The sequence below is a fragment of the Schistocerca cancellata genome, chromosome 1, assembly GCF_023864275.1.
Source record: "Schistocerca cancellata isolate TAMUIC-IGC-003103 chromosome 1, iqSchCanc2.1, whole genome shotgun sequence".
Lineage (NCBI taxonomy): Eukaryota > Metazoa > Arthropoda > Insecta > Orthoptera > Acrididae > Schistocerca > Schistocerca cancellata.
In genome coordinates, this window is record NC_064626.1 from 1275547279 (window position 1) to 1275835636 (window position 288358).

Sequence of the window (288358 nt, forward strand, 5' to 3'; positions counted from 1 at the left end):
TCAAGACATCACCAACAATGCCTGCCCAAACGTTCACAGAAAATCTGTGTTGATGACGTGATTGCACAATTGCGTGCGGATTGTCGTCAGCGCACAAAAAAATGGCTCTGAGCACTATGGGGCTCAACTGCTGAGGTCATTAGTCCCCTGGAACTTAGAACTAGTTAAACCTAACTAACCTAAGGACATCACAAACATCCATGACCGAGGCAGGATTCGAACCTGCGACCGTAGCGGTCTTGCGGTTCCAGACTGCAGCGCCTTTAACCGCACGGCCACTTCGGCCGGCGTCAGCGCACACATGTTGATTGTGAAACTTTACAGTTTGATCACGTTGGAATGAAGCCTCATCCGTAAAGAGAACATTTGCACTGAAATGAGGATTGACACATTGTTCGATGAACCATTCGCAGAAGTGTACCCCTGGAGGCCAATCAGCTGCTGATAGTGCCTGCACACGCTGTACATGGTACGGAAACAACTGGTCCTCCCGTAGCACTCTCCATAGAGTGACGTGGTCAACGTTACCTTGTACAGCAGCAACTTCTCTGACGCTGACATTAGGGTTATCGTCAACTGCACGAAGAATTGCCTCGTCCATTGCAGGTGTCCTCGTCCTTCTAGGTCTTCCCCAGTCGCGAGTCATAGGCTGGAATGTTCCGTGCTCCCTAAGACGCCGATCAATTGCTTCGAACGTCTTCCTGTCGGGACACCTTCGTTCTGGAAATCTGTCTCGGTACAAACGTACCGCGCCACGGCTATTGCCCCGTGCTAATGCATACATCAAATGGGCATCTGCCAACTCCGCATTTGTAAACATTGCACTGACTGCAAAACCACGTTCGTGATGAACACTAACCTGTTGATGCTACGTACTGATGTGCTTGATGCTAGTACTGTAGAGCAATGAGTCGCCTGTCAACACAAGCACCGAAGTCAACATTATCTTCCTTCAGTTGGGCCAACTGGCGGTGAATCGAGGAAGTACAGTACATCCTGACGAAACTAAAACGAGCTCTAACATGGAAATTAAGCGATCCCGGACACATGTCCACATAAAATCTTTTCTTTATTTGTGTGTGAGGAATGTTTCCTGAAAGTTTGGCTATACCTTTTTGCAACACCCTATATAAATGATCAGTTTGTAAGACTTACGTAATTTATCAATTATGTAATAACTGCAACGATTAACCTAATGGACCTAAAGATAAATACGGAAATTCTCAATTACGAGGTGCATTCAAGTTCTAAGGCCTCCGAGTTTTTTTCTCCGGACTGGAAAGAGATAGAAACATGCGCATTGTTTTAAAATCAGGCCGCTTTCATTGTCAATACGTCCCAGAGATGGCAGCACCGTACGGTGGATGGAATTTTAACGCCAGCGGCGAGAATGAGAACTGTTTTAAATACTTAAAATGGCGGCGTTTTCCTTACTTGAACAGCGTGCAGTCATTCGTTTTCTGAATTTGCGTGGTGTGAAACCAATTGAAATTCATCGACAGTTGAAGGAGACATGTGGTGATGGAGTTATGGATGTGTCGAAAGCGCGTTCATGGGTGCGACAGTTTAATGAAGGCAGAACATCGTGTGACAACCAACCGAAACAACCTCGGGCTCGCACAAGCCGGTCTGACGACATGATCGAGAAAGTGGAGAGAATTGTTTTTTTTGGGGGGATCGCCGAATGACTGTTGAACAGATCGCCTCCACAGTTGGCATTTCTGTGGGTTCTGTGCACACAATCCTGCATGACGATCCGAAAATGCGAAAAGTGTCATCCAGGTGGGTGCCACGAATGCTGACGGACGACAACAGGGCTGCCCGTGTGGCATGTTGCCAAGCAATGTTGACGCGCAACGACAGCAGGAATGGGACTTTCTTTTCGTCGGTTGTGACAATGGATGAGACGTGGATGCCATTTTTCAGTCCAGAAACAAAGCGCCAGTCAGCTGAATGGAAGCACACAGATTCACCGCCACCAAAAAAATTTCGGGTAACCGCCAGTGCTGAAAAAATAATAGTGTCCATGTTCTGCGAAAGCGAGGGCGTAATCCTTACTCATTGCGTTCCACAGGGCACTACGGTAACAGGTGCATCCTACGAAAATGTTTCGAAGAACAGATTCCTTACTGAACTGCAACAAAAACGTCCGGGAAGGGCTGCGCGTGTGCTGTTTGACCAAGACAACGCACCCGCACATCGAGCTAACGTTACGCAACAGTTTCTTCGTGATAACGACTTTGAAGTGATTCCTCATGCTCCCCACTCACCTGACCTGGCTCCTAGTGACTTTTGGCTTTTTCCAACAATGAAAGACACTCTCCGTGGCCGCACATTCACCAGCCGTGCTGCTATTGCCTCAGCGATTTTCCAGTGGTCAAAACAGACTCCTAAAGAAGTCTTCGCCGCTGCCATGGAATCATGGCGTCAGCCTTGTGAAAAATGTGTACGTCTGCAGGGCGATTACGTCGAGAAGTAACGCCAGTTTCATGGATTTCGGGTGAGAAGTTAATTAGAAAAAAAATCGGAGGCCTTAGAACTTGAATGCACCTCGTATGTAAATTTCTATATTTTCTTTTTTTTTTTCTTTTTTTTTTTTTGTAAATGCCATTTTAAAACCAATGTCTTCCTGTATATAATGAGGTGACAAAAGTCATAGGATACTTCCTAATAATGTGTCGGGCTTCCATTTTCCCTCGATAGTCCAGCAAGTGGTCGTGACGTGGACTCAACAAGTCGTTGGAAATCCCTTGCAGAAATATTGAGCCACGCCGCCTCTATAGCCGTCCACAATTGCTAAAGTGTTGCCCATGCACACGATTATGTTCCATGAATGTTCGACGGGATTCATGGCGGGCGATCTGTGTGGGCAAATCATTCACTCGAATCGCCCAAGATGTTCTTCAAGCCAGTCGCGAACAATTGTTGCCCGGGGACATGGTGAATTGTCATCCATACAAATTCGATCGTTGTTTAGAAGCAAAGTCTATGAATGGCTATATGGCTTCGTGGGGTCCCCACCACACTTCAACCATACCATCAGATATTAGAAACTGAAATCGCAACTCATCTGAGCAGGCCACGTTCTGCAGCCGTCCAGGGTCCAACCGCTACGGTCACTAGTCCAGGAGAGATGTCGTGCTGTCAGCAAAGGCGCTCTTGCCTGTTGTCTGCAGCCCACTAACGCCAAATTTCGCCTCACCGTCCTAACGGAAGCCTTCGTCGTTGACTGCTGCGGTTACTTCACGCGGTGTTACTTATCTGTTAGCACCGGCAACAGTACGCAAACGCTGATGCTCCCAGTCGTTAAGTGAAGACCTTCGACCATTGTGCTGTTGGCGGTGAGAGGTAATGCCTGAAATTTGTTATTGTTGGCACGCTTTTAACATGGTGAATATCGGAATACTGAAATCCCTAGCGATTTCCGAAATGGGATGCCTTATGCGTCCAGCTCCAATTACCATTGCGTGTTCAAAGTCTGCCCAGTAAAGATGGGAAAATGATAAGGGAGGAAGAACAGATAGTGGGAAGATGGGCAGAATATTTCAAAGATGCACTAAGCACCAGCCTAGAAGATGAAGAGACAGCTGCACAGGAGGGAAGAGTGGAGCTGGAAGTAGACAATGAAACCAATGAGGCAAGAAAGCCAACACTACAAGAGGTCTCCCAGGCTGCGCACAAGTCAATAAACAATCGAGCCCCTGGGGAAGACAGCATAATTGCTGAATTAATAAAAACTGGTGGTGAGGCTGTAATAAAGGAACTGCACACATTAATATCAGATACATGGGAAACAGAAACTATGCCAGATAATTGGAAAATTGGAATAATAGTCCCCATTTATAAGAAAGGGGACGGAACAGCATGTGAAAACTATAGAGGTGTCACACTCCTAAGTACAGCTTATAAGATCTTCACAAGTATATTAAACGAAAGGATACGGAAGTGTGCAGAAGGCATACTAGGGGAATATCAGTGTGGCTTTCGACTGGGCAGAGGAACAACTGATCAAATATTTGTGATAAGGCAAATGATGGAAAAGTTCTATGAATATGATATAGATCTGCATTTCTTATTCATCGATTTCAAACAAGCCTTTGACAGCATAAATCGGCAAGAACTATACAGAGTACTGAAAGAAGTTGGTATATGTGCTAAATTAATAAGACTAATCAGAATGACAATGACAGAGACAAGAGCAAAAGTAAAGGTCCTTAACAGAACAAGTGAAAGCTTTGACTTTAATAAAGGTGTGAAGCAAGGGGATAGTCTCTCCACTGTCCTATTCAACATTGCCCTGCATAGTGCAGTAAATAAAATCAACAAAAGAGGCACCATATTTATGAAAACTAGCCAGATATGTGCATACGCTGATAACATTGCTATAGTAGGAAGAAATACCAATACACTCCTAGAAACATACCGGGCAATGGAAACAGAAGCCGTAAAAATTGGCCTCATAGTAAATGTAAACAAAACAAAATATATGGTAATGTCACAATCTGAGGCCAGAAGAATCCCTAAAAACCTAAACATCAATGGGAAATGCTTCAATGGAGTGTCCTCTTTTAACTACTTGGGAGCCCTAATAACAAATGATAACAGTATTGGAAAGGCTATAAGGGAAAGAATACAAGCAGGAAACAGAGCTTACTTTACAAATATGCAGCTTTTCAAAAGTAGCCTTGTTACAAGAAAAACTAAATTGCTAATATATAATTCTCTAGTCCGCCCAGTTATCACATACGGCTCAGAGGTATGGACGATGACAGAACACGATAAAAATGCTCTAAGAAACATTGAGCGGAAAATACTACGCAAAATCTATGGGCCAATAAGGGAGGAAGAAGGCTGGAGAATACGCTACAATGCTGAATTACAAGAGTTAATACAAGGCAGGGACACAGTAAAATTTGTTAAATCACAGCGAATACGATAGCTAGGACATTTGGAGCGAATGGCAGAGAATAGAATTCCAAAGAAAATGATGAAAGGTATGATCCATTCAGTTAGGCGAAAAGGGAGACCTAGAAGAAGACGGATCGATGAGGTAATAATGGATATCAGCAATATGGGAGTCCGGGGGTGGAAAAGAGCAGCAAATAACCGAGAAGTGTGGAGGAAGATTGTTGAAGAAGCCAAGGCTCACCAAGGGCTGTAGAGCTACTGAAGAAGAAGAAGATATCGGTATACTGAAATCCCTAACGATTTCCGAAATGGAATGCCTTATGCGTCCAGCTCCAATTACCATTCCGCGTTCAAAGTCTGCTAATTCCCGTCATTCGGCCATAATCACGCCGGAAAGCTTTTCACATGTATCACTAGAGTACAAATGAGAGCTTCTCCAGTACACTGCCCTTTTATGCCTCGTGAATTCGATACTACCGCCGTCTCTATATGTGCATATCCCTGTCCCACAACTTTAGCCACCTCAGAGATCGTACTGTAACGTTACGGGTATTTAGCAGAGCTAATCGACCGCCCAGTATTGGTAAGAGATAAATTCGTTGTGCTGATGAGCACCAGCGGGCCCAAGTCTCACGGAGCGCCGCGGCAGTTCCAGATTCCAGCTGGGTGACAGGTACGAGTGAGTCTAGGTGCAAAGACTAACAGCGGCACCGCACGTGGGTTATTACCAGTACGGTAACCTTGGGCGACGTGTCGATCGCTTAAGATGGCCGACTATGCTGTCAGCAATGGCGGGCATTAAGACGAACTGAAAAATGTCTTCTTATAGCTCTTTGAGAGTCTACAATAATTTATAATCAGTTATTAATGCAAATCTGAATACATCGGCGATCCCTGTAAAATGAGGCGCATCCAGTCATACGACAATAATTTAAATACCTTTAGAACTACAGAAATTAATTTTCACAGTGGATAAACATTTTCACAATGTGCCTCTGAATTAACAATTTTTCATTGCGTCATGCCATTTCAACAAACGATACTTCAGATAATAGCATTACCATCATCTCTGAAAGCTATGTATCTGTATCTATTTCATTTCTGATTAATTACGTCATTTACACTTTTTTATTATGCAAATGTTTGTCGTAACATCGTATCTGCCACAATTACACAGCAAACGAATGCAACATGAATACCTCATACATCGTCAAACTAGTGTTTTCTTTTAGTGAACAGTTTACTATTTTGCCAGTAACTGTATTTAAATGTTAATGCAAATGCCACTAACAACTGTGCTAATTTAAAAGTGGTCAGTCGCATGTGTTAGCAGACACCACAATTGAAAAGAGAACCATATGACGCTTCTGTCAGGAAGACATAAACGACAGGAAGACATAAACGACTGTTTAAAGCCGGCCGTTGTGGCCGAGCGGTTCTAGGAGCTTCAATCCGGAACCGCGCTGCTGTTACGGTCGCAGGTTCGAATTCTGCCTCGGGCATGGATGTGTGTGTGATGTCCTTAGGTTAGTTAGGTTTAAGTAGTTCTAAGTCTAGGGGACTGATGACCTCAGATGTTTAAGTCCCACAGTGCTTAGAGCCATTTTTTTTGGCTGTTTAAACAATACTTAAGGACAATCTGTTGTCATATATCGCGAACACACTTGCGCTACAATGCTGGCTTATTTATTTGTGAAGAAACTACCACAATATATTGTCAAATGGCTCTGAGCACTATGGGACTCAACATCTTAGGTCATAAGTCCCCTAGAACTTAGAACTACTTAAACCTAACTAACCTAAGGACATCACACACATCCATGCCCGAGGCAGGATTCGAACCTGCGACCGTAGCAGCAGCGCGGCTCCGGACTGAAGTGCCTAGAACCGCTCGGCCACAGAGGCCGGCTATATATTGTCAACCTCTGAATATGACCCAATGCTTAAGACATTTCTTTACTTAAATATTGTTGTAATGTATTAGTTTAGTACGGGAAGTGGTTAACTGGAATGAAATGATGTCTGTAGAGCTTAAGGACGATGTAATTTTGATGGGGATGGGCTTAGCAATGGAAATGTAGATAGTAGTGGGAGTGAGCTGGAGACTGGGACTTCGAGTGAAGAGCTGAAGGGAGCGATTCTGGACACATGGAGGCACGTTCTTGAAGGAGGCAGACCTGCCTGCAGTAACGTGCGTGATTCGGTCATATGACTGATTATGGGCAGCGGAAGGCCGCTAGCATACTTTAATTTGTCTAGGGACGTTATATTTCGAGAGATATGAATGTACTCTAGAGTAGGACTATAACGAATTCCGCTTGTATTACGGAACTGAGAACAGACGGAGTATGAGTTGTTATTCCTTGCATCGCGCGTGTTAGTGAATCATCATGTTGAACTCTGAACTGTTTTCAGCTGGTGAATACCTCGTGCATTATGATCACTAAATGGACTTAGTTTTGATCACTATTTAGTTTGAAGATTTTGCTACCATTCTCGTAACGCTCTCAGCGTAACTTAACTGCCTTTGATAAGGGTACTTCATGTCTGTATTTTAACTGAATGTCCCAGAACCACTTGCTTATTTGATAAGTCGTGTCTTGAACAAAACATTATTCAGCATAATTCTCTGTCGTCTACATCAATTACAGACTTGAGAACAGAACCATTTTTATTTAAGTATTCTTTTATCTTTCATTTTATATTTATGTGTATGTTATTAAACCGCAATTCTAACCAGTGCATAGACTATTTCACTGCCGGATCACAGCTACATATTATTATTTGAAGCGAATTAGCTGTGGGGCAAGAAAGCAGACGTGTGCAGCTCGAGCCTATGACTACATTGAGCTATTCTTTTTAAACAGAGCCGTGCATAGCCCAGGTACCGGTATCTAAAGTACGAGTAACCACAGGTAAAGAAGCAACTGGTTTGCTCGTATAGACTGCTATTTAGAAGAGCAACTACACCAACACCCTAACTGTTATGTACGTCGCAAATCCAATTGTTGATTTATGTAGGTGGTTCATGCATAGAGACTATAGTTCTATCAGTGGTAGGGAAAGAAAGCGGTTAGTCTTTCCATGTGTTAAACGTTAACGTGCGAAAGTAAAATGTGCAGAAATTTGAAGTTAGCGCGCAAAGTGATTTTCTTGGCACCAGACTGTGTTCAGCCTTTACAGCGTGAATATCAAGTTTTCATTGAGGCTAAAGTTATTGTAAAAGTCGATTAAAATGCCCGGGATGGAAATAGCTATTAGCAGCAGCAGTTAGGCATTTATTGGTGTGCTCTAAATTTATAATCACGCCGCCAATAAGAAAAGTATGGGTCCCGTTACATGAAGAGCGATGACTGCGCCATGCTGCGTTACACTGTCGAGAAAAAAATCATCTCCACGTACACCTTCATGCGAAGTAACAATTTAGTTCTTTTCTTTCACGCATTAACCATTGTTTGCTGAGATTTCTGCACTGTAAATGTTAAATTCTATAAGGATAGAAGCTGAAGTAATGAATTAAAACTTGTGCCAAGATTGGGACTCGAAGGTGTTGATTGGAAAGAAAGTTACCACGTACAACGTTTTAAGGCTCCCTACATATGCTATAATCATTGTATCAGTAAATTATCTGTGGAAGTTTATTGGAAATTTATGTATTTATTCTTAAGGTTTATTTGTACTGGATGAAAAGGTTAGTGTCCGTTCGTTTGACGCAGTTTGTTACATTAATATTAACAGATACTAAGTGGAATTAAGACCGTGTCTATTGAAACAGTCTGTTAGTACGTTCATATGTGATTACAAGAATTTTCCTATTGAAGTGTGGTAGAATTTAGCAGCTACACAGAATACAGTTGATATAAATATTGTCGATATTACTTTCGTCCATACTGGGCTGGTGACTATATTTACTTTTCACAGCGACATATTTATACTTTTCGCTACAGATTGTTCGACCGATTCCAGCTCTAATTACTCTTCATTCTTTCAATATTCAGATTACACAGTGTACGTAAAGAAGTCCGATAAACTTCCCGTTAGTCACACGAACAGGATCATCCAAAATCCTCTCGAAGGGGTAGTATCTTAGGGTGGATTTGCTAAAATTGAAACACTAGTATTCTCCCTATCGTATTACACACTGAAGAGCCGACGAAACTGGTATACCTGCTTAATGTCGTGTAGGGCACCGCGAGCACGCAGAACAGCCGCAACACGACGTGGCATGGACTCGACTAATGTCTGAAGCAGTGCTGGAGGGAACTGACACCAGGAGTTCTGCAGGGCTGTCCACAAATCCGTAAGAGTACGAAGGGGATCTCTTCTGAACAGCACGTTGCAAGGCATCCCAGATAAGCTCAATAATGTTCATATCTGGGGCGTTTGGTGGGCAGCGGAAGTGTATAAACTCAGAAAATTATCCCTGGAGCCACTCTGTGGCAACTTTGGTTCTGCAGGGGGGTCGCATTGTCCTGCTGCAATTGCCCAAGGCGTCGAAATGCACAATGGACATGAATGGATGCAGGTGATCAGACAGACTGCTTACGTACGTGTCACCTGTCACAGTCGTATCTAGACGTGTCAGGGGTCCCATATCACTCCAACTGCTCACGCCCCACACCATTATAGTGCCTCCACCAGCTTAAACTGTCCCCTGCTAGCATGCAGAGTCCATGGATTCATGAGGCTATCTCCACACTTGTACACGTCCATGCACTCGATACAATCTGAAATCAGACTCGTCCGATCAGACAACATGTTTCCAGTCATCAGCAGCCCAATGTCGGTGTTGACGGTCCAAGGCAAGGCGTAAAGCTTTGTGTCGTGCGGTCATAAAGGGCACACGAGTGGGCCTTCGGCTCCGAAAGACCATCTCGATGATGTATCGTTGAATGCTTCGCACGCTGACACTTTTTGATTGCCCAGCATTGTTGAAATGGCTCTGAGCACTACGGGACTTAACATCTATGGTCATCAGTCCCCTAGAACTTAGAACTACTTAAACCTAACTAACCTAAGGACATCACACAACACCCAGTCATCACGAGGCAGAGAAGATCCGTGACTCCGCCGGGAATCGAACCCGGGAACCCGGGCGTGGGAAGGGAGAACGCTACCGCACGGCCACGAGCTGCGGACCCCAGCATTGTAATCTGCGACAATGTGGGAAGGTCTGCACTTATGTCACATTGAACTATTATCTTCAGTCGCCTTTGGCCCCGTTCTTGCAGGATCTTTTTCCGGTCACAGCAATACCAGCTATGTAAATAAATAATTCTCCACCTGAAGATGATAGTGTGAACCATCGGATCGCATACTGGCAAACAAGTGAAAGACGCAGAAGCAGCTTTACTTGTATTTCTCAACAGTCGCAGTCATCACAATGCCGTTCCTAGTCGACGAAATATTCATACGTAGATAAAATGAACAGCAGATAAAGTAGCAAGCAAGGAAATAAGAATCCATCTTGACTCGAACTAAAATGTAGACAACGTCGTGTGTTGTAGCGTGTGGAACTGCTGCCTGCGTGGGTAGGTAGTATGCCTGATTTTGCAGCTAATGACGAACATCAGTTACAGACGGCACAATATTAAATTTTCAAGAGCCGTTTATCGCGCTCTGAAAACACGATGCAACATACGCACATTACACGTAAATGAAACAAATTGAAAGTTATGGATCGTCGATATAGCATGGACTTTTCATGTACCTCGAAAACATATTTAAGTAGCAATTTCGAATAAATGAACTCACAGGCGAATGAAAAATATTGTTGAAAACAATTTTTCTGTCCATTTTTACTGAGCGTTTTATTTATTTATTTATTTTTTCATTGAAACACAACTGTATTGTGTACTTCCTCATACCGTAGTAAGTATGCCTAGGACAAGTTCTAAGCTCTTAGTCACCAAGGGAGTGCCTCACAGTGGTCTTCGACCACATATATAGCCAGTTTGACGTATGGAAGACTTTTCAGCACTCTATGACTCGTACCATGCTTCGGTATTAACTCGGCTGCATGGGATAATCTCTTTGCTTGTGTAGCTAAGCAGTTCGTCAGGAGCTGTCATAAATTTCAGAACATAGTCATTCATAAATTTTGCCTAGAGTAACACATAGAATATGTGCAACAGAAGTAGAATTTCATAAAAAATTCTTTATTATATTAAGGCTACATCAAGCACTTGCAGGTAACTTTAATCTGTTCATAAACCACCTTGAAGCTGTACTGGCCCATTTAACAACCAAAAACAAAGAAATAGTGGTTGCTGGTGACTTCAGTGTAGATTTGCTTTAAGTCTCTCGCAATAAGAACTTATCTGAGTTAGTAACACTATCATTCAATTCAATTCCCAGTGTAAAGTTCCCAACTAGGAGAGCCAATTGCTCACAAGCAGCCATTGATAATATCTTCATAGAAAAGTCCAATGAACAAAATTATATTACAAAACCAATAGTCAATGGCCTCTCAGAACATGCCATGCAGTTCCTTCCATTAAATATTAATATTGAACAGGATATAAAATCTGTTAAATCTGAAGTCAAGAGGATAATCAATAAGCAAAAAATTGATTATTTTAGGAGACTGGTCAGAGAAATTCACTGTAGTGATGTTTATAGTGCTCATGGCAGGAATGAAAACTATAACACTTTTGCGAATAAACTGCTTACCTTATTTGAACACTGTTTTCCCCCAAAACTAATCAAGGTTAGAGCAAAGTCTGCAAAGAAGGCATGGATTATTCAAGGAATAGGGATATCTTGTAAAACAAAAAGAAATCTGTATCTGTCAATCCGAAACAGTTCTGATGTTGATGCTATAGTACATTACAAGAAATACTGCAAAATATTAAAGACTGTAATACGAACATCAAAGCAAATATAATACAAGGAAAACATAGTTATATCAAATAACGAAATAAAGGTAATATGAGATACAGTGAAGGAGGAAACCGGTAGAACCAGACATGAAGAGGGACAGATAGAGTTAAGAGTAAATGATACATTGGTGACAGATGTGTATAGTGTTGCAGAACTTTGTAGCAAATATTTTGTAACTGGTACTGAAAGGATGGGGTTGTCAGGTTCTGTAGAGGCTGCCATGGGACACCTCAGACCAGACATTCCAAGTGACTTCCATAATATGAATATGACCCTCACTATCCCAGCAGAAGTAATGTCTATCATAAAATATTTAAAATCAAAAACATCTAATGGGTATGATGAAATATCAACAAAGTTAATTAAAGAATCTGATTCTGAGTTAAGTAGCATATAAAGCTATCTGTGTAACCAGCCGTTTATCAGTGGAATATTTCCTGAATGGTTGAAATATGCTGAAGTTAAGCCACTGTTTAAGAAGGGAGATAAAGAAATAACATCGAATTTCCTTCCACTTTCACTTTTTCCAGTATTCTCAAAAAGTTTAGAAAAGGCAATGTACAGTCTGCTTTATAACCATCTTATCAGAAAAAAAAAACGCACTGTCGAAGTCACACTTCGGATTTCTAAACGGCTCTGGTATTGAGATGGCTATATTCAGTTACAGTGAAAATGTACTTAATCCATTAGACAAAAAGTTGCAGGCAACTGGTATATTTTGAAAGGCATTTGACTGTGTAAATCACAATATTCTTTTAAGTAAATTAGAATATTATGGTGTAACAGGAAATGCTGCAAAATGGTTCAAATCTTATATCTCTGGCAGGAACCAAAAGGTGTTATTAGGAAAGAGATATGTTTTAAGCTATCAGGCCTCATCCAACTGGCAACTAATTACATATGGGGTCCCACAAGTCTCCATCTTAGGGCCCTTACTTTTCTTGTGTATATCAATGACCTTTCAACAGTAACATTACCAGATGTCAGGATCGTTTTGGTTGCCGATGTTACAAACATTGCAATAAATAGCAAATCAAGTGTAGTCTTAGAAACATCGGTTAGTAAAATATTTGTGAACGGTATTCACTGGCTCCCAGCCAATTCTTTGTCACTAAACTTTGAAAAACCCACTACATGCAGTTAAGAACTACTTGTGAGGGGTGTCCCACGAGTATATGCCTAACATATGATGACAAGCAGATAGAAGAAATGGACAACGTTAAATTTTTGGGATTACAGCTTGATAATAAATTTAATTGGGAGGAGCACACCACAGAACTGCTGAAGTGTCTAAACAATTCTCTATTTGCAATGCGAATTCTGTCAGACATAAGGGATATAAAAATGAAAAAGCTGGCATACTATGCTTACTTTCACTCCATAATGTCATACAGGATTATTTGTTGGGGTAATTCATCACGTCAAGCTAAAGTTTTCTGAGCACAAAACCGTGCAATAAGAGTTATACGTGGTGTGAACTCAAGAACATCCTGCAGAGGCCTGTTTAGGGAACTAGGGATACTGACTACTACTTCCCAACACATTATTCCTTAATGAAATTTGTCATTAAAAATATATCAATTTTTCAAAACGACAGCTCAGTTCATGGAATCAATATTGGAAATAAGAATAATCTTCACAGGTATTTAAAGTCACTTACTCTTGTACAAAAAGGTGTGCATTATTCAGGAACACACATTTTCAATAACTTGCCAGCAGCCATAAAAAGCTTAACAACCAATGAAATTCAGTTTAAGAGAAGGCTAAAGTATTTATTGGTGATCAACTCCTATTCCATTGATGTGTTTCTTAGTAGAACAAATTGATTTTCTGTATAAAGTAAAATATAACTGCTTTACCATTTCAATGCAGTAATGTGTTCCTTGTAAATAAGTATTGTAGTAGCTCTATTATATGTTTATTACCTTATAAATAAAAAAAAACATTTTTTTAATTTTAAATTCAGTGCACTAATGCGCCCTTAGTAAATGAGTGTTGTAAAATGACCCTTTCATATAGCGCTCATTTAAAAAAAGCTTATTTGTTTTATTTGTTAATATTTATCATGTATTATTGTTTTTCTGACTTGTTCCACATCCTGGAGGACCTCCTCACTACAGATCAACTGGAATGAATCTAAATCTAACCTCTAATCTAATCTAACGACCTCCTTTGTATTCTACTTGCGGTCATGTACCCTCTCCACTGAGGCCGACTTAATTCTGTTGCGCATGGACCCGCCCTCGTTTACTACTGACAGCTGCAGGATGGCCATCAAAGGACAAGTGCTGTCAGTCATGTGGGACGTGTATGCTGCGAACATTTGTCGAAGTTGAATATGATTGTGGGACTGGTGTTATTTTAGTTTAAATCATGTGGGTGTAATTTAGATTTTATTCATAAATTCATTTATAGAACTTAAAACCCAGTTACGTGCATTGGTACATTATCTCTTGGCTGAGATTTGCTGTCTGACTAATTTCATGTTTGTGTATTTGTTCCTAATCTCGGGATCTTTAAAGAGACAACCTATAAGTATTTAAGAGAATTCAAATAATCTTGCTCTGATTTACGTAAAGGTTGTATTTCACATTCTTTCTATTGCTCATCGTTGCCTGTTGCGACTTTGTATGTTTACAGGTGTTAAACGACGTGTTAACCAAATGTTTATTCATGCTTAATGTATTATTTTTTTAATTGAAATTGTATTCTGTTTGTTCTAGTAGTACCTAAATTCACACTGTGCATTTATTTTAAGACAGAACCATTTGAGGGGGGCGAACCTTTAGGCAAGGCCACGATTCGAAATCTCACATTAATATTCATCAAAATTGAAATACTAAAAGTTTATTTCAGATTTTTTTGAACTGATATAAAAATTCACATTCATAAGAGATAAATTTCACATGTTAAAAAATCGTAGTAAAAGTTTGTAAAACTTCTGAAATGAAATTGTCTTTTGTCGGAATTGTGTTACATTTGTGGTGACCTGGCACATTAACACCTCCAGCTCCCCGCTTGCTACCGTTTCCTCTATAAAGATTATGTTATGTCTCGAAAATTAATTTTTATTTTCGCTACATTCAGTGTCGAAGAATGGCGCAGTCGTAAAAGTCCTCAGTTGAGTGATGCTGTGTCGGCTTCCTTGCCCCCGTATAAGATCATGTTTCAGAGCACCTGATGATTGGTGGAGACAGTGCGGAAGCGTTTTTAAATTTTGAAATAATGTTAAATGTTTTGAAATATAAAAGGAAGGAATAAGTGAAGAAACCAGTGTCAAAGAGATAATTATTATTAGTAACTAAGTGTATTACTGATCACTAGGAATCTTCAAAATAATACTACTTGAATTGAATCCATGAGAGCCAGCAAGGGATGAAAATGGCGCTGCTAGCGGCGTACCTGATTCTTGGGGAAGAGCCCCTCGTTCTTGAGGAGGGGACAACGCAGTTAGCAGAGGTCGGTGGTGTGCGGCAGACAAATCAGACACATCGCGTACAGGTTGCGGGCGCAATGGAGCGTGTGACAGCGCAGATTCTCAAGTGCCAAAATCTTAGTCACAGTTTGACAAAATGGTAAATTTAGTTCTGTGCTTGTTACATTGGCCAGAGTCGTCTCACAGCAGAAAGTCAGATAAAACAGCGTCGATGACGACAACGATGCGTGTACGTAGCCTGTGGACACGGTAACGAGGTCTTGTTACGCAAATCCATATCACGGGGACTGCTTAACGTGATAATAACTCGGCGGAGGTTGAAAGCGCCTTCTGTATCCAAAAACTCGATCGGACAACAACAATGACTACAATGACATGTTCATCATTGAAGTGGTAGAATAACAGTCGATGACAGAAGAGGCGCAGGTGATGAAGGGGAAGACAAAATGGTGTTCACCTAAAGAGCGCGACAATGCAAGCATGGCAGACTCGGAAAAAAGTTGAGACACATTTGATAACAATGAACAACCAAATACAATAGAGAACATGTAGGAAATGTATCTCAGAGAACAGGCTGTAAATATACACTCCTGGAAATTGAAATAAGAACACCGTGAATTCATTGTCCCAGGAAGGGGAAACTTTATTGACACATTCCTGGGGTCAGATACATCACATGATCACACTGACAGAACCACAGGCACATAGACACAGGCAACAGAGCATGTACAATGTCGGCACTAGTACAGTGTATCTCCACCTTTCGCAGCAATGCAGGCTGCTATTCTCCCATGGAGACGATCGTAGAGATGCTGGATGTAGTCCTGTGGAACGGCTTGCCATGCCATTTCCACCTGGCGCCTCAGTTGGACCAGCGTTCGTGCTGGACGTGCAGACCGCGTGAGACGACGCTTCATCCAGTCCCAAACATGCTCAATGGGGGACAGATCCGGAGATCTTGCTGGCCAGGGTAGTTGACTTACACCTTCTAGAGCACGTTGGGTGGCACGGGATACATGCGGACGTGCATTGTCCTGTTGGAACAGCAAGTTCCCTTGCCGGTCTAGGAATGGTAGAACGATGGGTTCGATGACGGTTTGGATGTACCGTGCACTATTCAGTGTCCCCTCGACGATCACCAGTGGTGTACGGCCAGTGTAGGAGATCGCTCCCCACACCATGATGCCGGGTGTTGGCCCTGTGTGCCTCGGTCGTATGCAGTCCTGATTGTGGCGCTCACGTGCACGGCGCCAAACACGCATACGACCATCATTGGCACCAAGGCAGAAGCGACTCTCATCGCTGAAGACGACACGTCTCCATTCGTCCCTCCATTCACGCCTGTCACGACACCACTGGAGGCGGGCTGCACGATGTTGGGGCGTGAGCGGAAGACGGTCTGACGGTGTGCGGGACCGTAACCCAGCTTCATGGAGACGGTTGCGAATGGTCCTCGCCGATACCCCAGGAGGAACAGTGTCCCTAATTTGCTGGGAAGTGGCGGTGCGGTCCCCTACGGCACTGCGTAGGATCCTACGGTCTTGGCGTGCATCCGTGCGTCGCTGCGGTCCGGTCCCAGGTCGACGGGCACGTGCACCTTCCGCCGACCACTGGCGACAACATCGATGTACTGTGGAGACCCCACGCCCCACGTGTTGAGCAATTCGGCGGTACGTCCACCCGGCCTCCCGCATGCCCACTATACGCCCTCGCTCAAAGTCCGTCAACTGCACATACGGTTCACGTCCACGCTGTCGCGGCATGCTACCAGTGTTAAAGACTGCGATGGAGCTCCGTATGCCACGGCAAACTGGCTGCCACTGACGGCGGCGGTGCACAAATGCTGCGCAGCTAGCGCCATTCGACGGCCAACACCGCGGTTCCTGGTGTGTCCGCTGTGCCGTGCGTGTGATCATTGCTTGTACAGCCCTCTCGCAGTGTCCGGAGCAAGTATGGTGGGTCTGACACACCGGTGTCAATGTGTTCTTTTTTCCATTCCCAGGAGTGTATCTGTACGTCCACATACATACTACGCAAGGTGGGTACCTTGTCCCACTACTAGCCATTCCTATACCTCTCGCATATGGAGAGAGGGAAAAAAGGACTGTCTATATGCTCACATACAAGCACTAATTTATGTAATCTTCAAAGTCCTTACGAGAAATGTACGTGGCCAACGGTTCTGCAGCCAGCAGAAAATGCCGGGTCCCCAAACTTCTCAAAAGTGTTTCGGGATAGAATGTCGTCTTCCCACCAGGGATTCTCATTTGCGTTCAAAGACTATCTTCGTGATACTCACGTGCTGATCGAAGGTAGTAGCACTCCTCTGAAATGTTTCGATGTCATCCTTTACTGTGACACAAACACTCGATTAATACTCAAGAACGGGTCGCACTAGAGTTGTACACACGGTCTCCTAAGTAGAAGAACCACATTTCGTGGAATTCTCCCAACAAACCAAATTGGATTGTTTTTCTTACTCGTCTGCATTAACTTACGTTTTGTACATTTAGGGCAAGTTGCCGTTCATCAAATGAAACAGAAATTCTGCCTGGGTTAGCAATTATCGTCCTACAGCAACACTTCCCTGTAGAGTACAGCGTCATCAGCAAAACAGTCGCAGATTGCTGTTCACCCGATCCGTCAGGTTGTTCATGCGTGTAGAGAGCAAAGGCGGTCTCCCACACTTCCCTGGGGAACTCCTGACGATACTTTTGTCTCTGAAGAACATTCGCCGTGCAGTACAGTTGTACTGAGTTCTACTTAAGAAGTCTTCTAGCCACTCACATGTCTGGGAACTTATCCCGTATGCTTGGACCTTAGTTAACAGGCTGCAGTGAGGCAAGGTGTCAAATGGTTTCCCGAAATCTAGAGATATTGAATCTGTCTGTTGGCCTTCTTCTATGGTTCATAGGATACAGTGCGAGGAACGAGCAAGCTGAGATCCGCATGAGCGATGCTTTCGAAATCCGTACTGGTTTGTGGACGGAAGCTTTTCTGTCTCAAGGGAATTTATTATGTTCGAACTAAGAATATGTTCAAGAGTTCTACAGCAAACCAAATCGATATGATATTGATATGTAATATTTCTTGTCCATTCTCTTGTCCTTCTTGTACGGGGTGTTCAAAAAATCTCTCGGCAGTGCCGTATGATTGTTAGCCGCCCGTGCCGTATGCCATAGTGAATATACCGAAATGAAACTCAGTGAAATACAACTTGTTAATTTATTGAATATTCATTTTTAGTTAAAAAATTTCACATTGAATGTGGGAAGTGTCTCACTGTTGTTGAATACACATTTCAATTCGTCTAATCATGTTTCCAAACACGAGCTGTAACATTTCTTCTGTAACAGAAGCAGTAAAGTGGATATTGCAGTTTTCAATTCATCGATGGATTCTGGATGGCTTTTATAGACAATTGCTTTCGCCGCACCCCAGAAGAAAAAGTCAGATGGTGTTAGGATAGACGATCTTGGAGGCCAAAGTCCCTGTGAAATTATGCGATCACAAAAGCATCAGCAAGCAGTGACATTGAAACGCGAGCTGTATGCGCGGTTGCACCATCTTGTTGAAAATAACTGAAAAATGGTTCAAATGGTTTTGAGCACTATGGGACTTAACATCTGAGGTCATCAGTCCCCTAGAACTTAGAACTACTTAAACCTAACTAACCTAAGGACATCACACACATCCATGCCCGAAGCAGGATTCGAACCTGCGACCGTAGGCGTCGCGAGGTTCCAGACTGAAGCGCCTAAAACCGCTCGGGCACTACGGCCGGCGAAAATAACCGTTCAGCATTTCACTTAGAAGTTATCCTATGAATCGGTACAGAATATCACTGCAGTATCGTTGTGAGTTTATTGTTTCGTTGAAAAATATGGGACCCACAATCCGACGTCTAGAAATTGCAATAAAAACTCCTATTTTCACAGAATGAAGTGGTTCCTCATGAATACACAATGGATTTGCACTACTGCACATACGAGAATTTTGCGAGTTCATGTATTCGGGTAAATGAAACCACGCCTCATCAATGAAAAACGTTTCATTAAGAATATCCCTTCCATTTTGTTGAACGACATTTTTGAACCATTGAGAATAATGCAGTCTCTTGCCGTGACCAGTATTTTCCAGTTCTTGCACGACTGTCACTTTTTACTTGCAGCTGTTTGGGCCGTTCAGACACTAACATCGATTTCCTGGGCGACTTTTCTTACTGACTTGTTAGGACTCATGGACATTTTATCGGAAATATCGAGTAGTTTATCCTCAGACAAAACGCTAGGACGACCACTTCTCTGTGCATCTGTCACTGAACCCGTACTTCGAAATTTGTTAATCAAATCTCGCACAGTATCGTGATGTGGGATTGTTGTCTCCGGCGAAACTGAATTGAATGTTTGACGAACTGAAACTGTGTATTTACCGCCAGCTTTGAACACTTGTTCGAATAAAAACACAGGTTCTTCAATGGTTAGCATTTTAACAGTGACAAAAACGAAACGAACGAACAAAGGAACTAAACTTAAACGTTCACGTCAACACGTAACGTCACACACCAACGATACTACTGACGCTGGCTGAGATAAACGAAACAGTGGGAAGTTGGGAGAGTCCACTTCAAGGGAAGTAACCCAGGCAGGCGAACAATCATACGGCACTGCGGAGAGATTTTTTGAACACCCCGTACAAAATAGCCACCTTGAGATTTTGCGTTGTGCAAGAGACTCGTTATAAAAGCAAACTAAGCAGGGGACCAATGTCGAAGAGAACTCTCTGTAAAACCGAACAGGGATTCCACCTGGACCTGGTGACTTATCTCTTTTCAACTCTTCTCAGTTGCTTCTCAACGCCATGGGTGCCTGTTTAGATGTCCGCGATACGAGATTCTGTGCGACGGTCGAACAGTGGTATGTTTGTGCTATCCTCCTGCGTGAATTACATGTTAAACGCAACATTTAAAGCTTCACCTTTTCTCTGCTGTCTTCTACTGCGACATCCGAGTGATTAAATAGAAGCTTTCGTCGAGCTTAGTGATTATACATAAGACCAGAATTTAGCGGGTTCTCGCAAGATACTTCGCTAACGCGTCACGGTGAAATTTTGTGTACGCTCTCCACTGAGCTTTTTATAAATGCACTAATTTTTACAAACTTTTGATTGTCGAATTTTCTGTGTTATCTTTTGAGCCGAGAGGGAAACATTGTTTCCTTAGCATTATGGTCATCAATCCACTTACTTCACTAGACGATGGAGAAACGAAAATAGACGAAGATAATGTCAGTTTACAGTCAGAATATGGGGTGGGGAAGGATGTCAAGTAAACACAGAAAAAAACTTATGGGTGTAATGGTCAAGATGACAAGTTGAGTAAATTAATGAAAATGATGACAAACATGAAGGAGATGAGGCTAATGAACAAGAACACGCTTTCAGAAGTTTTCCGGGGAATTTCCTTTGCAAAGGGGGGAAATGCCGACAGTAAGAAAAAGATTGTAGTGTAGAGAACTATCGCTTAAAGACCTGAAGAGCGTTTGGACAAAATAGAGACTGAATATGAACATAAAAGGGAAAACAATGTTAGGTCGAGAACGTGCATAACATAAGCAAAAACAGAGGACAAGAAATGTTAGCCATGTGGGAAAGCTTACTAAGAATTATAGAAAGAGGAATGGAAAGTATCTAAGAATAGATGCGAGGGAAAGAGAGAGACGTTAACAAACTTAGAAAAATCCCAAGAAGATAGTAAAGACGATAGTGCATGGGATAGTGAAGAGGAATCAGATGCTTTGTCAGAAGACGATTCAGAGGAGCAGGATTACTGGAACGTAATGTGAGTGTTATGCAGTATAAAACTACACAATCCACGAGAAAACCGATTTGGTTGAAGATATTAATAAGAAATAGTTTGATCGGAAGAATTTTTTTCAATTTTAGGCGTGTGGTAAAAGGGTAGCATTATACTCGTAAGTGATGAGCAGCGGAAACCAGTATGGAATGGTAACAGGAAAGGGAAGGACCAAACGGCGAGTGGAAATAGTAAAAAGAAGGAAAAGAAAGACCAACTTGAAAAGAAGCAAAGTGACGCCAGAAAGGGAAAGACCAGCATGTGAGGTGCTGAGCGGAGATCTGAAACAAGAAGAAATTAAGTAAGATGAAGGTGCAGGACAGCAAGAGCTAGTAAAATGTTTGAATGCTGGCCAACCTACACAGACACACCGAAAAAAACCTATAGACGACGAAACAGAAGAGATTTCGCCATCAAAAAGTCTCTCCCGGATTTTAAACGGTAATTTGGGAACCATGACGAAGAAGTATTAGGATGAAAAGAAGACAAAAGGAGAATTATATGATGATAACAAAGATTTGAAATCTAAAGTGTCTGCCAATAAATAGGAATGAGAAGCTGGTGAAATCGTAGTACAAGGTCTGGAAAAGAAAAAGGTGAGAAACGGATTAGGCAGAAAAAAGAGAATGAAAGAAGAAAATTACTTACAAATGGGTTAGGAGAGAAGGGTTTCGTGAAATAACAAGAACATTTTGAAAGATCGAGGTTGAAATCCTGAAAATTGTTGTGACTTACAGAGCGCCAGTTGACTGTGGAAGAAGGGAAGGAGAAAAATAAGGGTCAGGGAATTCACAACACGTGTGTCATTTATACAGCTTCTCACGCTGTTTGCAGTTTTTCATTTTCCTTTTTCGAACTGCAATATGTTTACTATACAATTGTTCTGTAAATTTGTTAGTAGTATTTTACAGTAGGGTTTATACCAAGAATTTAAAAAAAATAAAGCATGAGATGAATACCAGTAATAAAGGAAATAGATTGGAACTTCAAAGAAGAAAATTACAAAGGAGATTAGGGAAGAAGAGAGTAAGTTGACAAGATTTGGCTTAGTGAGATAAGGTGTGGAAGCATGGGTAAGGAAAACAGGCTTACATGATGGCTATCTGGTTTTGGTAAGATAAAATGAAGTTAGCCAACGATAAGAAAAGAAAATGGCATTGCAGTTTATTGTGAAAGGATAAACGGGGAACCTTATTAATGACAGATATTAAATGATGATAAATACAAAAATTGCAGATTAATATCAATATGAAGATGGAAAGAAGTATGCTATGGGAAAAATCAGAGGAACTTAAGTAATAAATACGCAGGGTTTAAATTGAGATAATAAGGCAGAAAATCGGAGGAAAACGAGGATTAGAGGAGGAATGAAAAATACAGTAAGATATAAGAATTACGAAGGATAAAGGGGACTAAAGCATAAAACAGTAATTCTGAATTGTGAGGTACGATTTTAGAATTAATGAGCGTATCGGAATATAATCAAGAGAGGAAACTCATCTGCTGAGATGAAATAAAGGCCTAACGGAGGTCCCACAAGGGAAAATGTACGTAATAATGAAAGTGCAAAATTTTATTAGAGTGTATAGTGTGGTGGCTTGTAGCCATTTGACTTACATGGGTGGTAATCGTAACTAAATTAAACATATTAATTTTATGTGTCTAAACTGAAGTGTTTAAAACATTGTAAGGAATAAAATGAAATGAAAAAAAAAGATGGTAGCAGCAAGTATCGATTACTTTTGAGTACATCGCGGGAGCAGACAGTGGTCAATGTTGTTAGTAATAGTTACTATTAAAGTCAGTCTTGATCACAAATTTATTTATTCTGGTAACCGGTTTCGACCACACCTGTGGTCATCTTCAGACCAAAATGCTATATGAGCAGGAGCCTCTCTCTGGTGGTACAGCACTGCTCATACAGCATTTTGGTCTGAAGATGACCACAGGTGTGGTCGAAACGGGTTACCAGATTAAATAAATTTGTGATCAAGACTGATTTTAATAGTAACTATTAGCAAGAATCGAACTTAAGCTGACAAATTGGCAGTCAGTGCACTAGACCTCTTTTTTCACCTTATGCACGTAAATGCCTGCAAGGTAGCAGGAATGAAACGTTCATCAAAAAAGGGATTCTACACATCGTCCAATTCCTTGATGGTTAAATATAAAATTCAGCATGTTCGCGAAAAGGTCATGGTAGTGTGGCATCCTTTGCCATGCCATGTCCAATGGGCTGTAACCATATACTGGCAAAATGCACAAGGGTCCAGGTCATACCTACAGCCCACCAAGTAATGAACGTAATGCCGAAAAAGGGAAATAACTACGTTGAGCTTCGTTCTAGGGAAGGAGGCTGAATCGGGACGCAAGAGAATCTCACGAGCGATTGCCGCTTCCGTCATGCTGAAAAAAAAAAAAAAGCCAATTGTCAGCGGAATCAACTCCAGTGTGTGCGGCCACAGAAGACCAACCAGTGATATAATGTAGCCGTTTCATAGCAACGACTGCATAGGTCCGTCTCACTACGGCCAATGCGAATAAGTGGAACGTTAGTGGGGACGAGGTTATGAAGGACTTCGTGCCATGAGGGTACCACTTCCATCGGATATATTAATAGGCTGACATTGGATCAAACCATCTTCCGATCTGTCTCTGGCGACAGGGACTCCACAGAGGAAACGTGATTTGGAAACGTCCAGCTACATAACAGCACTTTTACAGAGATGTGCGACTGGGTAAGAGTATCAACCCCAAATAACTGACAGTAAAATTCCCAAATATGCCTTAATTTATTGTTTATCTGAGCAATGTCTTCTGGAGGGGTTAAGCGCGCTGGTCGGATACAGGTGAAAAGGCGACCTGTAAGTGACTGCCGGCTTGTGTGGCCGAGCGGTTCTAGGCGCTACAGTCTGGAACCGCGCGACTACTACTGTCGCAGGTTCGAATCCTGCCTCGGGCATGGATGTGTGTGATGTTCTTAGGTTAGTTAGGTTTAAGTACTTCTAAGTTCTAGGGGACTGATGACCACAGCAGTTAAGTTCCAAAGTGCTCAGAGCCATTTGAACCATTTGTAAGTGACTGGGGAAGGGGAAGATACTTAAAATAGTGCGCCGAAGAAATAAAGAAGAAACCTTGGCCCGAACATCAGGGAGGCCTAAACCTTCCATCAGCTGTGGTCTTGCAAAAAGCTCTTAGTGCACCCGAACATTAGATTTTCTCCACATAAACTTGGCCGATAATCGTTTAAACTTTTTGGACGTAATCACATAATCACAGGAAGAGGGAAAGTTTGTGCAACAAAATAGGCTTTACTCAACACACGTTTGCAAGGTCCGAACCTTATGAACTAGCGAGAGGATCGCTCCTTAAATTCTATTCGTGACGGACTTCCAATTTAACCCAGCCATCTTCATCGGACAATGATCAATGATGACATCCAACGAACGTCAGTGGGCGATCTCTACAGTCCATGGATCCTCAACCGCTTCAAATCCTCGCAATCTGGGTAGCCCAACAGAGATGCTATGGACCGCAGTAAAGGTTCGGCAAATAGCACGAACAGCAAATAAGTAGGGGACTCCCTTGTAGGACACCTCAACAAACTGCTACGGGGGACTAAGACGACCATTCACGTCAACAGACGCCTGAGTACGAGAGTACGAACCGTGAGACAACTTTGATAACGTGCAGCGATGTCAGCAAGCAAAACCGGCAAACCGCTATTTATCGCCCGCTCTATAGTTCCATAATGAAAACTACTCGTAGCTTAGGGCCCGATGTTTCGCTCACGTGGACTATATGGCCTGCAAAGATTTCGTTTTTTGTTTTTTTGTTTCTTTTTTTAATCTAATTTTTATGTTCAAATTGCATCTAAGCTTGTGAAGCTAATTAAGCATGGTGTTTTCCGAATGTATTTGTATTTCTGACCAAAAAGCGATTATGGTAGCTGCAGTGCAAAGTTTTTGTTAATCACAGCTTTTGTTTTCTTGTGGAGTTATTACCATAGTAACTTTCATTCACTAGCAAATATTTCTTTGTATCCAATGGAGAAGTGAAAGACCAGTTATCATTAATTTAGCTATAAAATCTTTTTAATGTAACAAAATATTTTCTTAAAAATTTTCATCCCCTATTGCACTCCCTTGGGGTTGGATTTCCAGAAACATTGAAGAACGTATTTTTTTTATTTCTAATCGAGAAGTCAAATACCAATTGCCATTGATGTAGCCTTAAAAATCATTTAGTAATTCTTCAGTAATTATTTTCAAAAAACTTTCATCCACTATTTTACCCCCTTAGTGGTTGAATTTCAAAAAATACTGAAACACGTGTTTCTTTATTTCTGATCGAAAAAGCAAAAACCAATTTTCGTAGGTCTAGTTTCAAAGTTGCCTTAATAGCAACGTTTTTCAGAAAATCTTTCATCCCCTATTTCATGCCTTATAGTTGGAATTTCGAAAAATGCCTAAAATATAAGACCCACATCTTCTCCTAACTTCAAGTTTCTATCCTTAGTGGTTTGGGCTGGGCGGTGGTGAGTCGGTTGGTCAGCACATTGCCTTTTACACATAGAGATTCAGTAGCTTGTCGGTCGGACCTGATCCACGGACAGACGTCCATTCTTTTTGGGAATTAAAACAATTTTTTCGACCTTAATGGAGCGCGAGATGTATCCTAAAAAAAAAAGGTTCAAATGGCTCTGAGCACTATGGGACTTAACAGCTATAGTCATCAGTCCCCTAGAACTTATAACTACTTAAACCTAACTAACCTAAGGACATCACACAACACCCAGTCATCACGAGGCAGAGAAAATCCCTGACCCCGCCGGGAATCGAACCAGGGAACCCGGGCGTGGGAAGCGAGAACGCGGATGTGTCCTCTTTGCGTCATATTTTTCATCATAGAAGTTCTCGTATCTCCTATCAGAGACCAAAGCTGAACATAAAATTCTGCCGGCCGCTGTGGACGAGCGGTTCTAGGCGCTTCAGTCCGGAACCACGCAGCTGCTACGGTCGCAGGTTCAAATCCTGTCTCGGGCATGGATGTGCGTGATGTCCTTAGGTTAGTTAGGCTTAAGTAGCTCTAAGTCTAGGGGACTGATAACCTCAGATGTTAAGTCCCATAGTGTTTAGAGCCATTTGAACCATGAAATTGTTTGTGAAGACCATGCAAACCCGGCGATTTGCGAGAAAGAGAGCGAATTGCAATTCCAGAATGTCAGATACTTCATCAAGGTGCAGAGCTGCCAAACACTTCTCATGGACAGCTGGCATAACAACAGCATCAAGGAGGGAATTAAAATCAGCAGTCGGTACACCCTCTGATTCCACTCCAGGGTAAACATTGAAAAAATACCGGGGAAATTCACCCATTATGTCAGGTTGAGATGACCGCTCACTTCCATCTGTAGAACGAATTGTAGTGGGACAAGTCCTTTCCTTTGAGATTGCATTCGATGCCGAATTAGATCATGCAGGGATGCCAACTCATCCTGGAGAACCGAACGCAAACGAAGACCATCCAATTGCAGACTTCTGAGTTGCATGAATTTCAGTTTCACGCGATGAACATCCATAACTCTCAAATGGATGTCTCGAGCACTGTCATAAAGATCGCTAGCGCTAGAAGCATGAATGCAGTGCGAAGACGAGATCTGGCCATGGGAACCCACCACTCCATAAGTGACGGGTAACACACTTGGGAACGGCATGCCAGAGAGGGGTCTGACAAATTTTTAGCTTTTAAATAGGGCGAGAATGATGTACCCGCTGCGGGACGCGATTAAGGTCACTGCAACAATACAGTGGTCAGCGAGGCTGGCTGGAATAACATCAATTGACAAAAGCTGGCTATATGGGGAAAAATACGTAAAAACGGCCCAGTCGACTACTAGAAGTAAAATACGTAAACAGTACTACTGTGGGATGTCTGCAGATCCGAACATCCTTTACACTCAACGACTTCACCGTATCATCAAATTCTCGACAATAGCTATAACTGCGAGTCTGATCCGCAGGACATAAGACGCAGTTGAAATCTCCCACCATCACAATTTTTCGTAGATTTTGACAAATAAATAAATGAGATATTCCTTGTGGAAAAGCGAGCGGTCGTATGTACAACCAGATGGAGCATAAAGAAAAATTAACGCGAGATCATAGAAACTACATCCTATACACCGATCACTGGCACGCGTTTGAAAGTTCGCCAACGGAACATCGTCCCTAAAAGGCACGGCGATGACATTAGAACTTGCCAGTGCAACATTAAAAAACCCAGGGAGGCAAAACACATCAACTTCGGATCGTGAGTAATTCGTCGTAACGCAGGAAACCGTAATGGTGACCTTACCCTGTTAACATTATTTTACGGTAAGAAACTTATAGGCATGCATTAGTTAACACATGTAAGGCATGAAAAGGGAACTAGAAAAGAATTCAAGCATCACGTCCTGATCTAGGCAACACCATCTGATGACGAAGAAAGTAGATTTGAATCGTCCCCACAGAAAGGGACATGCCCATGCTTTTTTTTTCTGGCGTGACACTGGAAGCTCACGTTGAAAACGTTGTTTGATACCACTGCCTGACAACAATATCTTGACACAGATGGGTAGAGAGCTCATGAACGTCCGCTGCAGGTTGGTGGGGGAGGGTGGCAGGGGGGGGGGCGTGGAGGGCAGCTATCCCCACTCCACTCAACGGAATGAAAGAAACACAACCGGCAGTGATGAATGTCGTCAGTTAAAGAAGACACAGGCAGTGCAGCATCTGAAGCCGTCTGTGTCATCTGACTACTCGGAGGAGGATCCGTAGTAACCTGTTGCTACACCGTATCAGAGTGAGGAAGGGGTGGTGTTGCAGTTGAACACTGTAAATGCAAAATATGTGACGTCACCTGGAAGCCTGTCTAATGTATCACGCGATTTATTCAACTGGTATGAATGAAATGTAAAGAGAGAAAACAATGCCTGTAATATTACAAGTCATTTTGTCGAGTCTGATAATATTCTGTGGCAAATATTGCAGATATTTTCCTTTAATCGTAAAGAATATTATATTTTAATACGTTCCATGAAAGCATGGAACTTCGTGTAATGTATACAGGGTGTTACAAAAAGGTACGGTCAAACTTTCAGGAAACATTCCTCACACACAAATAAAGAAAAGCTGTTATGTGGACATGTGTCCGGAAACGCTTAATTTCCATGTTAGAGCTCATTTTAGTTTCGTCACTATGTACTGTACTTCCTCGATTCACCGCCATGATTTCCTACGGGATACTCTACCTGTGCTGCTAGAACATGTGCCTTTACAAGTACGACACAACATGTGGTTCATACAAGATGGAGCTTCTGCACATTTCAGTCGAAGTGTTCGTACGCTTCTCAACAACAGGTTCGGTGACCGATGGATTGGTAGAGGCGGACCAATTCCGTGGCCTCCACGCTCTCCAGACCTCAACCCTCTGGACTTTCATTTATGGGGGCATTTGAAAGCTCTTGTCTACGCAACCCCGGTACCAAATGTAGAGACTCTTCGTGCTCGTATTGTGGACGGCTGTGATACAATACGCCATTCTCCAGGGCTGTATCAGCGCATCAGGGATTCCATGCGACGGAGGATGGATGCATGTATCAACGCTAACGGAAGACATTTTGAACCTTTCCTGTAACAAAGTGTTTGAAGTCACGCTGGTACGTTCTGTTGCTGTGTGTTTCCATTCCATGATTAATGTGATTTGAAGAGAAGTAATAAAATGAGCTCTAACATGGAAAGTAAGCGTTTCCGGACACATGTACACATAACATATTTTCTTTCTTTGTGTGTGAGGAATGTTTCCTGAAAGTTTGGCCGTACCTTTTTGTAACACCCTGTATACACAAGAGCCCTGTTGCTCGCCCCTATTTGTTCTGTTTTTCGCCGGTTTGTTCTTTCTCGCCTGTGGGTCCATGTGTGTGTAGCTCGCTGTCTCTATTTTAAGGTTTAAATATATTGTTAATTGAAAGTATCTTACGTTTCCTTTCAAAAATGCCTCACCCTCCACGTGAAATTTATTTAAAGATAATAATATTGCTGTCGATTTCCCATCTGGCTTCGACTGTTTCGGAGACGTTGAGTCCGCCATTACGTGTACTAAAAATATTTAACAGTTTGCGAGCTTCACTCACAACGGAAAATAATTTTAAGTGCTTTTATGAATACTTACAGTCAGTTTTCAATATTAAAGTTAGTTAATATTTTTGATTACGAAACTTATTCAGAGATTTAACACCGAAAGGCTTAGGTGAGGTGTGGTGTCACCGTCAGACATCACACTTGCTAGGTGGTAGCCATTAAATCGGCCGTGGTCTGTTAGTATACGTCGGACCCGCGTGTCGCCACTATCAGTGAGTGCAGACCGAGCGTCGCCACACGGCAGGTCTAGTCTAGAGAGACTCCCTAGCACTCGCCCTAGTTGTACAGCCGACTTTGCTAGCGATGGTTCACTGTCTACATACGCTCTGATTTGCAGAGACGACAGTTTAGCATAGCCTTCAGCTACGTCATTTGCTACGACCTAGCAAGGCGCCATATTTAGTTACTATAATTACTTCAAGAATGTATTCTGAACAGATAGTATTGTGAATCATGTACCGTCAAGAGCGACGTTCATCATTAATGGATTAAAGTTAAGTATCAAACTAATTATGTCCGCTTTCTGAATTCGCATTCCTTGTCATGTTCCAGACCTCACGTCAGTATAGTTATTCCTCCTCACGCCAGCCTGCGTGAACTAAAACGCCTGAATTTCGGCCTCCACTCGTAACACGGTGTTGGCTCTTCTGCCAACACAAAATGAGGCTTCACCTTTGATAAAATAATTTCAGTTAATTCAAAGGATTAAAAGTTAACGCAAATCTTAAAGAGATAAAGTTAAAGAAATGCGTTGCAATTATTTTAATAACCCGCTGGTGTTTCTACCATTCTTTCTTTCTGTGAAAGATTATATTAATTTGCTGGGAAAAGAAATCATTACATGGTCTATATTATCGCTGGGTTATTTGCAGGCTACGTTACGTTGTCATTCATTGAAAGAGAGCGCAACATTTCCGTTAATAATCAATAAATGTTTTCCTGCGTATTGAGATTAAGTCACGCTATGTATACTTAAGACACATTTACTCGCGTTCAAGATATACGTGGCGTTCCTAAAAACAATATGCAGAATTTGAACTGGTACGTTACATTATCATCGCTGAAGGTTGTGAATGACGCCTGCGCGCGCATTTTAAACCGCACGTAGCAATCTGCACCGACTTATGCGCAATAACTGAAATTAATTCAACACCACAACAATTAGGAAGAAAGGAAGTAATGGTACAGACAGCAGACGATGCCTCCGTTAAATCATCGGATCCCATCGTAACACACATGCACGCAGATGCAACCCTCAACATCAACAGAGCCAGCCACGTCATTGCTGGCGAAACAAGAATCACTGGCAGAAGCACCCTCAAGGGGTGAGAAGGGTGACTTGAAAATCTTCATCATCCTGAGTCCGCCGGCGTTTAAACTGTGCTACCGCTGCGGGCGACGTAACGGCAGCAGGGGCGCCTCTGATCGTGCTGGCAACGGCGGAGAGTAGAGCGGAGTGGGGCTAACGACTCCCCAACGTCCTCTAAAAGCTGGAGAAGTATTGACAGCGGATTGCAGAGACACTTACGCGATGCGGAAGATTGGGTCTGAGATGGCCACTTTCATTACAAAGATAGCAGGTTCTTTCTTGCCCTGAATACGTAACGAGAATCCGATAACCACAAACATTCAGGTGTGAAGGAATATTCTTTTGAACACACATATCTACGGTTCGAATACCACTGTAAGAATGCACGCGAAATTGCGCAATCCAGCGTTCTCGTTGGATATGCCGAATGGCTCCAAGAGGAAGCAACGCTGCCTTAAGAAATGAATCGTTCACTTCGGGTGGGAAATGTACAGGGTGATTATAATTAAACTTTCAAAACGCTGTAGAAATAACGCCAATAGTCAGAATGACGTCAAATTGCAACGGAATATTATCGGAGATGGGGGAAAACGAATGGAAGAAGAAAAAAAAATATTGTGAAAATTGATCAACAGATGCAGCTGAATGTGTCAGAATACGTAAATGAAAACACCTGTTATGCGCACGATCCATTGAAGTTGGTATATAGACGTCTGCTACGCGGCTTTTCCTCCTTTCGCGTCTCCGACGTTCGCCATGACTGTGTCAATGCAGGATCGCGCCCTGCTTGTAAAGCTGTATTACAAGAATGATGACTGTGCACACGTCGCTTTGCAGAAGTTCCGGACACTGGAGGGTTCGAAAAAAGGCGTTGGTCCGATGACTGCCGTGAGTCTGGAGAAAATTATTCGGAAATTAGAAAAGACTGGTTCTTTTCGTGTGCAACCTGGTAGACGGAGGAAATGAATTGATTCAACGACAGTGGAAGGAGAGGTCACAGTAATGCAGTAGGAGGCGAGTGGTGGTGAGCAAACGTGTATTGCACGGAGAAGTGCCCGAACATTGGGGGTACCCGTGAACACGATGCGTAAAATCCTACGAAACATCCTTCTTTGTTGTCCATTCAAAATAACCCAAATGATTCAAATGGCTCTGAGCACTATGGGACTTAACATCTGAGGTCATCAGTCCCCTAGAACGTAGAACTACATAAACCTAACTAACCTAAGGACATCACACACATGCATGCCCGAGGCAAGATTCGAACCTGGAACCGTAGCACTCGCGCGGTTCCAGACTGAAGCGCCTAGAACCGCTCGGCCACACAGGCCGGCAAAATTACCCATGTGCTCGAGTTGCTTCCTGTTGACCTGCCAGCAAGAGAGAGACCTTTGTGTTAGAATTTCATCCTCTCATGGAAGTGGATAATGATTGGCTGTGGAAGATTTTGAGGACAGACGAAGCCCACTTCCATCTGACAGGATATGTCAATACACAGAATTGTCGAATATGGGCAACGGAAAATCCACAGGCAGATCAATCAGTACCACTTCATCCTGGAACGGTCACTGTATGGTGCGGGTTTACGGCACCATTTATCATAGGGCCATATTTTTTCGAAGAGACAGGTGCTTCCGGTCCTGTTACTGGTCACTGGTAAGCGCTATGAGTGTCTTTTGCGCAACCACGTCATTCCAGCTCTCCGGCAGCGTGGATGTGTGAGTGGGATCATTCTTATGCAAGATGGAGCACCTCCGCACACTGCAAATCCAATTAAGCAGCTGCTGAAGCACCATTTCAGAAATGCCAGAATTATCAGCCGCCATTTCCCTACAGCCTGGCCGTCCCGATCATCTGATGTTAATCCGTGTAACTTCTGGCTGGGGGGCTATCTGAAAGTTGTTGTGTTCACTGCTGCGACTGCAAACTTAGCTGCATTGAAGGCACGCATTGCGCAACACTTTCTGAATGAGACCGTGGAACATGCTGTTTCCCAATTTCAACTTGCGAAAAGCGGTGGACAGCATATTGAACATGTTTTGCGCCCGTAACACGGAAATTAATAATCCGATTTGATTTTGATTGATGCTTTTTATGCGGTCTTTGGCCTCAGGACAATTAAAAACCGATGTGAGTGATGCTTTCTATGCGGTTTTTGGCCTCAGGACAGTAAAAAACTGATTTTTCCCATCCAATGTGATATGACCTTGCAATGGTGGATGGGATTACGTAACTTTACAGTATCAGTCCTGTACACACATGCACACTGAGTAGTACAGTTTGTTCAACGTCAAACGTACACCTTAGGCATTGTTGTATGATTCATTTGTCATTTGTAGTCGACCACTATTAAATTATGATGCTTACAGCGCCATCTATTGCTACATTTTGCAACTATTTATTTTTCTTCTGCCATACGTTTTCTCCCTTCTCCGATACTATTACATTGCAATTTGACGTCATTCTGACAAGTGGTGTTATTTCTAAAGCGGTTTGAAAGTTAAACTTTAATTACAATCACCCTGTAAATCCTAAACCGGAATATACTGAGTCGCCGCATTTGCTCAAAAAATGGCTCTAAGCACTGTGGGACTTAACATCTGAGGTCATCAGTCCCCTAGACTTAGAACTACTTAAACGTAACTAACCTAAGGACATGAGACACATCCATGCCCGAGGCATGGTTCCAGACTGAGCGCCTAGAACCACTCGGCCACCGCGGCTGGCGCCGAATTTGCAACAAGGACTAGACTAACGAAATCATCACGATATGTGAACATCACTTGAGTACCAATCCAACAGAGAATCCTGTCTGCTTGCAAGGCATCTTGAAACTTGTAACGTTACGCGTGTGCAGGTGACCTGATCAGCCGCCTAGAACTGGTACGAGGTAAGGCGAATTTGTTGCACAGCCGAACGCTAGCGGGCACGGCGTGGCCAGCCAGACTAGTTTCCAGCTATCCAGGTGCAGAGGCGAACAGCGTCACTGGAAACTGGAAAATCCTGGTATGGAGAATTTGGAAGGCGCGTCAATCACTTAAGAGAACCGGCTATGCTCCCAGTAATGGTGGGCCTTAAGACAAATTGAAAGACTGCATCTTACAGCTCTCTGAGAGCCTGTAATAATTTACAGGCAGGTACTTGGTAAAATACTAACACGAATTATTTACAGACGAATGGAAAAATCGGTAGAAGCAGACCTCGGGGAAGATCAGTTTGGATTCCGTAGAAATGTTGGAACACGTGAGGCAATACTGACCTTACGATTTATCTTAGAAGAAAGGTTAAGGAAAGGCAAACCTACGTTTCTAGCATTTGAAACTTAGATAAAGCTTTTGACAATGTTGACTGGAATACTCTCTTTCAAATTCTAAAGGTGGCAGGGGTAAAATACAGGGAGCGAAAGGCTATTTACAATTTGTACAGAGACCAGATGGCGGTTATAAAGAGTCGACGGACATGAAACGGAAGCAGTGGTTGGGAAGGGAGTGAGACAGGGTTGTAGCCTCTCCCCGATGTTATTCAATCTGTATATTGAGCAAGCAGTAAAGGAAACAAAAGAAAAGTTCGGAGTAGGCATTAAAATCCATGGAGAAGAAATAAAAACTTTGAGGTTCGCCGAAGACATTGTAATTCTGTCAGAGACAGCAAAGGACTTGGAAGAGCAGTTGAATGGAATGGACAGTGTCTTGAAAGGAGGATATAAGATGAACATCAACAAAAGCAAAACGAGGATAATGGAATTTAGTCGAATTAAGTCGGGTGATGCTGAGGGAATTAGATTAGGAAATGAGACGCTTAAAGTAGTAAAGGAGTTTTGCTATTTGGGGAGCAAAATAACTGTTGATGGTCGAAGTAGAGAGGATATAAAATGTAGACTGGCAATGGCAAGGAAAGCATTTCTGAAGAAGAGAAATTTGTTAACATCGGATATAGATTTAAGTGTCAGGAAGTCATTTCTGAAAGTATTTGTATGGAGTGTACCCATGTATGGAAGTGAAACATGGACGATAAATAGTTTGGACAAGAAGAGAATAGAAGCTTTCGAAATGTGGTGCTACAGAAGAATGCTGAAGATTAGATGGTTAGATCACATAACTAATGAGGAAGTATTGAATAGGATTGGGGAGAAGAGAAGTTTGTGGCACAACTTGACCAGAAGAAGGGATCGGTTGGTAGGACATGTGTTGAGGCATCAAGGGATCACCAATTTAATATTGGAGGTCACCGTGGAGGGTAAAAATCATAGAGGGAGACCAAGAGATGAATACACTAAGCAAATTCAGAAGGATGTAGGCTGCAGTAGGTACTGGGAGATGAAGAAGGTTGCACAGGATAGATTAGCATGGAGAGCTGCATCAAACCAGTCTCAGGACCGAAGACCACAACAACAACAACAGCAACTTGGTAAAAAGGTGAATACATCTGCAATCCGAGAAAAATAAGGCGCATGCAATGACGACAATATTTCATATCTTTAGGGCTACAGAAGTTAATATTTCACAGCGAATAAACATTTTTATAATGAACCTCTGAACTAACAACATTTAAACGCTTCTTGCGATTTCACAAACATTATCTCAGATGACAGCCTTGCACTGTAGCTGTCATCCCTGAAAGATACGTATCTGTGTCTATTTGATTTATTGATTTACGTCGTCTTTTATATCTGTGTCAGTATGCAAATGTTTGTCAGAACATCGTATCCGCCACAATTACACAGTAAATGAACACAGCGTCAGTACCTCATATTGCCATACTTGTGTAGTTATTTAATGGACAGTTTACAATTTTCCCAGTAACTTTATTTACATGTTCATTGCAAGCGCTGTTAAAAGAACTGCGCTAATTTAAAAGTGTCCAGTCGCATGTGTTAGCGCACACCACAGGTTTTTGAGCAGAAGACGTCCAATACTCAATCTGTTGTCATTTACTCAATCTATTGCCATTTATCCGCCAACGGCTTTGCCGCAGTGGTAACACCGGTTCCTGTCATATCACCGAAGTTAAGCGCTGTCGGGCTTGGAAGGGTTACGGTCGGTCTGACGAGCGCTGTTGCCAAACGGGGTCGTCTCAGCCCTTGTGAGGAAATTGAGGAGCTGCTCCGGTCACGAAAACTGACCACGGCCGGTAGAGCAGTGTGCTAACTAACCGCCCTCCCATCCCCCCCCCCCCAAATCCGCATCCGGTGACGCCCATAGGCTGAGGATGATATGGCGGTCGGTCAGTACCGTTAGGGTCTTTCGAAGCCTGTTCGGACGGAGTTTAGTTTCGTTAGTTGTCATTTATGCTGAGCATACTTGAACAAGAATGCTGGCTTAGATATTTATGAACCAACTATTACTTACATCTACTGTAAATGGTCTGAGTGTTACCGAATGTTTATCTACACCTACATGCATACTCTGCAAATCACATTTAAGTGCCTGGCAGAGGGTTCATCGGACCACCTTCACAACTCTCTGTTATTCCAATCTCGTATATCGCGCGGAAGGAATGAACACCTATACCTTTCCGTACGAGCTCTGATTTCTCTTATTTTATCGTGGTGATACCACGAACCATGGACCTTGCCGTTGGTGGGGAGGCTTGCGTGCCTCAGCGATACAGATGGCCGTACCGTAGGTACAACCACAACGGAGGGGTATCTGTTGAGAGGCCAGACAAACGTGTGGTTCCTGAAGAGGGGCAGCAGCCTTTTCAGTAGTTGCAAGGGCAACAGTCTGGATGATTGACTGATCTGGCCTTGTAACAATGACCAAAACGGCATTGCTGTGCTGGTACTGCGAACGGCTGAAAGCAAGGGGAAACTACGGCCGTAATTTTTCCCGAGGGCATGCAGCTTTACTGTATGATTAAATGATGATGGCGTCCTCTTGGGTAAAATATTCCGGAGGTAAAATAGTCCCCCATTCGGATCTGCGGGCGGGGACTACTCAAGAGGATGTCGTTATCACAAGAAAGAAAACTGGCGTCCTACGGATCGGAGCGTGGAATGTCAGATCCCTTAATCGGGCAGTTAGGTTAGAAAATGTAAAAAGGGAAATGGATAGGTTAAAGTTAGATATAGTGGGAATTAGTGAAGTTCGGTGGCAGGAGGAACAAGACTTCTGGTCAGGTGACTACAGGGTTATAAACACAAAGTCAAATAGGGGTAATGCAGGAGTAGGTTTAATAATGAATAGGAAAATAGGACTGCTGGTAAGCTACTACAAACAGCATAGTGAACGCATTATTCTGGCCAAGATAGACACGAAGCCCACGCCTACTACAGTAGTACAAGTTTATATGCCAACTAGCTCTGCAGATGACGAAGAAATTGAAGAAATGTATGATGATATAAAAGAAATTATTCAGATAGTGAAGGGAGACGAAAATTTAATAGTAATGGGTGACTGGAATTCGAGTGTATGAAAAGGGAGAGAAGGAAACGTAGTAGGTAAAAATCGTAGAGCGAGACGAAGAGATGAATGCACTAAGCAGATTCAGAAGGATGTAGGCTGCAGTAGGTACTGGGAGATGAAGAAGCTTGCACAGGATAGATTAGCATGGAGAACTGCATCAAACCAGTCTCAGGACTGAAGACCACAACAACAACAACATCGTGGTGATCATTCCTACCTTGTAGGTCGGTGTTAACAAAATATTTTCGCATTCGGAGGAGAAAGTTGGTGATTGGAATTTCTTGAGAAGATTCCGTCGCAACGAAAAACGCCTTTCTTTTAATGCTGTCCAGCCCGAATCCTGTATCATTTCTGTGACACTCTCTCCCATATTTCTCGATATGAACTTTTTCGATGTACTCCGTCAGTCTATCTGGTAAAGATCCCACACCGCGCAGCAGTATTCTAAAAGAGGACGGACAAGCGTAGTGTAGACAGTCTCCTTATGACATTTATTTATTTAAATATAATTCTAATACGTTACTTTACTCCAGGAAGTGGCCAAAGTTGAGTCATTGATGTCTGTAGCACATACGAACGATGTATTTTCGGTGGGGATGGCCTTCAGGCAATGACAAAGCTGACAGTAGTAGAACTCTACGGGAGTCAAATGGAGACTGGGACTGTTCTGGTGAAGCGCTCAAGGGAGCGATTCTGGACATTCGACGCAGAGTGCTGGAGGAAGGCAGACCTGCCTATGGTAACGGGCGTGATTTGATTGTGGAGGTGTTTGATTTAGGGCGGTGAACGGCTCCTATCATGCCTTTTCAGGGAAATTATATTTCGGGAGGTCTGCATCTGCTCCAGGGTAGGGCTATTTCTTCGCTCGTATTAAGGATATGAGGATAGATAGTGTATGAACTATTCTTTGTATCGTGTGTTTTAACTAGTGAAACATCATGTTGAACTCCGAACTGTTTTGAGATGGCGAATACTTCGTTTGTTTTGATTGAGTAATGGACTTAGTTTTCACGTATCTTTGATGACTATTTAGTTTGGTGATTTTGCTACCATTGTCGTAATGCTCTCAACGTACCTTTATTGCGTTTCATGAGTATACTTTCCGTCTGTATTTAAACTGAATATCGTAGGATCACTTTCCGTTCATTTGATATGTCCTCTCTTGAATAAACATAATTCGACATAATCTTCTGTCGTCTGCATTAATTACACACATCAGTTAGAGACGTTATGATGGAATCCTTCTTATTAAATTATGCATTTTTCTTTTATTTTCTATTTCTGTGTATTGTATTAAATAGCAACTATAGCCAATGCACAGACTATTTGATCGCAGGATCATAGTTACAGGTTATTATTTGCAGCTAATTGTGCAGTGACAATGTACTTCTGCGGATCTCACTCCGTCTACCGCTCCAGCAGCCACAATGTCAGGGAAAAGCCTGAAGATGGTCTGAGGAAAGGGCAGAAACCGGTTGCTGACAAATAAAAAAAATCTGAAAACGCGATCGAGACTGTTTTTATTTGATTTTTAGCACTTTATACCGATCGCTGTGCTCAAATTACAGAACGATTTCTAAAATTTTATATTCTTGTCGGATTGGACGGACTATTTGGCCCGGGGAGAGAACGCTGCCACCGGAGAACAGATCAACAACAAACTCCGCTAGGCAAGATTGATCCGATACAGACCGGTACACGCACAAGGCTGAGTAAACCTAAATTCGACCCAAGCGGTGCTGCGGTACAGGCCGAAGTAAGCACAACCTGCTCACTCGACGCCCAAAGCAGAGTTGACACCACTGGGCCACAGCTCTTTGTTACGTCAACTACTTCTGAAGAAAAAAAAAGGCCCTCGTACTCTTACGCTTGCACAGTACGTTCCGCGCACTTTCAACGAAGAATACAGACCTGGTGCTGTGAGCAATTTCGCAGGGATGACGTCACATCAGAGCATGCGCACTTGAAAGCAGACGGCTGCGTCCCTTGTTGACTGTAGTGTGACTGACCATTTCAGCACTCGGTCTTGGTTTCCAGTTACCACGGAGAGATCGCTACAAACTCTGTTATCGTCCATTTTATTCGCATGCTAGCACACGTCCGAAGAGAAATGGCGTAATTTTAGTGAGATTTCCGGCTCGGATTTGAAGAGAAATAGCATACTTTTACTGCATGATAACCAGCCTCCACTGGTTATAATTATGTACGCTACCCATTGAGTAGACAGTGTAAAGTAGGAACCCCTTTTACCGAAGAGAGACAGCCAGTTCATGTCACGGGAAGAAAATCCGCTGCAGCCGGTTGTGTAGCCAGATGAAAGCTCTCCTCAGACGAGGCATTAGGACCACAGCACCTAACCCAACAAAGCGCCGCTGTCCCGTGGAGACAGTCGTAACGGCGGGGGATGGAGGCCGCCCCCTTGTCGCCAGAAGTAAGCTGTTAACCGCCTAAACACGAAAGGGACAAATCACAGACCGGCACCTGAACTGTGGATTTTCTCTTTGCTATAAAAACTTCATTACAAATAGGCCAAGAAGGGCTATGGTCCAGCATGTCATCTGGAGATACTACTTTTTACAACCCCCAGTCGGTATGCAAATTAATAATAAAGGCTGAGCACGGTGGAGGGAGGTGGTATTGAGTATGCAACCACTAGATGTGTGAGTCGGTCTGGAGACGAAGCTTCGAAACGACACTTGTTGCTGCGATCTTGAGAAATACACTTGTTGCTGAGACGTCGAATGATGCAGCTGTGCAGAGTGACAGTCACGTTTTTGTGCTGTTCTAGGCTGGTGAAATGTGGCACGTCGAATATTTTACTCGTTCGGCGATGTGGCTTACCCTCAACCATCAATTTGCGGCACGGTTAATATTCAAAGAAGGGATTAGATGAGAACATCATTTACGATTGAAACTTCCTGGCAGATTAGAACTGTGTGCCCGACCGAGACTCGAACTCGGCATCTTTGCCTTTCACGGGCAAGTGCTCTACCATCTGAGCTACCGAAGCACGACTCACGCCCGGTACTCACAGCTTTACTTCTGCCAGTATCTCATCTCCTACGTTCCAAACTTTACAGAAGCTCTCCTGCGAACCCTGCAGAACTAGCACTCCTGAAAGAAAGGATACTGCGGAGACATGGCTTAGCCACAGCCTGGGGGATGTTTCCAGAATGAGATTTTCACTCTGCAGCGGAGTGTGCGCTGATATGAAACTTCCTGGCAGATTAAAACTGTGTGAACTCGAAAGGCAAAGGCCCCGAGTTCGAGTCTCAGTCGGGCACACAGTTTTAATCTGCCAGGAAGTTTCATATCAGCGCTCACTCCGCTGCAGAGTGAAAATCTCATTCTGGACCGTTTACGATTATTGTAGCTATTCAACAGTGCACCTGTCTTAAGGGGCTCCGGAACGCCCTATACTTGCAATGTTAAAATAACGCTTATAAATTACATATTTCCTCACAAAGTATTTGAGGTAGGAAGTTGAACTTTTTACAGATTATTTATTGGAATATGGGCTACAACCTAACACAGGGATTTTACAAAATTTTAGTTCAGTTATTAAAGATGATTTTTTTCAATTGTAATGAAAATTCACATCATTTTTTTGCAATTTTTTATATATATATTCAAAAATATACAGTTTTTTGGAAAAAGGCTGTGTTAAATTATGCAGAAGGTACTGTGTAACATTTACTGAAAGTTTGAAACAAATATGTTTGGAAGATCCTTAGAAAACATGTAATTAGTATGAGAAAATAAAAGTTTTGGGAATCGAGCGACAAAGATTGGATTAACTTTTTAGTGCATTCCAGGCCCATAGGATGGATTATCTTTATCCTCTGCAAACTCCTCCTCCAGCTTCCTCTTGTTCCTCCTCCTGTTTACTCTTGCTTGTATTTCTAGACTCTTTACAGCCCTGTCTGCAGCCCGAAGGCGTTCCTTGTCTAAAGCAAGCATCGGTCGTACCATGTTAGAACCTATCTTCATTCCCATATTTCTAAATACCTTGCACCTTACAATGTTGCCATCATTGAAAGTCGCAACAGCAACTTTACTTTTACTCATTATTATACTTCAACAAAACAGAGACTCAAGAAACAGAATTAATTACGAATATTTTCGAGATAACGACAGAGTAAATAAACATGAAACAATCGACAATCACACCAGCGATATATATTGAACCATCACAGGTTAGCCACAACACGTACTTTATCTCACATCACTAAAATGTACCTGATAAACACGGACGTTAATAATAACACCATTTGACAGCGCCACAGTGGGTCACGCCCATGTAGAACACATTTCAAAAAAAATTTAAAAATAGTTGTAGTCTTCGGAATTGAATAAATTATATATCTATTAAAAGGTAATAGTCTGCAGATTCAGAAAACGCAAAAAAGTAAAAATTGAACTTTTCATGATTTTGAGCCTTTCCGGAGCCCCTTAAGTGATTAATATAGTAGGTAACGTATGAATCTTGAACGATTAGGATTTTTGCATGTCGTTCCCTGAGGTAACTGTAAGTGAAATACGTTTATAACAAAAAAAAATGTGTTTAACATGACATTTAGCTACTTATTTACGGATTGTGATCTGTGCTGCGGCTTGCGTCGGTGCTGTCTGTAGGTTTCCGCCGTCTGTTGGAGGTCAGGCCGTATCGTTTAGTCGGCATGGTTGCTGTTGTTTCTCTTCTTCTCGTGTCGACTGGCGCTACTCCGCTTCGCAAGCGTTGCCTGTCCTCTAGTGGCAGCAGCGGCGGTTATCGGTATGTAGTAACTGTTGCCCTATCTTTGGGGCGACGTCGATGTTTGACCGTGTCGTGTGAGTGTGGCAGTTCGGTTGGGGACTCGGGAGGAACCAGGTCCGCGCAGTGCCAGAACACGCCGGGACTGCTGACGGCATGCATGGACTCCCAGATGGAAGGGCTGTGGTCACGAGGGTGCACGACCTCGTCGTAAAACGGATCCAGCAAGCTTTAAGATGAGTGCTCTTCTATTCAAGTAGAGAGGGACCTCCACCATCGTGACATCTCTGGATTCTCCAGTGACTTGGGTTCGTGCTGCTGCTCGTAGGGTCGCCGAGGCGAAGAGCAGCGAGTGAAGTGCTTGGGGAAGGCGGATCTGATTAGCTTCCTCGACTTCTTGTTACTATTTACTGCTTTCAGCTTGTTACAATTTGTTAAGTCCAACCAGCGGTATTCTTCCTCCCTGGTGGCCGCTAACGCCCCAGTTACCTGCCCTGGGGGTTGGCGTATGTGACGGCAGTGTAATTTTCCTCGTCTTGCCGCTGCTGTCAAGCAAGTTGTCATTAGTTATTCGTCAGACTGCCACTAGTCTGAGATACTATCTTGTGAAGTGAATGCAATTCTTGGCTGCCTATCTCATCGCTCGCGAAAGTGTTTGTTCTCAGTGGTCGATTCCTGGAGCACCGTCTGTGACTGGTCCTAATGTTTTATTATTGTATTATTTATTATAATACATTGTAATGCATACATTAAAGGTTATGATGCCTTCTGCTGTGTTTGTGGCTACTTATCTGTAATACTTTAATATTGGTAAGTTCTAAATTCCAGCGAGTTCTTAAACCTTTTTAATTTATTGCCATTCTTGGCGTGTAAGGCCTTCAGCCGTGATCACAGTGGCTTGTTTTTTTCCTTTTTGTAAAATATTTTCTGTATCTGTATTTAATGGTGATTTGCTTAGCTATTATCTATGCAGTTCTTTATTTCTTCATTAATAACGTGTGGTTCTTTAATTTATTGTTGAGTCTGGAATTACAGTTTTGAAATAAATGTGTATGACTATAGAAGGCAACGAAAAGTAACTGACTACGCCCCAGTCCACAATCGTAACTGAGTCCTGTCTTTCCTTGACTACCAGGTTACAGCAAACTCTGCCTTTTAGTAGCTCCTGCTGACGTGCCGCACCTACATGCAAAGCGTTGTGTATATCGATTATGCAACAGCTTACAGAGGTGACTGTTTGGGTTAGAAACAACACACAACCTTTTTTCGTTTCATCATACAAGTCACCCGACAGGCAGGATTTTACCTAACTTTCAGTCCTGACGACTTTAGACTGGTTTTGCCACAGGCAGGATTTTACCTAATTCCTTCAAACCTGATGACTCTAGACTGGTTTTGCCACCCAACGCAGAAGTAAGTGAACGTTTTTTCTCTTTACAATCATAATAGCTACAAGCGAACATCAGATAAATGGTACGCGAATAATGCAAGATTCATACTAAAGGCAAAAATGAACTGATCTCAGGAACCAGTCCCTATTATATTTTCGGATCGAAATCTTGATAGGGTGCAGGTAGCTTGGAGTAGTAAGGTTGTTGTCGGGGTATTCACACAAACAGACTACCAAAATTTCTCAGCACAGAATTTGTTGAAACAAAGTTTTCCTTGAAAATAGATGTCAAAATTTACTAAATGTACAGAACATTTAGTCAGCCCAGTTGTTAGAAAATATTTATGAAATCCTTCTAATGACTAGTTGAATTAATCCAATAATTCTTACTTCAGCACAGTTAAAGAAGTTTGATTCCGTCAGTACCTGAGTGAAACAGACAGAGCTCTGAAATAATTGGCTTCACTAACGTTGTCATAAGCATTGTGCCAGGCAACATAGCAATAGCATGAAAAGTGACGACATAATAATACATAGCTTCTTAAAAGGCCAACTAGAGCCGGGGAATACTAACAACAATCTTTACTTTAGACAGCAAATGACGCAGTTCTATAACAGAGAGAGAGAAACACAATTAAAAAGAGCATGTACATCCTTAAAACACCAATTCAGATAAGTAGTAGAGTTTGTCTAAAAAAAATTGGGAGGTGCCGATTGAAACTGGTAAATAACACAAGGCTTAATATGCCAGATATACTATGACAACATTTAACAGGTTACACCAGAATGTGATTAATCGCTAGTGGTAGTTAAGTGCCGCTAAAACCATATGTGGTTAGTACTCCCTGAATTATCACAATAACTTAAGAGGAAAAAATAAAAAGAAAATTAGTTATTAGGCCCCGGGCTCAAGTAATCTACTTTCCGTTCATTTGATATGTCCTGTTTTCAATAAACAGTATCCGACATAATCTTCTGTCGTCTGCATTAATTACAGACATCAATTAGAGGCGTTAGGATGGAATCCTTCTTATTAAATTATGCATTTTTCTTTTATTTTATATTTCTGTGTATTTTATTAACTAGTAACTCTAGCCAATGCATAGACTATTTGATTGCAGGATCACAGTTACAGGTTATTATTTGCAGCTAATTACCTGCGGGATCAGAAGTACGGTTGTCAGTGACAATGTACTTCTGCGGATCTCGCTCCGTCTACCGTCCCAGCAGCCACAACGTCAGTGAAAAGCCTGAAGATGGTCTGAGGAAAGGGCAGAAACCGGTTGCTGACAAATAAAAAAATCTGAAAACGCGATCGAGACTGTTTTTATTTGATTTTTAGCACTTTATACCGATCGCTGTGCTCAAATTACAGAACGATTTCTAAAATTTTATATTCTTGTCGGACTGGACGGACTATTTGGCCCGGGGAGAGAACGCTGCCACCAGAGAACAGATCAACAACAAACTCCGCTAGGCAAGATCGATGCGATACAGACCGGTACACGCACAAGACTGAGTAAACCTAAATTCGACCCAAGCGGTGCTGCGGTACAGGCCGAAGTAAGCACAGCCTGCGGCCAAAGCAGAATTGACACCACTAGGCCACAGCTCTTTGTTACGTCAACTACTTCTGAAGAAAAAAAAAAAGCCCTCGTACTCTTACACTTGCACAATACGTTCCGTGCACTTTCAACGAAGAATACAGAGCTGGTGCTGTGAGCAATGTCGCAGGGATGACGTCACATCAGAGCATGCCAGTGTGCGATTTGTGCTTTTACCAGTGGGGGGGGGGGGGGGGAAATGTCTTAGGGGATTAGTACAATTATATATGTTACTAGTTTTGACCGTGGCGTTACCCATGGTTAAACAGTTAGCAACCGACGCAGGGAAGATACATATAGAGCAGATATCACCCACAGTAACGTTTAAATATTATTCGTAAATCGATAGCTAAAACGTTTACCACGACAAGTAGAGAAGGTGAAATTTCAGAGCCAATTTTCGGGTGAGATCCGAAGTGATAACAGTAACAAGTTTAACAATTTAGAATGCCGGCATCCAATTCCGAACAAAATCCTACCGTTCCGAAGTTATGTATCCCGCTAATTTGAAAAATATGGTTTCGAGAAAAACTAGTTGAAAGTTTTTGGAAATTTGTGGTAAGTTCTTATGGGACCAAACTGCTGAGGTCATCGGTCCCTAAGCTTACACACTACTTAATCTAACTTAAACTAAGGACAACGCACACACCCATGCCCGAGGGAGGACTCGAACCTCCGACGACTGGTGCCGAACGGACCGTGACAAGGCGCCCCAGACCTCTCGGCTACCCCGTGCGGCAGTTTTGCGTCACATTTCTTATAGTTCAACACACTTTTAGGCATCGAACCCTGGACCATACGGCAATCCTTCTACATGCAAAAGGAGTTGCTCCTCCATTTTCCCCTTAGCCACGGTGGTCCTGAAGCTTTTCTCGCAGCTTCTGTCATCCGCTGCTGTGCTCGCCCGATGCGGTCTCGACCGCTTTTTTGCTGCTCCGATCTCAAGTTCGAGCACGTTCATAATTTCCAAAATGCCTGTTAGGCCATCATTAAAATAACGTGGTACCATACTGACCGCGATGTCAACTACTTTTTCCCGCAGAGGATGGTTTTCGGAGGCACTATTCCACAAATCGCCTTGTAAGTCGGTAACGGAGTTTCTGGCGATCATGGGAGGAGAACTACAATAAAGTAGACACTTCACAGAACATTTTAAGAAAAAAAAATCGATTCTTTGAAGTTATCAAAGAGGACTGCCCCCTTAAGTCCGTGTTGCACCGGATGTCCTCTGGGTGAGCGGAAAATAAGCACGTTCTCTTCACTTACGAAAAGATACATACACATACTATCTATCCTCCGCAGTTCGCAAGGGTCAAGTCTGAAGTAGGAATCCTTACTTAAAGTAATCCCACCGCAGGGAAGAGTAGCTAGCAATGATTAACTCAAAGTGCAATACGGGGCACGGTCTGTTTAATTTGTAGCCAGAGTATAGAGATTTGGTAGAAAGAAGAGGAGGATTGTGATACACCGGGACATGGTCAGAAGATGGACAGAGAGAACAGCCTGGCCTAACGCTGCCGTAGTATGCGACAAGAAACCCGTAACGATTTTCTTGCATTGACGCGCCACGAAGGTTGAAACGGTACAGTAGTTCCGCTCCATAAGCAGCAGGTTTCGCTGCTCGCTCGCACTGGGAACTACAATCAGAGGCGGCTCCACCGCCAATTTTATTGCGCGACGCGCACGGCCGCGGGTGCAACAGAACCCATGTGGACGGGTGGAAAGAAATGTGTCAGGCTTCATAATATGTATTTATACGTGTCGTGTATTACGCAGTTCTTGTACGTGAATCTACACATGAACTTTCCTAATCCTCCTCACACCTTTCCGTAAAGCGTGGCCAAATCTTCGTTGGGAAGTAGTTCTGTAGTATAGTAGTGCCAACCTCACTCCTGGGTAGGGGATCAGAGAGACAGCACAGGCAGGTAAAAGTCAAAGACGTTCCAGTGTCACAAGATCTGGGGTGGAGAGGTTGGTCACGGCCAAGTGGGTCGACCATCCCCTCCACCGGGGCCCAGAAAGACCTCCTGGTGCCCGCGATATTCTGGGAGTGTTACAGAAGACGGGTAATTGAGCAGGCGTGCCCTCAGTGCGTCTGTCTCAATGTTCACGCATGGGAGAGAGGTATTTGAATATTTGCACAAATTCTTTTATTTCCAGCTTTGGATTGTGTAAGGAAATGAATGTTCTCGTTTAATTTCGGAAATTTAACCCCCTGTGTTAATGTATCTGGTCCCCAGTTTGCCCATTATCCTTCTCACATACTGGAAGTCCCATGATTTTACATGGGAGACTTTGGTGGTACACATTTGGCCAACACGATTCCGTCTTGCCTGTGGAAATGTGCGTGCAGATTAATATATAATATACGAGAGCTAAAAGTTGTAAAATTGTAATATCTGTAAAGTGGAACAATTGCTGCAGTCGCTGTAAAGTCGAGTGATAATGTTTAAAATAAATAGGTAATCAATTGTCATCAATCTTTAACATACCGTAAAAATCACAAAGTAGTCAAGTTGAAGTAATGCATTTAAAATAAAAGATGTAGAATGTAGGGACCCACACATCAGCGTGTGAGCCCTCCAGCCCCTTGCCCAGTATCGTACAGAAAGGGCACGCTCTCTAGGTAGCACGCTCAAGCTCCCCTCCCCAGTTATTCGTTGCGCAATTTGCATTCAGGGATGGACGACATCAACTTTTATCTGGCGTCCCTAGGCAAGGAGGTTTGACGGTAATCTTTCAAGGTCTTCATATACTGACATTGTCCTCTCGCATTAACTTGACCACCTGTCAGAAGCTTGAATAACCATATTCCGCAGCGTAAACGTGCAGGAAGACAGTCAATGAGGTTCTGAAAGGCACCGACAGGGATGTAAAGCGATGCCTACTCCTGAGACACAGCCAAATGTTGTAGGTCTCACGGTTGCGGCTCCATAACACGAATAATCCGATGGAGGTGGTCCCACAGACTCGCGCTTACGTTTAAATAGAAGAGTTTGGTGGCCAGGGGGACACGGTAAACTGGTCATTGTGCTCTCTGAACAACGTACATGCAATGCGAGCTGTGTGAGACCTTGCATTGTCCTACTGGTAGATGCCATCGTACCGAGGAAAAACAAGCTTCATGTGGAGACGGACGTGGTTCCCGAAGATAGACGCATTCTTGTGTTGACCCATTGTGCCCTCCAAAATGATGAGATCTGATGGGTAGAGACACGGGTTTAGCGGGGAAGTGGAGTGACTGGTTGTACAATGAAAGTCGAACACTCATCGTTTCAAAAGATTATTAATAGTAGCCCAACAACCTTTTGTTATACATTTTCTGAACAGTCAAAACTGTACTCTAAAAATGGCTCTAGGCACCACGGAACTTAACATCTGAGGTCATCAGTCCCCTAGACTGAGGACTACTTAAACCTAACTAACGTAAGGACATCACACACATCCATGCACGAGGCAGGATTCGAACCTGCGACCGTAGCTGTCGCGTGGTTCCAGACTGAAGCGGCTAGAACCGTTCGGCCACATCGGCCGGCCAACACCGTACTCTGCGATTTCATTTATTTTGCTAAAGGCAGGCGTTGGTCTCTTTCTTTATGTAAGATCCAACAATCATTAGTTACTCAGTTTCATCTTACACTGAAATCCTTTTGTTTTATTTTTTAACAGTCACCTACAAGAGTTTACGCAAAGAAAATACCCAAAAAATTTAAACAATATTAAAACAATTTTCTGAAAAAAGCACCCTTGAACGATTGCATTTCAATCCCTTAAGTGGAAATTAAAAAGAAAATCTCCGACAGTACCAGAAGACAGTCCTTTTACAATAATATATAAACTAACAGTTACAGAGAACACTTTCCATTAAATTTGCACAACTTAAATGAGTTTACCAAAAGAGTTTACGAGAGAACTTGGTGACAAATACGCTCACGCAGAAAATGATCAGCTTAAGTTCTCACGCGATCATTTACAGTTAGTTAACCAAAGGGAATGCAGTTTATAAAACTGAGTTTACGAAAACCTGTTACCAACATCTTAACCTGAGAGCTCTCCATTGTTTCCGGTAATTATTAGATTGTAACCATACACACAGTCCTCAAACAAGAAAAATTCCAGTGTAGTATATAGCTATACACAGTGAGATGTTACAATAACAGAAAAGACAACATTTTATCATAGTACCATGTACTGACTAACCCTACTTACAATTACTTAACATCTGCCCAACCCTTGGCCCGGTCGTGCCTTTGAACTACTACTACCACACTTCTCAGGTATTACTACCGGTACAACAGGTTCTTCTCGACCAATACAGCAGGTATTTCCACCAAACCAAATGAACTTATTCCTTAGAAGGGCTGTCTATATTTCTCCCCCTCTTAGAAGACGCCTTCACAGCACTGTTCTACGGGGTTCTACAACAAGATCACGTCATCGGGTGAAACCGTAACGGTCCCCTCGTTTCCAGTGATCAAAAGTTTCAAAAGTTCCAAAAGCGACGCTCCATTATCATGCAAAAGATAGCTATCATGACGTGCCGCCTTCTTCCTTTGAATCGGCGAAAGTCTGCGCATGTGTCTTCCTTCACACCCGCACGCTTCTCTGCCCGCCTTAGCCTCACCAGCCCACTTCCACTCAGTAGCCGTCACGCTCTCAGACCCTTCCTGCCACTCGCCATCCTTCCCACGAGATCTCTCTCTCTCTCCCGTTGGCCTCGCACGCCTCATTCATACCACCAAAGATCTTCTATGAAGACAAACCATTCAGCAGAGCCCAGGGGAAAACTCGAACAATCTAACAAGGTTCAAGATCACTAAGGAAATGCCACGAAGACATACCACAAACCATAAGGCACGCTGGGTGTTCGCTTTCAGACGTGTCAGGTACAACATGACAACGGCCATCTGTCCGATGGAGCGTAAAACGTGATTCATTTGAGAAGGCCACCAGTCGCCACTCACTGGATGTCTAGACGCGGAACTGACGTGCAGATTCCAGCCTTCGTCGGCAATGAACTGCAACTCAATACGGGTGCATGTATCAGACGCCTGCTGCAGAGGTCCGTACACAGCAACTTTCGCTGGACGGAGACACCGGTGGTAGCCCCTTGGTGCATCTGGGCGGTCAGCTGCTCAAGAGTTGCTCGACTATTCGCCCCTACACATCGCCGCAGCCCTCATTCGCCACTGTGAACTGTGGCCCATGGGGCACCACAGTTGTTTCGGCACTAGTTTTGGGAAGCGCGGCGCTTTAAGCAATGGGGCGCGCGAACAGATTACGTACTTGGCCGTTTCTGAAATGCTTCCACCCTTGGAACGAAAGCCAATGATCATGCCCGTATGGACGTCAGATAAATCGCTCCATTTCCGCAGCGTGACAACGACTGCACTGTTCTCCTCGTCCCCCTAATACGCTTTATATTTCCGCCACTGCTCGTGCTGCCACGTGTCGTCTTTGAGTTGGTTGGTTGATTTTGGGGAGGGAACCAAAGAGCGAGGTCATCAGTCCCATCAGATCAGCGAAGAATGGGGAAGGAAGTCGGCCGTGCCTTTCCAAGGAAACTCTTCGGCATTTGCCTGAAACGATTTAGGGAAATCACGGGAAACCTAAATCATGTTGACCGGACACGGGTTTGAACCGTCGTCCTTCCGAATGCGAGTCCAGTATACTTTTCACTGCACCACCTTCTCAGTCACCTTTGAGCGATTATTGGAGGCCGACCGTTGTTGCCGAGCGGTTCTAGGCGCTTCAGTCTGGAACCGCGCTACCGCTACGGTCGCAGGTTCGCATCCTGCCTCAGGCAAGTATGTGTGTGTTGTCCTTAGGTTAGTTACGCTTAACTAGTTCTAAGTTCTAGGGGACTGATGACCTCAGAAGTTGAGTTCCATAGTGCTTAGAGCCGTTTTTTAGAGTACGGTGTTGACTCAGAGCCATTTGAAACATTTTTGATTATTGGACATTGACGGTGAACATGGCGGTGGTCACACTGTGTTTGGTCCGTGTATCTGCATTTACACTAGTGGCCATTAAACAAGAAGAAATGCAGATGATAAACGGGTATTCATTGGACAAATATATTATACTAGAACTGACATGTGATTACATTTTCACGAAATTTGGGTGCATAGACCCTGAGAAATCACTACCCAGAACAACCACCTCTGGCCGTAATAACGGCCTTGATACACCTGGGCATTGAGTCAAACAGAACTTGTATGGCGTACACAGGTACAGCTGTCCAAGCAGCTTCAACACGATACCACAAGTTCATCAAGAGTAGTGACTGGCGTATTGTGACGAGCCAGTTGCTCGGCCACCATTGACCAGACGTTTTCAATTGGTGAGAGATCTGGAGAATGTGCTCGTCAGGGCAGCAGTCGAAGATTTTCTATATCTAGAAAGGCCTGTACAGGACCTGCAACATGCGGTCGTGCATTATCCTGCTGAAATGTAGGATTTCGCAGGGATCGAATAAGGGGAGAGCCACGGGTTGTAATACATCTGAAATGTTACGTCCACTGTTCAAAGTGCAGTCAGTGCGAACAAGAGGTGGCCGAGACGTGTAACTAATGGCAGCAGATACCATCACGCCGGGTGATAGGCCACTATGACGGTGACGAATACACGCTTCCGATGTGCGTTCACCGCGATGTTGCCAAACACGGATGCGACCATCATGATGCTGTAAACAGGACCGGGATTCATCAGAAAAAATGGCGTTTTGCCATTCGTGCACCCAGGTTCGTCGTAGAGTACACCATCGCAGGCGCTCCTGTCTGTGATGTAGCGTCAAGGGTAACCGCAGCCGTGGTCTCCGAGCTGCTAGTCCATGCTGCTGCAAACGTCGTCGAACTGTTCGTGCAGATGGTTGTTGTCTTGCAAACGTCCCCATCTGTTGACTCAGGGATCGAGACGTGGCTGCACGATCCGTTACAGCCATGTGGATAAGGTGCCTGTCATCTCGACTGCTAGTGATACGAGGCCGTTGGGATCCAGCACGGCGTTCCGTATTACCCTCCTGAACCCACCGATTCCATATTCTACCAACAGTCATTGGATCTCAACCAAAGCGAGCAGCAATGTCACGATACGATAAACCGCAATTGCGATAGGCTACAATCCGACCTTTATCAAAGTCGGAAACGTGATGGTACGCGTTTCTCCTCCTTACACGAGGCATCACAACAACGTTTCACCAGGCAACGCCGGTCAACTGCTGTTCGCATATGAGAAATCGGTTGGAAACTTTCCTCATGTCAGCACGTTGTAGGTGTTGCCACCGGCGCCAACCTAGTGTGAACGCTCTGAAAAGCTTATCATTTGCATATCACAGCCTCTTCTTCCTGTCGGTTAAATTTCGCGTCTGTAGCACGTCATCTTCGTGGTGTAGCAATTTTAATGGCCAGTAGTGTAGTTACGTGCATGCATGTTTAAAAGAAGCTGCCAGTCAGCGCAGTTTTTCACAAAGTTTATTCAGCAAATCTTAAAGCTGGCGTTCGTGGGTGCCATAAGCTGTGAACAATAGCTTGGTGGCCGTGACAATTATCTTGCGGTGCCGTAGGCGTTTCACTCCTTACCTGCGGTACTCACACATCATCCCGCAAGCACACGTTCGCTGTGGATCGTTTCAGACTTACGGTGCGGTACGTCCTTGGGAGTGTAGTGAAGAATGCAATAACAAAGGACTTACGACCAGTTTTACGGCTTCCACAGAGAGGACTGCGGGCTTAATAAGTTACGATGCCAGAGTCGCAGATCTCTGGAGATGGGGACGCAGACATTACGACTCTGCGACGGCGCGAGAAATTGGCGGAGATTACGCGCAGCGGTTTTTAAGCAGTCGGCCGGCACGTAAAGAGCAGAGTTTACTGTTACTGTGAGGGGGGGGGGGGGGAGCGGGGGAGGATGAGGCCGGAGCAGGGGTGGGTGGGAGTGGCGGGGGTGGGGCCGTCGGGTGGTGGCTACAGTGGGGATTGGGGGTGGGGGGTGGGGGGTACTCTCCAGCGTCCCACTTCTTGCACTTTATGCGTTTGGCGGACGGGACACTGGGGCGTGTGCGCGGTGGCTAAATGAAAGGAAGGAGCCGTGCACGGAAGCATAGCTTCGCAGCGATTCGATTTAACGAACTTTGCAGGTTTACAACACGTTCAGTGTCTCGAACTCCTTAGACTTCATGTACTGTGAAATTTTATGGGGAATAAAATGTCTGCTCTTTCTGAATCAGCACAGTTTCCACAAACAGACTCTGTAAGCGCAGAACAGGGAGTCAGTGATCATAAGGCCGTTGCAGCATCCCGTAATATGGAAGTAAATAGGAATATAAAAAAAGAGAGGAAGGTTTATGTGTTTAGCAAGAGTAATAGGAGATAGCTTTCAGACTATTGCTCATCAGTGTGGGATCCGTACCAGGTCGTGTTGACAGAGGAGATAGAGAAGATCCAAAGAAGAGCGGCGCATTTCGTCACAGGGTTGTTTGGTAAGCGTGATAGCGTTACGGAAATGTTTAGCAAACTCAAGTGGCAGACTCTGCAAGAGAGGCGCTCTGCGTCGCGGCGTAGCTTCCTGTCCAGGTTTCGAGGGGGTGCGTTTCTGGATGAGGTATCGAATATATTGCTTCCCCCTACTTATACCTCCCGAGGAGATCACGAATGTAAAATTAGAGAGATTCGAGCGCGCACGGAGGCTTTCCGGCAGTCGTTCCTCCCGCGAACCATACGCGACTGGAACAGGAAAGGGAGGTAATGACAGTGGCACGTAAAGTGCCCTGCGCCACACACCGTTGGGTGGCTTGCGGAGTATCGATGTAAATGTAGATGTAGATGTAGATGTAGATGTACGTACGTTCACGATATTAAGAGGGCGCCTAGAATGATACCGTGATCGTTGACGACCCGTAGGCATTCGATACAGTTCCGCTTAATCGCTTGGTGAAAAAATAGGGTCGTTGCTGTTTACAATACGTAGGCGTGCTAGAAAGTAATGCCTCTGAATTTTTTATTCTGTTCTCAATATCGGTTGAGGTGTTACATGTTATTCATTCTACTCTTATCGTTTATCGCTCTGCGGCTAGAGGGCTTCTAATTGTAGGGTTTAACATGGCGGTCTGTAATTAAATACGTCGGTGTTTGAGAAACAGCGTGTACAGAAAATTGTGTGCACCGTGTCTCGAATGCTTACACCTGACATGAAGCAGAGGAGATTGGACGTCTGACAACTATTACTTTTGCAGTTCGAGCGCGAGGGGTATGGATTCCTTAACAGCAGTGAGACAGGTTATGAAAGCTGGTTTCAGCGTTTTGACCCTGAAAACAAGAGAGCACCAGTGGAGCCACAACGGATCACCGACGCCAGTAAAGTTCAAGATCATATACGTCAGCAGGCAAAATCATGTTCACAGTGTTCTGGGATGTTCGTGACGTTGTGCGTTTGGATTTCATGCCTAAAGGCACCGCCACTGCAAGGTAATGCGAGGCCCTCGGAAAAGAAGGTACGAATTCGAAGAGTTCGACCACACATCGAGTGCCCTCTCCTTCAGCCAGGCCCCACACGAGTGCTACCACACGTGCAACAGACCGACGCCTTGGCTTTCCTGTCATCGATCATCCTTGCATGCAGTCCCGACTTGGCCCCGTTCAGTTTTCATCTGTTTCCAAAACTTAAAAGAACGTCTTCAAGGACTTCAGTTTGACAGTGACACAGCTGTGGCCATATCAAGAAACTGGTTTTTCGGTGGGAGAAATGTGTTCGATACCAGAAAGAAAAATATGTAGGCGTGAAAAAAACAAAGATGTAGAATGTTAATGAAGTTCGTTTATTTAGAAAGGTTAAAGTGTTTTTACGTAAAAAAAACCTGAAGTCGTTAATTTTCTGCATGCCCACGTATACACAACGTGAGTACAAAAGAGCTTTACACTTTCATGAGTAACTTTATGCTTTCGTAAATTAATATGTACGAAACAGTGCAACTTATTCGATTCAAACTTTAACCAGTTAATAGAGCATCTCTGCAAGTTTCTTCTTTTACAATTGGCTCTGACAAGGGAACCTCCCCATCGTACCCCCCTCATATTTAGTTATAAGTTGGCACAGTGGATAGGCCTTGAAAAACTGAACACAGATCAATCGAGAAAACAGGAACAAGTTGTGTGGAACTATGAAAAAATAAGCAAAATATACAAACTGAGTAGTCCATGCGAAAGATAGGTAACATCAAGGACAGTATAGGCTCACGAGTGCCGTGGTCCCGTGGTTAGCGTGAGCAGCTGCGAAACGAGAGGTTCTTGGTTCAAGTATTCCCTCGAGTGAAAATTTTAACTTTATTTTCAGTTTATGTGACAAACTCTTATGTTTTCATCACTTTTTGGGAGTGATTATCACATCCACAAGAAAACCTAAATCGGGCAAGGTAGAAGAATCTTTTTACCCATTCGCCAAGTGTACAAGTTAGGTGGGTCGACAACATATTCCTGTCTTGTGACGCACATGCCGTCGCCAGTGTCGTATAGAATATATCAGACGTGTTTTCCTGTGGAGGAATCGGTTGACCTATGACCTAGGGATCAAATATTTTCTGTTCCCATTCGAGAAGCACGTCCTTTCGTCTACTAATCGCACGGTTTTGCGGTGCGGTCCCAAAACACAGTCACTAAACTTATTATAGTGAACAGAGACGTCAATGAATGAACGGACAGATCATAACTTTGCGAAAATAAAGAAAATAAACTTTTTACTCGAGGGAAGACTTGAACTAAGGACCTCTCGTTCCTCAGCCACTCACGCTAACCACGGGACCACGGCGCTCCTGAGCTCGCACTCTCCTTGATGTTGCCTATCTTGCACATGGACTACTCAGTTTGTATATTTTGCTTATTTTTTCATAGTTCCACACAACTTGTTTCTGTTTTCTCGATTGATCTGTGTTCAGTTTTTCAAGGCCTATCCACTGTGCCAACTTATAACTAAATCTGAGGGGGGTGCGGTGGGGAGGTTCCCTTGTGAGCACTATGGGACTAAGCATCTGAGGTCATCAGTCCCCTAGACCCTAGAACTGCTTAAACCTAACTAACCTAAGGACACACACATCCATGCCCGAGGTAGGATACGAACCTGCGACCGTAGCGGTCGCGCAGCTCCAGACTATAGCGCCTAGAACCGCTCGGCCACTCCGGCCGGCTTCTTTTACATATGGGCTAAGTTCTTTGCTGTAGTTTGGCACCGTCAGAGAGTGCTAGTGTACAAAATGACACGTCGCGTCCCGGCACAAGTTCCACGTGATATCTTGTGCGTGATGTCAGCGTAAAATGAACTTGTTTTACAGCAAAAACGATTTTAAGACCTGAAAATGACAGCACAGTCTGTTGAAACCGGTTGTGTTAAATTAAAAAAAAAAGAATATTTAATGCTATGTTGGTTGTTGAATGGTTTTTAACAAGGTCTCTACACCAAACTGGAATCGACGTGGCCTGCGTGGTGCAATCAGGACGTTAACGAGAATTGCGGGGTTAGTCTCATTCAGTGCCAACCTTTAAAGCGGAGCACGGAGGGAGTAAATCTGTTTGGTTGGTTACAGAAGCTTGGAAAATCTTTTGGAGTTGGCAGGAAGAGTTTGCTGAATTAGCAAGCTGTTCTATGATAAAAAGTACCACCATAGTTGTATCTAGAGAATGTCTTTACTGCGTCACACGACTGTATGTCGGTGGCACATTGCCGACATTCTCAAGCCCCACAATTGCCAAAAGAGTATCAGATTTCCTTCGTGCCTTTATTGCGGAGTCCTTGTTGCTAGTACATGTGGGCTAGCGTTCTTCACTCGTCAGTGTAGTAGGCAGCACATCCATAAAATTATTACGCTTTCCTTAATCAGTTTATTGTTGTGACAAATACATTTGCTTGGTGAGGTTTCAGACCAAAATACCTTATTAAAATGCCAGATGCTCTCATTAATTACTAGAAACGATCTGTATCAGAGACGAGTCTTTGCACTGTCACTCGACCTGCTAAATACTGGCCAGTTGGCGTAACTTAATCATCAGCACTTTTAACTAATTCACTGGTATTCAAGGGCGGCGTGGCCTACCACACAAGAGACAAGCACCAAGCCGTGACTAGTTCCTGCTGCTCACTGAAATTCCTCTAGCCGAACTCCTTGACACGTAGACAGGAAGTCTCTCTTCAGCACTGTCCCAATGACTACTGTAACATGCTACACAGCTTGTAGTTGCTGTGTTTCCAACAGAGTCTATCACCGTGCCTGTTGCTCCATCAGGCCCTGCTGCGGGGCGTCTCTGCGCTGTCGATGCTCGGTACTGAAACTCACTCCTGACTACTAACCTGTTGCTGGCTCACATTTTGTTTCATTCTTCATTGATTCTGGGTGCGCACAGCCCTCTTCAGTATCTGTCTGGAACAGTCCCTTAGAACCTTTCCTCGACATGTTATTTATTTTATTTATCGTATCCAAGACATCACCATTTTACAAAAAAAAAAAAAAAAAAAAAAAAAAATTACAATGCAACAGAAGCAGTTATAATACAATAATACATGGTTATAAGGTAAATTAACTACAATAATATAGGAAAGTATGTAACATATAATGATAAGCGCTAAGGATGCGAAACAGAGCGATTTTCATATCCCACGTGAAGCACTGCAGCTTGAATAGCCTTGTCATTTGCTTCAAATAGGTCTCGAGTCGAACACGGGTTGTTTAGTTTCCTGCAGACCAGTGGGTGTTGTGGGTCTTGCTGTTCTCCACACTCGCAGGGCTCGTCTGCACTGATGTAGCCCCATTTTTCCAAGTTTGCTCTGCATCTTGATACGCCTGTTCGTAGTCTATTCAGGGCTTTCCAGGTCGTATATGGGAGTTCAGAGCCAGCTGTGGGTTCTTCCCTGGGGCTATTCCCTGGTCTTCCTGGGTCCACATTGTACCACAGCTCTTCTCGTCGTGGTCTAGGCGATAAAAGAGTTGCTTCAGTTGTTCGTACGAAACTCTTCCTTGATTTAAGTCGGCGAGGTTGAAGATTGTATCCGAACATTGGATGCCTGGGATCTGTCTCCTGTTTATGTTTCTCGATTTCTGCGGCAGTCCTTCTTCTGATGTCTGGCGGGGCCATGCCCATGAGGTGGTACAGCTGCTTTGTGGGAGTTGGGCGGAGGCATCCTGTCACGATGCGTCCAGTCTCATTCAATGCTATATTTACTTGTTGAGCGTGGGTGGAATTTTGCCAAACGGGTGCCGAGTACTCCGCAGTGGAGAAACATAAAGCTAAAACTGATGTGCGGAGAACTGTAGGTTGCGCTCCCCATCCGCTAGTTGTTAGCTTGCGGATGATGTTGTTCCTGGCACTCACTTTCATCTTTGTGGCCAAACAGTGTTCCTTGTAGGCGAGAGCACGGTCAAGTTTAATCCCAAGATATTTTGGTGTGTCGCAGTGAGATAGATGTTGTCCCTTCCAGCTTATGTTGAGTTTCCTCCTTGCTTCCTTATTACGTAGGTGAAAAGCTTAGACCTGGGTTTTTGCTGGGTTTGGTTTGAAGTGGTTATTATCATAATAGTCACCCAGCTTTTCAATCGCTAAAGTTAATTTACTTTCTACCTCTTCAAAGGTTTTTCCCTGGGTGGCAACGACTGTATCGTCTGCATAGATGAAGGAACAAGCGTCCATGCTGATCGGTTGGTCATTGGTATAAATATTATACAGCAATGGGGCGAGGACGCTACCTTGAGGTAGGCCGTTTTTCTGGGTCCGCCATCGGCTCTTCTTCGACTGCAGCGTGACATAATACCGTCTATTCTGCAACAGGCACTGGATGAATTGCGCCAGTTCCTCGACATCTGATTGCCCTAACGTTTGACTGTTAGTCTAAATTCCACTAGCGATTCTTTCATGACACGCATCGGAACGTTTGCTCTTATTCGATTGACCTCGATCTTTTGCGTCTTTGGCGAAGAGTAGTGGTTACTGGCGTATCTGACCAGCATCTTAGAAACAAATCGCGTCCAGCTGCTTCGGGAAACGTCACATTCTCCCGGTGTCCTGTTTGTCTTTCGTCTGTCACATACGTGCGTTGGGTTGACTGTGGAACCCTGCGCACTCTTCTCGTTGCGATCTGACGTGTGATTGCAACTGTCAAAATTTTCTGAGGTCGCAACAGAGCTGGTGTGTCCTTTAGTTAGCAAAAAGGAAGTCGCTAACTACTGTTAAACGAGCATTTCGCACACACTTCCATGAGAGACTCCCTTTGGCACAACCTGAAGAGAAAGGACTGCCTTTGCAAAGACAAAAGTCATAGTCGGCGTTTCCTGTGTCAGAGCAAAATGTTTATCACAGTCTGGTATCATTACAGCGAATCCCACAGAAATCACGACGAGAAAAACATGTGTTTCAGGTCCCAGAAGCAACCATTTCCAAAATCCCGTCTAAACACTTGCGCATGAAACGGTATAGACAGCAGTTGGTGAGGGTATGCTGTGCGTTCCTCTTTCTGCACCGAAATGTTGGCAACAATCGACAATTAGAAAGACACGTTAAAGAAGTTAAGCCGGTACGGCTCGGTATTTAAATTTTTTTGTCTTTTGAAACCACCCGCCTTCTCAGTACTCGGTGCGATGTCACTATCGAGACCGGGCCGGCCGTTGTGGCCGAGCGGTTCTAGGCGCTACAGTCTGGAAGCGAGCGACCGCTACGGTCGCAGGTTCGAATCATGCCTCGGGCATGCATGTGTGTGATGTCCTTAGGTTGTTGTTATTGTGGTCTTCAGTCCTGAGACTGATTTGATGCAGCTCTCCATGCTACTCTATCCTGTGCAAGCTTCTTCATCTCCTAGTACCTACTGCAACCTACATCCTTCTGAATCTGTTTAGTGTATTCATCTCTTGGTCTCCCTCTACGATTTTTACCCTCCACGCTGCCCTCCGATACTAAATTGGTGATCACTTGATGCCTCAGAACATGTCCTACCAACCGATCCCTTCTTCTGCTCAAGTTGTGCCACAAACTTCTCTTCTCCCCAATCCTATTCAATACTTCCTCATTAGTTATGTGATCTACCCATCTAATCTTCAGCATTCTTCTGTAGCACCACATTTCGAAAGCTTCTATTCTCTTCTTGTCCAAACTATTTACCGTCCATGTTTCACTTCCATACATGGCTACACTCCATACAAATACTTTCAGAAATGACTTCCTGACACTTAAATCTATACTCGATGTTAACAAATTTTTCTTCTTCAGAAACGCTTTCCTTGCCATTGCCAGTCTACATTTTATATCCTCTCTACTTCGACCATCATCAGTTATTTTGCTCCCCAAATAGCAAAACTCCTTTACTACTTTAAGTGTCTCATTTCCTAATCTAATACCCTCAACATCACCCGACTTAGTTCGACTACATTCCATTATCCTCGTTTTGCTTTTGTTGATGTTCATCTTATATCCTCCTTTCAAGACACCATCCATTCCGTTCAACTGTTCTTCCAAGTCCTTTGCTGTCTGTGACAGAATTACAATGTCATCGGCGAACCTCAACGTTTTTATTTCTTCTACATGGATTTTAATACCTACTCCGAATTTTTCTTTTGTTTCCTTTACTGCTTGCTCAATATACAGATTGAATAGCATTGGGGAGAGGCTACAACCCTGTCTCACTCCCTTCCCAACCACTGCTTCCCTTTCATGTCCCTCGACTCTTATAACTGCCATCTGGTTTCTGTACAAATTGTAAATAGCCTTCCGCTCCCTGTATTTTACCCCTGCCACCTTTAGAATTGGAAAGAGAGAATTCCAGTCAACATTGTCAAAAGCTTTCTCTAAGTCTACAAATGCTAGAAACGTAGGTTTGCCTTTCCTTAATCTTTCTTCTAAGATACGTCGTAACGTTAGTTAGGTTTAAGTAGTTCTAAGTTCTAGGGGACTGAGGACCTCAGCTGTTAAGACCCATAGTGCTGCTCAGAGCCATTTGAACCATCGAGACCGGATTGGAGTCTCTGCTCGCCGCATATCTTTGGCGAGTTGGCTTTCCGCGCGCCGCGAGGGGGACAGGAGCAGGGAGAAGGGGCTTGCCCTGAGTTAGCTCTGGACTGTGTGTGTGGAGCGACGTCGGTGTAGGAGGACAAGGCCGCTTGGACGGCGGGCCCCGACGAAGCAGTCAGTCAGGGACGGAACTCCGAGGGTTCGAAGATCCTAGTGTGGAGGGCCGATGCTGTCCGATGGTGATCATCGTGTGGTCACTCAAGGGCTGAAAAGTGATTTCTTGGTTCTGCCCTCGGTTTCCGACGAAGAATTGCCGCAAGTTTAATGTATGAGGTGAACATAATAATTCTAAAAGAGGTGCACGTTTGTAGGGAAGCAGCCTACTCACGCCGTATATAATTCACATCAGTCTTTCCATTGTGTGCCAGCCTAGTCCGCTGTAACTAGCTCTGACGTCATAAATGTTGCGCAATACTTTAAAAATCAAGTATATAACCTGAAACGGTTCTAGCATGTCAGGAGTAATACTAAATCAATATGTGTTGAATGTCACTTCAATAACTTTAACCATTTTCGAAATTTGGACGTTTTTCTGTAAAAATCATTGGCGCAACAAAAAAGAGCTAGAGACTTAGAAATTTATATTTAGATTCCTTTTTTATAATAATTTAGTAGAAACAGTCTTCTGGAGCTCACAAATTAAGATTTTAGTTGAAATTCATGATTTTCTGGTTTTTGTCTTAAAAATTAAGGAAGCAAGATAGATTAAGTAGGCGAATAAATAAGGATAGGATGTTTAAATTTAAGTAGAAGGGAGATCCGCTATAATCATAAAGATGTGAGAAGTTTCAATTGAATAACTATAAAACTATAGCGATAGCGTATCTCCAAAGGGCAAGTTCAGAGCTCGTCTACTGCGTGTAGTGTAATTAAATTAATTCTCTCGCCCAAAATAGTTGACTTAGCCACGTCAGACTTTTATTATGATTACTTACCTGTGTGATGATTGCACATTTAAATTGAGAGCTTCATCGGCCATCAGCAAAGGAAGCGATGATTTATTCAATAACTTAAAGTAGTGCATTACTAGCCCAGCGGCTAGTTGGGAGAGCCGATTTGATCAGGCGTTCCCTTAGCCGTCCGCACCGCGGCTTTATATGCGTATAAGAACGCTGCGCGAGGAAGCAAGGCCCCAGTTCTCTCCAGACTCTGAATAGCACACTATCTGTGTCGGGAGTCGCGTCGCGTCGGTATCATTGCTATAAACAGCCTCGGATGCCGTATTAAGTTACTCGGGATACACGTAACCATGAAATCATTTTCGAGTGAAGTGTTAATTCTGAGATGACTTTAATAATATATCTTCAGTTTGCGTATGTCGTATTTTCACGTGCCGCCGCGGGACAAACATTCTACCATTATTTAGGGTGGCGTTTGATGAACATTATCATCAAATTATGGCGAGCATTGACTTAAACATTTAATTTGGACAGTTATAGTTGCATCAGCGCATTAGACTCTGAACTGCTCTGTTAGTCAGATTGTGTGGATTCTTTTTTTTTTTTTTTTTTGTTCTGTGACTTTCAGAATATAGCGAACGTATTTACAGGATCGTTTTTGATTATGAATCTCAGACAATCTCCTAATTCCTCAGAGCTATAAGCTGTAGCTATAGGTGTATTTCTCAGATGAAGTGTGCACTAGGAGCTGGCCGAAGAGGCCGTGCGGTTAAGGACGCTGCAGTCTGGAACCGCAAGACCGCTACGGTCGCAGGTTCGAATCCTGCCTCGGGCATGGATGTTTGTGATGCCCTTAGGTTAGTTAGGTTTAACTAGTTCTAAGTTCTAGGGGACTAATGACCTCAGCAGTTGAGTCCCATAGTGCTCAGAGCCATTTGAACCATTTTTGTGCACTAGGAATTCTAGTTACAGGCTTCACGTTTTGCTAATCACTTTCTGGTTGCCAATACTGTAGTTAGAGAGCCAGTGTTGAGAACGGCAAAAGACAGCATAAATAATAGGAACATCTATATAACAATTAAATACCACCAGCCGCCCCACAATTGCTGGCGCGTACTTCAGACTTGAGAGGTGTAAGCTTTGCTTCGGTAGTGCAGCCTCCAGTTGGAGCGCTGTTTGGGAGGAGAGCGTTGATACCGGCATTTTCACCTACTTAGCTGCTTTAAAGTAAATGACTGTTCTGGATCGAAGTTAGATCCAAGTGAGGGACCGAATCATTGCCTGTCTTATTAAGAAACCGAAGTCGGCCCCAGCGTGTTAAACTCTGTTATCTAGAGTTATAACGAGTAATTGACACTCTGGTGGTGTCCACGAGTGAACTTTGGAGGTACTCGTAAGCGTTTGAGTAACCGAAAGATTGGCTGTGTAGTTTTTCAGTCGGACGCTTATGAATCGTGCAAATTGCAGTTCACTTCTTATCGTATTTTACGGTTCTACTTGTCGTGGCGAAATCGCCGCTAGTATTTTCATAATTTAGTTTGGGACGTCATTTTGTGGTTTGGTGTGGCCCTCCCAAGAGTCTGAAGAACCAAATATTTTCTTACTGCCTTGCTGAGGTTGCCTTGCAACAGTTGTTGATTTGTCTCTTCTCTACTGCTGTTTGGTGCGGTGCGGTATAGTTCAAGTGTTCAGTAGTAACGCACCTACTCCCTCGGCCGTTTTAAGATTTTCGAGCCGCAGCCACATCGACGTATAATGCCAGTACGCAATTTGTGTAAGTCGGTTGCGCCCTGTTAACGTTTTGTACATCGTGGAAGATCTTTCCCTTGCCGCATGCGTTCCTGAGGGAGAGCACGGTGCACAACAGCGCACGACCACGAAGAAATCAAAAGATATGTGTTGTACACTTTTTAACGGATGTAACCACTAAGGTTAAGAGTTGATTTGAGTTTCTGTATTTATTTTGAAAGGAAAAGATTACATACCTGGTTAATTATAACGTCTATGCTTAGTTATTTGTCATAATTCTTTGGGTGTAGTATGCATCACATGTAGGGAGGTTTATGGTGTAAAGTGGCTAAAAGGAAGAAAAATATTTTTTGATACGGTGCGCATCGTAGAGGTTACGGGGTTTGAGTGTACGTTGATATTGCCGGCCTGGGTGGCCGAGCGGTTCTAGGCGCTTCAGTCTGGAACCGCGCGACTGCTACGGTCGCAGGTTCGAATCCTGCCTCGGGCATGGATGTCTGTGTTGTCCTTAGGTTAGTTAGGTTTAAGTAGTTCTAAGTTCTAGGGGACTGATCACTTCAGCTGTTAAGTCCCATAGTGCTCAGAGCCATTTTTTGTACGTTGATATTAATAAGATTTTATTGCATTTAAGTTGTTTTAATTAAAAATGATGTGATCAATATTTTATTGCTTTTAGAGATCGCAGGTGATATCTACGAAAATTTTGGTATTGCCATGTGCAGTTAGAATCTTTTATTTAACCTTGCATTATGCAACTTGCACTTTTTCTTGCTTAAAAAGGGTTTTTGAGTTTTAAGCGTTCTAAATTGATTCTGAGAGCTGGTCTGTGATCTGTTAAAATAATACTTCAGGAACTTTCATTAACGAACTATATTGAGGATCTTGTTGTTCATGATAACGAATGTTCACTTACTTTTTTAAAATCAAGTTAATAAAGTTGTAAAATTTTAAAGGTAGAAAAGGCTTTTACTAGAGGAACGGTGCCTGCCCGTACTCACCACGACTTCCACGTATTCAAAGCATTGGCATTCGGACGTTGTCGGGATCTGTCCCAGTTAACGGCTGCGTGGCCATGTCAGAGGTTAGCTTTTGATTACGAAGCGCCGTTTCACACTAAATCGGCACAGTGTTCAGTTTGGGCAACAGGAAACCTCATTTCTTCATCGAACATGAACGAGATTCACCAAGGGTTGTAAGTAGGCTGTTTATGTGTTGGCAGAGCTATGTAAAGCTCTGCATTAATAACTCAGACAGCATGGACACTCTCTGCAAGAGATTCTGAGGCTGGTCGGACTCGCAGTTGGAAGTTGACAGTCAGCGATGATAGAAGTTGGAGGTTAAGAGCCAGCAGTCGTAAGTAGGCTGTTTATGTTTTCTTATTGGCAACGCCACGTAGCGCTCTGTATGAAAAATCACTGGCTGTGCTGTGTGCAGTCTGTGGCTAGTTTGCATTGTTGTCTGCCATTGTAGTGTTGGGCAGCTGGATGTGAACAGCGCGTAGCGTTGAGCAGTTGGAGGTGAGCCGCCAGCAGTGGTGGATGTGGGGAGAGAGATGGCGGAGTTGTGAAATTTGTAAGACTGGATGTCATGAACTGCTATACATATTATGACTTTCGAACACTATTGAGGTAAATACATTGTTTGTTGTCTATCAAAATCTTTCATTTGCTAACTATGCCTATTAGTAGTTAGTGCCTTCAGTAGTTTGAATCTTTTATTTAGCTGGCAGTAGTGGCGCTCGCTGAATTGCAGTAGTTCGAGTAACGAAGATTTTTGTGAGGTAAGTGATTTGTGAAAGGTGTAGGTTAATGTTAGTCAGGGCCATTCTTTTGTAGGAATTTTTGAAAGTCAGATTGCGTTGCGCTAAAAATATTGTGTGTCACTTTAATGCATGTTTGAGTACGTTCAGCTTTGCTCAGCTGTTTGAAAAGCAAATAATGTAAGAGGTTTATCAGCACAGTAATTCAGAAATTTTTCTAAGGGGACGTTTCACAGTGATGGAAGTTGGGTGTGAGTAGTCAGCAGTGATGGAGGTTAGAGGTTAATATTGAGCAGTGTTGGAGGTTTGCAGTGGTAGCGAGGGCGGACGATCTGGACGTGTCCGGCTCGGAGATTGAATATTACTCATGATTATATAATTTTTGGAACTGGATGTCAAGGACGATTATATGTTTGTTTTGAACTGAATGTCGTATTATTATTTAGGTAAAATACATTGTTTGTTTTGCAACAAAATCTTTCCTTTGCTAACCAGATGCCTATCAGTAGTTAGAGCCTTCAGTAGTTAGAATCTTTTATTGAGCTGGCAGTATTGGCGCTCGCTGTATTGCTCTAGTTCGGGTAATGAAGATTTTTGTGAGGCAAGTGACTTATGTAAAGTATAGGTTACTGTCAGGATTTCCTCTTAGCCGGGGCCATTCTTTTGAGTTAATTTGAAAGCAGTCAGATCGTATTACCGTTGAATATTGTGGTAATTAATGAATAGGAAAAGTCAGAGTTCTGTTTCTCAGTGCAAATTCAGTAGGTCAGTGTTGTAATGATAAAGGCTAGAAAAGTGACACTTGCATTCAAATTCAATAAGCAGTTTAAGTAAATTTTTTTCTAAGAAGTTTCAAGGTCAATGTGATCGGTACCATGTCGAGGGAGAAGATTGCGTGTCCCTTCACTTTCATTGAGAGAACTGTCACAGTCATTTGCTACCTCGACATGCTTTCTTTGTGGCTTCTGCGTCAACTGCAAGAACCCTCCAACAACTCCATCTGGCAACGAGGTGGTACCCCTCTTCAATTCTATTTGGCTGCCTTGACGATGGCTCTGCCGTGCAGGCGCTGTGACGGCGTGTGGTGCAGAATGTCGCCGCATTCACCAGACTTAAGCCTTTGTGTTTTTTTTATGCACTTAAGTGAAAAACAAAGCGTTTGTCGCACGCCTTGCCACAGTTACGGCAGCAAATTGGAGCTGCGGTAGAGTCCATCACCATCGTGTGGTTTAGGAAACCTATGAACATCACTTCGATGTATGCCATAACACATGATGAGCACATATCGAGTATCTGTAACCTACAAAAAAATTTCCAGAGTTACTCTACGAACAGGACAGGGTATGCAGGTAATAAGTTCTACCGTTTCATTGTATGTCTTTTAAATGTAATGTATATCAGAGGATGCTGAGGGAATTAGATTAGGAAATGACACTACTAGATGAGTTGTGGTATTTGGGGAGCAAAGTAACTGATGATGGTCGAAGTAGAGAGGATATAAAATGTAGACTGACAATGGCAAGGAAAGAATGTCTGCAGATGAGAAATTTGTTAACATCGAGTATAGGTTTAAGTGTCAGGAAGTTTTTTCTGAAAGTATTTGTGTGGAGTGTAGCCATGTCTGGAAATGAAACGTGGACGATAAATAGTTTGGACAAGAAGAGAATAGAAGTTTTCGAAATGTGGTGCTACAGAAGAATGCTGAAGATTAGATGGGTAGATCACATAACTAATGAGGAGGTACTGAATGGAATTGGGGAGGAGAGGAAATTGTGGCACAACCTGACTAAAAGACGTGACCAGTTGGTAGGACACGTTCTGAGGCATCAAGGCATCACCAATTTAGTACTGGAGGGAATCGTGGAGGGTAAAAATCTTAGAGGTAGACCAAGAGATGAATACAATAAGTAGGTCCAGAAGGATGTAGGTTGCAGTAGGTACTCGGAGATGAAGAAGCTTGCACAGGATAGAGTAGCATGGAGAGCTGCATCAAACCAGTCTCTGGACTGAAGACAACAACAACAACAACAACAACAACAACAACAACCACAGTCATGTTCTCACCCTGTATATATTATCCAGCGGGTAACGTTAGAAGCTAAAAGATTATGCTGGAGTCTGTGGGAAATTTGTAACATCAGACTATTGTATAGAGATGCTGGAACATAAAACGTTGCAATAAATAATTTCGGTGCGAGATGGAATGATCTCTGTAGAGAACCAATAGATATCTTAAGATTGAGCTTCCTTTGGGACATTCTGGTGTCTTTCACTTTTTAGCATCGGATAGAGCTTGGGCATATGGGCCTCGCAAAGTATTCTACTACAGGTTGATCAACATAAGGGGAAAAAGAGTGGGGCAAAAAATTGACCTCCTTAAACCTTAAAAAAATTAGTAGAAGAAAGGAAACAAGCAGATTTTTCTTCGTCTTTGCGTAATTATATGTATTTCTTGGGACTTTCAGTGCTAATATTACTCTTGACGCCAATAAAGGCTAACTTTTTGGGACAATAGAAAATACTATTAAGCACAGTAGTTTAATTTTACCTTTATTTTTATGAGTAATATATGTCTGCTCATGTCTAAAGTTTGGAACTGGAAGAAAAGAACCACTCGAGAAGAAGCAGCAAAGAACTTTGTTTTGTAGTGAGGGGCGGGACCCAGGCATTAGTGCACTTTCAGCACACACTGGTGCTCCGAAAGAAGCATAGGAACGATTGACGAGGCAGAAATATATGTAGCAAGAGCTCAGATGTATCACACACTATTTTTATTTAACAGATATGATCTATGCAGCAAGCAGCGGAAGGCGAATTATCATAAAGGTAAGTAAAATACACATGAACCACAAACGTAACTGATACAACCAGATCAGTGGATACGCTGAACCTAGTAGGAGAATAATAAACGGTACGCACTTAGACGTAAAGCTGTCTATGTGAATGTTTCACTAACTCAAAAGGAGTAAGGAAACAGAAGTTAAATAATCTTCTCTATTCTAGATTTGTCTATTGTATATATTTTTTATTATTATTAGGTTTGTATTAAGATTTGAAACTATCAGTTGGTAATTACAGCCAAGTTACCCTCTGGATCTTGTGGAAATGAAGTGCCCCCCCCCCTCTTCCCCCGCCACTCCCACAGTAAACTTGCGGTAAAAATAGTAATTCACCTCTCAAATTTGAGAGAGTTCTGGGCGATTGACGGTGCTACAAAATTTTGATGTGAAAGTTACCAAGCTGCTAAGCAAAGCGCGTTTACGATGAATAATATGAGTAGTGTAACTTTACAAATCGCGCTTTGCAGACTACCCGCGTGTACACACGATTCGCGTTTCGGTATGCTGGAAGCTCAAAGCTGTCTCGTGTAATCCGTTTTTGCTTATGCCCTGACTATTACTGAGTTGGAGCAATACCTCAAATATATTGTAAATAAATACGTGTGCGGCAGGTGGCGTTCTTAAACAACTAAAGATTGTGCTCATAACCGACTGCAGTATGAAGGAACACTGTTGTTGTTGTTGTGGTGGTCTTCAGTCCTGAGACTGGTTTGATGCAGCTCTCCATTCCTCTCCTTTCCTTGTCATTGCCAGTCTACATTTTATATCCTCTCTACTTCGACCATAATCAGTTATTTTGCTCCCCAAATAGCAAAACTCCTTTACTACTTTAAGTGTCTCATTTCCCAATCTACTTCCCTCAGCATCACCCGACTTAATTCGACTACATTCCATTATCCTTGTTTTGCTTTTGTTGAGGTTCAGCATATATCCTCCTTTCAAGACACTGTCCATTCCCTTCAGCTGCTCTTCCAGGTCTTTTGCCGTCTCTGACAGAATTACAATGTCATCAGCAAACCTCAAAGTTTTTATTTCTTCTCCATGGATTTTAATACCTACTGCGAATTTTTCTTTTCTTTCCTTTGCTCCTTGCTCAATATACACACTGAATAACGTCGGGGATAGACTACAACCCTGTCTCACTCCATTCCCAACCACTGCTTCCCTTTCATGTCCCTCGACTCTTAGAACTGCCATCTGGTTTCTGTTCAAATTGTAAATAGCCTTTCGCTCCCTGTATTTTACCCCTGCCACCTTCAGACTTTGAAAGAGAGTATTCCAGTCAACATTGTCCAAAGCTTTCTCTAAGTCTACGAATGCTAGAAACGTGGGTTTGCCCTTCCTTATTCTTTCTTCTAAGATAAGTCGTAGGGTCAGTATTGCCTCATGTGTTCCAACATTTCTGTGGATTCCAAACTGATCTTCGCTGAGGTCAGCTTCTACCAGTTTTTCCATTCGTCTGTAAAGAATTCGTGTTAGTATTTTGCAGCTGTGACTTATTAAACTGATAGTTCGGTAATTTTCACATCTGTTAACACCTGCTTTCTTTGGGATTGGAATTATTATATTCTTCTTGAAGTCTGAGGGAGTTTCGCCTGTCTCGTACATCTTGCTCACCAGATGGTAGAGTTTTGTCAGGACTGGCTCTCTCAAGGCTGTCAGTAGTTCTAATGGAATGTTGTCTACTCCCGGGGCCTTGTTTCGACTTAGGTCTTTCAGTGCTCTGTCAAACTCTTCACGCAGTATCATATCTCCCATTTCATCTACATTTACATCCACATCCATTTCCATAATATTGTCCTCAAGAACATCACCCCTGTATAGACGCTCTATATACTCCTTCCACCTTGCTGCTTTCCCTTCTTTGCTTAGAACTGGGTTTCCATCTGAGCTCTTGATGTTCATACAAGTGGTTCTCCGCCGGGCGGATTCGTGCCGGGGACCAGGCGCTACTTCTCACGCGGAAAGCCGTGCATTAGACCGCACGGCCAACTGGGCGAGCAATCTAAGGTAACTTCTCACTTCACGTAATTAATATAAATTTATGTAACAAGTTAGGTTTTTGTAACATAATTGTGTTGAAATAAGCGGTTACTTAGTGAAAACTTCCCATGTCGACTATTGCTTCATTGGAGGCCATTGCCACAAAATTTTTTTTTGAGTTGCTTCTAGGGAGGCACTATTGCTAGACAGCGGTCAATTGCTCGCCATTGTTCGCAGTTCCACAACTCCGATGAGTACAATTCTTGGTACAGTTTTCAAGAGAATACATTTTCAGGTTACCGCTGAATGGGCCAGAGAAATCACCAAATTTATTAAGTCTTTCTCCTGGCGAATGCGAGGCAGTAGACGATGTGAGCGTATATGAGTTTCTACAGACGTGTAAGGATATTACCCACGGCTAGGAGGGGAGACGTATCTTTGTACTCAGCCAGCCCGGCCCTCTGAAATCAAATTCTCCAGCAGAATGGGAGGACGTAACACAGTTTTCTCTGTATTATACTAGCTGGCAAAAATTCATTTTCTCGAGATGGAAATACCAGAGCCCGACAGAGACATTTGCTCTTTCACAAAGTAATAGAACATTTCTTATGTTTGCGTACTGTTTGAGAAAAAGTCTGGATGTAGTAGATACAGCTTCTCACTCTCAAAATAATTTTGCTTATGATAACAGAAGTAAGGTATAGAAACAAATTTACGTCAAGGTTACATATTTGTTTATGCTTGAAATGTCTATCCTTTATTGCTTACGTTCGTAGCTGATTATATGTTCAAGATGCTACATCAAAGTATAAAAATTTCCTTTTCTCATCTTCAGTTCAAAATAAAAGTTTAAATGTACAACAAAAGCAAACGGTACTTTGCCATGCTGTTGGCATCGGTACAGTTTTTCCGATAATATCGAGATATCGATAGACCGATAGGTACATGTATCGATACCAAGCTTGTTTTCGATTCAAGTACTCTAACGACCCTATCTACATCAATGGTCTCAATCGATTGCTGAAGCCACTGTTATATCAGAAATATGACTCATCGCAAACCACCTTTGACATTTGCTTGCATCAACTTTTTGCATGATAATAAACTGTCAATATTTCCCCTGAGTCATACAACGGCATCCTTTTTTCCCTAACGTCCTTATACACTGTGTGATCAGAAGTATCCGGTCACCCCCAGAAACATACGTTTTTCATATTAGGTGATTGTGCTGCCATCTACCACCAAGTACTCCACATCAACGAACTCATTCGTCATTAGACATCGTGACAGAGCAGAACGGGGTGCTCTGCGGAACGTGGTCAGGTGATTGGATGTCACTTGTGTCATAAGTCTACGCGAGATTTCCACACTCCTAAACATTCTTAGCTCCACTGTTTCCGATGTGACAATGAAGTGGAAACGTGAAGGGACACGTACAGTACAAAAACGTACAGGCCGACCTCGTATGTTGACTGACAGAGGCCGCCGACAGTTGAAGAAGGTCCTAATGTGTAATAGACAGACATCTATCCAGACAATCACACCCGAATACCAAACTGCATCGGGATCCACTGAATGTACTATGACAGTTAGGCGGGAGGTGAGAAAACTTGGATTTCATGGTCGAACGGCTGCGCATAAGCCACACATCACGCCGGTAAATACCAAACGACGGCTCGCTTGGTGTAAGGAGCGTAAACATTGGACGACTGAACATTGGAGAAACATTGTGTGGAGTGTCGAATCACGGTACACAGTGTGGCGATCCGATGGCGGGGTGTGGAGAGCGAATGCCCCGTGCACGTCATCTGCAGCGTATGTGGTGCCAACAGTAAAATTCGGAGCCGGTGGTGTTATGGTGTGGTCGTGCTTTTCATGGAGGGGGATTGTACGCCTTGTTGTTTTGCGTGGCACTGTCACAGCACAGGCCTACGTTATTGTTTTAAGCACCTTATTGCTTCCCATACTTGAAGAACAATTCGATGATGGCGATTGCATTTTTCAACGCGATCGAGCACCTGTTTCTAATGCACGGCCTGTGGCGGAGTGGTTACACGACAGTAACTTCCCTGTAATGGACTGGCCTTCACGAAGTCCTGACGTGATTCCTATAGGATGTTTTGGAAGGCCGACTTAGTGCCAGGCCTCACAGACTGACATCGATACCTCTCCTCAGTGCAGCACTCCGTGAAGAATGGGCTGCCATTCCTCAAGAAACCTTCCAGCACCTTATTGAACGTATGCGTGCGAGAATGGAAGCTGTCATCAAGGCTAAGGGTGGGCCAACAGCCTATGAACTCCATCATTACCGATGGAGGGCACCTCGAACTTTTCAGCCAGGTGTCCGGATACTTTTGATCACATAGCGTATCTTACTTAATTACATGCGTCTGCTGTTTTTATAGGCTGCTTCATTTTAATCAGACAGAAGGAGGAGTGGAATTGTAGGCAGTATCTGGCATCCTTCCACGCCACTGAAAAATTGTGAAAGAGAACAACAATCGCTATAAACAAATTTTAATCACGCCACCTCACGAGAGATTTTTGAAAATATTGTTTTACGTATGGTTATGTGTGAAGAATGTAATTATAAAATTTAGTTACGTACGCCATTTAATTCAAACATTCAGATATACACTGGAGAGCCAAGTAAACTGGTACACATGCCTCATATCGTGTAGGACCCCCGCGAGCACGCAGAAGTGGCGCAACAGGACGTGGCATGGACTCGACTAATGTCTGAAGTAACGTTGGAGCGAATTGACACCATGAATCCTGTAGGGCTGTCCTTAAACCCGTAAGAGTACGATAGGTTGGATATCTCTTTTGAACAGCACGTTGCAAGGCATCCCAGATATGCTCAATAATGTTCATGTTTGGGAGTTTGGTAACCAGCGGAAGTGTTTTTACTCAGAAGAGTGTTCCTGGAGCTATTCTGTAGTAATTCTGGACCTGTGGGGTGTAGGATTGTCCTGATGGAAGGGTCCAAGTTCGTTGGAATGCACAATGAACATGAATGGCTGCAGGTGATCAGACAGAATGCTTACGTACGTGTCACCTATCAGAGTCGTATCTAGACGTTTCAGGAGTCCCATACCAATCCAACTGCACACGCCCCATACCATTACGTAGCCTCCACAAGCTTGTACAGTCCCCTGCTGACAAGCAGGGTCCATGGATTCATGAGACTGTCTCCATACCCGCTCGGTACAATTTGAAACGAGACTCGTCCGACCAGGCAACATGTTTCCAGTCATCAACAGTCCAATGTCGATGTTGACGGGCCCAGGCGAGGCGTAAAGCTTTGTGTCGTGCAGTCATCAACAGTACACGAGTAGGCCTTCGGCTCCGAAAGCCCATATCGATGATGTTTCGTCGAACGGTTCGCACCCTCACACTTGTTGATGGCCCAGCATTGAAATCTGCAGCAATTTGCGGAAGGGTTGCACTTCTGTCACGTTGAGTGATTGTCTCTAGTCATCGTTGGTCTCGTTCTTGCAAGAACGTTTCCGGCCGCGTAGATGACAGAGATCTGATGTTTTACCGGATTCCTAATATTCATGGCACACTCGTGAAATGGTCATATTGGAAAATCCCCACTTCATCGCTACCTCTGTGATGCTGTGTCCCATCGCTCGTCCGCTTACTATAACACCACGTTCAAACTCACTTAAATCTAGATAACCTGCCATTGCAGCAGCAGTAACCGATTTAACCACTGCGGCAAACACTTGTCGTCTTACGTAGGCGTTGCCGACCACAGCGTCATATTCTGCCCGTTTACGTATCCCAGCATTTGAATAAGCACGCCTGTACCAGTTTCTTTGGCGCTTCGGTGCATATGCACTGGGGGGATGTGTCTGCTTCGTCAGATAACTGAAATCATAAGATCTTATTTGCCATATGTTAGATGGAACTGTCACGATGACTGATATCGTAAGGTGTTATTTGCCACACGGTCAACGAAACCGTCACCATGATTACTCACTACCTAAATCTCTACACATAGGACAGGCATAGTCCTTCTCGTACAAACGGTTTATTGTTAGAACCTCATTCTCCACATTATAGCTGAACTACCATAGCTTCGGATAATGAACTGCGAAAAAAAAATTTCAATTAGGCTGTTTTGGTAGTTAGTTAGTTCTACGTTCCTTGAAGCAAATTCGCTATAAACTGTATGACGATGAAGGTTTGAATGGGTTTGGTTGTGCTTCTTTGCTGAAGATTGAGGCAGCGTCGGCCGGCATTGTGAGAGATGGCGGTCTCACAGTTGTGTGGTGATGGTGTTTCCTGGAGTCGAAGCCTGGACTGACACTGAAGAGCAGGGCCAGGCGGCCAGCTCAGTGTTGGCTGTCGAGGCTGGGCTGGACTGTGGACAGGAGACGCGCCTGTAGCATTGGCGATGGCAGTGGCCCTCGTTGATGCTGACTGGACGCGACACACCTGCTCAGAATGTCGAATGCTGACAAACTGGCTTGGGTGGGCTTAAATGTTGCTCCTGCTCGCTGACTTAGCAGGAGATGTGACATTAGTGTGTCACGCTAATTTCTAAGGAAAGAAGGCAATACGTGGCTGTCCCAGTCGGCAGTGTATTTAGCTGTGGTTGTTCCTGGTGACTGGCCATGATTTGTCACATGGACAACTGTGATGTGGAATTAGTAGAAGCCCAGGAAGCTTGATGGTCACTGACTGGCACCTGGATGACTCAAATATATGCTCTACTTCTGACTCGAATTTCAGGATTTGTCTTTTAATTTTTATTTTTTTTATTTTTTATTTTGGTAGTGCCCCATCACTGGCTTCAAACCCCATTTAACTTCTTCCCTTAACAAAATGTTATGATGTAGAAAGTGTCAATGAAAGAAATGAAGTGGAATTAAAAACCTTTTTGAAGGTTTGTTTTTCTTCAAGAATTGCTCTGTGATTAAGAATGATTCATTAAGGAGAAAAAAATTTTGTCTACATTTTAAAACACCTCTACTTTCCATAGCGAAATTTTCACTCCGAGTTTGTGAAGTCTGGAAGGCAAGAGACGAGGTACTGGAAAAATTAAAGATGCTAGGAGGGGTCGTGAGTCATGCTTGGGTAGCTCATATAGCAGAGCACTTGCCCACAAAAGGCAAAGTTCCCGAGTTCGAGTCTCGGTCCGGCACACGGTTTTAATCTGCCATGAAGTTTCACTTCTCCTCTCTACCAAACATTTTGTTCACATGGGAAGACTCTGCATGAGATTTGTAGCTATATGCTGCACTTATTTCTCGATTAAAGGTAGGTAGGAAGGAAGGAAGGAAGGGCTCAAGGAAAGAAGACTACAGTTTGATGTCCTGTCAACAACACGGTCATTACAGACTGAATCAGAGTGAGAGTCACCAAATCTGGCAGCTATTTCAAGGTCAAAAAACAGGACAAGGGTGTAGTTCTGTTATTTGATTTTTCCAGTTTATGGTTTCTTCAGTTTACGTTTTCATTAATATGGACTCCAAGAACTCTCAATCCTTTACGTTGTTTATTGTATTTCGTAGGTACACTACGTTAAGAGGAGATGCTATTCCTGAGAGTAACAAAATGGATGAACTGTGTTCTTCCAGAGTTTGCTTGTCCCACTCGTGTAAAACCAGTCAATACCTCTAACAAAATCATCATCTACTGTTTTCCCTCTTGATGCTTCTTTCTTCATCTTGACAGTAACGCTTGTATTCTTTGCAAGAAGAACTAATTCTGCCTGTTGATTAAAAAAAATGCTATCACACTGGTGATCAAGGAATGGAGCCATTGAGGTTAAAGAGGGAACACACTAGAAACATAACTTTTATTAGACTCAGAGCTAACAATTTTATTACTAAAATATTACAATCATCAACGTTTAATGCACATATGCACATTTTTGTACAGTTACAAAACCTTTGGCTGCATCTAACCTACCTCTGTCTGTTAACTGTGCTCTTCAGAAACCATAAACCATAAACCATTTCAATGTGTCATAGACCTGATCATCATCCTAATTATTGTCCATGTGACACTGATGATTGCAAACAGTTTTGGGACTTTGTACATCACGGCTGTAAATATTACATGATTGTCCACTACTTCATACATATTTGATTTATTGTTAGTCTCATAGTCTTCCCAAATATGACAAATCATATTCATTTGTGGTTTGCTGGTGGTCTACATATTCCAGAATTACAGTGGTACCTGTCACTACCCTTACTATTTTCTTCTTATAATGTCAAAGGGATTGTTGCAGATAATAAAATGTGTGCTTCACGGATTGTTGTTTTATGAAAATAGATGTAGGTGACATAATAATTTCACTAGCATATAACTGCCATGTGAACAGTATAGTGTAATGTTCCTCAGTGATATATATCATAGCAATTCGATAGTAAATTGTCTTTCAACACTGTCCCTGTACATAGTCCTTTTCTTGTTCATCTTAGATTAATGATAGAATTATGTCCAGATATGCAGATTAATTTCTTTGTAAATCCCGCAAATCCAGTGAAAGTTTATTCAGTAATATCCATCACACAACCAAAACGAACTTGATCTGTGAGAGCTGTACTTTTACTTGTAAGAAGATCCAACACACACATTTAGCAGAAAGATTAATATTAGTTCCATAAGGTTAAACGTCTAAATCGCCTGAAGAAAGAAGAAAACGCGTAACATTAAAGGAAAAAAGACAGAGCAGAAAGACAGAGAAAAACCAGTAAGAGCTACAGTTGAAATAACATAGTTAGTCTTGCCGACTTAGAGCTAAAATGTTCCATAAAATGTTAGAGTGAATAAAATACTCGAATTTGATGAATAATAACATCTACATTGGCAATGAACACAGATGACACGATGACAGTGGAAGTATTGGACCACTGTAGCTAATTACATGTTTGTGGTACCGTAGAAATTTGATTTCAGATGTACGTTTAATCTTGAGAAATTTTCTAAAATGGCATAACTAACGTCGGAGGAGAAATGAATCTACATTGGGAATAGGTGTTTCTGCGTACCATAAGTAAGAAAGCAAACGAGAATACTGCAAATTTCTCTAGCAAATATCTCAAAAGTGAACTTCTGAAATGTGAAGAAGAGTGAGAACGAAGGATGTAATGAAGCTATGTAGAGCTTGTGCAAGTGTGGAATTCCTGTTCTTTACTTATACCATGGAATTGTTCTATCTGTTCTTTCTTTACTGTGAATTCTACTTGTATTCACAGAGAACATAGAACAACTAGTGCACTCTATAGGTGACTTTGCAATTGACCTGATACAGCATGATTCAGTGACTGGAATAAATTACAGGATTAGAGCACGCAGTTTAGCATGGAGGTTAATGACTCACTGATGCAACATTTCTACCGATTTAGGCAGGAGGTAAATAACGGAAAATTCTGGAAACTGGTGTCAAAAGAGAAAGGACAAGAAGTTGCTAAATATGCGATGTCTGGGTAAGTTGGTCCTACTGAGGATTGGAGAAGCATTAAGAAGTAGATACATTTTGACTACTATTGATTAAATCAACAAATTATTCAGTCCTTTAACCTAAAATTTGTTTTCTGTTTCATCATCTCTTCTTGCCTTCCCCACCCCCCCTCTCCATATTATTAGTTATTAGCTCAGTGATCCACTATTTTAATATGAGACAGTAGCACTGGTATACATATACCATAATCTCTGCTAGAGAGACATCCTTCATTCGGAAACTTTTTCCATCCTTAAGAGTTGACATTTCTTCAACGGGTCTTGTGACTGTAGGTGCTTCATAGAAGCAATCTGTAGATCACACTCTTTACTGTATTTTTGTTACAACAAAATGTGAAACATTTGCTATAATCGTTATTGTAAAAGGGAGAATGTAAGTCACGTATATGCCTGTAGTACCTTAAGAGGATAAGCAGTACTGTTCTTTACTTATAGCACATAATTGTTCTATATGTTCTTTCTTTACTGTGAATTCTACTTGTATTCATAGATAACACAGAACAATTAGTGCACTCTATACTTAAATTTGAACCCATTGCTGCTGTTCAAGTAAACCATTTGTTTGGGAATAATGTGCATTTACTGCAGCAAGTAAGAGATTTGTCGTAACCAGAGACAGGTGCATAATAGTGAAGGTGTCAGTTTCGTCTCTTTCTTGTTCTCGTCATACTAGATGCACTTGTTCCCTCTTGCCAGCTGATCATGGCATGGCCTGAGTCCTGCTGGGACGACATTAGTAGTTCTCACGTTCTCATGACGAGTTGGTGCAGGAACAAGAGACAGGAATGGTGTTTTGTGATATGACACCAGACATTTTGCTGTAATATTACGCATAATGCCTGTTATAGCAAAGACAGCCAAAACCAGTAATGGAAGGTTTGATTAATCATCTCAGTCATCTCTGTTGTATAGGTGAATATAAGTTTTACGTAAATATTATCTTGAAACGAGAAACGTCCATCACACTAGCAGAAAAACGTGTGAGCAGGCAGGAATGCAGCATCATTTCTTGAATGCCAACACTGAGCTTCTTCTCTGTCATCTGCCAATCATTGACATTTGTCTGGTAGAACTAAATCAGTCTGTTTATCTTCTTTGACTTGATACGCACTCCAGCTGACTGCCATGTGAGAACTGTTGTTCAGGAAACAGCACTCTAGATGCAGTGCAGATGATCCAGAAGATGTACAAAAACACTCTTCCATATTTTTATTTTATTTTATAGTGCAATAAGGCATAATGCTCAGGTGGATGGTTGGTTGGTTGTTTCGGGGAAGGAGACCAGACAGCGAGGTCATCGGTCTCATCGGATTAGGGAAGGACGGGGCAGGAAGTCAGCCATATCCTTTGAAAGGAACCATCCCGGCATTTGCCTGGAGCGATTTAGGGAAATCACGGAAAACCTAAATCAGGATGGCGGGATGCGGGATTGAACCGTCGTCCTCCCGAATGCGAGTCCAGCGGCTAACCACTGCGCCAACTCGCTCGGTCGATGCTCAGGTGGATTTCAAGGTGAAATTGGCCACAGAATCCTACGAATGAGTACGACAATCAGTTGCTCGGTTTCTTTTAGTGGTCTTTGGCCCAGCCACGTTTCCCGGTGCACACTCGTTTGTCCTCAAGCTTTCCCCAGAGCCACTGCCTGACCTTCCTCACGCTCGCCTCCACCCCCCACCACTCTTGCAGCTGGGCTGGCCCCCACCCGCCCCGGCTGGGCCCGCTGTGCGCCTGTGCTGACGTCACGCCCTCCTGCCGGTCTGCCCGTTGTGGTTGCCGCTGCTGGCGTTGCCGACTCCGCCGAGGGCGGGGGTCAGCTCGTCCCGGAAGGCGAGGAAGCCGAGCTGGGCGTGCGACGCCTCGCTGAGGGCGCGCGAGCGCAGGCAGGCGCGGTACTGGTCCGCGGGCAGCCGCCGGCCGCACTCCTGCAACACAGGGAGCACACGTGTGTACTTAGAGAACACGATCTGCTGCAGGCTCCGTGATATGCAATCTACAGAAAATGTTTAAATGACACCACCTTCATACAGCTGTGGCAGTACTACGAGCTTTTACTTGTGACACTCAACACGTTTCAGGAAAAAGGAGGAGGAGGAGGAGATTAGTGTTTAACGTCCCGTCGACAACGAGGTCATTAGAGACGGAGTGCAAGCTCGGGTGAGGGAAGGATGGGGAAGGAAATCGGCTGTGCCCTTTCAAAGGAACCATCCCGGCATTTGCCTGTAGCGATTTAGGGAAATCACGGAAAACCTAAATCAGGATGGCCGGAGACGGGATTGAACCGTCGTCCTCCCGAATGCGTTCAGGAAAAAATGGTCCACTTTAAACAGTCATCATAATAAAATAAAAACGAACAACCTACCAGAGCGTACTCACAATCTCAACTGGAGGAAGGAAAAAAACATGAATTTCTAAGAAGGGAGAAGGGTGGAGCATAATTTCTTACAAAATAAATACGATAATTTTGTGAAACTTTGTTTGCATATCATCTAACGTACTAATCTGACCACTTTATAATAGCTACCTACTACATACAGCCGGCCGTGGTGGCCGAGCGGTTCTAGGCGCTACAGTCTGGAACCGCGCGACCGCTACGGTCGCAGGTTCAAATCCTGCTTCGGGCATGGATGTGTGTGATGTCCTTAGGTTAGTTAGGTTTAAATAGTTCTAAGTTCTAGGGGACTGATGACCTTAGCAGTTAAGTCCCATAGTGCTCAGAGCCATTTGAACCAAACTACATACAATGTACCTAATTTAGAGCATTATGTTTGTAGGGCACTTTTTCTGTTTATTTTTCCATTAGGCAGCTAACATTCAAACACATGTGAATATGACCTATATTAATATTTTAGTAGTCTTTGACTTTGGCTGGTACGACGTCGAATAAAATATCGTGAATTAAGTACCAACGCCACAGGAAGATCATAGAATCCAGAGCCATCTGATGTTTTTAGTTGCAAGAAAAAGTGTCAAATGGTGAGTCAGTTATGAGATGTGAAAAAGGGCTTTGAGCATACGTGTTGCTGGTGGTTGTCCGTTATATTTTATGGCTTTCTTCAAACTGATAAAAAATGATCCAAATGGCTATGAACTCTATGGGACTTAACATCTGAGGTCATCAGTCCCCTAGAACTTAAAACTGCTTAAACCTAACTAACCTAAGTACATCACACACATCCATGCCCGAGGCAGCATTCGAACCTTCGACCGCAGCAGACGCGCGGTTCCGACTGAAGCGCCTAGAACCGCTCGGCCACCACGGCCGGCTTCACTGATATTGAACGCAAACTTTTGTCTATGTGGTGGGCAGGATGCGATTTCTGTTTGTAAAGATTATGACTTTATTTCTATGGAAGGCTGGGGGCAACTGCCGTACATTAGCATGGGGAACTGATCACATAAATGAAGTACCGGTGGGGAGGGCCTATATGCGTCAGTGTAATGCACGAACGAAGAAGTACTGAACAGCAATGTGGACAAAAGATCCTTATCGGAGAACTTGACTAAAAAGGGATAGATTGATAGAACGCACCCTGCAGCGTCAACAAATAGTCGGGGGAGGAGCGGAGGTGAAAACTGCAATCCCGGCGGAGGTTCGAGTCATCCCATGGGCAAGGGTGTGTGTCTTTGCCCTAAGTATAATTTAGGTTAAGTAGTGTGTAAGCTTAGGGACTGATGACCTTAGCAGTTAAGTCCCATAAGATTTCACACACATTTTTTTTTAAAACTGCAGATGGAGAGTAGAGCATGTTTACGGAATTGGGCATTCTGACTACCGCTTCACAGTATGTTCATTCAGTCATGAAGTGTGCTGTAAATAATCCACCACAGTTCAAAAGGAACCATGAGGTACATAATTGCAATACTAGAAGAAAAAAATGACATCATTACTCAAGATTAAGGTTGTCTTTAGCACAGAATGGTGTGCACAACGCTGCAACAAAAATTTTTTACCGCTTACCGAGTGATACAAAATGTCTAACAAACAGCAAGGTAAAATTTGAAGATAAATTGAAAAACTCTCTCCTTGACAACCCCTATTCCGTAGAAGAATTTCTAGGTTTGTAATGTGTAAAATGAGATGGGAAGGAATTGCTAACTCAATCTGTATATCTTGTTTTCATTTCGGGGGAGGGGGGGGGGGGGATTGCAATATGAATGAAAAATGTCTCGTTTCACATCATGACGACTTATCGTGCAAAATGATCCACGGAACATGAAAGTAACTAACTAGCAAGTTCAAACTGGTGCAAAGCGCCAGAAGTTATGCAGGTATGAAACAGTTGCACAAGACAGACAAAAGTGGTGAGCTGCTTCAAACCAGATTACAGGCTGATTACAGCTGATTACAGCAGCAGCAGCAACAACAACAACAACAACAACGAAAGACGTACGCGCGCGCGCTCACACGCACACACACACACACGCACACGCACACACACACACACACACACACACACACACAACACACACACACACAAATGGTAGCAGTCAACAAAAAATACACCATGTCGTATGGACACCTTACAATTTCAAACATCCCTATGTAACATTATGATTAGTTTTCGTGTGTGTTAGTCACGCAAAATAATATGTATTTTGGTTTTGTTCAAGGCTTGTATTGTATTGTATGGAACTGGGGACCAAGAAACGATAGAGAGATTTCGTCCCCGCCGTAGCCCTCACCGGTTCATAACCCTACAACAGGCTACAGCAGTGCACTCACCCCACCGCCGAGCCACACCGAACCCAAGGTTATTGGGCAGTTCGGCCCCCTGTGGAGCAGCCCAGGGAACGTCTCACACCAGACGAGTGTAATCCCAATGTTTGCGTGGTTGGGTGGTGATGGGTACGCGTACGTGGAGGAAGTGTTAGCGCAGCAATCGCCGCCACAGTGTAACTGAGGCGGAATTAGGGGAACCAGCCCGAATCCGCCGAGGCAGATGGAAAACCGCCTAACAACCATCCACAGACTGGCCGGCACAGCGCACCTCGACACTAATCCACAGTGCGGATTCTGCCGGGCCCGGCACGCCATCCCGCCCGGAAAGCAGTGCGTTAGACCGCGCGGCTAACCGAGTGGGCTTGTTCAAGATTTACCTCGATATTATTTTGAGTGCCACCAAATTTTTCACGTTTGTGTCACACTGACGAATATCGGGCTTCTGCTCATTATCAGACAGCCAACTGTTCGTACTTACGAGAGAAAGCCACCAAGCTATCGTACATTCTTATGCCTTTACTACAACTCGGCTCTGACGCGATACATCTTCAGGGTGATATGCGTCTTATATCATCTACTTGGAACAGAAAACATATTTACTCCCAAAAGAGAGTGTAAATTATGGTCTCCGCTGCAGCAGTGCTTTATACAGGGCGAACATTAAAAAAACCGACAAACTACAGGGACGGATTCCTGACTGGAATTGGAGGGAAATACAGGGCTATTACAAATGATTGAAGCGATTTCATAAATTCACTGTAGCTCCATTCATTGACATATGGTCACGAGACACTACAGATACGTAGAAAAACTCATAAAGTTTTGTTCGACTGAAGCCGCACTTCAGGTTTCTGCCGCCAGAGCGCTCGACAGCACAGTGAGACAAAATGGCGACAGTAGCCGAGAAAGCGTATGTCGTGCTTGAAATGCACTCACATCAGTCAGTCATAACAGGGCAACGACACTTCAGGACGAAGTTCAACAAAGATCCACCAACTGCTAACTGCATTCGGCGATGGTATGCGCAGTTTGAAGCTTCTGGATGCCTCTGTAAGGGGAAATCAACGGGTCGGCCTGCAGTGAGCGAAGAAACGGTTGAACGCGTGCGGGCAAGTTTCACGCATAGTGATGTGAAAGATTCAGTGTTTAAACCTCCTCTACCAAGAAACGTGCCAGTACTGCGAGCTCGCATCAGCAATGCTTTCGAACTCATTGATGGGGACATGCTGCACCGAGTGTGAGAGGAACTTGATTATCGGCTTGATGTCTGCCGAATCACTAAAGGGGCACATATCGAACATTTGTGAATGCCTAAAAAACTTTTTGAGTTTTTGTATGTGTGTGCAAAGCATTGTGAAAATATCTCAAATAATAAAGTTATTGTAGAGCTGTGAAATCGCTTCAATCATTTGTAATGACCCTGTACGTCTTATGAACTTGTGTCCGGAAATGTATCGCTGCCACGGTAGATGACGTTGACTAATGGAAGTTCCTCAGACCAAGGGCCGTGTGTTCTTGCGTGTTACAGGCTGTGTCATTGTGTGATATGGTACGCAGCGGAACAGTACGGTATTCACGTCAGGGACATGCCGAGATAATGTTCGCATATGGCCCAGCAGATGGAAACGGCCGACAGGGCAGCATGGCTATACCAAAACAAGTACCGCTACACCAAAACAAGTACCCTTACATACACCATTCACATCACACGACATTTAATGCCCTTTCTGGGCGTTTGTGTGATCAAGGTTCCTTTCAGATAGATGAAGGTGCAGGGACGCGGCCAAGTGTGCGTGCATCAGATTTGGAGGACCGGTTTCTAAAAGACACGCTGCTTCTCGACCGTTTCCATGTGCTTGGCCGTATACGAATATCGGACCATTCTGCTGTTTACAGTACGCTGTGTCAATCACACAGACAGCAACACACAAGGAACGCATGGCACATGGTCAGAGGAACTGTCATTCGTCAGCGACATTCACCAACAAACCTTAGGGACAGGTACCTTTCCTTACACCGAAACTAGAAAAAAAGTCTAGTAAACCTGGGCTCTACAATGCATACCTTAAGAGCTATCAGCACTTGTTCAGTAGAAGAGATGTGTTTCGCCCTAACGAAAATGAACAAGTGCTCGTAGCTATTAAAGTACGCATTTCAGATTTGTGTACTGGACATTGTTTCCTTGCTTTCGTTCCTGCTACTTTCTCTCAAAATATGGAAAGCAGACTCCTTACAGCAGAAGAGACCTGTTTCGTAGTACCGAAGGTATGCGTTTTAGAGCCCATGTTTACGAGCAGTGCGCGGCTCCTGTTCATGCCGTTCATTGCTTGGCATCTTGTCATTGCGGTTATGGCATCTCCGTTTCTTATTCGATTTACTGGCGTCACTAAGTTTCTGGCTTGCCTGCCCATGAGTGGCAGCAGCAGCGCTTATCGTTACGAGAACTGTGGTACTATCTTTGGAGCAACCCCTAGTATTTGCGGGTCACGTTGTGCGGAGTGGGCAGTGGCGAACGGACATCAGTTGGGTTGGGGGCGCAGCAGCGAGCATGTCCGTGCAGCGCGAGGGCAACCTGGGGTCGCTGGCGCGTGCTGCCACTACCGGATCGAGGAGGGATAGCTACTACAGCGACGACTTCGCTGCACACCGAACCCTGGACGTTTAAGTTGAGTGAAGAGATCTCGGCTTTGGTCGGCGGGTTGTTGCTCCCGGGTGTAGTGTCCCTTTTGCAATATTCACCATTATCGAAGTGAAACATACATAAAAATGACTGTATGTGACTCAAAATGAATTACAAACATTGATTTATCTGCGAAAGGTAATAACACTAACTGTAAAAATATACAATATAGATCGATAAATGCAGAAAAGACATTTTTATTGTATGAGATTATAATGTGATTGTCTTTGTAAGAGTATAAAATACAATGCAATGCTCATTCTTCTGTCTAGTCTGTTTTGTTCTGTTCGTTCTGGTGTTAGCTGGAATAAGGTACGCAAGCTATTGTGCTGCGCTAGCATTTGTTTCTGTCGTAACGTAATTGCAAATATTTAATGGTGTAAACTGTGTCCTAGTAAGAACATATTAGTATAAAGTGATCTCCGTGTTTATTTCAAGAAAAAAAAATGGTTCAAATGGCTCTGAGCACTATGGGACTTAACTGCTGAGGTCATCAGTCCCCTAGAACGTAGAACTACTTAAACCTAACTAACCTAAGGACATCACACACATCCATGCCCGAGGCAGGATTCGAACCTGCGACCGTAGCGGTCGCGCGGTTCCAGACTGTAGCGCCTAGAACCGCTCGGCCACTCCGGCCGGCGTTATTTCAAGAACCTACGCCACATTTATCTTATGAAAAGAATATGTAATGAAAATTATTTAGCATGTTTCCAGCTGCTGCGGAGCGAGTAACAGTGGTCTCTAACTGTTAACAATTAGCCGCCATTACGCGGTACATTTTTAAAAAAAAATGTTCACATCACAATGTCTGATAGCCGGAGCGGAAGAAATGATGTTAAAATATTCAGTAAGGTTAATTGAAGGAATCCAGTGAAATAATTTTATTAAAACTTGTCTATTTTCTGTGATAGTAATAATTTCAGATCTGAGTAATACTACGCTATTGCATTTAGAGTAATTTGTAGGGAGCCTGGCGCTCCATAAAACCAGATATAATACATAATTGGCAACCTACGAAATTCATTATTTTGCTTATTATATCTCTTTCGTATTTTTTTTAAAGCTAAAAGTAAAAACTAACTCCACTAACAATCAGTAACAGATCACGATAAATCAAAGGACAAACAAATTTACATTATTTTTTTAAGAGATATACGAGGTGCATTCAAGTTCTAAGGCCTCTGATTTTTTTTCTAGTTATCTAATCACCCGAAATCGATGAAACTGGCGTTACTTCTCGACGTAATCGCCCTGCAGACGTACACATTTTTCACAACGCTGACGCCATGATTCCATGGCAGCGGCGAAGGTTTCTTTAGGAGTCTGTTTTGACCACTGGAAAATCGCTGAGGCAATAGCAGCACGGCTGGTGAATGTGCGGCCACGGAGAGTGTCTTTCATTGTTGGAAAAAGCCAAAAGTCACTAGGAGCCAGGTAGTAGGGAGCATGGGGAATCACTTCAAAGTTGTTATCACGAAGAAACTGTTGCGTAACGTTAGCTCGATGTGCGGGTGCGTTGTCTTGGTGAAACAGCACATGCGCAGCTCTTCCCGGACGTTTTTGTTGCAGTGCAGGAAGGAATTTGTTCTTCAAAACATTTTCGTAGGATGCACCTGTTACCGTAGTGCCCTTTGGAACGCAATGGGTACCTCGCTGTCCCAGAACATGGACACCATCATTTTTTCGGCACTGGCGGTTACCCGAATTTTTTTTGGTGGCGGTGAATCTCTGTGCTTCCATTCAGCTGACTGGCGCTTTGTTTCTGGATTGAAAAATGGCATCCACGTCTCATCCATTGTCACAACCGACGAAAAGAAAGTCCCATTCGTGATGTCGTTGCGCGTCAACATTGCTCGGCAACATACCACAAGGGCAGCCATGTGGTCGTCAGTCAGCATTCGTGGCACCCACCTGGATGACACTTTTCGTATTTTCAGGTCGTCATGCAGGATTGTGTGCACAGAACGCACAGAAATGCCAACTCTGGAGATGATCTGTTCAACAGTCATTCGGCGATCCCCCAAAACATTTCTCTCCACTTTCTAGATCATGTCGTCAGACCGGCTTGTGCGAGCCCGAGGTTGTTTCGGTTTGTTGTCACACGATGTTCTGCCTTCATGAAACTGTCGCACCCACGAACGCACTGTCGACACACCCATAACGCCATCACCACATGTCTCCTTCAACTGTCGATGAATTTCAATTGGTTTCACACCACGCAAATTCAAAAAACGAATGATTGCACGCTGTTCAAGTAAGGAAAACGTCGCCATTTTAAGTATTTAAAACAGTTCTCATTCTCGCCGCTGGTGGTAAAATTCCATCTGCCGTACGGTGCTGCCACCTCTGGGACGTATTGACAATGAACGCGGCCTCTTTTTAAAACAATGCGCATGTTTCTATCTCTTTCCAGTCCGGAGAAAAAAAATCGGAGGCCTTAGAACTTGAATGCACCTCGTAATACGGGGCCACTGAGCCAGGAGGCAACGAGTGAAGTGTTTTGAGGTGGTGAAATATTGCAGCCGTCTTTCTCTATTTGCTATTCATCATTGAATTTTGTATTATTCTTATCAGTGTAGTGCAACCAGCGGTATTTTCTGCCTTGTGGCCGCTAACGCCGCAGTTACCTGTCGTGGGGGTTAGCGTACTTTTCCGGCAGTGTACCTTTCCTCGTCGTGTTGATGCTGTCTGACACGGCGTACAGTTCGACAGCCTCTTGTATTGTACTGTGCAAATTTTTTTGGAGGCCTACCTCGGTTCTAGTGTTCCCTTCGGGCTTGGGTGTTTTCTGAAGAGGTAGTGCTGTCTGTCTCTTCGCCCTTGCCTAAGAATATTGCATCGCTGTACCGGTGGTCGGACGTTAGTCGGATTGGTTAGTCGGTCGGTCGGCGCTTAAGCTGCCTCTAGTTTGAGTTGCCATCCTGTTACATGAGTACACCTCTTGGCTGCCTGTCTCACCTTATCTGATGTTTGAGTTACCTTCCCAGGTCGACCCTTGGAACATTTGCTGAGAACCGCTTGTCATAATTCCTTAGATTCTGATGTTGTTTTAAGGATGTTCGTAATTTTCTAATTATTGTTGGTGTGACCCTCAGCCGAGCAGTAATTTCACTTCTTTCTTAATAAGGCCTTCAGCCGTGTTACAATATGTTTTTTTTTAAAGCAAACTTGTTTTAAAAGCAAGGTATTTGCTGAGATGTGTGCCATTTTGGTATTGTTTTCCTGACTTCTAATTCAGGACTTCAGCCGTTTGTTATTTGAAATTGCTTGTGGCCTTCTGCCGAGTGATAATTCACTTCTTTTATAATAAGGCCTTCAGCCATGCTACTGTTTGTTTTAAAACAAAGTATTCATTTTAATAAGTGCTATTTGGAATTGTTCTTCTGACTTCTAATTCAAGCCGTCAGTCATTTATTGTTTCAGGTTACTTTTGGTGGCCTTCGGCCCCAAAATTGTGGACTTTTAGTAATAAAGCCTTCAGTCCTCATACAGTCAATTGTGTTTTTTTAAGAGATCGTTTTAAAATTTTTAATTTCTTTAAATAAAATTTTCGTATTTGTTGTGCAACCGAGAATAATTGATTACGGCCCCATCCGCAATCGTAACCTTATCATGCTCCTTCCTGAGATATCAGCTGTCAGTTTACTACATATTTTTTCCTTGTTTTCGTGTCAGGGACCTGTCCCTGTACCTTGTCGGTGTTTTTTGGAGATACCCTGTATTTGGCACACTATCAGTAGAGAGTGTATGTTCGGGTTCTCCTGCAGAGGCAGGTCTGCTACAGTACGGGTAACAAGTGCATCACAGTGTGCAGGTGAAGTGGTGCAACAACTGGAAACGTACTGCATAATTGAAGTACGCCAGACAGTGTTATTCTTGTGGGCAAAAAGTTTAAATTGTGCACGGATTCACCGTGAAATTCTGGCGGTAGATGGACCAAATGCAATGTCACGATCCTACTCCGTGAAATACTGAAATGAGAAATTCGAAATAAAGATCAGTCTGGCTACGTAACCTGCTTTCTATTGATCTCGTTGGGGTAGAGGTGACAGAAAGAGAGAGAGAGAGAGAGAGAGAGAGAGAGAGAGTTGCAAGACTCAGACAAATGACTAAATAAACGACGTCGAGTAATCAGCTACTTACAAAATAGAAAGTATTAACTAAAGATGCAAATCGTGATAGACAGGAAAACGATGTCAATACTAACAGAGAAAAAATTTAAGTAGTGAAATATAACTAAAAAGCACTTGACGCTTAACGTAGCTGAATGCATTACATCACTTGAAGCAGGAGAAACAGAACTAATGGAGGGGAAAAAAGAAATAAAGAAGTTTGTTCAGAAAGTCCTGGAGCCGAAGCAGAAAGAAAAATGAGCTTCGTATTAGGAAGCACCAAAGACTGTTATCGATGGAAAGCTCTTGTTTTTCCAGCCTGAAGAGAGTGTTGAGATATCGCTACGTTTCAGGGTACCACACTCTTCATGATAATCGTGGTATCTAAACACTTCCACCCGTCTGAAAACAGCAGACCTGTTCATCAATAGTATACGCTGCCAAAGTATAGATTCACAGATGATGATGTTACAGATTTTTATTTTTGCATGTAAAACGGTAATGACGAGCGCCATTTTTACAATCGGTTGGTGACTTTCTTTGCTCCTAGAAACTACGTTAAACAGCTACCAGATCTTCAGCGACATTTTTCGCATATTTCCTTAGAATCGACCGTCTCACCTCAGTTGGTCTAGGTGCCTCTCGAGACTGCTGGCCACCAAATAAATACATTTTATTAAAAACTTACATACACAGTAATGATGTTCCAAAAACCGGTTTTCGGTTTCTAGCCGTCGTCAAATAACTTAATACTAAAAATTTGATACTAAAGACATAGACCATAGACCATAAAACACCAGAAAGAGTTCCTAGCAGCACAAAAGTTTCTTTCCAGAGAAATATTATATTTTAAGACTATATATATCAGTACATCTAACTGGCTTTCGGCTTTGTAGGCCACCCTCGGGTAACTTAATATCAATAAGAGAGTCCACATAGCATCAGTGAGAGTTCATAGGTGTAAAAAGAATGTTTTTGAATGTTATGTGAATTAAACGACTACATATCGGTATATACTATTAACTAATTATTTTTGGGAACATGAATATTGTATATTTAAGTTTTTAATATGTGTCTTTACCTCCAAATATCGATGGGATATTCTATACACCAAAATTGCTTTTTGTGCATGCACAGTATAGCAGGAAGAATGCATGACCGAATTTGTATGTAATTTGGGACTGCATGGAGTGCAAAATATAGTATACAGAGTTGACACCTCTGGCAGCAACAAAGCCTTCAACTAGACAGAGCACGAGTCGAGCTGAGCTTGGAGGGTAAATTCCATGCTGCTCCAACTCTGTACCAGAGTTTATTACAATGACTGGCCAGTGGCGGCGTGCCAATCTTTCCGCAACAGGTGAAAATATTTAATAATAGGTAAGACATGTGGAAGCCAGGGCAGAGTCAAACACTCTCTATATTGAGGTATGTCAGGACTGCACCGTCAGTGCGCGTCTTGCATTATTTTGTTGCGAGATGACATGATGGAGAACTTGAAGATAGGGTGCAGCCATAGGCCTTAACACGTCACAGCTGTAACAGCTGGAGTCCAAATTGCCAACTAAACTAACCCCACACTGTCATTTCAGGTGATGGGTCTATATGGAGATGACGAATACCATCTGCAACGGCCGTTCTTCTCAGAGAGTCATGGAATGGATACGTCCATTGTAATGTTTCTCCCAGAACTGGGACATCGAAAACATTATGTCGTGCTAGTCCTGAGTCCAGCTCGTATTCTGACTAAAGGTACGTGGCTGTACGATCCTGCATGGCAGAGTGAACAGTGTGTGTATCCACTTTGGTGCTAGTCGCTTGGTACCTTTAGATCGTGCATGGCACTGTGTATGGCTTTCTGAACCGGCGTTCCATTTTCACATAAGACTCGTGGTGCTCTGAACAGTACAAGCAGCGTGGCAGGCCACGAACCTGCTGACGGCGAATTCAGACACGTGCCGGCAGGCATTTCTCTTTTTGACTGGAGACATGCAACGAATATCTCACACGAACAACCGATAAGCAATTGTGATTTATGATTGACAGACCCATTGCGTAATCTTCTCTTATCTGAGGATCTAGATGGCTGTACCCATACCTGCTTTTCGTGGCTGAACTGAAGTGTCAGTTATTTGAATACTCAAGCAATCAGCATGGGTTTCGAAAAAGACGGTCATGTGAAACCCAGCTCGCGCTATTCGTCCACGAGACTCAGAGGGCCATAGACACGGGTTCACAGGTAGATGCCGTATTTCTTGACTTCCGCAAGGCGTTCGATACAGTTCCCCACAGTCGTTTAATGAACAAAGTAAGAGCATATGGACTATCAGACCAATTGTGTGATTGGATTGAGGAGTTCCTAGATAACAGGACGCAGCATGTCATTCTCAATGCAGAGAAGTCTTCCGAAGTAAGAGTGATTTCAGGTGTGCCGCAGGGGAGTGTCATAGGACCGTTGCTATTCACAATATACATAAATGACCTGGTGGATGACATCGGAAGTTCACTGAGGCTTTTTGCAGCTGATGCTGTGGTGTATCGAGAGGTTGTAACAATGGAAAATTGTACTGAAATGCAGGAGGATCTGCAGCGAATTGACGCATGGTGCAGGGAATGGCAATTGAATCTCAATGTAGACAAGTGTAATGTGGTGCGAATACACAGAAAGATAGATCCTTTATCATTTAGCTACAAAATAGCAGGTCAGCAACTGGAAGCAGTTAATACCATAAATTATCTGGGAGTACGCATTAGCAGTGATAAAATGGAATGATCATATAATGTTGATCGTCGGTAAAGCAGATGCCAGACTGAGATTCATTGGAAGAATCCTAAGGAAATGCAATCCGAAAACAAAGGAAGTAGGTTACAGTACGCTTGTTTGCCCACTGCTTGAATACTGCTCAGCAGTGTGGGATCCGTACCAGATAGGGTTGATAGAAGAGATAGAGAAGATGCAACGGAGAGCAGCGCGCTTCGTTACAGGATCATTTAGTAATCGCGAAAGCGTTACGGAGATGACGGATAAACTCCAGTGGAAGACTCTGCAGGAGAGACGCTCAGTAGCTCGGTACGGGCTTTTGTCAAAGTTTCGAGAACATACATTCACCGAAGAGTCAAGCAGTATATTGCTCCCCCCTACGTATATCTCGCGAAGAGACCATGAGGATAAAATCAGAGGGATTAGAGCCCACACAGAGGCATACCGACAATCCTTCTTTCCACGAACAATACGAGACTGGAATAGAAGGGAGAACCGATAGAGGTACTCAAGGTACCCTCCGCCACACACCGTCAGGTGGCTTGCGGAGTATGGATGTAGATGTAGATGTAGATGTAGATGTAGACAGTATCCACATGATGCCAGTTTGACACTTGGTGCATCCCCATGGCCACTAGAGTACTTGCGTCTTGTCCGTGATCTTTCATGTCAGTGCTAGCACGGCTGTTGAACGACTGTTTGAGATTGTCACTGAGTTAATTAGAATTTCTTCCTCATTAGTAACTAGACCTTTCTTCTATATTTCACGGGACTCTTCTTGCACTTATCTTATATACATTTTGGCTTCGTTTAAACCTGCGCTGAAGCTCGCTTTGACTACGTAATACTTTCGTCTAATGATGATCCTTCGCGAATATTCTGAACATATTGAAGTTTAAAGTGTATTACCATTTATTTGAATTTTATCCATTGATATTTAACTCCATCCCACGAGGGGTATGTTTCAAGCTGGCTGCTCAGATTGTTTGAAATTTGTTTCTTATCGCATGTGCTAAGCCGAAATGATTTCCTATATTTGGTAACGCTCCCTTTAAAACTGGTAGCCCCTGATAGCAGAAGAAAACTGGAGTTTCTTTGTCACTGGATATATGGAAAACTCTCTCTTCGGGAGTTCGCGCTCTAACTGCTCAAGTGAATTGTCAGATAAGACAATTAGAACAATCTCACACGAATCGCTCTCTCTGGAACTTGTCTTACGAATCTTCTGGTCTATACCGGTAGGTAGCGGTTGAAATTCTCTGCCTGTCACACTGTCCACTACGGTGACAAAAGTCGTGGGATAGCGATATGCGGTAGGTTTAAAAGAGCAACACATTGGTGCAGCTGTCGTTTATACTCAGATGATTCACGTGAAAAAGTTTTCAAGTGATTATGGTGGCTGTACGACAGGATTTAGCAGACTTTAAACGCGGAATGGTAGCTGCAGCTAGACGCATGGAATTTTTCATTTAGGAAATTTTAGAGAACTCAATATACCGACATGCACAGTGTCAAGAGTGTACCGAGAATACCAAATTTTGGGCATTACCTCTCACCACGGACAACGCAGTGGCCGACGGCCTTAACTTAACTATCGAGGGCAGTGGCGTTTGCGCAGCGTTATCAGTGCTAACAGACAGGCAACACAACATGAAATAACCGCAGAAATCAATGTGGGACGTACGACGAACGTATCGGTTAGGACAGTTCGGCGAAATTTGGCCTCAATCGGCTATGGGAGAAGACGATCTACTCGACTGCCTTGGCTAATACCACGGTATCGTTGCAGCGTCTCTCCTGAGCTTGTGACCATATATGTTGGACCGTATATGAGTGAGAAACCATGGCCTGGTCAGATGAGTACCGATTTCAGTTGGTAAGATCTGATGGAAGGATTCGAGTGCTGTGGGGACCCCACGAAGCCATGGATCCAAGTTGTCAACATGTGAAACGTCCCCATAGAAAAATTATACAGGACTGTGCTTAAACTGACACACAATATTTTTAGTGCAATGCAATCTGACTTTCAAAAATCCCTACAAAAGAATGGCCCTGACTAACATTAACCTATACCTTGCACAAATCACTTACCTCACCAAAAATCTTCGTTACTCGAACTACTGCAATACAGCGAGCGCCACTACTGCCAGCTAAATAAAAGATTCAAACTACTGAAGGCACTAACTACTGATAGGCATAGTTAGCGAATGAAAGATTTTGATAGAGAACAAACAATGTATTTACCTTAATAGTGTTCAAAAGTCATAATATATATAGCAGTTCATGACATACAGTCTTACAAATTTCAAAACTCCGCCATTTCTCTCCCCACATCCGCCACTGCTGGCGGCTCACCTCCAACTGCGCAACGCTACGCGCTGTTAAGAGCCAACAGCCCAACACTACAATGGCAGACAACAATGCAAACCAGCCACAGACTGCACAAAGCACAGCCAGTGGTTGTCATACAGAGCGCTACGTGGCGTTACCAATAAGAAAACCTAAATAGCCTACTTACACATGGCACAGTGCAAGCTGGTGTGGGCTGTGTTTACATGGAATGGACTGGCTCCTCTGGTCTAACTGAACCGATCATTGACTGGAAATTGTTATGTTCGGCTTCTTGAAGGCGATTTCCAGCCATTCACGGACTTCATGCTCCCAAACAACGGTGTCACGTCACCGGGACGCAACTATTCGCGACTAGTTTGACCACAGCTTCCACTCTAGCAGGCGTACGTTCAGTCAGGTGCTGGAAGGTTCCTTGGGAAACGGCAGCCCATTCTTCATTGAGTGCTGCACTGAGGAGAGGTATCGGTGTCGGTCGGTTCGGCCTGACACGAAGTCGGCTTTCCAAAACATCCCAAAGGTGTTCTGTAGGATTCAGGTCAGGACTCTGAGCAGGCCAGTCCATTACAGTTATGTTATTGTCTGGGCAATTCGAGCGAATGATATGGCCACCAAGATCGCCCGACATGAATCGTGTCGAACATTTACGGGACAATTCGAGAGGTCAGTTCGTGCATAACATCCTGCGGCGGCAACTCTTTCGCATTTATAGCCGGATACAGAGGCAGGAAGGCTCCGTATTTCTGCAGGGGACTTCCAAATTCTTGTTGAGTCCATGCCACGTCGAGCTATTCCACTCCACAGGTGAAAAGGAATGTACATTTTGGATTTTACGTATGTTGCCTTCCAGTGGACTGTAGAAAAGGTCCAGTAAATTATGAATCATCCCACACCAATGAACTAGATAAAATTATCATTATTACTGTGCTTTATGTCTCTGGAATCCTCAGAAAACCTCTTGTATCTGGAAACCATCTGTAGCTGACAGCATGCCTCTGGTGTGTAGTGCTCTACTGGCTACATGTTTTTCAATGGCTTCGCAAAGACTAACACAATCCGTCGCACCATTCCTTGCAGGTCGCAAAAAGTGGTCAAATTAGTACAATGAGAATTCGTTTGAACGGTGGTTAGTCCAGAAAACTAAAGAGATAGCAACACTTCATAAATAAAGTAAATTTTGAAATTACATCCTACTGTGTAATTTCGAGACTAGCAGTGCAGCCGGTCTTCGGCGGGCTCACCTTGGGGTGCCAGAGGTGGAAGATGCCTGGGTCGGTGGCGCGCACCACCTTGAGGCTGGAGCGGACGTACTTGCGGTACAGAGAGACGTCTTCGCCGCCCCAGCCCACCACGTCCTCTGAGAAGCCGCCCACCTTCAGGAAGTCAGACCTGTGGGGCAAGAAGAGGCAGTAGAGCGAGGCTGCACTGCATGCAGACCAATCTGAGATTCTCAGGTTGTAACACCGGAAATGCATATCCTCCTATTTCCATCTATTGTACTATTATTTTTTTTCCTACTTTTGTTACCTGAATATATGACATTTCTGTGTCTTTACATATTGTAATTGTTTTACTATTTGTATATATATATATATATATATATATATATATATATATATATATATATATATATGCATTTATATCGATGTATAATTGGTTTGTTCCGTAAATATTATTTGTATTTTTACGTTGGGTCTTGCCTAGGGAAAACTGCTATCGAACGATTACATCGATAGGTCGTGTGAAGAATCAAAGTGTGTAGGATCTTTGGGAGTGTTAACTCTGTCGCGTGGAGCGCAGGCCGAGCAGAGGCAGTCTGGCTGGAGTAGCGAGAGGAGCAGGTGTGTTGTGTGACGCTCCCGCGAGTTGTCGCGCTTTCGGGGTTTGGCAGCATGTAATTGCGCTCGACTCGCGATGATAGTTTCTGACATGGTGTCGCGGACGGGAAGCGTTAGCTGGCGCACATCAAGAGCCCGTTTCGCCTGGTGACCATGTCGAGAAGAAGGCGCGCCAACATCCAGCTTCTGCAACAGCGACGGCCGACAATGAGTGACTGTCGCCACCTCCTCGATCGACGGCTTCAAAACTTCAATCAACCAACAAGGAAGACTGGAAGCACGTAAAGTTTTAGAACTGTGTGGCAGACCTCAGCTTTTCAAACTGTTCCATTTTCGTCACTATAATTACAGCAACTTAGCATGAACGTTTGTTGCTCACTGTCCCAATTGCATTACCAAGCAGAGTCCCTTTCTTTTCCGAAATGAACCCGAGTGTCGTTGAAATTAAAACGCCAGCATTAAAGTAATATTATAGCATTTCACTGCTTTAATTTCAAAGTTCAGTTAACGTATTCATAGCTGGCTACAATATTTAGATTACACAAGCACGAATTAAGAGTGCGAGCTTTCTTACCGTATTTTAGCTTACCTGTGACTGCAGCTCAGCTTGGTACGTACTAAATTTTCCTACTGTTAATTGTTCACAATCATTTAATTCAAGTTCAAAGTTAAATCTCTTATTTCTAAATTGTGTAGATTCAAGTAGCTTTTGAAATGATTGTTGAGCTAGTCTAAGACTAACCGTATTCTACTGAATTTCGATGTGCTTCAGAAAGAAAGCTCACTATTAACTTCAGTCACTAAATTAACTTTCGATTTTCCGGTTTTATTAATTCTTTTGCTAAATTAAGTCAGAGTGTAGCGAAATTTATTACTTCTGACAAACTTTCAGTTTTCACACTACACGTGTCAACCTTCAGTTGCCACGCTTCTAGAGCTAATTATATGTGTAATAACCTTTCTTTTTCAGTTACTATAGTAATTGTCCTTAGGACTGGCGACCGTAATTTCCCCCAAATCTCAAATATCTAATTACCGCTAGTTCATTGTAAACGTAACAGCTGCACATTTACTTTCTTTATTAACTTTACCCCTTTCCAAAATTAATTTCCACCAGTTTCATTTGCATTTTTCCTTTCATTGAGATGTAACCCTTTCCTCCCTCTTTACCGACAAATTAACTTCGGTGACGATTGCTTTTCCAAAATTTCCATTAGGTACACGCGGTTTAATTTTTCACTGTCATTAAGGTCGATAATTGAGGGGGAGGTTACAAGGTGTTCAAAAAAATGGTTCAAATGGCTCTGAGCACTATGGGACTCAACTGCTGTGTCAGGTGTTCAAAAACTCCATCATGAGTCTGGGCGTCTTAGGCAAGTGAGACCTGTGGACAGAAATAATCAGCAGAGCACGGCTGTTCTTCATAGACATCCATGTGGAAACGTGACTAATGGCAGTGGGACCTTCACAAAGTGACCCACATCCAGTAAGTGTGGCCCTTTGTCAGAAAGAACCAGTGATAACTCGTTCCGTTGCTCAAACATGCGCTGTAAGAATAACACGTGGTGCTCACCCACGAACATATTTTTGACATACACTACGTGATCAAAAGTATCCGGACACCTGGCTGAAAATCACGTACAAGTTAGTGGCGCCCTCCATCGGTAATGCTGGAATTCAGTATCGTGTTGGCTCACGCTTAGCGTTGAGCACAGCTTCAACTCTCGCAGGCATACGCTCAATCAGGTCCTGCAAGGTTTCTTGGGAAACGGAAGCCCATTCTGCATTGAGTGCTGCACTGAGGAGAGGTATCGATGTCGGTCGGTTCGGCCTGGCACGAAGTCGGCCTTCCAAAACATCCCAAAGGTGTTCTATAGGATTCAGTTCAGGACTCTGCGCAGGCCAGTCCATTACAGTTATGTTACTGTCGTGTAACCACTTCGCCGCAGAAAAATGGTTCAAATGGCTCTGAGCACTATGGGACTTAAGATTTGAGGTCATCACTCCCCTAGACTTAGAACCACTTAAACCTAACTAACTTAAGGACATCACACACATCCAAGCCAGAGGCAGGATTCGAAGCTGCGACCGTAGTTGTCGCGCGGTTCCGGAATGAAGCGGCTAGAACCGCTTGGTCACAACTGCCGTCCACCCCGCCACAGGCCGTGCATTATGAACAGGTGCTCCATCTTGTTGAAAGATGCAATCGCCATCCCCGAATTGCTCTTCAACAGTGGGAAGCAGAAGGTGTTTAAAACATGAATGTAAGCCTGTTCTCCGATAGTGCCAGGCAAAACAACAAGGGGTGCAAACCCCCTCTATGAAAAACACGACTACACCATAACACCACCGCCTCCGAATTTTACTGTTGACACTACACATGCTGCAAGATGACGTTCACCACCCATTCGCCATACCCACACCCTGCCATCGGATCGCCACATTGTGTACCATGATTCTTCACTCCTCACAACGTTTTCCCACTGTTCAATCTCTAATGTTTACGCTCTTTACATCAAGCGAGGCGTCGTTCGGCATTTAACGGCGTGATGTGTGACTTATGCGCAGCCGCTCGACCACGAAATCCACGTTTTCTCACCTCCCACCTGTCATAGTTCTTGCAGTGGACCCTGATGCAGTTTGGAATTCCTGTGTGATGGCCTGGATAGATGTCTGCCTATTACACATTACGACCCTCTTTAACTGTCGGCGGTCTCTTGTCAGTCAACAGGCGACGCTGGCCTGTATGATCATGTGCTCTACGTGTCTCTTCACGTTTCTACTTCACTATCATATCGGAAACAGTGAACCTAGGGATGTTTGGGAGTGTGGAAATCTCGTGTACAGACGTATGACACAAGTGGCACCCAGTCACCTGAACACGTTCGAATTCCGTGAGTTCCGCGGAGCGCCCCAATCTGCTCTCTCATGATGTCTAATGACTACTGACGTCGCAGATATGGAGTACCTGGCAGTATGTGGCAGCACAATGCACCTAATATGAGAGACGTATATTTTTTGGGGTGTCCGGATGCTTTTGACCACACAATGTATGTTTAAGAAGTTAAGCATTTTGACTACTGCTTCACAGGAGATTTATTCCCTTAAGTTGTAAATAATCTACTGCAATTCAAAAAGAACAATTGTGTACATAATTACAACAACAGAAGGAATAAAATGACGTTCATTGTTCGAGAGTAAGGTTGTCTTTAGCACAAAACGGGGTTCACAATACTGCTACAAAATTTTTTAGCACTTACCCGGTAATAATTGATATAAAACAAATCTGACAGACAGTGAAACTAAATCCGGAAACAAACTGGGACAGTTTTTCCTTGAAAACTCTTCCTGTTCCGTAGAAGAATTTACACGTAAATATTTTGTAAAAGGTGGTAGGTAGGTTCAAATGGTTCAAATGGCTCTGAGCACTATGGGACTTAACTTCTGAGGTCATCAGTCCCCTAGAACTTAGAACTAATTAAACCTAACTAACCTAAGGACACCATACACATCCATGCCCGAGACAGGATTCGAACCTGCGACCGTAGCGGTCGCGCGGTTCCAGACTGAAGCGCCTAGAACCGCTCGGCCGGCCAGCTGGCAGGTAGGAATTAGCTATACACATTTATATTTTAAAAAAAAGTTCTTTTAAATGGCTAGCATGTAGTCATATTTATGAATATGAATGAATATGTAATATATTAAAATGACTTGTTCCACATAGTTACGTTTAATAGTACAAATGATTCATGCAGCATAAAAGTAACTAATTAACTGAATATACGAGCCGAATAGGACAGATATTGACCAGTGCTCGTACGAAATATCCTCCACCAGGCACTCAGAGCTATGATGTGTGTGTGTGTGTGTGTGTGTGTGTGTGTGTGTGTGTGTGTGTGTGTGTGTGGAGGGAGGGAGGGAGAGAGAGAGAGAGAGAAAGAGAGAGAGAGAGAGAGATGCAGTAACAGCAACAACAACAGATGATAGCGAAGATCACACGAGTGGCCCACTGCCAACACTGTGGGCTGTGCTCCACTCTTGCCAACAGCAATGTTGTGACCGTCCCGGCCATTATCCACAACAGTATCGGCCAATGAAAGTGCTCTTAAGAGACTCCCCGCTCTGACATTAGCGTACCCACTGTAACGCCGCCGTAATTGAAAACGGTTATCATTCTGCCCGGCGCCGTTCTCGCGAGTTTATCGACGTCGGGTACAGTTCCCATAAAGATCGTTGGAGCACCTGCGAGCGTCGCGTAACTCTGTGTTACAGGGGGCAAGCAGACTGTGGTAAGCAGTAACCGAGGCATGTAAATTGACAAATGCTAGTCGCTTCAGCAACTCCAGACTGTTGCTGTCGTCGCGTTTCGTATCTTTCCTGAGGAGCCGCCATTTCATGTAAATTTCCTATGACGGGCGGCCACGCTTAGGCAGCGCGAATGTCGTTGGACACAATGCTGTTTACACTGTTTGTTGGTCTCAGTATTAAATTACGTTCGTTTTGCTACATTCATGTGTTCTGCAACATAGGTGTATAGATCCTACTGAAATGCTCGTTATTTATGAAAATGATAAAGTGGCAGAAAAAGAGACTTTTGGACACATGTTAATAATTAGAAAAGATACATTTATTAAGTAATAATAGTATCAAAAAATTTAAGCACGCTTCAAAGGGACTCCGTTTGAGGCATGGGCGGCATGACAATAAGCACGGCTCACGCGGAACTTTGTCCAGCAGTATATTAACCGTTCGTTTTAAAAATGTATTGAGGATACCAATTTGCCTGACTCGTTCCACAGTTTTCTAAAATAAGTTTTACAAAAACTTGTTAGACAACATGCAACATGACAACAGTAATATGATCAGAAATTTTAATGTTTTCCATCTTAATGAGTTAATAATAATAATAATAATAATAATAATAATAATAATAATAAATAACAGAACAATGGTGAAAATAAAAAATGAAACAAAGAAAAATAAACATTACAACAAAAATGAAATACAATACTATCAAATTTTACAGTTATTTCCCAGCTATACGTTTTTCTGAAGTTAATTCTTAACTACCTATAGGTTCTGCACCACTCACAGTACCCCTTTCAGTAACTATCTGCGGTTTCTATTTTCTGAATAATGCCAGATGGTTTTGTGGGGCTCGGCAGAACTCGAGAGTTTGTCATGTCCCACTTGGTTGCTGGTTGGACTTCAACGTGCCTACCTCTCCGCCTCCTCTTGTTTGTCCTGCCTTACAATTTCTAGTGTTTTCATGATTTGGAATATTTATTTTGTTTAGCTACTGGGGCCAGATAATCTTGCTGCCACCACAGCCACCAGTTAACCTAAGGAAGGGAGAAGTTTGTTCTGTGTGTTATTGTGTTTAAACAGTTGATACGACTAATTTTTATTTCCATTTACTGGCTTTTGTGTCGTGCCCATCCAGCCTTCTCAGTAATGGAAAGACGACGACGATATGAGTGTGACGACGACAGTGCACTCCGTTACTTAGCGGTTGAAATCACCGACCCGACCGGGAATCGAACCAGGACCCCTTCGGTTAAATATGCAATCTTTCACATTTACCGCTCAGCTACCGAAGTTAATTTGCGATATCTTCTGAGGCGAAGATTGGGTACCAGACCACAATTTGCCTACACGAGGGTGGGAAACCACAGAAAAGACGCACACGATAAGTGGCCGATGTGTCGGAACGACAGTCTATAGGGTGGATGCAATCTGGGTGTGGCTCACCACGCTGTCTCCCAAGCTATCACGCTCCACGATAAGCTACACTATGTGATCAAAAGTATGCGGACACCCGGCTGGAAATGACTTACAAAAAAAAATGGTTCAAATGGCTCTGCGCACTATGGGACTTAACATCTATGGTCATCAGTCCCTTAGAACTTAGAACTACTTAAACCTAACTAACCTAAGGACAGCACACAACACCCAGCCATCACGAGGCAGAGAAAATCTCTGACCCCGCCGGGAATCGAACCCGGGAACCCGGGCGCGGGAAGCGAGAACGCTACCGCACGACCACGAGATGCGGGCGAAATGACTTACAAGTTAGTAGCGCCCTCCATCGGTAAAGCTGGAATTCAGTACGGTTTGAGCCACCCTTACCCGTGATGACAGCTTCCACTCTCGCAGGCAAATGTTCAGTCAGGTGCTGGAAGGTTTCTTGGGGCATGGCAACCCATTCTTCACGGAGTACTGCACTGAGGGGAGGTATCGACGTCGGTCGGTGAGGCCTGGCACGAAGTCGGGGTTCCAACACATCTCAAAGGTGTCGGGTCAGGACGCTGTGCAGGCCAGTCCATTACAGGGATGTTATTGTCCTTTAATCACTCCGCCACAGGCCGTGAATTATGAACAGGTGCTCGATCGTGTTGAAAGATGCAATCGAAGGTGCTCAAAACATCAATATACGCTTGTGCTGTGATAGTGCCACGCAAAACAACAAGGAGTGCAAGCCCCCTCCATGAAAATCACGACTACACCATAACACCACCGCCTCCGAATTTTACTGTTGGCACTACACACGCTGGCAGATGACGTTCACCGGGCATTCGCAATCGGGTCGCCACATTGTGACCGTGATTCGTCACTCCACACAACGTTTTTCCACTGTTCAATAGTCAAATGTTTACGCTTCTTACACCAAGCGAGGCGTCGTTTGCCATTTACCGGCGTGATGTGTGGCTTATGAGCAGCCGCTCGACGATGAAATCGAAGTTTTCTCACCACCCGCCTAACTGTCATAGTACCTGCAATGGATCCTGATGCAGTTTGGAATTCCTGTGTGATGTTCTGGGTAGATGTCTGCCTATTACACATTACGATCCATTTGAACTGTCGGCGGTGTGTGTCGGTCAACAGACGAGTTCGGCCTGTACGCCTTTGAGCTGTACGTGCCCCTTCACGTTTCCACTTCACTATCACATCGGAAACAGTGGACCTAGGGGTGTGTAGGAGTGGAAATCTCGTGTACAGATGTATGACACAAGTGACACCGAATCTGCTGAGCACGTTCGAAGTCCGTGAGTGCCGTGGAGAGTCCCATTCTGCTCTGTCACGATGTGTAATGGTTACGAAGGTCGCTGATAAGGAGTACGGGGCAGTAGGTGGCAGCACAATGCACCTAAAATGATAAACGTATGATTTTTGGGGAGTCCGGATACCTCAGATCACGTAGTGAATATGAACAAGACGATACACAGTATGCCTATAGTAACAGTAAACGGCATGTCAAACTACATTACAAATAACAATACAAGACGTAACAGGATAATTGAAAGAAATTTTAAATTAACGCGTTACACTACTGGCCATTAAAATTGCTACACCAAGAAGAAATGCAGATGATAAACGGGTATTCATTGGACAAATATATTATACTGGGTCTGACATGTGATTATATTTTCAGGCAATTTGGGTGCATAGATCCTGAGAAATCAGTACCCAGAACAACCACCTCTGGCCGTAATAACGTCCCTGATACGCCTGGGCATTGAGTCAAACAGAGCTTGGATAGCGTGTACAGGTACAGCTGCCCATGCAGCTTCAACAAGATACCGCAGTTCATCATGAGTAGTGACTGGCGTATTGTGACGAGGCTGTTGCTCGGCCACCATTGACCAGACGTTTTCAACTGGTGGGAGATCTGGAGAATGTGCTGGCCAGGGCAGCAGTCGAATATATTCTGTATCCAGATAGGCCCGTACAAGACCTGCAACATGAGGTCGTGCATTATCCTGCTGAAATGTAGGATTTCGCACGGATCGAATGAAGGGTAGAGCCACGGGTCATAACACATCTGAAATGTAACGTCCACTGTTCAAAGTGCCGTCAATGCGAACAAGAGGTGACAGAGACGTGTAACCAATGGCACCCCATGGCATCACGCCGGGTGATACGCCAGTATGGCGATGACGAATAACGCTTCCAATGTGCGTTCACCGCGATGTCGCCAAACACGGATGCGACCATCATCATGCTGTAAACAGAACCTGGATTCATCCGAAAAAATGACGTTTTGCCATTCGTGCACCCCGGTTCGTCGTTGAGTACACCATCGCAGGCGCTCCTGTCTGTGATGCAGCGTCAAGGGTAACCGCAGCCATGGTCTCCGAGCTGACAGTCCATGCTGCTGCAAACGTCGTCGAACTGTTCGTGCAGATAGTTGTTGTCTTCCAACCGTCCCCATCTGTTGAGTCAGGGATCTAGACGTGGCTGCACGATCCGTTACAGCCATGCGGATAAGATGCCTATCATCTCGACTGCTAGTGATACGAGGCCGTTGGGATCCAGCACGGCATTCCGTATTACCCTCCTGAACCCACCGATTCCATATTCTGCTAACAGTCATTGGATCTCCACCAACGCGAGCAGCAGTGTCGCGATACGATAAACCGCAATCGCGATAGGCTACAATCCGACCTTTATCAAAGTCGTAAACGTGATGGTACGCATTTCTCCTCCTTACACGAGGCATCACAACAACGTTTCACAAGGCAACGCCGGTCAACTGCTGTTTGTGTATGATAAATCGGTTGGAAGCTTACTTCATGTCAGCACGTTGTAGGTGTCGCCATCGGCGCCAACCTTGTGTGAATGCTCTGAAAAGCTAATGATTTGCATATCACAGCATCTTCTTCCTGTCGGTTAAATTTCGCATCTGTAGCACGTCATCTTTGTGGGGTAGCAATTTTAATGGCCAGTAGTGTACATAATGACAAAAAAGTAAACACATGGACGACATGGGCGGATGTACTTGTAACTTCGTACACGTACGCACAATCGGTGGTTATGTAAATAATTCAAGTTAGAATTCTCTGTGACAGGGCAGTGGGTGAGTGTCGTTAGTGTTGAATTTTGTTACCAGGCCTGGTAGGGTATACAATGGATGTGAACAGGATCAGACGTAGGGTAATCGCTTTAAAGAACACGGGGAGACACGTACTTATGAGAGAGAGCATTATCAGCAACCGACAGGTTGCAAGACGCCTCACTGTGAGTCGCCATTTGGTCGGCTGGTCGAACAGTGCAGTACCCAGATTTGTGGGACATTCATCTACGACAGTGGCAGACATTACCATCGTTAAGGTTCCAGTCGACCACGGCTTACCACGAGAAGAGGGTATTGCCGCATTGTGTGCCAAGAACTTGGTAACCCTGTCAGATCTACACCGGCCATCTGAGAGGAGAAAACGGACTGCAGCAGCACTCTGTGTCATGTTCCATACTGGACGGAGACTAGCAGAAGGTAAATTAGCGAATTACCATCCCATGTAAACGGCATGAATGGTGCACATTGTATTCAGTGATGAATTGTGCTTCTGGATTACCACAAATTATCGTCGTCACTGAGTATGGTGGCGACCTGGAGAAAGGTTCTGTTGTTTCAATGTTTTGGAGAGGTGCAGCGGAGTTAACTCCTGGCCTGGAAAGCCATCAGGTATGAATTCAGGCCAAGGCTGTTATTGCTGTCGGAACTCTGAAGGTATAGCGGTACATCGTATACATCTTGCGTCGTCACGTGTTGCCTCTTATGGGACACTTAAGCACTTCCAGACGTGTTGACCAACATTTTATTATTCCAATACGCCTTCTACATTACGCCATATTGAAGGTACCATGGTACTAATTTTCAACAGGACAACGCTCGTCCGCGCATAGCACGTGTCTTTAAGAACTACCTGTGTGATGCTGGGGCAATCCTGTGACCAGTAGTATCCCCAGATCTGTCCCCAATAGAACGTATGTGGGACCAGCTCGGACGAAAATTCCATCCCAGTGTCAGTGTCCAGGGTATAAAGTATTCCAACAGATATGGACCAGCCCACCTGAGGAAAGCATACAACGGCATTATGAAACTCTTGCAAACCGAATCAGTGCGTGCATCCAGGCCAGAGGGGTTGTTATTTCATCTGCTTAGTGGAATCATACTGCCAATTTCTCTGTAAATTTGGCTCTATAGTGTAACCACTGAAATCACATCACATACCTTCGTCATGTGAAGTTTCATTTCCTTTCTTTCTCCGCTTCTTGGTGCTTCATCTTTTAGTCACACGCTGTACGTTAGCTAACAATAATTGTATCAAATGCCTGGTAACCTAACTGACCAACTAAAGAAAGGCACAACGTTTCAGGTGCTCGTATTCCGTATGTTGCTCATCGCATCCAATTCCCGTGTACGTATATGCACTAAAGAGCCAAAGCAACTGATACGCCTGCCTAAAGTCGTGAAGGACCCCCGTGAGCACGCAGACGTACCGCAATATGACGTGGCATGGACTCGGCTAACGTCTTATGTAGTACTGGAGGGAACTGACACCATTAATCCTGTAGGGCTATCCATAAATCCGTGAGAGTGCGAGGGGGTGGAGGTCTGTTCTGAACAGTAGGTTGAGAGGCATCCCAGATATGCTCAATAATGTTCATGTCTGGGGAGTCTCGTGGCCAGAGAAGGTGTTTATATTCAAAAGAGTGTTCCTGGAGCCACTCTGTAGTAATTCTGGACGTGTGGGGTGTCGCATTGTCCTGCTTGAATGGCCCACGTAAGTCGGAATGCACAATATACACTAATGAATGCAGGTGATCAAACAGAATACATACGTATGTGTCACCTGTCAGAGTCAAAACTAGACATATCAGGGGTCTCATATCAATCCAACTGCACGCGCCCCAATCAGCTTGAACAGTCCCCTGCTAACATGCAGGGTCCATTGATTTATGAGGTTGTCTCGATATCTGTACACGACCATCCACTCGATACAATTTGAAACGAGACTCGTCCGACCAGGCAACATGTCTGCAGTCGTCAACAGTCCAATGTTGATGGGCCCAGGAGAGACATAGAGCTTTCGTGTCGTACAATCATCTAGGGTACACGAGTGGGCCTTCGGCTCCGAAACCCTGGATCGACGATGTTCCATTGAATGGTTCACACGCTGACTCTTCTTGATGACCCAGCAGAGAATTCTGCAGCAATTTGCTGAAGGGTTGCACTTATGTCACGATTTTCTTCAGTCGTTGTTGGTCCAGTTCATGCAGGATCTTTTTCTGGCTTCAGCGATGTCGGAGATTTGAAGTTTTACCGGATTCGTGACATTCACGGTACACTCGAGAAACAGTCGTACGGGTAAATCCCCACTTCATCGCTACATCGAAGATGCTGTGATCTGTAGCTCCTACGCCGACTATAACACGATGTTCAAACTCACTTAGATCTTGCAGTTTTAACTCTTAGACATTTTAGTGATAGGATAATAGGTTTTATCGTTCTATGACGTTAAAAATTTCACATTTATGAACATTTAAAGCAAAGTTGCCAATTTTTTAACAACTCTGAAATCTTACGAAGATCTAACTGAGTATCTGTATAGTTTCTTTCAGGCAATATTTCATCTAATTGAGCCGTAAATTTGGTATAGATCCAGATAGTTATTTCATCGGCCTTTGGAGTTTGTTTCTTTTTAGCGATTTCAGTTGTTTGTCAGTACTATTGACACTAGTGTCCAACGGCCTTGCTGCAGTGGTAACACCAGTTCCTATCAGATCACGGCAGTTAAGCTCTGTCTATCTGGGTAAGCGTTTAGATGCTTGATCATCCGGACTGCCAAGCGCTGTAGGTAAGGGGATGCACTCAACCCCTGCGACAAAAATTGAGGAGCTACTTGACTGAGAAGTAGCGGTTCCGATCTCGTAAACTGACATGCTGCCGGAAAAGTGGTGTGCTGATCAGAGTCCTCTCCATATCCGCATCTAGGGGCACCTGTGGGCTGAGGATGTTCATGAGACCCAGAAAATATTAGATACAGGCTCCCAGGTAGATGCTATTTTTCTTGACTTCCGGAAGGCCTTTGATACAGTTTCGCACTGTCGCCCGATAAACAAAGTAAAAGCCTACGGAATATCAGACCAGCTGTGTGGCTGGATTGAAGAGTTTTTAGCAAACAGAACACAGCATGTTGTTATCAATGCAGAGACTTCTACAGACGTTAAAGTAACCTCTGGCGTGCCACAGGGGAGTGTTATGGGACCATTGCTTTTCACAATATATATAAATGACCTAGTAGATAGTGTCGGAAGTTCCATGCGGCTTTTCGCGGATGATGCTGTAGTATACAGAGAAGTTGCAGCATTAGAAAATTGTAGCGAAATGCAGGAAGATCTGCAGCGGATAGGCACTTGTTGCAGGGAGTGGCAACTGACCCTTAACATAGACAAATGTAATGAATTGCGATTACATAGAAAGAAGGATCCTTTATTGTATGATTATATGATAGCGGAACAAACACTGGTAGCAGTTACTTCTGTGAAATATCTGGGAGTATGCGTGCGGAACGATTTGAAGTGGAATGATCATATAAAATTAATTGTTCAAAAGGCGAGTACCAGGTTGAGATTCATTGGGAGAGTCCTTAGAAAATGTAGTCCATCAACAAAGAAAGTTGCTTACAAAACACTCGTTCGACCTATACTTGAGTATTGCTCATCAGTGTGGGATCCGTACCAGATCGGGTTGACGGAGGAGATAGAGAAGATGCAAACAAGAGCGGCGCGTTTCGTCACAGGGTTATTTGGTAACCGTGATAGCGTTACGGAGATGTTTAACAAACTCAAGTGGCAGACTCTGCAAGAGAGGCGCTCTGCATCGCGGTGTAGCTTGCTCGCCAGGTTTCGAGAGGGTGCGTTTCTGGATGAGGTATCGAATATATTGCTTCCCCCGACTTATACCTCCCGAGGAGATCACGAATGTAAAATTAGAGAGATTAGAGCGCGCACAGAGGCTTTCAGACAGTCGTTCTTCCCGCGAACCATACGCGACTGGAACAGGAAAGGGAGGTAATGACAGTGGCACGTAAAGTGCCCTCCGCCACACACCGTTGGGTGGCTTGCGGAGTATAAATGTAGATGTAGATGTAGGATGACACAGCGGCCCGTCGGTACCCTTGGGCTCTCATGACTCTTCCGGAGGTGTTTAGTTTTTTTTTTTACTTACGCTAGTTTCTGTATCAGTCATCTTCGCAGTGGTCGTCGCCGTCTTTCTTGCAAGGATTAGGCATTATCGTTCCGACTTTTTGCTGTGGTGAGGATTGAACTAGAGCAATGGCGCTAAACCTTCCTTGATAAAGGAACATTTCAAGATGGAATTCAGTATTTTTGCTTCTGTTATGCTACCTTCATTGTCCGTTCTTGTCCCATGCACGAGTGTCTGGAAACCAGCTTTGGTGCAACGAACAGCCTTGAAATACCGGAGTACGACCAGGATTTCTGTGGGTTTTGTGACATATTTTTAGATAACATTCTGCTGTAGTTGTCGCTGAAGACCTTCGCATCATCCTCTTGACAGACAAACGTTTTTCTTTCAACGGAACTGGCATTTATAGATCTTGCTCTGCTTCTTTAGACTTTGTACCATGGATTACCTTTCCCAAGTAACCTGCAACTCTCTCCTGACGAACGCTAGCGATCTGCTTGCCCAGCTGTTGCTCCCTTTGATCTGGCGCTCCGTCCTTTTGAAACTTGCTGATCCTACCTCCCAAATCGTCACAAACTTCTGCCCCCTACCAAGTTCCTTATGAGCGATCTCTGAATACTGCTTCTCAGTTGACAGACAGCCCACCTGTTAGAACTGTAAGCTGCAACACTGTAATGTTGATAGGGAATGATAGAAGGGAGGGGAACCTCGTACTTGGGCAACAGTATCCAATACATGAGACTGAAGTTATCATTACAGTTATACAGGGTGTTACAAAAAGGTAAGGCCAAACTTTCAGGAAACATTCCTCACACACAAAGAAAGAAAATATGTTATGTGGACATGTGTTCGGAAACTCTTACTTTCCATGTTAGAGCTCATTTTATTACTTCTCTTCAAATCACATTAATCATGGAATGGAAAGACACGGCAACAGAACGTACCAGCGTAACTTCAAACACTTTGTTACAAGAAATGTTCAAAATGTCCTCCGTTAGTGAGGATACATGCATCCACCTTCCGTCGCATGGAATCCCTGATGCGCTGATGCAGCCCTGGAGAATGGCGTATTGTATCACAGCCAGCCGTCCACAATACGAGCACGAAGAGTCTCTATATTTGGTACCGGGGTTGCGTAGACAAGAGCTTTCAAATACCCCCATAAATGAAAGTCCAGAGAGTTGAGGTCAGGAGAACATGGAGGCCATGGAATTGGTCCGCCTCTCCAAATCCATCCGTCACCGAATCTGTTGTTGAGAAGCGTACGAACACTACGACTGAAATGTGCAGGAGCTCCATCGTGCACGAACCACATGTTGTGTTGTACTTGTAAAGGCACATGTTATAGCAGCAAAGGTAGAAATCATGATAACGTGCTCCATTGAGCGTAGGTGGAAGAACATGAGGCCCAATCAAGACATCACCAACAATGCCTGCCCAAACGTTCACACAAAATGTGTGTTGATGACGTGATTGCACAATTGCGTGCGGATTCTCGTCAGCCCACACATGTTGATTGTGAAAATTTACAATTTGATCACGTTGGAATGAAGCCTCATCCGTAAAGAGAACATTTGCACTGAAATGAGAATTGGCACATTGTTGGATGAACCATTCGCAGAAGTGTACCCGTGGAGGCCAATCAGCTGCTGATAGTGCCTGCACACGCTGTATATGGTACGGGAACAACTGGTTCTCCCGTAGCACTCTCCATACAGTGACGTGGTCAACGTTACCTTGTACAGCAGCAACTTCTCTGACGCTGACATTAGGGTTATCGTCAACTGCACGAAGAATTGCCTCGTTCGTTGCAGGCGTCCTCGTTGTTCTAGGTCTTCCCCAGTCGCGAGTCATAGGCTGGAATGTTCCGTGCTCCCTAAGACGCCGATCAATTGCTTCGAACGTCTTCCTGTCGGGATACCTTCGTTCTGGATATCTGTCTCGATACAAACGTACCGCACCACGGCTATTGCCCCGTGCTAATCCATACATCAAATGGGCATCTGCCAACTCCGCATTTGTAAACATTGCACTGACTGCAAAACCACGTTCGTGATGAACACTAACCTGTTGATGCTACGTACTGTTGTGCTTGATGCTAGTACTGTAGAGCAATGAGTCGCATGTCAACACAAGCACCGAAGTCAACATTACCTTCCTTCAACTGGACCAACTGGCGGTGAATCGAGGAAGTACAGTACATACTGACGAAACTAAAATGAGCTCTAACATGGAAAGTAAGCGTTTCCGGACACATGTCCACATAACATCTTTTCTTTATTTGTGTGTGAGGAATGTTTCCTGAAAGTTTGGCCGTACCTTTTTGTAACACCCTGTATATGTCAATAGAGCCCTACAAAAACAAAGGAAAACGTGATATATAAAATATGGAGCTCCGAAAGAATGTAACGCGTGTGAAAGCTACAACTCGCAGAAAGAGTGGCTGAAAGAAATTGAAACTTGCAAGCTGTTTAGATCTCTGTACTGAGAGCAACCTGTTGCGATGTCTGAGAGAGGCCTCGTCCCTTCTTTTCACTGAAATTCTATCCATATTAGTGTGTCGCGAGTGCGTACCAACCGATGCTCTTTAATTGGCTGTGGTGCGAGAGAAAGAGGGAGAGAGGGAGAGAGAGAGAGAGAGAGAGAGAGAGATTGAGGGAAGGAGGGAATTGAGGAGAGAGGGCACATCAACAACTTGCAGATTGGCAGAAGCTGCCGAAGATGACAGGTACCACCTCGCCTTACTACACTGCTGTACGAGGTGTGGCTAGAAAAAAACCGGACTAGTACTGGTGAAACAATAAAACGAATGCAATAAGGCTGAAAGTCGCGTGGTCTGTCACGTAACTCTCGCTCCGCCTACTGCTCGAGTTTCATCTGCCTCCTGCACTCAGTCTGCCCGTGGCGTCTGTTTTAAGTAGTTGACGTTTTGTCTGTTCGTCGGAAAATGTTGAGTGTACAGAAAGAACAGCGTGTTAACATCAAATTTTGTTTCAAACTAGGAAAATCTGCAAGTGAAACGTTTGTAATGTTACAACAAGTGTACGGCGATGATTGTTTATCGCGAACACAAGTGTTTGAGTGGTTTAAACGATTTAAAGATGGCCGCGAAGACACCAGTGATGACACTCGCACTGGCAGACCATTGTCAGCAAAAACTGATGCAAACATTGAAAAAATCGGTAAACCTGTTCGACAAGATCGCCGTTTAACAATCAGAGCAGTGTCTGAGTTAACAGGAGTTGACAAGGAAAGTGTTAGGCAGATTCTTCATGAAAGTTTCAACATGAACAAAGTGTATTCAAAAATGATTCCAAAGTGTCTCACAATTGAACAGAAGGAACGCCGAAGAATGATTTGTTCTGACATCTTGGAAAACATTGAAAGTGATCCCACCTTCTTACAAAATTTTATTACTTTATGAATCGTGGTTTTTTACTTACGATCCCGAAACTAAACGCCAATCGATGCATTGGAAAACTCCTGGTTCTCCACGACAAAAACAAAGCACGAATGTCAAAATCGAAATTCAAGGCAATGATGATTGTTTTTTTTTTTACATCAAAGGGATTGTGCACATTGATTGGGTACCAGAGGGACAAACAGTGAATCAGCATTACTACATTAGCGTCCTGGCTACCCTATGTGAGCGAGTACGGAGAAAACGGAACGATTAGTGGAGAAAAAAGTCACGGATCCTTCACCAAGACAATGCCCCAGCTCACAGTGCGTTGTCAGTGAAGACGAATTTTGGCAAATCACAACATTCCCATCTTAGATCATCCACCCTACTCACCTGATTTGGCCCCCTGTGACTTTTTTCTTTTCCCTAAAGTCAAGTCAGCTTTGAAAGGAACTAGATTTGAGACTGTTGAAGCAGTAAAAGAAAAAGCGACGGAAGTAATGTATGGACTTACCGAAAATGATCTGCAGCATTGCTATGAACACTGGAAAATTCGTATGGAGCGGTGTAGAGACCGAGGAGGAGAGTACATTGAAGGAGATAACATGAAATTGTAAATAATTGTAAATAAATGTTTTTTCCAGCATCAGTCCGGTTTTTTTCTAGCCGCACCTCGTACGCTCGGAGCTCACTCGCCCGCTACCCGCTGGCGTAAGGGTTGCGAAGTCGCAGAGCACGCGGTTGCGAAGCGCCAGCTGCACTCGCCGCTACACCTCGCGCAGCGTCGTGGCGAAGCGTAGCTGGCCAGTTACGTTTCCTTAGGCCTCTTTTACACATTATCGAACACGGGGGAACGAACAACAGCGAACGGGAATGCTCTGTTGGGTAAATGCTGGGAGCGCGTGCGCACCAGGCATTCTGTCGTGTTTCCCGTGGTCGCTCGCGTTCTGCTGGTTTTCTGTCTTTTAGCGAAACCACAAAGGAACTTCGCGCCCTCTCCGATTGGCGCTAGCAAGCAGTGCAGAAGGGTTTCGTTTGCTATCTTTTCTATTTCTGTTACTGACATGAGTTGCGGGGCCGATGGAGTGATCTGTAGAGAATGAATGATGCTGACAGAAGAATGTAGATATGATACGTTCTTCTGGGAGCCATGCAATGTACTGCACAAATGTCGAGGGAAAAGAAGGATAAATGTGGCGTCGCTGCAAGGCACCACACTTACTAGGTTGTAGGCTTCAAATCGGCCGCGGTCCATCAGTACACATTAGAGATGGGCAAAACTGTTCTTTTCAGAGATCGGATCAGAACTGTTCACTCCCTGAAATGAATTAGCTCTTTTTCATGACTCACCACTCATTTGCAATAGAAAATAAATGGAAGGCACATTGCCCTTTAAACTTGGTTTATTCCAGTACTATACCTGTATTTTGATCTTATTTGATCCTATTTTGAAGTAACACAGATAATGAGTAAGAATTTTGTATTGTTTCTTGAAATTTCCACGATATGACAAAGTTTTGGATTATTGATTTATTTTGCACCATCGTGGTTTTTTGGGTGATCGGAAAATGTTGTAACTTGAGATTTACATTAACAATATATTTGGCTATAATGTATTAAAATTTCATTAACCTCATACAAATACATCGCAAGCCATATATTTTTAAAGTGAACGTTTCCTTCCGAAGACGCCTAAAATCGCAAAATCCGTACCAGAATAAGAAAAAAATATATAAATTTGACTGTAAAACGAAAGTGCTGCATATAGCCTTACGCAGAATAAAACAAGGAAAATATTGGTGTATCACATTTTGCGATACGTTTATCGGTTCACTCGTAATTAAAGCGTAAATTCGAGTGTCCATAATAAAAATCCTATAGTAAGAGGAGTCGTCAGGAACCTAATCTGATCAGTTTAAACAAATAAAAATAAAATAAAAACAAATGATGTATACATAACATAATAATGGAATATACATAGCGGTATTACTACGAAGAACAATATCCAGTAGAGACGAACTCCGATGCAGAAGCACTGAGTCGAGCAGGTCGAGCCGCGAGCTGTATTACTGCGTGAGCTAAGACCGCAGAGACCAGAGTGACACCTGAGTTGCTTTGCTCAACGCTCTGGCTAGAGTCGAGAACGGTGGGGTGAGCGTCGAGCGGGAAAGTTCCGAGGGTGGGGGGAGCGGTGAACGGCCACCAGTCACCCGCTCTGAGAAAAATCGTCCGTTCTCTTGCGAGCAGGTTGTTGCAAGTAGTTCTTCTGTCCTGTTGCTCGCATCAACTGCCCAGAGGGCAGGACGTGCGACTGAAACAATCGCCGACAGAGTGCGATGCGAAGTTAAGCTGCGCCAGACACTGCACACGGCAGACGACGCACAGAGACGGCACGGCATATGTGAAACACAAAATCCAATGGGGCACTGCACAATGCAGGCAGCCAAGGTAGAAGCAGGGCAGAGGCTGGCGCTGGCTGTGTTATGTGGCGTGCACTGTGCTGTGACCAGCAGAGGCGCTGCTGATATGCTCCATCTCTCTCTCTCTCTCTCTCTCTCTCTCTCTCTCTCTCTCTGCCGTGGGAAACGTTTGGAGCTACCGTTATTTTTTTCTGAATCACTGATTGTTCACTCCTTTGAAAGATTCAACTCTATGAATTAGTTCAAGAGCGCATCCCCCATCTCTAGTACACATCAGACCTGCGAGTCACCACTGTCGACGCTAGCAGACCGAGCGCCGCCACTCGGCTGGTCTCACGAGACAAGCCGGCGCACTGGCCAGTTCTACAGCCGACTTTGATAGGAATGGTTCACTTGTTACAGCTTCAGAAATCTCACGTGCAGAGACGCTAGTCAGCATAACCTTCAGCTATGTCAATAGCTACGACCTAGCCAGGCACCACATACATTTTATGCATCGACAATTGATCTATATGTGTGAAGCAATCAGAATTGTAAATAAGTATTGGCAGTTCAATGAGGAGGTATTGAATAGAATTGGGGAGAAGAGGAGTTTGTGGCACAACTTGACAGGAAGAAGGGACCGGTTAGTAGGACATGTTCTGAGGCATCAGCGGATCACAAATTTAGCATTGGAGGGCAGCGTGGAGGGTAAAAATTGTAGAGGGAGACCAAGAGATGAATACACTAAGCAGAATCAGAAGGATGTAGGTTGCAGTAAGTACTGGGAGATGAAGAAGCTTGCACAGGATAGAGTAGCATGGAGAGCTGCATCAAACCAGTCACTGGACTGAAGACCACAACAACAACATTAGCTGTTCAGTCTATAACTGCACTTGCAAATATTATTGTACACAGTCAAGATCGACGTTCATCGCTGATGCTGAATTAAAGCTAAGTATTTAATTTCATTCCTGTCTTCTAACTGTCTGATCACCTAAGATGTTCCAGATACACCCCGTCAAGTATAGTTCATTGATCCTCACGTCAGCCTACGTGATCAACGCGTGCAGTGAATGGCCACACCTCGTGGTCAGACTGAGAGTCAAATTGCGTCACTCAGCCGGGTCACCCTCTTTCCATGAGGCCCATAGTTCCGCCTCATACACAACAGAAAACTGCCGAAGCCATCGAAGGTCCTACAGGGAATTGTAGATGCTTTCATCATGAGGGGGACGGAGTGAATAAACGAAAGTTTCGTAATTAATTCTGTTAAAAAGCAGAAGGAAAATAAATTTCCTTGAAAGTAACCAAGTGCTATTATGTGTCTAATATGCTATCTAAAATTAAAAGTATATGAAAGATAACAACATACTGTTGCTTACGTTCATGGTATCTGTAGTTATGTAGCTGATTTATCACCGTTGTGTTAGGTATTTTTGATGATAAATGAGAATGGCTTAACGGTATCCCGCTAACTGCCGCTTAACCGATTGTCTATTAGATTTTATCAAGTAATCTATTTGACACATCGTATGTATGTTTCACTTTTCATTAATCACATTTCATTGACGTTATTTCCCAGATATGTACTTTAATGAAATTCTTGAAGTGCTTCCTGTATGTTAGTTGACACATCAGAAAAAAAAAACGGTTCAAATGGCTCTGAGCACTATGGGACTCAACTTCTGAGGTCATAAGTCCCCTAGAACTTAGAACTAGTTAAACCTAACTAACCTAAGGACATCACATACATCCATGCCCGAGGCAGGATTCGAACCTGCGACCGTAGCGGTCTCGCGGTTCCAGACTGCAGCGCCTAGAACCGCACGGCCACTTCGGCCGGCACACATCAGAAACTATCTGATATAAAGCAGCTTTTGAAATGTTAAACAGTCACTTACGTAAATGTCTCTGGTCGCTACTAACCAGAGTGTAAATCCCCTCCCTCTTTAGTTGTAAAGAGACGACAAGAAAAGTGTCTGCCGTCAGATGTGCAGGCTTCGGGGCTGGATATCCGGAGCTGCATTTCAGCGTTAAATCCACTACCTGTATTACAGCCACGTCTTCTTCCGTTCTCTTCAGTGTAAATGCTTATTCGCAGGCACGAGTCAACGATGGGACGCTCTAGCGACTCCCCTGCACGTTGTTTGCGGACGCGGTTTCGCTTGTGTTCGCTCCGCTGTAAAATGGTCTTTAGCGACAATGTAGAGCCAGACGACTGGCGCGAGTCCTGGCCAGGGGTGTACAAACTCTCCTCCCAGCCTGTCTGCTCCTATCCCCGCGGTAGCCATTAAAGCAGCTCAACCTGCCGTAACGGAGACACCAGAGTACACGTGTACAGAAGCACAGTGGTTAAGGCAGGCCATCTTGGATTTCCGCAAGCCTGGCGAGCTTTAGTCGACCCTTTCAGCCTGCTGCACCTGGCAACAATCCAACGTTACTAGCCAGGTATATGTCTGCGTACGTATCTCGCAACACAAATTGTATAAAAAGTTACTTAACACTGATTCGGAAACCTCGAGTATGTCACGATATGTCTGTAAATTTGACCAGCAGTTTCCTCGCTCCATAAATCTTTTGAAAGAGAACAAAGTCTAAGTGTTAAAAACTTGAATGCACAGACTTAGGGGATGAAATGATTGTGGAAATATGTACTTAAAGTGCTTGAGGCCATTTACCATTGTATAGGCTTCCTAAATTTAGGGCCAACATTGACTCAAGTAGGAAAAAAGTATATCTCAGTCAACATTAAAAACCACATCCTGGTGGTAAGCTTAGTGTGAAAGCAAAGGTATTGAAACTTGGAAGTCAAGGGAAGGCAGGATTCGGTTACGATTGTGGATGGGGCCGTAATCAGTTCCTACTGGTTGCCTTTTACAGTTACACACAATTTAGTGTAAATCACTAATTGAAGACTCAACAATAAATAAGAAATACCACAAGTTATTAATGAAGGAATAAACAACAGTGTAAATAATAGTGTATTCCGTGAGTTACAATTTAGCAAATGACCATTAAATACAGATACAACAGATAATGGTTTAAAAGCAAGCCACTGCGATCTGGGCAGAAGGCCTTACACGCCAGGAATGGCAATAAATTAAGAATTGTTTAAAACTCGGAGCAACTTACAAATTACAGGTATTACAGGTATTGAAATATTAAAGGCAAGTCGCCACAAACACAGCAGAAGGTATCAGACTCCAGGAATGGCAGTAAATAAGGTTTTAAAGGCTTACTCGGTAACTCCAAATACCAAATTAGAATTTTAAGGCAACCGACCACAATCACGGCCGAAGGCATTACACGTCAAGAATGGCAATAAATTAAGAATTGAAACTTCCTGGCAGATTAAAACTGTGTGCCCGACCGAGACTCGAACTCGGGACCTTTGCCTTTCGCGGGCAAGTGCTCTACCATCTGAGCTAGCGAAGCACGACTCACGCCCGGTCCTCACAGCCTTACTTCTGCCAGTATCTCGTCTCCTACCTTCCAAACTTTACAGAAGCTCTCCTGCGAAACTTGCAGAACTAGCACTCCTGAAAGAAAGGATACTGCGGAGACATGGCTTAGCCACAGCCTGGGGGATGTTTCCAGAATGAGATATCCTTTCTTTCAGGAGTGCTAGTTCTGCAAGTTTCGCAGGAGAGCTTCTGTAAAGTTTGGAAGGTAGGAGACGAGATACTGGCAGAAGTAAAGCTGTGAGGACCGGGCGTGAGTCGTGCTTCGCTAGCTCAGATGGTAGAGCACTTGCCCGCGAAAGGCAAAGGTCTCGAGTTCGAGTCTCGGTCGGGCACACAGTTTTAATCTGCCAGGAAGTTTTATATCAGCGCACACTCCGCTGCAGAGTGAAAATATGATTCTGGAAATTAATAATTGTTTATCAACTGGCTGCAGTTTACAACTTACAGGTACTGAAATATTAAGGTAAGTAGCCACAAACACACCAGAAGCCATCGAACGCCAGGAATGGCAGCACACGACCACAATCATGGCTGAAGGCCTTACACCCCAGAAACGGCAATGATATTAAAAAATTTGGAACTTGCTGTAAAACAGCAAATGCAATAGCAAAAGTTAATTAAAAGATAAGCACCTGATCCAGATGGTGCTCCAGGAACCGACCTCTGAGAAGGTCTGGCAACAAACACTTTCGCGAGCGATGAGATAGGCAGCCAAGAACTGCATTCACTTCACAAGATGGTAACTCAGACTAGTGGCGGTCTAACGAATGACTAGTGATAATCTTGCTGAAGCTACCTGACGTCAGATAAACCAAATGCAACGATAGAAGAATACGCCAAAGCCGGAACTGGCGGTCTGCACTACGTCCAGAATACTCTACTGTGTTTAGAGCGCCCCGAACGACAAAGAGATCATTACCACCAGCGTAGAAGAATCACGAACCGGCCTACAGTCACGAAAGCTGTCAAAACCACACGCCTTACCGGACAGCAGCGGCAAGGCGAGGAAATGTACACTGCTTGCCAAGGGCAGGTAACTGGGGCGTTAGCGGCCACCAGGCAAGAAAACCTAGCGATAGTTGGCCTTTTCAAATTGTAACAAGTTGAACGCAGTAAATAGTAATAAGAAGTCGATGAAAGCTAATCACATCCGCCTTCCCCAAGCACTCCACTCGCTGCTCTTCGCCTCGGCGACACTAAGAGCAGCAACACGAACCCAACTCACTGGAGAATCGAGAGAAATCACAACGGTGGAGGTTTCTCTACTTGGATTGAAATGCACTCTTCTTAAGGTTGCTGGATCCGGTTTACGACGAAGTCGTGCACCATAGTGACCGCAGCCCTTCCATTCGGCAGTCCATGTTTGCCGCCATGCTCCCACTGCTCGGACCTGGCTTCGCCTCAGTCTCCAATTGAACATGCACACTCATACGACCGGGAAAAACAATGACGTCGCCCCAAAGATAGGGCAACAGTTAACAGATATCGATAACCGCCGCTGCTGCCACTAGCGGACAGGCAACGCTTGCGAAACAGAGTGGCGCCAGTCAACACGAGAAGACGACAAACGACCTCAACCATGCCAACTAAACGACACCGTCTGGCCTCCAACAGAGGGCATAAACCTACCAACAGCACCAACGCGAGCCGCAGCATGGCTCAGGTATTTCTTCCAGACATGTACTTTTTAGAGCAACACAACGTGAAAAACGAACTTAGCGTTTGTTACAGTGCATTTGGGGAATTTAGAATGAACTGTTTTGGCTACTTAGAACGAATCCATCGAACCCACAATACATATGCTGGGAGAGGTAATTAAATCACTATGACTGGTGTCATATTCGGCTGAAACACACTCTGGTTGCAGAATCTAGACTTCCACACATTTTCAGGTTCTTAGGTGCAAAGGATTTTGATTTTCAGACGTGGTACTGATTGGTACGGAAAACATGTATTAGAGGTGACCTGAAATTGGTCCGAATTGAGAATAGCCAGAATTAGTCGAAAGAAGGTGAGGTTGCTGAGAAAACCGTTCATATCAAAATAAATAAATAACCCCGAAATATGCTGCAAAGGAAAAAAGAACAAATAAAGTAAACCATTTTCTGGCTTATAGTGTCCCATTATGATTACACATTTTATTGAGCCACGTATTGTGATACTCTGGTAAAAATACTTTTCATCAACTTCCGAATATTATTTCTAACACTGCAATGAAAGTGTATGGAATAAACTGCCACACAGCGGGAAGAAGGGCACGCAAGCAGGACTCCTTTAGCCTGTTTGGGTTGGGTTGTGGATATGAGTGTGGTGGTGGTAAGTTACTATGGGACCATACTTCTGAGGTCATCTGTCCCTAGACTTACACACTACTTAAACTAATTTATGCTAAGGACAACACACACGCCCATGCCCGAGGGAGCAGTCGAAGCTCCGACGGGGGCAGCAGCGCGAACCGTGGCAAGGCTCCTAAGACCGAGCGACTACCCGCGCGGCTTTGGGTTGGGCATAGCTTGGCTTAGATAGGAGTAAAACAGCCTGTCCGTCCTACGTATAACGTGCGGGAGCTGATCTGCCAGGTTGACAGGCAACCATGGGCGTGTTAACAGTGGAATGTGTATACCCCTCTGTGTCCTGGTCCACACGAAGTTGATTGGAAAGCGAGTCATGGGGAACGAGGGCTACTGCTGAAAACTTGATATGAGTTTTGCCCACGAAAGATAAGGTCATAGATTGGAGTGTGGCTCACACTTTTTATGTTTGAAGATGTTTCATGTCAGCACACACTCTATTTCAGAGTAAAATATTCATTCTGTAAGATAAGTTTAGCAATACACCTAAAATTTAAAACCATAATTAGTGACCAGGTGGAAAATAAACAGAAGTAATGGTTGATGAAGCAAGGAGAAAACTGACAGAGGCAACGAGAGCACCATTCGTCTTGTGACAGCTACTAGTATCAAACGCTTGCCTCAGTGTTGAACGATATTCCTGATAACTAGAGTCTCGAGCTCACCATTACTGAGGGCTGAATCACGTTTCGTTGGAAAACTGGAAAAGAAGAGAGTCGAAGCGTTTGAAGTGTGGTGTTAGAGAACTTCGTTGAACATTAAGTAGACAGATGCCGTAATAAATGTGGATGTTGTATGCAGCATTAGTAAGGAAATGAATGTGTGGAAATATGGACAGGATGATCAGACATGTGTTATGAAATCAGAGAATACGCTCCGTGGTACCAGAGGGTACTGTAGAGAGTAAAAATTGGGAAGACATAGATCTAATAAATAAATGCGGAAAATTGGGAAGACATACAGTAGATCTAATAAATAAATGCGGACGGTTGGTGGAGGAGTCACTGTTAGGTGAAGGGACTGCGAAAGGATGTGAACTCATAGCAGCCTGCATCAAACCAGTCTGAACGCTAATGACCTAAAACAATAAAAACTAGGATGAAAACCACATAATAGTTATGTAAGGAACAACGGTGAAATTTAGGGTATCCTTATATACGAAAGACTGTGCTGGTGTGAAATACACACATCAAATAAAGTTTGGCATCACTCCGTTTGTAACGGCGGAAATGCTTATCCTCCTATTTCCATCTATTGTACTACAAATTTGTTTTCCTTATTTTTGTTACCTGATTATATGACATTTCTGTGTCTTTACATATTGTAATTGTTTTACTATTTGTATATATATGTATATATTTATGCATTTATGTCGATGTATAATTGGTTTGTTTCGTAAATATTATTTGTATTTTTACGCTGGGTCTTGCCTAGGGAAAACTGCTATCGAACGATTACATCGATAGGTCGTGTGGAGAACCAAAGTGTTTAGGATCTTTGGTAGTGTTAACTCTGCCGCGTGGAGCGCGGGCTGAGCAGAGAGAGTCTGGCTGGAGTAGCGAGTGGAGCAGGTGTGTTGTGTGAAGCTCCCGCGAGTTGCCGCGCTTTCGGGGTTTGGCAGCATGTAATTGCACTCGACTTGCGATGATAGTTTCTGACATGGTGTCGCGGACGGGAAGCATTAGCTGGCGCACATCAAGAGCCCGTTTCGTCTGGTGACCGTGTCGAGAAGAAGGCGCGCCAACAGCCAGCTTCTGCAACAGCGACAGCCGACAATGAGTGACTGTCGACACCTCCTCGATCGACGGCTTCAAACCTTTAATCAAGCAACAAGGAAGACTGGAAGCACGTAAAGTTTTAGAACTGTATGGCAGACCTCAGCTTTTCAAACTTTTAAAATTGTTGCATCACAAAATTACAGCTACTTAGCATGAACCTTTGTTGCTCATTGTCCCATTTGCATTACCAAGCAGGGTCCCTTCCTTTTCGGGAATGAACCCGAGTGTCGCTCAAATTCCGACGCCAGCATTAAAGTACAATCATTCCATTTCACTACTTTTATTTCAAAGTTCAGTTAAAGTATTCATAGCTGGCTACAATACTTAGATTACACAAGCACAAATTAAGAGTGCGAGTTTTGTTACCATATTTTAGCTTACCTGTGACTGCAGCTCAGCTTGGTATGTACTAAATTTTACTATTGTTAATTGTTCAGAATCATTTAATTCAAGTTCAAAGTGAAATCCCTTATTTCTAAATTGCGTAGATTCAAGTAGCTTTTGAAATGATTGTTGAGGTAGTCCAAGACTAACCGTATTGTACTGAATTTCGATGTGCTTCAGAAAGCAAGCTCACTATTAACTTCAGTCACTAAATTAACTTTCGATTTTGCGGTTTTATTAATTCTTTTGCTAAATTAAGTCAGAGTGTAGCGAAATTTATTACTTCTGACAAACTTTCAGTTTTCAAACTACACTTGTCAACCTTCAGTTGCCACGCTTCTAGTGCTAATTATATGTGTAATAATCTTTCTTTTTCAGTTACTATAGTAATTGTCCTTAGGACTGGCGACCGTAATTTCCCCCAAATCTCAAATATCTAATTACCGGTAGTTGATTGTTAACGTAACGGCCGCACATTTACTTTCTTTACTAACTTTACCCCTTTTCAAAATTAATTTCCACCAGTTTCATTAGCATTTTTCCTTTCATTTACATGTAACCCTTTCCTCTCTCTTTACTGACAGATTAACTTTGGTGACGATTGCTTTTCCCAAATTTCCATTAGGTACACGCGGTTTAATTTTTCACTGTCATTAAGGTCGATAAGTGAGGGGGTTACAGGTTCCGCGAGTTCCGGACCCTGTACAGTAAATTGGAAAAGAGATCAACATAAACATCATTTACGCCCTTTTTATTGCTCATCAAAACCGCACATTGCGTGTTGTACCACCACACAGCGAGACCTTCAGAGTTGGTGGTCTAGATTGCTGTACACATCATTGGTATCTCTAATACCCAGTAGCACTTCCTTTTTCATTGATGCATGCCTATATTCATCGTGGCATACTATGCACAAGTTCATAAAGGCACTGTTGGTCCAGATTGTCCCACTCCTTAACGGCGATTCAGAGTAGATCCCTCAGAGTGGTTGGTGGGTCACGTCGTCCGTAGACAGCTCTTTTCAATCTATCCCAGGCATTGTCGTTAGGGTTCATGTCTGGAGAAAATGCTGGCCACTCTATTCGAGCAACGTCGTTATCCGGAAGGAAGTCATTCACAAGATGTGCACGATGGGGGCGCGAATTGTCGTCCATGGAGATGAACACCTCGCCAATATGCTCCCGATGTGGTTGGACTACCGGTCGGAGAATGGCATTCACTTATCTACAGCCGTCACAGCGTCTTCCATGACCACCAGACGCGTACGTCGGCCCCACATAACGCTATCCCAAAACAGCAGGAAACCTCCACCTTGCTGCACTCGCTGGACAGTGTGTCTAAAGCGTTCAGCCTGACCGCGTTGTTTCCAAACACGTCTCCGACGATTGTCTGGTTGAAGGCATATGCTGACACTCATCGGTGAAGAGAACGTGATGCCAATCGTGAGCGGTCTATTCGGCATGTTGTTGGGCCCATCTGTACCGCGCTGCATGATGTCGTGGTTGCAAGGATTGACTCGCCTTGGACGTAGGGAGTGAAGATGCGCATCATGCAGCCTACTGCGCACAGTTTGAGTCGTAACACGACGTCCTGTGGCTGCACGAAAAGCATTATTCAACATGGTGGCGTTGCTGTCAGGGTTTCTCCAAACCATAATCCCTAGATAGAGGTCATCCACTTCAGTAGTAGCCCTTGGGCGGCCTGAGCGAGGCATGTCGTCGACAGTTTCTGCTTCTCTGTATCTCCTCCATGTCCGAACAACATCACTGTGGTTCACTCTGAGACGCCTGGACACTTCCCTTGTTGAGAGCCCTTCTTGGCGCAAAGTAACAAGCGGGCGCGATTTAATCGCTGTGGCTGTTGACGTTCCAGTTACCTGCCTTGGGCGTTGTCGTAGTTTTCGGCAGTGTATTTTCCTCGTCGTGTTGATGCTGTCCAGTATGGCGAGTAGTGCGACAGCTGAGGTGTTGTTGGTAGTTTTGGGCGTTTGTTCTGACTTGCCTGGATTGGGCACCAGTATCCAGAACGTTGTGCCATTGACATCTTGTTGTCGTTTTGCTGGTCGGGTGGAGCAGAACTGATCTTGTTGGTTGGTTCGTCAGCTGGCTTTCGGTTGGGTTACCTTCGATTAGGTTGTTGTCGGTGTGGCTGCCTGTCTCACCGAAACTTGCGTCAGTGTTACCTTCCCAGGCCGACCCTTGGAACCTTCTGAGCGCTGCTCCATGTGTTTCACATAGTGATTTCCTTTTTAGTCTCAGGTACGCCGTGTGGCCTTCAGCAGGGTTTTAGCTTATTAAAATTGCAAGTCTTTTCTTCTTAGGCCTTAAACCGTAAAAAAGAAAAAAATGTTTCTTGTTTTGTATGTGGCCTTCAGCCGAGTTTCAGCCTTTCAAGACTAAGATTGAAAATTCCTTGTGTCTAGGCCTTAAGCCGTAAATTTGTTTCAAGTTGGTATCCGGCCTTCAGCCGAGTTTTCAGCCTTTTCAGATCAAAAGTTGAAAAATTTTGTCTAGGCCTTAAGCCATAAGAAATATTTTCTAGTTTGTATGTTGCCTTCAAATGAAGCATTTTAGGATAACGCCTTTAGCCCATTTTAGTTGAAATTTAGAAGTTCTCTCTTTGAGGCTGTAAGCTGTAAAATTTTTTTCTTCATGGTGTGTGGCTTTCATCCGAGTTTTAATCTCTCTTAAATTAAAAATTCAAAATCCTTGTCTTGCCCTTAAGTCATAAGATTGTTATTCTTTAGTATGAGGCCTTCAGCCGGGTCTTACACGAAATATTTAAAGATAGGGCCTTCAGCCTTTTCTAATTGTAAGCTCTTCTTCTTAGGCCTTAAGCCATTAAATTTTTTTGCTGCTATGCGGCCTTCAGCAGCGTTTTCAGTGTATTTAGATTAAACATTGAAAATCTTGGTCTCCGCCTTCAGCTGTAATCCTGTTCTTGATGAATGTGTGGCCTTCAGCCGAGTTCTATGGGAAAAATTTAAGCTAAGGCTTTCAGCCTGTTTATATTGAAGTTAAAAAATAATTTATTCTAAAGAAGTGAGACCTCCAGAAGAACCCCCTTAGGCCGCGTGCCTTGGATTTTCGATGTGGTCTTCAGCCTATCTAAATTAAATCAAAGGAATTCTTTTGTTAAAACCTTGGGAGTTTTTGATTCTTGGTTGTGTGATTGTGTCTTTTAACAAATAAAGTTTATATGTTGAGGGCAACTGACAGTAACTTATTTTGGCCCCTTTCCACAAATTATAACCTGATCCGCTGTGTCCTGCTAGCCCAGGGATTTCACTGAGGGACTACATTTCCTGAAGATTCTTCCAATGAATCTCAGTCTGGTGTCTGCATTTCCTAGGACTAGTTTTATGTGGTAGTTCCACTTTAAATCGCACCTTACACATACTCCTAGATATTCTATGGAAGTATCTGTTTCCAGTGATCTTTCTGCAATCGAGTTATCACACAACAATGTGTGTTTCAGTATATCCATAAGCAATACTTTAGAGTTGTTTATGTTGAGGGCCAGATGGCACGCCCTGCGTCAAGCGTCGATCTTATGCAGGTCTTTCATCATTTCCAAACCGGGTGCTGATGATCACGCAGTTGAGCGCCCCACAAACCAATCATTATCATCATCATCATCATCAGCATCATCATGTCCGTCCCCGGTAGCTGAGTGGTCAGCGCGACAGAATGTTAAATCTAAGGGCCCGGGTTCGATTCCCGGGTGGGTCGGATGTTTTCTCGGCTCAGGGCTAATCATCATAATTTCATCACCATCGACGCGCAAGTCACCGAAGTGGCGTCAGATCGAAAAACTTGCACCCAGCGAACGGTCTACCCCACGGGAGGCCCTAGTCACACGACATTTATGTATGTATCATCATCATCATTTCGAAACAATTTTCTAGCGTTGCGACTTTTCTGTAAACAACATCATTTGCGAAAATCCTCATGTAACTTCCGATATTGTCTATCCTGTCATTTATATATACTGCGAAAACTAGTGGCCCCGTAACATTCCTTTGGGATACGCTCTAAGTCCCCAATGAGAATGACATGCTGTGCCCTCTTTGCTAGAAACTCTTCAGTCCAATTACACAGTTGGTCTGATGTTCCCTACGTTCGAATTTTGCTCACTAGGTGTCAGTGCGAAAAGGCATCGAACGCCTTGCAGAAGTCAAGGAACACAGCGCCTGCCCGGGTGCCGGTATCTACCGCCTTCTAGATTTCGTGGACGGACAGAGTGAGCTGGGTTCACACCATCATCGGTTTCGGAACTCGTGTTCATTCCAAAAGAGGAGATTTTTCGTTCTCCTAAATGTCATAACACGCAAGTATAAAAAAAGTTCCAAAATTGTACAACTAACCGACGTCAGAGATATACAAGGTGTTACAAAACGGTACGGCCAAACTTTCAGGAAACATTCCTCACACACAAATAAAGAAAAGATGTTATGTGGACATTTGTCCGGAAATGCTTAATTTCCATGTTAGAGCTCATTTTAGTTTCGTCAGTATGTACTGTACTTCCTCGATTCACCGCCAGTTGGTCCAATTGAAGGAAGGTAATGTTGACTTCGGTGCTTGTGTTGACATGCGTCTCATTGCTCTACAGTACTAGCATCAAGCACATCAGTACGTAGCATCAACAGGTTAGGGTTCATCACGAACGTGGTTTTGCAGCCAGTGCAATGTTTACAAATGCGGAGTTGGCAGATGACCATTAGATGTATGGATTAGCACGGGGCAATAGCCGTGGCGCAGTACGTTTGTATCGAGACAGATTTCCAGAACGAAGGTGTCCCGACAGGAAGACGTTTGAAGCAATTGATCAGCGTCTTAGGGAGCACGGAACATTCCAGCCTATGACTCGCGACTGGGGAAGACCTAGAACGACGAGGACACCTGCAACGAACGAGGCAATTCTTCGTGCAGTTGACGATAACCCTAATGTCAGCGTCAGAGAAGTTGCTGCTGTACAAGGTAACGTTGACCACGTCACTGTACGGAGAGTGCTACGGGAGAACCAATTGTTTCCGTACCATGTACAGCGTGTGCAGGCACTATCAGCAGCTGATTGGCCTCCAGGGGTACACTTCTGCGAATGGTTCATCCAACAATGTGTCAATCCTCATTTCAGTGCAAATGTTCTCTTTACGGATGAGGCTTCATTCCAACGTGATCAAATTGTAAATTTTCGCAATCGACATGTGTGGGCTGACGAGAATCCGCACGCAATTGTGCAATCACGTTATCAACACAGATTTTCTGTGAACGTTTGGGCAGGCATTGTTGGTGATGTCTTGATTGGGCCCCATGTTCTTCCACCTACGCTCAATGGAGCACGTTATCATGAATGCATACGGGATACTCTACCTGTGCTGCTAGAACATGTGCCTTTACAAGTACGACACAACATGTGGTTCATGCACGATGGTTCTCCTGCACATTTCAGTCGAAGTGTTCGTACGCTTCTCAACAACAGATTAGGTGACCGATGGATTGTTAGAGGCGGACCAATTCCATGCATCCTCGCTAACGGAGGACATTTCGAACATTTCCTGTAACAAAGTGTTTGAAATACACGCTGGTACGTTCTGTTGCTGTGTGTTTCCATTCCAAGATTAATGTGATTTGAAGAGAAGTAATAAAATGAGCTCTAACATGGAATGTAAGTGTTTCAGGACACATGTCCACATAACATACTTTCTTTCTTTGTGTGTGAGGAATGTTTCCTGAAAGTTTGGCCGTACCTTTTTGTAACACCCTGTATATGTCTATAATTTTGTGCGTTTGTCCCTACTTGAAAACAGGAAAGGCCTATGATTTTTTTTCTTTTTTTTGCAATCATCGGAGACAATTCGGTCCTTTAGAGACCTACGGTACATGCTGCTAAAAAGTGGCAAGTTCTTTCGCATATTCTTTGTAGAATCGGATTTGTATATAGTCAGGTCTACTGTGCTTCCCTCTGTTGAGTGACTTCAGTTGTTTTTCTATCTCACGGTCACTTATTTCGATAACAGTCATGCTTGTCGTTCACGCGACGATATAAAGGAGATACGGGGATGCAATATTCCTGTGTGAAACAGTTTTGAAAAAACTGTGTCGTCCCTTCGTTTGAGTGCTATTATGCTCAGTGAATGTCTGGGCAGATGGCTTCGATCCGTTTGCTGATTTAACATAACACCAAAACTTCTTAGGATCTTCTGTCAAGTCGGTAGACGGAATTTTGCTTTCGATTTCGTTGAACGCTTCACGCACGGCACTCCTTTTGCTAATTTTGGCTTCGTTTGACTTTCGTTTTGCTGTGTTTAAATGTGAAGCGAAGCTCTCTTTGTTTTCGTAGCAGCTTTATAAACACCACTGTCCAACTGTGGCGGATATTTTCCATCCCTCACAACTTTGCTCCGCTCATACCTGTCTAAAGCGCATTATACAACGCTCTTGAAATTTCTGCACTGATGCTCGACGTTGTTAGTACTGGAGACGAAATTTTCATTCTGGCCGTTCAAGTAATTTGAAACATGTTTCTTGCGGCCCTTGTCAGGCAGAAAGATCTTCCTATCCTTCTTTCTATTGCTGTTTGTAGCCGTATTTAGCGTTGCTGTAACGGCCTTAATGTCACTGATTCCCTGTTCTGCACTAACTGAGTCGTAATGGTTCAGGTCAGTTTGTCAAAAGCGTATCTAAAATGTTACCTTCACGAATCGGTTCTCCGATTAACTGTTCGAGGATAAGACACTTAGAAAAATTTCACTTGATTCCTGTCCATAGCACCCGCCTTGTTCATTTGACTCTCCCTGTCTGTAGCTGGTAAGTTGAAACTTCCCCCTTGTACTGCGGAGTTACCAGGAAATTTACATGAAATATTCTCCAAGTTTCCCCTTAACAAAAAATGGTTCAAATGGCTCTGAGCACTATGGGACTCAACTGCTGAGGTTATTGGTCCCCCAGAACTTAGAACTACTTAAACCTAACTAACCTAAGGACATCACAAACATCCATGCCCGAGGCAGGATTCGAACCTGCGACCGTAGCGGTCTTGCGGTTCCAGACTGCAGCGCCTTTAACCGCACGGCCACTTCGGCCGGCCTTCCCCTTAACAGCTAAGCCTCTAATCCTCCTAAAACAAGGGCTCTACAAAAGTGCCCAGTGACCACTTTCGAACAAGCTTCAACGTTTGTAATCACTCAAAATTATTTCGTATTCTGAATCTGTATTACGTCACTAGATAGAAACATATTTTTTGTGGGTATGAACAGACCTCCATCACTACCGTTAATCCTATCTTTGCCATACACAGGCCAGTCTGAGCTCAGAACTTCATTGCTGTTGGCATCTGGTTTCAGCCAGCTTTCTGTCCCTAGCACTATGTGGGCATTGTTACCATTTATAAGAGAAACTAGCTCCAAGACTATGCATAGACGCTCCTGCAGCTAACTACTACTGTATTAACATTTTCTTTCTCCAAACTGCTATAACGAACTGTCTCCTGTCTAAAATGAGAACGCATCTCATTGAGCTTGTGGAGGAATTTTCAGCAGTGGGCAACATCTCACGTCTATTTTTAAGGCGTAAGAGCACAGCCGTGAGACCGGCACACACTTTTGCCTTCCACCCAGAGATTTGCGATTGTTCACCGTCAGGGACATGTGAATCGGAATGCGCTGCAACAACAGGAATCACAGACAACGAAATAGGGCCCAGAAGTAACAAAGAAATTGTCTCAGATGCCCCAAAGCCACCGCAGCCCAGGGCAACAGCCTGAAATACACTACTGTCCATTAAAATTGCTACACCACGAAGATGACGTGCTACAGACGCGAAATTTAACCTACGGGAAGAAGATGCTGTGATATGCAAATGATTAGCTTTTCAGAGCATTCACACAAGGTTGGCGCCGGTAGCGACACCTACAACGTGCTGACATGAGGAACGTTTCAAACCGATTTCGCATACACAAACAGCAGTTGACCAGCGTTGCTTGGTGAAACGTTGTTGTGATGCCTCGTGTAAGGAGGAGAAATGCGTACCATCACGTTTCCGACTTCGATAAAGGTCGGATTGTAGCCTATCGCGATTGCGGTTTATCGTATCGCGACATTGCTGTTCGCGTTGGTCGAGATCCAATGACTGTTAGCAGAATATGGAATCGGTGGGTTCAGGAGGGTAATACGGAACGCCGTGCTGGATCCCAACGGCCTCGTATCACTAGCAGTCGAGATGACAGACATCTTATACGCATGGCTGTAACGGATCGTACAGTCACGTCTCGATCCCTGAGCCAACAGATGGGGACGTTTGCAAGACAACAACCATCTGCACGAGCAGTTCGACGTCGTTTGCAGCAGCATGGACTATCAGCTCGGAGACCATGGCCGCGGTTACCGTTGACGCTGCATCACAGACAGGAGCGCCTGCGATGGTGTATTCAACGACGAATCTGGATGCATGACTGGCAAAACATTTTTTCGGGTGAATCCAAGTTCTGTTTACAGCATCATGATGGCCGCATCCGCGTTTGGCGACATCGCGGTGAACGCACATTGGAAGCGTGTATTAGTAGTCGCCATACTGGCGTATCACACGGCGTGATGGTATGGGGGGCTGTTAGTTACACGTCTCGGTCACCTCTTGTTCGCACTGACGGCACTTTGAACAGTGGACGTTATATTTCAGATGTGTTACGACCAGTGGCTCTACCCTTCATTCGATCCCTGCGAAACCCTACATTTCAGCAGGATAATGCACGACCGCATGTTGCAGGTCCTGTACGGGCCTTTCTGGATACAGAAAATGTTCGACTGCTGCCCTGGCCAGCACATTCTCCAGAATTCTCACCAATTGAAAACGTCTGGTGAATGGTGGCCGAGCAACTGGCTCGTCACATTACGCCAGCCACTACTCTTGATGAACTGTGGTATCGTGTTGCAGCTGTACGGGCAGCTGTACCTGTACAAGCCATCGGAGCTCTGTTTGACTCAATGCCCAGGCGTATCATGTCCGTTATTACGGCCAGAGATGGTTGTTCTAGGTACTGATTTCTCATGATCTATGCACCCAAATTGCGTGAAAATTAATCACATGTGAGTTCTAGTATGATATATGTGTCCAATGAATACCCATTTATCATCTAAATTTCTTCTCGGTGTAGCAAATTCAATGGCCAGTAATGTATGTCCACCGTGGTCAACACAGCGTACAGCTGTTTGTAGGCAGTTGCCAATTACCGAGCACCTGTACGCAACAGCTGCAGTCGCTATCCGTTTTTAATCAGTTTTTGTCTGTACCACAAGTAGTGTAACACTAACCCAAGAAGTTGAACTGACTCTGTACAGTGGTCTAAAAACACACAAACTCTTACAGCAAAATAAATGTCTTTACTAAAAACAGACAAACGGCTATTGTTCACTTATGCTCAGAAGCATGTAAGAATACCGTGACACTAAACGATGTATACAGTCTATGTGCACACTTTAAGCTGCTACTGTTGAACACTCTACTCTCAGATTGGAATGTACACAGCTGGTTAGTATTTTCTTACAATTATGGGCTTTAAATTGGATGGTCAGTAGGCCACTCTGGCTGATAAATGCAGACCAAAAAATTAGACGTTTACCTTTGCTGATCCACTGTGCACTGCACCATAGTGTTAAAAATATGGTTCAAATGGCTCTGAGCACCATGGGATTTAACATCTGAGGTCATCAATCCCCTAGAACTTAGAACTACTTAAACCTAACTAACCTAAGGACATCACACACATCCATCCATGCCCGAGGTAGGATTCGAACCTGCGACCGTAGCAGTCGCGCGGTTCCAGACTGAAGCGCTTAGAACCGCTCGGCCACCAGCGGTCGGCCTATAGTGTTACTTAATGCAAGACCTACATATGTCGCGTTATTTAAATGTGTGTGTGTGTGTGTGTGTGTGTGTGTAATGCAAAAAAGAAAGAGAGAGAGAGATGGTTCAGGTGAGAGACGTTGGAAGGCTGGATAAATTTAACAGGGCTGGGCAGAGCCAGCGCGTATGATGCCTTTATTTTGTATTTATTAAACAGAAAAACACCGGAGACCAGTAAATTGTGGAGGCCTGGTGTGGGGACAGCGATGTAAATAATTAGCGGCGACCTTTAAATTATAAATGCAGGAGAGAGCGGCGTGTCGCGGTGAGGTTGGCAGCCCTGCAGCCCACCCCGTAGCTGGCGCCACCTGCCGTGAGCTAAAAAAAAAAGCGAGTGTAAAAAAAAAGCGACGGAGCCCGGCGCGGCGCTGCGCGCTGTGGCAGAATAATTAACGGGGAGGGGCGAGGAGTCGCGCTGTAATTGGGTCATCCGTCCCACCACCTCCCCCCCCCCCCCCCGCCCTGCGCCCTGTGGCGTCCCAGCAGCCCTCGACGCCGTTTGGAGGACGCCGACGCCGACGCCGCCACACGTGGCGCCGCGACGCCGGGTTTTAATTACTGTCCGGCCCGGTCGTCGACGCGCAGCGGGCCCGCCGTGGCTGGGGGTGTTTTAGAAACAGTGCGACCGGGACTGCGCGGCTGTGTGGGATGAAACGTGTACCGTTCCCCTCTCACTGCGGCGAACAAATGCTGGTGGCAAAACTACTGCTGCTGCTGCTACTAACCATTTATTATTTTCTACATTTTACTCTGTTATCTGTAACCTGCGACTGTTTCGTCACGACGGTGTTGTCTTTGGGACAGTGCCTTCTTTAAGTGACTCTACGATCATACAGGATGACTTGGGTAGAATATTTATTCAGAATGATGAATGACATGTTTTTTAAACGCCGGAAAAATACAGGTTGATTCCGTGTAAATGCTAGAAACTTAAACGGATGATAAGTGTAAATATACACTACTGGCCATTAAAATTGCTACACCAAGAAGAAATACAGATGATAAGCGGATATTCACTGGGCAGATATATTATACTATAGAACTGACATGTGATTACATTTTCATTCAATTTGGGTGCATAGATCCTGAGAAATCAGTACCCAGTACAACCACCTCTGGCCGTAATAACGGCCTCCATACGCCTGGGCATTGAGTCCAACAGACCTTGGATGGCGTGTACAGGTACAGCTGCCCATGTAGCTTCAACACGATACCACAGTTCATCAAGAGTAGTGACTGGCGTATTGTGACGTGCTAGTTGCTCGGCCACCATTGACCAGACGTTTTCAGTTGATGAGAAGTCTGGAGAGTGTGCTGGCCAGGGCAGCAGTCGAACATTTTCTGTATCCAGAAAGGCCCGTACAGGACCTCCAACATGCGGTCGTGCATTATCCTGCTGAAATGTAGGGTTTCGCAGGGATCGACTGAAGGGCAGAGCCACGGGTCATAACACATCTGAAATATAACGACCACTGTTCAAAGTGCCCTCAATGCGAACAAGAGGTGATCGAGACGTGTAACCAGTGGCACCCCATACCATCACGCCGGGTGATACGCCAGTATGGCGAGGACAAATACACGCTTCCAATGTGCGTTCACCGCGATGTCACCAAACATGGATGCGGCCATCATGATGCTGTAAACAGAACCTGGATTCATCCTTAAAAATGACGTTTTGCCAATCGTGCACCCAGATTCGTCGTTGAATACACCATCGCGGGCGCTCTTGTCTGTGATGCATCGGCAAGGGCAACCGCGGCCATGGTCTCCGACCTGACAGTCCATGCTGCTGCAAACGTCGTCGAACTGTTCGTGCAGATGGTTGTTGTCTTGCAAACGTCCCCATCTGTTGACTCAGGGATCGATGCGTGGCTGCACGGTCCGTTACAGCCATGCGGATAAGATGACTGTCATCTCGACTGCTAGTGATACAAGGCCGTTGGGATCCAGCACGGCGTTCCGTATTACCCTCCTGAAGCCACCGATTCCATATTCTGCTAACAGTCATTGGATCTCGACCAACGCGAGCAGCAATGTCGCGATACGATAAACCGCAATCGCGATAGCCTACAATCCGACCTTTATCAAAGTCGGAAACGTGATGGTACGCATTTCTCCTCCTTACACGAGGCATCACGACATCGTTTCACCAGGCAACGATTTTCAACTGCTGCTTGTGTATGAGAAATCGGTTGGGAACTTTCCTCATGTCAGCACGTTGTTGGTGTCACCACCGGCGCCAACCTTGTGTGAATGCTCTGAAAAGCTAATCATTTGCATATCACAGCATCTTCTTCCTGTCGGTTAAATTTCGCGTCTGTAGCACGTTATCTTCGTGGTGTAGCAATTGTAATGGCCAGTAGTGTATCAGTTTGTGGAATCATCCGGGACTAGAAACGGCCGAGTCGAACGTTATAAGTGAAAATCCTTCTGATACATCTGACAGTGGAATATATGTTCTGGCACTGTTGTTGCTAAGATTGTAGGGTAGGGAACTTTCTGACAAGCCAGTACGGACCAGGACATGAAAAAATTGTGTAGTAAACATGAGGTATAAAATCTATACTTAAGATCTATGAACACATGCTCATCTTCTTTACTGTGAAACACATCTCTCCTACTGAACAAGTGTCCATAATTCAAAAGATATGTATTTTGGAGCAAATATTTGCTGGAATTTTCCTTCTTCATTTGGTCCGTATTACCGCCTGCAAAAAACATGGAGACCTAAGAGTTGCAGTGGATGTATTTCACAGTGTCGAAGATGAACAGGTGCTCATGTTTACCAGACCTTTTCTTCTTGTTTTGATTCAGACTATAATGTCTGAAAGTTACCTGCCCTAAAATCTTAGCAACAACAATATTGGTACACGTATTCCACTGTTACAGTAAGCAGAACGACGTTCACTTATAACTTCCGACTGGGTCGTTTCCGGACCAAGGTCCTTTACCTCAAGCTGATACCCTACCCTTCTCCATAATCTCTGAAAGTTCTTAACATCATCACGGAAACACCGAGTATAAATATACATTTTCAGATAAAGTATTAGTGGTGTGTTCGTTGATAACTCATGTCAAATATTTCTGAGTAACGTTGAAAGCTACTTGAAATGGAGTGAAGAAGTAAGGTCGGTTGTAGGGATGGTCGAATGGTGGGTTTATTGGGAGAGATCCTGGATAGTCTAGCTCATCTATACAGGAACCGACTACAGAACAGCTGAGCGAGCCATTCGTTAGTACTACTCGAATGTCTGGGACCACCCCCATTACATCAGATCAAAGAAAGACATCAAGGTACTTCAAGATGTGGTGCTACATTTGTTACAAGTAGGTTCGATCACAACTAAAACCCTCTGAGAACTCAAATGGAAATCCTCGTAGGAAACAAGACATTCTTTTTACAAAACGCTATTGAGAATAGATAATCGATATTTGCGTTGGACTATAGAAAGATCTAGCTGCCACGAACACAAATCTCGCATACGGACCATGAAGATAAGAGAAATAAGGGACTGTACAGAAGCAAGTAGATAGCCGTTTATACCTCTCTCCAATTGCGAGTGGAACAGGTACCATCTGATATGTACTGTCTCGTGGCTTCCGCAGTATGTATGTGGATGTAGATGTTGATGTTGCACTGCTGTATAGGTTACCCAGCTGGTCTAATTATTATCTTGAGTTTTCCACTATGGTACTTTCTTGTACTGTTCAATTATAATTTGTGGTGGCGTAGAAGCGAAGCAACATCGACGCCTTAGCAGAGGATGTCCGTGACGCTGAACCACTGACAACAAACCTACCCCTTCGAACCCACTGTGTGTAGCCAACAGGGAACGTGGTCGAGGAGTCGTGTGTTTGTTGCTACTTGCCGGCGAAGAGCGCCAGCCACATGTACTCTTTGGCATCGTCATGTAGTTATCTAGAATGTCTTCCCTTCCTGACTCCTTTGTGAACATAGGTCCTAATTTGGGCAAAGGTATATCTCTGAAAGTGAACATCTGTCTACGCCGCTACGACTGATTAGCAGCCTTGCAAACCACTTTGGGCAAGCCCACCTGTAATCTGTACTAGGAAAAAACTGTTTTACTTCATGAATAACTTAATTTTCTGTTTGAACGCCCACTCCCTGTCTAATCTGATCAGGGGTGCTGCACTCTGCAACTGCGCGCTATTGTGATGGATAGATACCTTAGGGTGTTGCGAAGCAACTCAAATCGCTTGATACGGGCAAGTCTTCAGGTCCAGATTGTATACCGATTAGGTTCCTTTCAGATTACGCTGATACAATAGCTCCCTACTAAGCAATCATATACAACGGCTCGCTCGCCGGTAGATCTGTACCTACAGATTGGAAAATTGCGCAGGTCGCACCAGTGTTTAAGAAGGGTAGTAGGAGTAATCCATCGAACTACAGACCTATATCATTGACGTCGGTTTGCAGTACGGTTTTGGAGCATATACTGTATTCAAACATTATGAATCACCTCGAAGGGAACGATCTATTGATACGTAATCAGCATGGTTTCAGAAAACATCGTTCTTGTGCAACGCAGCTAGCTCTTTATTCGCACGAAGTAATGGCCGCTATTGACAGGGGATCTCAGGTTGATTCGGTATTTCTGGATTTCCGGAAGGCTTTTGACACCGTTCCTCACAAGCGACTTCTAATCAAGCTGCGGGCCTATGGCGTATCGTCTCAGTTGTGCGACTGGATACGTGATTTCCTGTCAGGAAGATCGCAGTTCGTAGTAATAGACGGCAAATCGTCGAGTAAAACTGAAGTGATATCAGGTGTTCCTCAGGGAAGCCTCCTGGGACCTCTGCTGTTCCTGATCTATATAAATGACCTGGGTGACAATCTGAGCAGTTCTCTTAGGTTGTTCGCAGATGATGATGTAATTTACCGTCTAGTAAGGTCGTCCGAAGACCAGTATCAGTTGCAAAGCGATTTAAAAAAGATTGCTGTATGGTATGGCAGGTAGCAGTTGACGCTAAATAACGAAAAGTGTGAGGTGATCCACATGAGTTCCAAAAGAAATCCGTTGGAATTCGATTACTCGATAAATAGTACAATTCTCAAGGCTGTCAATTCAACTAAGTACCTGGGTGTAAAAATTACGAACAACTTCAGTTGGAAAGACCACATAGATAATATTGTGGGGAAGGCGAGTCAAAGGTTGCGTTTCATTGGCAGGACACTTAGAATATGCAACAAGTCCACTAAAGAGGCAGCTTACACTACACTCGTTCGTCCTCTGTTAGAATATTGCTGCGCGGTGTGGGATCCTTACCAGGTGGGATTGACGGGGGACATCGAAAGGGTGTATTATCACGTATTAGGGGAGAGAGTGTGGCAGATATGATACACGAGTTAGGATGGAAGTCATTAAAGCAAAGACGTTTTTCGTCGCGGCGAGATCTATTTACGAAATTTCAGTCACCAACTTTCTCTTCCGAATGCGAAAATATTTTGTTGAGCCCAACCTTCATAGGTAGGAATGATCATCAAAATAAAATAAGAGAAATCAGAGCTCGAACAGAAAGGTTTAGGTGTTCGTTTTTCCCGCGCGCTGTTCGGGAGTGGAATGGTAGAGAGATAGTATGATTGTGGTTCCATGAACCCTCTGCCAAGCACTTAAATGTGAATTGCAGAGTAGTCATGTAGATGTAGATGTAGATGTAGATGGATAATTAAAGAAAAGTCTCTATCCCTAACGTCGAAAACTGTTCGTTATTTTTAATGGGTCTTACATCAACACTGTTGAGTCTATACCAGTAAATCTCTGATTCCTTAAAGAATCGACCTATAAAGCTCGGCCCCACGCAAGTCTGAGGATTGCTGAGCACATCGCAAAACAGGGTAGGACAGTGTTACCTCATCCTCCCTACAGCCCTGACCTAGCTGGGTAGAAGAAACATTCCTGTTTCGTTCGAATACATCATCAGTAGAGGCCTGCTTGAGACAGTCACGTCGTTTAAATATCTGGACGTAACGTTTCAAAGCAATATGAAATGGTACGAGCATGAGGAGGATTGCAGTAGGGAAGGCGAGAGGCTGACTTCGGTTTATTTGGAGAATTTTAGGGATGATGACCGCATATTGGATGTTAGTTCGACCTATTCTTGAGTACTGCTCGAGCATCTGGGATCCGCACCAGGTTACATTACAGGAAGACATTGAAGCCGTTCAGAAGCGGGCTGCTAGATTTGTTACCGGTAGGTTCGAATATGTTACGAAGATGCTTCAGGGTCTCGAATGTGAATCCCTGGAGAGAAGGCTACGTTTTTTTTTCGAAAAACACTATTCAGAACATTTAGAGAACCGGCATTTGAAGTGGATTACAGGACGATTCTACTGCTGCTCAGTCTTCACGGAGTGCTGCACTGAGGAGAGGTATCGATGTCGGTCGGTGAGGCCAGGCACGAAGTCGGCGTTTCAAAACATCCCAAAGATGTTGTATAGGATTGAGGTCAGGACTCTATGCAGGACAGTCCATTACAGGGATGTTATTGTCGTGTAACCACTCCACCAAAGGCCGTGCATTACGAACAGGTGCTAGATCGTGTTGAAAGATGCAATCGCCATCCCCGAGTTGCTCTTCAACAGCGGGAAGCAAGAAGATGCTTAAAACATCAATGTAGGCCTGTGCTGTGATAGTGCCACGCAAAACAACAAGGGGTGCATGCCCCCTCCACGAAAAACACGACCACAACATAAGACTACCGCCTCAGAATTTTACTGTTGGCACTACACACGCTGGCAGATGACGTTCACCTGTCAATCGCCGTACCCACACCCTGCCATCGGATCGCCACATTCTGTACCGTGATTCGTCACTCCACACAACGGTTTTCCACTGTTCGATCGTCCAATGTTTACGCTCCTTACATCAAGCGAGGTATTGTTTTGCATTTACCGACGTGATGTTTGGTTTATGAGCAGTCACTTGACCATGAAATCCAAGTTTTCTCACCTCCTGCCTAACTGTCATAGTACTTGCAGTGGATCCTGATGCAGTTTGGAATTCCTGTCTGATGGTCTGGATAGATGTCTGCTACTACACATTATGACCCTCTTCAACTGTGGTCGGTCTCTGTCAATCAACAGACGAGGTCGGCCTGTATGCTTTGTTGCTGTACATGTCTCTTCGCGTCTGCACTCCACTATCACATCGGAAACAATGGGCCTAGGGATGTTTAGGAGTGTGGAAATTCGCGTACGTACGTTTGACACAAGTGACACCCAATTACCTTAGATGTCTGCTACTACACATTACGACCCTCTTCAACTGTCGTCGGTCTCTGTCAATCAACAGACGAGGTCGGCCTGTATGCTTTGGTGCTGTACATGTCTCTTCACGTCTGCACTCCACTATCACATCGGAAACAATGGACCTAGGGATGTTTAGGAGTGTGGAAATTCGCGTACGTACGTTTGACACAAGTGACACCAAATTACCTGACCACGTTCGAAGTCCGTGAGTTTCGCGGAGCGCCCCATTCTGCTCTCTCACGATGTCTAATGACTACTGAGGTCGCTGATATGGGGTGCCTGGCAGTAGGTGGCAGCACAGTGCACCTTATGAGAAAAGTGTGTTTTTGGGGGTGTCAGGATACTTTTGATGACATACTGCACACGACTAACGCAGCCTGCAGGTCGATAACCTACTTATTGGTGAGATGCATTAACTCACACCTGAAGCACTCCACCTGCAAATGTTATTTTTGTCGAAAAGCCATAACTGTGCCCTGGAAATTGGCTCCGAGATGATTATTAACAAGACGGACAATTTACTGTTTTCTGCAATGTAAAAAAGAAGCTGGATAAGATTGCATATTAGTCACTAGTTAAACCAGCATTGTAACGTGACAGTAACGAAAACTGATCACTATAACACTTACAAGTCCACACGGCAAGCAAATTTTTTTTTTTAAAAATGTTTTGTACTTATGGTCAGAACTCAAATATCTGTGCAACTAAACAGTTACCAAGAATTCTCGAAAATATCCAGTTCGAAATTTCATGAGAGACTTTAATACTACATAGCAAGATCGAGATGTGGAAAGGGAGGGTGGCGCTGTTGTAGACTGCTTGTCTGCTACGATGGCGATATATATATATGCATTTATGTTGATTTGTTTTGTGAATATTATTTGTATTTATATGCTGGGTCTGGCCTAGGGAAAACTATGCTATCGAACGAATACATCGATAGGTCGTGTGGAGAACCAAAGTGTTTAGGATCTCTGGTAGTGTTAACTCTGTCGCGTGGAGCACGGGAAGAGGGAGAGTCTGCCTGGAGTAGCGAGTGGAGCAGGTGTGTTGTGTGACGCTCCCGCGAGTTGCCGCGCTTTCGGGTTTGGCAGCATGTAATTGCGCTCGACTTGCTATGATAGTTTCTGACACAGTGTCGCGGACGGGAAGCATTAGCTGGCGCACATCAAGAGCCCGTTTCGCCTGGTGACCGTGTCGAGAAGGAGGCGCGCCAACATCCAGCTTCTGCAACAGCAACAGCCGACAATGAGTGACAGTCGACACCTCCTCGATCGGCGGCTTCAAACCTTCAATCAACCAACAAGGAAGACAGGAAGCACGTAAAGTTTTAGAACTGTATGGCAGACCTCAGCTTTTAAAACTGTTCAAATCACAAAATTACAGCAATGTAGCATGAACCTTTGTTGCTCATTGTCCCAATTGCTTTACCAAGCAGGGTCCCTTCCTTTTCCGGAATGAACCCGAGTGTCGCTCAAATTCAGACGCCAGCATTAAAATACAATCATTCCATTTCACTACTTTAATTTCAAAGTTCAGTTAAAGTATTCATAGCTGGCTACAATATTTAGATTACACAAGCACAAATTATGAGTGCGAGTTTTGTCACCATATTTTAGCTTACCTGTGACTACAGCTCAGCTTGGTACATGCTAAATTTTACTATTGTTAATTGTTCAGAATCATTTAATTCAAGATCAAAGTTAAATCTCTTATTTCTAAATTGCGTAGATTCAAGTAGCTTTTGAAATGATTGTTGAGGTAGTCCAAGACTAACCGTATTTCACTGAATTTCGATGTGCTTCAGAAAGAAAGCTCACTATTAACTTCAGTCACTAAATTAACTTTCGATTTTCCGGTTTTATTAATTCTTTTGCTAAATCAAGTCAGAGTGTAGCGAAATTTATTACTTCTGACAAACTTTCAGTTTTCTCACTACACGTGTCAACCTTCAGTTGCCATGCTTCTAGTGCTAATTATATGTGTAATAACCTTTCTTTTTCAGTTACTATAGTAATTGTCCTTAGGATTGGCGACCGTAATTTCCCCCAAATCTCAAATATCTAATTACCGCTAGTTAATTGTTAACGTAACGGCCGCATATTTACTTTCTTTATTAACTTTACCCCTTTCCAAAATTAATTTCCACCAGTTTCATTTGCATTTTTCCTTTCATTTAAATGTAACCCTTCCCTCCCTCTTTACCGACAAATTAACTTCGGTGACGATTGCTTTTCCCAAATTTCCATTAGGTACACGCGGTTTAATTTTTCACTGTCATTAAGGTCGATAAGTGAGGGGGAGGTTACAGGTTCCATTCCTACCCATAGTTTTCTAAAAAAACTGCATTTTCTACTAGAATGAAGAGTAAAATAGATAAAGATGAAAATGATTTGTAATGATCTTATCTTTATAAATTTCACTCTTAATGTTAATTCTAGTGGAAAATGCACCTTTAAAGAAAAGATCGGAAATTAAGAATTTATATTCGCAACGAAAACTCGGTTTTTGTGAGTGATATGTAAGTAGAGATAAGCTGACGTGCGTTTTTCATAGAAATGACAATTAGATATATGTTAATTAGTATATATTTTATGAACGTTGTATTTAAATGACAAAGGTATTCGAGACGAACGAAAAAAACGAAAAATAGTGATCTACACCAGACTCTAACCAGCGATTCACCGACTAGGAGTCTCGAGCGCTACCGATTTTTTCCCATCTTTATGCATTTTACACTTTACGGAAATGCTCGTAAGACATGCACCTCTGCTTTGAAATTTATAGCAGACAGAAATCTGACGCAGGCGGCCTACTTTGCTGGCAAGCACTCTGCCACAAAGCCAAGCTGCCTGTGGAAAGGCGACCTTATTTTTAGTTACTAAAGTCGCTCGAAAAAGTTGAATGTCGATTTTCTCGAGAATTTTTGAAACTTGCATCGAACTGCTTTGTGGAATTGATATTTGAGCTCTAAACTTCACATACCATAATCAGAGTGCCACGTGGTCCCCTTGTTAGTCCTCCTTTGCCTCCTGAAATGCTTAGCGTTCTACCTGAACAACTTCAAACAAAACAGATCCTACCCCTGACACAGAAACTACACAGGTGTCTGCTGCACCAGTCGGCAGCGAACTTGGAGTACCAGCAGTTAGAACGTCGTAGAGTAGTAACGGTATGTTAGGAACACACAATGTGTTGGACAGGTGTAGCGGTGTGCGGCAGCCTGTCCCACCAGTTCTATGCCTGTCCTGAGGTTCGCCAGTGCCGTGGCGCGGCCTGTAGAGTAAACGAGGGTGGCGGCGGGTGTGCTGTCTCTCTCACCTGTACTGGCAGGTCATGCCGAAGCCGAAGTCCCGCCAGAAGCCGGTGTCTCGGGAGATGACGAGCTGCTCCGCCTCCGGGGGCAGCGGCCGGCCCTGCAGGGTGTACACCACGTGCGGGTTGTACAGGCTGAACACGATCGGGTAGTACACCTGCCAACACCAAACACAGCAGCTGCAGCAGCAGTTAACATGCGTACGTCTACAAACGTGGGAGTATCAGCCAAGGAAGGTCACGCTTAGTTGCCTGTGTGCAACGTAGATTCTATAAAGACACGTTTTACAATGCAAGAATGCTCAGTCTCGGGGCGTTAAAATTGAATAAAATATTTTCGAACTTCCAATTGTCACCAGTGGCTATAAATGCAGAAGCTTGGCCATTGTCAAGTTGAATGTCTACTGATGGGCTACTGTCACACCCTGATCATTTACACAGTTTCAGTTTCTGTAACAGGTTTCTAGGGGCTGTAGGGGTTACTTACAAGGGAACCTCCCCATCGCACCCCCCTCAGAATTAGTTACAAGTTGGCACAGTGGATAGGCCTTGAAAAACTGAACACAGATCGATCGAGAAAACAGGAAGAAGTTGTGTGGAACTATGAAAAAATAAGCAAAATATACAAACTGAGTAGTCCATGCGAAAGATAGGTAACATCAAGGTAAGTGTAAGCACACGAGTGCCGTGGTCCCGTGGTTAGCGTGAGCAGCTGCGGAACGAAACGTTCTTGGTTCAAGTCGTCCCTCGAGTGAAAATTTTAACTTTTTATTTTCAGTTTATGTGACAAACTCTTATGTTTTCATCACTTTTTGGGAGTGATTATCACATCCACAAGAAAACCTAAATCGGGCAAGGTAGAAGAATCTTTTTACCCATTCGCCAAGTGTACAAGTTAGGTGTGCCGACAACATATTTCTGTCATGTGACGCACATGCCGTCACCAGTGTCGTATAGAATATATCAGACGTGTTTTCCTGTGGAGGAATCGGTTGACCAATGATCTTGTTATCAAATGTTTTCGGTTACAATTGGAGAGGTACGTCCTTTCGTCTACTAATCGCACGATTTTGCGGTGCGGTCGTAAAACACAGACACTAAACTTATTACAGTGAACAGAGACGTCAATGAACGAACGGACGGATCATAACTTTGCGAAAATAAAGAAAGTAAACTTTTCACTCGAGGGAAGACTTGAACCAAGGACCTGTCGTTCCGCAGCTGCTCACGCTGACCACGGGACCACGGATGGTTGGAGAATGGACACAAGTGTCCGAAATTAGTCAGCGTCAAGAAATTAAAAAATATATATATACATTCCTGGAAATTGAAATAAGAACACCGTGAATTCATTGCTCTAGGAAGGGGAAACTTTATTGACACATTCCTGGGGTCAGATACATCACATGATCACACTGACAGAACCACAGGCACATAGACACAGGCAACAGAGCATGCACAATGTCGGCACTAGTACAGTGTATATCCACCTTTCGCAGCAATGCAGGCTGCTATTCTCCCATGGAGACGATCGTAGAGATGCTGGATGTAGTCCTGTGGAACGGCTTGCCATGCCATTTCCACCTGGCGCCTCAGTTGGACCAGCGTTCGTGCTGGACGTGCAGACCGCGTGAGACGACGCTTCATCCAGTCCCAAACATGCTCAATGGGGGACAGATCCGGAGATCTTGTTGGACAGGGTAGTTGACTTACACCTTCTAGAGCACGTTGGGTGGCACGGGATACATGCGGACGTGCATTGTCCTGTTGGAACAGCAAGTTCCCTTGCCGGTCTAGGAATGGTAGAACGATGGGTTCGATGACGGTTTGGATGTACCGTGCGCTATTCAGTGTCCCCTCGACGATCACCAGTGGTGTACGGCCAGTGTAGGAGATCGCTCCCCACACCATGATGCCGGGTGTTGGCCCTGTGTGCCTCGGTCGTATGCAGTCCTGATTGTGGCGCTCACCTGCACGGCGCCAAACACGCATACGACCATCATTGGCGCCAAGGCAGAAGCGACTCTCATCGCTGAAGACGACACGTCTCCATTCGTCCCTCCATTCACGCCTGTCGCGACACCACTGGAGGCGGGCTGCACGATGTTGGGGCGTGAGCGGAAGACGGCCTAACGGTGTGCGGGACCGTAGCCCAGCTTCATGGAGACGGTTGCGAATGGTCCTCGCCGATACCCCAGGAGCAACAGTGTCCCTAATTTGCTGGGAAGTGGCGGTGCGGTCCCCTACGGCACTGCGTAGGATCCTACGGTCTTGGCGTGCATCCGTGCGTCGCTGCGGTCCGGTCCCAGGTCGACGGGCACGTGCACCTTCCGCCGACCACTGGCGACAACATCGATGTACTGTGGAGACCTCACGCCCCACGTGTTGAGCAATTCGGCGGTACGTCCACCCGGCCTCCCGCATGCCCACTATACGCCCTCGCTCAAAGTCCGTCAACTGCACATACGGTTCACGTCCACGCTGTCGCGGCATGCTACCAGTGTTAAAGACTGCGATGGAGCTCCGTATGCCACGGCAAACTGGCTGACACTGACGGCGGCGGTGCACAAATGCTGCGCAGCTAGCGCCATTCGACGGCCAACACCGCGGTTCCTGGTGTGTCCGCTGTGCCGTGCATGTGATCATTGCTTGTACAGCCCTCTCGCAGTGTCCGGAGCAAGTATGGTGGGTCTGACACACCGGTGTCAATGTATTCTTTTTTCCATTTCCAGGAGTGTACTTCTCAATGTGATTTATGAAGAGGCTGCAACCATTATAAAACAATTTCCAGACCTATTTTTCATGCTCAGCATGCTGCAAGTTGGTAAAAAAGATGCATTCTGTTAACAGAGCAAACGGTGTTATTTGTTGCTCGCATAACACCTGCATGGGCACAATTCTGCTTTAAGTAGAGTCACCTACCTGTTGGCAGCTAAACCATTAAATAACTCGGAGCAAGAATAGTGACTCCCACCAATTGATCTGTTGGGGAGACATGAAATGCCGTTTTCGTCCGACTACACTCTGGACAACGGCTGCGAGAAACTGGAACGTCTGGAACAGGGAGGGTTGGGCTGTGGTGCTGCTCTGCAGGGGACGTCTTTCGTCAGACAAGAAAGCACCCAATTGCGAATACTCGAAACACTGCCCAGGCCATGAGCTGCTAAAGAGCACACAGGTCAGAGCTCAGTGTGTCCACTGTTGCGTACCGTGAAGTGGGAGATTTTAAAGTGATTCTATCTTCAGAGTTATTTTGCATCCAAGTGGTGCGCTTCCGAACAAGTGCTCTTTATCAAAAGGTTATCTGCAAAGTCCCCTGTACAACCCCTTCAAGCCTGCAATAGGAATCGTGAGATACCCTTTATGTATTATAGAGAGTGATCACTACTGCACAGGCGGGATTTTGTCGCCTCATCCGCAGCCAGCCGGCGGCGGTTCTGGTGTGGAGCATATTTCCCCTCCACTGCGAGACCTTTTTGTTTGTGTAGAAACCTCGCACAGGTAGCAGTTGTTTCTTAGACGACGCAACACTATGTATTGTGTGAAAGTGTTTCAACTGAAATGGCGAAATATAAGGATTCTACTCGCGATCGGGTATTCATGTATAATTCATACATATGTACAGAATCAGTGCATCCATTAAGGAGATTATTTCAAGAGAAACTGCTTGATGTTTAAGTTCCTAATCGGAATACAGTTTATCTATTGATAAACAAATTTCGTGAAACGTAGGCAATCACGTACAATACTCACAGAAGAACTTATTTATTTATTTGCTGCTGCCATTTACAAATGAGCTGCTGTCTAGTTAGTAAGACAGGTCTTATTTTCACAGTATGAAATTGTACGTGTGAACTTATTTAATATTTCTTGTTTGTAATAAGGATTAACAACAAAAAGCTTTAAATACATATAGACTTAAGAGTAATTGTAGACGAGAATCTTAAAATTATCGGTTTATGAACAAAAGACAGAAATTTAGGAAGATAGAAAGAGGTTACCGCATATTATCCCTTTATGACATATTATAAATTCTGAAAAATTTTCTAAAATAATAAGAATCTTGCATTTAAGAAGGAGAAATAAAAGAGAATACGAAAATACGTAGATTTGTGTTAGAGATCCCACAACCTAGCTATCTCATGGTGTGAGGGCTCGACAAATCATCAAGCCTGTCACATTAACGTTTGTTGTTGTTGTGGTCTTCAGTCCTGAGACTGGTTTGATGCAGCTCTCCATGCTACTCTATCCTGTGCAAGCTTCTTCATCTCCCAGTACCTACTGCAACCTACATCCTTCTGAATCTCCTTAGTGTATTCATCTCTTGGTCTCCCCCTACGATTTTTACCCTCCACGCTGCCCTACAATACTAAATTGGTGATCCCTTGATGCCTCAGAACATGTCCTACCAACCGATCCCTTCTTCTGGTCAAGTTGTGCCACAAACGTCTCTTCTCCCCAATCCTATTCAATACTTCCTCATTAGTTACGTGATCTACCCATCTAATCTTCAGCATTCTTCTGTAGCACCACATTTGGAAAGCTTCTATTCTCTTCTTGTCCAAACTATTTACCGTCCATGTTTCACTTCTGTACATGGCTACACTCCATACAAATACTTACAGGAATGACTTCCTGACACTTAAATCTATACTCGATGTTAACAAATTTCTCTTCTTCAGAAACGCTTTCCTTGCCATTGCCAGTCTACATTTTATATCCTCTCTACTTCGACCATCATCAGTTATTTTGCTCCCCAAATAGCAAAACTCCTTTACTACTTTAAGTGTCTGATTTCCTAATCTAATTAACGTTAGCATACAAAGTATCTTTTATACTCATTTGATAAATTTATATATACAGGCGTGTCTTGTATTACTCTTATATTACATTTCTCACAGGTCATATTTGATTTACACAAGGGCATAATTGGTACATTATTCGTGCATCTTTGACTTCCATATTTGTACATGTTGTGCGAAGGTTTGTGTTGTCCGTAAGGTACAACCTTATCTGTGATTAATAACCAAGTGAATCGTTTTCATTACAGATATTATTTGATCTAAGCTTAATAACAATCATATCATTTAAATTACACATATTACTCGAGATCTTTCTGCGTATACCGAGATGAAAGTTGATCTATTTCTCTGACTCTTAATTTAGTGTTATCTTGCATCTAGGTCGGTATATTAATCTCACTGTTTGTATCCGTTTCAGCGTCTGAGTCTATTTCTGTGTTTGTGTCTGTGTCTCTGCCATTCCAAGTACCCTGTTCCCGTGTTTCTGTGTTTGCTCTTATTTGAGTATGTGTTTGTTCTTGTTTATATGATTCGTTTAACGTATGTCACACATTATCTGTTATGACATTCAGTATGTTCCAATAGTCTGGCTGTCTTAGATGGTTCAAATGGCTCTGAGTACTATGGGACTTAACATGTATGGTCATCAGTCCCCTAGAACTTAGAACTACTTAAACCTAAGTAACCTAAGGACATCACACAACACCCAGCCATCACGAGGCAGAGAAAATCCCTGACACCGCCGGGAATCGAACCCGGGAACCCGGGCGCGTGAAGCGAGAACGGTATTATCGTCCTTTGTCTCGTGAATACTTCCTTAGTTTTTTTTTAATAACGTCGTCCACGGTATACTTTGTCTACATATGTCACTGATTTGTTGACTGCAGCGATTTGAGTTCTGTAGTGTATCAGTTAATGTGTGTGCCCTGTAATCTACACTCCTGGAAATTGAAATAAGAACACCGTGAATTCATTGTCCCAGGAAGGGGAAACTTTATTGACACATTCCTGGGGTCAGATACATCACATGATCACACTGACAGAACCACAGGCACATAGACACAGGCAACAGAGCATGCACAATGTCGGCACTAGTACAGTGTATATCCACCTTTCGCAGCAATGCAGGCTGCTATTCTCCCATGGAGACGATCGTAGAGATGCTGGATGTAGTCCTGTGGAACGGCTTGCCATGCCATTTCCACCTGGCGCCTCAGTTGGACCAGCGTTCGTGCTGGACGTGCAGACCGCGTGAGACGACGCTTCATCCAGTCCCAAACATGCTCAATGGGGGACAGATCCGGAGATCTTGCTGGCCAGGGTAGTTGACTTACACCATCTAGAGCACGTTGGGTGGCACGGGATACATGCAGACGTGCATTGTCCTGTTGGAACAGCAAGTTCCCTTGCCGGTCTAGGAATGGTAGAACGATGGGTTCGATGACGGTTTGGATGTACCGTGCACTATTCAGTGTCCCCTCGACGATCACCAGTGGTGTACGGCCAGTGTAGGAGATCGCTCCCCACACCATGATGCCAGGTGTTGGCCCTGTGTGCCTCGGTCGTATGCAGTCCTGATTGTGGCGCTCACCTGCACGGCGCCAAACACGCATACGACCATCATTGGCACCAAGGCAGAAGCGACTCTCATCGCTGAAGACGACACGTCTCCATTCGTCCCTCCATTCACGCCTGTCGCGACACCACTGGAGGCGGGCTGCACGATGTTGGGGCGTGAGCGGAAGACGGCCTAACGGTGTGCGGGACCGTAGCCCAGCTTCATGTAGACGGTTGCGAATGGTCCTCGCCGATACCCCAGGAGCAACAGTGTCCCTAATTTGCTGGGAAGTGGCGGTGCGGTCCCCTACGGCACTGCGTAGGATCCTACGGTCTTGGCGTGCATCCGTGCGTCGCTGCGGTCCGGTCCCAGGTCGACGGGCACGTGCACCTTCCGCCGACCACTGGCGACAACATCGATGTACTGTGGAGACCTCACGCCCCACGTGTTGAGCAATTCGGCGGTACGTCCACCCGGCCTCCCGCATACCCACTATACGCCCTCGCTCAAAGTCCGTCAACTGCACATACGGTTCACGTCCACACTGTCGCGGCATGCTACCACTGTTAAAGACTGCGATGGAGCTCCGTATGCTACGGCAAACTGGCTGACACTGACGGCGGCGGTGCACAAATGCTGCGCAGCTAGCGCCATTCGACGGCCAACACCGCGGTTCCTGGTGTGTCCGCTGTGCCGTGCGTGTGATCACAGCCCTCTCGCAGTGTCCGGAGCAAGTATGGTGGTTCTGACACACCGGTGTCAATGTGTTCTTTTTTCCATTTCCAGGAATGTATATTTCCTCAGGTGGTGTGCGAGGGGAATTTTTCCATAATATCTTTTAGTGTCGGCCAGTTTGCCCTGTTAGCAGCGATCGCGGTTGTTGAGTGAGTGTGTTTGTGAGTGTAGCAGTGTGTATAATTATTACATAGTGACCGCTGTGTGTTGCTCTGTCATATACTTTCCAATGAGTGATACGTGCTACAGATGTTCCGTTTGCTAATGAAATGTGCATGTTAGTGATATCTCCGGCGTTTCCACGTTATGTCGGGGCTTCTCCTGCCTTATTGAGCACAAAAAGGCTTCACTAATTTATGATGACCTTTATTACTTGTCCTTTGGCATCTGTCCTATCAGCATGCGAGAGTGGTGAGCTTGCGTTGATGTCCGCGAGGATGAGTGGTCTGTTGCCCCTAGAGAAGAAGAAACCTGGATTGCACAGGGCATGCTCTGGAAAGGCCTAGAAAATCAGTTTTTGAGCCGAGCGCCTACGCGCACAGGCCACCTGCACAACAGATCCGTCAGGCGGGTCCCGGACCGAGTAGGGGCCAGCGTGTCGGCCGCCAAGCAGGCACGTCACGAAGGCAGCCACCAGGAGGCGTCAGATACGCCGCTAGAGGTCGGGACGTACACGGACTGGTTCATTGCGCGTAGACACGTGACTGAAAGAAGTGCGCAGAATACTCTGGCACGGGCAACCCATTCACGGCCGCACGCAGACCACAGAAGCTTCATTAGGCCAGGCGCCGAGAGCCACCGCTCTTCCACAATGATTGGCTTACTTCATTGCATCCAGGAAGACGTGTCGGAATTCACCGGCGCTACACCTCTGAGTCTTTCGCCCGGGAGAAACACAAGGCTCCGGACCATTACCAGTCGATGTGTGGCCTGCGGCGACGTATCAACACCCTGCATCCGAGGTCTGAAACTCTTACCTTCTATGGACGCTATCAGTGATTAATGTTTAATTCCATAAAACATTGCCGATGCACTTATTTTATACCTGAATTACGTTGACAGCCTAATTTAAGCAGGCCTGAGTACTTTCCAATGTTGGACTTCGCGCCAGAACTAGTTGAACTGTTGTTCTATTAGAATTGGCCTGCTCCAAAGAATTATTTCGTTGTCTAGGCATTTAGACAGAAATTATTGTTCTTGATGTGATTAGGCCACTAGCCAATTATCGTTTCTTATTTTAGCCTTCATCCACGGTCACTACCACTAAAAATGGACTTGTGTTTGCTGGCATGAAATAAACTGTTTCCTTATGTCCTGAGAATCGTTCTTGTCCGCTGATCGTGAATGTAGAAGATCGACGTCTTTCTCGGCAAATGGGAATCACTTATGGCCTTGTTAAAAAGGCTACAAAGTCTACAGCCCTATGACGTAACTGCCGTGCTAGACCTTAAACCGGGTGGCCCTGCAGGAAGGCTCCGGTTTAGTGAATGGATTCGGGGTAGGGAGCATGACGGAGAAACCGATAGTTATTTTTTTTCGGACAAATCATGACTCCATCTAAGTGAGTACGTGTATTCACAAAATAACTGTTCCTGGAGTTCTGAAGAGCCTAACGTTATACCCAGGGCACTTCTGCATGATCAAATAGGAGTGTGGTACGCTATTAGCGGTGAGAGAATAATAGGCCCTATTATTTCAGGAAACAAATAACAGAGAGAGATATGTGGAAAAGATTTTGTTGTCTTTTTTGGCCAGTTAACTGAGTAAGAATGGGGTTTCGCATCTTTTTAGCAGGACTTTGCGACGGCACATAGGGCCAACTTCTCATTACTGGAAATTCATGACGTGTTTCAAAACAGAGTTATACTAGCAACATCCGATCTCCTCGTTCCCCCGATTTCAGTTCCTTCGATTTTTATCTCTTGGGCGGAAGGGTGGGGTGGGGGAGGGCGGGGGGGGGGGGGGGAGGGTAGGGTAAAAAGCTACAATGCACAAATGATATCCATACACTTTAGATTAACTTAAAACTAACATTCGTCGAGAAATTAGTGCCATTTCTCTGAGGGAACAACAGAGCTTAATATGCAATTTCCTAATCAAATGTCAGAAACCCTTGAACAACGAAGGGAGGCAGTTCCAGTATCTCCTTGCCCAATATACGTGAGTAATTTACTTTCCTGTTACAGTATTTATGTCGTGTATGTTAGAAATAACTCACATTGCAAGCCGTACTACACTCACTGTGGACCTCCCTTACGCGCTCAGCGGTCACAGAAGACGGGCTCTCCATTCGGCCGTACTTCGTGGAAGCGGATGCGTTAACGACTGATCACACTGTACGGTGCAACGAGTTGAATTAAGTCATGGCGTACCTTCTAATATCGTGACGGACCCCTTTTTCTCGGCGTAGCGCAGCAAATAGACGTGTTGTGGACTCAACAAGTAATCGGAATTCCCTGCAGAAATACTGAGCTACGGTGTTTCTATAGCCGTCCATAATTGCGAAAGTGTTGCGGGTGCAGGATTCTGTGCACGAACTGACCTCTCCATTACATCCCATAAATATTCGATAGAAGTCTTGTCGGGCGATCTGAATGGCTATATTATTCGCTCGATCTTCCAGAATATTCTTCAAAGCAATCGCGAACAATTGTGGCCCGATGTGCATTGTCATCTACAAAAATTCCATCATTGTTTGGGTCCATGAAGTCCACAAACGGCGGCTAATGGTCTCCAAGAAGCCGAATATAACCATTTCGAGTCAATGATCGGTTCAGTTGGACTAGAGGACCCAGACAAGTCCATGTAAACACCGCTCATTCCCTTACGGAGCCACCACCAGCTTGCTCAGTGCCTTGTTGACAACTTGGGTCCACGGCTTCGTGGGGTCTGGACCAACTAAAATGAGGAGTAGTCTGACCGGGCCACGGTTTTCCAGTCGCCTAGAGCCAACCAATACACCAGTAAAGGCGCTGCGGGCGATATCGTGTGTTAGCGAAGACACTCGCGTAGGTATGCGGCGCGGCACGTTACTTGTTACCCCCCTGCCAGTGTCCAGCAATGTTCATTTGTCTAGCTAGAAGCTGTAGTAGAAAATACTAGACCACTACTGTCTATTCCAGGTCAAAACATACATAGAATTGTCCGGTAAACTGGATGTGGCTAGCTACTGAAATAAAAGTTTTAACTTGGCAATGTAAATTTTCAGGTGTATTTTTACGGTAAAGGTCACAGTTAATACTGCCAAGTCCGTACTAAGTGGCAATACACTGTGAAGTTCACATGCACACCACAATCACACACGTAGCCAGTTTACGGTATTTACACCCGTTACCGAAGTTAATAGAGTTCACCGGATCGTTTAGTTATGAAAATGCTCGCTCAAATGTTGTGCACTCTGCTCTACACGTAATACCTGTTCCAGTCTTAGACCGCACAACACGCCACGCGGTTTTAACTAACAGTCAAAAGCAATAATTTTGATATTCCGTCCGAAATTCCACACGACTTCCACTATACCGTTCACTTATATACACATTGTACTACTTCGCAAACTCGTAATTAGCATTTTTCCGCGATTTTACAGTACTTTCGTCGGAGCTGCTTTCAGTGAGATGTTACTAGTTCGAACCCCCAGCCCCGACCTACCTAGAACACACCAAAGGCTTTGTTCCCAGCTTATACTGGCGTGAGCCTGCATTTTTCTGATTGGCTGATATCACAAACAGCAAATCAGGTTGCAGTATTATCCCGCGCTAACCCGCGCTTTACTTCAATGACCAATCATAGTAAAACATTTCTTTGTATGGCAATTTTTAAATAAATAAATTTAGAAAAGTATCAAATATAAAATTACTCCTTCTGAAATTACCGATTAATTTGTGTTCTACTCACGATTTATTAGTACCATAACGTATATGCACATTTTATTATAGTAAATCCCCTGTATAGTTTAACTGGTACTTCGTGAATAAACAAAACAATTTTCATTTACATCTGTTCTTCTTCACTCATACAACACTCACATTGCTAATTACTACACATATAAAACAATTATAACTATGCAACTACATTAAATATTAATCAAACATAACTTTACAACATTGTTTTGACTACGACTGCTAGCACTGTCCGTCAACTGCTGACCTCTGCCGCCTACTAGTACAACTACGTGCAGCTCTGTAACTCAGGTCCATGTCAGCTGGTGACATCTGTCGATGACTCGTGCCTATAACGATATCGTCCTAACAAGTGACAGTAGCGATGCGAAGGCGCTACGCCTCACCGTATGACAGCTCCGCCGATGCACTGCCCTTTTGTAACTTGTGTAAGCGATACTACCACTATTTGTATGTGTGCATATCGGTATCCAATGACGTTTGTCACGTCAGTGTGCAGTAATGGCCCTATAATGCTCCCCTGATGTACTCCAGAAATTACCTTTGCTTCCGACAGGTTCGTGCTGTTAAGAATGAGGTACTGAATGCTGCTCCCGAAAAAGTTCTGAATCCTGTCATAAATGTGTCCCGATACTTGATAAGGCCATATTTCGTTCATTAAACGTCAGTGCGAAACTGTTTCGAGCGGTTTCCGCAAGTCAAGGAACACAGCATCAGGGTTTGTTTACGGCGACGTGGATTTCATTGACGAAGAAATCTTTGGGGTCGACAGAAGCGTCCGATCCCACGCGTCGGCTTTGACCCGTGACGTAAGGGTGTTGTCGTGTGTGACGTCATGATGGCGCGGAGTTTGGTTTGAGTGTGGCTGTCTCCAGTTCTATTTTATCTTATTTTGTTTACTTTTCTGATCTGTTCGTTCTATTTCGTGAGATTTTTTTTTAAATTTAAAAACGCTTATTACTTATTTTAATTATCTGTTTCCTCCAATTTCTGTTTTAGTTTATTATATTTATCTTTCTGATCTGTTCGTTCTATCCCGTGAGATTTTTTTTTTAAAAAGACAAAAAACACTAATCAGCTACTGAAGCATCTTTATCTTCTATGGGTTGCAGGGGTTACGACCCCTGGGGAGGTGGATGGGTATTCATGCATGGCTGTCTTCACTTACACGTTGTAGCTACGCAAGACGTCTAAATTTGTTTATATTTACTTTGCCCCCCCCCACCCAAAACACCCCATTTCCCGCGCTTGTCCCGTTAGTGTCATTAGGCTTCTTGTGGAAAGTGTGTGTGTTTGTTTTTGTTTCCGCCATATTTGTGACGTCATGGGTCAAAGCAGACGCGCGGGATCGGACGCTTCCGTATTTCCAATCTTTGTTTGCAGAATCGACTATGAGGTGCTAGGGGTGCGACAAGCGCAGCGGCTCGCGAGAAGAGAGAGCCGGCTTCATGGACGCCTGCGGCTGGGACGAGCGGGCTGACATCCCGGCAGCGCGGCGGCCGTAGCGCAGCCGTGCGCCGCCCATCGGCTGCAAATCACCGGCCGTGACGTCACCGTCACGCGGCGCCGGCCCGCCGCCTGTTTGCGGACACGACAAAACACTATCGCGGCGCGCTGTCCAATTTCCGGTTACAAGCCGCGCCTCGCGGCGGAAGCGGCGCCATGTCGAGTGACGACACACGCCGCGCTGCGCCGGAAGCGACGCAACACAGAGCTAGGAGGGAGGGGGGAGCGACAAAACACGAGCGCGGGGAGGGCGTCAACACCGCACCGAGTGAGGTATCTCGCCGGCCGGCGCAGCTGACAGCCGCTCTCCACTCATTTTCACGTACTCTCCACGAATGTGTAATCGGATTTGTTTTCGACACGTCATTTTGAATGTAAGACCTTCGTCTTCGTTTGAAAATTTTAGTAGTTCTTCTTTGCAGTTAAAAATTTTTGGATGTGAGGTCCACCAGTTACGCAAAACACCGTTTTTCTCAGTATCCAAACATGTTTCGACACCACTGTGCCATCATCAGTGGGTTTTCATTTTTATTTATTCTGAAATGTTAACATTTTTTAAATGATTATAAAATTATCGCCGGCCGCGGTGGCCGTGCGGTTCTAGGCGCTGCAGTCCGGAACCACGGGACTGCTACGGCCGTAGGTACCAATCCTGCCTCGGGCATGGATGTGTCTGCTGTCCTTAGGTTAGTTAGGTTTAAGTAGTTCTAAGTTCTAACTTCTAAGGGGACTGATGACCTAAGATATTAAGTCCCATAGTGCTCAGAGCAATTTGAACCATAAAATGATGTGCATTTTTAGTTCAAACAACACATCGTGTCTTTTTGTAAATACCTTTACATTTGATGAACATGAATTTTCTGGATCACTTTTGTGTTAATTATTACAGGTAGCTTGTCACCTGCAACCAAACGATGTTGATGAGAAAAGGTTTTTGCTGGGAGTTAACTTTTTGCTGGGAGTTAACCTATCTTCTAGAATGTAATTTAGTTTTTCGCGATGTTTTCGCGCCTATTTTCGTTTTTACTTACGTTTTCGTGTGGCAATCCGTATTTTGCAACTCAATGTATGTGTTGTTTCTAACCAAATATATTTCTTCTATTCATACTAGGCATCATCAGTGGTGTATAATATCTCCTGACAAAATAGGTACAGGAGGCTGTAAAAAATATGGAACAAGCAGCAACAAAACGCATTACCATACCTAATACGGTGTAGCAAAGACAATGGGATTCAAGACAGCTTGTAGTCGTGTCGAAATCGATAACAACAGGTCCTGTGTAGTTTTAGACGAAATCTTAGATCATTGTTCCTGCAAAGTTGTAGCGAGTTTAAATAACTATGATGGAGGGGTAGCGATCATCCATCCTTCTCTCCAAACTAGACGTCAAAGGCTCAATAATATCGAGATGTGGTAGTTGTGTGGCCAGGGAAGACTTGACAATTCATCCTGGTGCTCACAAAATCAATCCTGAACGGCGACCCCGCCGTCTTGGAACACAGCCTCCCCATCAGGTAACAAACATTGTGCCATGTGATGGAGCTTAACAGCCAATATGATCGCATTATCTTTCACTGAGACATTGCAGAGTAAGCGTAGGGCCCAGGGAAGACCACAATCACGGAACCAGAATGAGATTTTCATTCTGCAGCGGAGTGTGCGCTGATATGAAACTTCCTGGCAGATTAAAATTGTGTGCCCGACCGAGACTCGAACTCGGAAGGTAGGAGACGAGATACTGGCAGAAGTAAAGCTGTCAGGACCGGGCGTGAGTCGTGCTTCGGTAGCTCAGATGGTAGAGCAGTTGCCCGCGAAAGGCAAAGGTCCCGAGTTTGAGTCTCGGTCGGGGCACACAGTTTTAATCTGCCAGGAAGTTTCAATCACCGAACCCCTTCCATGTTTCACTCTTGGGACGTAACCTCGGACAGGATTTCGAAACAGTGTGAAACAATACTCATCCGGCCGAATGACTTTCTTCCATTGCTCCATAGCCTAGGTTTTGTGGCTTCGACATCACGTTTTCCTATTATAGGCGTTAGTATAACTCATGTGTGATTTTGTAATTCCATCTCTCAATGCAACTTACTGAGCCCCCTTCGTGCTGTTTTGGTGCCGACATGGTTCGCCAGTGCGACATTCAGTTATGCAGTGACTTCTGCAGCTGTCGCCTTCGTATTTTGAGTCAAAATCCTCTTCAATTACTGTCTGTCACGGTCGCTCAAAACATTTAGTCCGCGATGTGACTCAGCGGATTATGTTTTTCCGCTTTCTCTGTATGCGACATAAACCTTCGATACAGTGCCTCTTGAAACACAAAACACTTCGGTTCTCTTGGTTACGAAAGTAGCCACCATACGAGTAGCAACATTTTTTCACCTCCGAATTCACTTAGCTCCTACATAATGCACTCACAGCTCCATGTAACGCTTTTCTGACCACTACTGACTCGCAACGCACCGAGCACATTGCATACCTGCCTTTCGTTGTCAAATACAGCAGTGCAATCCACAGGCTTGGCTACCATCTGTATTAATGTCCAAGAATGCATTTCTTGCGGTGTTTCAATATTTTTTATTTAATCCCTGTTCAATTAAATACGAGGGTTGGAGCTTAAATAGTGGCAACTATTTATTCACTTACGTAAGAGGGACCTTCCTCTGAGACCGATTGTTAGTGCTATCAATCCTCCTACGTATGAAATAGCAAGATATCTAGCAACTCGTTTACAACCATATATTGGAAAAACTGATATATAAAGGACTCACGTCATTTTATAGAGAAAATTGAAGGTTTAATTCTGACTCCTGAAGATATTTTAGTAAGTTTGATGTAGTATCTTTATTTACTATGAGTCCAGTTAACGAAGTTATGGATTTTATAACGGATATTTTTCCAGAAGATCTGACTGCTCTTTTCAGACATTGTCTTGCTTCCAGTCAGTTCCAGTGGAATAATGAATTTTATGAGCAACTTAATGGCGTAGCAATGGGTAACCATTGGGTCCTGCAGTAGCTAATTTCTACATGGAGAAATTCGAACAGTCAGCCTTGGAAACAGCAGATAAGAAACCATCTCGCTGGTGTCGGTATGTAGACGATACATTTGTGGTCTGGCCACGTGGTAGAGACGCCTTAGACGAATTTTTTGATTACCTTAATAATATAAATCCAAGAATCCAGTTCACCATGGAGAGAGAAAATGATAACAAAATACCGTTTTTGGATGTTTTAGTTATGAGACAGACAGATGGAAGATTGAAACAACGGATTTTTAGAAAAATAATGCACACAGACAGATACTTACACAAAAACTCTAACCACCATCCACAACAAAAGAGAGGTGTGATTAAATGTATCGTTGACAGAGCCAGACGGATTTGCACGCCGGAGTATCTAGACGTCGAATTAAAACATCTGAAGCATGCTTTTGAGAAAAATGGCTACTCAAAGAAAGAAGTAACAGAATTCTGCACCCAAACAACAAAAAGCCTAAGAACAAGCCCGAGAAACGATGGAAGAATACAGTCTCTCTCGCTTTTATAAAGAAAGTAACGGATCAGATTGGAAAGATTTTAAGTAAACATGATATTAGACCTGTTTTTAGACCAACGAAGAAAATTTGTCATGTTCTCCGGTCTGTAAAAGATAAACGCGCTCCTCTATCAGCCAGTGGCGTATATAAAATTCCGTGCACATGTGGTAAAGTTTATAGTGGAACAACGAAAAGAAGCGTAAATACACGGTTAAAAGAACACAGAAGCCTTTGCCGATTAGGAAAAACAGATAAATCGGCTGTAGCAGAACACGCTTTCAGTCATGAAATCATCAAGTAAAGTTTTCCGAAACAAAAATTTTATCTATGACGACGAACTATTACCCACGGCTTTGTAGAGAAGCAATTGAAATATATAAACATAGGGATAATTTTAATCGGAAAGAAGAGACCATGAAACTTAGTGATATTTTGACAGTAGCACTACAGTTTTATCCGTGACGAGATTACGATAGATAGTTAAGTTCTATCTTTGACAAAGATTATCTCTGCATATCACGTGTAACTCTGGTCACGCCCACTTTCTACGATACATAAGTCGCTCTCAGACGTCCGACCCGTCAGTCGGCAAGACTCACCGGAGGAGAAACACCCCTCTGAAGATGTCCAGCGCAGCTCTGGACGAAACGTTAGGAGCTGAAGAGTTTCATGGACCACGACCTTACATCCCGGAAGGTTTACCAGAAGATATTTATTCACAGCCGATACAAATGAGTTACATGTTTGCACCTGTCACTGTCCTTCAAAGTAGTCAGCAGCGTTGTGTAGAACCCGTTCCCAGCGATGTGGTAGGCGTATTTTACCGTTAACAGAGCCTCTTCCGTTGATGATGCTAATGGAGCAGTCTACTGCCTATCGAATCTCTGGAACAGTACTGAACCGAATGTCACGAAGCCAAAACTGAAACACCAGTCCAACGAATGGCGTCGTTATGGGTCGCCGCGAAAGTCGAAAGAGCGTCAGAGCTCCAATGTGGTGAAAGTTATGTACGACTGTGATGGTGTCATCCCAACACATTACGATCCTCCACGGCAGACCGTCAGTGCACAGTATTAGTGTTCGTTTCTGGAGCATCACCTGCGACCAGCTTTGCGAAAGAAGCGGCGACACTGTCTGCACAACCCACCCATCATTTTGCACGACAAAGCGCGGGCGCATACAGCGCAAGCTGTGGCTGCTGTCGATGGGACTGGGAAGTACTGTACCATCCACCATACTCCCCGGACTTAAGTCCTTGTGACTTTGATTTGATTCCGAAGATGAAGGAATCACTTCGTGGCATTCGCTACAGAACTGTTCCAGAGGTTCGACAGGCAGTAGACCGCTGCAATCGCACCATCAACAGGACGGGCTCTGCTAACGCTATACAACGCCTTCCACATCGCTGGCAACGGGTTTTACACAACCCTGATGACTAGTTAGAAGGACACTAACACGTGCAAACATGTAACTCTTTTGTATCGGTTGGGAAAAAATAAGTGTGACTATTTAAATTTCGACCCTCGTACATACATTACAGATGAGTCATAATGCATATTATGAATAGGTAAAACGCGGTTTATTGGAAACAAAGTATACATTCAGACGCAAAAACGGAATTTTTCTTATCTACATAAGCGAACGAGGTGGCGCAGAGCTTAGCAATCTGGATTCGCATTGGGCAGAACGACGTTTCGAATCCATGTACCATCACCCAGATTTAGGTGTTCCGTGATTTTTCATAAACCGCTCCAAGCAATGCCGGGAAGGTAATTATGAAAGGGCACGTCCGAATGCCTTGCCCATTCTTCCCTAATCCGAGCTTGTACCCAGTCCTTAGTGACCTCGTTGTGGACAGCACGTAAAACCGTAATCATCCTTCCTCCCTCTCTTTCTTATGTAAATGACAAATTTTCTTTTAAGAGCAACTGAGAAAGTTTATCTACCAACAGTAGCAAAAACGTTTTGCAAAGTATCAGACCCTCAAGAACGATAATACGCAGGTCGGGAAATCCATAGCTTTGGTAGCCGTGCTCGTCTTTTGAACTCTCAGCTCGCTGTTTCATACGCAACTGCAGGACCGGAGCTTCTCTTGAGGTTATCAGCGTAATACTTTGTTACGTTACCAGTGAATGCATTGAAAGAAGAACTTGGCGAAATCTATAGTTTTTAGACCAAGATCGCTGAAATCAGTGTCACCACCATAAAATTAGGTGAAACAAATACACTGACGTAACACACGTCGCACATAGAGGGTATTACAGTGTTCTGCTCTTCAACCGAGACAGTTTTCTTGGGTTATGGCTGGGCCGCGGCGGGGTTACTGGCGTCGCCTCGCGAATTCCTGGCGCCACAAGCTCGATCTGTCGTCTGATGTTTGAGGCCACAAAGATCTTTGCTCGAGGTTGTTGATGGGGACGGAGCGTGTGGTTGGGTGGCGAGTTGGGGAGTGGTAACGGAGCGAGGAGGTCCGCCCGGCGAGTAAGGGGAGCACCTGCGCAAGCGTCTTTGCCACGGAGTTCGGTGAGTTGTTGCTGGGCATGTTTGTGGGCCGATTTGAATCCGTGGCTGACTTCGAGTGCCGTCTTCGGTCACAGCCTGACCAGCCAGCTCTGGGACGCGGCGCACCGATGAGAGAGTGGAAGCCAGTTTCGCTGTGATAAATTCTTGACACCTTTTGGAACTGACAAGATTCAGCTTCAATTCGAGAACTTCAGATAAATTTTGGATTTTGGGGTCTTAGCTGATATTACTGCCCGCCAGCCTGTTTTCTACGAAGGTCACTCCAAAAGAAATGTACACTATTTTATTCTACATGTTTGAAAGTTTTACAATGTGTAGGTTGTAACGGAACATATTAAAGGCTTTACTTTACCGAAGTATGCGATACCCTCCAAATTCAACCAGTTTAACGAGTATTTATGATTATAGAAAAGTTATTGTGTATGTTAACAATGATTGCATAACATGTCTGCGTAAACAGTCAACCCATTAAATTATACTGAGTAACTGACCCACACAAAAGTTTATATCACTTGATCACTGATACAGCAAATGTCATCATGTAAAAACACTAAGTTCATCTAAAATAATTAATATGAAGTACGAAAAATAGTGGCCAACTTAGGCATTTTGGACCATTACAAGGTACATCCTTTAAGAACAATATTTTCATTTGTCCACATAATTTCAATCCCTCTCAACTGCGTTACGCCATCTTGGAACCAGCGCCTGTATACCCGCACGGTAAAATTCTGGACCAACCTGTTGGAGCCACTGTTTAGCAGCGTGCACAAAGGAGCCATCATCTTCAAACCTTGTTCCACGACGAGAGTCTTTCAGTTTCCCAGAGAGATGATCGTCACATGGAGCCAGGTCAGGACTGTAAGGCGGGTGTTTCAGTTATGTCCATCCGAGTTTTGTGACCGCTTCCATGGTTTTTTGACTGACATGTGGCCGTGCATTACCGTGCAACAGCAAAACATCCTGCTTTAGCCGATGTGGTCGAACACGACTCAGTCGAGCTTGAAGTTTCTTCAGTGTCGTCACATATGCATCAGAATTTTTGGTGGTTCCACTTGGCATGATGTCCACAAGCAAGAGCCCTTCGGAATCGAAAAACACCGTAGCCATAACTTTTCCAGCAGAAGGTGTGGTTTTGAATTTTTGTTTCTGGGGGAATTTGCATGAAGCCACTCCATTGATTGCCTCATCGTCTCTGATGAAAAATGATGGAGCCATGTTTCATCACCCGTCACAATTATTCCTAGAAATTCATCTCCACCATACTCGTACTGTTCCAAAAGTGCGCTGCATACCGTTTTTCTTGTTTCTGTCAAGATCCTGGGAACCCACCTGGCACAAACATTTTTTAACGCCAACACTTTCAGTGTTCTGCAGACACTTCCTTCCCCTATCCCAAGGTAGCGTGACAATTCGTTCACTGTGATGCGTCTGTCAGTAGTCACCAATTCGTTAACTCTCTGCACATTGTCTGGAGCGTGTGCAGTACGAGGCCTGCAGCTGCGAGGACAATCCTCAATACTGCCGTGCCCGCTTTCATCACGTAAGCTGCTTGCCCACCCACTAACTGTACTGCGATCGACAGCAGCATCTCCGTACACCTTTATCAACCTCTTGTGGATGTTTCCCACTGTCTCGTTTTCACAGCACAGGAATTCTATGACAACACGTTGCTTCTGACGAACGTCAAGTATAGCAGCCATCTTAAAGACATGCTGTGACGGCGCCACTCACGGGAACAGGTTGAACTAAGTTTGAAAACAAGCGCGAAGGATGTACCTACACATTGTAAAACTTTCACACATGCAGAATGAAAACCGTATTTTTACAAAAATAGTGTGAATTTCTTTTGGAGTGACCCTCGTATTTGATCTTTACGTAACTAAAGCTGTTATTACAGAAGGTGTGCCTGTTTTCTGTTTAGTCATTTTTCTTAACTCAAACTGTTATTATTGAAGGCCTGTCTGTATGCATTTGGTAATTTTGCGTAACTGAAGCTTTTCTTTAATAACAGCTTCAGTTAAGCCACGCCAAAACATGCCCCATTCTCATCAACAAATTCAGAGGGAGATCTCGCGACAGATGGGACAAGTTGCGCCACGAATTCCGAAATGCGACGCCAGCAACCCCGCCACGGCTCAGTGGCATCACTCTTAGAGCATCAAGGGAGGTGTGAATCATAATGACGACGACTTCAGACTTTGTAGGTAAAGTTAAGCTGAAACCCGTCTACACACATGGTTTAGTGACAAAAATGGGCGTCGTTCATAGAGTACTGACTTTTTGCCTGGACACGAATAATGTTTTGTACATATTGATGAAATCAGTTTAACTTGGTAACATAAGTGCTAAAAAATAGGATATAAATTTGTTTGACAATATTATTAAAATAAAAATAGGATAGATCCTTACATTCACACATATTAATAGTCAGAAATGGATATGAGGGATATTGCTGTGGAATCAAGTTTTCTGTAAGCTTTGACTTTTGGAAGTGATCAGTGTTCTCTTATTGAAGTTTTAATTAAACATTTTTACCTGACGTAGGTAGCATTTCCACCAGGAGTTCTACTGAAGCAAGACGTGAAGTGCGTTTTTTGTCCACCGTCTAAAATTGGGGGCCCTCTAACGATCCGTAAGGAAAGGTAAAGGACAAAGGAATCTGATGTTCGTTATTCAGTTGTAGTAATTTTCATAAACTACAATTTTGCATTTCGTATTTTTCTAATAGAACAAATTCAGATTTTTATAAAATCGAAAAAGTGACATAACTCAAAGAAATAATTAAAATTTGCCTGATAACACCACCTCACATTCGACGAGATCGGAATTGAATGTCCATATTACTGTTGTTTGTGGCACAACTTGACCAGAAGAAGGGATCGGTTGGTAGGACATGTTCTGAGGCACCAAGCGATCACCAATTTAGTATTGAAGGGCAGCGTGGAGGGTAAAAATCGTAGAGGGAGACCAAGAGATGAATACACTAAGCAGATTCAGAAGGATGTAGGCTGCAGTAGATACTGGGAGATGAAGAAGCTTGCAGGATAGAGTAGCATGGAGAGCTGCATCAAACCAGTCTCAGGACTGAAGACCACAACAACAACAACATTACTGTTGTGTAGACTATAGTGGAATCTACTGGCAAAATAACTTGCTTGAAATTTAGAGGACGCTTATACCATTTCATTATAAATTTTGTAAAGTCTTTTAAGTCAATTTTTATCTAGTAACTGTATCTTTTAGTTCTGTCACTGTTCTTGCTGGGGTGCGATGTGGGAATGACTGCTAAGAAAAAGGGTCAACCTGACTGAAACGTATTAGAACATCAGCGAATAACTTCCGTGGTTAAAAAATGCTATTTATTGGCTTGAGTTGCCACAGTATCTGTACAGGTGGAGCTCGCACTACAGGTTCAGCCAAAGGACCTCTGGCTACTGTACGCGGCCCTGTTGTGCGTGTGTGTGTGTCACTGAATGTCGTAGTCTTCCGCGGAGAACTACAGGATGTTTTAATGCTGTCCCACGGGCCAAGGCAAAGGCGCACCCAGGTAGGCGCCGTATTGCTAGTGTTTAGCGCATGCCCGAACTGCTCGGTCCCCCCTGCCCTCGTGCACTCGGCCACTCGCTTGTGTACAGCACGAGCTGTCCGTGTGACAGCCAGTGCCACAGCTGTTTGCCCCCCCCCCCCCCCGTGTTGACCCGTGCCCGCGGGCGCCCGACTGCCCGAAGCCGGGCGTTCGGGCTGGAACGGCCTGTGGTATTCAGCTACTGCCTACCTTCTTTCCCGGCCGGGCGTTCCAGCGGCAGCGGTCGAGGAACCGGGCGCTGAAGACGACGTCGACGTCGCACATGAAGAGCAGCGCGTCGCGGCGGCCGGGGGCGGCGCGCTCGGCGGCCACGCGCAGCCCGCGGCCGCGGGAGAAGGACTCGTTGAGCGCCAGCAGCCGCAGCGGCTCCTCGCCGTGCTGGGGGCGGCGGTGCGGGGGTGGCGGCGGCGGCGCGCCGGTGCCGGCGGAGGCGGACGCGGACGCGGGGGCGGAGGGGGAGCGCGCCGCCAGCGACAGCGAGAGCGCGCGGGACATGGCGGCGCGCGCCTCCGCCAGGCCCTCCTCGCCGAAGTACACCACCGTCAGCTGCACCCTGGACACCGCACGGCAGCGCGAGGCTGGTGATTCGTCTCTACTCAAAGTACCAGAGGCGTACAGTAACTAAAGCAACACATTTCTTTCTCACAGCAGGTTGGTTTTATTCAGGATTTCTCTGCACCAGGGGTGCCCAACGAAATTTTCTCGAGGACCACCTCGTCGAGCATGATTTGTACCTTGTCATATCACCGTAGCAAGTACCTAAAAAAGCCAAATTAAGAGTCTTTTTATACGTTTCCTATTTTTGGTACTTAAAGAAAACATTGACGTATTCATTACTGAAAAAAATATTGAACTTACAACTTTTTCAATTTAGCCATCATTGTTGTTGTTAAATTTTTGATTATTGCTCAAAATCTTTGTCTTCAAATCTGGGTGCTTAGTATAACAAACTCCTTAAAAAAATAAAAATTGAGTATGAACTCTTTCATGTGTACTATACTTGAGATTGCACTGAGTATACATGTGTGAAAAATAAGAAAACACTAATTTCATACGAGGTATTATTTATTTGAAAAAAAAAATACAGTTACAACAGAGTACTCTATCAGTATACAGTTTTAATTTTGATTTCTTAATGAGATGAGTTCAATCTGACCTTTGAGTCCATATTGAGAAATATATTTAATATATTTTTTACTCTAATAGCATCTTGCGCACCCCTCTGGCATAGCTTGCGGATCCCTGGGGGTCCTCGGACCACCTGTTGGGAACCACTGCTGTACACCATGTATTTCCCCACCCTTTTAGATATCTCCGTTCAATGCGATGGACCCACGCCATCTTACTGGGACGGCCTGTATGCCCGATGGTACAACTCTAGTGGTCGACGTCGGAGCCAACGCATCGCTGCATCAATAGCCTCCCCAATATCCACGTACTGGTTCCCGTGGAATGCATCATTGGGCCAGACGGACGGAAGTTGGTAGGTGCGAGATTCAGGGTGGATGACGAAGAACAGTCCCAACACGTTTTGTGAGCTCCTGAAGGGTGTGGTGCACAGACTTTTGTCAAGGCTTGCGCTGTCGTGGATATGGAGAAGTTCGTTTGCATTTTTTGTGGCGACCAACGCAATCATTTCGTTTCTTTAATTTTCCTGAGGGTAGTAAAATACAAGTCATCGTTGCACCATGAGGGAGGGCATCAGACAGAATAACCCCTTCAGAGTCCCAGAAGACGGTAGCCATGACTTTACCGGCTCTGGTCTTTTTCTTAGCAGAAGATGTAGTATGGCGCCAATCCATGAATTGCCGTTTTGTTTCCGGTTCGAAATGATGAACCCTTGTTCCATCACCTGTCACAGTGTTCGCCAAAAATTTTTCACAGTAAGCCTCGTAATGCTCAAACAGATCCCCCACAGATGGTCGTCTGTTAGGCAATGACCAACCCATCGGGCACAAATCTTTGAGTACAGCAACTGGAGGAAGAATATGTCAGCTCTACCAACAAAGACGTCCGGTTATGCAGCGAGGAGATTGATTGTGATACGTTGATCACCTCCAACGAGAGAGTCCCCACGTTACGACATTGCAGCTGTGTGCGGTCGGCCTGCACGCGGGACATTTCGCGGCGTCAGACGCCTCACGCAATGAATCACCGTGCTTTTTTTTCCATTGCCAGGTCCCCGAACACATTCTGCAAGCGCCCGTGAATTTATGCGATGATTTAGTTTTCCGCCAGAAAAAGCTCAGGAACAGCTCTCTGTCTGGAACGCATCTCTGTAATAATTGCTACATATAGCGCCACTGCCTGTCGGAAAGTCATGAAACTAGAGGGGCTCAAGTGAGAATACTCCACGATGTCTCACAACAAATTCCGCAATTTTTCAACAGAAGCTGACCGAGACAAAAGTGCATTACTTACTGAACGCCCCGCGTTCGTCTCCATCAGCTGCTGCTTGCACAGTGTGCACACAGGTCAGTTCAGCCAAGGGGATCGTCTCCATTGTCAGTTGCACCTCAACCATGGTGTCAGGTCCACCGTACACAATGCACATTAAAGATTACTGGACTGTATCCCTCTGAAGTATACCACTTGCATTGGAAACGTGCAAGGTGGATATCCTACATTCTCGGCTTATTTGTTGCGTCAATCCACGGAAAATCTCTGTCCACAGAAACTTCCATCGTCTTCGTCAGAAGCAACTGCCTGTCACTTCTACATCTTCATCCATACTCGGTAAGCCACCTGACGGTGTGTGGCGGAGGGTACCTTGAGTACCTCTATCGGTTCTCCCTTCTGTTCCGGTCTCGTATTGTTCGTGGGAAGAAAGATTGTCGGTATGCCTGTGTGTGGGCTCTAATTTCTCTGGTTTTACCCTCATGGTCTCTTTGAAGATACACGTTGACTTTGGATATTGTGTAACAGACACAGTCCCTTTGACCGTTCAGAGACGTCACTAAACCCACCCAAAGATGTAAACAACCAAGCATGAGCAACGCCTATTACACGGAGTCGGTCCGACAGCCGATCAGTTCCAGTCATTCCACCAGGAAGGAGATGGAGGTACACGGCCCGCATTGTCTGTAGTTCAACCACCCCTAGACGCTGAATACCGTGGTTCGACTGCGTCTACATTATTACTTTGTGCCAGGGAGCGCTCTCAACAAGGAAAGTGTCCAGGCGTCTGGGAGAACCAAAGTGATGTTGTTCGGACATGAGGGAGATACAGAGAGACAGGAACTGTCCATGACATGCCTCGCTCAGGCCACCCGAGGGCTACTACTGCAGTGGATGACCGCTACCTACGGATTATGGTTCGGAGGAACAATGCCAGCAACGCCACCATGTTGAACAATGATTTTCGTGCAACGACAGGACGTCGTATTACGACTCAAACTGTGCGCAATAGGCCGCATCATGCAAAACTTCACTCATGATGTCCGTGGTGAGGTCCATCTTTGCAATCACGACACTACGCAGCGCTATGCAGATGGGCCCAACAGCATGCCGAAAGGACCGCTCAGAATTGGCATCACGTTCTCTTCACCGAAGAGTGTCGCATATGCCTTCAATCAGACAATCGTCGGAGACGTGCTGGGAAGCAACCCGGTCAGTCTGAACGCCTTAGACACACTGTTGAGCGAGTGCAGCAAGGTGGAGGTTCCCTGCTGTTTTGGAGTGGCATTATGTGGGGCCGACGTACGCCGCTGGTGGTCATGGAAGGCACCGTAACGGCTGTACGATACGTGAATGCCATCCTCCGACTGATAATGCAACCATATCGGCAGAATATTGGCGAAGCATTCGTCTTGATGGACGACAATTCGCGCCCTCATCGTGCATATCTTGTGAATGACTTCGTTCAGGATAATGACATCGCGACTGGAGTGGCCAGCATGTTCTCCAGACATGAAGCCTATCGAACATGCCTGGGATAGATTCAAAAGGGCTGTTTATGGAAGACGTGGCCCACCAACCACTTTGAGGGATCTACGACGAATCGATGATGTGGAGTGAGACAATCGGGACCAACAGTGGCTTGATGAACTTGTGGATAGTATGCCAGGACAAGCACAGTCATGCATCAATGCAAGAGGACGTGCTACTGTGTATTACAGGTACTGGTGTGTATAGAATTCTGGACCACCACCTGTGAAGGTCTCGCTGTATGGTGTTCCAAGATGGCCGCCGAGTAAGTGACGCCAGAAACCATTTCCAGAAAGTTAAGTGATTTAGACAGGAATATAATTTAGTTTAACGCTGACAACAAATTAAATACATGCATTAGTGTATCATTTAGTCTTGCCGTTAAAGGTTTGACTTTTCTTTGCGTATTTTTTCAGAAAACACGAAAAGATCGTAACTTCGCGAAGTCGCGCTTAGGCTTAAATTCTGTAAACGTGTTTGTTTCTTGTTTCACAGTAATTTAACTAATTTCTCGGTAACAAATAAGTAAACTACCGTAAATAGCGTATAACTTCATTGTTTTAATACAGATTTCAGAAAAACAGCGTAACTCTATATCAGAAACTTGCTTATATACATTTGTTTATAGGCCTAATTCTCGTAACGTTTTTGGAGAATCAAAGTTAAAGTATCTCGTTTAGTTGTCCTTTTTTTCATTCCATCAAGTGAAATATAAAATAAATAGCGTATACCTTCATTGTTTTAATACAGATCTCAGAAAAACAGCGGAATTTTAAATCAGAAACTTGCTTATATACATTTGTGAATAGGCTTAATTCTTGTAACTTCTTTTTTGATTTTCGGTAATTTAATTGATTTATTCTAGCTAAAGTATTATTTTTGCCATGAGTGAGAAGTGCCTGACTTGCCGTAGAATTGTTAGTTCCGGGATTTGGTGTGATGGATGCAGTAGTTTTTTTCACTGGGGGGACTGCAGTGGCGTGGGTGTCGGGAAAGTGGATCAGGCTCATCAGTGGTTATGTAGAATTTGCAGCAGAGATAGGAAGATAGTGGAACAGGAGGGGAAAATTGCTGCCCTTCAGGCTGAGCTAGATCAGGCTAGGGAAGATCTGGACAGGTTAAGGAGGGAGAAGGGCAAAGAGAGGTGGGAAGTGGCAACAGGTAGTAGAAGGAACAGGCCTACAACTAAGTCTGACAGTTTTGTGGTGAATGTCAAAAATAAGTTTGACCTGTTGCTTCAGTTAGAAACTGATGAGTCTCAAGCAGAGGTAGATGTAGACAGGACACAACAAACTTTCAATAGGAAATTGAAAAAGAATGTAGGAAAGCCATCAAAAAGGAAGAAAGTTTTGTTGTTAGGTAGTTCTCATGCTAGAGGTGTAGGCCAACTTCTGCAGGAGGAATTAGGACCAGAATACCAGGTCACAAATGTTTTCAAACCAAGTGCTAGTCTGGATCAGGTGACAGAGGATTTAGGTTCACTCTGTAAAGGATTTACCAGGGAAGACACCGTGGTTATTGTGGGAGGGCCAGGGAACGGCATCGACAGAGATCCTGGGTACAGTATAGAGTGTGACCTGGTAAAGATTGCGTCGGCATCGAGAAACACCAATGTTGAATTTGTATCTGTCCTGAGACGCCATGACCGGCCTCATTTGAACTCTTCTGTTGGGAGAGTTAATTTGGAGTTGGAACGGCTGCTTGGGTCGGTTGCGGGGGCTCATATTGGTGTGGTTCCTGTTGATTCTCTCAGTAGGTGGGACTATACCAGGCACGGCCTACATCTCAACAGGAAAGGGAAGGGGAAACTGGCTGGGGTAATAGCAGGAAATTTAAGGGGGGGAGGCACTGCCATGAATGGTAAAATACCAGTGGTTACAGGTGTTGGAGCAGCACCTTTTTTAGGATAGGTAAGACAGAAAGATGTCAAGTTCTACGAGAGGTCAGGATTGAAACAAATCTTCAGTTTAGGAAAGAAAAACAGCACAATTCTAGCACATTGGATCACCAATCACAGCTGTCAATTATAAATTTTCACCAATCACCAGAAATTTTATCTCCACCAAGTTGTATCTCAGTCCTAGGTAATTGCATTGATGAATTAAAGTCACCCAACCCAGTTGACATAATCTGCCTCTCTGAACACCATGTGACCACTGGTATAGCAACTAGGCCTAAGCACAATGAGAAACTCAGACAGGAGAGTACTGCAAATGTTAGAATAAGGAAAGGTTCTCATAAAAGTATAATTAAAAATAATGTAAGTATATTTCATCAAAATATTGGGAGTTTAAAGAATAAAATAGATGAGCTTCTGGTTTGTTTAGAAGATTTAGAAGCTGAGGATGAAATAGATATACTACACCTGTCTGAGCATCACATTGTTACTGATATGGATAAGGTAAATGTAAGTGGATATAAGCTCTCTGCACATGTAATGAGAGAAAATATGGAGAAAGGAGGAGTTGCCATATATGTCAAAAGTTATCATTGTGCAAAAAGTATAGAAACAAAAAAGTTTTGTGTAGAGAAACATATAGAAGCATGTGCCTGTGAGCTTAATTTAAATAAAGGCACATTTATAATTGTAACTGTATATAGGTCCCCATCAGGAAATTTTCATCTATTTCTGAAAAATTTGGACTCCTTGTTGTGCTATCTGTCAGACAGGGGGAAGCAAATTATTATTTGTGGGGACTTCAATGTAGATTCTATGAAAGAGGGTAATAGGAAAAATGACCTTGAAGTATTACTCGGTTCTTTCAATTTGACACCCGTTATTGATTTTCCTACTCGGGTGGTAAAGGGTAGCAGCTCACTGATAGATAACTTCTTTATAGACCAAGATAAGTTTAACCAGATAAATGCTCAGCCTGTTGAGAATGGTCTTTCTGATCATGGTGCACAGCTAGTTACAATATATGACATAGCTCCATTCAGCAATATGAAACAGTCCTCCAAAGTAGTACGTTCAGTCAACGATTTAACAATTGCAAATTTCAGGGAAAGCCTACAGCAGTTAGACTGGGATGAGGTGTACCGTGAACCTGAAGCCAATTTAAAATATAATTTATTTCATGACATTTTTGTAAATGCATTTGAAAACTGCTTCCCCAAGAAAATAGTTAAATATACTCGTAAGAAACCTTATAACAAACCATGGCTTACTAAGGGTATAAAAATATCTTGTAACCGGAAAAGGGAAATGTATCTGACAGCAAGAAAGAGTAGTGACCCAGAAACTATCAAACATTATAAAAACTACTGTGTTATATTAAGAAAAGTTATTAAAAAATCCAGAAGTATGTGTATCATGTCTGAAATCAACAACTCTGATAATAAAATTAAAACAATTTGGAATATTATTAAAAGAGAAACAGGTCAACCAAGAGCACAGGAAGACAGTATTACCATCAAATTGAATGAAAACTTTACGAACAAAAAGTCAGAAGTTGAAAATATTTTTAATAATCATTTTCTAAATGTTGTGGATATAGTAGGATCCAGGTGTTCATTAGAAGATGCTAGGCTGTTAATGGAAGAGGCCATACCTATGAAATTTGATACAATTGAAATCTCACCCACTTCTCCCTCTGAAATTAGGAAAATAATAAACTTGCTTAAAAGCAAAAACTCACATGGAACTGATGGCATTTCCAGCAAAATACTAAAAGCTTGTTCTCAACAGATAAGTAAGATTCTCAGCCACCTGTGTAATAGCTCTCTGGAACAGGGCATTTTCCCTGATAGACTGAAATATGCTATTGTTATACCTTTGCATAAAAAGGGGGACAGATCTGATGTCAACAATTACCATCCAATCTCCCTTCTAACAGCTTTATCCAAAATTTTTGAGAAAGTAATGTATTCAAGAGTAGCTTCACATATCTGTAACAATGAAGTACTAACAAAATGTCAGTTTGGTTTCCAGAAAGGTTTTTCAACAGAAAATGCCATATATGCTTTCACCAATCAAATTTTGAATGATCTGAATAACCGAACACCACCCATTGGGATTTTTTGTGATCTCTCAAAGGCTTTTGATTGTGTAAATCATGAAATTCTGCTAGACAAGCTCACGTATTGTGGCATGAGTGGGACAGTGCACAAATGGTTTAATTCGTACCTAACTGGAAGAGTGCAGAAAGTTGAAATAAGTAGTTCTCATAATATGCAAAGATCAGCACATTCCTCAAACTGGGGAACTATCAAGAATGGGGTTCCACAAGGGTCAGTCTTGGGTCCTTTGTTGTTCTTAATATATATTAATGACTTGCCATTCTATATTCATGAAGAGGCAAAGTTAGTTCTCTTTGCTGATGATACAAGTATAGTAATCACACCTGACAAACAAGAATTAACTGATGAAATTGTCAATACCGTCTTTCAGAAAATTACTAAGTGGTTCCTTGTAAACGGACTCTCACTGAATTTTGATAAGACACAGTACATACAGTTCCGTACAGTGAATGATATGATGCCATTAATAAATATAGACCTTAATCAGAAGCATATAGCTAAGGTAGAATATTCCAAATTTTTAGGTGTGTCCATTGATGAGAGATTAAATTGGAAGAAACACATTGATGATCTGCTGAAACGTTTGAGTTCAGCTACTTATGCAATAAGGGTCATTGCTAATTTTGGTGATAAACATCTTAGTAAATTAGCTTACTACGCCTATTTTCACTCGTTGCTTTCATATGGCATCATATTTTGGGGTAATTCATCACTGAGGAATAAAAATATTTATTACACAAAAGCGTGTAATCAGAATAATAGCTGGAGTCCACCCAAGATCATCCTGCAGACATTTATTTAAGGATCTAGGGATATTCACAGTAGCTTCTCAGTATATATACTCTCTTATGAAATTTGTTATTAACAACCAAACCCAATTCAAAAGTAATAGCAGTGTGCATAACTACAATACTAGGAGAAAGGATGATCTTCACTATTCAAGATTAAATCTAACTTTGGCACAGAAAGGGGTGAATTATACTGGCACTAAAGTCTTTGGTCACTTACCAAATAGTATCAAAAGTCTGACAGATAACCAACAAGTATTTAAGAAGAAATTAAAAGAATTTCTGAATGACAACTCCTTCTACTCCATAGAGGAATTTTTAGATATAAATTTAAAAAAAAATAAAAAAAATAAAAAAATAAAAAAAATAAAAATAAAAAACACAAAAAAATGAAAGAGTTGTTATATTAACTTAATTATGTTATTAAATTAACTTAATTATATCATGTATTGGAAAATTTGACTCGTTCCACATCATTAGGAAATATCGTATTCATGATCCATGGAACTAGTATTAATCTAATCTAATCTAATCTAACAACATGCAATGTGTTGTTTTCATGAGCAATAAAAAGGATGAAAGTGATATTTATGTTGATCTCTATTTCAATTTTCTGTATGGGTTCTGGAACTCACGGAACCGAGGTGATGCAAAACCTTTCTTGATATGCGTGCTTTTAAAAGAGCTTTGTCGCTCTTCTCTTGGTAGGCTGTTTTTCTTGTTCGTGAGAGTCCACTGTGGTACACTGTTTGTTTTATACATTTTTTGAAGAATGACTCTTGTAATTCGAATGTCGTGTTTTATCCGTTTTACATATGGAAACACTAATTTCTCACTAATCTGGGTATTTTATGTCTCTTTATTTAAGTACTGAGATAAAAATTTTTGTCTGAAATATCGCCAATGTAAGATCTTGTCAGTTATAGCAAGGTTCTGTTTTCTAATTCTTTTCAGATCTGAAGACGGTACATGTTTTCAACGAAAGCTAGTTGCCTAATTATTGTTATATAGATACGACCTAGACAGTTAAAAGTTTTTAAATATGGTGTTACAAAAAGGTACTGCTAAACTTTCAGGAAACATTCCTTACACACAAATAAGGAAAAGATGTTATGTGGACATGTGTCCGGAAACGCTTAATTTCCATGTTAGAGCTCATTTTAGTTTCGTCAGTATGTACTGTACTTCCTTGATTCATCGCCATGATTTCATATGGGATACTCTACCTGTGCTGCTAGAACATGTGCCTTTACAAGTACGACACAACATGTGATTCATGCACGATGGAGCTCCTGCACATTTCTGTCGAAGTGTTCCTACGCTTCTCAACAACAGATTCGGTGACCGATGGATTGGTAGAGGCGGACCAATTCCATGGCCTCCACGCTCTGCTGACCTCAACCCCCTTGACTTTCATTTATGGGGGCATTTGAAAGCTCTTGCCTACGCAACCCCGGTACCAAATGTAGATACTTTTCGTGCTCGTATTGTGGACGGCTGTGATACAATACGCCATTCTCCAGGGCTGCATCAGCGCATCAGGGATTCCATGCGACGGAGGGTGGATGCATGTATCCTCGCTAACGGAGGACATTTTGAACATTTCCTGTAACAAAGTGTTTGAAGCCACGCTGGTACGTTCTGTTGCTGTGTGTTTCCATTGCATGAATAATATGATTTGAAGAGAAGTAATAAAATAAGCTCTAACATGGAAAGTAAGCGTTTCCAGACACATGTCCACATAACATATTTTCTTTCTTTGTGTGTGAGGAATGTTTCCTGAAAGTTTGGCCGTACCTTTTTGTAACGCCTTGTGTATGCATAACATTTCACTTTTACATCACTTCTCTCGATCCTCACAATGACGGGAAGTAATTTTAAAATCACGTCTGTCATATGCTAATGACACACTTTCTAATGCAATCTTATTCATTTTATTGGCTGAGGTACTTAAATATTATTTAATAAATGTCAACATTCATTAATATTTAGTTATTAGCCCATCAGAGGATTATCTTCTGTAGACAGGGCCCTCATCATGTATATTCATGAATGATGTGGTTTTCGCAGTAGTGCACATATTTAGTATGGAATGAGATCTTTTTGTTTTACTTTATATTATTTTTTACTTAATATATACAACTCCTCTTTCAAATATTAAACTTGTCTCGTAGATGTGAAGTTGACCTGTGAGTTCGAAACACATAATTTAGTATTTTAAGTGACATAACACTGCAGGGGTTATATGGCAGACGAAGCAGTAGCGTGAGCCTTAATTGTAGCTGAGAACATTTAGTCATTTAATGTTTCCTCTGACTAAAAGCAGATATAAGAGAAGGAGGAATGCTGCAGGTTTTGTCATTGCTCTCAGTCCTGTAAGGTGGGGACGAATGTTGACACTACTTGGGGTTTTGAATTTAATGCTGGCTTGTGGAAGAATTTGTGGTAGCTTTGTCTAAGGCAGGTATCACACATCTCTGGCAAGGATTTATGGCACATTTGTAGAGGGAATAAAGGTGAATATAACAAATGAAAGTATAATAGTGATAAACTATAGTGATGAGCCAAAACTTTAAGACGAACCGCACAGTAGCAGATTGGTCCACCTGTGGAACGTAATACAGCAGAGATTCTGCATGGAATTGGACAAGTCCTTGGTAGGTTTATGGAGGTAAGTGTCGCCAGACCTGTACCCACTGGATGCGGCACACCAGTGAATATTGGGAGGTCTGTTTGTGGGCTCGGAGGTGGCGTCCTGTAGCGTCGCAGACTCGTTCCATCCTGTTCAAATTAGGTGACTTTAATGGTCAAGATATCAACGAGAGTTCACTATTATATTTTCTCACAATTGTATCACGATTGTGGCCTTGTGACACGGACATATATCGTGATGGAAGATGCCATTTTCGTCTTGGAAGGTATCAAGAAAGAAGGTATGTAAGTGGGCCGTAATAATGTTCACATTGTTCACAAATGTCGTGGTGCCATCGATTACTAACACAGGTCCCAATGAAAACCACGTGAATGGCTAGCGTCTGAGGTGCGAGGCAAGTTTTCGACAGACTCTTGCCTGTATGACGGCACATCCCAAGAAGACGACCACCCTTATGTAACAGGAAACGTGGTTTAACCGACCAGACGACGCATTTACAGGGCTATTCAAAAAGAAGGAACGGATTTCAGACATTTATTTCTTCCAAAGAACAAAAGATAGAAACACAATTGCGAAGTTACTGGAAAGGAAAAACTTGCAATTTTTGTACGCCCAATGTGATCACCATTCGTTATACGACAAATATCAAAACGGAGGCTCATTCCCTGCCACACACGAAGCAGCTGGCCTCATTTAGGTAACGCTGGACGTGCTTAGAGAAGATAAACTTCATCGCTGTTGGCCTCCCAGATCTCAGGACCTCACACCTTGTTACTTTTATCTGTGGGGTTACGTAAAAGACCGCGTTTTTATTCCCCCCCCCCCCCCCATGTCTGACACTCTTGAAAGTCTGTAACATTGCATTGTTATTGTTGAAGTTGTGAATTTGAAACCGAGAGACCAGCTACTTTGTGCGTGGCAGGAAATGAGCCTCCGTTTTGATATTTGTCCTGATGAATCCTTCTAGGGTTATCAGCCGAGTGGTGGCGTCGTCTTGTCGCAGCATTTCAATGAGTTTCGTACCCCCCCCCCCCCCAGAAGATGATGGGTACGAGTATCATTGAAACGCTGCGACAAGACGACGCCACCACTCGGCTGATAATCTGAGAAGTAACTCCGAGAGAGACTGCAATCGCAGATATTTGTCACGTAACACATGGTGGTCACATTGAACGCATAAAATTTGAACCTTCTTTCCAGGAGCGTTGGAATTTTGTTTGTATCTTTTGTAGTTTGGAAGTAATAAATGTTTGAAATCTGTTCCTTCTTCCTGAAGAGCCCTGTACATTGATCCACTGCCTAATTTTGGTGATCCAGTGCTCACTGCAATCGCAGTCGACGATGTAATTGTGCCAACACGTGAAAATGCAGTGGTCGTCTGGTGCAGAGCCCCACATTCAACAATGTGCACTGAACAGTGTCCCTGGAGCGGAACTGTTCTCTCTTGTCAGATCTGCCACAGATCATAGCAAATCAGGCAGGCTTCAAGCCTCCACGTTATACATTTATACTCCGCAAGCCACCCAACGGTGTGTGGCGGAGGGCACTTTACGTGACGTTGTCATTACCCCTCCTTCCTGTTCCAGTCGCATATGGTTCGCGGGAAGAACGGAAGGTTATACAGGGTGATTCAAAAAGAATACCACAACTTTAAAAATGTGTATTTAATGAAAGAAACATAATATAACCTTCTGTTATACATCATTACAAAGAGTATTTAAAAAGGTTTTTTTCACTCAAAAACAAGTTCAGAGATGTTCAATATGGCCCCCTCCAGACACTCGAGCAATATCAACCCGATACTCCAACTCGTTCCACACTCTCTGTAGCATATCAGGCGTAACAGTTTGGATAGCTGCTGTTATTTCTCGTTTCAAATCATCAATGGTGGCTGGGAGAGGTGGCCGAAACACCGTATCCTTAACATACCCCCACAAGAAAAAATCGCAGGGGGTAAGATCAGGACTTCTTGGAGGCCAGTGATGAAGTGCTCTGTCACGGGCTGCCTCGCTGCCGATCCATCGCCTAGGGTAGTTGACGTTCAGGTAGTTACGGACAGCTAAGTGCCAATGTGGTGGCGCTCCATCCTGCTGAAATATGAATTGTTGTGCTTCTTGTTCGAGCTGAGGGAACAACCAATTCTCTAACATCTCCAGATACTGTAGTCCAGTTACAGTAGCACCTTCGAAGAAAAAGGGACCAAAAACTTTATTGGCTGAAATGGCACAGAAAACGTTCACCTTAGGCGAGTCACGTTCATACTGAGTTGTTTCCCGCGGATTCTCGTCGATTCACTTCTGCCGTACTCAAAAACACAAAAAGCTTTCTGTTGAGCGGTCGCCATCTTAGCATCAACTGACGCTGACGCCTAGTCAACAGCGCCTCAAGCGAACAAATGTACAACTAAATGAAACTTTATAGCTCCCTTAATTCGCCGACAGATAGTGCTTAGCTCTGCCTTTTGTCGTTGCAGAGTTTTAAATTCCTAAAGTTGTGGTATTCTTTTTGAATCACCCTGTATTATGTTTCTTTCATTAAATACACATTTTTAAAGTTGTGGTACTCTTTTTGAATCACCCTGTACTTTGGTTAATTTATTCGGAGCTATGTGACATACTGCTGGATTTGCTATCCTGTCAGGGTTTTCACGGAAGGTGTCGGGTTTGCCTGACACCTCACAGCTTTCCATACGACCCCGCAACGAGACCAGGTGGCACCGAATCTTGCGGTGGGCTGTCGTCATAATATTTTGGCTCGCCACTGTACACGCCCGTACGCTTGTCACAGCGGAGTGAGGAGGCCGGGGGCGGGTTACCTGCGGTCGTTGCGGAGCGCGATGCGGACGAACTTGTCGATGAAGGCGCGGAAGGCGGCGGTGCGGCCGGCCAGCGGCAGCAGCACGTGCACCACGGGCTTGTCGCGGCCCGCCGCCGGCACCGGCTCCACGGCGAGCGCCTGCAGGGGCGCGAACGGCCGCGCCAGCGACACGCGGGCCGCGCCCGGCCGCCCCGCGCGGAAGTACAGCTCGTACTGCGTGCCCGTGGTCGGCTCCGTGCGGTACACGCCCTCCGAGAAGTCCTCCAGCGAGTAGCGCCGGCCGCCGCCGCCGCCGCCGCCCGAGCTGCTGCTGTTGAGCGTCTCCAGCGCCTGGGGGGTAGACAGCCCACATGGCACTAGAGCGTCGCGGGAAGCCGGCATCAAGGCGGGCACCTTTCTCACTCAATAGGCTGACTCAGTTGTTCGATGGAATGGGCCTGCGGCAGGAGCATGTCGAGTCTGTGAGAGTCGGTTACGATCATCCATTGCTGAAAACTTTTACAAGTATCTACATTTTGCGTTATTTGATCGTTGCTGATTCACAAAGGCGCATTTCTGTTGGCAGTCATTTGCACACAGTATTTGGCAAGTTACAAGGGGATTATGTCAAGTCGCTCTCTTTGATTTTCTCCGCACTTTGAGTGGATATCATTTCCCAGATCAGGACGACTCAGTTAAGTGCGTTTTCCTTTGAAGCCTGCAATATTTTTCAGGTCTGTTACATAAAAAACATTTTAATTCCTTAACACTGTTGCCAGTAGCCGAATTGTATCGTCAAAGTTATGTAATTGTGATATCACTCACTGATTGAAATCTCCCTAGCTGTTCTTTTTATTTTTATTTAAATTCCATGTCTATTGACAAATGAAATGTTAAATGACTACTACTCAATCATATTTTTAATGAATAATCTTTAATGTTTAATTGTTAATCGCAAGAAAATTCTTATATTTACAATAAATTAAAATTTAAGGGGCTCCGGAAAGGCTCAAAATCATGAAAAGTTCAATTTTTACTTTTTTTGCGTTTTCTGAATCTGCAGACTATTACCTTTTAATAGATATATAATTTATTCAATTCCGAAGACTACAACTATTTTTAAATATTTTTTGAAATGTGTTCTACATGGGCGTGACCCACTGTGGCGTTGTGCGATATGTTAATTACCATGGTGACGGTGATTCTAAAAGTTTCAAACATGTTCAAGGACTGAAGCCCTATGGTGATGATGTTGTAGTGCAGAAATTTGAGTGTATTGGACACGTACAGAAGTGAATGGGAACAAGACTTCGGCGACTGAAAGCTTCGTACAAAAAACAAAAACTCAGTGATGGTAAAGGGTTGGATGGGAAGGGAAGGTTAACTGACAGTGTAATTGACAAAATACAGAACTATTATGGAATGGCTATTAGGCAAAATACACAAAGTGTCGACGAAATGAAGAAGGCTGTTTGGGCTCTTTGTTTTCATACTTCTTCAACCGATGAAAATCCCCAACATAGCTTGTGTCCCAAAGAAGAAGACAGTTGGTGTAAATATAACAAAGGATTGCTAACTGGTGAAGTGTACACTCATAAGCATAGTCTGCCTCATGCAATAATGGAGGTGATAAAACCTATTTTCAGAGACTTAGCAGCACCTGAACTGTTGAAAAAGTGTATTCACGGAAAAACTCAAAACCCCAATGAAAGTGTAAATAGTGTTATATGGTCGAGAATCCCCAAGACTGTATTTGTTGGAATAGAAACACTTCACTTTGGTGTGTATGATGCTGTTGCGACTTTCAATGATGGCAACATTGTAAGGTGCAAGGTATTTAGAAATATGGGAATGAAGATAGGTTCTAACATGGTACGAGCGATGCTTGCTTTAGACAAGGAACGCCTTCGGGCTGCAGACAGGGCTGTAAAGAGTCTAGAAATACAAGCAAGAGTAAACAGGAGGAGGAACAAGAGGAAGCTGGAGGAGGAGTTTGCAGAGGATGAAGATAATCCATCCTATGGACCTGGAATGCAGTAAAAAGTTAATCCAATCTTTGTCGCTCGATTCCCAAAACTTTTATTTTCTCATACTAATTACATGTTTTCTAAGGATCTTCCAAACATATTTGTTTCAAACTTTCAGTAAATGTTACACAGTACCTTCTGCATAATTTAACACAGCCTTTTTCCAAAAAAACTGTATATTTTTGAATATATAAATAAAAAATTACAAAAAAATTTTGCGATTTTTCATTACAATTGAAAAAAAATCATCTTTAATAACTGAACTAAAATTTTGTAAAATCCCTGTGTTAAGTTGTAGCCCATATTCCAATAAATAATCTGTAAAAAGTTCAACTTCCTACCTCAAATACTTTGTGAGGAAAGATATAATTTATAAGCGTTATTTTAACATTGCAAGTATAGGGCGTTCCGGAGCCCCTTAATAGAAACGTGTGAAACGACTAAAAGAAGATGAAACACATTTTTTAATCCATATAGACGGAACAGTAATATCGTAGTATATAATTCTGTATTATCGATGTATATAATTCTTTTTCTCGCAGAACAGTAACGCATTTCACGTCTCTGAATCACTGCTTGATCTATTTTTATACGATCAGTAATTAAAAATAAAAGACGTTATCTTTATAAAAATTCTGATTCAATATTCGTTAATTAACATTTGATACAAAATGCAAGGAAAACAAGTCCCTACCAACGAGAACTGAACTGGAAAATTTACAACTGCCAGCTTTATACGCTACACATTCAAGACCTGAAAGTAATGTTAATAAACTCGAAATGTTTTTTTACTTAACAGCGCTTGGAAATACGTTAATCCTGAAACGTATTTTTTCGATTTGTTTTAGTTGTCGACTAATACGTTTGATTACAAACGCAGGTGTAAATGGGACTTTCACATACTTTTCAGCCTTTCTTGTACCCATGAAGGAACTGAAAACGGCGAAAGAGGCTGGAATCAGCTGATCGTGTACGATGTATGCACTTCCACCAAAAGAACATAGACAAACAAAGGGAAAACGAAGCCACTTCACAATATTCAGCAAGCAGTTGGCCCCAGTTTGAAGACATTAGGTCAACACTTTGTTCTGTGCTGAATAGTAGCTATTTTGCTGTCTCACAAAACAGTGTTCAATTTGGACAATCAAATTTTTAAAGCTGAATTTATTTCCTTTCATGAGACATTTTACACAGCTTTCTTATTTAGTAGTATCTGACATTCAGAAAATATTATAATACGTTATCTGGGACACAATTATCTTAACGATGGCTGATTTATGGAATGGCATGGGACTTGGGAAAAGATCGAAAAACATGCGACGTAAATGACAGGTGGCACTGGGCTGTAAATGCAAGGGTCTTAAAGCAGAGTTTGTAACTTTTGTAGTACTCTCCGGAGACACAGTAATGGTTAGAAGAAACCTCAATATCTTGCAAAGACTTTTATAAGAAACAAGTCTTGAAGCATCTTACACGAAGACTGAATTAGCCACAACATGAAAGATGATTCGATTTGCTTGAATACAGATTACAGAACTTTATTTACCACCTCGGTGTGGACATGATGGTATGAGAGAGAGGCCAATAAACGAAGGGCGAAAAACTTGGAGATGTTGGAAAGAGAGAGCGGGAAATTCTGAAACAAATACTTACACAATTAATTGTGCTTATATGGTCGTTGTGCACACATCACTCTATGGAGTCGCCAATCAATAAATACTTATACCATTCAGACAGTGCAAGGATTCTCTTGTTCAGCAGCTGGCACTGCTCATCAAGCGAAGTCGGACAGCCAGCTATGCGAGTTTCCTGGTTATAACAGGTGTTCATTGCACGCACACACACACACACACACACACACACACACACACACCAGAATCAGTGTCACTCTGATAGCGGCTGGAATACCGGTGAAGCCAAGCGTACCGTTGCCAAAATCCTGAAAAGCAGTCTAAGCGCTATGATAATTTCCAGTACTGCATACAAGGCACGAAATATAGCTCGAGCGGTATGTGTCGGCTCACTAGTGCGGCTAAAGCGGGCTAAATGCAACAAAGCTTTGTGTCACAGAAATTTCGCTCAGACTGAAAAACTTACGGGGTTGGAAGGATATCAGTAAGGTATCTAAGGCCATTGTAAAACTTACGGAGAATGCGACGCTTAGCAATCCATTTGTGGTTACTGTCTCCAGCCGGAGGACTTTTTTGTTACAAAAAAAGAAAGATCCGAACACATATTAACACAACGAATAGAAGTATTTCCAAATGTAGCTGCACTCAAATGAAAAAAAAGAAAAAAAAAAAGAAAAATGCATCTGATGTCGTGAAGATGAGAAAAAATATTTAACGAATTTGAAGACTGGAACATCTACAACTTTTCCAAAAAGGGATTACCACTGACATACGAAAGAACATTCTTATACTTTCGCAATAATGTAAAAATAAATTGTCAGCCGAGAAGAAAAAGGACCTGAACAGATGCTGCCGTATCTGAAAGTAGGTAATAGAACATTTTCCGAACAGTTACTCAATTAAAATTGCTTTATGCTCTATAAAATTAAAAGAAGGATTAAAATTAATATAATCACAGGATTGTCTACTTGTAAAATGTTTATTATTAAGAAAAGTGATAAATGCTTGAGCTTTCTTTCATTGGCACTTACCTCGTTTCTGCCAATACCTGTATGGCATGGCATTTATCATGTTCTGCGTTTTTCAGAATAAAATGTTTATTTTCGTTGATAAAAGGAAAGAAACTTAAAAATTTCTATGGTTATATGACTATTACTGTAGGCAATAAATAAAAATTTTGTTGAAGTTTCTTCATCAAAATTTTCTGTAAAAAGAAATTAAGTAACTGGTGATCATTCTTTTTGTACTTGGCCCGTTATTGATTTCCATTTTACAGCTGCGAAAGCGTTGCTGGTGTATGATTTTTTGCACGAACATAGCTCTCGACTGTGTTCCATAAATTTTCGATGGGATTCATGTGGGTCGACCTCGGTGGCCAAATCATTTTCCGGAATTATCAAGATTGTTCTTCAAACCAATCACGGACAATTGTTGCCCTGTGACATGGTGCGTTATCATCCATAAAAATTCCTTCGTTGTTCGTGAACATGAAGTTCATGAATGGCTGCAAATGGTCTCCAAGTAGGCGAACAGAAGCATTTACAGTTAATGATAGGTTAAGGTGGACTAAACACAGCCCGCACCATTATGGAGCCACTACCAGCTTTCACAGTGCCCTGTCGACAACTTGGATCCATGGCTTCGTCAGGTGTGTGCCACAGTCTAACTCTACTGTCAGCTGTCGCCAACTGAAATCGGGACAGGCCACGGTTTTCCAGTCGTCTAGAGTCCCACCGCAGTGGTCACGAGCCCGGAAGAGTTGCAGTATTGCGGTGTTGGGGCCTTAGCAAAGGCACTGGCGACGGTCGTCTGCTGCCACAGACCACTAACGCAGACTTCGCCGCACTGTCCTAAATCATGCACTTTTCATACGTCTCACATTGATTTCTGCGGTTATTTAACGCTGTGTTGCTTATATGTTAGAACTGGCAACTCTAAGCGAACGACGCTGCTCTCTGTCATTAAGTGGAGTCCGTCGGCGACCACGTCGTCCACGGTGAGAGGTAATACCTGAAACTTGGTGCTCCCGGCACACTCATGACAATGTGGATCTCGCAATATTGAACTCCCTAACGATTTTCGAAATGGTATGTTCCACGCCTATAGCTCCATATACAGGGTGTTTCAAAAACGACCGGTATATTTGAAACGGCAATAAAAACTAAACGAGCAGCGATAGAAATACACCGTTTGTTGCAATATGCTTGGGACAACAGTACATTTTCAGGCGGACAAACTATCGAAATTACAGTAGTTACAATTTTCAACAACAGATGGCGCTGCAAGTGATGTGAAAGATATAGAAGACAACGCAGTCTGTGGGTGCGCCATTCTGTACGTCGTCTTTCTGCTGTAAGCGTGTGCTGTTCACAACGTGCAAGTGTGCTGTAGACAACATGGTTTATTCCTTAGAACAGAGGATTTTTCTGGTGTTGGAATTCCACCGTCTAGAACACAGTGTTGTTGCAACAAGACGAAGTTTTCAACGGAGGTTTAATGTAACCAAAGGACCGAAAAGCAATACAATAAAGGATCTGTTTGAAAAATTTCAACAGACTGGGAACGTGACGGATGAACGTGCTGGAAAGGTAGGGCGACCGCGTACGGCAACCACACAGGGCAACGCGCAGCTAGTGCAGCGGGTAATCCGACAGCGGCCTCGGGTGTTAGTTCGCCGTGTTGCAGCTGCGGTCCAAATGACGCCAACGTCCACGTATCGTCTCATGCGCCAGAGTTTACACCTCTATCCGTACAATATTCAAACGCGGCAACCCCTCAGCGCCGCTACCATTGCTGCACGAGAGACATTCGCTAACGATATAGTGCACAGGATTGATGACCGCGATATGCATGTGGGCAGCATTTGGTTTACTGACGAAGCTTATTTTTACCTGGAGGGCTTCGTCAATAAACAGAACTGGCCCATATGGGGAACCGAAAAGCCCCATGTTGCAGTCCCATCGTCCCTGCATCCTCAAAAAGTACTGGTCTGGGCCGCCATTTCTTCCAAAGGAATCATTGGCTCATTTTTCAGATCCGAAACGATTACTGCATCACGCTATCTGGACATTCTTCGTGAATTTGTGGCGGTACAAACTGCCTTAGACGACACTTCGAACACCTCGTGGTTTATGCAAGATGGTGCCCGGCCACATCGCACGGCCGACGTCTTTAATTTCCTGAATGAATATTTCGATGATCGTGTGATTGCTTTGGGCTATCCGAAACATACAGGAGGCGGCGTGGATTGGCCTCCCTATTCGCCAGACATGAACCGCTGTGACTTCTTTCTGTGGGGACACTTGAAAGACCAGGTGTACCGCCAGAATCCAGAAACAATTGAACAGCTGAAGCAGTACATCTAATCTGCATGTGAAGCCATTCCGCAAGACACGTTGTCAAAGGTTTCAGGTAATTTCATTCAGAGACTACGCCATATTATTGCTACGCATGGTGGATATGTGGAAAATATCGTACTATAGAGTTTCCCAGACCGCAGCGCCATCTGTTGTTGACAATTGTAACTACTGTAATTTCGAAAGTTTGTCTGCCTGAAAATGTACTGTTGTCCCAAGCATATTGCAACAAACGGTGTACTTCTATCGCTGCTCGTTTAGTTTTTATTGCCGTTTCAAATATACCGGTCATTTTTGAAACACCCTGTACCATTCAGTGTTCAATATCATGCGGGCATAACCACGTCGGACACCTTTTCACATGAATCACCTGGGTACAAATGACCTTCTGCCCATGCACTGCCCTTTTATACCTCGTGTATGCGATACTACTGCCATTTATGTATATCACTATCCTATGACTTCCGTCATTTCGGTGTAAAAGGACTCTGAAGAGCAGGTGAACGGAAATGATAATAAGCAGCCTCCCATGTTTAGTTCTACGGTTATGGTACTACGTGACCAACGTAACACTCTGCTACAAAATGTAGACCAGACACCATTTTTAAAATCATGCACTACCTCTTCAAGTTATTGATGCGTAACAGCGCAGGTCAGTATGGTTTTACAGAGCATGTTCGGGCGAAACTCAGCTTCCCCGTTTGTCGGACGATATCCTCCGAATCTTGCGCCAAGGGCAACAGGCCGATTCAGTATTCCTAGGTTTCCGGAAAATATTGACATAGAGCCTACTGCAGACTGTTAACGAAGATCCTAGCATGCGAAATGGGTTCCCATATGGATGGGTGATACTGTATAATCCAGTGCGTTAACTTCGACGGCTAGTGTCGATCAGAGAAAAGGATACCATCTGGAGTGCTCCAAGTAAATGTGATAGGGTGGGTTACCGGATTACCTCACTCGCCCTGTTGCACCTGTTTCTTTAGATTTATGGATCATATTCCGCAGCCGATTTATTGACATGGTGCCTCTTCGCAGCTGTTTCCGTCGACATTAATCCTCCAGTGCAGCGCTGATAGTGATGCTGTTCTGATAAAACAACTTTACCAGCAGCGCACCGTCTCTCAACAGCCACTGTGTTTCAATGGAAGACTGCAACTTGCTGAACCCTTTACACAGGCAGTTACCTCAGAAAAGAAATCAATACGCGTCCACAAGCAACAAACAGCTTACTGAAGTCTAAACGGTAAACATTTCGCATTTAGGTCCATGCTTTCACCTGGTGGCACAAAGTGGAACTATTTTTTCAGCATAGTTTCAGCATCGTGCAAGTATACAACTCGCACTATAGCACTTGAGACACCGTCAGTTTAATGATAACCGTCCGGTATATCTATGGGCTTTGAATTTTTAGTAATTCGAAAAGCTATGCTTGCGCGAAAATATGAAAATCTGTTCTGTCGTTCTGTTGTACCGCGGTAGGTCGTTGTTTAGGCGAGCCCAGCCCAGCGCAGCCCAGCCAGCCGGGCAGAGGCAGCTAAGCTGACGGGATAGAGAGTAGAGCGCTTCTGTTCACAATAGGCTCACGTCGCTCGGAGTGCCTGAGCTCCATTACTGTAGGGGAGGCCTGCGGGCTCATTGTTAGCTGAACTGCTCGAGAGCAGCAGACAGGGAGGAACAACAACAGCTTGACAACAAGCTGGTAGAACATATTGCCTAACCGTCTGAATCGAATAGCGCACCACAGTCAAGTACTTCGGTTGTTTTTGTTTATCCGGAACGAAAGCAGTAATTATGAAACAAAATTACTTTACACGAAGAATACATGCGTATATGCAGAATATGTACAGAAACCAGATGGCAGTTATAAGAGTCGAGGGGCATGAGAGGGAAGCAGCGGTTGGGAAGGGAGTGAGACAGGGTTGTAGCCTCTCCCCAATGTTATTCAATCTGTATATTGAGCAAGCAGTAAAGGAAACAAAAGAAAAATTTGGAGTAGGTATTAAAATCCATGGAGAAGAAATAAAAACGTCGAGGTTCGCCGGTGACATTGTAATTCTGTCAGAGACAGCAAAGGACTTGGAAGAGCAGTTGAACGGAATGGATGGTGTCTTGAAGGGAGGATATAAGATAAACATCAACAAAAGCAAAACGAGGATAATGGAATGTAGTCGAATTAAGTCGGGTGATGCTGAGGGTATTAGATTAGGAAATGAGACACTTAAAGTAGTAAAGGAGGTTTGCTATTTGGGGAGCAAAATAACTGATGATGATCGAACTAGAGAGGATATAAAATGTAGACTGGCAATGGCAAGGAAAGCGTTTCTGAAGAAGAGAAATTTGTTAACATCGAGTATAGATTTAAGTGTCAGGAAGTCATTTCTGAAAGTATTTGTATGGAGTGTGGCCATGTATGGAAGTGAAACATGGACGGTAAATAGTTTGGACAAGAAGAGAATAGAAGCTTTTGAAATGTGGTGCTACAGAAGAATGCTGAAAATTAGATGGGTAGATCACATAACTAATGAGGAAGTATTGAATAGGATTGGGGAGAAGAGAAGTTTGTGGCACAACTTGACCAGAAGAAGGGATCGGTTGGTAGGACATGTTCTGAGGCATCAAGGGATCACCAGTTTAGTATTGGAAGGCAGCGTGGAGGGTAAAAATCGTAGGGGGAGACCAAGAGATGAATACACTAAGCAGATTCAGAAGGATGTAGGTTGCAGTAGGTACTGGGAGAAGCTTGCACAGGGTAGAGTAGCATGGAGAGTTGCATCAAACCAGTCTCAGGACTGAAGACAACAACAACAACAACATGCAGAATATATCACGTAAACGTTCCATCCCTTTTATTCCATGAGCCATTCTTTCAAGATATCTAATCGAAACTTTCGGCTTATAATAGTACACAGACGGGGGCGTAATTTTGTTGCATGGGTAGGACTCTTGGAGCCGTGCTGGCTCGGCCTTGTAGCGGTTTCGTCTCTCGATGACGATCTTTGTCTGGAGGTCCGCCGGTGACGCCAGCGATGGGGACAAAAGCCGAGGAGCAGGAAGGTTTTGAGTAGTGAGTGTGTGGCGTGCAGAGCGACTCAATCTGGGGCATGAGAAGTTTGGAGTTTTTGATGGTACACGGGAGAACAAATCGACTCCTGTGAAGTCGTCGAGCCTCGTTTTGACGGTCGGTTATTACCTGTCCGCATGATGTTTTGGAAAACACACCAGCGTCTTGTAGTTTATTTGGCCCATTCGACACTAGTGAAGGCGGTTCAGTCCCTTGTGGGCTTAAGGAATATAAAGACTGCGGCCATCCTGTCCAAGTTAACTAATTTCTAATTTCCGTGTATGTCCTTGTCTCTAGCTCTTCCCCTCCCCCTCCCCCCTCCACAGGTGTGGCTTATGCAAACATCATTCATAATCAACAGCAGCTGGTTAAAAGATATTTGGTTAAAAAGTGATAAGTGAATTTTGACTAACTGTAGCTGCTTATTCAGTGACTGCTACTTGTCTTTAAAGTTCTGAGTATTATTGTCTACTGAACGACAGTGGGTTCACAAGTAATAGGTGCTGTTTCTAATTCATTTGCTTGAAATCTGATTAGGGAATTTTGTTTAACCGTAGATAAATCTTCAGTAACAGTTAATTCGTTTTAAACTTTCCTACCTTTGCTGTCTATTGAGTGACAGTGGGTTCATAAAAAATGGCACCTGTTTAAAAATCATTAGTTTGAAATCGGATCAGATTATTTTGGTTAACTGTAGCTAACTATTCAGTGACAGTTAATTGTTTTTAAAATTCTGTACCTTTTCTGTCTACTGAGTGACAGTAGGTTCATAATTAATGGCACATGTCATTTAGTTTAAAAAAAACAGTGAATTTTGGTGACTGTAATTAATTGTTTTTAAAATTATGTACTCTTGGTGTATAGTTAATGGCTGACGGCTTATAATTAGTGGAAGTAATTTTTCTAAACTGTGCTCTATCAGTTTCACTGTTGACTGTTTCTAAAACTCATTTGGCATTAATAAAGACAAGTTACGTATTACAGATGATAAACGCTGAAGCAGTTATGTGGGACACCAATCATTCCTCTAGGGTGACTAGATTCCAAATCTTCCCACCCGAACTCCTAGTTATCACTCTTTACTCTTGTAGCAACGGAAATACAGAAGAAAGTATGTCGTTATTTAAATGGAGCGAAATAATATTCATTTTATAAAACGCAACAACTATTTCTTTCTGCAATCTATTTTATTTGTTCAAGAAGCGTTTCATCTTATAGCAGATCCACTGGATTTAATCTGAAATAATACAGCTTTGTTTATATAAGATACTTATAGACTGGAAAAGAGTTCACGTCATAATTTTAAGCAGATAAATTACTGCTTACAGCTTTTCGTTTTTCCGAACAAAATCTACTTTCCTTCTCATCGGGTCTTAGACTGGAGATCGCACTGTCACTTATAAAACATCGCAACGTTTTCACGTTACCACCTCACAATTTTTAAATAAATGAGTTATTACTTACAGTTATTCGTCATGACGGTGACATAAAAATGCGCAGATGTTTTATGAGTGGAGTGATAGTGCAACCTCTAAACTGTGAACAGATGAGAGGAAATGAAGATTTCGGCCGGAAAAAACGGATAACGGCAAGTAGTAATTTCAAAAAGGATAGAGTCCTGGCTGCAAAATAATGACATTTAATAAGGCGTTTCACACATCGGAGCATCGTCAGCTAACGTAGTATTCCGGAAATATGCATTCGGCAAAGCGTGCGATGCTGGTGTGTTTAAGATCTCGCTCATTTTGACGAATATCTGATGACGCCCCGAAAGTGTGAAACGCGTTATTAAACACTCCGTCTTCAGGCCACAAGTGGCCCATCGGGACCATGCGACTGCCGTGTCATCCCCAGCTGAGGATGGGGATAGGAGGGGCGTGTGGTCAGCACACCGCTCTCCCGGTCGTTACGACGGTTTTCTTTGACTGGAGCCGCTACTATTCGTTTCGAGTAGCTCCTCAATTGGCATCACGAGGCTGAGTGCAAACCGAAAAATGGCAACAGCGCATGGCGGCCTGGATGGTCACCTATCCAAGTGCCAGTCACTCCCGACAGCGCTTAACTCCGGTGATCTGACGGGAACCGTTGTATCCACTGCGGCAAGGCCGTTGCCGAAACGCGTTATTAAATAATTATTATTTTGCCACCAAGACTGTTTTCGTTTTGAAATAATTCGTAATGGTTGCTTTACCAGCCAGCCAATGAAGTGGAAAAAATATTAAAATAGTTATTTATTTTATAAGGCTTGACGTGGTCAGGAATGTGGAAGAGCGATCTTAATTTTCAATATATATTTTGTCTAGAGTTTATACAATTATATGACCGGTTTCGATTGTGCTAGCAGTCACCCTCTGATCATAAAATATCAGCACGGAGAATGTACTGGTAACACGTCACTTGCTGTACAATCAAATACTGAGCAATAATAGTTTTTGAATCAGTACTTGACTGTACAACAAGAGATGTATTTCTCTCTGAAATGATATTTAATGATCACAAGATGATGGGTAGTACAATCGAAACCTATAAACTCGCGATCTAGAAGAATAAAGCTGGTGTTTACCAATTTATTGATTTATTTAAAAATCTGTAAGTATCCCACATAAAAGCAGAACTGATTTATTTCAGATTAAATCCATTGAATATGTCTTAATGTAAAATGCGAAATGCTTCTGGAATGAATACAATAGAATGGAGCACGAAAAAGCCATTTGGACTTATAAAACGAATAACTGTGTCGTTGTATTTAAAGAAAACTGTAAATGCTTCAATGTACCGGTTGCCACACGCTTTAAGTGCCTTACCCGTGCAACAAAATGACGTATCCGTTTGCATACTAACATGCACCGGAGGTCTCGTTTCTACAACTCGATCCGTTCATGAAATAAGAGACGAATCACGCTGTGTATATAGGCGGTGGCAGCAAATACATGCCACCCATAATACACCCAGAACGATTAACTATACAGGGTGCCCCAGGAGGAATGGTCATTGTTCATGATTATGACAGGAATCATCATTCGAAGTAAAAAGGTTTAGTAAGAATGGGCTATGAGCATATCTTCATCTTCGATATAGTGAAACATATATCTTCTACTGTAAATTCTTTGTGTTCCACACTTTGAGATGTGGCAGTATGGACCAAAAACAGAAAAAAAGTTCAGTAATCATAGGCTCTAAAGTACATATCGTAAGAGCTAGGAGCAATTTTTCATCTTCGTTACAGTGAAGCATATCTCTTCTAATAAAAAAATGCTCATATCTGATAAGGTATGCACTTCAGAGCCAGTTCACGACACAATTTTGTTTCGCTCCGTACTACCACTTCACAAAATATGGCATGCAAAGAGCTTGCAAATAGAAAATATTTGTTTCCAGTATCGAAGATAAAGTAGTGCTCATAGCTCTTAACGTACGCATTTTATATCCCATGTTTACTAGAAATTTTTGCTTCGAATGATCGTTTCTGTCATAAACCTGAGCATCGATAATTTATCGTGGTATTCCCTGTATAGAAATACGGTTTTCCGTAAGTCATACCGGAGAATACGCTAAATTTTCCGACGTGCACGAGTAATTTTTGACGATTATAGTTGTCGAATTATGATACGATTTTAATTGTTTTCAAGGAATTTAATACTTTTTTCTGTGGCATTGGAAAGAGCATTAGAACGTGGCTTCAGTGACATGTGTTGAACTCTGTCACAAGGGAAGATTTACCACTAAGGTCTGTCGTATTGCACCAAATGCAAACAGATACGTGACTCAGCTATCGTTCTTGTGTTTACTGGTGCCTAAGGTCCATTTTTGGAAACTGGAGGAATCACCGCTTTTTCTATCACTAGAGACTAGGTCTATTGGCTGCTACAGACTTTTTCGATGAAACTGAGGTAAGAAATGAATTATTCGATTCCAACAGTGTCTGTTGCATCTTTCGCTTTCATAGTCCTGACTGTTTTTCGGTGGCAGGGGTGCTTATTTCAGTTTCTCTCAATTGTGAGTGTGCGCGGGCATCACACATAGTTACCGTAGTTAGCCAGTCTTCCGGCTACTTTCGTACTGTGTTCATTCTTCACTGCGCCAATCTTTCCTTTCTCTAATACGCACTACATCCATCATATTCTACAATCTATTTTCCGAATTTTAAGTTTCTGTTTGCCCTTAAAAGTTTCTTTTCAACTGCTTCCATTCTGTTTCAGGTAACTATCCCCGTATTATCGTGAGAATATTCTTAGAAAACTTCAAGGGCCGTATTTCAAAGTAGGATCGACACTATTCTTCAGTTTACTACGTGTCTGTCACAAAGAGATAGTCACATAAATTCGGGCTCGAACAAATAACAGTTGGCACAGAGGTGCCACTATCCTTCAAAGATTTGATACGAAGAAACCTTGTAGGTACGATTCACTGTGAATAATAGGAATAATAGAATGGTAAATGTAGAGATTTCACATGATCACTGCGGGTGGGAGAAGGTGCATTTCAAAGCGTATTAACGAGGATATCGGGTATTGTGTGAATGGAGAGGAGGGGAGGGGAGATTAAGATAAGAGAGAAACACGCGGTAGGCGGCACAATAGTTTTGTATCCAACTGGACACAAACACAAATTTTTTTGAAAGCGCACGATAGGCGAGTAGTGCTATACGGTGTTCACAGTAATTTTCAAACTGGTGCGGAACAAGTTCGCAAATGTTACAAGCCAGCAGACGGCGATGCACAACTTCAGCCTGGAAGTTGGGAGCTGATAAATTCCAGAACGGGCACCAAGTCCATCGTAAGCAATATGCAGGGTAATTACAAAGTCCGTGAAACATTTCAAACAAAGCGGTAGAGATAAATGGTCACGAACAACTTAACAAAGTATACGGTACGTGAGAGAAATAATCTCTCAAAGTAGTTTTTTTTTTGAAAGTTTATAAGTTTTAGAAATACACTCCAGGAAATTGAAATAAGAACACGGTGCATTCATTGTCCCAGGAAGGGGAAACTTTATTGACACATTCCTGGGGTCAGATACATCACATGATCACACTGACAGAACCACAGGCACATAGACACAGGCAACAGAGCATGCACAATGTCGGCACTAGTACAGTGTATATCCACCTTTCGCAGCAATGCAGGCTGCTATTCTCCCATGGAGACGATCGTAGAGATGCTGGATGTAGTCCTGTGGAACGGCTTGCCATGCCATTTCCACCTGGCGCCTCAGTTGGACCAGCGTTCGTGCTGGACGTGCAGACCGCGTGAGACGACGCTTCAACCAGTCCCAAACATGCTCAATGGGGGACAGATCCGGAGATCTTGCTGGCCAGGGTAGTTGACTTACACCTTCTAGAGCACGTTGGGTGGCACGGGATACATGCGGACGTGCATTGTCCTGTTGGAACAGCAAGTTCCCTTGCCGGTCTAGGAATGGTAGAACGATGGGTTCGATGACGGTTTGGATGTACCGTGCACTATTCAGTGTCCCCTCGACGATCACCAGTGGTGTAGGAGATCGCTCCCCACACCATGATGCCGGGTGTTGGCCCTGTGTGCCTCGGTCGTATGCAGTCCTGATTGTGGCGCTCACCTGCACGGCGCCAAACACGCATACGACCATCATTGGCACCAAGGCAGAAGCGACTCTCATCGCTGAAGACGACACGTCTCCATTCGTACCTCCATTCACGCCTGTCGCGACACCACTGGAGGCGGGCTGCACGATGTTGGGGCGTGAGCGGAAGACGGCCTAACAGTGTGCGGGACCGTAGCTCAGCTTCATGGAGACGGTTGCGAATGGTCCTCGCCGATACCCCAGGAGCAACAGTGTCCCTAATTTGCTGGGAAGTGGCGGTGCGGTCCCCTACGGCACTGCGTAGGATCCTACGGTCTTGGCGTGCATCCGTGCGTCGCTGCGGTCCGGTCCCAGGTCGACGGGCACGTGCACCTTCCGCCGACCACTGGCGACAACATCGATGTACTGTGGAGACCTCACGCCCCACGTGTTGAGCAATTCGGCGGTACGTCCACCCGGCCTCCCGCATGCCCACTATACGCCCTCGCTCAAAGTCCGTCAACTGCACATACGGTTCACGTCCACGCTGTCGCGGCATGCTACCAGTGGAGGAGGAGGAGATTAGTGTTTAACGTCCCGTCGACAACGAGGTCATTAGAGACGGAGCGCAAGCTCGGGTGAGGGAAGGATGGGGAAGGAAATCGGCCGTGCCCTTTCAAAGGAACCATCCCGGCATTTGCCTGAAGCGATTTAGGGAAATCACGGAAAACCTAAATCAGGATGGCCGGAGACGGGATTGAACCGTCGTCCTCCCGAATGCGAGTCCAGTGTGCTAACCACTGCGCCACCTCGCTCGGTGCTACCAGTGTTAGAGACTGCGATGGAGCTCCGTATGCCACGGCAAACTGGCTGACACTGACGGCGGCGGTGCACAAATGCTGCGCAGCTAGCGCCATTCGACGGCCAACACCGCGGTTCCTGGTGTGTCCGCTGTGCCGTGCGTGTGATCATTGCTTGTACAGCCCTCTCGCAGTGTCCGGAGCAAGTATGGTGGGTCTGACACACCGGTGTCAATGTGTTCTTTTTTTCTATTTCCAGGAGTGCAGATTCACTGAACTGTGAATTACTTTTGGAGCAGCTGTATTGGGTACAGCTATCTATCAGTCGGCAACATACAAATATTTGTGCCAGACCGGAACTCGAACCTGGATTTTCCACTTTTCGCGAGCAATCGCCTTAACCACTTAGCCTATCCGGGCACGTTCCTCTGACCTACCCAGACTCCATGTGACACGCTGTTCTGATTCCTTATGACATTGTCTAAACTTTTCATCTAACAGACTTTTCAACTTCACTAGTATTCCCTCACCAGGAAGGATGAAACTATGAGCAATCGAGACTACTATTGTTATTATCGTCGTATGCCCTGCCGTCGAAATAATTTCCGAAATTTTTCCTTGGACTGGGAATTATTTTAGCAACGAGTGTGTTGGGTAATTCTGTATTACCTATATGAAAATTTGTGCCAGATTGCGACCGCTCGCGATAGGCAAAAAATCCGCGTTCGTGTCCCGCCCGATCTGGGACAAATTTTCATGATGTGTAGTATAGCTACACCCAGTACACTCGATGCTAAGGGAATTCGCCGCTGAGCGGCTGCAGGATCGCTAAGTAAAATATGTTCAATGTGTCCGTCATTCGTCACACGGCACACATTTAATCGGTGGTCCAATTCTGCCTACTACCGACCCAGAATGTCAGGAGTGACGCTAAGAGCACCTGCTGCCATGTGATGTTGCAAGTCTTCGATGTTCTCTGGTCGAGGTGGAACATAATTCCTCTCCTTGTTGCAAATCCACAAGAAAAAATGGCAAGGCGTCAAGTCCGGTGAGCATGGCGTCACTAGATTGCCAACAAATCGGCGGCCGGAACACAGCCCACCCTGCAACGTCTCGGCGTCTCTCTCGGGTTATCTTGTATTCAATCGTCGAAAACTGGATTCTGTTGGGAAGATGAAATCTCTGCTATAATTTTCAAGTTGGGTCATAAGCCACAATTGCAGCATGTAGAGATAGGTAGTTCTCTCAGCGAAGAAGACGCCTCTATTAAGCGTGTGTGGCGTTGGTTGACCTTCCTCGAAAGATGAAAAGTGATTCCGTCATTCAACATTAATTTTCTTGCGAAGTCGTCATTTTTAAGATTGTTCTGCGTATCATTGCAGAACAGCTATAACTTCCAGAACGAGATTTTCACTCTGCAGCGGAGTGTGCGCTGATATGAAACTTCCTGGCAGATTAAAACTGTGTGCCCGACCGAGACTAGAACTCGGGACCTTTGCCTTTCGTGGGCAAGTGCTCTACCGAGTTCGAGTCTCGGTCGGGCACACAGTTTTAATCTGCCAGGAAGTTTCATATCAGCGCACACTCCGCTGCAGAGTGAAAATCTCTTTCTGGAAACATCCCCCAGGCTGTGGCTAAGCCATGTCTCCACCGTATCCTTTCTTTCAGGAGCGCTAGTTCTGCAAGGCAAGGTTCGCAGGAGAGCTTCTGTAAAGTTTGGAAAGTACGAGACGAGGTACTGGCAGAAGTAAAGCTGTGAGTACCGGGCGTGAGTCGTGCTTCGGTAGCTCAGATGGTAGAGCACTTGCCCGCGAAAGGCAAAGGTCCCGAGTTCGAGTCTCGGTCGGGCACACAGTTTTAATCTGCCAGGAAGTTTCACATCAGCGCACACTCCGCTGCAGAGTGAAAATCTCATTCTGGAAACATATCCCAGGCTGTGGCTAAGCCATGTCTCCACCGTATCCTTTCTTTCAGGAGTGCTAGTTCTGCAAGGTTCGCAGAAGAGCTTCTATAAAATTTGGAAAGTAGGAGACGAGGTACTGGCAGAAGTAAAGCTGTGAGTACCGGGCGTGAGTCGTGCTTCGGTAGCTCAGATGGTAGAACACTTGCCCGCGAAAGGCAAAGGCCCCGAGTTCGAGTCTCGGTCGGGCACACAGTTTTAACCTGCCAGGAAGTTTCATATCACCGCACACTCCGCTGCAGAGTGAAAATCTCATTCTAGAAACATCCCCCAGGCTGTGGCTAAGCCATGGTATCCACCGTATCCTTTCTTTCAGGAGTGCTAGTTCTGCAAGGGCCTTGGGAGAGCCAGTCCTGACAAAACTCTACCATTTGGTGAGCAAGATGTATGAGACGGCGAAATACCCTCAGACTTCAAGAAGAAGATAATAATTCCAATCCCAAGGAAAGCAGGTGTTGACAGATGTGAAAATTAGCGAACAATCAGTTTAATAAGCCACAGCTGCAAAATACTAACACGAATTCTTTACAGACGAATGGAAAAACTAGTAGAAGCCGACCTCGGGGAAGATCAGTTTGGATTCCGTAGAAATACTGGAACACGTGAGGCAATACTGACCTTACGACTTATCTTAGAAGAAAGATTAAGGAAAGGCAAACCTACGTCTCTAGCATTTGTAGACTTAGAGAAAGCTTTTGACAATGTTGACTGGAATACTCTCTTTCAAATTCTAAAGGTGGCAGGGGTAAAATACAGGGAGCGAAAGGCTATTTACAATTTGTACAGAAACCAGATGACAGTTATAAGAGTCGAGGGGCATGAAAGGGAAGCAGTGGTTGGGAAGGGAGTGAGACAGGGTTGTAGCCTCTCCCCGATGTTATTCAATCTGTATATTGAGCAAGCAGTAAAGGAAACAAAAGAAAAATTCGGAGTAGGTATTAAAATCCATGGAGAAGAAATAAAAACGTTGAGGTTCGCCGATGACATTATAATTCTGTCAGAGACAGCAAAGGACTTGGAAGAGCAGTTGAACGGAATGGACAGTGTCTTGAAGGGAGGATATAAGATGAACATCAACAAAAGCAAAACGAGGATAATGGAATGTAGTCGAATTAATTCGGGTGATGTTGAGGGTATTAGATTAGGAAATGAGACACTTAAAGTAGTAAAGGAGTTTTGCTATTTGGGGAGCAATATTACTGATGATGGTCGAAGTAGAGAGGATATAAAATGTAGACTGACAATGGCAAGGAAAGCGTTTCTGAAGAAGAGAAATTTGTTAACATCGAGTATAGATTTAAGCGTCAGGAAGTCATTTCTGAAAGTATTTGTATGGAGTGTAGCCATGTATGGAAGTGAAACATGGACGATAAATAGTTTGGACAAGAAGAGAATAGAAGCTTTCGAAATGTGGTGCTACAGAAGAATGCTGAAGATTGGATGGGTAGATCACATAACAAATGAGGAGGTACTGAATAGGATTGGGGAGAAGAGGAGTTTGTGGCACAACTTGACCAGAAGAAGGGATCGGTTGGTAGGACATGTTCTGAGGCATCAAGGGATCACCAAGTTAGTATTGGAGGGCAGCGTGGAGGGTAAAAATCGTAGGGGGAGACCAAGAGATGAATACACTAAGCAAATTCAGAAGGATGTAGGTTGCAGTAGGTACTGGGAGATGAAGAAGCTTGCACAAGATAGAGTAGCATGGAGAGCTGCATCAAACCAGTCTCAGGACTGAAGACCACAACAACAACAACAACAGTTCTGCAGGGTTGGCAGGAGAGCTTCTGTAAAGTTTGGAAGGTGGGAGACGAGATACTGGCAGAAGTAAAGCTGTGAGACCGGGCGTGAGTCGTGCTTCGGTAGCTCAGATGGTAGAGCACTTGCCCGCGAAAGGCAAAGGTCCCGAGTTCGAGTCTCGGTCGGGCACACAGTTTTAATCTGCCAGGAAGCTTCAGCTGTAACTTCATTGTATAGGCCTGAAGAAGACGTGATTGGAAAGTCAGAAGGTTGCCTAACAAAACAATATCAAAACAACGCTCCTGAACCCAGGATGGAGTTACATTTGCTTCACTGTGCTATTGGTTGTTTGGTTGATTTGGAGGGCGAAACTGAACAGCAAGGTAATCGATCCCATCGGAATAGGGAAGGATGGGGAACGAAGTCGGCCGTGCCCTTTGAGAGGAACCATCCCACCATCTGCTTGAAGCAATTAAGGGAAATCACTGAAAACTTAAATCAGGACTGTCGGACGCGGGTTTAATGTGTCGTCCTCTCGAATGCAAGTCCAGCGAGCTTACTATTGCGCCGCCTCGCTAGGTGCTATGCTACTGTAAAGTTGCGGTGTACTATGAAACTTGCCGTTCGAGGTTTCTCGTGCAATCATTACCGATTGTCAACGGGCAAATTCTACCACACAAAATGCTTTAACGGCATGATTCGCCGCCATTTTTAGTAAATACTGTTGGTAGCGCCCCTGTCGGCGACTTCCCGAACTCTGTTGTCGGAACCACGTTCAAAAAAAAGTTTTGAGAGTGTGTTTTCACGTGCTGTATCTTTCGTTACGTTCTTTTCAGCCATTTACCTTTACCGTTTTTTTAAAAAAATGTTTCATGGAGTTGATAATAACCATTTACAAGTTCAGACCAGTAACGGCGTCACAAAAAAGGCCCTTTGTTTTCAAAAAATATGGTAGAAGATTTGGAGATGAAGAAGCTTGCACAGGATAGAGTAGCATGGAGAGGTGCATCAAAGCAGTCTCTGGACTGGAGACCTCAACAACAAACAGGGAAGCCTGCTATGTTTTTCCCAATTACCTTCAATTTAGCCGCCAAAACAAAACCAATGTTTATTCAAATCAAATCCTTTCTTGTAACATCGAAGATTGGAACCTGGCTGAAGTTGAAGTGAACAGAGCTAGTTAGAAGTAGTACCATAACTCAAAACTGTTTAGATCGCCTTTGACAATATAAATAAACAAAAGGCTCTGCATCTTTACTTACATGCTCATATTGAAAGACCGAAAGGATGCTGCTCATGTCTACAAATTTACAACTGAAGGCTGCTTCACCATTAGGTGAAGTAATGTGGCGTATGGTCCGATGATTGCAGAGCAAACTTGAATGAAGACAATGATAGCGAAAAGTGGTTTAACTCACGGACGTGGGTTTTCAGATTCTGTGCTTCCAAAGCACAGGATATTTATCAAAAAATTGAAGAATTCTATGGTATACCATCAGGAACAAGTGAGCAGCATGTGGATCTAAGAGATTCACTCAAAGATCGAAATTCACCACACAGTGGCAAATTGAATGACTGGCAGTTAAAACATACTCATTTTGCAAAATGTAATGTACTTATGTCAATAAGCAGTGGCGTAATTGGTGATGAATGGCTGAATTGTCATGAAGCATTAGTAGAAGGAATTAAACGGATATTAGCAGAATTAAAGAAGAGAACTCTAAAACCGTCTCATTTCAAAGCAACCCCAAGGCTGCACTACGGCTTTCAAGATACGGATGAAGAGGATTTCTACCATGAACTCGTTAACATTTCTTCACAGACTGTGCGTTATCAAGCTACCTGATAAAGACTTGATGTTCTGTTTCTCATTTGAACTTTCCCCCATACCCAATGTTCACAGAAGACGGTCTCAATAAGGGTACAAAATTATCTCTCTGTAATGCATCCACACTTCTCCAACAGAATCACCCAAAATAGTAAAAAGCTGTATGGTGGATGGTGGTCGCCTGCTACATAAGGGTGTCTGGCACATCAAAGGAAAGTTGGAACCATCCGTATGAAACGTGAAACCTATTCGAGAAAGTACCACGAATCAGAAATCACAATTATATTTGAAACTTCCTGGCAGATCAAAACTGTGTGCCCGACCGAGACTCGAACTCGGGACCTTTGCCTTTCACGGGCAAGTGCTCTACAATCTGAGCTACCGAAGCACGAATCATGCCCGGTCTCACAGCTACTGGCAGAAGTAAAGCTGTGAGACCAGGCGTGAGTCGTGCTTCGGTAGCTCAGTTGGCAGAGCACTTGCCCGTGAAAGGCAAAGGTCCCGAGTCCTAGTCTCGGTCGGGCACACAGTTTTTATCCGCCAGGAAGTTTCTTATCAGCGCACACTCCGCTGCAGAGTGAAAATTTCATTCTGGGGACAATTATATTTGAATGCTACACAAGTGATGCTCCGGAAAGGGGAACAAAGTGTTTTGAAAGATCTCGTCGTTTACAGACACAAGGTTCTTCATCAGATATCATTTTGAATGAAGATAAAAATGCGTCATTTTCAATGAAGATAAAAATGGTGCAGTCGCACAGGGGAAGTTTATCTCAAACGGGGGCAACAGGAACCGCATGATTTTGATGCTCATGCGGAAATCTGAGGATGGAGGTATTCAAGTGCTACAGGCAGAAGAAGATGCGGGTTTATTAATTGTGGAAACAGCTATTCCCTAAAGTGCTGAGTCTGACAATGAGGAAGTCGTGAGCGAGGACACAGACGCGTTGTTTTCCTAATAGGCCTAGGAAACAACTACATACACCTTGCACGTCCATAGACGGGGGAGAGGGAAATCGGCTGGAGTGTGAACTCAGTTAATCCTTTCATTTTCGATCCTGCATTTGCTGTTTTCAGCCATGCCTCGACGGGATGTGATGCGACATTCTCTTTTTTTTGGACAAGGAAAAGGGAAATTACTAAACGTTATGGAGAAACAGTCACACTTCAAAGTTCAAGCTGCTGAACTGATTAAACCCTCAGTCTGTCAAGACGTAATAGAACAGGCAGGAAAACAGCTGATGTTACCATTGTATGGGAATGCCAACTGCGCAATTTTGTACGAGCTTATTGTAAAGTCTGTCCCGAGAAGTGAAAGGCTACATCCAACATCGGACGCAGCATAGTCTCAATCGTTGCGATCCTAACATCAGGTGCAATCTTGGCTGTGCAAGAAAACTGATGCATGCCAGCGGCCTGGGGCTTATCAGGCTTATTTCCCGTGGTGAGGATGAAAGATGCGACGCCACACACGTTTCTATAGATGGTTTCCTGTCGTAAATCTGAACTGAACTGCTCCTCGACTTGCAAACACTGCTGTGGCTCATCTTGCGAGAACGCCCCGGAAAACCAGCTCGACGAGGATGACGGAGATCGAAGACATGTCCCACTAAGAGGAAGTTCATGACGATGCCGCAAGGTATTCTGAAGATCGAATGCTGTGCCGGGACCTGCTGCAGTCTCCCAAACGACCTCGGGGAAATAGAAATTTGATAAAATGCGAATCTCTGATATTTAAATTGTGTTTTTTAAATACTGTCATGACCTTTTATTTTATGATTTGTACTAATTTTTATGTTACTCACACGTAAATACATATTGGCCATTCCTACGTACATGGTTTCCAGTTTATCAACCCACTCTTACCAGTTGAGCCATGGATAAAAAGGAATACAAATACACATGAGTGAAGAAAAATAAAAAGATATACATACACTCCTGGAAATTGAAATAAGAACACCGTGAATTCATTGTCCCAGGAAGAAGAAACTTTATTGACACATTCCTGGGGTCAGATACATCACATGATCACACAGACAGAACCACAGGCACATAGACACAGGCAACAGAGCATGCACAATGTCGGCACTAGTACAGTGTATATCCACCTTTCGCAGCAATGCAGGCTGCTATTCTCCCATGGAGACGATCGTAGAGATGCTGGTTGTAGTCCTGTGGAACGGCTCGCCATGCCATTTCCACCTGGCGCCTCAGTTGGACCAGCGTTCGTGCTGGACGTGCAGACCGCGTGAGACGACGCTTCATCCAGTCCCAAACATGCTCAATGGGGGACAGATCCGGAGATCTTGCTGGCCAGGGTAGTTGACTTACACCTTCTAGAGCACGTTGGGTGGCACGGGATACATGCGGACGTGCATTGTCCTGTTGGAACAGCAAGTTCCCTTGCCGGTCTAGGAATGGTAGAACGATGGGTTCGATGACGGTTTGGATGTACCGTGCACTATTCAGTGTCCCCTCGACGATCACCAGTGGTGTACGGCCAGTGTAGGAGATCGCTCCCCACACCATGATGCCGGGTGTTGGCCCTGTGTGCCTCGGTCGTATGCAGTCCTGATTGTGGCGCTCACCTGCACGGCGCCAAACACGCATACGACCATCATTGGCACCAAGGCAGAAGCGACTCTCATCGCTGAAGACGACACGTCTCCATTCGTCCCTCCATTCACGCCTGTCGCGACACCACTGGAGGCGGGCTGCACGATGTTGGGGCGTGAGCGGAAGACGGCCTAACGGTGTGCGGGACCGTAGCCCAGCTTCATGGAGACGGTTGCGAATGGTCCTCGCCGATACCCCAGGAGCAACAGTGTCCCTAATTTGCTGGGAAGTGGCGGTGCGGTCCCCTACGGCACTGCGTAGGAATCTACGGTCTTGGCGTGCATCCGTGCGTCTCTGCGGTCCGATCCCAGGTCGACGGGCATGTGCACCTTCCGCCGACCACTGGCGACAACATCGATGTACTGTGGAGACCTCACGCCCCACGTGTTGAGCATTTCGGCGGTACGTCCACCCGGCCTCCCGCATGCCCACTACACGCCCTCGCTCAAAGTCCGTCAACTGCACATACGGTTCACGTCCACGCTGTCGCGGCATGCTACCAGTGTTAAAGACTGCGATGGAGCTCCGTATGCCACGGCAAACTGGCTGACACTGACGGCGGCGGTGCACAAATGCTGCGCAGCTAGCGCCATTCGACGGCCAACACCGCGGTTCCTGGTGTGTCCGCTGTGCCGTGCGTGTGATCATTGCTTGTACAGCCCTCTCGCAGTGTCCGGAGCAAGTATGGTGGGTCTGACACACCGGTGTCAATGTGTTCTTTTTTCCATTTCCAGGAGTGTATATACACGTATGTACTCATTAGAAAGCCGTCTTCTCACTGGAAATTTCACTTTATTGAATAACTTTGACTTCAAGTAACGGAATTACTTTGTCAGTTAAGTGTATGAACTCTTAATAGTACCTAAAACTGAGAAAATAGATGCTTTCGTAATATGAAATTTCATGTTCTACAACTTTGATGACTGGACATTCTTCATTTGGAGTATCTACTTTTGAATTATAGGCGTCGGAAGTGACTTTTTAGCCAAGCTGGTAAAAATGAACGAACTTTTGACAACTGATTGTGACCAGGTGGCCACAATCTTTAAGTAGATAATTCGACACAAAATTTAATGCTCTTTTCATTTTTGTAATAGTAAAATTTTCAGTAGCATGCCGTAACAGGCGAAGGCCTGAAAAAGTGCCAAAACTTCTTCGTTTTTTGGTCACAAAAAGTTGTCCCAAAGTTTTGGGGGTCGAAAACTTGGACTCAACATACTCTCAACTATATGTACAAGATAGAAAAGTAAAATCTTCTACCTCGTTTTTTTTACAAGGTACATCTACCCCGTTACTGGACTAACAAACTTCTGACATCAGTTGTAAATCTGTGGGGGAAACTGTCAGCAAATTAATTTTTGTGGTATCGCTCCAAGCACTGTGGCCATGTGTTGTTGGAAGCCCGCTTCCCCTACGTTCCTCGATAGACGTCCATGGTGGAACAAGTCCTTGCTATCGAAAAAGGTGATCAACTTCGTCTTAATCTTCGATTTGACAGCGGACGTTTTTTGGGAGTCAAGGAAGACGTTGAAGACCATGCCACTGACTGTCGCTTGATTCAAATGGCTCTAAGCACTATGGGACTTAACATCTGAGGTCATCAGTCCCCTAGAGTTAGAACTAGTTAAACGTAACTAACCTAAGGACATCACACACCACATCCATGCCCGAGGCAGGATTCGAACCTGCGACCGTAGGAGCAGCGCGATTCTGGACTGAAGCGCCCAGAACCGCTCGGCCGCAGCCGCCGGCGACTGTCGGTTGGTGTCCGGACGGTGCTGGTAACACAAGGTCATATCTCCTGTAACAATAGGGATATGCAACAACGCATGAACACATTGCTTCGAGCGATACCACAAGACGCGTTTGGTGACGGCTTCGAACAGCTTTTACAACCGATTTCAGAAGTGTGCTGCAGCTAATGGTGATCTGGCTCTACAACTTTGCTTCCGCCGTTTTCTCTCGAAGTTCGAGGCTTTATTTTCCAAAAACATGCAAAAACCTACGATTCAAAGTACTGCCCATCATTGGCCACTACTTCATCCAGTATTTCGGGCAGCATTCGAAGCCTCTGGCAGGAGAAATGGGCGTCTTTTGAGGAGATCCATGAATAGATCCAGTTTTGCACTTGTTCATGTGACCGGAAGTGCTGCTCAGCCAAGCCGTGTGCCATTGATGACGAAAGGTGGTAGTCAGAGCGAGCACTGTCTGGAGAATACAGCGGGTGGGGTAGGACTTGCCATTTCAACGTTTCCAAGTACATTTTGACGGGTTTTGCTACGTGGGTCGAGCACTGTCAAGCCGCAAGATCATCTTTTCAAGTCTATCGCTGTATTCTGGCCGTTTATCTTTTGCTCTGTTCAGACGCTTTAATTGCTTTCGATAACGATCGCCTGTGATTGTTCCCATCGGTTTCAGTAGCTTCGAAAAAACTACTCTCTTCCACCACAACGTCGAGTTTCGACGTCAGAATCACCTTTCTTGAAGCGTTAAAACCATTTTCTTAACGTTCTTTCACTAATACTTTCATCACCATAGGCCTTACCCAGCATTTTATGAGCCTCAGTCGCAGATTTCTTCACGGTAAAGCGGAAAACTAAAACTTACCGCAAATGAAGAGTACTGGACTCGTAAGCAGACATATCAACCGAGAATAACTTTATGATGCAATCACAAATCGACTAATAATTTGATGGTGTTACATTTGCAAATGTCTAACGTTACTGCAAGATTCTATATTCCGACATTACTATCGTGAGGAGTGTGACCAAAACATAGCTCTAATGTTTATTTGACACTGCAATAGTGAAGCTATAGTCACAGCACATAATTTTTTTTAAGAAAGGGCCTAATGAAAAAAAATTATGTGCTGTGATTATGGATTCACTGCTGTAGCGTCAAATAAAAAATTACGTTACTGTCAGACATTTACGACTTACCACTTGCTGAACCACTTGCTGAACCACTTGTCGCTACTGTCCTCTACTGCAAAACGGCGCAAGCAAGTTGTAGACTTATTACTCTGAAGGTCACTGAAGGTGCTTTATATTCAACTGTTTTTGCGTACACATGTAGTGCATCACAAAGCAGCTGAATTTTTTCTTTTTATTCTTCAGAGAATCACTGGCGGAGAGAACTGGTTACTTGCTGTACCCTCACCTCGCAGCCTGGGCTACAGTTATCTCTCTCTCGTACTGACAGCTGCCTGCGGAACGAGCTACCCCCATGGGAATCCGGCGGGGTGCGCTTTTAATCTCGATGCCGGGGCCTCGTACGAACGCACACACGATCTGCTGGCAGCCAGGTGAAAGCAATTTCCGCCAAGTAAGCCCGCCACAGACTGGCTGCCCCCCCCCCCCCCCCCACCGCTCCATCCAACTCGATAGCAGCGCCCCTGTCGAAACACTCTAGGCTTGTCGAGGTCCAGAACGCCAGCGATAGAAGGAAAGAAAGGAAGAGGATAGCACATTTTGGTGAACAGGAGGAACAACAAAATTCAATGCAATTTCCCGAATGCGGTATGAGTAAATGTGAACTACAAGTTTTATCTTTCATAACTATAGCCGCCTCCATACTCTGCAAAATCACTGTCAAATTCATGTCGAAGGATACTTCCCATAGTAATGTAATATCTCTTTATATTCTACTAATTATCCCTGCACAATTCTATCAGTGAATTACGTTTCCTACTTGACCATCTATATACTCGCAGAATCAATGCGCAAAGTAGTACAGTACTATTACTATTCCATGAGCGCATAATTACTATTTGTAATATTCTCTCTGGTGTGTTGAGGGGTCTTCTGGGATCTTCTCCGTGCCGAATAGCCGCATTGAATAATTGTAATTTTTCTATCGAGATTACTGGAAGAAACAGATTGAAAATATATTGCATGCTACTCAAGAAAGTATATACTGAGCATTTACATCAAAGGTGTGTAAGGAATTTCATTATATGTGTATTCTCTAGTTGGAAATTTGCACGGAGGTGTCGTTTCGTTGGTAATCAGAAGGGAACTTCCGATGAATGGGAAACGAACCTGCAATTATTAGATCCAAGAGCTCCATTATTTCATCGGATAATTAAACTCTATCAAAGCAAACTTTCCGCTTGATCTGAGGCTTCCCGACTGACTACGCAACGCACGAAAACCAAGACATTTTCTTCACACAGGACTGCAGATCCCTTCGATTCATCGAGACTGCGGACAAGGAGAGTCATCGTCCGATTCTGACTAAACAAGTACAGCTTAATTATAACTTCATTGAGCGACTGTGATGACTGTGATATGGCTGCTTATGAATGAGATCATTAATAAAATACTAATAACTAACTTTCCGCCTCACCAGCAAGCAGTATAAACACAATATTAATTAAAATTATAGTATCATATGGCTCACGCTACTAGCCTGTTTCATCAATAGTGTTACAGTGTGTGTGTGTGTGTGTGTGTGTGCGTGTGTGTGTGTGTGTGTGTGTGTGTGTGTGTGTGTGTGTGTGTGCGGGTACAGTTTCAAAGACTCTGGATATTGGGGGAATTGCAAAAACTGCAGATGGAAAACTATACCAAAATACCAGTAGGGCTGCTTCCTACAGGCAGGTACACAGTAACAGTACGTGCTACTAAGAAAAATAAAGGCAACCCATTGAAGAAGATGAAACTTAACTGGAAAATACGTGGCTCAACAGAAAATACTGTTAGACAAGGCAGAATATTTTTCAAAATATTCTTCTTTGGAAATAGAGCTGATCGACGTACTGGTACTGGACAGAAACATGGGAACATTGAGAGAGAAACGCATGCCTGATCATAAATGCAAATGTTAGCCAAGACTGTAGGTTTCGTTACGAACGGCACCTGTGCAATGTCAATATCTGTCACATTCAGAACAGTGTTTTGTGTAATCATGAGTGCGTTATATGGGAACTAAGTAAATTAAAAAGTGAGTAAATTATTGGTGCTCAAATGGTAGGGGTCTCCGTAACCAAAGTAGTCGAAGTGTGGCGTCACGAGGCACCACAGAAGATATACACATCAAAAAAAGTTTTGCATCACCTCCGTTACGAGAGTTCCGGAACCTGTACAGAAAATTGGAATAGAGATCAACATAAACATCATTTCCGCCCTTTTTATTGCCCATGAAAACCACCGTACAGCGATACCTTCAGAGGTGGTGGTCCAGATTGCTGTCCACACCGGTACCTCTAATACCCAGTAGCACGTCCTCTTGCATTGATGCATGCCTGTATTCGTCGTGGTATACTATCCCCAAGTTCATCATGCTACTGTTGGTACAGATTGTCCCATTCGTCAAAGGCGATTCGGCGTAGATCCCCCATAGTGGTTGGTGGGTCACGTCGTCCATGAACAGCTCTTTTCAATCCATCCCAAGCCTGTTCAATAGGGTTCGTGTCTGGAGAACATGTTCGCCTCTTAGTCGAGCGATGTCGTTATCCTGAAGGAAGTCATTCACAAGATGTGCACGATCGGGGCGCGAATTGTCGTCCATGAACACGAATGCCTCGCCAATATGTTGCCGATATGGTTGCACTGTCAATCGGAGGATGGCATTACGTATCGCACAGCCGTTACGGCGCCTACCATTATCACCAGCGGCGTACGTCGGCTCCACATAATGCCACTCCAAAACAGCAGGAAACCTCTACTTTGCTGCACTCGCTGGACAGTGTAAGTAAAGCGTTCAGCCTGACCGGGTTGCCTCCAAATACGATTGTCTCGTTCAAGGCATATTCGACACTCATCGGTGAAGAGAACGTGATGCCAAACCTGACAGGTCCATCCGGCATGTTGTTGGGCCCATCTGCACCGTGCTGCATGGTGTCATGGTTGCAATGATGGACCTCGCCATGGACGTCGGGAGTGAATTTGCGCATCACGCAGCCTATTGCGCACAGTTTGAGTCGCAGCACGATGCCCTGTGGCTGCTTGAAAAGCATTATTCAACATGGTGGCGTTGCTGTCAGGATTCTTCCGAGACATAATCCGTAGGTAGCGGTCATCCACTGCAGTAGTAGCCCTTGGGCAGCCTGGGCGAGGTATGTCGTCGACAGTTCCTGTCTCTCTGTATCTCCTCCACGTCCGAACAACGTCGCTTTGGTTCACTCCGAGACGCCCGGACACTTCCCTAGTTGAGAGCCCTTTTTTGCACAAGTAACAATGCGGAAGCGATCGAACTGCGGTGGTGACCGCTTAGGAATGACTGAACTTCAGACAACACGAGCCGTGTACCTCCTTCCAGATGAAATGACTGGAAATGATCGGCTATCAGGCCCCTCCCTCTAATAGGCGCTGCTAATGCATGGTTGTTTACTTCTTTGGGCGGGTTTAGTGACATCTCTGAACAGTCAAAGGGACTGTGTCTGTGATGCAATATCTGCAGTCAGCGTCTATCTTCAGGAGTTCTGAGAACCGGGGTGACGCAAAACTGTGTTTGATGTGTGTTTATACCACATACGTGATAAGTGGAAACACATCATCCACTAACTCATAATGGTGACAAATGTGTATGTTGGGTGATCGTGGCACTCGCTGAAAAACATTACTAGGAAAAATAAGAGGACGACAGCTTCTAAAGTCACTACACAATTGAACGTCTTAGTCATGAACCCTGTCAGCACAAAAACAACACAAAGGGAGCTATATAAATAGGGAATTACAAATGGTTCAAATGGCTCTGAGCACTATGGAACTTAACATGTATGGTCATCAGTCCCCTAGAACTTAGAACTACTTAAACCTAACTAACCTAAGGACGTCACACAACACCCAGTCATCACGAGGCAGAGAAAATCCCTGACCCCGCCGGGAATCGAAACCGGGAACCCGGGCGTGGGAAGCGAGAACGCTACCGCACGACCACGAGCTGCGGACAGGGAATTACAACGAAAGCTGGAATTCCAAAACCACTAATCAGCAATGCAAACGCCATTAACAGGAGAACACGGCAGCAAAGCGACAAAAACCTGAACTATGGAAGAACTTCATGTAGTCGTATAAGGTGGTTCCACACTGGTTTTAACTTCTGTCCGAATTTACGTCTGGCGTTCGCCGTAGCGGGCCCGCGATGCAGACTGCTTGCAGCTAAGAGTGAAACGTGGCGGGGAGGGGGGGGGGGGTGTTTGGTAATGACGTAGGTAGCATGATCGTGATTTACTTGGGCCCCATGGATACTCTGAAGGGTCGCATTACTGCCAAGTATTTGACTGAGCAGGTTTGTCCCATGGTACAATGTGTGTTCCACAATGATGGTGCTGGGTTGCAAGACGGCAGGGCACCTGGTCACACATCTTGCATCGTCCAGGCCGGTTTTTTTGAGTATGAAAATGAGGTGTCACATTTCCCCTGACCGCCACAGTCGCCAGACGTCAATATTATGAAGCCTTCGTGGTCCACTTTGGAGTTATTTTACGAATCAAATGGTCTAGATCGCTAAATAAAATGCGTTAGTTAGTTACAACGTTTCGGCATCTGCCATCAACAGATGCGAACTTCTGGCTCAAATCGTTCAAATGGCTCTGAGCACTATGGGACTTAACAGCTATGGTCATCAGTCGCCTAGAACTTAGAACTACTTAAACCTAACTAAACTAAGGACAACACACAACACCCAGTCATTACGAGGCAGAGAAAATCCCTGGCCCCGCCGGGAATCGAACCCGGGACCCCGTGCTCGGGTGCGAACTTCTGACTAGCGAAACAACGAACATAGTCAGAGTTAAAAACCACACCTAATACCGAGCGAGGTGGCGCAGTGGTTAGACACTGGACTCGCATTCGGAAGGACGACGGTTCAATCCCGCGTCCGGCCATCCTGATTTAGGTTTTCCGTGATTTCCCTAAATCACTCCAGGTAAATGCCGGGATGGTTCCTCTGAAAGGGCACGGCCGCCTTCCTTCCCCATCCTTCCCTAATCCGATGAGACCGATGACCACGCTGTCTGGTCTTCTTCCCCAAACCAACCAACCAACCACACCTAATATGGGCATCAACTAACCAACTACGCCCCTATTGGATATTAATTTTAGTTCTGACACTGAAAATTGTTTAGGAATGCGAAAGGTGGTAATTAAAAGTGCTGTCAGGTTGAATATTATCGAAAAATTAGATCAGTAATAGGAGGCGTAAACAAAAAGTAAAGGGAATTATTGTTTATCATATACACACATAAAAAAAGTTTTACACCACCCCGATTCTCAGAACTCCTGAAGATAGACGTTGACTGTAGATATTGTATCACAGACACAGTCCCTCTGACTCTTCAGAGATGTCACTAAACCCGCCCAAAGATGTAAACAACCATGCATGAGCAGCACCTATTACACTTAGGGGTTCCGGAACCCGATCACTTCCAGTCATTCCACCGGGAAGGAGGTACACGGCTCGTGTTGTCTGTAGTTCAACCATGCCTAGACGGTCAATACAACGTTTCGATCACGTCCGCATTGTTACTTTCTGCCAGTGTGGGCTCTCAACGAAGGAAGATTACAGGCGTCTCGGAGTGAACCAAAACGATGTTGTTCGGAGATGGAGGAGATACAGAGAGACAGGAACTGTCGATGACATGCCTCGCTCAGGACGCTCGAGGGCTAGTAACTGCAGTGGATGACCACTACCTACAAATTATGAGTCAGAAGAATCCTGACAGCAACGCCACCAAGTCGAATAATGCGTTTCGTGCGGCCACAAACGTCGTGTTACGACTCACACTGTGCGCAATAGGCTGCATGATGCGCAACTTCACTCCCGACGTCCATGGCGAGGTCGATCTTTGCAACCACGACACCACGCAGTGCGGTACAGATAGGCCCAACAACATGCCGAATGGACTGCACAGGATTGGCATCACGTTCTCTTTACCGATGAGTATCGCATATGCCTTCAAGCAGACAATCGTCGGAGACATGTTTGGAGGCAACCCGATCAGGCTGAACGCCTTAGACGCACTGTCCAGAGAGTGCAGCAAGATGGAGGTTCCCTGCTGTTTTGGAATGGCATTATGTGGGGCCGACGTACGCCGCTGGCGGTCATGAAAGGCACCGTAACGATACGCGAATGCCATCCTCCGACCGATAGTGTAACCATATCGGCAGCATATTGGCGAGCAATTCGTCTTCATGAACGGCAATTCGCGCCCTCATCGTGCACATCTCGTCAATGAATTCCTTCAGGATAACGACATCGCTCGACTAGAGCGGCCAGCATGTTCTCTAATCCTGAATCCTATCGAACATGCTTGCGATAGATTGAAAATGGCTTTTTATGGACGACGTGACCCACCAACCAATCTGAAGGATCTACGCCGAATCGCCGTTGAAGAGTGGGACAATCTGGACCAATAGTGCGTTGATGAAGTTGTGGATAGTATGCCGCGACAAATACAGGCATACATCAGTGCAAGAGGACGTGCTACTGGGTATTGGAGGTACCGGTGTGTACAGCAATGTGAATCACCCCTTCTGGAGGTCTCGCTGTATGGTGGTACAACATGCAATGTGTTGTTTTCATGTCCACTAAAAAGGGTGGAAATGATATTTATGTTGATCTCAATTCCAATTTTCTGTACACGTATCGAAAATCTCGGAATGGAGGTGATGCAAAACGTTTTTTGATGTGTGTATAATCTTCATTTATTCATCATCATCTACTTTGTCCCCTTCACACTAATTCCCGTCAGATACTATACACATGAGCCAGGGCTTCTGTCAATCTTGGAAGCACTCCTGCAATTCACTTTTGGTTATGGTGTTTAGCTCCTTCGGCGATTCTCTTTTTATCTCATCAGTGGCGACATAACGACGTCCTTTCATTGTTCTCTTCAGGTTTGGGAAAAGAAAGAAGTCACAGGGGACCATGTCAGGCGATTACGGTGGCTTAGGCAACATAACGGTTATGTTTTTTGCCAAAAAATCACGAACGAGCATTCATGTGTGAGCGGGAGCATTATCGTGATGCCATTTCCACGTGTGTTTTTCCCTCAATTCTGGTCGTTTTCTTCGGAATGTTTCACGCAAACTTCGCTTAACTTCCAGGTAGTCTTCCTTATTGACCGTACCGCCATAAGGCAGGAACTCGTGATGCACAATCCATTGTGATCGAAGAAAACTATGAGAAGGACCTTCACATGTGTTCGAACGTGTCCAACTTTTTCCGGATTTGGCTCTTCAGTCAGTTTCCATTGGGACGATTGGGTTCAAATGGTTCAAATGGCTCTGAGCACTATGGGACTCAACATCTTAGGTCATAAGTCCCCTAGAACTTAGAACTTCTTAAACCTAACTAACCTAAGGACATCACACACACCCATGCCCGAGGCAGGATTCGAACCTGCGACCGTAGCAGTCCCGCGGTTCCGGACTGCAGCGCCAGAACCGCTAGACCACCGCGGCCGGCGGGACGATTGGGTCTTAGTTTTGATGTCGTGTCCGTATACCCCTGTTTAATCGTCTGTAACAACTTTCTTTAGAAGTTTTTAATTGTTGTGGACATCATTCAGCAATCCATGAGCGATGTCTACGCGATGTCATTTCTGGTCGAAATTTAACAATTTCTCAACAAACTTTACTTCTACATGTTTAGTGTCAAAAACATCCGAAGAAATTGCTGAATGTGAGCCAAAGGATAAGCTGACATCATCGACAAACGCTCTCATGTTGTTTCGGCGATTCTGCAGCGCATTTTCTTTACTTCTTCCACATTGTCAGTAACTGATGTGTTAGGACGTCCAGCACGGTCGTCGTCCTCAACATCTTCACGACCGTCTTTGAAGCGTTTATATCTCTCGTAAACTCGTGTCATACACGTAACAGACTTGCCAAAAGCCACAGTCAACATTCCGAATGTAGTGCTCCACTTAACTCCATTTTTTATCGATATTATTCGAAACTAAAAATTAGTCGGGCCCCCGAAAACAGCCATAGCCGTTCCGAGTATCGACATTAAACTAAATATTAACGACAGCTGAAAATGCAAGCAAACATCAGGAACATGCGTGCCAACAAGATCAAATGGTTCAAATGGCTCTGAGTACTATGGGACTTAACTTCTGAGGTCATCAGTCCCCTAGAACTTAGAACTACTTAAACCTAACTAACCTAAGGACATCACACACATCCATGCCCGTGGCAGGATTCGAAACTACGACCGTAGCAGCAGCGCGGTTTAGGACTAAAGCATCTAGAACCGCTAGGCCATAGCGGCCGGCACCAAAAACATTAAAAAAAATTGAAAATGGGATGTATAAAGCAAGCGAACTTAAACATATCCCGTCACTTTTTGATCACCTCTTTTATCTGTTTGCAAAATACTTCTATGAATTATCTATAGAAGAATGGAGCGAGTAGTGAAAGCTTCCCTGTTCGAAGATCAGTTTGGGTCCCAGAGAAATGTAATAAAGTAATAACGACCCAATAACTTATCTTACAAGGTAACATGAAGAAAGGGAAATCAACATTTATAGCATCAGTAGATTTAGAGAATGCTTTCGATAATACTGACTGGAATAGACTCTTCGAAATTCTCTAGGTAGCGGGCATAAAATACATGTTTTCTAGAATTTGTGCAGAAAGAATGCGGCAGTTAGAAGAGTTGAAGAACATCAAAGGTAAGCAGTAGTTGAGAAGGGAATGGAGACCGGACTGAAGCCTGACCCTGTTGGTTCAAATGGTTCAAATGGCTCTGAGCACTATGGGACTTAACATCTGAGGTCATCAGTCCCCTAGAACTTAGAACTATTTAAACGTAACTAACCTAAGGACGTCACACACATCCTTGCCCGAGGCAGGATTCCAACCTGCGACCGCAGCGGTCGCGCGGTTCCAGACTAAAGCGCCTAGAACCGCTCGGCCACACCGGCTGGCTTGTCTCTGTTGGTACTAAGACTGTACACTGAACAAGGAGTGAACGAAACCAAGCACATAATTAGGGAGGGAATTCAAGTTCAGGGAGAAGAAATAAAGACTATGCGATATGCCGATCAAGTTGTAATTCTGTAAGAGATGGCATGAGACTTGGAAGATCAGTTGACAGCGTCTTGAAAAGAAATTATAAGATGGATATAAACAAAGTTAAAGTAATGGAATGGAGCAGAATTAAATTAGGCTATGGAAATGAGACACTAAAAGCGGTAGATGAGTTTTGTTATTTGGGCAATAATTATCGACGTTGGATGAAGTAGAGAGGATATAAAACGCAGATTGGTAATAACAAGAAAAAATTATGAAATAGAGAAATTTGGAGGGAGACGAAGGGTCGACTACAGCAAGCAGATTCAAATGAATGTTCTAGCAGCAGTCTTAGAGAGATGCAGAGGTCCAACCCGGGTAGCCGCGAGTATTAATGCGGCCGCTTCCGAGACGGGGAGGTGCGCCCGCCCGGTGGATTAACGACAATGGGCCGCTGTGTCTGCCAGCCTGGAAGTTGTTGTCAGGTGGTTTTCCACATCCCACGAAGTGGTTACCGGGTTGGTTTCCATGTTTCACCTTAGATATAAGCTACGCAAACATTTAGCACAGTTTCTCACATTTGTACCCAGTACACTGTTTCTGTACTGGGGGGGGGGGGGGGGAGGAGTGCCCGATGACCTTAACTGTTGTTTGGTCCTTAAACACTTAACCAGCGCAGCACCAAAGCTTGGAGAGGAAAGACTTCCGCGGAGAGCAGCATCAAACCAGTCTTTGAGTTGAACACCAGTACAACAACAGTAATAAGTTACAAGAGTTAAAAAAAAACTTGTTAGTGTTGCTCCTAGAACTGAGCAGGTGTGGCGCCACACACCGCTATACATGGTTATTACAAATGATTGAAGCGATTTCACAGCTCTACAATAACTTTATTATTTGAGATATTTTCACGATGCTTTGCACACACATACAAAAACTCAAAAAGTTTTTTTAGGCATTCACAAATGTTAGATATGTGCCCCTTTAGTGATTCGGCAGACATCAAACCGATAATCAAGTTCCTCCCACACTCGGTGCAGCATGCCCCCATCAATGAGTTCGAAAGCATCGTTGATGCGAGCTCGTAGTTCTGGCACGTTTCTTGGTAGAGGAGGTTTAAACACTGAATCTTTCACATAACCCCACAGAAAGAAATAACATGGGGTTAAGTCGGGAGAGCGTGGAGGCCATGACATGAATTGCTGATCATGATCTCCACCGCGACCTATCCATCGGTTTTCCAATCTCCTGTTTAAGAAATGCGGAACATCATGATGGAAGTGCGGTGGAGCACCATCCTGTTGAAAGATGAAGTCGGCGCTGTCGGTCTCCAGTTGTGGCATGAGCCAATTTTCCGCGGGCTACGCGTGAAACTTGCCCGCACGCTTTCAACCGTTTCTTCGCTCACTGCAGGCCGACCCGTTGATTTCCCCTTTCAGAGGCATCCAGAAGGTTTAAACTGCGCGTACCATCGCCGTATGGAGTTAGCAGTTGGTGGATCTTTGTTGAACTTCGTCCTGAAGTGTCGTTGCATTGTTACGACTGACTGATGTGAGTGCATTTCAAGCACGACATACGCTTTCTCGGCTCCTGTCGCCATTTTGTCTCACTGCGCTCTCGAGCGCTCTGGCGGCAGAAACCTGAAGTGCGGCTTCAGCCGAACAAAACTTTATGAGTTTTTCTACGTATCTGTAGTGTGTCGTGACCATATGTCAATGAATGGAGCTACAGTGAATTTATGAAATCGCTTCAATCATTTGTAACAGCCCTGTATAACTGTGTCACCGGTCGAAGCCGACCTCCGGGTTGCCTACCTTGTCGATACCAGCAGGGATCGGGTCTATGAGCTGCGGGTTGCCTACCTTGTTGAGCGCCTCGAGCAGGTCCCTGCGGCGGAATCCGATGGGCTTCTCGACGACGCGCTTGCCGAGCGCCAGCTCCACGGGGTAGACGCGGCTCAGCGTGAAGTGCGAGAAGGCGACCAGCTCGAACTCGCTGGCCAGCGGGCGCCCCCTGTCCAGCAGCTCGGCCGCCGCCAGCCGCTGGCGCACGTGGCGCGCGCACTCCTCTCCGGACAGGCCGTCCGCTGGAGCTGGAGGCAGCGTCTGGAGGCCGAGCACGGCCTCTGCAGAGCGTGGCGACGCGGCCGCCGGCCGGCCGGACGAGTTGCTGGGGGTGGCAGCCGCAGGGGCAGCCGCTGGCGCCACGTTACCTGCGCACGGAGAGGGGCGCACGGTACTGCAGCAGTGACGGAAGCACGCCACGGAAGTGGAAAAAAAAAATGAGTCGAGGTGCGGTCAGCGTTATAGTGCTGATGAACCTACCATCAAGTACAATAGCAAATATTTTAGTGACGTGTCAGGAACAAGAAGAACTGCATAGTAGCCTACAGCCGAAAGAATTTCCGTTTATTCTTTTGCAGTTTCAGTATTAGCTAGCATACTAACATGAAGGAAAAGCAAAAGGTCAAACGGATAAGCAGTCCCTCTTTCCTTCAGATGAACTGAAAGTCTTGAACATAGCAGCAGTCAGCAACTGTAGAATGACAGATACAGTGGGAATGAAACTAGGTGGCAATATGATTCCCATTGTATCCAGAACTGGAAGTGCTCGAAGTTACAAGATGAGTATGTTTAGAACAGCCGAAAGAAGATCAACAAGTTTTAGAAAACAAACATGTACAGGGTGGTCCATTGATCGTGAGCGGGCGTAATATCTCACGAAATAAGCGTCAAACGAAAAAACTACAAAGAACGAAACTTGTCTAGCTTGAAGGGGGACACCAGATGGCTCTATAGTTGGCCTGCTAGATGGTGCTGCCATAGGTCAAACGGATATCAACAGCGTTTTTTTAAATAGGAACCTCCATTTTATTATATATTCGTGTAGTACGTAAAGAAATATGAATGTTTTGGTTGGACCACTTTTTTCGCTTTGTGATTGACGGCGCTGTAATAGTCACAAACATATGACTCACAATTTTAGACGAACAGCTGGTAACAGACAAATTTTTTAAATTAAAATACAGAACGTAGGTACTTTTGAACATTTTATTTCGGTTGTTCCAATGTGATACATATACCTTTGTGAATCATTTCTGAGAATGCATGCTGTTACAGCGTTATTACCTGTAAATACCACATTAATGCAATAAATGCTCAAAATGATGTCCGTCAACCTCAATGCATTTGGCTATACGTGTAACGACATTCTTCTCAACAGCGAGTAGTTTGCCATCCTTAATGTTCGTACATGCATTCGCAATGCGCTGACGCATGTTGTCAGGCGTGGTCAGTTGTACCATCGATAAAATGGGGGCCAATTATTCTTGCTCCCATAACGCCGCACCATACATTAACCCACCACGGTCGCTGATGTTCCACTTGTCGCAGCTATCATGAATTTTCCTTTGCCCAATAGTGCATATTATGCCGGTTTACGTAACCGCTGTTGGTGAATAGAACGCGTGGAAAAAAATCTGTCACCGTCCCGTAATTTCTCTTGTGCCCAGTGGCAGAATTGTACACTACGTTCAAAGTCTTCGCCATGCGATTCCTGGAGCATAGAAATATGGTACGGGTGCAATCGATGTTGATGTAGCATTCTCAACACCGACGTTTTTGAGATTCGCGATTCTCGCCCAATTTGTCTGCTACTGATGTGCGGATTAGCCGCGACAGCAGCTAAAACACCTACTTGGGCATCATAATTCGTTGCAGGTCGTGGTTGACGTTTCACACGTGGCTGAACACTTCTTCTTTCCTTAAATAACGTAACTATCCGGCAAACGGTCCGGACACTTGGATGATGCCGTCCAGGATACAGAGCAGCATACATAGCACACGCCAGTTGGGCATTTTGATCACAATAGCCATACATCAATACGATATCGACCTTTTCCGCAATTGGTAAACGGTCCATTTTAACACGGGTAATGTATCACGAAGCAAATACCGTCCGCACTGGCGGAATGTTACGTAATACCACGTACTTACACGTTTGTGGCTATTACAGCGCCATCCATCACAAAGCGAAAACAGTGGTCCAACTAAAACACTCATATTTCTTTACTTACTACACGAATATGTAATAAAAATGGAGGTTCCTATTTAAAAAAACGCAGTTGATATCCGTTTGACCTACGGCAGCGCCATCTATCGGGCCAACCATAGCGCCATCTTGTTTGCCCCTTAAATCTAGACGAGTTTCGTTCTTTGTGGTTTTTTCGTTTGATGATTATTTCGTGAGATTTTTGGCCCGGTCACTATCAATGGAGCACCCTGTATGAATACTGCGAGTTTATGGCATATTCGTCTACATCTAGACATATGCTCTGCAAACTACCTTACGTTGTGTGGGAAGAATTATTGTCGGTAAACGTCCGCATTACCTCTAATTTCTCGGTTTTTGTCATTGTGGTCTTCTGACGAGACGTATATGGTAGGATGTAGTATGTTGTCCTACCCTGTCCTGGAGTTTCTTACGCACTTCCTTAACGTTCTCACCGACCTGCGGCGAAACGGGCCGCTCTTCGTTGGATCTTGTCTGTCTCTTTCAGTTACCGAACGCGGTGAGGGTCGTAAACGGATGGGCAATATTTATGAATCCAGTAAAGTCTCGCTAATATTGTAACCGCACACTAGTGGATTTCATGTATTCCTGCAGTTCGATTGCCTTCTGGCGTTGCTGCGTTCTTATAGGCGACTGCAATATCTGCGAACAGCCTCACGAATCTTCCGTCGTTATCCACTAGATCATTTAATACACTGTAAGCAATAAAGGTCCTATCACAGTTCCTTGAGGTACTCCTAAAATTTCCTTTACACCTGACGACTGCGATCCGGTAAGAGCTATGAGTTCTCTCTGCAAGGAAATCCTGCTTCGAGTAACAAACCTGGTCCGATTCTCGGTGAGCTCATATTTTGATTACTAAACGAAAGGGGAACTGTATCAAATGCCTTCCTGAAGGAACAGGAAGTCAGCTTGAGCGTTCTGGATCTCATGGACGAAGAGAGAGACCCGACATGAGAATGAACTTTTTCGCGATGACACTCTTGCATAAAACATTGTCGGGCGACAAAGAAGGCCGAGAATATTTTATAAAGGAGTGAGTTGATTGTTGCAATATCTGTTAGCGGAATCCATGTTGATTTTTAGAGAGGAGATTTTAATTCCCAAAAATGTCATACTACATGAAAATAATACGTATTCCATAATTCTACAATAGATTGGCGACACCGACATAAGCTCACAATTATGCGCGTAAAGCCTGCCTTCAACAATGTAGCCATCCACAACTGCGATATCCACCCATCTTTTTCTTACTGCAGCCAAGGACAGTGCTTTCAGCGTGGGCAAGTATGAGGATATGACACTGTGAGCTACAATTAAAGCTTTGCGTCCACTATACGCCTCCTGCAGTCGCGTGTTGCCTGAAATGATACCGTGCACGTCCCATGCGCACGTCACTAGAAGATATGTGATGCCTGCCAACTGATGGAAATCACCTAGTGCGGATTTGGTTTAGAAGCCCAGGTGAAATATAAAAGAAATACGGGGACGCGAGAGAATCTCCGATAATCTGGTAGAAGGCAATCAGGTTGACCGCCAAGTAGTTTCGTGCACAGTTGGTGGAATACCATAATAATTCGAGCAATGAAATAAAACTGGATGAATGCAGTTGTCCCTGAAGGCAAAAAATGTTGACAGTCCAAAGAACTGGAAAGAGCTGCACATATAAGATGTACTAATATCCGCCTGATGGCGCTCATTATTGACCTGTGCTAGTCGTATGGGATGTCTGCATTCATGTTTGCCGAGTAACGGAATTTAGCGGCACAATGAGGCACGCAGTGCGTAGTGGCCCACTGCCTGACACCTGCGGTTTTGCCTCTGGGAGAGAGCGCAACGTTACCTGCTGGAAAGCAACTGTGTCTTCCTCTTCACAGCGGCCATTAGCTGCTGGATGAACGTTTCTAATAAATAGGGCCAACTGCATACATACGGCTTCATCCAATAATGAAGGTACAATTCATCTTCCACCCAAACTAAGCACTCTTAGTCTTCTGTTCTCATTCCTTGTTTCATTCAAAATTCAAATTTATAATGCATTTGTTTTGTTTTAATATACTCCCTTCCTCTCCACTTCCAACCAGTTGCCGCGCCTTTACCGTTGTGTCCCTCCCTCTCTCCATCTCCACACCCTCCATCTCCTTTCCCAACACAACTTCCACCGTCTACCCCTCCCGGATGATGAGCTTCGCCCTGACATCTACCCTTCCTACCAACTCTAACCCCCTCTTCCTGCATCCTCCTCAGGGCTCCCTCTCCCCCCTCCCTCCTTCTGAGGGGATTTCCCCTCCTACTCCCCCTCCATCTCTTGTGCCTTCTTTCAGTGTCTCTGCGCTCCCTCCTGCCCTGTCTTCCCTTTTCCTCTCCAGCCCCATGTATCTCCTGCCTCTTCGTGAACCCACGGTTGCCCCTCCTCTCTTCATCCCGCCGCTTCCCCAGCTGCCCCATGCCCTCCCCTCCTCTTCCATCCTCTCTGACCTTTCCCTCGGCAGGTCCCACCTGGTAGTTTTATTCTTCGTCGTGTGTGCTCCAAGTGGGTTTTAAGTGTGTTGTTTCGGAGTGTTTTTAATACTGTGGCCAACTTTTAACCTGTGCATGCGCATCCAGTGTCTTCACTGTGTTTTAAGAATCGCCAACTGTGTTTTTTAACTTTCTGGTGACTTTTTTAACTGTCCCCAATGAACGTCTACGTGTCAGTGTATTTTTACCTCCATTTTCTCCCCTTACTCTGTTTTATGTTCCCCTTTTTATCTCCTTATGTATGTATTATTTTATTCTTGTTTTAGTTGTCATGTCACTCGGCTGAAGAGCGGCGGATTGTGCTGCTGACAGCCCTCCCCTGCCCATATGGGGCAGGGGAATGAAATTACAATAAAGAAAGAAAAATGTTTTAATATACGTGGTTACCTATCAGTCACTCACCTTTCGCGCAATGTCGCCCAAAAGCTATAATTTAATCGGTTTTTGTTTTACCTTCAGTGGCCTGCCACCCAGCTGTCACTGAAATACTTTATAGAACGAGAAGTTCTTTACTCGAAACTGACCAAGTAGCCGCGACGATGTACACAGTTAGGTTACAGTAAGAGTAACTGTTGGGATGCCGATTTTGGGACACAAGACAGCATACCAGTCTGTTGAAAACGAAGTTATTTAATTTAGATTCTACTGAAGACCAGCAACAGCCTTTGAGAACATAAAGCCGAAGCCCTATGTTTAATGGGGTCAAAAACGACGCATTTATTCAGGCTGGAGCCAAGTTACAGACAGGATGACTCATAGTATAGTAGAGTTTGCTACCACCTTATTGAATCAGCTGTCTGATTCACTAGCACCGTGTGATTGATCGAGTTAGACATTACCTTTCTGCTGTATTGTATTGTTTACGTACTGTAGTGAAAAGTGGATCACACTTTAATACCATACACACCTTGCAGAATTGGGGGATATACTCTGGTGTGCAAAATTTAAGCACAGAAGTATTTTCGCTTACCGAACCTCTATCAGGTAGTACAGTTCGGTAAGACTCGCTGAGTACATAGAAAGAACTGTTAAAGCGTGATACAGGAAGTAATTGAAAGAAATACGCAATGATATCAACGGAAATTACACTTTAATTCAAAGACAATAATCACGTTGAAATAATAGCGATTTATGTTGGTCCCCTCGGCATTACAAAGGCTTGAAGTGGTTATGTATGACCACTACAGACGCAAATTTATGCACTGCAAGGCGTCCTCATGTCCGCAAAGAGGGTGGTGAGGATTTCTTGTGGTAGAATTTTCCAGCGTTGTCTACATCTGCTGGATAGTCATTGGTGACTGTGGGCGTGATGCAGTACATCCGAAACGTGCTGGAAGGTCTTTGGATCGGGTGACGTTCAGGACAGTCCGACCACTGAACATCCTCTCGTTCGAGGAGCTCCTCCACCTGCGCTGTTCGATGCGGTCGCACATTGTTATCCAAAGTGATGCAGTCAGGGCCGAATGCACCCCTGAAAAGACGTACAGGGGTAAAGGATACAGTGTCACAACAACGTTTACCGGTGTGTGTATATGAAGATATTGCTAATTATGAGAGAGAATTTTTTCTTTTTCTTTCTTCTTTTCTTCTGCTTCACTTGCCTTGTACGTGTATCTTTGATGTACTAGAACATTATTTTTGTTTCGTTTTGTAGTACACTATTCGCCACTAAAATTGCTACACCACGAAGATGACGTGCTACAGACTCGAAATTTAACCGACAGGAAGAAGATGCTGTGACATGCAAATGATTACTTTTTCAGTGAATTCACACAAGGTTGGCACCGGTGGCGACACCTACGACATGCTGACATGAGGAAAGTTTCCAACCGATTTCTCATGCACTAACAGCAGTTGACCGGCGTTGCCTGGTTAAACGTTGTTGTGATGCCTCGTGTAAGGAGGAGAAATGCGTACCATCACGTTTCCGACTTTGATAAAGGTCAGATCGTATCCTATCGCGATTGCGGTTTATCATATCGCGACATTGCTGCTCGGGTTGGTCGAGATCCAATGACTGTTAGCAGAATATGGAATCGGTGGGTTCAGGAGGGTAATACGGAACGCCGTGCTGGATCACAACGGCCTCTTATCACTAGCAGTCGAGGTGACAGGCATCTCATCTGCATGGCTGTAACGGATCGTGCAGCCACGTCTCGATCCCTGAGTCAACAGATGGGGACGTTTGCAAGACAACAACCATCTGCACGAACAGTTCGATGATGTTTGCTGCAGCATGGATTATCAGCTCGGAGACTATGCCTGCGGTTACCCTTGACGCTGCATCACAGACAGGAGCGCCTGCAATGGTGTACTCGACGACGAACCTGGGTGCACGAATGGCAAAACGTCACTTTTTCAGATGAATCCAGGTTCCGTTGACAGCATCATGATGGATGCATCCGTGTTTGGCGACATCGTGGTGAACGCACGTTGGAAGCATGTACTCGTCATCGCCATACTGGCGTATCACCCGGCATGATGGTATGGGGTGCCATTGGTTACACGTCTCGGTCACCTCTTGTTCGCACTGATGGCACTTTGAACAGTGGACGTTACATTTCAGATGTGTTACGACCCGTGGCTCTACCCTTCATTCGATCCCTGCGGAACCCTACATTTCAGCAGTATAATGCACGACCGCATGTTGCAGGTCCTTTGCGGGCCTTTCTGGATACAGAAAATGTTCGACTGTTGCCCTGGCCAGCTCATTCTCCATATCTATCACCAACTGAAAACGTCTGGTCAATGGCGGCCGAGCAACGGGCTCGTCACAATACGCCAGTCACTACTGTTGATGAACTATGGTATCGTGTTGAAGCTGCATGGGCAGCTGTACCTGTTGACGCCATCCAAATTGCGTGAAAATGTAATCACATGTCAGTTCTAGTATAATATATTCGTCCAATGAATACCCGTTTATCATCTGCATTTCTTCTTGGTGTAGCAATTTTAGTGGCCAGTAGTGTATGAAATACGGCTATGTTTTTCTTTGCTGTTATTGCTATGTGAATCTCCTTTTAACTGAAAATATAAAATTTTCAAGACATGTTTGATTTTCTTTGTAATGATTTTGTGTAACGCTCTGTGTAAAACCGAGTGTAATGTGCGGCACTGTTGTATGAACTGTGATGCGAGAGAGATGCCGATAGTGCAGTCGGACAGGCTGGTGGAGGAATGAAACGCCCTACCAGAAGGTATCCTCACCAACCTTGTGGCCAGCGCAGCAGCACGTGGCAGAGCAAGAATCTCCATCTGTGATTACGAAACATCCTATTAACAACCGTGTCCCACCTTTTGTAAAGTCCAGCGACCTTCATCAATGGCGGTGATCTCATTGTAATTATGGTCTTTGAATAAAACTTGTTTCTGTGCATGTCATTGGGTATTTCTATCACTTAGCTTGCGTTCTATACCACAGCAGTTGTTTCTAGGTATGGTCCAAGTTTCATCGATCTGTGCTACTTCGCAGTGTAACTATATTACAAAGTTACTTTTGCCCTTATATTTTGCACGCCAGCGTATTATGAACATTAAGCTTTCGAGTTCCACTTTTACGCCCCAACACAGTGTCAGTAATGAGTAGTTTTCTTTCTTTCTGTTACGTACAAGGTGACTTAGATTTGCCGTTCCCCATACACATTTCACTGCTTATGAGTAAAAGCGTCCGCGAGGGCCAAAACGGGTACTTGCCCCTGAGCCGCGCTGCCCCCGGCTCCATGCATTGCTTTAAAACTTCGCTGTTACTCTGCATTTTGTTTTCTGCGGTTATTGTGGTTACTCCTCTATATTCATGTGGCAGCAGTGGTGTGTATCGATATTTGCACCGTATACCATCTTTGGTCTGGTGCTTATAGTTGCGGCTTGGCGGTGTGCAGGCACTTGATTTCTATCTCACCATCTATGGCCGTCCTATCTCCCTCACTCCCACCCTTAAGTACCCTGGCGTCACCCTCGACCGTCGCCTCTCCTGGACTCCCCATCTCCGGACAATCCAAGCCAAGGCACGCTCCTGCCTCAGTCTCCTCAAGCTCCTCTCTGGCCGTACGTGGGGTCTGGACCCCTCCACCATCCTCCACACCTATAAATCCCTCATCCGCCCTATCCTTTGTTATGCCCATCCATTGGATCTCCGCCCCCCCTACCTTTTACAAATCCCTCCAAATCCTTGAACGTCATGCTCTCTGCCTCGCCTATCGCATCCGTCTCCCCTCCCCCACGCGGATCCTCTACGGTCTCATCCCCTTCCCCCACCTTCTCCTCTTCCTTGAAAGGATACGGATCCTGTACACCTCCCGCAAACTCGATCCTCCTCACCCGCTCGTCTCCCCGCTCCTCTCCCACCCCCGACCACTGCCGCGCCTGTATTCCCACGTCCCACCCGGTCTCCATCTCTCCACCCTCCTTACCCTCTCCCGAGGTGGCTTCCGCCAGCTCTCCCTCCCTGATGATGTCCTCCTCCCCTCCATCTACCCCTCCTACCAAATTTGATCCTCCCTCCCTCTTCCTGTATCTGTTCCTTTGGGCACCCTCCATCCCTCCCCCCCTCCTCCCCACTTCTCCCCCGGGCCTCCCCTCCCCTGTCCTTCTACTTCTCCTCCCCTCTCCTCAGCCATTGGCATCTCTGTTCTCCCATCTCCTCCCTCTCCACCCACCCTCACCCTGCTTCCCCTCTTGGCAGGTCCCCGGACTCGCATACGCTACGTGGACTTTTGCGCGCCGGAGATCATCGCCATCTGTGTCTCGTGTGTGTGACGTCGTTTCGTGTTTTTAGTGTCCGCCGTCACGCTTCTCCGTTCACTTGTGCCATCGGATTCGTCAGTGTTCTGTGCGCCGTGTCAACGTGTTTTCAGTGTCTTTCTCGTCGAGTGTGAACGGCTCCGTGTTTTTTGTGTGACTGTGACCACTGGTTTTTGCCCGTCACTATGTTCATTTCATTCTCCATTTTTTGTACTGTGATTGTCAACTCTCTGGCTGCAGAGCGGCGTAGCATGCCGCTGCCAGCCTACCTGTTTTGTTCAGGTGTTAAAATAACAATAAAGTAAAAAAAAAGTGTGCAGGCAGTCGGTTGGTTGGAGAGGATCGGCAAGCAAGTCTCCGCGTGGCGCAGTCGGCCGGGCCCGCTGGCGGTCTCTACGCAGTGTTGGAGCGGGCCGTTCCGAGTGCTGCGAGGTTCGTGGCTCGCCGACCAAGGACATGAAAGTGGAGTCGTGCTTTAATTATCAGAGCGACGTGTGTTCACGTTGTCCGTTGGTTGGTGGTTCGCTGTATGTGGTATTCCTGGGAGCAACAGCGAGTGTTCTAAGTTGGTGAAGATTTAGCAGCCATGTGGTGGAATTAACTATATTTGTCGATTTGAAATTCAACTGCACCAGCGGAATTTTCTGCCTTGTGGCCGGTAGCGTTCCAGTTAACTGCCCTGGTCGCTGACGTAAATTCAGACAGTGTCCTTACCTCACCTGTTGTAGCTGTCCAACATGGTTTGTAGTTTTTGACAGCTTAATGTGTATTTGGTTGTGGGCCACTGTGTCTGTAATGTTTTGGCTTTGGAATTATCGTATACTGGTCGGTGGTTAGCAAGTCGTCTTGTCGGTGGGTCCCTGAGTGTCTCCTGGTTGTGTTACCGGTGGATCGAGTATAGTTGGGCCGACTTCTTGTCTCACCTAAGTGAACGTCAAGATATCAAGGTCTGACCGAGCCCCCTGGAAACTTCTGAGCGCCGTTGGCTATACTGCCTTTCTTTTTGGCGTTTAATTGTGTGTTTTAAATGGCACATCGCTGATGGTTCGAATTTGTGAGCGTGTAATTGTGATATTAAAATTAAACGCTTTCTGCCTGTTGGAAATTTATTGTATTGTTTTTTAAAATCGTCGGCGTTCAGCAGCTTTCAGTTTGAAGGATCTTACTTATCAAATATTACATTCTTTCAAGATAAGCTGTAAGCCTTCTGCCTGCGCCGGCTGGAGTGACCGAGCGGTTCTATGCGCTACAGTCTGGAACCGCACGACTGCTACGGTTGCAGGTTCGAATCCTGTCTCGGGCATGAATGTGTGTGATGTCCTTACTTTTGAGTAGTTCTAAGGGACTGATGACCTCAGAAGTTAAGTCCCATAGTGCTCAGAGCCATTTGTACCATTTGAACCTTCTGCCTGCTGAAAATTTATTGCAGTGTTATTGTTCTTAAAATGATGGGCCTTCAGCCACTTTAAAATTTTGGATTCTTATTTATCAAGTCTTACATCACTTGGGCTTAAATACTATTTGAGGTTAAGAGCTTTCGACCTTCTGCCTTGGAAAATTGGCTGCAGGTTTTTTTTTTTTTTTTTTTTTTTTAACCAAGGGCTTCAGCCATTTTGGAGTAAGGTTTCTTATTGTTCATAAAGCTTGGGCCTTCTGCCTATTGAAAGGTTAAATACTATTTAAGGTTAAAGCTTAGGCCTAGAGCCTTCTGTCTAAAAAAATAAAAAAATAAAAAAATTATAGCAGTTGTATATAATTCATGGATCTTCAGCGTTGTAGAATTAAAGAAGTTTTCTGTCGATAGTCAAGCTTAGAAGTTGCACTGTAATGTTTGTGTTTGGACAACTAAATAAAGGGTTATGTTTGGAGTGTGACAGCCGCTCATTCTGGCCCCCTTCCACAATTCCTCCTACATGTCCTGTCCTGCGGGTTTGGCAGGGCGTTTCAGCCCCCTTCTGGAACCTGAACACAGCGTTTTTGTTTGTTACAGAATTCCCTCTGATTTTTAGAAATCGTTGCTGCAACTCCACTAAACTGCAGAGTTAACATTATTGAATGCAAAAGGAAATACTGCAGCCTTAGTAATCACTGCATCCTTGGGTTTCTTAGGTGTCACTCTGCGCCAAAGGTTCAGGTTCTGTTTTGCAATCAAGATGGATACGTACATTTGCTGAATAGTGTCCAAATAATATCTTCAGTCCTTTTGTCCCGTTTCCGCGTTCAGCCCTTAACGAGCTGCAGAGAGGACCGATACAGCACAGTGGCGCTCGAACTCACTCGATGATTGCCAATTCATAAATATGGGAGCGGTATGTGTGCCAGTCTTCAGTCCCCAGTTCCCGTAGGGCTGCCTCGCTCCCTTGATGGACAGCGGAATTGTAGTACCTTACCATTTGTCTGTGGAAAAGAAAACCCTCGATGGCTCCTACATTCAGTTTTACACGACGGAGGGGGTTTTAGTACGCTAGGAAGAAAATAGCCATACTATATTGTAGATGTGAACCTCCATACTTAATGACAAATACAGCAGTTGAAATAGAAAATACCGTTTGCTGCTCCAAAATAGAGGGGGAAAAAAAAAAAGTGAAATTTCAAGATCGACGAACTTGCTCTCCAGGACTGGCACTTTATCAAAGTCTGGCAACACAGTGTAACATACAGTTACAGGAATACGAATTCGACATTACTGTTGGTAAGCTACTCAGTAATGTGACAAACCGGAACAGTCCTAGGACGCCAGAAGTTGATTCTAGCAAACAACTTTAGTTTGAGTTATTGAAAACAGCCACAAGTCGCATTTAGTATTTTTATTTACCGGTTTCGCTATTCAAATGAACGAGAGAATCATCAGAATATCAGAATATGGAATTTACAGTTAGCTGACAGCATTAAAGATTGCGTTTAAAGTTGGCTGAAAGCACTAAAGATTACACTGGTTGTACGAGTAGTGCAGTACTTAAAGGAACGTTTAAAGCACAGTAATAAATAAGGACATTGACAGGTGTCAACGTCATCATTTTACTACTGTAATTTTCAAAAACGTAGTTTTAACAGTCGCTCCCTCTGTAGACATTGCCTGCACTTGCCTTCGGGAGATTTCCCACACTAATCTCGTCGTTTATTCGGTCTGCGCTACACTTAACGGAACCAACGCAAAAACATTTAGTCTTTACAACATGTTTTGTCCAACTTCAGTTATGTTAATCGAGGCTATCATGATGCGATAAAACCATTAATGAGAACAGCTGTCAAGTTTTATAGGTAAAGCGCTACAGATGGCATCAAATTTGAATGAACCTTTTTAAAAATTTCTTCACTTCGAGAGGTGTTAATGGGATATTGTTGTTATTGTCCGTCAGGATTCTCTCAATTATTTTTTTTTCCTATTTCAGATTTTTAATTTTCAGTTTCAGCCTGGCATTACAGAGGTGTGAGTGAATTACTTTTGTGCATCTGTTCTTACCTTGTTTCTCACCACTTTAGATACCCTGAAATTAATTGTGGGGGATGTAATTTTAGATAGTTAAGTGAAAAATGTGGCATCCATATTCATATTTAGGTGTTTCGACAACAATATTATGGATTAACACCGATTAATATAAATTAACTTAAAAATGGTTCAAATGGCTCTGAGTACTATGGGACTTAACATCTATGGTCATCAGTCCCCTAGAACTTAGAACTACTTAAACCTATCTAACCTAAGGACAGCACACAACACCCAGCCATCACGAGGCAGAGAAAATCCCTGACCCCGCCGGGAATCGAACCCGGGAACCCGGGCGTGGGAAGCGAGAACGCTACCGCACGACCACGAGATGCGGGCATAAATTAACTTAGTATAAAGAAAAGAGTCTTATTCGGTATTTATTTATTTAGTCCCGACCGGTTTCAGCCCATCGCAGGGGCCATCTTCAGGGCGCACAAACCACTGTTCGACTGCTGGTGGCATCACGTCTACCAAGGTGTGGCAGAAGACATATTAATAACATAAAAAGATGTACTTTACATGCGCCATTGGAACATGATTGCTGTTTGGATGCATGAGTAATTTACCTTAACATCTTTTGGGGTACAATAAGTTTTGTGTACTTCTTGCGAAATTTAGTTCTTGGGGATGGTAAGTTTTCAGACTCACCAAATCAATTACATCAAAACTTGTAAGTTTTGAATCTTTCCCTCTCTTGGAAAAATTTCTGCCTATGCCCATTTTTGGCACCAATCAACCTCTCAACAAAATTAAGACGGTCGTCGACGCCAGCATAACAAGGCTGTAAGACTGAGGTTTAGATTAAGCCGTAATGTAAATTGTAAATTTCAGTCAGTCTTTAGAAAACTGTAATTTCCTTTAATATAGTGTATTTCATCAGTGTTAATTGTGTCTGCTAGTCTACATTATTCTCATTACCTGTGACAGATTCTTAATACCAAGATTCGTATTTGTATCATCGAGTATTATAAATGTATTGCAGAATTCTAGAGAGTTGTATAAAATATTGTTCCTTTGACAAATTCATGAGTTAATGCATACGAAGAGGCCTTCATTCTAGTGTTTTTTATTTACAAATAATTATTTTATTTAATTTGAATGCTGGCACTAAAAAAGTTAAATACTGAAACGACTTCAATTTTGTTTCTATGTTATTGTGTACTGATCGACTCTGTGCAGTACTCGGCCATATAGCCGTGCGTGTTAAAGCCCTGCTTCCGGAGTGGAGCGGTACTCAGCCCCGGATGAGATCCGCCCGGCGGATTAGCGATGAGGGTCAGTGTTCTGGCCAGTCTGATTCTGGTATTCAGGCGGTTTTCCACATCTGACTAGGTGAATACTGGGCTGGTGCCTAACTCTCGCCTCAATTACACGCCTCGCAAACGTTTAGATTAACACTATGGTTTGACATTTGGATGTACAGACAATCCGTCCTGCAGGGTAAAGAGGTGGCGACAGGAACGGCTTTCGGCCGTGCCTGTAACTGACCATGTCAGATCCGTTGATGACCGTGCCGACCCTCCGCAGATGCGAGACAAAGGCACAAGAAAAGGAGAATAAGAAGAAGTTGTTCGCTTGGTGTGCAGTATTTCACTGTTGCTTAAACACTTGATTTTCATACACTCCTGGAAATGGAAAAAAGAGCACATTGACACCGGTGTGTCAGACCCACCATGCTTGCTCCGGACACTGCGAGAGGGCTGTACAAGCAATGATCACACGCACGGCACAGCGGACACACCAGGAACCGCGGTGTTGGCCGTCGAATGGCGCTAGCTGCGCAGCATTTGTGCACCGCCGCTGTCAGTGTCAGCCAGTTTGCCGTGGCATACGGAGCTCCATCGCAGTCTTTAACACTGGTAGCATGCCGCGACAGCGTGGACGTGAACCGTATGTGCAGTTGACGGACTTTGAGCGAGGGCGTGTAGTGGGCATGCGGGAGGCCGGGTGGACGTACCGCCGAATTGCTCAACACGTGGGGCGTGAGGTCTCCACAGTACATCGATGTTGTCGCCAGTGGTCGGCGGAAGGTGCACGTGCCCGTCGACCTGGGACCGGACCGCAGCGACGCACGGATGCACGCCAAGACCGTAGGATCCTACGCAGTGCCGTAGGGGACCGCACCGCCACTTCCCAGCAAATTAGGGACACTGTTGCTCCTGGGGTATCGGCGAGGACCATTCGCAACCGTCTCCACGAAGCTGGGCTACGGTCCCGCACACCGTTAGGCCGTCTTCCGCTCACGCCCCAACATCGTGCAGCCCGCCTCCAGTGGTGTCGCGACAGGCGTGAATGGAGGGACGAATGGAGACGTGTCGTCTTCAGCGATGAGAGTCGCTTCTGCCTTGGTGCCAATGATGGTCGTATGCGTGTTTGGCGCCGTGCAGGTGAGCGCCACAATCAGGACTGCATACGACCGAGGCACACAGGGCCAACACCCGGCATCATGGTGTGGGGAGCGATCTCCTACACTGGCCGTACACCACTGGTGATCGTCGAGGGGACACTGAATAGTGCACGGTACATCCAAACCGTCATCGAACCCATCGTTCTACCATTCCTAGACCGGCAAGGGAACTTGCTGTTCCAACAGGACAATGCACGTCCGCATGTATCCCGTGCCACCCAACGTGCTCTAGAAGGTGTAAGTCAACTACCCTGGCCAGCAAGATCTCCGGATCTGTCCCCCATTGAGCATGTTTGGGACTGGATGAAGCGTCGTCTCACGCGGTCTGCACGTCCAGCACGAACGCTGGTCCAACTGAGGCGCCAGGTGGAAATGGCATGGCAAGCCGTTCCACAGGACTACATCCAGCATCTCTACGATCGTCTCCATGGGAGAATAGCAGCCTGCATTGCTGCGAAAGGTGGATATACACTGTACTAGTGCCGACATTGTGCATGCTCTGTTGCCTGTGTCTATGTGCCTGTGGTTCTGTCAGTGTGATCATGTGATGTATCTGACCCCAGGAATGTGTCAATAAAGTTTCCCCTTCCTGGGACAATGAATTCACGGTGTTCGTATTTCAATTTCCAGGAGTGTAGATACTTTTGTACTTCTGTTATTCTTAGTTCAACATAAAACAAATTTGATAAGGTCATTTCAGTGTTGCAATAACCTTAGTCTGTTTTCCATACTAAGATTCTTCTGTCAAAATTATTGATTACAGTGGTTCAGGCATTCGAAATTCGGCGATTGGAGGAAATATTTGCTTCAGTAGGCCCGATAAATAAGTAAGAGTTACAGGTTGTTTATGCCGCTGCTACAAACAATTTGTTTTGGGGTGAAGTATGTCCAGTTGGACTGGCGGCCGTAGTAGTTCGAAATTATCCAGTTCATTTCAAGCTAGCAATTTATTCAGCCAATACAAATATATATTTCTCTGAAAGATCAGCACCAGAGTCAGTTATTTTATTCATTACTAATTCTATATCAAAAGTATTTTCATAATCGAGCGAGTTGTGCTTGTTTCCCAGTATTGGAGAACGATAGCATTGCTTCCGAGAACGCTAGGTACGCTTCAACATCGTCACGTGGTTTAACCGACTGCAGTGTGGGGACGTTACACACTCACGGACAAAGGCCTAGAGTCTTTAACTATACGCTCCACTCTGCTCTTCCGCACCATCTGACGTTGTCTGGCCACCTTCCATGGCCTCGGTCTTTTTCTCTACATCTGAACAAACATTACACAAGTAACTGTACAGTGAATGGGGGTCGGTACATCGCAATCACACCAATATTATCGATTGTCTTCCTTATACTGTTCGTGTACTGGGCGAGGGAAAGATGAACGTCTTTCTTCCAAAAAATTCCCAGTTACGTACTCAGAGTGCTTCTGTTACACGTTCGGGTGGACTAGATCAAACTGTTACGGTCCTAACAGCCCGTCTCTGAATTTGTTCGATTTCCGTTGTCACGCGTACTTGGTAGTGAATACAAACTCTGGAACGATAGAACTGCTCGCACTACCGTATTCTATGCGTTTTTCTTTACGGATGTGCTCCATTTTCTCAGAAAAATCGAAGCCTGCCTTTTGATAAAAGTAGTTTTACATGATCGTTCCATTTCATGTTGGTTCTTAGTATTATACGTAAATACCATGTGGACGTTATGTTAACGAATGCTTTGGCCGAGCGGTTCTAGGGGCTTCAGTCTGGAACTGCGCTGCTGCTACAGTCGCAGGTTCGAATCCTGCTTCTGGCTTGGATGTGTGTGATGTCCTTAGGTTAGTTGCGTTTAAGTAGTTCTAAGTCTAGGGGACTGATGACCTCAGATGTTAAGTCCCATAGTGCTTAGAGCCATTTGAACCATTTGATGTTGTGTACCCAAGTTGTTCAGCATAGTCTCCTAATCAGATACTATCTGGTTCTATCTATTTGTTATAGGCATTGTCTTATATCTACCCACATTTACAAAAGGCTGCTATTAACTAGAGCAAGTGGAAATTTGTCGTGGTCTTTCTGCTCTTTCTTACCGTCATCCAACGACCAGACTTTCCTTTACATGGCAGCATTGTCATGATCAGGTCTGATAAATCGTTTATTATTATGTTATTTACGTTTTTTACCCTAGTAGACCACGCGATGTACTTACAGAAATTCGTTTTGGCTTTTCTTTGCGTCCAACTCAGTTTCGTTCTGTCAGAATGGGTTCTTTTCCACTCTTGAGACCAAGTTATTGCGGTCTCCCTGGGTTTTTCTGCCAGCTCAACAGTCCAGTTGTGAATTTTATGCCTAAAAACGTTTCTGTGTGCTTCCTTCGGGCCTTCTTTTACTGCTTCGATTCACTTTATTGTTTCAATTTTAGCTTTACTGCTACACCTATATAATTTTTTGAACTTATTTTGTTACTGTGGTTGGCTTAATTCCCCTCATATGCCCACAGAATTTTATACTGCTTGTTTTCATATGCGAATTATCGCACACTTTTAAGTTTGTTTGCTCTTTTGTATGTTCCTTCTTCAGTATAATTTGGTCCTAAAATTAGCCTGGTTCCTTCTTGTTCTCTGTTTTGCTTTCCTTCATTGTATTTCTGGATAAAATAACTATTTCACCCCATAGAGACACATTGCTTTGATGACGCTGTTGTAATGTATTAGTTTTGTGTATTCTGAAATTGTTTTTGTTGTAAATTTTGTAAGTCTGAATCCTATTTCCATTTTGTGGTAACGAATTTCATAATCAGTCTTTTCAGGCCTGAATTTTCTCCTGTTTACGTTTTGGAAATTTGGGACCAGATCGTTTCTAGACAAAATGGCTCTGAGCACTATGAGACTTAACATCTGAGGTCATCAGTCTCCCAGAACTTAGAACTACTTAAACCTAACTAACCTAAGGACATCACACACATCCATGCCCGAGGCAGTATTCGAACCTGTGACCGTAGCGGTCGCGCGGTTCCAGACTGAAGTGCCTAGAACTGCTCGGCCACACCGGCCGGCCGTTTCTAGACACATATCCTGTTTTTTCAAATGATATTTCGGGTCCTACTGTTTCTTTAAAAATTCTATTTGTTTTTGTGGAATGTCGTAACATAGAATCAGTAAGTCATTTTTAAAACTAGGCAATCTGTCTTAATATTTGGCTTCATAATTTGATTGGTTCCTCACCTTTAGTTTTTGGCACTCTTGGATAAGCTTTTCTAACACAAAAATTGAAAGTTATTGAGAGACTCCATCTCCCTTGAGTTCTAAGATTGTTGTATTTTTCTATTTTTTATTTTTATTTTTTATTTTAAGTCTGCAAAGGCACAAATAACTTTATTATAATTTTTTTATGTGAAGAATTACGTTCAAAACTAAAATTTGTTCTGGGCAAGATCCATTTGGTCTGAAAACTGCTCGTTATTTACCTATTTTCTATTAAAGTTGTTGTTCTGCTCCGCCCAGGAAACACTGCAATAGAATTTTTGAACCGGACAGGAAGACGGATTTTATAACATTTGTGACAAATTAGTTAATCCAAGTGTAACATGGTGCAACCAGGGCATCTGTGCGAAACTTTGACACTTTTATAGTTTTAAATAATGCCAGCGTTTGGAATAAATGCAGTCTTTGGGATTAGGTGAGTTGTGGGAATGAAGAGAAAACATCTTAAAAATTGAACCGAACGACGTGAAATAATGATCATGAGTTTATGATGATACAGTCTTGTATATACATTTCCAAGTGTCCAAAAATGGATTTTGAATTCGGGATGTTTGCTTCTGGCTTATGCAGTGGGCAGAGTTCAGCGGCTGTCAGTAGGGCCACATAACCTACAAATTGAATTTAAAAAACATTTTCTGTTTCAGTAAGCACGTTAGGCCGTAGTAGCAATAGGTGAATCACAATTCAAGGTGACAATGACAAATGTGTTTGTCCTTTCGGATACTATATTTCTTTAGAAAAGTTACCTTGTACGACGGGTAGAGATAATGGACTACCGCAGTTGTCACGGTTATTATCCACGACAATGCTGTATATGATAATTATCCAGCTAATAAGTACTTTAAAACAAATAAAATGGTATTTATAATAAGATAATATGAAAATTATTCGTGATGAATAAGTTAGCTTCGTAAAATATATACGTGAATCTGGGCATGTAAGATGCCCTTTTGCCTATAATAGTTAAAAGTCAATTCCTTACGTTAATATTTGCCACCAATAGCACGTTTTACCGCAAAATTGGTATACAGTGTCAGAAGTCGGTTAAAAAAACCTTTTTAACGATACCTCAGTAATCTCTGCATGATTGTCCGCCTGCTTAGCTGGGTGGTAACGTGCTCGCTTCACATGCAAGCGGGCCCGCGTTCGATATCCGGCCGAGTTGGAGATTTTCTCCGCTCGGGGACTGGGTGTTGCGTTGTTGTCATCATCATTTCATTCTCATCTCCCACGCACAAGTCGCCCAATGAGGCGTCGACTTAAATAAGACTTACAATTGGCGGCCGAACTTGCCTGGATGGGGCTTCCCCGCCAACGATGCCATACGTTCATTTCATTTCATTTCATTTCTGCGTGGTTAGTATCCGTTGAGAAAAAGTGATGTTGACTTGAGAAATGATATATATGATATGTAGCAAGCCCCAATGTTCAGGGAGTCATTTACATGTCGGAGGCATCGTTGTGGCAAGTTGAGGCTTAAAACGCACCTGGGGACGGCATAGTCGCTTACTATTGGCTCAGCCAAGCAGATCCTTAATTGGTAGCAAGGAACCTACTGGCCTCTGAGTGGCCGAAAACTTTGAGGCAGAAAGTTCAGTGTCATAGCTGAAACGAGTCAACTGGCTGCGGTCAGTCATGCAGTAAGGTCGTTCCAAAAACGTGTGCTAAATCTACATCTACATGGATATTCTGCAAATCACATTTAAGTGCCTGGCAGAGGGTTCATCGAACCACCTTCACATTTCTCTATTATTCCAATCTCGTATAGCGCGCGGAAAGAATGAACATCTATATCTTTCCGTAAGAGCTCTGATTTCCCTTATTTTACCGTGATGATCGTTCCTCCCTATGTAAGTCGGTGTCAACAAAATATTGTCGCATTCGGAGGAGAAAGTTGGGGATTGGAATTTCGTGAGATGATTCCTCCGCAACGAAAAACGCCTTTCTTTTAATGATTTACACCCCAAATCCTGTATCATTTCTGTGACACTCTCTCCCATATTTCGCGATAATACAAAACGTGCAGCCTTTCTTTGAACTTTTTCGATGTACTCCGTTAGTCCTACCTGGTAAGGATCCCACAGCGTGCAGCAGTACTCTAAAAGAGGACGGACAAGAGTAATATAGGCAGTCTTCTTAGTAGGTCTGTCACATTTTCTAAGTGTCCTGCCAATAAAACGCAGCCTTTGGTTAGCCTTTCCCACAACATTTTCTATGTGTTCTTTCCAATTTAAGTTGTTCGTATTTGTAATACCTAGGTATTTAGTTGAATTTACGGCTTTTGGATTAGACTGATTTATCATGTAACCGAAGTTTAACGAGTTCCTTTTAGCACTCATGTGGATGATCTCACACTTTTCGTTATTTATGGTCACCTGCCACTTTTCGCACCATTCAGATATTTTTTCTAACTCGTCTTGCAGTTTGTTTTGATCTCCTGATCACTTTATTAGTCGATAAACGACTGCGTCATCTGCAAACAACCGAAGACGGCTGCTCAGATTGTCTCCAAATCGTTTATATAGATAAGGATTAGCAAAGGGCCTATAACACTACCTTGAGGAACGCGAGAAATCACTTCTGTTTTACTCGATGACTTTCCATCAGTGACTACGAACTGTGACCTCTCTGACAGGAAATCACAAATCCAGTCACATAACTAAGACTATATTACGTAAGCACGCAATTTTACTACGAGCCACTTGTGTGGTACAGTGTCAAAAGCATTCCGGAAATCCAGGAATAGGGAATCGATCTGAAGTCCCTTGTCAATAGCACTTAGTACTTCATGTGAGTAAAGAGTAAGCTGTGTTTTACAGAAACGGTGTTTTCTAAACCCATGTTGACTGTGTGTCAATAGACCGTTTCGTTCGAGGTAATTCATAATGTTCGAACACAATATGTGTTCTAAAATCCTGCTGCATATCGACGTTAACGATATGGGCCTGTAATTTAGTCGATTACTCCTACTACCTTTCTTGAATATTGGTGTGGCCTGTGCAACTTTCCAGTCGTTGGGTACCGATCTCTCGTCGAGCGAACGGTTGTATATGATTGTTAAGTTTGGAGCTAAAGCATCAGCATACTCCGAAAGGAACCTAATTGATATACAGTCTGGACCAAAAGACTTGCTTTTATTAAGTGATTTGAGTTGATTCACTACTCCGAGGATATTTACTTGTACGTTACTCATGATTCGAATTCTGGAATATTTACTTCGTCTTCTATTGTGAAGGCATTTCGGAAGTCTGTTAATTCTTACATTCTATGTGTCAACTGCATCAATAGAGTGCTTCATACACTGAAGCGCCAACGTAACTGGTATAGACATGCGTATTCAAATATAGAGATATGTAAACAGGCAGAATACGGCGCTGCGATCGGCAACTCAATATAAGACAACAAGTGTCTGGCGCAGTTGTTAGATCGGTTACTGCTGCTGCAATGGCAGGTTACCAAGATTTAAGTGAGTTTGAACGTGGTGTTATAGTAGGCGCACGAACGATGGGACACAGCATCTCCGAGGTAGCGATGAAGTAGGGACTGCAGTAGAGTGTTAGTTACACGGGACATCAAATTGAGTGCATACTTTTAGATTTCCAGAAGGCTGTAGACACCGTTACTTACAAGCTTCTTCTAACCAAACTGCGTGCCAATGGAATATCGCCTCAGTTGTGCCACTGGATTCGTGATTTCCTGTCAGAAAGGTCACTGTTCGTAGTACTGGACGGAAAGTCATCGAGTACAACAGGAATAATATCCGGCGTTCCCCAAGGAAGTATTATAGGCCCTCTATTGTTCCTGCTCTATATTAACGACGTAGGAGACAATCTGAGTAGGCGTCTTAGATTGTTTGCAGATGATGTTGTCATTTACCGTCTTGTAAAGTCATCAGACGACCAAAACGACTTGCAAAATGATTTATATATGATATCTGTATGGTGCCGAAAGTGGCAGTTGATCCTGAATAAAGAAAAGTGTGAAGTTACTCACATGAGTACTAGAAGAAATCCGCTAAATTTCGATTACGCGATAAGTTCAAATGGTTCAAATGGCTCTGAGCACTATGGGACTTAACATCTATGGTCATCAGTCCCCTAGAACTTAGAACTACTTAAACCTAACTAACCTAAGGACAACACACAACACCCAGCCATCACGAGGCAGAGAAAATCTCTGACCCCGCCGGGAATCGAACCCGGGAACCCGGGCGTGGGAAGCGAGAACGATACCGCACGACCACGAAATGCGGGCACGCGATAAGTCACACAAATCTGAAGGCTGTAAATTCTACTAAATACTTAGAGATTACAATTACAAATACCGTAAATTGGAACTTTCATATAGATAATGTTGCGGGTAGAGCCAACCAAAGACTGTGATTCATTGGCAGAATACCTAGAAGGTGCAACAGGTCTACTAAAGAGACTGCTTACACCACGCTTGTCCGTCCTATTCTGGAGTACTGCTGTGCGGTGTGGGGTCCACTTCAGATGGGACTGATGGATGACGTCGAAAAAGTACAAAGAAGGGCAACTCGTTTTGTATTATCGCGAAGTAGGAGAGATAGTGCCACATACATGATACGTGAATTGGAGTGGCAATCAATAAAACAAAGGCGTTTTTCGTTGCGACGGGATCTTCTCATGAAATTTGAATCAACAGTTCTCCCCTCCGATTGCGAAAACATTCTGTTGGCATCCACCTACATAGGGAGAAATGATCATCACGATAAGAGAGAAATCAGGGTTCGCACAGAAAAATTTGAGTGCTCGTTTTTCCCGCGCGCCGTTCGAGAGTGGAACGGTAGAGACACTGCTTGAAGGTGGCCCATTGAACCCTCTGCCAGGCCCTTAATTGTGAATAGCAGAGTAACCACGTAGATTTAGATGTAGGGGGCTGAATAATATTCCTCATTTCTCCCCTAAAACACGATTCTTGAAGTTTTCTATGGAAGAGATGCCTGTGGCCTTTCTTCGAGTGTCGGCCAGTTACGAGTTTTCAAAATTAGTGTTACTCTCTCGCGTCGGTCAAACAATCACCACTCTTCCTTGCTCCCTACTCGCTACTACCCCCGACCAGATGGTGTCGGTCGTATTGTTCGAGTGTGGGCCGCGCCAGCCTTCTTCGAGTCATCTCTTTTGCAATGAAACTGGTTTTTTCTCAGCATCGTGCCAGTAATCCTAGTCTGCCATTCCCTCTACCTACAAACGTTAGACAGATAATTTACAAAATCTTTTACCAAGCTGTACTACACAGTTCATAGAATTTTATAAACTCAAGAACTGACATCTGAAACCTCCAAAAACAGATGTATGCATCATTAGGTTGACCTACAGGTAACTGCAGAGCAGGATATTCGGAACCACTAATTGTACTTATAGACTTACGATAAAACCATCTGGATAGGATATTCACCTAATATTATCCGTACGACAGACTTATAAACAAACTCCCTGAAATGAAAGGTATTGGAAACTTACGCAAAATAATTCACAATTTTATAAAGCACTCGGTTTGAGCATACGCACCCTGCGTACAGGGAGTGGAGAGCAGTAGTACATATATACACACATAGCTCTACGGCCCCTGTCATCTACTCATGCTCTGGGCTACAGCCCAGCAGGTTTACTCAAGCTGCACTGACGTTGCTGTATTTGCTCTCCAAACACGTAACCGCTGATGGGCTTATTAATGACATTAGGCCCCTACAGCAGCCTAAGCGAGAGTAATGCAAACTTTCAGGAGTGTGGAAAACTCAAACGCAACGCTTTACATACATAGCCATTTTACCGTATGATGTGCATAACTAGAGTTGGGTCACTTACTTACCATCCTTCCTGATGAAACATCCTCTGCTTTGCCTTACTTGAAGTGGAGCCACATGAAAAGACTGAGATGCTTTCGGGATCCAACTAACTGGCAAAGAGCTGCTTTAAGTGCACAAAGCACGTCATAATTGATTCCATCTATCTGATGCACATTATGCACGACGGTGCACATAAAGTTGACAATTAAACAAGTCATTAGAAACGTAATTAGAGAAGAGGCGGCAGAATATACTGACGCTTCGATGGAAATGATCAAAGCTTAATTACATGGTTATGTAGGTATGTACATCCGAAAGAATAGACAGCATTGTGTCGATTCACAGCCATGTACGTATATATACATGACGAAATTAATGTCCGTCTATTTGCTGCTATGGAGCACTGAAATTACCCAGTGGTGAAAGATGGAAACTGGTGCCGAACCGGTATTCGAACCTGGCTTTCCCGCTTTACGTGAGCGGTCGCCTTAACCGCTTCGGCTATACGAGCTGGTCCCTCGGTGAACCCGAATGCCCATATGCCGCACACAATGCTGGCATGTCAGTCTTCCAGTCCAGATGCGTACTATTGTCCGACCTCTCTCAGGAATAGAGTAGAGCTGCGAGCGTAGAGGAGTAGTGGACAGGGGGGCACTACTCGGCAGTGTGCGGCAAATCGAGATTTTGTTCTGACGGGGGACGTGCTCGGGTAGCCGAAACCGTTAAGGCAACCGCTCGCGTAAGAGTAAAATCCCAGTCCGGCACCAATTTTCATCTATCGCCGTTTAATTATTTCATTGGATTAATGGAGAAAAAGGCGAAAATTTGTTGTATCAAAAGGAATCCGCAAAATGGTTTACAGGATGTTTTAGAAACACCGTATTGGTCTCCTCCACTAGAAAGGAAGTAGATAAGATACAAAAAACTATAGACGTATCAACTCCCTTTCCGTAATGTAAGCTATTCACTCAAATTTTACCGTGTGGATGAAGTGTTATACTTTTATCACGTATAGGAACACGCTAATATTGCACAACTGACAATTTACATGTGTAGAACGAATTTATATACAACGGATCAATGAATATGAATTACAGCTTTGTTTGGGATTCACAGATTTCGAAAAAGCCTTTCAATGACATACTAGACACTGATTCAGCGTACGTCAGTACAAGCTTAAGTTTCCAATGGACTCTTCGAGGATAGTGAGAAAATCAGAACTGAAAGGATAATCAGTCAAGGGAACTCACTACCACCAACACTGCACGATCAGTCTGAAGAAAATTTTCAGTTCCGAGAGCCGGGAAAGAAATAGACCTGATAACATAACTTGCGTGAGCCACAATCCTTCCGCTGCTGGAACTGTACGGTTTCTCTCTAGAGTAGATGAACTTCAAAATCGAATGGAGCAACTTCATATAATAAGTTCTAAAGTATCCTAGAAAATCAATTACACTTAAATTCGAATAATATGGAATCAGTGTATCGACAACAAAATGGTAGAAATTAATAATGAAGTCACGGAACAACGTTACGAGTTTTTATATTTAAGGTGGTTAAAGATATGAATTGATGGACAGGAAAATAAACAAATAGATAATTAAAAACGACTTCTAGTGCTTCTGGTGTGCTAAACACAGTAGGGCATTCAGAATAGAGATTCCGATGTGTCCGAACTCAATAATTTACTATCACTGTTTGTTATCAGTCTGCGTTTATTATAATGAGAGATGGAGCTTTAAAGTGAAAACCAATCGAATATAGAGTTGCTCAGCGACAAAGAAGAGACGAATGTTATCATTTACTGAGAAAGACAGGGAAACAACATATGAGTCAGGAAACAATACTGGAACGTAACAAAACTGAAAACGAGTTGACGAGTACATGCACCCACGTGAATGGATGCCAGATGGTCCAAGGAAACTTTCTGCTCAATTCCAAGAGACAATGTACGTAAATGAACTCTGTTTCAAGAAGGAAAGTCGACAGCTGCCTGTCAACAATCAAGAAGACTGCAGAGAATTTTGAAGTTATTTTTTAAAAAAAAGACTTACAAATGGAACTGAACGCACAAAACCAGTTCCTAAAAACGAATCCAGGTTAAAACATTCAAATGGAAACGAAACTGCTATATAAATCAAAGAAGTCTGAAAAACAACAAAACATCTTGTAAAGACTGTTGTTATAGAACTCCTGAACTCAGCTCATCTAAAAAACTCTAAAAGAAATCACAGTAATCATGCATAACATCTGAAGGGCTGAGAAAATTCCGGATGGAGTCTTGAAAACTGCACTGACATTTGCGTTATAAGAAGGGCAAGAACTGATGTTGATTCTACAACAGCTTCACCTCATTGGAGAGACTGTATCTCTGTCTGTATCTGATTGTAACAGGTCGCCGCACAAGTGAGAGCTGTCGTACTAGATGCAGAACATCAGCCACTCCTCGCAGTTTTCCTATAGCTCTCCTACCTGGCGTCTTCTAGAAGTTTCCCTCTCGCTGCAGAAGATGACGTTTTGCCGTCTCTTTGTTGATGTTGTGATGCTGTAACTGTGACTGTCTTAAAAAAATTTGGTACTACCTTTGTTTAAAACTTTATTTCAAGGGATGATATTTACTTCATGCTGTGCTTCTTAACACAACAGTGTTAATTTTGCTCACAATGTGTTACACAACATGAAGTTCGTAACACTCGTGAATAATAATAATAATAATAATAATAATAATAATAATAATAATAATAATTATTATTATTATTTATTATTCTGGATTTACAATGTGAGTACATTTTTCCAGCACCTATTCTAGATTACAGTAAGTCACTAATTATTGTTCTCCACTCTTCTCTATTTGTCCATAAATCTTCAGGAATGTTGTTCTTCCTCATTGTTGACTGAACTCCCTGTTTCCATGTATCAGGTGGTCGTCCCCTTTTTCTTCTTCCAGTTGGTACCCAGTCGATTATTCATTTTGGTAGCCTTTCCTGTTCCATTCGTCTGATATGTCCATACCATTTAAGCTGTTTGTGCTCGATGAAATCAATAATTGAATTTTTACATTTCATCTTGTCTCGGATTACTTCATTTCTTATTCTTTCTCGTCTTGATGTTCTTGCTGAACGTCTCCAGAAATCCATTTCTGTGGCTAATAATTTTGATTTCAGTTGCCATTTTGTTGTCCACACTTCTGAACCATATGTAATAATGCTCCTAACTATTGTTTTAAAAATCCTTATTTTGTTATCAGTTGTTATGTGTTTGTCCCAGAGAATTCCATTCAATGAAGAGATTGTCGTCTTTCCAGAATTTATTCTTGATCTAATTTCTTTGTCCTGTTTCCCATCATTTGTAATTTTCACACCTAAATATTTATATTCCTCAGTAGCTGTTATTGTTCCCATCCCTTCTTCTAATATTAAGTCTCCATTCACTCCACCAATTACCATGTACTTTGTTTTATTCATGTTTACATTTAGACCTGATTTTTTATATTCTTGAATCAATTTTCTGGTCATATACTCTATGTCCTCATAGACTTGGGCTATAATCAGTTGGTCATCTGCAAATTGTAACGAGTATATTGTTCTATCATTTATTGGTATTCCCATAGCGTGACATTTTTTCTTCCAATTCTGTAAAGTTACTTCTGTATATATTTTATACAATGTAGGTGAGATGCTACATCCTTGACGTAATCCTTTTGTGACTTGGAATCCATGTGATAGATATTTACCAATTTTTATTTTTGAAACAGAATTTTTATATAAATTTTGAATTGTTTTAATTATTCTTGGATTTATTCCTATTGATATTAAAGCTTTCCATAAACTGGATAAAGGCACACTATCATAGGCTTTTTCTATATCTATGAATACTAAATGTATAGGTTGTGCCCGAACCATTTTTTTTCAATAATTTGTTGTAGGCAAATAATACTCACCAATAAAAAGAAGAAATTAACACAACTAATCGAAAAATCCATACCCAATAAAACAAATATACGAAAGAAAACAGGAGAAAAAAATTGAAAAATACATCCAACTGGCTGAGGAAGTCAAGGACATGTGGCATCAGGATAAAGTTGACATTATATCAATTATACTATCAACTACAGGTGTCATACCACACAGTATCCACCAGTACATCAATTCATTACAGCAACATCCAAACGCATATATACAACTACAGAAATCTGTAATTATTGATACATTTTCAATTACCCGAAAGTTCCTAAATGCAATGTAACATATACCGTACAGTTAAAAGGAAGTCACGCTTGATTAATGTCCGCGTCACTTTCCATTTTTAACCAGACATAACGTCTGAGAAAGGAAAGAAATAATAATTACCATTATTTCACATTCTTGCTAATTATGTGACCGCACTCAGCTCCGACTGATCTTTTTAATTCAATATTTCTGAACATCTTGCCAGAGCCATAATGTGCATGACCGTACAGTGGGGCTGCCGTCACTCCACTTCGACACTGAAGAGCCACAGAAACTGGTACACTTGCCTAATATCGTGTAGGGCCCCAGCGAGCACGCAGAAGTGCCGTAACACGACATGGCATTGACTCTACTAACGTCTGAAGTAGTGCTGGCAGCAATTGACACCATAAATCCGTAAGAGTACAAGGAGATGGATATCTCTTCTGAACAGCACGTTGCAAGGCATCTCAGATATGCCCGATAACGTTCATGTCTGGGGAGTCTGGTGGCCAGCAGAAGTGTTTAAACTCAGAAGAGTGTTCCTGGAGCTACTCTGCAGCAATTCTGGACTTGTGGAGTGTCGCCGTGTCCCGCTAGAATTGCCCAAATAACGTCTGAGAAAGGAAAGAAATAATAATTACCATTATTTCACATTCTTGCTAATTATGTGACCGCACTCAGCTCCGACTGATCTTTTTAATTCAATATTTCTGAACATCTTGCCAGAGCCATAATGTGCATGACCGTACAGTGGGGCTGCCGTCACTCCACTTCGACACTGAAGAGCCACAGAAACTGGTACACTTGCCTAATATCGTGTAGGGCCCCAGCGAGCACGCAGGAGTGCCGTAACACGACATGGCATTGACTCGACAAATGTCTGAAGTAGTGCTGGCAGCAATTGACACCATAAATCCGTAAGAGTACAAGGAGATGGATATCTCTTCTGAACAGCACGTTGCAAGGCATCTCAGATATACCCAATAACGTTCATGTCTGGGGAGTCTGGTGGCCAGCACAAGTGTTTAAACTCAGAAGAGTGTTCCTGGAGCTACTCTGTAGCAATTCTGGACTTGTGGGTTGTCGCCGTGTCCCGCTAGAATTGCCTAAGTCCGTCGGAACACACAATGGAGATGAATGGATGCGGGTGATCAGACAGGATTCTTACGTAGGTGTCACCTGTGAGAGTCGTATCTAGACGTATCAGGTGCCCCATATCACTGCAACTGAATAGCCAAAGAATCTGGTATAGGATGCGTATTCAAATACAGAGATACGCAAACAGGCGGAATACGGCAGTGCCGTCGGCAATGTCTGTTGTTGTTGTTGTTGTTGTTGTCTTCAGTCCTGAGACTGGTTTGATGCAGCTCTCCATGCTACTCTATCCTGTGCAAGCTTCTTCATCTCCCAGTACCTACTGCAACCTACATCCTTCTGAATCTGCTTAGTGTATTCATCTCTTGGTCTCCCCCTACGATTTTTACCCTCCACTCTGCCTTCCAATACTAAATTGGTGATCCCTTGATGCCTCAGAACATGTCCTACCATCCGATCCCTTCTTCTGGTCAAGTTGTGCCACGAACTTCTCTTCTCCCCAATCCTATTCAATACTTCCTCATTAGTTATGTGATCTACCCATCTAATCTTCAGCATTCTTCTGTAGCACCACATTCCAAAAGCTTCAATTGTCTTCTTGTCCAAACTATTTACCGTCCATGTTTCACTTCCATACATGGCTATGTCTATATAAGACAAAATGTGACTGGCGCAGTTGTTAGGTCGGTTACTGCTGCTACGATGGCAGGTTATCAAGATTTAAGTGAGTTTGAACGTGGTGTTACAGTCGGCGCACGAGCTATGGGACACAGCGTCTCCGAGGTAGTGATGAAATGGGGATTTTCCGTACGACCATTTCAGGACTGTATCGTATCAGCAGTCTGGTGAAGCCTGAAATCACCGACATCGCCGCGGCTGGAAAAAGACCCTGCAAGAACGGGGCCAACGACGACTGAAGAGAACCGTTCAACGTGACAGAAGAGCAACTCTTCCGCAGATTTCTGCCGCAGATTGCTGCAGATTTCAATGCTGGGCTATCAAAAAGTTTCAGCGTGCGAACCATTCAACGATACATCATCGATGTGGGCTTTCAGAGCCGAAGGCCCACTCGTATACCCTTGATGACTGCAAGACACAAAGCTCGCCTTGTTTGGGCCCGACAACGTAGACATTGGACTGTTGATGACTGGAAAACATGTTACCTGATCGGACGAGTCTCGTTCCAAATTATATCTAATGGATGGACGTTTACGGGTATGGAGACAACCTCATGAATCCATTGACCCTGCAAGTCAGCAGGAGATGTTCGAGCTGGTGGAGGCTCTATAATGGTGTGGGACGTGTGCAGTTGGAGTGATATGAGACCCCTGATACGTCTAGATACGATTCTGACAGGTGACACGTACGTGCACTCAAACGGACTTGGGCAACTGCAGCGGGACAATTCGACATCCCATATGTCCTCAATTGGTACAGAGTGGTTCCAGGAACACTTTTCCGATTTTAAACGCTTCCGCTGACTACCAAACTCCCAAGACATGAACATTATTAAGGATATCTGGGATGTCTTGCAACGTGCTGTTCAGAAGAGTTCTCCACCCCCTCGTACTCTTGTTGTTGTTGTTGTTGTTGTGGTCTTCAGTTCTGAGACTGGTTTGATGCAGCTCTCCATGCTACTCTATGCTGTGCAAGCTTCTTCATCTCCCAGTACCTACTGCAACCTACTCTTATAAATTTATTAACAGCCCTCCAAAAAATGGTTCAAATGGCTCTGAGCACTATGGGACTCAACATCTTAGGTCATAAGTCCCCTGCCCGAGGCAGGATTCGAACCTGCGACCGTAGCAGTCTCGCGGTTCCGGACTGCAGCGTTTGAACAGGCTCGCATTGTAGGCCCTGCATGAAGCTGCATGGATTGCTGGACATGTTGAGCACTGCCCGTAGGTGGAGTGTCGCTGCTTTCACCAGTGGTTTGCGGAATATTCCCACTGCGGTAGACAGGATTCGGGATGTCAGCGTAGTGCAGACTCGAGTCAAGACCGACTCATTGTGCGAGCTGCAGTGGTCGACCAAACATCGACCAGGGAAGAAACCTAGGCACATGATACAACCGCTGTGTGACCAAGGGTCTTCCAGCAGGACAACGGTCAACTATGCCTTTGGACGCGCTACCATTGACTCCACGACACGACCAAGCGCGGCTACTCTGGAGTCATGAAAGAGTCAGCTGCGGAGTGGAATGGCGTTCTGCTGTCTTCAGAGATAAGAGTAGATTTTGTCTGTACGAAAGTGGTGGACGGGTCATACCTGGTGAACGGCCTATTCCAGAGTGCATCCGCCCACGACACACGGTCACACCGCCGGCTTCATGGTAACGGGCACCATTAGTCACAACTCACGGTCGCATTTAGTGTCTCTGTAGGGTAGAGTAACAAGTGAACAGGTTTTTATCCACGCGCTACCACTTTTTCTTCGACACGAAAGTGACGTGCTTTTTTAGTGGAATATTGTACGTCCACACACGGCTTCTCCAAAGCAACGTGCTCTTCGTGGTGCGGAACAACTGCCTTGGCGACCAAGATCAACAGAACTCTCACCAACTGAACACGTGTGGGACTTACTCGTTCTTCACAGCCTACAAGAACAGTTGCCGATTTGCTGCGAAAGTGGCAAGATGCTTGGAACTGTCTACCCCAAGACGCCATTCCGCACCTTTGTGATCGTTTCTCTGCGTGGGGGAACACTCTGTATCGATGCCGCTGTTTGGCCACCATTTACTGTGTCGTGTGTGTTAACATGCATCCCAACAATGTTGAATTGTCACTTGTCAATAAAATAACTTTGTCCTTGAGGATGCTGCATTTTTATTTTCCTGCAGTATGTAAATGTATTAAAAAGTAACAATGAGATAGATTTTTGAAAAATTCCATAGATTCTTTTCCGCTCGGCTTGCATTGACACCTGTCAAATAGGTATGAAAAACACGTTTTTTGATTTTTCAAAATGGTTCAAATGACTCTGAGCACTATGCGAATAACTTTGGAGGTCATCAGTCGCCTAGAACTTAGAACTAATTAAACCTAACTAACCTAAGGACATCACACACATCCATGCCCGAGTCAGGATTCGAACCTGGGACCGTAGCGGTCGCTCGGCTGCAGACTGTAACGCCTAGAACCGCACGTCCACTTCGGCCCGCTTTTGATTTTTACTTTTAGTTTCTTACAGAGGCAAGTGGCAAAAATTTTACAGTTTTCTTAAGTCTTTGAATGTGAATCTTTTCTATTTTCCTATCGCAGAATCTGAAGATGACCTAATGTGGCCAAGAATGGTTATGACTGTTGTTAGATATTGTGACTCCGTCGAAAATAAAAAGAGGTATATGACGTGGGAAACAATATTTGCAATAAAAAACGTATATAAGGACATGGAAAAGTACTGTGTAACAAGACAGTAGTGCAACCAGAATATCACAACGCTACTGAATTATAAATTAGACAAAGTAAAAATTTTAGGTCAAATAAGAAGCGAATAATACTGGAAATTAAGAAACAATGACAAAATACATCAAAGTATAGCCAAATAACAGAAACCATAAGGAAAAGGAAAGATTTTTGGACATTTACGTGGGAAGAATAACAATAGATAGATATTATAGATTTTCAGTATATCCGGGAAAAGAAATGAACACGAAACTGGATAGGACAACTTTAAAAACAGATTTCAAAACGCACAACTTAAGTAGAAGTAGCAGAAAATTTAGAAGGATTGCAAGCCAGGAGCAGTGGTTTGAAGAAAGGAAACTAGACGCGGAGGAAAAAAAAAAAAAAAAAAAGAGGTGTACAGTGCATGAGTCACTCTTTTCCACAGACTGCCATTGCCTGCAAGGTGGCGGTATCGTTGTAGCTGCAGACCAGTCACGCTATAGTGGACACGGAGGCAGCATGTACGCGCCATCACTTCCTGCGCTCGTAGCCCGAGCCCCTGCTACGGATTCGTGGGCAAGTCTGCGTTCTCTCCTCTGAATCGGCGGCGAGTCACTAGAGGAAGCGAACAATGGAAACGCCGAAGGCGCTGAGACCAGGAGAGAGAAGCAACAGGAACAGGCAACAGGCGAGCATCGACCGTAGCTGACGCCTCCACTCAAGGCGAGAGAGAGAGAGAGTGAGAGAGAGAGAGAGAGAGAGAGAGAGAGAGAGAGAGAGAGCTCCCAATTAATACGCGCCGCTTCCGTCCGCACCAAAGCTAATAGGCAGAACTCAGCAATCGCCGGCACAAACTTACAAACAACAAACGCTGGAAGCTTCTTTGCTTCTTATTTCGCCGCTCTGCACTTCCCACCGACGGTGACGGAACCAGCAGTTTCCATTTAACAATTTTCGTATACGTTTATTTTTCCGTCGCAGTTTCAGAATTTTTTTAAACAACATAGATTCAATGTCATATGGTCATCTTCAAGTCAATGTAGTTGCATAAAAAATCCTTCGGGTCATGCGACGAAACGGAAAAATAAAAGATGTATAACATTTTTAAAGATCAGCACAGTTGCTGCATTCTCACGCGACGATATGTCACCTATAATGACTACAGTTTTCAGTTTCCTTGTTAGTACGAGGGTGTGCTGAGAAGTAATGCTTCCGAATCTTTTATGGGAAAACTCTTAAATTTTTTTAAAATAATACAAACGTTATTAACATTCTCAACCTTTACTCTTCATATATATATATACTCCTGGAAATGGAAAAAAGAACACATTGACACCGGTGTGTCAGACCCACCATACTTGCTCCGGACACTGCGAGAGGGCTGCACAAGCAATGATCACACGCACGGCACAGCGGACACACCAGGAACCGCGGTGTTGGCCGTCGAATGGCGCTAGCTGCGCAGCATTTGTGCACCGCCGCCGTCAGTGTCAGCCAGTTTGCCGTGGCATACGGAGCTCCATCGCAGTCTTTAACACTGGTAGTATGCCGCGACAGCGTGGACGTGAACCGTATGTGCAGTTGACGGACTTTGAGCGAGGGCGTATAGTGGGCATGCGGGAGGCCGGGTGGACGTACCGCCGAATTGCTCAACACGTGGGGCGTGAGGTCTCCACAGTACATCGATGTTGTCGCCAGTGGTCGGCGGAAGGTGCACGTGCCCGTCGACCTGGGACCGGACCGCAGCGACGCACGGATGCACGCCAAGACCGTAGGATCCTACGCAGTGCCGTAGGGGACCGCACCGCCACTTCCCAGCAAATTAGGGACACTGTTGCTCCTGGGGTATCGGCGAGGACCATTCGCAACCGTCTCCATGAAGCTGGGCTACGGTCCCGCACACCGTTAGGCCGTCTTCCGCTCACGCCCCAACATCGTGCAGCCCGCCTCCAGTGGTGTCGCGACAGGCGTGAATGGAGGGACGAATGGAGACGTGTCGTCTTCAGCGATGAGAGTCGCTTCTGCCTCGGTGCCAATGATGGTCGTATGCGTGTTTGGCGTCGTGCAGGTGAGCGCCACAATCAGGACTGCATACGACCGAGGCACACAGGGCCACCACCCGGCATCATGGTGTGGGGAGCGATCTCCTACACTGGCCGTACACCACTGGTGATCGTCGAGGGGACACTGAATAGTGCACGGTACATCCAAACCGTCAACGAACCCATCGTTCTACCATTCCTAGACCGGCAAGGGAACTTGCTGTTCCAACAGGACAATGCACGTCCGCATGTATCCCGTGCCACCCAACGTGCTCTAGAAGGTGTAAGTCAACTACCCTGGCCCAGCAAGATCTCCGGATCTGTCCCCCATTGAGCATGTTTGGGACTGGATGAAGCGTCGTCTCACGCGGTCTGCACGTCCAGCACGAACGCTGGTCCAACTGAGGCGCCAGGTGGAAATGGCATGGCAAGCCGTTCCACAGGACTACATCCAGCATCTCTACGATCGTCTCCATGGGAGAATAGCAGCCTGCATTGCTGCGAAAGGTGGATATACACTGTACTAGTGCCGACATTGTGCATGCTCTGTTGCCTGTGTCTATGTGCCTGTGGTTCTGTCAGTGTGATCATGTGATGTATCTGACCCCAGGAATGTGTCAATAAAGTTTCCCCTTCCTGGGACAATGAATTCACGGTGTTCTTATTTCAATTTCCAGGAGTGTGTATATAGTGATCCTGGCGACGGACACTTTGTTTCAACGAGAGACCAGTTTGTTGACACCGTCACTGTAGAATGTTTGTGTTGACGAAGTCACAACCTCACCTCTGCTTGCATTGCTTCATCACTGTGGAAGTGAAGTGCTCGAATGTATTCTTCAGGTTTTGGGAACAGATGAAAATCTGATGGGACCAAGTCGGGGCTGTATGGAGGATGTTCTGTTCGGTGCCAGTCAACCCAAGGCGTCGGATTGTTGCAGGTGTTGCACCCCTCGTGTGTGGTCTGGCATTGTTGTGCCGTAAGAGAGCGTGCTCCAAGTCTGAATGAACTCTTCGGAATTCGATTACAGTACCATGTTTGTCACGCACCGAAATAATTACGTTACACACCACCACGTTAGGCGCTATTACACACAACCACTCGCTCACAGAAAGATCCGAACCTAGAGACTGGAAAATTGCTCAGGTCACACCAATACCAAGAAAGGAAAGTAGGAGTAATCCGCTGAATTACAGGCATATATCACTAACGTCGATTTGCAGTAGGGTTTTAGAACGTATACTGTATTCGAACATTATGAAGTACCCCGAAGAAAATGATTTATTGACATTTAGTCAGCACGGATTCAGAAACTATCGTTCTTGTGAAACACAACTACCTCTTTATACTCATGAAGTAATAAGTGCTATCGACAGGGGAGGTTAAGTTGATTCCATATTTTTAAATTTCCAGAAGGCTTTCGACACCGTTCCTCACAAGCGTCTTCTATCAAACTGCGTGCCTACGGAGTATCGCCTGAGTTGCGCGACTGCATTTGTCATTTCCTGTCAGAAAGGTCACAGTTCGTAGTAATGGACGGAAAATCATCGAGTAAAACAGAAATAATATCCCGCGTTCCCCAAGGAAGTGTTATAGACCCTCTATTGCTCTGGATCAATGTTAAAGACATAGGAGACAATCTGACTAGCCGTCTTAGATTGTCTGCAGGTGATGCTGTCATTTACCGTTTTGTAAAGTTATCAGATGATCAATACGACTTGCAAAATGATTTAGATAAGATACCTGTATGGTGCAAAAAGTAGCAATTGACCCTGAATAGGGAAAAGTGTGAAGTTATTCACATGAGTACTAAAAGAAATCAGTTAAATTTTGGTTACGCGATAAGTCACACCAATCTGAATGCTGTAAATTCAAGTAAATACTTAGGAATTACAGTTACATATAACCTAAATTGGAACGGTCACATAGATAATATTGTGGGTGGAGCAAACCAAAGACTGCGATTCATTGGCAGAACACTTGGAAGATGCAACAGGTCTACTAAAGAGACTCCTTACACCACGCTTGTCCGCCGTATTCTGGAGTATTGCTGTGCGGTGTGGCATCCGCATCAGATGGGACTGACGGATGACATAGAAAAACTAGAAAGAAGGGCAGCTCGTTTTGTATTATCGCGAAATAGGGGAGATACTGTCACAGACATGATACGTGAATTGGAGTGGTAATAATCAAAACAAAAGCGTTTTTCGTTGCGACGGGATCTTCTCACGAAATTTAAATTACCAGTTTTCTCCTCCGATTGCGAAAGCATTCTGTTGGCACCCACCTACATAGGAAGAAATGATCATCACGATAAAATAAGAGAAATCAGGGCTCGCGTAGAAAAATTTAAGTGCTCGTTTTTCCCGCGTGCCGTTCGAGAGTGGAACGGTAAAGACCTTGAAGGTGGTTCATTGAACCCTCTGCCGGGCTCTTGATTGTGAATAGCAGAGTAATCACGTAGATGTAGACGTAGATGAAAAACGCAGGTAATATTTTTTTCTTAAAGTGATATACCGCATATCAGCATTCGACAGGGTGATTTTTGTTTCCACCGTGTACAAACTGTAACGGTTGATCGATGAAAGGATTTGGAACAAACAAGGTCTAATGCACTTAAAATCGCAAATGCATGGTTTCCAACTAGAGACCATTTATTCAATCGTACGTTGTCACGGAGACTGAGGTCTCATGCGCGCTGTACCTTGCAGCCACGGTTACAGTATGCATAGTTTCTTCCAAGAGGTTGGTACTGTTCCTCTCACGCCATAGTAATTGGTAATGTTGTGTCCGATTCACTTCTCTTGTTGACTCACCTTGTAGTGGATGTGATACAGCTTGTACACAGTGGTTCCGTATTCGAACCGAGAGCTTGCTGACGTGGTTTTTACATGTGGAAAGACAAATTTGAACGGGCGGCGGACAGCAAGGTTGCATCAGGAGACATATCCCTGCCAACAACCACAACATTCAATGTCTGCAACAGTGTTTCACCATCTGTCTGAGTCAGGGTCGTTTCAGGAGGCAGGAAATCATGAAGGACGCACCAGAAACGTTTGAACACAACACTTGCAGGAAAATGTGATTAAGACTGCGGAAGGCGACCGCCATATCAGTACCAGGCAGTTGGTCCTCCAGCACAAGGTAAGCCAGACGACCGTGTGGCACATTATCTATGATAATTGTTACTGCCCTTATCGCTTACCCCGTGTGAAGGGCTTACCAGAGACAGCCTTTCCACATCGGGAACAGTTTTGTCACTGGTTTCTTCACCAGGAAACCAAGATTGTTTCATCCATCCTATTCACAGATGAGGCCATCGTTATGCGGAGTGGTATCTTCAACTTTCATAACAGTCATTCGTGGGATAGTATGCAGAACCCCTATGGTATGGTGACAGCAAATCATCAGCATTGGTGCAGATGGAATGTGTGGGTTGGGAAAATCGGCGACCATATTTTGGGACCAGTTTTACGACGTCTAACAGGCTCGAACTATCGGCGTTTCTTGTGGATAACTTTGCCTCCCCTGCTGGAAAAGTGCCGTTGATGATTCGAAGGGCTATGTGGCTCCTGCATGATGGTGTTCCGCCCCAATTCTCCTTTAACGCCCAGTCGGATCTCAATCCTGTCTTCCCTGATCGCTGAGTCAGACGAGGGTGTCCAGTTGCATGGCCTGCTCATTCACCGGATCTCAACCCAGGTGTTTTCTGGCTATGCAGCCATCTCAAAAGTACTGTGTATCCAGAGCCCATTTCAGATGTGGAGAAACTGGAGCATGGTATTCATGATACGTTTGAAACTGTTTGGATGCAGCCTGGCTGAAGTGAACATATGAGATAGAACATGCTGCGGCGCGTACACATATACGCTGAAGCACATGGAAACCGTCTTCAACACATACTGCAACTGTGGCTACATGGTACAGCGCATGTTAGAACGCAGTGTCTACAACAATGTTTGATTGAATAAATGGTCTGTAGCATGGAAACCATGCATTTACAGACAAAGTTCATTAGACCTTTTTTGTTCTGTACCCTCCCATTGATGAGGCCCTAGAGTTTTTACACTTTGGAAAAAATCACGCTGTATATCAAGACAGATATAACTGATGGCTATAGTTACACCATGAGCGTGATACATTATTTAAAAAAACCACTGACTAGCATTGAAGAATCATGATTTTACTGTCAAAACAAAGAACAGACAGACAACACCACCATTTGTCAACGCAGATGGTTGTACATTAGGTTAAAGAAACTGTATTTCTTTCCTCGCTGATTGCTGTAGTTTAGACATCTTTGAAACCTGTGAAATAACTATATTTAGCGAGAATTTGTTTTTGTAAAGTGTGTTAATTCATGCGTCAATAATACTGAAATGTATTACGCTGTTTATGACTTGGTAACCAATTTGTCAAATTTGTAAAGTCCCATAACTAAAGACCACCATATTACAATAGCTTATTACTGATGTTTAAGAAAGAATTACTGTAAACATCAATTTGAAGATGCTCCATGTTACTGTACTTGCATAAAATAACTGATTTGAGGTAATTTGGTGTATTATAAGATGCAGGCAAAATCTGTTTATGATTCACCATTCACATTTGAATCTGCTTTCAGAGTATTATTACATTGTACAAAAATATGGAGGACTGGACATTGTGCATAAACTTCAATACTGTCTACGATTTTGTCATCAACTTGTTGAGGTAATTAAGTTCCTGATATCTATCATCGTAAATAAAGATCATGGAATTAAACTGTTATTTGCTCCATACGTCACTGTGTTGCAGCAAAACAGTTATAACAAACAAGTCTGCCATCAGGAAAATCTTGGTTCAATCACCTTAGGATTATTTAGAATTGTACTACACCCAAGTAGGAATGCTTTACTTCTATTCCTGCTCTTATCCTTTAAATGTGTTACAGAGTCTAGAACACGTATCTATGACCTGGAACTACGCGCAACATGTGGTGTAAAGGCCCTTCACGAGTCAGTCATTGATTACTGTATGGAATTATAACCATCAAAAACGTCGCAAATAGATTGGGACTTTGAAGCTGCATTGCTTTACTTCACAAAGATGCTAAGTACCTGTCGAACTACGATATAAGAACCACTTCCACACATGTACACTGTTAAATTTCCTTCCTAGGTAGTTATTTTATGGTGGAGAGTAACAGCATGTGTATACAGTTTATATAGGTTGCTTATCGTAATACACACGTACACTTAAGATCGCTGTTCATGAATAAAATCGCGTTACATCACTGATGTTGTTGTGACTGATCTGCAAAGCAGATGTAGCAATATAAATGATTTGGATGTCAAATGTTCCAAGAGATTGCTAGGACTGGTTAATATACCCCATCCAAAGAATACAACTTGTAAACATAAAGAAACTGCATTCAATGACACCTGTCATTATGCCACCACCTTCGTATACCTGACATAACAATCATACAGGGTGTTTCAAAAATGACCGGAACATTTGAAATGGCAATAAAAACTAAACGAGCAGCGATAGAAATACACCGTTTGTTGCAATATGCTTGGGACAACAGTACATTATCAGGCAGACAAACTTTCGAAATTACAGTAGTTACAATTTTCAACAACAGATGGCGCTGCGGTCTGGGAAACTCTATAGTACGATATTTTGCACATATCCACCATGCGTAGCAATAATATGGCGTAGTCTCTGAATGAAATTACCCGAAACCTTTGACAACGTGTCTGGCGGAATGGCTTCACATGCAGATGAGATGTACTGCTTCAGCTGTTCAATTGTTTCTGGATTCTGGCGGTACACCTGGTCTTTCAAGCGTCCCCACAGAAAGAAGTCACAGGGGTTCATGTCTGGCGAATAGGGAGGCCAATCCACGCTGCTTCCTATATGTTTCGGATAGCCCAAAGCAATCACACGATCATCGAAATATTCATTCAGGAAATTAAAGACGTCGGCCGTGCGATGTGGCCGGGCACCATCTTGCATAAACCACGGGGTGTTCGCAGTGTCGTCTAAGGCAGTTTGTACCGCCACAAATTCACGAAGAATGTCCAGATAGCGTGATGCAGTAATCGTTTCGGATCTGAAAAATGGGCCAATGATTCCTTTGGAAGAAATGGCGGCCCAGACCAGTACTTTTTGAGGATGCAGGGACGATGGGACTGCAACATGGGGCTTTTCGGTTCCCCATATGCGCCAGTTCTGTTTATTGACGAAGCCGTCCAGGTAAAAATAAGCTTCGTCAGTAAACCAAATGCTGCCCACATGCATATCGCCATCATCAATCCTGTGCACTATATCGTTAGCGAATGTCTCTCGTGCAGCAATGCTAGCGGCGCTGAAGGGTTGCCGCGTTTGATTTTTGTATGGATAGAGGTGTAAACTCTGGCGCATGAGACGATACGTGGACGTTGGCGTCATTTGGACCGCAGCTGCAACATGGCGAACGGAAACCCGAGGCCGCTGTCGGATCACCTGCTGCACTAGCTGCGCGTTGCCCTCTGTGGTTGCCGTACGCGGTCACCCTACCTTTCCAGCACGTTCATCCGTCACGTTCCCAGTCCGTTGAAATTTTTCAAACAGATCCTTTATTGTATCGCTTTTTGGTCCTTTGGTTACATTAAACCTCCGTTGAAAACTTCGTCTTGTTGCAACACTGTGTTCTAGGCGGTGGAATTCCAACACCAGAAAAATCCTCTGTTCTAAGGAATAAACCATGTTGTCTACAGCACACTTGCACGTTGTGAACAGCACACGCTTACAGCAGAAAGACGACGTACAGAATGGCGCACCCACAGACTGCGTTGTCTTCTATATCTTTCACATCACTTGCAGCGCCATCTGTTGTTGAAAATTGTAACTACTGTAATTTGGAAAGTTTGTCCGCCTGAAAATGTACTGTTGTCCCAAGCATATTGCAACAAACGGTGTATTTCTATCGCTGCTCGTTTAGTTTTTATTGCCGTTTCAAATATACCTTGTCATTTTTGAAACACCCTGTAAAAGCAATATGACAAATATTAGGGTATGTTCAGACGCATACAGACAATCATTTTTTCCTCTTTTCCTATGTGAGGATGGAAAAGGAGCGAAAATCAATAATATCGTTACGATATACCCTCCACCATGCATTGTACCGTGGCTTGCAGAGTATGTGTTTCGATGTTGAAGCCATTGTGTATAAGAGGATGGCAGTGCCAGAAGAGAGTAGCAAATTGCGTTGGCTCAGGGACTCTTTGAGTCTGGATGTAAATAAATATAATGTAGTGCATGTACACAGGGAAAGAAATCGTGTACCGCACCATTACACTATTTAGGAGTAGCCTTTGGAGCTATCTAAAGTAGGATGACCACAGAACGAAGTGGAATTCACCCATGAAAGAAGTGGCTTACCAATCAGTTGCAAGACTTGATTCTTTTTTGTGAATATTGCTCTTGACCCCAGGAAATTTATCAGGCTGGATTTACGAGATCCAATGAAAAACAAACATTTAGTTGGCGCGATTCCTGTCGCAGATGCTACAAGAGAAGCATTATGCATTACAGGAAGGTTTGACTGTAGCAAATCCGAGGGAATATTTTGTGGGCAACATATTAGTTCCTCCCAAACATGCTATGTGAAATGAGCGCAATGAGGAATTAGAGAAAATATTGGTGTTTACTGTCAATCATTATTTTCTCATGAATGGAGCAGGCATGGGTGTTAATGTACTCTCCACCACACAACGAAAGGTAGCATGCGTGTGTCACTGATATGACTGTCAGCATATTCACTGGATCTTCTCAGAAGTCTTTTGGTTTTCGTCGATGGAATCCGACTTAAATTCCTATTGTAGACTTGTAGGTAGCTTCTCATAACACACTAGTGTGGTTATCAGTCTCTGACTGCTAACATTGCGTTAGCATTTTGGAACTTTAACACATGAAAACTAGTCATGCTATTGGAGGTCTCTAACCTTGGTGGTAGTATGGGAGATACTATTGAGTATGAATGAATTTTTATCGTATTTAGCGGCTCTTCGCTGTCATTGTGATGTAGAAGCCATAGGAACCCACCAATTTATAGTTGTGGATACAAATAAAAGTTGATTTTAAACACTGTTGTATGACAGCCAAATCTTGATGTTCAATTACAGAAAGAAAAGTTCTGATTATAATCAGAAAACTCCATTTCAAAATCAGAAACTGGGGATTATTTTACTATTTTTTCTGTGGAACATTTGTTAATTGCAAGAATATGGGGAAGGGCAGTACCACACAGTAATACTGTAGAAGGGTGCTGGTAAGTGTGATGTACCTTTTTAGTATATATTTGCTGCTCAGACGATTACAAAACACCTATTACAATATACGTAAAATAAAAGAAAGAATGATTATATCGCCTCAGCGTGTAGTGGACTAGACATTGTACATCTTGTTATTCCATAGGTCTTGAGAACAAAGAGCCACAACCTGTTACTGTTCCCACAAATACTGTTACTCTACAGGTCTTAAGAAAACCAATGTACCGAATAGAGTTAGATAGATGCTGTCAATCACTACTCCACATCTACCCCAATCTTTCTTACCTTATTCCTATGGCCTCGATATGAGATATGCGACAGTGGTGGAAGAATTATCGTGCAGTCTACCTCAAACACCCGTTCCTTAAAATTACCTAACAGAATTTCAAGAGAACTACATTGCCGTTCTTCCATGGAATTTGACTCATTGTCTGGATGAGCAATCAGCCTCGAGTTTGCATATGCACATTTCCAAACAAATCTCAGACTGAAATGCGAAACAAACAAATTGTAACAAATCCTGTGTGCGGAAGTAATGAGTTGGTTTATAAAATAACTTTTTCTTCTACCACCAGTAACGATTTTCTTGATTTAAATATTTTTGCGTGGTTCGACTGGTAAGTATGCTCCACATTAATGTCAACTAGAATGTATCAAGCTACTTTTGAAGAGACAGTGTACGTAGACTTTAGATTGCATGTCACAAAGATTGAGGCAAATTCGTACATGTGCACTTCTGGAATAAACTTTGTAATTAGACTGAAGCTGCTGCCTTTAGTACCAGCACAAAGAAGAAAGGTGTATCTGTTTCCATTACTTCTGGGCTGGGTCACTGGTTGAGACAGATCTGTTTAGCTCTCACCTGGCCCTCCATCCTCATCACGCTATTAACGTCATTCCATACTTCATCTCCGAGGAGGTGGCAGGTGTGCAAGTGGTAGCAGTTGTCGGCAGAGACATTCGTGCATTTTGTTTGTTTATAACAATGACGCCATTTCGAATTCCATTGGTCGTGCTAACAGCAAAAATGTGGGAAACTATTTAAAAGTGGGATTTCATTGCAATTTGGCGATGCCTTGTTTTTTTCTTTCTTTTTAATGTCGAAACGTTGCTACTTGTATATTTTTAATTTTCCGCTGTATTTACACATCCACCTTAATATGACGTTGTGGACTCTTCTTCGGGGCCCAGATTGTGACGTCATAGTGTGTCAGACATTGTGGTAGATGCATACTGTATCACAGGGATTTCACACATCCACCGTAACGTCAAAGTGTCTGTGTAGCTGTGACATCACTTTGAAGGTATACGTTGTAGCAATTAAGATTATTCAGCCCAACCGGCCGTTTGTACATCACACAAGTGGCCTAGAGGAATGGCGGAGGAGGAAGGTGGCCTTTTATTGGGTCACAAATTACAGTGATTACATCATAAATTATACTTACATACACATAACGTGAGAGCATAACTGCGTGGTTTGTTTGCACAACGGTCGCAGGCCAAGTGGCTGATTTGTTTACAAAAGGAGTACAATGGACCCATTTTGCTCGTACATACCCATTCCCCCTACAGTTTGAAGTTCCCGACATTTCAATATTCAGTGATGGCCCGCACGGTGCAATTGTTCCTTAGCTTGCAGTGTAGGTTGCCTATCCAGACGCCCCCTGGGCTTCTACGCAGTTCAAACGAAGCATTCGCTTAAACTTCGTGATCTGGGTCCCACATGCCATAGCCTCCATCAAGGGTGTTGTCAGCGATTTTTATTTCATTGGCTTCTTTGATCACACTGCTACAGAAGCCTTTAGTATAAGCCACGAGAGAAATGTCGTCAAATTTAGTCCGGTAACCGTTTTCTAGAGCACGCTCAGTTAAAGAAGACTTCTCGGGGTAGCTTAAGCGATGAAAGTTCTCAGGCTCCTTCCTGCGTTGTTGTACAGTGCACACTGCTTGTTCGAACTAAGACTGGCCACACCTGCAGGGTATTTTGTAAACCGTAGGTATTCTGAGACCTGCCGAATCTACGCTGACAAGCGTTGCATTAGTGTACTTGTTTTTCGCGTGTTTTCGAATGCCGTTAAAAGCATATTGCTCATTTAAAAAACGATGCTTTCTTCAGTTTACATCTACATCGACATACATACTCTGCAAGCTGCTGTATGATGCACAGCGGAGGGTACCTTGTATCATACCCGTCATTTCCTTTCTTGTTCCATTCGTAAATAGAGCGAGGAAAAGCGACTTCCTATATACCTCCGTAGGAGCCCAAATTTATTTTATTTTCCCGGTACTTACAAGAAATATACGAGGTGTGGCTGGAAAAAAACCGGACTAGTACTGGTGAAACAATAAAACGAATGCAATAAGGCTGAAAGTCGCGTGGCCTGTCACGTGACTCTCGCTCCGCCTACTGCTCGAGTTTCATCTGCCTCCTGCACTCAGTCTTCCCGTGGCGTCTGTTTTAAGTAGTTGACGTTTTGTCTGTGCGTCGGAAAATGTTGAGTGTACAGAAAGAACAGCGTGTTAACATCAAATTTTGTTTCAAACTAGGAAAATCTGCAAGTGAAACGTTTGTAATGTTACAACAAGTGTACGGCGATGATTGTTTATCGCGAACACGTGTTTGAGTGGTTTAAACGATTTAAAGATGGCCGCGAAGACACCAGTGATGACACTCGCACTGGCAGACCATTGTCAGCAAAAACTGATGCAAAAATTGAAAAAATCGGTAAACTTGTTCGACAAGATCGCCGTTTAACAATCAGAGCAGTGTCTGAGTTAACAGGAGTTGACAAGGAAAGTGTTAGGCAGATTCTTCATGAAAGTTTCAACATGAACAAAGTGTGTTCAAAAATGGTTCCAAAGTGTCTCACAATTGAACAGAAGGAACGCTGAAGAATGATTTGTTCTGACATCCTGTAAAACATTGAAAGTGATCCCACCTTCTTACAAAATGTTATTACTTGCGATGAATCATGGTTTTTTACTTACCATCCCGAAACTAAACGCCAATCGATGCATTGGAAAACTCCTGGTTCTGCACGACAAAAAAAAAGCACGAATGTCAAAATCGAAATTCAAGGCAATGATGATTTTTTTTTTTTGACATCAAAGGGATTGTGCACATTGATTGGATACCAGAGGGACAAACAGTGAATCAGCATTACTACATTAGCGTCCTGGCTACCCTACATGAGCGAGTACGGAGAAAACGGAACGATTTGTGGAGAAAAAAGTCATGGATCCTTCACCAAGACAATGCCCCAGCTCACAGTGCGTTGTCAGTGAAGACGTTTTTGGCAAAACACAACATTCCCATCTTAGATCATCCACCCTACTCACCTGATTTGGCTCCCTGTGACTTTTTTCTTTTCCCTAAAGTCAAGTCAGCTTTGAAAGGAACTAGATTTGAGACTGTTGAAGCAGTAAAAGAAAAAGCGACGGAAGTAATGTATGGACTTACCGAAAATGATCTGCAGCATTGCTATGAACACTGGAAAATTCGTATGGAGAGGTGTAGAGACCGAGGAGGAGAGTACATTGAAGGAGATAACATGAAATTGTAAATAATTGTAAATAAATGTTTTTTCCAGCATCAGTCCGGTTTTTTTCTAGCCGCACCTCGTACATTGGTGGCGGTGGATTCGTTCTACAGTCAGCTTCAAATGCCGGCTTTCTAAATTTTAGCAACAGTGTTTCGCGAAACGAATGCCGTCTTCTCTCCACGGATTAGCTCTGGAGTTCACGTAGCATCTTCGTAATACTCGAGCTTTGATCGAACCTGCCGGTAAAAAAATCTAGCGGCTCGCCTCTGAATTGCTTCGATGTCTTCCTTTAATCCCACCTGATAGAGATCCCCAACACTCTAGCGGTTCTCAACAATGGGTCGCACTAGTGTTGTTACAGACGAGCAACACGTCTCCCAATAAATCGAAGTCGGCCATTCGCCCTGACGTGCTCGTTACAGTTCAGACCGCTTTGCAGCGTTACACATAGATGTGTAATCGACATGACTGTAACCAACAGCACTTATATTTCTCTACTTTTGGAGCAAGCACAACGACCAAAAATAATTTCTAAGTCATCTTTCATCCCCCTGCAGTCGCTGAACGAAGACACCTTGCCGTACACCACAGAATCACCAGCAAACAGCCGCAGATCGCTGCCCTGCCATTCAGACTTTTATTTGTATAGAGAACGAGAGCAATCCCATCACACTTCCCTAGGACACTCCTTATGATACTTTTGTTTCAGAGGAACATGTGCTAGGAAGACAGCGTGCTGTGTTCTATCACTTAAGTCTCCGATCGACTCACATATCTGGCAACGTAATTCGTTCGTTCGGACCTTCGTTAACAGCCTGCCGTAGGGCACCGTACAGATGCTTTCCAGAAGTCTAGGAACATGGATTCTTCCTGTTGCCCTTCATCCATGGATCGCAGGATACCATGTGAGAAAGCGGCAAGCTGATTTTCGCACGAGCGATGCTTTCTAAAACCGTGCCTATTTGCGAACAGAAGCGTACCCGTCTCTAGGATATTTATTGCGTTGGAACTCAGAACATGTTCAAGAATTCTACAGTAAACAGATGTTAACGACATTGGCCTGTAATTTTGCTGGCTCGTTCTGTTACTTTTCTAATACACTGAAGTTGCCAGAAATTTTTTTCCAGTCACTTGAGATTTTGGGCTGGACGTGAGATTCACGATGAATGCAAGCGTAAGAGGCCAATACCGTAGAATACTCTCTGGAAAGCCGAATTTGGATTCCATGTGGATCTGGCGACTTATTTGTTTTCAATATATGTAGGTGCTTCTCTACGCCATGCATACCTACTGCTACTTCTTTCATATGGGAGTCTGTGCGACGGTCAAACGACGGGTATGTTTGTATGATCCTTCTGCCTGAGTGATTTCTTAAAACATCAGCTTTTCTTTCGATGTCTTTAACTGCCAGACTGGTCAACGAGTGGCTGTATAAAATCACTTTGTCCGCAGAGCGATTTTATATAGGAGCAGAATTTTCTCTCATTCTTGGAAAGATCTTTTTCTAAGGTATAGCGTTGGTAGTTTTTGCACGCTTTGCGCATTTCTCTTTCTACAGACGCAAGAATCTCTCCCAGCTTTTGCCTGCTGTCACTGGCGCGTTCCTTTTTGAACTGATAGTGCCACTTTCTCTGTTTCCATAATATTTTCAGAATTGTTTAATTAAACCACAGTGTGTGTTTTTCATCCTGAATCCACTTACTCGACACTGAAACTTCTTTATTTAAGTGTGTGAATCTGTACCTAAATTGCTGAATGACTGAGAAGATGAAACTTCTACGTTACTTGATTCTGAAACAGCTGAGTAAAACTGAACGTACTGAGCCTACTTTCTCTTTACTTTTTCTTATCATGTCAACACTGACCCACAATATTCTATCGCAACGCAATTTGAATGCTCAAAAAAAAAAAAAAAAAAATTATAACCTAACTTCAAATAATTGATACAAAAGAATGGCCCTGAATAAGAAGGAATCCTGACAATAATCGATACATTTCATTAAGCATTTACCTCACAAAAATCTTCATTACGCGAACTACTGCAATGCAGCGAGCGTCAATACTGCCAGCTAAATGAAAGATTCTAACTACCAAATCCACTAACTACTAATAGGCATGTAGTTGGCAAAGGGAAGATTTTGTCGCAAACCAAATAATGTATTTTTTACCTTAATACTGTGACTTCCAGTTCAACCACGAATATAAATCGTTATTGACATGAACTACAAAGATATATAATCATGAATAATTTTCAAAGTCGGATACATCCAGATTGTTTGCCTACGCTAACACTTCAGACTTCTACCCTCCATTAATGCTAACTTCTCACATTTAACATGCATCACTGCTGGCTGTTCACCTGCAACTGCCCAACAGTACTTCCATCACTGCTGGTGACTAACTGCCCAACAGTACTGGCGATTAACGTCCAACAACTAGTCCGACCAGCCACAGAGTCTCTTACAAAGAAAGCGCAGTCAGAGATCCAATGCAAAGCGCTGCACAGTGCTGCCAACACAGAAGCAGCCCACGTACAACACACACTTCTCCAGAACGCAATTTAGCGTTAGTTCAAACTTTACCCATAATTACCCCACGTCTTTCATATCAGAACTAGATGTGTCCATTCACTGTCCAAGTGGGATGCTAACAATTACTTATCTGCTCCATCAAAAAGAGTCTCCTAGTCTTCTTGATAGATTTATTAGCTTTACTAACCATCTTTACTACGATGAAATCATGGTCACTAATTTATGTCTGCACTGTGACACTGTCGGTAAGGTCAGGCCTTTTTGTAGCTGTAAGATCTGAAGTATTTGAAATGCGTGTGAGCTTTTGAACTGGCTTCAAGATAGTTTTCAGCAAACGTGTTCAAAACTGCTTCACGAGATTGTCTGTCCGTACCACCTACAACGTATCACCGAGTGAGGTGGCGCAGTGGCTAGCACATTGGATTCGCATTCACGAGGTCGACTGCTCAAATCTCCGCCCGACCATTCAGATTTAGCTTTTCCGTAATTTCCATAAATCGATCCAGGCGAATGTCGGGAAGATTCCTTTGAGAGGAAACGGTTGAATTCCGTTCCCATCCTTGACAGAGCCAGAGCCTGTGCTCCATCACTAATGACGATGACGTCGACGGGTAGTTAAACCTCAAGCCTACTTCCTTCCTACGATGTATAGATGTCCCACTCTATACTCAGCAACTTAAAGTCGCCTCCAATTAATACTGCATGCTCTGGATATATCTACGCTACTCTACGTAGACATCCTTTGAATGGTTCGAAACCCGTGACAGCGGAATTACGTGGCAGGTAAAAGCATCCGATAAATTACCTTGAGTTCACCTATGCCTGTCACTCGCGTCCAGATAACTTCGCAGTCAGATCCAGTGTCAATCTCGACAAGCGCGATAGTTTTTCCGACTGCAATGAACACTACCAGTCATATGTTGTCTAACCTGTGTTTTCGGTAAAGGTTACATGCGTCGCTAAACATTTCCGATCTTTCTACTTCTGGTTTCTTGGTTCCGAGATAATTTGAGGGCGACAACATTCCTAGAGGACAGTAAATGCAGGAAATCTGTTACTAATACTTCGACAATTTACTGATGGAATTTTGACTCTCGAAGTGTCTTTACTTTGTAGTCAATTGACGAGCGTTCATCAGAGGAACTCAAACTACCGCCCAGCGTAAAAATATCCAATATCTATTCCACAAGTACTCTGCTATCTGAGTAGCTCTTTCCTTTGTGTAGTGTACCTCCGACCTATCAAGGAGAATATCTCAGCTTTTACAATAGTTAAGAGGATTAAGCATAAGTATGTGGCTCTATGCGTTTCGTCATCGGTCGAAAACCTCGTTTCGGTGTCTTAAATAACCAGAAACGAACCCTAAACGCCCTCGGTGCTCTCCAGAACTTACGTTTACGTCACATCTGTCCATTTCATACTGTTAACAAAGCGTACTGAGTTCTGTTTGCTACAAAGGCTACGCTTGTAGCCACTTCACGGACTCATCTGCACGCGAAAGCGGTAATATAATTTTTCGCGCTGTCGAAGACATGATATGAAGCGCTATCGATAAACAATACGTAGTTGCGGAGAAAAAACAGCAAATGTTTTAATACTGTACTTCAGCTTTTTTCCCTCTCGCGAGACTTGGAGTGGTGAGATAATCTGTTTCGATACGGACGCATTTTGTCATTGCTCCGTAACAGCAGACATTTTGTTACATACTGAACACAGATTTAAAGAGGCGCATCGACGTACTCATTTATATTACACTCCTGGAAATTGAAATAAGAACACCGTGAATTCATTGTCCCAGGAAGGGGAAACTTTATTGACACATTCCTGGGGTCAGATACATCACATGATCACACTGACAGAACCACAGGCACATAGACACAGGCAACAGAGCATGCACAATGTCGGCACTAGTACAGTGTATATCCAACTTTCGCAGCAATGCAGGCTGCTATTCTCCCATGGAGACGATCGTAGAGATGCTGGATGTAGTCTTGTGGAACGGCTTGCCATGCCATTTCCACCTGGCGCCTCAGTTGGACCAGCGTTCGTGCTGGACGTGCAGACCGCATGAGACGACGCTTCATCCAGTCCCAAACATGCTCAATGGGGGACAGATCCGGAGATCTTGCTGGCCAGGGTAGTTGACTTACACCTTCTAGAGCACGTTGGGTGGCACGGGATACATGCGGACGTGCATTGACCTGTTGGAACAGCAAGTTCCCTTGCCGGTCTAGGAATGATAGAACGATGGGTTCGATGACGGTTTGGATGTACCGTGCACTATTCAGTGTCCCCTCGACGATCACCAGTGGTGTACGGCCAGTGTAGGAGATCGCTCCCCACACCATGATGCCGGGTGTTGGCCCTGTGTGCCTCGGTCGTATGCAGTCCTGATTGTGGCGCTCACCTGCACGGCGCCAAACACGCGTACGACCATCATTGGCACCAAGGCAGAAGCGACTCTCATCGCTGAAGACGACACGTCTCCATTCGTCCCTCCATTCACGCCTGTCGCGACACCACTGGAGGCGGGCTGCACGATGTTGGGGCGTGAGCGGAAGACGGCCTAACGGTGTGGGGGACCGTAGCCCAGCTTTATGGAGACGGTTGCGAATGGTCCTCGCCGATACCCCAGGAGCAACAGTGTCCCTAATTTGCTGGGAAGTGGCGGTGCGGTCCCCTACGGCACTGCGTAGGATCCTACGGTCTTGGCGTGCATCCGTGCGTCGCTGCGGTCCGGTCCCAGGTCGACGGGCACGTGCACCTTCCGCCGACCACTGGCGACAACATCGATGTACTGTGGAGACCTCACGCCCCACGTGTTGAGCAATTCGGCGGTACGTCCACCCGGCCTCCCGCATGTCCACTATACGCCCTCGCCCAAAGTCCGTCAACTGCACATACGGTTCACGTCCACGCTGTCGCGGCATGCTACCAGTGTTAAAGACTGCGATGGAGCTCCGTATGCCACGGCAAACTGGCTGACACTGACGGCGGCGGTGCACAAATGCTGCGCAGCTAGCGCCATTCGACGGCCAACACCGCGGTTCCTGGTGTGTCCGCTGTGCCGTGCGTGTGATCATTGCTTGTACAGCCCTCTCGCAGTGTCCGGAGCAAGTATGGTGGGTCTGACACACCGGTGTCAATGTGTTCTTTTTTCCATTTCGAGGAGTGTAATATACTGCAAAGCAACAATTATTATTTATAGGTAAGTGTCTATTCATAACTTATGTGCTTATGTCAGTTCTTGAATAGGCCTATATATTTTACTAATCTGTCTTTTTTTTCTTCATTTTAGTAGTTTTAACAATGATGTAAGCGGCTGCGACATGGCAGAGGTTTGTGTGCATCTGGTGGAAAATTATAAAGTACTAGCTTAAAAGAAATATAAGTCAATCTTTACGGAAATTTTACTGCAAGAAGGCCGATATTTCACATGGTAATGCAAGAATACTTAGCAAACGCACAACCTCAGCCATCAATGCAGTTGTTCGCACGCCAGACAATTTGTGAGGAAATAATATCGTTTAATCTTAGTACTTTGAAATATTATTGATTATGTGATCTGTATCCTCATACGCAGAAGAAAATTATTAATATTATTATTTATATTATTTATACCACGCACAACTACGTGAGTTATTACAGGTCAGTAGCAGGTAAGAACGTAGCACGTTTTCTCCCCAATGCGTTTCAGTTTCTCTTCAGTCCATGTAATCATCTAATCTTTAGCAATCTTGTGTAACACGAAATCTCAAAAGCTTAGCTATTTTCTCCTCTAGTCTCTCTTATTTATCGACTACGTTAATTTCCATATGTGGGAATGGCCCAGAGAAATACTTTCAAAATAGATTTCCTCGCACTTCCAGAAGTTAACAGATTTATATCCTTAGGTAAAGCTTTTCTGGCTATTACCAGTCTGCATTTTACGTCTTTTTCAGTTTGGCCATCATCAGTTATTTTCCTGCCCAAATAGCAAAACTCATCTTCTACTTTTAATGTGTAATTTCTTACTCTAATTCTCTCAGCATCGCTTTAGTTGATGGAAGCACATTTTTTTTACCACTTTAACCTCTTTCTGAAGACACTATCCATTCCACTGAATTATCCAACCACTTCCTTTGCCGTTTCTGACAGAATTAATACGTCATCGGCAAATTTTAAAGTTTTTATTCTTTTCCCCTGAATTTAAGTTTCTTTCCCAATTTTCTCTGTACTTTCCTTTACTGTACGCTCAATGTAGAGACTGAGTAATCCAGAGCATAGGCTAAAACCTCGTCTCCTTCCCTGCTCAATTTCTGATTCCCTTTCATGATGCGCGACTCTCACAACCGTACAGTGGCTTGTGTACAAGCTGTAGATATCTTTTTTGCTGCCTTTATTTTATCCCTGAAAACTGCATTATTTCAGAGGATTCCGGCAACAGTGTAAAAATATTTTTCCAAATCTACTGTAATCACGGAAAAAAGAAGATATTGAAAAGATGAAAAAATACCAACTTCATTAGTTCTCAGTGGTGCTCTTGAACTGGTAATGCAATACTGCCTTGCTGACGGAGTTGCCGCTGTCGATATTGTTCCCCAGTTCTGACCCACCTCTGCCCGCGACCCGCACACAGACGGCACGTGGCCAGCAGCTCCTCCTGCTCCTGCACTCTTGGCTCTCTTCCCCAAACGAATAAACTCTTTGCGTGTGGCGACCATTTGTGTGTGTGTGTGTGTGTGTGTGCGTGTGTGTGGAGCAGAGCAAGAGCCAGGGCGGCAGCAGCAGTAGCAGCCCTCCACCCCCCCCCCCCCCCATATCCCTCACCCTGCAGCGCTCTCTGATGGAGAGCTAGTTGCCTGTGCTGAGTGCTGTGACGTCACTCGCCACTGGACGCGGGAGAAAAACAACCGAGAGGCGAGGCGCGCTCTGCAGAACTCTTAACGAGGCAGGCAGGTCGCACTGTCAAGAAAAGGGTGCTCCTGGAAATAAGAGCGCAGAACAGGACAGCATCCGCCCAAATGAGTACTTTTGTCCTACCGTTCTTCTATCGCAAGAGATGCACGTCCGTAAAACCTTCACTATTTTACTACTTAGCCTATATCTTCGAGGGACGTCGAATAAGTAGTGCAGCACGTCTTTTTCTGAAATCAGGTTGGGTTTATTCAGGATTCCAATATGCCACACTATTCCTCACCCTTTTACCTAAAAAAAAAAAACACCTACTTCTCAACAAAATCTCCATTCAGTGCGACGGCTTTACCCCAAGTCACTGGGAGGGCCTGTATGCTACCATTGTACCACTCTACTGAGCCATCGTCTTGCTGCATCAGTAACCTCCCTATCGTATACGTACTGATTCCCGCGGAGTCCATCCTTCATTGGGCCAAACAGACTGAAGTTGGATGGTGCGAGGTGCTTACTGTAGGGTAGATGAAGCAGAACAGTCCAATGAAGTTTTGTGAACTCCTCTCGCGTGTGTAGACTTGTGTGAGGCTTTGCGTTGTCATACAGAAGGGCAGGTTTGTGTACTCTGTTAAGGCGACGAATGCGCTGAGGTCGTTTCTTCAATTTCCTGGCGCCGGCCGTTGTGGCCGAGCGGTTCTAGGCGCTTTTACATCTACATTTATACTCCGCAAGCCACCCAACGGTGTGTGGCGGAGGGCACTCTATGTGCCACTGTCATTACCTCCCTTTCCTGTTCCAGTCGCGTATGGTTCGCGGGAAGAACGACTGTCTGAAAGCCTCTGTGCGAACTCTAATCTCTCTAATTTTACATTCGTGATCTCCTCGGGAGGTATAAGTAGAGGGAAGCAATATATTCGATACCTCATCCAGAAACGCACCCTCTCGAAACCTGGCGAGCAAGCTACACCGCGATGCAGAGCGCCTCTCTTGCAGAGTCTGCCACTTGAGTTTGTTAAACATCTCCGTAACGCTATCACGGTTACCAAATAACCCTGTGACGAAACGCGCCGCTCTTCTTTGGATCTTCTCTATCTTCTCCGTCAACCCGATCTGGTGCGGATCCCACACTGATGAGCAATACTCAAGTATAGGTCGAACGAGTGTTTTGTAAGCCACCTCCTTTGTTGATGGACTACATTTTCTAAGGACTCTCCCAATGAATCTCAACCTGGTACCCGCCTTACCAACAATTAATTTTATATGATCATTTCACTTCAAATCGTTCCGCACGCATACTCCCAGATATTTTACAGAAGTAACTGCTACCAGTGTTTGTTCCGCTATCATATAATCATACAATAAAGGATCCTTCTTTCTATGTATTCTCAATACATTACATTTGTCTATGTTAAGGGTCAGTTGCCACTCCCTGCACCAAGTGCCTATCCGCTGCAGATCTTCCTGCATTTCGCTACAATTTTCTAATGCTGCAACTTCTCTGTATACTACAGCATCATCCGCGAAAAGCTGGAACCGCGCGACTGCTACGGTCGCAGGTTCGAATCCTGCCTCGGGCATGGATGTGTGTGATGTCCTTAGGTTAGTTAGGTTGAAGTAGTTCTAAGTTCTAGGGGACTGATGACCATAGATGTTAAGTGCCATAGTGCTCAGAGCCATTTGAACCATTTTCAATTTCCTGAAGGTTGCACAGCACACTGTACAGTTGATAGTTGCACCATGAGGGAGGTCATCGAACGGAATAACTCCTTCAGAGTTCGAGAAGACCTCGCCATGACTTTACTGGTTGAGGATGCGGCTTGGCTTCGAACTTTTTCGTCGGAGGAGAGGTGGTGTGACACCAGTCAAGGTATTGCCGTGTTGTTTCCCGCTTCAAGTGTTGAACCCATGTTTCATCGCCAGTTAGACAAAACATTGTCGTGAGAAGCCTCGTAACGCCCAAGCAATTCCGCAAGGATGGTCTGTGGCTGCTCTTTACGGTCCCCCGTTAGGCGGCGAGCAACCCGGCAGACACGAACATTTGAATACCCCGACTAGTGTGTCAGCACTATCAGCAGAGACGTCCAGTTTCTTTTTAATCCGTCGATCACCTAGAACGAGTGTGTCCACAGGCTCCGACATAGCGAGAGTGACAGCTGCGCGTGGCCGGCCGGCACGCGGGGAGTTCAGACGGGCCTGCGATGACGACAGACACCTCGCACACCGACTCACCCAGCTTTTGTTCGCTATCAGGTCTCAGCAGCCATTCTTCAAGCGCGCCTGAATATCTGCTATGCTCTGGCTTTCCATCGAAAGAAACTCGTTGACAGCTTCCTGCTTGGAACGCACCTCCATTGTAGACGCCATTTTGAAGGCTGTGTATAGCACCGCGACCATTCGAAACTTCATCAAACTTATAGTGGCTGAAGCAGCAATAATCCACGATGTCCCACAAAAATCATGCATTTCTTCAATCGAAATTGGCCCAGAAAAAACTGGTGCTTTACTTGAACACCTCTCGTATTCCTATGATGTCTGTTCAAAAAGTTGTGGACCTTTGCCCATAAAATTTATCTTTTACTTATTGTGCACGGTCTCCAGTGAAATACTCTCCCCCACAGTTGATAAGCCGCTCCCAGCGCCGTTTCTACTTCCTGATGCAGTCCTGGTAGACCTCTTGCTGGATTGCGCAAAACCCCGTCTGCAAATTTTCTTTCATTTCTTCTATCGTTATCTTCGTCCTTTCACTGGGGTTTTCAACTTTTGAAATAAAAAAAAAAAAAATGTTTGCAGGCGCCAGGTTTGGAGTACAGAGGATGAGGCAGCACAGTGATTTCGTTTCTTGCGCAACAGTCACCCCCCAAATGGACGGATGTGCGGGTGCATTGTCGTGATGCAAGAGCCATGAATTGCCTCGCCACATTTCAGGCCGTTTCCTTCTCATATTTTCTCGCAGGCGTTGCAACGCATCCCGATAGTACCGTAAATTAGCAGTTTGTCCCTGTGGCACCTGGATAACCTTTTCCGACCCATTGTGAAAACCGAAACTTGGTCTCAATATTACCGTAGGCTTCCTATATCATTTAGTGTGTCTCTGTAAAAGTTTTTACAATGAAATGAATACCGAAAGAACAGATACCATCTGGTCCATTAATGGTGACCGGGCCAAATAGCTCACAAAATGAGCGTCAAACGAAAAAACTACAAAGAACGAAACTTGTCTAGCTTGAAGGGAGAAACCACATGGCGCTATGATTGGCCCGCTAGATCGCGCTGCCATAGGTCAAACGGATACCAACTGTGTTTTTAAAAATAGGAACCCCCATTTTTTATTACATATTCCTGTAGTACGTAAAGAAATATAAATGTTTTACTTGGGCCACTTTTTTCACTTTGTGATAGATGGCGCTGTAATAGTCACAAACATATGACTCACAATTTCAGACGAACAGTTGGTAACAGGTAGGTTTTTTAAATTAAAATACAGAACATAAGTACGTTTGAACATTTTATTTGGGTTGTTTCAATGTGATACATGTACCTTTGTGAACTTATCATTTCTGAGAACGCATGCTGTTACAGCCTGATTACCTGTAAGTACCACATTAATGCAATAAATGCTCAAAATGATGTCCGTCAACCTTAATGCATTTGGCAATACGTGTAACGACATTCCTCTCAACAGCGAGTAGTTCGCCTTCCGCAATGCTCCCACATGCATTGACAATGCGCTGACGCAAGCATGTTGTCAGGCGTTGTCGGTGGATCACGATAGCAAATATCCTTCAACCTTGCTCGCAGAAAGAAATGGTTCAAATGGCCCTGAGCACTGGACTCAACAGCTGTGGTCATCAGTCCCCTAGAACTTAGAACTACTTAAACCTAACTAACCTAAGGACATCACACACACCCATGCCCGAGGCAGGATTCGAACCTGCGACCGCAACAGCAGCGCGGCTCGCAGAAAGAAATCCGGGGACGTCACATTCGGTGAACGTGCGGGCCATGGTATGGTGCTTCGACGACCAATCCACCAGTCATGAAGTATGCTATTCAACACAGCGTCAACCGCACGCGAACTATGTGCCGGACATTCATCATGGTGGAAGTACATCGTCATTCTGTCACGCAGTGTAACATCTTGTAGTAACATCGGCAGAGAATTACGTAGGAAATCAGCATACATTGTACCATTTAGATTGTCATCGATAAAATGGGGGTCAATTATCCTTCCTCCCATAATGCCGCACCATACATTAACCCGCCAAGGTCGCTGATGTTCCACTTGTCGCAGCCATCGTGGATTTTCAGTTACCCAATAGTGCATATAATGCCGGTTTACGTTACCGCTCTTGGTGAATGATGCTTCGTCGCTAAATACAACGCGTGCAAAGAATCTGTCATCGTCCCGTAACTCCTCTTGTCCCCAGTGGCAGAACTGTACACGACGTTCAAAGTCGTCGCCATGCTATTCCTGGTGCACAGAAATATGGTACGGGTGCAATAGATGTTGATGTAGCATTCTCAACACCGACGTGTTTGAGATTACCGATTCTCGCGCAATTTGTCTGCTACTGATGTGCGGATTAGCCGCGACAGCAGCTAAAACACGTACTTGGGGACCATCATTTGTTGAAGGCCGTGGTTGACGTTTCACACGTGGCTGAACACTTCCTGTTTCCTTAAATAACGTAACTATCTGGCGAACGGTCCGGACACTTGGATGATGTCCAGGATACCGAGCAGCACACATAGAACACGCCCGTTGGGCATTTTGATCACAATAGCCATACATCAACACGATGTCGACCTTTTCGCAATTCGTAAACGGTCCATTTTAACACGGGTAATGTATCACGACGCAAATACCGTCCAGACTGGCGGAATGTTATGTGATACCAAGTACTTACACGTTTGTGACTATTACAGCGCCATCTATCACAAAGCGAAAAAAGTGGTCCAACTAAAACATTCATTATGCTTATCCATTACGGATATTTTAGAACCGTGACTGTATATTAATGTAAATAAATTATACACAACTGCAACCAGTCACTTTTTCATTAATAATGCTTTATTACATTAACCGGTTTTCGAACCCTTTCAGGTTCATCTTCAGATGATTTCGGGAGAATCCGGGAAGTTACATCATTACTGGTAGTAGCATAATGCTGGGTGCTGGTTCTATGGCAGAAATATGGGTCACACTTTAATGTATCGCCATGACTATACCTTATCTTTCGATATCGATGTAAATTTAGTTTTTATTTACTGCGACAGTAAAGGCGGCTTTTTTCGTATCTGTCTGCCTCCATTTTGATGTCCAGAACACTTTCACACGAACTATATTAGTTCACACTTTAACAGTGACACTTTACCAGCATCCAGCATGCGCTTTACAACTGTTGCTTATAACAAAGATCTTGACAGAGAGATATGGCATAAGCCTACTTTGTACAGAGATGTAATTTGTTGTTCTTTACATCTTTTAAAGTCGATATAAGGGCAAGTTTTTTCATTAGAATGTTGATAACATGAGAGCACTAGAGAAAATAATAATAAACTACTACAAGAATAAATTTCAGGTGATCTGTTATGTTATTTCTATTTGTATGTTACAGGCAGTTTTTTTTAATTTATTTTTTTTGTTTTTTACATGAATCCCTAGGAATCAATAATACAGCGTTATTGGTTCTGCAGTGAGGTTCTGTTGTCTGTATGACTAGGACCTGTATATTTAAATTAATAACAAATCTTCAGATGAAATGTTGGCTACACCGGGTCTTCTTAGGCCAAGGCTGTCCTTAGATGAGCCCAAGAGAGCTCTGAGTTTTGCCGGCGGACGAAAAACACGTTTAACTTTATGCCTCTTCAATAGTCTTCCTATTTTTGAAGAGACACCGCCGATGTATGGCAAGATGACCATTCCACAGAGCACGAGCCAGACAGCTTATCCAATGAGCTACTCCATCTGCGTACCGTTTTCCAACAAAATGGATACTCCGAACGGGAGATTCGCCGTGCCTTACAACCAAAGCGGGTTACCCAACGTGAGGAAGTGGAAGAAGGCGAAGAACAAAGGGGAATGGTCATCTTGCCATACATCGGCGGTGTCTCTTCAAAAATAGGAAGACTATTGAAGAGGCATAAAGTTAAATGTGTCTTTCGTCCGCCGGCAAAACTCAGAGCTCTCTTGGGCTCATCTAAGGACAGCCTTGGCCTAAGAAGACCCGGTGTTTACGAGATTCCTTGTAGCTGCGGCATGTCGTACATCGGACAAACTTGTCGCACTGTAGAAGAGAGATGCACTGAACACCGACGCTACACTCGTCTGGAGCAACCAGTGAAGTCTGCAGTGGCCGAGCATTGTCTCAGTACAGGCCATTCTATGAATTACCTACATACAAAAATTCTCGCATCGACGAGTTCGTACTGGGACAGTGTTATTAAGGAAGCAGTTGAAATACGTAGCTCGACGAATCTTGTTAACAGAGACACGGGCTTTCAGCTTAGTTCAGCATGGGATCCTGCACTGGCCATATTGAAGTCGCTTCGAGCAGGGAGGAATACTTTTGGTCATAAGACGGACGACGATTCGCCAGCAACATAAATATTCTGTTGACAACGGGAGGATAATCAAGGCGCCTACGTGGACGCGCACTACTGCTTGCGGCTTCCGACAGAGGTCGCTGGGGCTGCCGATGGCAGCGCAGAGCTGCGGCGGCAGCGTCCGTGCGTGCGCCGAAGTATTTGGTTCTTCATCCTGTAGGTGGCGTTACTGTCCTTCCAGCTATCAGTTGATATCGTCGCTATTGGCCATCGAATTTGGCGCTTCCACGCATACGCACTTCCTGCCTAAAACTGGCATAAATGGGGAGCCCTGGTCCTGCCTTAGCAGTGTGTTCGTCGCACCTGACGATGTCGGCCAGTTGCGCTGACGAAATATTGTGGAGTTTTCACTATGACATCCGACGTCTCGCCCGAGAACCATATATACAACATGTCCGTCGGGAAAGCCTCAAGCAACGCAGTTGATATCTGTTTGACCTATGGCAGCGCCATCTAGCGGGCCATTATTTCTCGTTCAGCTACAGGCAAAGCGTGATACACTTACAAACATCAACATAAAAATTTAAATTAACATTAACAATGATTTACAATAAAATTTTCAGGGTTTCCAGCCACAAAAGTGCTTGGTCACTTATCACATGTATGTCCATCAGATTTCCTCCCTTAAGTCCGTGTACGTCGCGCTCAACTATATGCTGCATGGTTTGACTCTCTCCGCACTCACAATTGGGGTCCTGGGAGAAACCCCACTTTTTCAACAAATATCCGCACCGACCAACACCTGTCCGCAGACGATTTAGAGTTACCCACACTCTACGTTGGAGTTGGAAGCCTGGAACTCGTTGAGATGGGTCCTCAATAAGGAAACTGTTATTCACTTTGCTTTCCTGCCATTGCTGTTTCCACAGGTTATCGATATCAATCTGTTGTTTGAGTTCTTTCCAGAAGGGATTTCTTGACATCAATCTGTCAGGGGGAGGAGGTAGGTCCCAGAACTTTTCTTTGTACCTCTGGATTGCTCTTTCACGTCTAATCGAGGGTGGTTCGATATTGGCAAGGACGGGCAGCCAAGGTTTCGGGGTGGGTCTTACTGTTCCTGTTATGAGCCTCATTGTTTCGTTAAGTTGCACATCAATATATCTGACATGCCTACTGCGGGCCCAGATGGGTGCGCAATATTCCGCTACACTATACAGAAGTGCCAGTGCTGATGTACGTAGAGTTTCAGTGGAACATCCCCAGGTTGTTCCTGCCAGTTTCATTATGATGTTGTTTCTTGTTTTCATTTTTTGGGCGACTTCGTACAGGTGGCTCTTATATGTGAGAGTGCGATCTAGCTTAACACCCAGATATTTTGGCGTTCTATCGTTTTTCAACAATTTACCTTTTATTTGCACTTTTAGCTCACGATTTGCATCTTTGTTACACAAGTGCATTATTGATGCCACGGATTTAGTCGGATTTACTTTGAGGTGCCAGTTGTCATAATATTGTTGTAGTCGTTCCAGATCCCTGTTTAAAATTTCTTCCAGTTCTTCGAAAGTGTTGGCGTGAGCCGCGATAGGATGTCATCTGCATACATAAAAGAACGAGATTCCAGGTTTGGGATGTCCGCTATGTATAAATTGAAAAGGCATGGAGCCAGCACAGACCCTTGGGGGAGACCATTTTGTAGTGTCCTGTAGCTGCTTGTTTTCCCATTCAGAGATACCTTGAATCTCCTGTTTATCAACATATTTCTGACTAGATCTATGATCTTCTTGCATTTCACGACTTTTGACAATTTATACAGTATCCCTTTTGTCCATACGGTGTCGTATGCTGAGGTGAGATCTAATAATACCATGCCCGTTTTCTTTTTGTTTTGGTAGAAAACGGGCATGGTATTATTAGATCTCACCTCAGCATACGACACCGTATGGACAAAAGGGATAGCGGGCCAACCATAGCGCCATCTGGTTTTCCCCTTCAAGCCAGACGAGTTTCGTTCTTTCTAGTTCTTTCGTTTGATGCTTATTTCGTGAGATATTTGGCCCTGTCACTATCAATGGCCCACCCTGTATATATATATATATATATATATATATATATATATATATAATCAGAGACGATACGTATGAATGATATAAAAACATGTACTTTATACTTAAAGATTTAAAGTTAATGGTTCATCTTAATAAAGTATGTTGCTCGCACATTTTGTTGAAATTTTCAGTTGTGACTGAAGTGAAAGAATCTTTAACCTCGGAAAGCCTGTTAAAATGTCAATATCGTGAAATTTTTGAGTACCCGACCTCTGACTGTCAAGTGTCAAACGACCTGCTTCCCGAAACACGTAGTTTCACATGTGAACTTAAGGTCCCACTATTAATGTCGTTCCTCTGCAGACCGCACTCAAGTGCGACACAGGCACTACAGTGGTTAATCCACGGTGCCCCGGCACTCCGGCTCGACCCCGCGAGCAGATGATTATCTCCGGCGAATATGGGAGTGGAGTGCTATCATTAGCCACACTGAGCGGCGATAAGCCGGCGGGGTAATTTGGAGCTGGTCCGCAGACGGGCCACGGCGGAGCCCCGCTCCGTCGCCGCCCTGCGGCGCCGCCATTTATCAGCGCCCCCTGTCCCGTCGCGTCCCGTCCCTCCCCTGGCGGCGCTCCCTGAGCCGCGCGGCCGCCCCGCTATTCATCAACGTCGGCCCGCGGTGCTCACCTGCGCCAGGACTGCCGCACCTGCTGACGCCCTCTGGGATTGCGCCTCCCACCACCACGCACGAGGAATTTCGCCGACAACGCGCTTATTCGCAGTCATTCTCAGTGGGGCCACGTACCTTTCACAAAATGGTGGGACGTCAGCATCATATGGTCCGCCAACTGCGATTTTTTTGATCAGACGAAACTACACTAAATACCAAAGAAGTTGGTATAGGCATGCTTATTCAAATACAAATGTGTGTGAAATCTTATGGGACTTAACTGCTGAGGTCAGCAGTCCCTAAGCTTACACACTACTTAAGGGGCTCCGGAAAGGCTCAAAATCATGAAAAGTTCAATTTTTACTTTTTTGCGTTTTCTGAATCTGCATACTATTACCTTTTAATAGATATATAATTTATTCAATTCGGAAGACTACAACTATTTTTAAATTTTTTTTGAAATGTGTTCTACATGGGCGTGACCCACTGTGGCGCTGTTAAACTGCTGTCAAATTTTGTTATTATTAACGTCCGTGTTCATCAGGTACATTTTAGTGATGTGAGATAAAGTATGTGTTGTGGCTAACCTGTGATGGTTCAATATATATCGCTGCTGTGATTGTCGATTGTTTCATGTTTATTTGCTCTGTCGTTATCTCGAAAATATTCCTAATTAATTCTGTTTCTTGAGTCTCTGTTTTGTTGAAGTATAATAATGAGTAAAAGTAAAGTTGCTGTTGCGACTTTCATTGATGGCAACTTTGTAAGGTGCAAGGTATTTAGAAATATGGGGATGAAGATAGGTTCTAACATGGTACGAGCGATGCTTGCTTTAGACAAGGAACGCCTTCGGGCTGCAGACAGGGCTGTAAAGAGTCTAGAAATACAAGCAAGAGTAAACAGGAGGAGGAACAAGAGGAAGTTGGAGGAGCAATTTGCAGAGGCTGTAGATAATCCATCCTATGGACCTGGAATGCACTAAAAAGTTAATCCAATCTTTGTCGCTCGATTCCCAAAACTTTTATTTTCTCATACTAATTACATGTTTTCTAAGGATCTTCCAAACATATTTGTTTCAAACTTTCAGCAAATGTTACACAGTACCTTCTGCATAATTTAACACAGCCTTTTTCCAAAAAACTGTATATTTTTGAATATATAAATAAAAATTGCAAAAAATGTTGTGAATTTTCATTACAATTGAAAAAAAAATCATCTTTAATAACTGAACTAAAATTTTGTAAAATCCCTGTGTTAAGTTGTAGCCCATATTCCAATAAATAATCTGTAAAAAGTTCAACTTCCTACCTCAAATACTTTGTGAGGAAAGATGTAATTTATAAGCGTTATTTTAACATTGCAAGTATAGGGCGTTCCGGAGCCCCTTAACCTAAATCCTAAGGACAAACACACACACCCATGCCCGAGGGAGGACTCGAACCTCCGCCGGGACCAGCCGCACAGTCCATGACTGCAGAGCCCTAGACCGTTCGGCTAATCCCGCGCGGCATTCAAATACAGAGTTATGTAAACAGGCAGAATACGGGGCTGCTGTCGGCAACGTTTGTATAAGACAACATGTATGTGTGTGTGTGTGTGTGTGTGGTTTGAGGTTTTCGGGCGCTAAACAGCATGGTCATCAGCGCCCAACCGCATAGAAACGGGAGCACATGCGGTGAACGGACGAAGACGGACAGCGAACAAGGAGAACGGCTAAAAGACACAGACCTGACGCAGTTCCAAATCCTCACATACAGAGGCAAAACAAGAGGAGAAGAAACGCACTAAAAAAGGGAAAGGAAACACAAGGAAAAGAGAATAGAAATCGAAGTGAAACAAGTAGGTAATCGTGACTGGCTCACCCGGGTTTTAGGTAAGAGGTCCGCCAGTCACCCAGCAGCACATTAAAATCCTCTTCCGAAAATCCGAGCCGGCCGGTGTGGCCGTGCGGTTGTAGGCGCTTCAGTCTGGAACCGCTTGACCGCTACGGTCGCAGGTTCGAATCCTGCCTCGGGCATGGATGTGTGCGATGTCCTTAGGTTAGTTAGGTTTAAGTAGTTCCAAGTTCTACGGGACTGATGACGACAGATGTTAAGTCCCATAGTGCTCAGAGCCATTTTGAACCTAAAATCCGAGGCAACAAATTGGACAGGACGCAAAACCGTAAGATCTTAACCAGAGTCGTTGCGTCGTCTTGCAAAATAGAGGGCAAATACGGTGGCAAGGAAACCACCGCCCTCTGGTCAGAGAATAAAAGATAGTCAAGTAAAATGTGGCGGACAGTAATCTGGACGCCACAAGCACTGCAGATTGGGGGGTCCTCGCGCCAGAGTAAAAAACCATGCGTTAAGGGACTGTGCCCGATGCGGAGGCGAGTGAGGAGAACCTCATCCCGCCTGCATGACTGGTAGGACGTACGCCATAGCCGCGTGGTCGCCTTGACCAGACGCAGCTTATTTTCACCGACTGCCAGCCACTCCTCTTCCCATTGCCGCATAACACGAAAACGCAAAAGGGGGATAACAGCACGGAGAGGGACGGCACATTAAACAACGTGAGGGAGGGAACATGCATCTTTGGCAGCCACATCCGCCAGTTCGTTTCCCCTAATACCCACGTGCCCCGGCACCCAGCAGAAAGAAACCTCCTTCCCCTGCAGTTGCAGGTGGAGTAGGGCATCGTGGATGTTCTGGACGACCGTATCCGCTGGGTACAAGTGTTGCATGGTCTGAAGGGCACTCAGGGAGTCAGAACAGATGACAAACTTAAGACTGGGAACACATCTCATCTGCTCCAATGCCCGCAAGATCGCACACAATTCGGCATCAAAGATGGTAAACGCTGCAGGAAGCCGTAACTTGACGACTCGATCAGGGAAAACAACAGCACAAGACAACAAGTGTCTGGCGCAGTTGTTAGATCGGTTACTGCTGCTACAGTCGCAGGTTATCGAGATTTAAGTGAGTTTGAACGTGGTGTTATAGTCGGCGTGCGAGTGATGGGACACAGTATGTCCGAGATACCGATGAAGTGGAAATTTTCCCGTACGACCATTTCACGAGTGTACCGTCAATGCCAGGAATCGGGTAAAACATCAAATCTCCGACATTTTTTTTTTACAGTTACTACTTCATACCTAAAAGTTCACCTGTTGAGTGTAAGCAGCTGTCATTCGGAAATCCTTTTAATTTTTTTTTAAATGTTAGTTGGCTCTGTCAGACTTTTAATGCTGTTTGGCAAATGTCCAAAGATTTTTGTGGCAGCATAATTCACCCCTTTCTGCGCTCTCGGAACCGATGGCCCACTCGTGTACTCTCAATGACTGCACGACACAAAGCTTTACACCTCGCCTGGGCCCGTCAACACGTACATTGGACTGTTGATGACTGAAAACATATTGCACGGACGACCAGTCTCATTTCAAATTTTGTTGAACGGATGGAAGTGTTCGATTATGGAGACAACCTCTTAAATCCATGGACCCTGCATGTCAGCAGGGGACTGTTTAAGCTGATGGAGGTTCTGTAATGGTTTGGGGCGTGCAGTTGGAGCTGGAGTGTTATGGGACCCCTGATACGTCTAGATACGACTCCGACAGGTGACACCTACGCAAGCATCCTGTTTGATCACCCGCATCCATTCATGTCCATTGTGAATTCCGACGCACTCGGGCAATTCCAGTAGGACAATGCGACGTCCCCCCTCCTCCTCCCCCCCCCTAACGTCCAGAATTGCTACAGAGTGGCTCTAGGAACACTCTTCTGAGTTTAAACACACCAAACTCCTCAGAAATGAACATTATTGAGCATATCTGGGATGACTTGCAACGTGCTGTTCGGAAGAAATCTCCACCCCCTCCTACTGTCGCGGATTTATGGACAGTCCCGCAGGATTCATGGTGTCAGTTCCCTCCAGCACTACTTCAGACATTAGCCGAGTCCACGCCACGTTGTGCTGCGGCACTTCTGCGTGCGTGCGTGGGCCCTACACGACGTTAGGCAGGTATACCGGTTTCTTTGACTCTTTAGTGCTATGAAACGTCCCCTTAGAAAAATTATACATGACTGTCCTTCAACTGACACACAATAATTTTAGCGCAACACAATCTGACTTTAAAAAATCCCTACAAAAGAATGGCCCTGACTAAAATTAACCTATACCTTTCACAAATCACTTACCTCACCAAAAATCTTCGTTGCTCGAACTATTGCAATACAGCGAGCGCCACTACTGCCAGCTAAATAAAAGATTCAAACTGCGGAAGGCACTAACTACTGATAGGCATAGTTAGCAAATGAAAGATTTTGATAGAGAACAAACAATGTATTTACCTTAATAGCGTTGAAAAATCATAATATACATAGCAGTTCATGACATCCAGTCTTACAAATTTCAAAACTCCGCCATTTCTCTCCCCACATCCACCACTGCTGGCGGCTCACCTCCAACTGCGCAACGCTATGCGCTGTTCACATCCAGCTGCCCAACACTACAATGGCAGACAACAATGCAAACTAGCCACAGACTGCACACAGCACAGCCAGAGAGCGCTATGTGGCGTTACCAATAAAAAAACCTATACAGTCTACTTACAGTGTATATAGTTTTAGAGACCTTTTCAAGTCTCAAAAATCTGTGATGTATAAATGTAGACTGAAATGACCAATGAAAATTTGTACCAAAGCAAGGATTCGAACCCAGGTGTCCTGCCCACTAGGCAAAGGCGTAAATCACTACGCCACCCTGACAGAGTGGCTTTGCACTACCACATGGGTTGCGCTGGCACGCCTCCCTCCTCGGTCAAAATTACCAGTAACACCTCAGCGCACTTGGTATTCTCCCTAAACGCAAACAGCATAAACCACGTAACTGCAATACTTTTGTCAACACTATAAGAGGGCTGTTGCTAGAATCGGTCGCCTCTCTGTTAAATGGCGAGAGCTAGCTCCCGTTAAGAAGCGGCCTGCCAGCCGCACCCCTTTGATGTACTGGCACTGACCAACTCTGTGGTCCCTCAGGATCTCATGTACAACGTTAAGTGAATACTGCTAGCTCGTTGATCTACTAACTCAAGATGTGCAGGAGGAATATTTGAAAGACACTCGCTGTCACGTCCACCCATTCGCTGATGTTAATAGGAGAGAACAGGAAACCAACGAACTTTGCATAGGTAAATAAACAAACAAATCAGCTCGTACCTTCCCGTGTGAAGCGAAATGAAACACTTAGCATGCTAGGACGCCAAGCACGTCAACCTTTGATGAAACTCACTGAATGGACCCATTTCCAACTATTCTGTGATGTCTGAGGCTGTGACCAATCTATGTAGCCCATGGTTTGTCAAGCTGTGCCACAAAACCTGCTCAGCATATCTTTATTAAATTACATTACATTAATACTTGTTCCATAGATAATGAATACGGCATTTCGTAGTGATATGGAATGTGTCAGTTTAAAATATTTTTCATTACACATTTTTTTTTACAGTTACTACTTCATTCCAGGACGTACCAGAGAAGAGGGATGCGCGATCAAATGAATCATCGATGAAGGAGGCATAGGATGCGTGGCTGAGCACAGCAGACAAACGACATGCATACCTGCTGGGGAGAACGTCACGGCGATAGGACAGTGGTAGTTCAGCAGCTTCAGCTTACAGACTCGCAGCCGGGTTAGTGTAAAAGGCGCCCATGGTCAAACGGATGCCACGATCGTGGATAGTGTTGAGACTACGTAACAGGGATGGGCGTGCAGATGCATAAACAAAGTACACATAGTCGGGGTTCGGACAAGGGACCGGTACAAACTGAGGAGGGTCGTTGGAGGAGGAGGATATTAGTCTTTAACGTCCCGTCGACAACGAGGTCATTAGAGACGGAGCGCAAGCTCGGGTGAGGGAAGGATGGGGAAGGAAATCGGCCGTGCCCTTTCAAAGGAACCATCCCGGCATTTGCCTGAAGCGATTTAGGGAAATCACGGAAAACCTAAATCAGGATGGCCGGAGACGGGATTGAACCGTCGTCCTCCCGAATGTGGAGGGTGGTTGGATCGGCACCCTAGGAAGTACTATTGAGGACACATAGGACACTGAGGAACCACCAAGAGAGTTTCCTATCGAGCACGAGCGCCAGGAATTTCGTAGTTTCAACAGGCCCAAGATGTGAAGATGGTGGGAGAAACCATTTGCACCTCCAGAAATTCATACAGACGGTTTTGTCAGTGGAAAAGCGAAAGCATTGTCGATGCTCCAAGAGTAAAGACGATTGAGACATCGCCGAAGACACCGCTCAGTGAGACAGGTCCGTGGAGAACTGCAATAGATGGCAAAATTGTCAACAAAAAGGTAGCCAGAGATGCCCGGGGGTGACCGGACATTGTAGGGTTATTGGCGATAACAAAGAGTACGACGCTCAGATCGGAACCCTGAAGCACACCGGATCCGACAAGGCAGAACCCACATGCACCTCGAAAACTCTGTCTTTTAGAAAGGCCTGAAGGAATACAGGGCAGGCGCCCACGGAAGCCCCACGTGTAAAGAGTACAGAGGATACCAATTCTCCAGCAGGTGTCGTATGCCTTCTCCAAATCGAAAAACACGGCCACCGTCTGGGATTTCAGCAGAGAACCATTCATGACATGGGTGAACAAAGTAACGAAATGGTCAACTGCAGAACGCCGCACTCGAAATCCACACTGTGCAAATTGTGAGACTCGAGCCACCATACCAGCCAGGCATGAGTCATACTTTACATCACTTTGCAAACGCAGCTGGTAA

General features: G+C 44.1%; 1 protein-coding gene and 1 non-coding gene across 2 annotated transcripts; one reads left to right on the forward strand and one right to left on the reverse strand.

The window, feature by feature from the left end:
• Positions 1 to 79149: 79149 nt before the first annotated feature.
• Positions 79150 to 238021, reverse strand: LOC126146307 (chondroitin sulfate N-acetylgalactosaminyltransferase 2). Its single transcript, XM_049915615.1, has 8 exons — positions 238009 to 238021; positions 217912 to 218261; positions 179546 to 179877; positions 165825 to 165895; positions 165532 to 165710; positions 143205 to 143356; positions 95339 to 95486; positions 79150 to 79394 (listed from the first exon to the last, which is right to left on the reverse strand). The coding sequence occupies exons 1-8, from the start codon at positions 238019 to 238021 to the stop codon at positions 79212 to 79214; spliced, it is 1428 nt and encodes a 475-aa protein (XP_049771572.1). The 3' UTR covers positions 79150 to 79211.
• On the forward strand, positions 157477 to 157550 carry Trnas-cga (transfer RNA serine (anticodon CGA)). The gene has a single exon. It is a non-coding gene; the product is annotated as a tRNA-Ser (tRNA).
• Positions 238022 to 288358: the final 50337 nt, after the last annotated feature.

Coding starts and splice junctions, on each gene's coding strand:
- LOC126146307 (XM_049915615.1), bottom strand. Junction 179,878..217,911: donor TGCTCGAGGCGCTCAACAAG/GTAGGCAACCCG, acceptor TCTACCCCCCAG/GCGCTGGAGACGCTCAACAG. Junction 95,487..143,204: donor GGCATGACCTGCCAGTACAG/GTGAGAGAGACA, acceptor CTTGCCCCACAG/GTCTGACTTCCTGAAGGTGG.